Source organism: Rhipicephalus sanguineus, chromosome 1 (assembly GCF_013339695.2).
Source record: "Rhipicephalus sanguineus isolate Rsan-2018 chromosome 1, BIME_Rsan_1.4, whole genome shotgun sequence".
Classification (NCBI taxonomy): Eukaryota; Metazoa; Arthropoda; class Arachnida; order Ixodida; family Ixodidae; genus Rhipicephalus; species Rhipicephalus sanguineus.
The window spans coordinates 144,511,101-144,771,982 of record NC_051176.1 but is presented as its reverse complement, the minus strand read 5'-3'; the positions used below and the strand labels follow the sequence as shown (position 1 = coordinate 144,771,982).

Below are 260,882 nucleotides of genomic sequence, written 5' to 3'. Positions count from 1 at the left end.
AAAGCGTAGTAATATTAGGAAGGGGCTACTGGCGGTCACGGGACACAACGCATCAGGTTCATTAATTACACACGCGCGCATGCACCGTATATTTATGAGTACAAGTATGATCGTTGACGTCTATAAACTTTACTGGAAATCATTCAGAGCTGTTCATGACGTCGCTGCGGCCCTGAAAAACAACGAATAAAAACGTATGCCAACTTTCTTTTATCGTATACTAATTTTCCATGTTTTCTGGTGATACGAATGTTGGATGATACGAATATTTTTGGTTACCCCGCGAGATTCGTATCACCGAGGTTTTACTGTATGTAGAAGAGTATGTAGAGTATGTAAAACAGTACGCAGAGTATGTATGATCCTTGAATCAGTAGAAGAGTACCCTAGGCTAAGTATTAACGGGGAGCCAAGTCTTGTAAAGGAAATCCACCGAAGAATAAGGATGGGTTGGCGCGCATACAAAGACATTCTCAACTCATAACCAGCAACTTACCGGTGTCACTAAAGCGGAAACTGTACAACCATTGCATTTTACCAGTCTTAACATATAAGGCAGAAACCTGGAGAACAACAAAGATTCTTCTTAGTCGATGTACTGATCCTGCCCCGCCACCTTCCGAAAGCATTCTGCACCTAACGCGGTTTTACACTGCTTTTAGGATCGGAGGCAATTCATGTGATGACGTCATCATGTGACGCCACAGTGACATCATGATGGCGTCATAATGACGTCAGAAACTTTGGTGATCTGTGACGTCATAATGACGTCATACGGAGACGTCATAACGTGATGATGATGTTTTGCATCACTCGTCCCCGACGCCAATGGACGCTGACGCCGACGGTCAATTATCGCGTTTGATGAGGCATCCAAGGCTTTCGCCTTAATAATAGACAACGCTTCGGTTACGTTCTCGTTCCGCTCAAAAATATAGTTTTTTTCGTTTTTCGTGCTTTTTGGGGGGTTTCGTTCCGTTCCGAATTCACACGCCGATGCACGAAGTGTTCACGTGATCACATTGTAAATCACGGGTATTGGCTAAGTATTGATCAAGTTCGATTGGGAATCGCTTGGCACTCTCAGCACCAAGTATATTAGTTATCTTAATTAGCTTAATTAGGCTGTCTAGCTTCTATGGCCTAATTTGCACATTCGACGCTTGGTCTCCATTAGCTTACATTCCAAATCAACCTAGTCCTAATTATAGATTAAATACTTAATTAAGGTAACTAGCTTACTTGGCCTAATTTGCAATGTTCGAGGCTTGGTCTCGATTGGCTTGCATCCCCATTCAACCTAGATTTAATGAGCCAATCAGCCTAATTTGCATTAGCTAGGCTTACTGTTAATTAGTCTTAATTATGCTTAGCCCGGCTCATCTGGCCGAGCTCGGCATGGCTAGGCACACCTGAATCTCAACTCGGCCTAATTAGGACTAAGTAGGCTTTGAGTGAATTGCCTTAATTATGATTAGTTAATTAGGTATTAACCACGCTCAACAAGACTTGGCCATGACTAACTTGGCTTGCGTCCTCCATGTGTGTTCGTGCGTGTGTTTGTATGCGCGCGTGTTTACAAAACACATGCAAAATTAAAAAATTTCTGAAAAGGCTTGAATCCTCCCCAACACCCCAATCCTCCCCGGCTACGTCAGTGGTGCGCAGCTGCGTAGGTGCACGTATTGCCTTAGAGACGCTTAGTAGGTACTTCGCAACTGCTACTGCAGCATGAAGGGCAAGGAAAGATTCATAGAAGATTTAATAAAGCTAGGAGCAAGGAAGGGTTCAACGAAGGCCAAGGAAAACGTTCAAGGGTGGGTTGCGATGAAGAGGCATGGTTAGTGCAAAGGTTTTCGCCTTGATGTGTCTTAGGAAGGACCTAAGGAACCCGGTAATTATTGTTCTCAATTCTGCCAAGCATCTTCATGCTCCTCTCGCTAAATCTGAATGCGGGATAGTACCGAAAAGAGCCCCTTCCTCGCTTTCTTTTGTTGTTGTTGTTGTTGTTTTTTGTTTTGTTGTTGTTGTTGTTTTTTGTTTTGTTGTTGTTGTTGTTGTTGTTATTGTTGTTGTTGTTGTTGTTGTTGTTGTTGTTGTTGTGGTTGTTGTTGTTTTTGTTGTTGTTGTTGTTGTTGTTGTGGTTGTTGTTGTTTTTGTTGTTTTTGTTTTTGTTGTTACTGTTGTTGTTCTTTTTGTTGTTGTTGTTGTTGTTGTTGTTTTTGTTGTTGTTGTTTTTGTTGTTGTTGTTTTTGTTGTTGTTGTTGTTGTTGTTGTTGTTTTTGTTGTTTTTGTTGTTGTTGTTTTTGTTGTTGTTGTTGTTGTTGTTGTTGTTAGTCTTCTATGATGTCTTTAAGCGGCGAAGCATTGAGCCGTGATCATGTTTTACGGTAATTTGTTCGGATGAATATCATCACCAGTACAGGAACCCCTGAAGAAGTCGTCTTGATGAAAATAACAATTACACAATTAAAGAAAACCATAAACAAAAATTGTTGGTAGATGCAGAACGGTCTCCACCTCTGAAGTTGTTGCTAGCTGTCACTTCAGACTTGTGTCAGCTTTGACAGCCGATTTGAACATGACACGCTCTGCCTTGAACTTTAGTTCTGGATGCTCAACCCACCTGTGGTTGTTTAGCGAATAAGGTGTTGCATTGTCCTCGAAAGCGCGGGTTTGTGTCTCGGCCACAGCGGCCGCATTTGGATGGAGGCGAAATGCAGAAGCACCCCTCTACTTAGGTTTAGGTGCGCGTTAATGCACCATCGATGGCCATATTTCGGAGTCCCCCAATACACGTGCCTCCTAGTCATATCTTGGTTTCAGCACTCCAGAATTGCTCACCCTGCGTAGTTACACAGCAGTGGGAAAAAATACACCTATTACGACCAGTGGCGTAGCCAGGCCCCCCCCCCCCCCCAATTCTTTTTTTTTTTTGCCATGGCATAGAGAGCACAAAATGACACTCGACCACATATGCCTGCCCGGCCCCTACTTCAAATCAAGGAGGTGCCCCCCCCCCCCCCCCCCCCCGAAAAAAGTTTCTGCCTACGCTTCTGATTACGACACGCCACGGTGTTCCCTATCCGATTGAAAGCGACACAAACTATTTATTAAAAAAAAAACTCATGCGTTCTTAAATTTCATTTTTTTGTGTGTTTATATACTTATTTTTCTTTTTGAGGATACGACAATAGCTAGCTTTGCAGGAGGCAGACAACTACATCAAACTTGAAAAAAAATTGAGCGACCTTAATGCCTTCCCTGTAGAGCATGTCGAAGGAAAACTGAATGCATAGCTTAAAAAATTAAAGTGTTTTTAAGCACAGTCCGGTATATATGCGAGTCTAGTACCATAGCGCTCTATCGTGATTGCATTGCTGTTGCTGTGAGTGATTACAAAAAATTTTTGACATCCACATAGTCATTCAAAACAACTGAAAGCAAGTTGTTTAAGTGTAGTCGTTCGGTGACTCTGTCTTTATGGCTGCACGGCGCACGGCGACGATGTCAGTTCAATGACACCAGCACATTCACTGCTGACGAAGATAATGAAAAAGGGCGACTAGCCCACACCACGGTAATTCTGACAGCCCGATAACAATGCATGTAATTCCTGTCTCGGTTTTTGTATTTCGTGCAGTGCTTTCAGATAGTCTATATTATTTCTACTTGTACCACGTAACTATTTTATTCCTACCTAGAAACATTCGGTTAGAGTAAGCCATGAAGTAAGCAATTACAGGGAGGCGCTAGTACACTGTAGAGGCACACAAGCCAGCTCTGACGGCGGCACTGAAAAGCGCCTCGCGCGCTCGCTCGAGAAAACAGGGAAGCGAGGACACGTTCTTAGTTACGTGAGAAGCTACGAGGTGGCTCCACCATCGGGTGAACGATAAAACTGGCGCCGCTTGCGCGCGCGGTGCTGTACGCGAATTTGACAGACCTTCGGCAGCAAGCTAGATATGAGGTTGGTAAGCAGACATTTCGCAGTAAACATAAACACTTAGGCTGTAAAAAGATGGCGTTGTAACGTTCATGAATTTGTGTTCTTCAGCCTGCATATAGAAGGCTTGCACTGACGTCACTGAAACAGCCAGGTTAGAGCACCAACGTGGCGGGATGCTAACTCTGTGGCGTCACGTTCGTGTTATCAGTGCCTCGCATGCTGATTCCTTCGTTATTCAAGTACAGATGCCCATTAGAGTGCCAGCGACGTCGTTATCACACTGGAGCAGGTTAATCGCCGCCTGCTTATACTGCCTTGACGTCATCAACGCCGACATGTTGGAGCCATGTTGTGCGTCCATGACGTCACGTGCAAGCTATGTATTCAGGGCGTTGTCGATGCCGCTCCAGCATTTTCTGATACTTCAGCCATTTCACGAAAAAAAAACAGTGTATGAATTGTCACTTCCTTAAAAAAATTGCTAATGGGTGTGCAATAAAACGACTGATTTCTTCGCCTCAAACAAGATTTTAGTACGTGTAATCATGTGAATATTGAATGACAGAAAGTTGAGCGAGTTCGTAAAAATTCATCATGACAGAAGGTGGCGATTCATCATGCGCAGATCACTTTTTTGTCTCACTTCTTTTCCGCGTTTGCTTTGAGTGGTTCTCTTTTGTTGTGTCCTTGTTTGCATGGCGACGGGGGGGGGGGGCGCCCCCCCTAGTCACCTAAGACGGGGGGGGGGCGTAAAATCTGCCCCATACATTGACCCCCATAGTCTCCTGAGAGGGGCGGGCGAAATCTGCCTCGTACATTGACTTAGTAAGGAGGGGGGCGCTGCGATGAAGCTCCACCCCCCCCCCCCCTTGATGGGGTACCCTGCGCACGCCTATGCTTGTTTGTAAGCCTTATCTTCTTTCATGACGCTTATTACTCATACGTAGCACTGGCGTGGCCATGAGGGGGGGGGGGGAAGGTCGGGGTGGTTCATCCACCCCGAAAAAAAATCTATGGCTACGTAACGTAGTCAGGGTAAATTACTCTGAAGGCGTGCAGGCATAAAGCAATTTGTGTGTGTTTGTGTGTGATACCGAAAATCAAGAACAAATGCCACAATAAAGTTTCTAGTCCTCTCGCTCAAATTGCATGACCAGATCTGTACGCCCATAGACACATCCATCCCGTTTACTGCCTCTCAAAAGAAACGTCATTTCTGCTCCTTTCTCATCCCTGTACACTGCTTCTTTTCGTGCCCTCCTGCCAAGCTTCACCCCGGCTCTCTGAGCGCTGTTTCATGTTTCATGCCACCATGACTAGCGCGCATCACGAGGTATTATTTCTTTCCAGTTTCGCTCTCTGACGATATGATATAGTGCGGTCGGTTCGAGCATCAGCGTCCTCACCACTGTTAGACCATAATTAGATTTAAAACGTATAACGTAGCTTTCCTGTAGTTCCACGTCTCACTGTGCGTTTCCTTAATTAATCTCATTCTAACGAGCTTGTTAGCCAGACGTCGTCTACACAAACACTTCGACGCTCAGGTGACACCAAACCTTTCGTTGTCAGAATAACCGTGGAAGCTTCACGTGCGAGGCAACTTAAGATGTTATTTTACGCAATCTCGATACTTAAGCATGTCTCGTGTATCGTCGCTTGACCGCAGTACTTAAATAATCCGCTCTCTGGAATCGGTTCAATATCCTGCAGCGCCTCTCGTTGCCAGCAACTATAACATGTACGTGTGGGACAAAAAATTGTTACTGTTATCGCTATCCTTTCAATATCGCGTAGAAAGGTTTGTCATATTTTTTGTTTCATATCCCTTCCCCAAACAATGCGACACGTCTCAGTTTAAAGCACGCTTGTCGTCAAAAACATGCTGAAAACTGAGTTTCACGGCTGCACCGCTTCGCGCGGTTCGTGCCGTACATCGCATGCTTTGAAACGAGCTTCCTGAAAACTTCATGATGTCTTTGTAAGCGCAAATAAAACGAACACAAACGACCAAGTATGCCATGTGTTCTTTGTTTTCGTTTTATTTGCCCTTATAATGGCTTCACCTAGTATTAATTAACTAACCCAAGAGTAGGTGACACTTAGCTTCCTGGAATAATGGTAGCAATCGCAACGTCATGACCCTGGGGAAAAAATAGACAAGTTGTTGTTTAATAAGGGCTGAATGTTTAACAAGCCGTGTATTCTTCCATCTGATTATTTTTTCCTTATAGTTTGCATTTTATTTGTATGAAATGAAGCTTATGGTTAACTGTTGTTTTTGGTGTCCGCGTGACAGTGTTATCACTACTCGATCTCACCTTGAGCTAGCGGGCCGCAGTCACGAAACTTTATCACACAAGGGCCGGGAGAGTGAAGAAGGTTAGAGCAGGGGGGACTGAATTGAACAAAATGTCAGATAACGTGTTGAATCTCAAATATAGAGTTTTTTTTTTTTTCTCAACACATGGTGACCGCATGGTGTGCCTCACGAAGCAATATGACTGAGGCCAGTCACGCGTGTCTATCCTACCCGAACAAAGCGTTATAAATCGCGATAGGTGAGAAAAATAATGCGGGTACCATTCAGCAAAGTCGAACGCACATGAAGTACTTATTAAGAAAATAAAAAGAAATAATATGGGACAAAGACAGTCATGTGCGGGCCGGGCCGCTAGCGAAAGGGCCCCGGGCCACGTGTTTGAGACCCCTGCACTTTACTGCTTAAGGTATCGTCTTCTTTTTGCGCTGCTGTTTGTTCCATCTGTGCTGAAATAACTGTAGAGTGTATACGTATTGAATAGCACTTCATAGATAATCTTTGGCTAAAGGTACGCCCTTCGTATCCCTTCAACTTTTTTTAAAGGTACGGTAGACGGATCCGACAGTTCTCTATGAAAGTACGCCCGACGTTTATGAAAGTATTTCCGATGCCTAAAGGAAGGATTGATTTTATCATGCTTAACGTTAAGACACGTCGGACCAGAGTTACAGCTGGTGCCCACTTTGCGCCAAATTGGCTACTTTACGACCCCGCCTGGCAATGAAAATTTCAGGTTGGCTCCATGGCAACTTGGCCATTTAGAGCTTCTATTTCGGCACATTTACTAGCCATTGTTCTTATGCTTCCGAAATAAAATAGTAAGCGAGCCTAAAGGTTAACCATTCTTTCCTAGCTGTCGTATCGGCCAATGCGCGCGCATGTCTTCCAGCGATAGCTGGTACGCATCGAGACCACACCCAAGTTACCCGCCACGGTGGTCTAGTGCTTATGGTGCTCGACTGCTGACCCGAAGGTCGCGGGATCGAATCCCGGCTGCGGCGGTCGCATTTAGAGGGAGGTGAAAATGCTTGAGGCCTGTGCACTTAGATTTAGGTGCACGTTAAAGAGCCCCAGGTGGTCGAAATTTCCGGAGCCCTCCACTTCGTCGTCCCCCTGAGCTTGCGGAACGGAAGCACAAGCGGTCCAAAGCCGAACATCGTCGGAAGATTGCCACTCGAGCCGCTCGTTTCTGAGCCTCACGCGCTCTGAGTACATGAGATTAGCAGCCCGCGAGCGACTCATCCGAAAGGAGCAACACAGGGAGACCCTCTTGGAGCGCAGCCGGACCGCGGCTGCTCAGTGCCTGGCGACGGCCAAGGTGACTGGAGCGTCGCTCTCCCGTACACGTCACTGAGGCCAACTCCAAGAAGCGTTTCGTCAGGGACCCCTTTGGCAGCGCTTCCAGCATCTGCAATCGCCCGGCCTCGACTGCCTCGGACGTTCACCTAAGTGAGGTTGCTGCTCATAATAATATTCATTCCGCGGAAAAGCACACTTGATGCACTACATATAGGCACGTATGGTTCATGATCCAAGCACACCAAGAAATGAACGCCTATCGTCTTGAAAATTTTTCTCGAAGAAACAAATATGCAAATATTAAGCTTCAGTTTTATCCTGAAAACCCGTTGAGTGACATCTATGTTATGATGTGTTCAGAACTGTGCAATGCTGTGCTGTTCTGTTCTAGCTGGCTTGCTTGGAGAGGTTGAGGTTTATATCTACTCGGCTACTCCATTTCTATATGTTCTGCAGCGCAAAAAAAAAAAAAGAACGAAGAAGAAGAAATGGTTACCTGTGATGTTGCGTTTTACCATATGTGTGATCGTTTGTCTTTTGTGTTAACCTGTGTATGTCAAGCGATAAAAAAAACATTCATTAATAATATATCTTGGGTTTTACGTGCCAAAACCATATATGATTATGAAACACGCCATCGTGGAGGACTCCGGAAATCTCGACCATATTAATGTGCGCCTAATTCCAATCATGCGGTCCTCTAGCATTTCGCCTCCATTGAAATGGGACCGCCGTGGCCGGGATCGAACTCGCGACCTTTGGGTTAGCATGCGAGCACTGTAACCACTGCACCACCCAGGCGGATAAAAAAGACGTGGGACTTGATATGAGACATGTCAACTCACTCTATCAACCTGAACTCTCGCTTGAGTCTTGGTGACCCATGTACTGTTGGATTTTGTCGGTGTTTCCACATTTGGTGTTCTGCTGGGTGACATATTTTGTCGTTTCCATTTTTCTGATTTTTTGAATGCTTCGTTTGCTAAGCAAGACGGAGTAGCCGGTGCCACCACAAAGGCACCAACCTCTCCTATACATCATTTCAGTTTAAGAAGTGTCATAATCATAACGATTTTGCGATGTCGTCATAGACTCTTCCTCCTCCTCCTTTTTCACACCCCCTTTTCCTTTCCCAAGTACAAGGTAGCCAACTGGAGTTCTCCTTTGATTAACCTCCCAATGTTTCCTTTACCTTTCTATCTCATTCTCTGTTCGTTTTGCGTGTATGAGAATTGGAGGTGAGTCTGCCCGATTTTTTTTTTTAACCTGTGAAAGCATAAGCGTGTACGTGGCAGTTTCTGCACGTGATTTCGAACAAACGGAGTGCCAGAATAAATAAAGAACGCAGAACCCAACGGGGCGGTGAGTCTGGTGCAGGCAGTCAGCGCACTGGCATAAGACGAATAATTCAAGCTTTCGCGCATACGCGTCTGCCGAAGACACGGAAGAAGGCGCAGGTGAACGTCGGTCTGCGCATTTCAGCGCTGCGCCGCTGCCGTTTCATAATTTAGCACCACGCTCACCTTGCATGCATAGCGAGCAGCATATACGGCCGCGTGGACAATTGCTCCATCGAAACATCGTTATAGGCACCGAAGCGTTCAGAATGCGTCATTAAGAGCAAGATACGTTACCTGAAGCAGAAACTAAATCTGAAACGTCTTCATATGCATTTATAGACGCCCAGTGTTACACACTGTTGCATCATTGGCGATCTGTTAACTTCCTCCTACGGGACCTACGACACTACGCCGAAATGATACCACTCTGCTTTGCCGTTTATGCCTAAGAGTGGCTTTCACAAAGTCATATCTCCTTTCGAATCGAAATAGCTGACAACCCGTTTTGTGACAACTGTGGTAGCGAAGAGACACTACAGCACATCTTCTGCGGCTGTCCTCGCTACAATGCGCAGAGAAAATCACTCGCAGTCGCGCTTGCTCGTATAGATCCCAGACCGATGACGGCAGAAACCATTCTGGAATTTCGTCCTGAGAGGTCATCGCGGGTGAAGGCAACGAAGGCAGCGCTCAACTTTTTGAAGTCATCAGACTTGCACCGGCGGTTATAAACTAACGACGTTAGCATGACTGTGAGATGTGTGTGACTCCTTCTCTCTCCCTCTTTCTCTATCTTTATATCTCCGCCATCCCTTCCCCAGTGTAGGGTAGCATACCGGTCATTCTAGACTGGTTAACATCCCTGCCTTTCCTTTCTCTCCTGTTCCTTCCTTCCTTTTGTTGATGCCATCTTTGAGCGGGATTCACCATATGCGGTGTCCGTGCATATCTTGACAACTTCAGCTATACCGTAAGGGTTAAATCATGATCATGGGCGTTAGTCGTCGGTACGGAGATGTGCTACTAGGCGTCAACGTGGGTGCATCCACATTACGCAGTAACAACAACAGACATTGTACAAGCTCGCATATACGAATGCACTATAAACAATCAGCTACTTCTGCGACGACACGTTTCACTTTCGTGTTATACCGATTCCTATGACGGAGGGATCGGCCATCTTTTGCTCATTTTACTCGTACTCTTACTCATTTTTACTTATTTCTACTTAGATGAATTATTTTATGTCCCTAAGCAACTGTTATGTTGCGAAAAGGCTCACTGTGACACAACCAGGTGCTATAAGAGGCAATAGACACGGAAGGTTGAATTCCAACTCCTACGATGTTGCAGCCATGAGCGTGCAATGAAAATGGCTTGCACTTCACCCCACGATAGCTTGCTGAAGTCATTGTCTGCAAATATCTCGGCCGAAAAATAATTAAATACTGAGGTCATAAACAAAAGGAATAGCATTTGACATTGATGCATGAAAATTTCGAAACTAAACAAACGCTGCCGCAAGTGTGTGGATTGTGCTCTGTCGGTTCCTTAGACAGACCAAAAGCAGCATCATGAGCCAAACACCAATGATTCATGCGACTTCCTTGTACGTTTCAAGGTCTGCTGCACGCAGGCCAGTCGTAGTGGCGCATATGTTAGTTGTGCAATGTGGCACTTGGTACCTCCTGCGTCCGTCTATATATAGGATCGAAAACAAACCATAAGAAAAAAGTTACAAGCGATTGGGCTAGTCGGTCATATTCTTGTTTAACGACGCTTATCCTATGCACAAATTTGGGCGATTACGATGCAACACAAGAGATGAGCCATAATCACTTATTTTGATGCCATTAGTTTTATGCAGATCGACGCGTACACCTGCGCCACCGCAACGGTAAGCAAAAACATTCGAAACTATATATAAAGGCCCGAGTCATAGCAATATACCACAAGAAAGTAAGGTCTTATTTTAACAACGGAGGTGTTTAAGGTCGAGGTTAATCCCTGCGGAGTGCAACGCAGCTCCTAGCGGGTATGTGCCATAGAAGTTTGGCAAGCCCCACTATAGTCACCTCCGGTCCTCTAAAAATGAATAAGCTATCTATGACAACGGGTATGTGGCAAGCAGCTCCTAGCGAGTATGTGCCAGAGGAATTGGGCAAGCCCATCTACTCACTTCCGACCCGCTAAAAATGAAGCAGCTGCTACAACTAGCCCAGCGGGCATGTGCCGCAGAAATTGGGCAAGCCCCGCTACTCACCTCCGGTCCACTAAACGTTACGAATTTGAAATTTAAAGCAGTTTCACTGGCTTAACGTCGCGCACCTGGTGGCAAAACAGCGCACCTGGTGGCAAAACTACTATAGAGCAAAGTCAAGAAATGAAATAGCAATATGATGCCACCAGCTCCGCTGTTTAACCAGTCTTCGTGACGTCAAGTCAGTCAAGCTGCGTCAAATTTTTCTTACTGATGACAGCGGGGTCATTCACACGTATACATAGATAACATTATTTTTTAATAAAATGTGATTCAGGTAGTGATCGATCTGGCAGTCTAATTCTTGCTTTTGTATAGGAGCATATCACGAAGCTTACTGCAGATTAGTCTCACTTAGAGCGTTCACACCGATGAAGGCCAACGTTGAAGCCAGCGCCTTCCGTTCGGACACGTACAGAGGGCAGTCCAACTAGGGCGCAATGTCCGACCAGACAGCATCACCGACTGCTACAAGAGCATTCATAGATTTTCTCAAGAGTACAGGACTTGACGATAGACTTTAAGAAGACCACTGTGCTACGTTGTTATTGTACATACGCATTACCTCTTCCTGTCCCCATCATCATCGTCATTACTCTTTTTCCCCCTTCCCATTTTCCCCTGTGCAGAGTAGCAGGCTAGAGCGCTCAAGCTCAGGCCGACCTCTCTGCCTTCTAATAAATTCGCTCTATCTATCTTACTGCAGCGGCGATGGTGCACGACACGGATGCTCAGATTGCATATTTCTGCTGGTAAGTTTATGCTGTCGACACCAACAAGCACGCAGCATTCCATCTTCAGGCACACCATTCCGCACATTGCAAATGAAGAAAACAAAAAGAATGGGAGGGGGAGGGTACTAAGGCAAGATTCAATATAGGCAACAACGAAACGATTAGCCTGTCCGTCTGAATAGACGAGGCAAGTGAGTCGCAAGAATAACGACTTCATCTTATCTTTATATTTCCCCTTTTGCGCGAAGTCCATAAAATAGTCCGTGTAACGATCCCTTTGCTCCCTCGCACTCTACAAAACTCACTTAGCGTGAGCTTCACGTATTGTAGACGCACTTACATACAAGGAAGCGTACAGCAGCTCTGTGCGTGGGTCACTCACGCATGTGCGTACAGAGAGCCCTTGGCCGCAAAGACCCGGTGAGTCGTGGGCACCGCCGGACAACGCTAATGGCCGTATACGAAGAGACGAGAAGCGGAGTGAGCGTATACGTATAGTTCGATGTTATGTGGGACGACGGACCATGACCCCGTCGTGGCCAGTGCTACTCATCGGCCCTTGTGCAAGCAAGTGGCCGTTTTCGCGTCGCCACTGAGCGTGACCACACGCCGTCGCGAACTCGTGCCGCGGCGCGTTGGCCTGTGTTACACAGCGGCTGCGCGCACGCGCCTGTTGCGCGGTGTTAGGGGAGGTGGCGCAAAGTTGCATGAGGCTGGCGTATTTATTTCTCAAGTGCGTTGCTCCCCGGCTGAAAACAAGGACGCACGCTTGCGTATCCTGTTGTAAAGCTTTCCCTCAGCATGCAGTTTCGGAGAGAGGACACATTAAAGAGTCATAATCTGGGCTAGGTAGTTGAACTTTGACGTGGTCAAACTTCAGTTGAACTTCCATCGTGTTGTCGCCGTCTCGTGTCCCGTACGTTGAACGCGTAGTTTATTCAGCATTCCAGCATCTTAAGTGACGTGATAATAGTTCGTCTAGACGTTTATATCGCCACGTATGCGAGTCCCACTATTTAGCGCGAATGCCTGTACAGCTATAGCGCCAATTTCAAAGCCTATTAGGCTCCCGCAAGAAGTGTGTCTACGTGTAGCTATAGCATTGCGTAAAAGTTACCGCAGCATTTGGAACCGACATCACATTGATATCTCATTTTAACATCTGCTCAGCGCGGAGTGCTAAATAGAAAGTAGAAATTGTTGTTGTAGAAAGTAGAAATTGATTAGAGAGTCTGTAATTCTCCCGTTCGTTCCTCGGCACCTTTCTTTTCCGCGCGTCGGCTTTTTGTCTCCGCTCTTCTTTCGCTCTTTCTTTCCCTCTTTCTCTTCCCTCTAGTGTAGTGCAGCAAACCAAAAGTCTATTATCCGGTCTTTCCCTCATCTGTCCCTCCCCCTCTCTCATAGTGCCTCCCTTACTAAAGCTGGTATGCAGAAAGCATATTCACGCCAACAATACTGCGTGCACTGACACGGCAAAAAGACAAAACCCTAATTTGTAAAACCGATCCCATATAGTATATGGTGTCCCAGGTAACGTTTTCCAGCGTGTTTTTTTTTATGTTTTAGGTGTTTTTTTTTATTAACCGAGTTACTGGCATAGTATTGTCGGCGCAAGTGGATAGATTACTGAACGCCGTATACGTTTAATAATCCTGTATTGTACGGGCCTTTGCTTGTCTCCTCTTTAAGCTAAGCTAAGCACAGCTGGGACACCCCGTATACACTTTAGGCATGTTACGATGCTAAAGATGACGGCGGTGCGTAATTAAAAAAAAACGAAAAATTCTGCCGAGATAAGGTCGTTGTAAGAGCAGGGAATCGGATGGTTACGAAAGCATAAACGCGCGTCAAAGTCAGCGATACAAGCAGCAAGTATTTCTTTAGGAAAGGTTGGCTGCACGGAAAATGCGCGGCAGATCTTAACTGCCTCTGCATAGAGGACAGGCGTCAAACGTCTTCGACGTATTCTGTATTGTCGACGGGCGTGCACGACTGCGGTGCATTCGTAATCGTTGCGACACCAGTTTCGGCAACGCTTTCCTCTATAGAGGCAATGGAGGAAAGCGAGAGCGTCGGACGCAACTCGTTTGCTCTCGGAATATGCATGCATCTTCGGCGTAACTCGGCTCTATTGTGTCTCGCAACGTCGCAACGACACTCACAAATGAGTAAACTTCTCCTCGTCGGAATGGCCCCTGTGTCGTGTATTTGGTGTTGGTGTATACGCACCCCCTATATATATATATATATATATATATATATATATATATATATATATATATATATATATATCAACACGTACATTCAGTGTGTTTCCGTACGTCGCGCGGCAAATGTGTGCTTCTGCTTTTGTTGCGCTTGGTGGAGGATTCGGTGAGAGTAGACGAAGAATATGTTCTGCTCGATCGTGGATGTTATGCTTCATTTTTGACGTCGTGGCTAAGCATACTCTAAAGAAAAAAATTAAGGAGAGCGAAAACTTGTTCTGCTGTGGAGACTATAGCTGGGTGTTCACACCGACTTGAAATATGGACGACTTGTGGTGACGTGGGTCGGACGAAGGCTCCGTGAGTGATAAGCTAGTTCTGGCGTCACCGTTTTCTTAGAAGTAAGCGAAAAGTGTAGGCGTGTGGGGGGTGGGGTGTGTGTGGTGGTGGTGGTGGTGGTGGGGGAGGGGGGGGGGGCGTTACTTCTAAGGTACATATATTAGCGCTAACAGGAAAGCATACAACTGCGAAAGAAGGAGTAACAAGCTTCCTAATTCTTTCGCACGTCGTCGTCTTCTTGTACGTTAACATGTATTCGATTAAGCTGTCACATTGAAACAGGCTTGTACACGCTACAGAAAAAAAATAAAAGAAATCGATTGCAACTGCGTTACTTACTCCAAAGACGGCGTTACTTACTGCGTTACTCAACAAAATTTAAATCGATTACAGTTACCAATTACTGCAATGATAAAATGAAATTGGGTATTTACTAAGAAGTAACCGATTATACATTACATTTTCCACAACTTTTAATAACAAAACGTCGTACAAAATTGCAGCAAATAGACCAAGATGACTGATCTATTTCACTGCCTATACTTTCCAGCCCTACACACCTTGTTTATCGTCACTAGCAGCTGCTCGCCGACATTTTTATCGATAATCCTCGCTTCTTGTTTTCTGAAAACATCAGCGCGAACACTAATAACCCTCTCGATGCGTGCCCTTGGGGCGCGTTGTTCTAACTTGTACGAACACCTTGGGCACAAGATTATGGTTACGTAGCCATAATTCTTACGTCAGGGTTCCTTGTAACACTTTTGAGTTACTGGTGCTCTTAATTCATTTCATTTTCATTTTGTTGTACCCTCAAGATCGAAGTATTACAAAAAACACATACAAAAGTAAAAAACAAAAAAAAAACAAAGCAGCAATAGTGGCTAGTTAACAGAAAAACTGCTTGTGGTAATTGAGTCGGGGAGTGATGATGTTTGTAATGGCCAAACGAAACCTTGAGCTATCCTGGATAGCATCAGCTGCGCCGGGAAGGAGGTTCCATTCCTGAGAGGTCCTGGGAAGAAATGATTCGTGACAAGCTTCTGGTGTGGCATTGTATTATTCCAACCTTATGGCTATGGTCAATGCGAGATGAAATGTAAGTAGGGGATGATATGAGGTTATGATGCAGGTAGGAATTGCGGAAACATAAGTTATGGAATAAAGCAAGGCGAAGACACTGACGACGGGATGAGAGCGGAGAAAGTAGTAAGGAGTTTTTCATGGAAGTTACGCTTGATGTTCAGCTCTAATTGCTATAAATGAAACGCGCGGCATTATTTTGGATGAGTTCAAGCGATTGAACATGGGTTGAGGAGTGCGGGTCCCAGATGGATGAGGCGTACTCCATCTTACGTACTAATAAGTGTTTTATATAAGATTACTTTAATAATGTAGCAGCGGAAGAGAAATTTCGGGCGAATATAACCTATAGCATGCGGTTAGTATTGCTAATTATCTTATCGATGTGTAATGACCAGGAAAGTGTCGAAGTTATGTGGACACCAAGGTATACTTATAGGATGTTACGGCTTCTAGGGGAATATAATTAGGGTAATAGTTCGGTGGAGTAATATTCCTTCATTGGAGAAGATCGTGCCGAAGGTCAAGAGGTCATTGCTATCAAGCAGCGCCGGTTCAAGTGGTCGGCCAACATCTGGTGGAACGTTAAGAAAAACAGATACACAGCGCCTGGTATTGTCTTTTCGATCCTGTGTAACAACAAGGCTGCTGATTAATCCAACAGCCAGCTAAGTCAAGGAAAGCATAGCGGACATTATATGTTATTTCAAACTGTAGTGTAGTATTTGTGACATAAATAGAAATGAATTAAAGTGATCGAAAAAACACCTTTGCCCTCAGTGGGGTCCCGATCCAACAAACTTCGAATTACGCGTAATTTCATTTTAAAAACAATACCGAAATGTTTTAGGCGTATCGCAAGCGTATCCAAAGTCCTTACACGGCACGCCGCGAAAGCCGGGCATGCTTTCTAGAAAGCCGTGGCCAGTTTATATCTCCACTTAACTTTCCTTTTCTTGGGATGCAGTTAAATTGAATGAATGACTTTGCTTTTGAAAGGCACTCAGCCGATAAATAAGACGCGAGATATGCTTCGGTTCCTCCATTCATGCCGACTTTGTTTACGATGTATGATATCTGCGAACGGTATGGCGAAACATTAAACCGCTGTATGGGAACTTTTTTATCCGATGTCCGGCAGCGTAGATTGTGACCTGAAAGTTCACGGAGCCGGTCATTGAGCTCGTGCTATTTACAAGACATGCTTTTGGAGAACTATAGCAAAACAGAAACGTGAAACAGACCGGAACAGTGATATGTGTGGTAGAAAATAAGGCGCTATAGAGCCGTCGTGAAGCATATGAGGGATGGTGGTAGAGGGAGGGGGGGGGGTTCATAGTGTTATACCCTTCACCCAAGGGAACTGCAAATGCTTTCTGTATAGGGTACATTGACTGAAAAGGCGTTCACGTGGGATGGGATACGACAACGTGGCATGATATTATTGGTAAAGGTCTCTTGCAGAATGCAGTTATTCGAACATCTTTACCGGCGTTCGGCAACGCAAAACTTGACGAAATCTAAACTGCGCCTTTTTAATGAGTTTCGTGACTGAAAATTGCTTTTGTACTTAGACGTGGCGCAACTCGGCCAGATAAAATATTTTTAACGTTTTGTCAGTTAAGGACAGTGCAATGTACTTTGCTACATTACTAACTCAAATATACAGTGTTTTTTTTTTAGACAATACAGATATTTTTATAAAAATCGTATGATAGTAAGGCACCTGTCGTTTTCTCACACGAACTCCACGTCGAGGCGAAATATACTTTGCCGCAGTTGAAATGACACTGTTGCGACTAATTAACAAAAACTCGTTCATTAATCGTTTAGTTATTGACTTTAAGGCAGGTGTTTTTGCAGTGCGTGCCAATTTATGGCACACCTATTTTTTTATAAATCACAAAAGCTTTTATAAATCGCAAAATATATTCGTCATGTAATTTCATAGGCGACGTTGAAACTGATCGCGCAAAGCGCGCGCGAAGCGCGGCCGTTCCGCTACGTCAGACCGGAACTACCCGTCACAAGGAAGTTACGAAACTTGAATGAAGGCGCGCTGCGGCCGTATGTTTTCGTGAAAAGCTGCAAGTCATCTCACTTGTGCCCGCGCATCGCCTTACTTTAGCGCTTAGTGTTTGGTGCTTATCCGTTTCTTTCGGACTGTGCACAAGAAAACCGCAATATCAACATTTTCTTTTGTCTGGGAAGCATAAAAGTCAGGGGCAGCCACATGCGGCGCCTCTTCTTGCAGACAGGCGAAATATATTTTCGCGCCTCTTTATAGACTATTGTACGGACGGGTTTCGGTGCCGCCATGCTGGGCTGTTAACCTTGCCGTGTTTTATCTTGAACAACTAAGCGAACAGCACTACAGTGGGCGTATACACATGAAAACTGTTGGGTTGGTGCATTCGGCGTTTCATGACTTTATCAGTTCGTGTCAGGGGATACAAAAATAAGAAAACATTCGTTTAACAGTCCATGATGGCGGCGCCCATATGCCTTACGTAACATAGTCTACAGTTTAAGAAAGAAAGAGATAAGCACCACCCATCGCACGCAAACATTAAGTTGTCTAGTTGTGTATTTCAGAATGCTTGCTGATTTTTCTGACCAGATTCTGCTTCGCCGTGCCTTCACTCAAATTTCGTCACTTCCTTGTCACGTGTCGTTCCGTTGTTCCGCCGGGCACGATCACCGGGCACGATGGGTTTCGATTTCGCCCTTGAAATTCAGTGATGAATATCTCGAATTACGTGCAACTTTCATGATTTCTAAAAAATGGCTATGCCATAAATTATCATACACTACAAACTGTGTAATATAAACACGTGCCCTCAAGTTAATAAATAAGAAGTTGATTAACGAGTTGTTGATGATTAGTCGCGTCAACGTCATTTTCGCTGTGGGAAAGTATTTCCGCCTCGACAGAGTTTATGTGCGAAAATGACAGGAGCCTGACTGTCATAGAAATATTTCTTAAAAAATCGCTATTGTCTGAAAAAAGCACCCCTGTATATACACACATATATATATATATATATATATATATATATATATATATATATATATATATATATATATATATATATATATATCAGTGCTGGGCAGTATCGAAGATACATGTATCTTCGATACTATCTTAGATACTCTTTGGGTATCTTGTATCTGTATCGCGATACGTCTCGCAAAACAAGTATCTGTATTTCCGATACATTGAAGAATGTAGCGTGTATCTTAAGATACAAGACACTGCGATCGCACCACCACCGTGCGAAGCAATAAACGTTGGCTGAGCTCCGCTTCTCAAGCTGATACTGCTGTCACTAAGTCACCAGAATAAAACTAAAGGCAGTGACAGTATTTTATATTCCTGCAAGAGTTTTCCAGCGAGGTAGGCGATAAGCTCTGAGCGTCCCTACATATTGGTTGAGCAGAGTTACGAGGTGGCACTCGCGTCGTCTCGACAGACAAGCGCGCGAACGTCTGCGCGCAGCCGAATTTTTGTTTAATCGTTTTTGTTTAGTTTTGTCAGTGCCATGACACTTGGCAGTTAGCCACTCTCCTGCGCCGCGTACTACAATGCGTGCGGCGTCTTTCGCACACATGCTGATGCCGCTGTAAAGTCATTGTCGAAGTTCCTCTTGTGCGGTGCTTCCTTACGCAGTCTGAACAATGCAAGAATGGCGGGTTGCTTTGCCTGTTGCGGCTTTCACACATCAGCGATTTGAAGGACCTCGTGGATGTAAGTTTGCATTTTATACAAGGATTTAACAGAACAAGCATTCACCTAACAGACGCTATCTTGGCGTACGTCTGTTTTTCTTTTATTCAAAGAGTTTTTAAAATCATAACTTGATTGTCAGCAGTTCATTCTTTGATGTCCTTCGTTTCCATCATCATACAATGCCTATGCGTCTACATTCTTTTTGTCTGCTTACTTTAACGTGCTGCCATGGTAAGCTCTCTGCTTTATTTTTACTTCTAACTGTCTGCGTCATTTCTGCTACTGTTCTTCTTCAAGTGGAATGTAAGTTTACATACTTATATGCCACTTGAATTTACTGTTATGCAAAGGTGATGTTGAGAACAAATATATAATAATCCGGGCACGCCTGGAGTATACAGTATAGTGATAATTCTGATTACTGCTGAGTAAAATAGCAAAATTGGGTTTGCATTATAATAACGTAAATTATTAGGCGCCATCTTAAATATGTTCGCAAAGATATTCGAGAAACACTGTTACACCAAATGTTCCGTTTTTGTCATGAGCGTCCGAAACAGTCGTTTTGCGCCATTTTCCATAAGCACTGAATTTTATTGTCATAGCTATCAGGGATTACCCGCCGCGGTGGTCCAGTGCTTATGGCGCTTGACTGCTGGCCCGAAGGTCGCGGCAGCCGGATTTCGATGGAGGCCCAGGTGCTCAAAATTTCCGGAGCCCTCCATACAGCGTTTTTCATAATCATATCGTGGTTTTTCGACGTAAAACGCAACAATTATTATTAGCTCTTGGAGTGCCTCCTGTATCGTGCTTCTATACTTATTCGCTATGTTTGATACGGAACCGCTTTTCTATTTTACTTGCACATATTCGCTTTCGTTGTTTAGGCTTCCCTGAATTCTTTTACTGTTGGTACTCACCAGGTAATCGGATCTATAAGGAACAATAGTATAAATAGCGTCTGTGTCCTGCAGCGCTTTGCGCAACCGCACAATACGTCTGAAACGTTTCTGGGCTGCACATGTTCTTCGTGACGTACACCTGTCCGGTGATCCGTTATTGCGAAAACCATAATATGTCTACCGGCAAGGTACAACTCGACAGCGGTATTTGCACCATTCTGCGGAGGCTTCTTATTGAAGTTCATATGGTTAGTTGACAACCCGCTTGCTGGTCAGCAAGCAGAGCAGTGACGAGCTCCCATCAATTACAAAAGCTGCAAGCAAGAACCGCTATCAGCGAAATGTGTAAAGAGCTGTCATGTTAAGTAGCTAAAACAGCGCTAATATGTTGTTTCGGAATGACACAGATACACCTTGAACAAGAAGTACAAAACTTTTGAGATACTAAGAGAGTTTTCATTCAAATGAAACACAATTGGTCGCAGTTACTAAATGTTCAAGAGAAAATTTATGTGCTTAGGCGTTTAATGCTGCATTATATAGATATATATTAACACATTTGAGAATGTATCGAAGTATCTTAAGATACAATTGGAATGTATCGTATCGGATACAATCAGTGTTGCAGTATCTTGTATCTGTATCTCAAATACTTCTTGCCTGAGTATCTTGTATCGCATTGCGATACAATTTCAAAGCATCTTTGCCCAGCCATGATATATATATATATATATATATGTGTGTGACACCGTTCTGTGTCAGTGTCCAATGCCTTTTAATAGGAGGTCCTTACGGTTTAAAAAAAAGCAACAATTTCGCATCTTACACCGCTATTTTGATTTACACATTACCGTTCCCCTCCCCCTCTTACACGTCCATACTAGTACACTGGCTGTAACTTATTCAGGTGTTTCATTCACGGTGATATGGCCATCAGGCTCTTGCTTGTATATCTCTGCAGTTATCCTCACTGTCTCTTTATTTACATGACACTGCGTTTCTTATAATAAAATGATAATGGTCCTGTGTATGAAAGAAAAGGAAGAAAAGGAGGTCGTAGAATCCAGCCAGCTTCAAAAAGTCTGTCACATAAAATGCAATATGTGCAGGCTAGCACAAATACAGAGCGTGTGTGGATGTGTGTGTGTGTGTTCATTTCAACATATTTTTTTATAAATCGCTTGAAGAGTGCAGCCGAATGACCATTTTGTAAAAGGGTTTAAACACGTGCAGTCATAACTTGCACGATAAATCGCTATGATTACATAGCAGAGAATTAAGGAAATTCACTAAACAGCTTTTCGGCCACTTTGAGCGGCATGGCTTGTCTTTATTCTGTTTGTTTTGTTTTGTTTTTTCTACTAGCGCCGTTGCGCATCAAGGTATTCGCTGCTGCGTTTGTGACTGAAGTGTTCATTGGCATGATATGAAGGAGGAAAGCGCTCATCGATGCCATTGACTCTTTGACTCGACTGACGCGAGCTGATAATCCTCTGCAATCGCTGACATCAGATAGGTTATAATGCTGCGATATTTTCATATCAAACACCCAACAATTAAGGCGCAGCAGAAGCGCGATTTTTCGAAGTGAAGCTGACATTTGCCTGGATCAACTTCTGTAAGGTAGATGCTTATGAACGTTAGCACTAGAAGAAAAATAAGTTACCTGGGAAAATGATAGCTGTAATTCTGCAGTATAAATCCTCCCTAGAAACGCAGAATCCAAGATTTTGATGAGTGTCCTTACTTTTCAGTTAGCGGATGGATCACTGCTCCTTGTCGCGTAAACTATATTCGAAGATCGAATCGCGCTATCAAGCAACGATATTTTTTTTTCTGAAAAATGCTTCAAAAATAGGTGCATATTTTCTTCACAAACTCAATGTCGCCCGAAATATTGCACGCCGCTATACGTGTCCTAAATTAACGCACGTGACGAGCGACATTAGATTTGAATAACACTGTTGCACGAATAAATGGGGACGAAAGCAAGACACTTGATCACGCGCGCACGCACGCACACACACACACACACACACACACGCACACACACACACACACACACACACACACACACACACACACATATGCTTGACTGTGTCCCAGTTTACTTGCGCCGCAGTATTATTCAAATTTGTCATACCAACAAGCCCGCGTTGCAACACTTAGCGCTGAGTGACCGTTCAGGTTCAATAAAGTCACGAGGTCCTCCCGAATCAACCATCATCCAGTGCCGTGCAACCTGCTTGCTGTGGGTTGCGATTTCGCACAAGGCAGAGGTGGAGATGAGCAAGGGTCGGTTGAAGTCTTGGTGAAAGATACTGATATATTTGTGTGGGCGATAAGGAAATGTGCGGTGCTGGTGTACGTTTTCTTTGCTTGTAACGTGATATCTGTCGCAATCATCTTACGAGGTAGTCAGCACCCGTCCATCCTTATATCCATCTTCTCATGCTACCGGTTGTGCCCGTCCTGGAAGGTGCTTAACGGCCACGTATGTAAGTGGCTCTATGCTATAGCTTCCCGCTGTTTCATACGGTGTCCGGCTTTGGGTTTTACTTTTGCACTCCCCTCCCCCTTCCTACTTCACGCTACTATCTTTTGCCCTCGCTGGACTCGGGATACAGCACGTGCCACTGCATTTTTTTTTTATTGAAATAGAAAACAAATGAAGGAGTTGTTGTCACCATTGCCTGGTGACGGCTACCCCTTTCCACATAGTTGTTAAGATAACAGAATAAATAAAAAAAAAAATATATATATATATATATATATATATATATATATATATATATATATATATATATATATATATATATATATATATATATATATATATATATATATATATATATCTACAGTCGTACAAGTTCAAGAACTCTGTAGCTATCGCAAATATTAGTGTCTTCTGCACAATTGCAGAACGATCTGCGCGAATCCAAAAAGGAAGGCCCCTGCGCATACTTCCACCGCCTCCATTTCGTGTGACAACGGCATGATTTTGGCTGGTAAGATTAAATTTGGTATCATCAGACTCCCAGCGGCACGACATGACATTCTCGAGCAATTACAGAAATGTAGTGTTCCAATTGTTCGGATGATCGAAGCTTCTCTGTGGCACTTCACTCAGTGAGTATTTGCAGTACATTAATCTTATCGGCGAAGCGAATAGCCACTAGCGCCACGATTGTGTTTTCTAATTATTGGCTGCAACACCCTCTTTAAGGCACTGTTCTTCATTTATATATGCGTCCCCAAGGCTGAGTGTGCTCACCGGAGAAACAAGCCACTGATTTGTTATGTCCGCTTCTGCCAGCGGAATGCAAATTTGACATATTGGAACAGATGCTCGTACATGTATCTACACAGCCCGTCTTCGCTTCTCCGGAGGCAATATAGCGCGTTCGATATCGAATGTTGTCGAGCGAGGCACTCTTGCTGAGGCCGTCGAAACACCTTCTTACCCCGCCTTCGGGTGTCGATGGCGTCACAATTGCCGGTTTTCTTCCGATACAGTAACGGCCACCGCCGCCGCGGCACTTAAAAGCCTTGGGTCACGCCTCAGTGGGTCTAGGGTGCCACCCATGTGGCTGACAAGTGTGGCAACTCCGTCGCACTCTGGAATCGCGCGTCTCCCCTCGGCGCGCTGGGCTTAATTATGGGTGGCACGTACGAGCGCGCGCGGGCCTCCCAGTCGTAATGCTGGCGACGGCCGCCGTGGCTCGGCTGTGTCTGCGCGTCGTCGAAGTCGCCGACTAGTGTACACGCGACAAGCCCCTGTCGCAAGCGAAATGCCAGCCGCCCATGTACTCTGGTCTAGTTCACTTATCCTCTCAATGCAGAAGAAGAGAAAACGAGGAAGAAAAAGCGTATCTCGGATGCAACCACACGACGCATCCGGGAATTTCATTTTTTTTTCGCGCTTGATGCATCTTTATGTCGGCTTCTCGTTTGTTGCCAGACGCCTCGCTTTACTCACGTTTGAAGAAAGAGAACAAGGTCATCGCCTATGCCGCATTCGCAATTACAAAGGTGTAAGAATTTTGAATGTAAGCATGACATGCTTCTAATGATATGCACTACGTATATTCACGGTGTTCATCATCATTACCTTTCTTACTGCTGTAGAGGAGGTTTACACCGATGTTATTATGCTTTTTTTTTCTGTGACATCAAAAACTATACAATCCTGCTTTGGCCACCTATCGTCGCTGATTTTACTATTTAGAAGTCGCCTCAAACTTCTTTCGTATCCTCGTTGGCACATCGGGTCATAGCCGCACGCTTCTAAAAACACAGTAGCTGTTATGAAGGTACGCTGGCTCTGTCTAGATTGCAGTCTGTATGGACGATTAAGACTGAATTCAGCATTTCTGGGTTCGACTTCAAGAGTGACTGTTGTTTCACTGCTTTCACTATGCTTTTTTTTAGTATGTCCCTTCCCGCAAAACCCATCACCCGATACCATTTTCTGCCTTAATTCATCTATCGAACTCTCATATTGTAGGTGCTATAGCGATTCCCGTCCCTGGTTTCCTTCTGTACTCGCTTACTAAAAAACACGACGGGAAGAAAAGGCACCGATCACTTTGTTATTGCAGATGTTTCTCTAACCTCATGCACAACAAAGTCTTCGGTTAAACGGGTCTGTGAGTTGCGTTTCAAGAGGCTTATTCCATTGGTGTCTCGTAAATATTTAGCATTTGTCAGATGAGCCTTTTGAGGTGATTGTGCCATGGTGCATGGTTTGAATTATGGCTTCGATTTGCGACCCGCTACAAGACTTGTTTCGTTAGTGTTGGAACGACATGACCATGGGCGCCTATACGATATGCCATATGTGTACAAACTGTGTTGCACAGAGGGCTGGCAGGACTCGCATCCACGGACTATACACTTGGGACGTAAATGCTAGTTTGAGTTAAAAAAAAAAAGTGCCAGCAACCTGCGCATTCAGGCTCTGTTGAGCAGAATCGTAGAACCGGGACGCTGCTGCCGCTGGAAAGTATATAATACTTGTGCTCCTGTTTATTGATAACGTCCACAAATACATCTCAGTTGCAGGCACGTGAAGCTCACGACCAACCAAAAAATTATTCGCGATTCGTGACTTCCACAAGATGTCGAATGTCGAACATAAAGTTTCGCATGGTTACAGAGGGAAATCTGCCAAGGCTGCAATCGTTCAGTCATGGGGAATTCGAGCTACTTGAGAGTCATGTATTAGTCTGCAATTTAGCATGCATGTCTTCGTTAAGAACGCATGTCATAGCTTTTGTAGCGTTAGCTACACTGGCCTAGCCGAGCTAAGCCGGGCCAGTTTCGTGCGCCTCCTCAAAAGCCGTGCTGCGCATGCGCGAGGATCAGTGATGTCACGCAGCTGGCGCACCGGAGTCGGCACTTCCCGCGCACTCCGCCGCCGCCGGTCTGTGCTAATCTGCGCATTCCAGAGACAGTGACGTCGTAGCCGTGGCACACGCACTGAAGCCGGCGCGCTCGCAGCTATTCGCCTTCGCTGTGCAGTCGCCGTCTGACACTGCGCTGGAGCCGCTTGATAGCGCCTCTGACTGGCGTTTGCCAGTGTGGTATAGCCATGGAGAAGGAGAGCGCAAATGCTGCTCAACGGCGCAGAAGAGCGGAGAAGCTTATCTCATCGGATCCCGAAGTAGTTGCCTGGCAATTAGCGGTTGAGCGTAGGAAGAATGAACAGAAGAAGGCTAAACGTGCTTCGGAGACACGAAAAGCTAAGAATAATCCGCTGAACCTTTGCTAACGCTACGTATATCTTGGCATAGCTGAGTTAAGCCACTGCAACATTTTTTTTATTATTATTGCTGCTTGTAGTTGCGTTCTAGGCTCACGTTTCTTCAGAGCAGTGCAGTGTACTTTCGCAAATAATTTATTTGATTACATTATTACCGGACGGTAAACAAACTGCACACACTTTTGACTATAAGCGTCGGCAAATATACAGATGATGTTCAACAGGCTACGTTCAGTATGAACAGTTATTATTTTAAGGGGTATAGTTTTCCTTGGCTGCAGATATTGTAGGAATGCTCAGTGTTGTGAATTTCACCGCCGGCACAAAGGTGTCAATAGAAAGAGCGCGTGAAACGAAGTTGTGGGACACGCATTTCTCACTCAACGCCCGCTGATAGCGTAGCTCTTTGAGACGCACGTGCTGTCAAGCTATACTACCGCCACAGACGCGCTCGTTAACGATTCTTTTAATACGTAAGGGCGCAATGAAACAGGAAACGCTATATAATTATCCTCACGACAACAAATATATACAACAAAGCGCATATTTTTCTTCAGTGAAGCGAAGTACTTTCTACAACCATACGGCTATTCACTTACATTAACAATCATTTCAGGTGGTTTATGGGCAACTTTCTAAGTGTGTTTCCAGTAGTTAATTTTATTTAAAGCCTTCTGAGAAGTACCAAGTCGTAGAAATAAGAGGCTCAGTGGGACCAATTGTTTTCGTATGATAATGCTGCGGTGAAAAATAGGTCTTAAAGAAGCAAGGAAGGAAACAGAAAGAAAGAAGGCAGGGAGGTTAACAGGAAAATCTTCCGGTTGGCTACCCTACATTGAGGCATTAGGTGAGGGAACAGAAAGATGAGAGAGAGAGAGACAGGAGGGAAGGGATAAAAAGGCAGTGCATTCGCTGAAGCGTGCGGGACTGCACCCCAAGTCAGAGGCGTCCGCTCAAGCCCGTCATCACCAAAAAGCGCAAAAGTGGCTTCACTGCCTTGTGGGCCGACGAGAGATGGGAACGGTGTTCTAGTAGCACCTGCACGGAAAGTCGTCGCAGTGCGTTGTAACGTATTTACGAGGTGACCATAAAAGTCCTCAACCTCGTTCGAATTACAAAAGGACGTACTTCGTCGAGCAGGAACTCCATTTACTCGAATCTGATCGAACCATGATTGATCTGATTGATTGTTCATAGTCAATCAGACCTGATAGATCTGACTGAAATATATTGTTACGAATATATTTAACTTGTTTACAGTATGGAATAGTCCAGCAGTCAAGATGGCGGTTGTGTATCTTCAGAACACCGACACGTCGTCTGCCTCCTCTTCGCACACCTCCCCAGTCATAGCTGCAACCCCGCTACATCGACCTCCGGCGGCGAAAGCGCCGACTCGGCGCTTGTTAGCAGGTGGTGGGCGAAAGGTACGGCTTCAGGCGAGCGACGTGGACGACGTTGGAAGACGTAGAGGGCGCCGTATGGTATAGAGGGGCGATGTCATAGGTGACCTCAGTCACCTGGCGTAGCACACGGTAAGGGCCGGAGTACTTGGGCAGAAGTTTTTCGGCCAGGCCAACATGCCGAGACGGAGACCACAGGAGAACGAGGTCACCCGGATTGAAGCGAACGTTCCGGTGGCAACTGTCGTATGTATGTTTCTGGCGGAGTTGCGAGTCCGAAAGGCGTCGATGGGCGATCTGACGGGCCTTTTCGGCTGTGCTAATAGCGTGGCGAGCATATTCGGTGGACAGGTGGGCAGGGGTGGGTACGAGCGTGTCGAACGGCAAGGTCGGTTCTCTTCCATACAAAAGGTAAAAGGGAGAATATCCAGCAGTGTCGTGGCGCGAGCTGTTGTACGCAAAAGTGACAAAGGGTAGCGCAACGTCCCAGTCGCGATGATCAGTCGAGACATACATGGCGAGCATGTCAGTGAGCGTGCGATTCAAACGTTCTGTGAGTCCGTTCGTTTGGGGATGATAGGCCGTCGTAAGCTTGTGCTTGGTTGCACAAGACCGAAGTAGGTCCTCGATTACCTTGGATAAAAAGTAACGACCTCGGTCCGTGATAAGTTGACGAGGAGCGCCGTGATGTAAGATGACGTCTTGTATCAAAAACTCGGCGACGTCTGTAGCGCAGCTGCTCGGGAGAGGTCTCGTAATGGCAAAACGGGTCGAATAATCCGTAGCGACGGCGACCCATCTGTTACAGTTGTTAGAAAGTGGGAAGGGTCCCAAAAGGTCAAGGCCGACAAGAAAAAAAGGCTCAGCAGGTACGTCGATAGGTTGAAGGAGCCCGGCGGGGTGCACAGCTGGCCTTTTCCGGCGTTGGCACGACTCGCAAGAAGCGACATAACGATGTACGAAACGGTAGAGGCCGGGCCAGAAAAAGCGTCGGCGGACACGGTCGTACGTTCTGGCAACACCAAGATGGCCGGCCGTTGGTACATCATGTAGTTGCTGAAGTACGGTCGAGCGGAGATGAGTGGGTACTACAACTAGTAGTTCCTGTCCCACTGGGCGCATGTTCCGGCGGTATAAAATGCCGTCGATGATGACGAACATGCGAAGCGAACTGTCCGTCGAGTCAGTATTCAGGCGGGTGATTAGATCTCGTAGGGACGCGTCACGCTGTTGCTCGTCACCGATGTTGCCGAAAGCGGAGAGCGAGGAAATACAGATGGACGTGTCATCCGTTACGAGGTCTGGATCGTCGACGGGGTACCGAGAAAGGCAGTCGGCGTCTTGGTGTAGACGGCCGGACTTGTAGACCACTGTGTACGTGAATTCCTGGAGGCGTAGAGCCCAACGAGCTAGGCGCCCTGTTGGATCTTTGAGTGCTGAAAGCCAGCATAGAGCGTGGTGGTCTGTGGTAACGGTGAAAGGTCGACCATATAAATAGGGGCGGAATTTACCAACTGCCCATACAAGCGCCAGGCACTCGCGCTCAGTAATAGAGTAATTGCGTTCGGCAGGAGAAAGGAGCCGGCTGGCATACGCAAGAACTCTATCATGACCGGATTGACGCTGGGCTAACACAGCGCCAATGCCGTAACCACTAGCGTCGGTGCGCACCTCGGTTGGAGCGGACGCGTCGAAGTGGGCGAGGATCGGCGGTGTGGTGAGCAGCGTAATGAGGCGGGAAAAAGCACTGGCTTGGTCAGGACCCCACCAAAATGGCACATCCTTCTTGAGAAGGTCAGTGAGGGGGCGGGCAATATCTGCGAAGTTTCGGACGAATCGTCGGAAATATGAGCATAGGCCCACAAAACTTCGAACGTCTTTGGCACAAGTTGGTACGGGAAAATCGAGGACAGCGCGAACTTTGTCGGGATCGGGTCGGATGCCAGATGAGTCGACGAGATGCCCCAGAATAGCAACTTGGTGATGGCCAAAGTGGCACTTCGATGAATTAAGTTGTAGCCCAGCCGCACGAAACACGGAAAGAATAGACGAAAGTCGGTCGAGGTGAGACTCAAAGGAGGGAGCAAATACAATGACGTCGTCCAGGTAACAAAGGCAGATAGACCATTTAAAGCTGCGCAAAAGCGTGTCCATCATCCGCTCGAACGTGGCCGGCGCATTGCACAAACCGAACGGCATGACTCTGAATTGGTAGAGACCGTCAGGCGTTACAAAGGCGGTCTTCTCACGGTCGAGGTCGTCTACGGCGATTTGCCAGTAACCAGAGCGTAGGTCTATCGAAGAAAAATAGGTAGCACCATGAAGGCAGTCCAAGGCGTCATCGATACGAGGAAGCGGGTAGACATCCTTTTTGGTGATCTTGTTTAAATGCCGATAATCCACGCAGAAACGCCAGGTGTTGTCTTTCTTTTTAACTAAGACTACAGGGGAAGCCCACGGACTCGAAGAAGGCTCAATAATGCCTTTTGTGAGCATCTTATCGACCTCCTGTTGAATAACTTGGCGCTCTGATGGTGAAACTCGGTAAGGACGCCTGTGAATTGGAGCTGCATCACCAGTATCTATGCCGGTGCTTGACTTGCGAGGTTTGACCTAAGGGCCTACCGTCAAAGTCAAATATGTCAGAGTAGGTCGCAAGGAGATCACTGAGGTCTCTAACTTGAGAGGGCAAAAGGTCTAAGGCAATCATCTTGGTTATGTTGTTGTGCAGTGTAGAAGAGGGGACTGCGTCGACTCTGTGCGGGTTTGGAGAGACGACAGCGGGCAGTTCGGGTGACACCGATGAGATCTGGCACTCGTACGACGGTGACAGAGTAGCGAGAGCAATGCCTTGTGGTAGGACTTGAGGGCTCAATCCGAAGTTCAGAAGAGGAAGGCACGTCTTGTTCGCTGTAATAGTTACAACTGTGTACGGAGAGGAGACGTTGCGGGCCAGTAGAACACTGGGAGAGGGAGAGACCACGTAATCCCCATCCGGTACACTGGGATATGGTTCAACAGCAACGCAAGTCAGGGCTTGTGGTGGCAGACGAACAGCCTCAGCACACGAAAGTTTCATCTGAACCACCTCCGACACGTCGGCGGACGCAGGCAAATCAAGTTGTACAACACCGGCCGAGCAGTCAATGACAGCAGAGTGGTCAGACAAGAAATCGAGTCCGAGGATGACATCATGAGGACAATGAGCGAGAACATGAAACATCACGGACGTCTGGCGGTCGGAGAACCTCACACGTGCCGTGCACATTCCGAGTACAGCCGGAGTTCCTCCACTAGCGACACGTACAAATAGGGACTCGGGCGGCTTAAGGATCTTATTTAATCGTGCACGGAGATCAGAGCTCATAATAGAAATATGTGCGCCGGTATCAATGAGGGCAGTCACAGGCACGCCATCCACTTCCACAGCAAGCAGGTTCTGGTCCGTAGTGAGGGTCAGCAGAGGGTTTTCAGGTCGGGGGTCGAATGCAGCATCACCTCCGGGAGCTGCATTGCTCAGTTTTCTGAGTATGGGCGTCCAGTAGGGCGAGGCGACGAATGGCGACGGGGCTGAGGTGACCGGGAGCGACGATCGTGTGGGGACGGCGAACGGCTGGAGCGTCGGACCGATGTCGTCGGAGCCTCATCGTATGGTGCACCGTCGCGAGCGGGAAAATGCAGGGGTCGGTGGTTGTCGTCACGTCGATAGCCAGCAAACGAGCGAGATGGAAAGGTGCGAGAACGACAGTAGCGGGAAATATGTCCTACACCGTGGCAACGAAAGCAGATCGGCTTGTCGTCCTGCGTTCTCCACTGGGCAGGGTCACGATAGCGGCGAAACATTTCCGGTGCACGAGGAGGCGTTATGGAACTGACACGAGGTTCTGTCAACGAACATACCGGCTGCAGTCCGACATTTGCAAGCTCCTCCCTCACAACCTGCTGGATCAACGAGATCGTTGGTCGAGGATCATCAGATGGCCGCGTCAGGAAAGATGATGGCGACGCCGCCTCGATTTCTCGGCGCACGATGCGAACTACGCTCTCGTTGGTGGCTGAAGGACCTTCAACCGCGTGGCGGCTGAAGGTCCTCGCAGGATGATGTAGCGGCCGTGTTCGGAAGTCGCATGGAATGCTGGGCAATGCGGCGACTCTTCAGCTCTTCGAACCGGCGGCACTCTTTGATGATGTCGTCCACGGTTGAGCAGTCTTTAGACACAAGTAAATTAAAAGCGTCGTCCGCAATTCCCTTGAGCAAATGGCTTACTTTGTCGCCCTCTGACATGTTGGCGTCGACACGACGGCAAAGGGCCAGGACGTCAAGGATGTAGGAGACGTATGATTCGGTGGAAGTTTGTGCCCGACAGGAGAGTTCTTTAGAAGCGGCCCGCTGGCGTCCGACGGCTCTACCAAATAGGTCGCGAAGCTTCTGTTTACAGGCATCCCAACTTGTTAAGTCAGCTTCATGAGCCTGAAACCACGCGCCTGCTGTTCCGCAGAGATAGAAGTCAACGTTGGCGAGCATCATTGTAGGGTCCCACCTGTAGACCGCTGCAAACCGCTCGTACTTCGCAATCCAGTCATCGACGTCAACGTGGTCGGTGCCGCAGAAGTTACCGGGATCGCGCGGTTGAGTCAATACGACCGGCTGTACCGGCTGTACCGGTTGTACCGGAGTCACGGTCGAAGCGGCAGCAGCAGAGTTGCTTTCTGTTGACATATTGAGGCCGTCCAGGACACGTCCGCTGCGGAGTTCCGTCTTTCGTAGTACCCAGCACCACCACCAAAATGTTACGAATATATTTAACTTGTTTACAGTATGGAATAGTCCAGCAGTCAAGATGGCGGTTGTGTATCTTCAGAACACCGACACGTCGTCTGCCTCCTCTTCGCACACCTCCCCAGTCATAGCTGCAACCCCGCTACAATATGATAGATGGAGGTGTTCGGCTTAACGGAGCCATAGGTTTATATACGTGTAGATAGTCTTGATATTTCTCGCATAGCAGAGGTAAGGTGAGCTGTTTAAGAGCCGGTGGTGACAAACCTGCTCATTTTTGAGCGCCAGGTATTGTCAGGTTCATATTTGGTCTGTATGGAGATATCACGGAGGAGTCGAAGGTCTCGCGACAAGCCTGAAGCAGGGTGGTATTGGTTCACCATTGCGCCGTTACCGCTTTGGTGCGTGGTCCATCCACAGGTATAGAGAGGCTATGTGATGGCGGAGAGTCCGGACAAGATGCCTTATACGTAACCTCTGTGTTTCAACTTTAATGTAGGCCTCAATGAGTTGGTTTCTAGCGAGTGCTGTATAGTCGGAAAACTATACCACCAAAGATGCGGCAACGCAAAGCAATGAAATTGTTTCAACTCTTCCTTGAGGACGCTGGCATTTGCGAAAAATATTGACTTAACTGCGTTGTGTGTGCATGTCTCGTCGTAGAATCTGAATCTTTTGTACCCCAGACGTTCGCGGGCATTTTTACAAGAAATCTACGATAGAGGTATTTACTTTTAGTGCTGTTACATATTCTCTTATTTTACATAAATATGACTTAACATATTAATTTATACATTTTGTTAGGCATTATTAAGCAAGTGAAAAGGGGCGGCCATCGCCAGGAACCATGGACTTAATTTATCTAAATAAATAAAATGAGACGCATATAAATGTGCTACCCATAATTTCCATGCTCGCTCAGCAGCCACACTGGCCGCTCGCAAGGATTCTCGCTGTTTCCCCCCCCCTGGTAATTTAATTATGAATCCGTAATCCGGAGCCCGTCGCTCAGTCACTCTTGAAATCCCTATATGCATGCACGCTCCGCCGCCGCTTAAGCATGTGTGAAGGAAATACGAGTTATGTACGTCCGGTAAGGCTGTACAGCACAGACTCAAGGTTGCAACAAGCAATTCTGCACGTGGCACTCTTCGGTCTGTCGTTATGCTAGAGACGCTCAATGAGTGCTTAGCAGAGGCGCATGCTGTCGCTGATCTCGAAAGCCTAAGAACAAAGAGAGGGAAAAGCGTAGCCCATACGAGATAATGAATGATCTGCCTTTGTACCATGACTGGAAGCGCTCTTCGGTCAAGTTCAACAGTGTTCTTTTGTGTTTGTAATATTTTTTGTTGTTATTGTTCTTTTTTCGTGACTGCAGTTCGATTCAGACGCACGAATATCTCTCATGTGGTGTCCCGAAACTGCCGTACATGCAAGTATCCTAATGGTGTTAGCGCATGCGGGATATAGTTGGGCGACAAGCTAAACACACCGAATCCTTGCCACATTGAAGAAAAACACAATGCGCACTCGTTTAGAGAATTGACAAAAAGTTGCGTCAGTCTTTTAATGGCAGTCATTGGTCCCCTCCAACCACTGATATGAGGATGTCCTTATCTCTGATGCTCGCATTATTTCAAGCGGGTCCACGCCGTTTTATTACGCAAAGTCCGCATCGCGAATGTCCATGCCAGCGTGCCTTTACTGTTGTCTCTCATGACACACGCTTTCTGTTCAAGGCTCTGACAGTATACCTCATCGCCAAGTACAACTAGAACGTGCATAGAGCGGTGAACTTACTCTTTAACATATTGGGTTCACCGTACGAGTGAGAGCTGACCGAGGCTGTCGCAATGGATTTATTTATTTATTTATTTATTTATTTATTTATTTATTTATTCGTGTGCTTCATTTATGCCACCAAAGTGCCACACAATGGTTAGAATCAGAATCAGCCTCGCAAACCGCGAACGGTTAGCATGTTTTCTCTCTCTCTCTCTCTTAACATCGTTTCTTTTTGTCGGCGGAAATACATACTATTAGTTCGGAGTGTACAGTCGCGCTCAACATGACTTGCAACACGGGAGCGCGTGGCCTCACGAGTTCAAAGGCTGTTCATGGATTCCACTAGCCATTATTTCCATAACTAAACGCTGTTCTCCCACTTGCGGATGATTTCAGACAAGAAAATATCATTTATTTCGAAAAATGAGAAGAAGTTGAAGCCATGCGCAATCTCTGAACTCATGAGGACACGCGCTCCAGTGTTGCAAGTCATATTGAGCGCGACTGCACATATTCTTGTCGTTGATCTTTTACGTCAAATTTCTTCCGTATCAGCGACGTTCGATGGAAGCCCTTTTTTCTTCGGACGAGTGTACAAAGGAACTAGAGGTGACAGTCCAGTACAAGGGAACGGACGTCCCCAAGGGCCTTGGGCTACGTGACCAGACGCACGACTTCGGTAAACAGCGACGCGCCTCGACCCCGACTGAAATTGGAATTCCGGGTCGTCAGGTGCTTCTGGCCCCCTGCTGAGCCGTCCACAGACTCGCCCCCTCCACCGCTCTTTGACTTAAGACATTGTCCGCAGAGCAAGAGAAAAACGGTGAAAAACAGACCCCACGTGTCTAAGAGATTAAAGAAATAAAAGATCGGTAGGTATGAGACGAGCCGCAAAGTGCGCGTGTGCGTAGCGCAGACCCGTTTCCTTCCCCAATCGGGGAACGCCATCTCCTCCTCCCGAACGGAGCCACACTCCTGCTTCTCGATAGAGCGCACAGAAGGCTGGAGGGGCGAAGGGCAGCTTCCGCGTCGCCCAGTTTCCCCCCACATGGTTATATCTTTTTCTTCGCTTCTTTATTGTAACTGTGACCAGCCGTAATGACTGGGAAGTCTTCGCTCACTCTCAAGGGGCGGTGGCATCGTCCGGGTCTTTGTACGCGAGTTGCGTTATGTTGTGGTGCGCCACGTGAGGGCACGGGCATCGTGAAACGACCTTGACAAGCGGCCGCTGCCGGGGCCTACGTGCATGACCTCGTGGGGGGCTTTGAGAGTTCACTGATTTATTTTTTGCTCGGATTATTTCCTTTAATAACTGTTGTTGGGGTTTCAGCCAGGTGAGCAAGCATGACAAACAGAGGAACTGCTACACGGAACACGGCAGTGCGCACTAATAATGATAGTATTTCTCATTAGAATAGTAATAAGTTGGATGTTTAGAACATTCCATGATAGTGGAAAGGAAATAATTTTTGATTTACAGGTGCAAAAGAACGGTGAATGATACGAAACTTAAGAGTTATGCTGCAGACAAAGGGCACACGCTATACGTCCAACAATGCTGATCGACATGCCTCTTTAGCATGCTGTTTCGCAACTTACATTATCTTCTTTAATGTCATGGAAAATAAGCGAAATAACAGAAGCAACAAACGTGAGCTGCTTGCTAACGTTGGAAATTAGAAAGAAAATACAGCATAATGCATTAATTCACTTTACCGCTTCTAGACGGCGACACCACCCGCCGACCAAGAGCGCTGTGAGAGGAAAGTGTGAGATATAAAAGAAGCGTTTGTAAAGCATCCGGTATGTGAGACCGTGGCGCAGTGGATAGATTGCCTGGTCGTGGGTTCGACTACCGTTGGTGGAACTTTTTTCTTTGCCATCTGATCGTGTGCATTTTTTCGACGTCATTTCCGTGACGGAAATACGTCACTGAAGCTTTGGCGGACCCCGGCATAAAACACTTTCGTGTTCAAAAAAAAACAATCCTATCTAAAAATAACAATCCTATCTAAGAAAAACGAGCCCTAAAAGTAATCTTTTCTTCATTCATAGCGAGGGTCTCGTTCTGGCAGACATGATGCCTTCAGGTAGTATGCGAGGGATTATTGGTCAGCTGCCTGCTCGTAAATAGATCACGTGCTACGTGACGCCAAAAAGGCAGAAAAAAGAGTGTTCCACACTCGCCGCCATGGCTGCGACTGGCGCTGACTGACACTCCTAAGTTTCAATCCACATATATACCCTATAAAGTGGACGGGGAGATGACCCCCGCCGTAGCTCAGTGGTAGAGCATCGGACGCGTTATTCGAAGATCGCAGGTTCGGTCCCTGCCGGCGGCAAGTTATCTTTTCGTTCACTTTACTTTCTTCACATTTATATTCTAATTACTACAAATAACACCCCTATACTTTCCTTGGCATTGCTGTCTGTTAGTTCTCATTAATATTGTGTCTAACAAAGAAAAATGAGCCCTTAAAAGTAATATTTCCTTCATTCATAGCGAGGGTCTCGTTCTGGCAGACATGATGCCTTCAGGTAGTGTGCGAGGGATTATTGGTCAGCTGCCTGCTCGTAAATAGATCACGTGCTACGTGACGCCAAAAAGGCAGAAAAAAGTGTTCCACACTCGCCGCCATGGCTGCGACTGGCGCTGACTGACACTCCTAAGTTTCAATCCACATATATACCCTATAAAGTGGACGGGGAGATGACCCCCGCCGTAGCTCAGTGGTAGAGCATCGGACGCGTTATTCGAAAGTCGCAGGTTCGGTTCCTGCCGGCGGCAAGTTATCTTTTCGTGCACTTTACTTTCTTCACATTTATATTCTAATTACTACAAATAACACCACTATACTTTCCTTGGCATTGCTGTCTGTTAGTTCTCATTAATATTTCGCTTAGCCTTAGGTACGTTCGTTCTTCAGACGCAAAGTTCTCGCTTTTCTTTGATGTGCATTCTTGGGAAACCGTAAGTGAATCAACAACGTTTCTGGGAAGCCCTCGCAATGCGTAGACAACCGCAAAAACGTATAGAGCAGATGTGCCAGCTTTCATTGTCCCTTCTTATATCACTTTATGCACAGTTACTGCACCCACACTTACTGCGTTGCACGATGGCTATTCCTGGGGAGGTGGTACACTGCTGATTACACTGCTGATTACAGCACACGACGTCTTTTTGACAATATCTACTGAAAGAAGGCACGAACACGACGAACACTGAGGCCAACTGACATGCACAAAACAACCTCAATGTCAAATGATGTAAAACGCCGAGGGAAGTCGCACGATAAATATTATTTTTACAGGACTCCAAACATACACAAAAGCGTGAGCTAACAGGATGATGTCGGAACGCGCTGATTTTTATTATTCAGAGCCCTAGCAGCGAAGCTACCTCAGCGGAGTCCTGTCATAATTTCTGTTAGTACTACGAAGTATATCAGTACCACGAGGTATGCACCACTGCTGAACAGGCAGAAGCGGGTTGAGGAGTGTTTCCAAATAATATTGAGGTGCTCATAGGCGTATCTACCGAAGGGGGGGGGGCAAGGGGGGGGCAAGGGGGGGGGCGATTTACATATTACAGTTTACACATTCGACAACGCAAATACGGGCAGAAACGTTTTCTGGACCGACCAAACGCTCTTCTTGTTCCAGGAATTTTTTTTTAATCGGAAAGGAATACCATCACCGCTGCTCTGTATCCAATTTGCTATCAGTCGATGAGTGTGCAGAAGTGTTGAGTGTTTTACTTGGGCCGAATTGGGGGAGCTAAAGAAGGTTTCCGCTTTAGCTTCCGATTAATCTGCTTCGCCTTGCTTATCATATGGTAGCTTGCAGCGATCACGGCGGCTGGGAACAAGGCGAGGAATAAGGCAGTGGACTCGAGTACATCGGGAAGCCCAGCTTTCATGCTTGTCGCGCAACTTGATTTACCGGACCAGGGTAATGGTCGAGGTCCATGGTTTTCTGGACTAAGAAGACTGAATTTACAGCCGGGCAAGTTGGTCTTGAGTCATCTCGAATTGACTTGTACAGGTCAAAATACAACTCGGACAGCACACGCGCGCAGCACTGTTTATTTCTCTCCCTCCCTCCCTCTCTCTCAGCAAAGAGGAGTTCACAGAGTTGTGCACGCGCACAAACAGCTCAACATCATTATACTACAACTGAAAGTATTTATTATACTCATGTGAATACATCTCGCTAGCTGCTATAAATAGCCACTACCAATGTGATCGGCGGGCAGCCTTCTTGAATTACATTCAGAATGAGACACTGTCCGGCTATTCCGACAAAGTTTAGGTATTGTTCAGCATAGTTATGCGCTGTTTAGTGTGCACACGCCATTTTAACAATGCCAGATTTCAGATTTGTGACGTCGCGTAACAAGCACGCAATTTTATGGCACACCGGAAATTTTTGACGAATGGCGAAGAACCAATGGCCAAAAATATGCCGTCTTGAAAATAGTGTATTTTCTTATTTTTGATGTAGTCGTGCATGAGTGGTCATTACGCGATGGATCATTTTGGGGTTAATATTGTTTTATTATTGGTTATTATTTTGTTATCATTATTGGTTATTATTTGTTGCATCGCGTTACGAGCAGATGCTGTGTGCATGACCCCGCAAATTTCGACCAATCATAAACAGCTAACGAACAATGCGGAAGGAAACAATGCGGGGTACTTTAACGTTATAATCACCCCCATTTTTTTTCAAAGAAAATTTGGGCTTACACCGTTTGCATAGGTGTATTTACTTGGAGGGGCCCGAGGGTCCTCCAAGCAATGTTGCAAATACAAATACGATGAGTATAAAGAATGTGCTACGCCCCTAATACCACAAATTCTTACTTTAAAAAACTTGTGCCTGAGAAGCTAACAATAATAGTAATATAATAATAGTAATAATAACAATGCGCTAGAAACACTATTTCGAGGAGGCGCAAACAAGACAAAATATAAGATGCGGAAACCTGAATATCTGCAAGAAAATGTAGCACTAATTAGGGTTAAGAAGAGGTGCAGTCATTGCTACCTACATTAAAAAACGCATTTATTAGTGAGCACCTTCCAGGCGTTAAAGAAATTTCATTGAATGATACAAATCTACACTACTGGGGAGGCCGACATCGACATAATTGTATCCATGCATAAAGTTATGTGAGTAATCTATATAAAATATTGCTTTTAATGCTATTACATGCACAACGTGTACATGTATGGTTGTCCCAGTGTATGCTACGTAAAACTGACTGTAATTTTTGTATAAAGTTATTAAACACTGCTAACGAAATTCTATCTCTGTGAGTGAAGTTCCCTCTCTCTCTCTCTCTCTCTCTCTCTCTCTCTCTATATATATATATATATATATATATATATATATATATATATATATATATATATATATATATATATATATATATATATATATATATGGAAGTATAGGGGATGGTATTTGTAGTAATTAGGATATTCGCACACAATTTGCATTGTGCGGCGCCTGGTTGTTGTTTTGCTCTTCTACCACGCTACATTGCATATGCGGCTGCATTTTCGATGGAGGCGAAAATGTTTGAGGCCCGTGTACTTAGATTTAGGTGCACGTTAAAGAACCCCAGGTGGTCGAAATTTCCGGAGCCCTCCACTACGGCGTCTCTCATAATCATATCGTGGTTTTGGGACGTTAAACCCCAGATATCATCATACATTGCATATGTTAATGCGGTTCCTTCTCGACGTGAAGCATGTATAGGGTCTTTTTGCGAAGCAGTTCCAAGCACCGGCATAGCTCTGAGGTAGAATACTGGGCTCCCACACAGAGGGCCGAAGTTCGAACCCCGTTCATCCTGGAAATCTTTTCCTTATTTCGTTTTCTTTTTCTTATTTCGCGCGATATCGTTACGGACACCGGCGGCGGCTGCGGACAACTACGGCACCGAAAACGGCTGTTGTTGGCATCTCATAATAGCTTTCGCTGTAAAAAAAAGAAGCATTCGAGCTGTCATTTCGTCCTTTCAAGGTCGACCACTGGAACTCTCAAGTGAGACAGTTCGAGATTGTATTTGTGCATGCTGCCCTGTAATCATGAGGATAACCTGCACCATCCTGCTCATTTTGTAATAGGCAACTTGAGTATATGCATATTTATGGCGAAATAGATGCAGGTGAAAATGTGTCCGATCGCTGGGGGCCAAGTGTAAGAACGCCCGTGTGCTTAGATTTAGGTGCATGTTGAAAACCAGAGGGTCTCAACCTTAATCTATAGTTACAGACTACGGCGCGCCTTATGATCACATATTGCTTTTGGCGCGTAAATCTCTAGAATGTAATTGATGTGAGTGTCACAAGCATTGTAAGAAGTCCATTTAAGTATTTCGACGCTGTCAAAAAAAAAAGAAATAGAAAACAGGGTAGTGCGGGTGTGTGAATTTAGAAATTTTGTTGAACTACCAGTAAGCTTATACATTCGCTTGCAAATATCACAATGCACGCTGAGGGCAACATGTTTACGCATAGCATAAAACCTTTTTGTAGTACGGCAGAAGTTTGTCGCATTACTTCAGGGAAAGTGCTGTTGCCACAATTTGGTGCCTGTTGTGACAATGCATTTGTTAAGGTACTTCAGCTCTCTCTCGCAATAACACACACGCGACAGAATTAACTTCTGTTGCCATGGCAAAAAATGTCTGCCACTGCGTCAGGAATATGTAGTAAATACAGAGAAATCTCGTTGAAGCAAATATTTTCGTTATCCTGAAGGCAAGTTCTGCTGTTATTTTCAGTTGGAAAATATCACTCATCAAGCCTTAAAAATAAATACAAAATGGACAAGCCTGGTGTGGCAACACAATTGGCATTTCATTGGGATGTCTAACGCTGAGGGATACTGACACTGGAAGTTACTGCTGTAACTGCTGGAAATTATGTAGCGAGTTTATGTTTTCTGTGATTTTTAGACTACAGATAAGTTTTAGAAACTTGCTACGGCAGGTAACGCACTTCCAGTCCTCGACCAGAATTACTCGAAGACGTGGAAATTAGTTGCACGAAAAATGTAAATGCGTAACTGACTAATTAACAGAATTTTACGAAGTATAACCCTTAACTAACTACTACACGTTTCCGTACATACTATAATTTACGGATTATAGCCGATGAGCAAGGGACGAATTCTAGAGTCTTATATATATTTATTACCAAGGTGTGTGACTAAATATGTTTAAATTAGCTTTCATGCCTCTCTTTTTTATACACGTGTCAATGCACAAAACGTCGTTTTTCTTAAGTTTTTTGTTTTTGTGATAAAATGTAAGTGGGAAAACAGCGCATTTTAAGTGCAGATTTTATGAAGCACATAATGAAATTTTTCATCCTGGGAAATCGTTTCAAGCGGATATCCTTCGCAAACTCAGCAGCTACAATTCGTATGTTCCGTAATGTAATTCTAAATATTATATAATGAACCATTGCTCAATTATACATTTCGATTTCACGTGGAAGTAATGTCAACATCATCGAGCAATGCCGTTGAAAATTATATATATAGCCTAACAGAATACCTGGTAGAAAGCGACTATATGAAGGAAACTCATAATGAATCCAAGGAAAGCGTAAGAGAATGCCACTTGAAGTTCTTAATTGAAGTGTAGCAACTAATAAATTTCGATTAAAAACTACAAATAACGCTCCCTATGCTTTCCTTGGCTTGGTCATGTCTAACAAAATATAACGGATCCATCAATGCATTCCTTTTTTTTCGTTCTGGTAGAAAGCAGTGAAACAAGAGTAATTAAAAAGATACAATATGTACGTGTTTTTTCCAAGTGTTATGACATGCAGAGCTGAAATCTCGAAACACCGTGTCTATAAAAATAAAAAAAATTAAATATGTGGGCAGCTTACACTAGTGCACAAGGCTGGACTGACAGCGGAACTAGTGGCCGACCTAGCTTCTGTCGGCTTCTACAAGCTCGACTAAGTCGCTGCTAGGTTTGGCTAGGCATTGCAAGGCTTGGCATCTGAAACGTAGAAATATATTGCTTGGCAAAGTGTCATCGTGGCTGCGTGAAGTGAACGATTAATTAGATTGTTTAATTAGTTCGGTCGTGAGTAATGAATCTACTAATTACATTACATAGCCTTGCTAATCACTACCTAATTAACAATGGTATAATTAGCAATGTCTTAATTATATTATCCTCATTTAGGATATTCTAATACAATGCATTAATTAGCAAGTTTCTTAAATTATTGTCTGAATTAACAGGTTCCTAATTAGAAAGATCCTTATAAACAAGATCTTACTTTGCAATATCTTAATTACAATTAACCTTAATTAGCATCAATTAGCAAGGTCGCAAGAAGATGAAGAAGAGGACGAAGACAGAGTGCACCGGCCGAGCGACGCTCCAGCAGATAGAGGCCTTTCATGATGATGATAGCTTTTTCTTCACTCTGCACGGCCTAACCTCGAGCTTAAACAAGTCCGCTGTTAAAACTAATGGTGCCACAGCATATGTACACCATGTGCACACACAAATATACCTCATTCACTCGTGCGCTACAAAAGAATTCGTGGGTTGTACATAAATATCCCTTTCTATAAAGTTAACTTCCTACTATACAGAAACTGAAGGACTCTGGCATATCTCTGGAGTAACGCGTACGTTATCCCACTGTGTTGCACTATAAGGCTAACTGCGAAGAAAACTCTTGGTCCCTTTCCACCAAGCTGTCGAATTCGTACGCACCGAGGAAGGAGAGGAGTGTGTCATATACAGCGCTTGCATGAACAGGTGCCAACCGCGCATTCAGCATGTGCTGCGTGGTCAACAGACACTTGTTTTTTCAGTCGTCTTGCTCGTGTGTCTACTTAAAAAGGCACAAACGCATCGCACCGATCTGATCTTGTGTTCTGGCGAGGTTTTCAGCCGATTATGCGCCCTTACTTGATGCTTCTATGTATCTTCCATGCCAAGGGCATAGGTTTTTACGTTCAAAAGCCATCCTACTGGAGTAAGGACGCAATGATCGGACAGGTCAAACTCGGAGCAATTATTGCACCACGTCGAGCTGTTGTCGAACGCGTGGCGTTGTTGAAAGCGCTTTATCTTTCTTCTTCGCTGTTCTGTTGTCTTCGAGGTATGGAATGGAAGAACTTTAAGTCCTTCGAGACATGGACTAGCATGAAGCGGGCCGCTTCCATGTCGAGATAGATAGGCCTAGCCTCTCCGGCACGTCGCGGGCCCGTTGGACTGCCCATAGTTGTGCTTCTAAATCAGGGCAAGGGTGGGTCCCTAGTCCAGGACTTCAGTGGCCGTTGCTGTACGCTCAGCCTCATCCAAGAGACCCTCCCTTATCTCTCTCATTTATTGAATAAAGTTTTTCAATCAATCAAATCCGGGCAGCGTTGGGCAGCATCCCACTTGCAGACCTGGCAAAAACCTTAACCTGATCATGACGCGATAGCGCGTCGCGAGTGGCGACATCGCGCCATTTTTAGCCCAAACTCGCTAATGAAGACATTGTCTTCGTCGACTTCAATTAAAAGTTAAATCTCGTTCCAATTTTTTTCTATTTACCCTTTCCCTATAACACCGTGTATGGGGTGTTATAGGGAAAGGGTAAATAGAAAAAAGCCGGACGCCCATAAGCTTTATTGATACTTCATTCTTTCCTTGCTCGCTTTTTTGCTCTTTAAAGTCGAGATAAAAAATCATATTCTTGTTACAAAATACAAATTGGCTTGATCAAAATCAACTACAACTGGGCACATCGCGTTTCCATGGATGCGAAACGTTAGAGGCCCGTGTACTGTGCAATTTGGGTACACGTTAAGGAACCCCAGGGGGTAGAAAATATCCGGAGCCTTCCACTACGGCGTCTCTCATAGCCTGAGTCATTTTGGGACGTTAAAACTAATAAATAGAAACAACTGGGCGTATCACTAGATTATTAAAGTAAGCGCAGTGTTCCCGGACACCCTGCAAATTGGAGCTCTTCGCTATAAGGAAACTATTTCACAAAACTAAGAGCTGCGTCGACTGTGTTTTGAGAAGAAAAGAAGAAGCTAGGGGGCCAATAAAATTTGACCAGACTTGCATAGAGGTGGTTACAGTAGGGATTTGATAATAGGCTTAGACCAGACGCACAGACCAACCATGGTGATGCAGATACACGTACTGCAACTTCGCACCTATAGAGAGTATTCTGCCTCCTAAAGTCATATAACGAAGTCTGGTGCCAGAAGTCCAGCCGAAATATTTCGTAACTGCTTATTGACAAGCGTGTCAACTAAAGAAGGGCTAAAGACAGAAACGCGTTAGGGAAACAATTCGACTCTTGCGAGAAGTGGATTGAAGACAAATGTTCATCTTTGCTAAATTGTACACCACATAAAATGGACGCTTTCGGGGGTTTTGTGCACCTGCTTCAAAGCTTGGTCGCAAGCATGACAAAAAGGCTCTCTCACTCTACATATAGCAGATCTATATTACCCTATATCAGGCACGTAGGCAAGGGGGGGCCCGGGGGGCCCGGGGGGCCCGGGGGGCCCGGGGGGCCCGGGGGGCCCGGGCCACCCCCCGAAATTTTTCCAGCCCTCTATATTTCCAGGCAACTTTTTTTTGTTTTTGCCATGGAAAGACTGTCTTTCGAACAATTAGGCCTTGGGCCCCCCCCCGAAAAAAATCCTGGCTACGTGCCTGCCCTATATGCTCCAAAAATACCTAGACATCAATGATAAAAAATTTTAGCACTGTTGTTTAATCAAACTTATACAACTTAAGCATCGAGATAAATCGGCATCCCCGGTGTGCCCGCAACACTGATGAATCTGGCCTCCCTAAGAGAGGTTTAGAAAGGTCAATACGGGTCAATACGAAGAGGTTTTCACGTTAAAAAACAGGCCACAATACTAACCTTTCCCGCTTGAGCAAACTGCTCCGGATCGGGCGCTAGATTCACATGCTGAGAAAATGAAAGTTTAATTAGAGGCAAAAGCGGAGAAGAGATTCCCATAGAAATTAACAGCACTCACATAAGCCGTAGGAGCTTTTGTAAATGTCACCACGGCCGTATGTAAATATCATTCCACAAACGCACTTAGAGTGACCGTCGGTAGCAGCATTCAAGTAAACATCGCGAGTGCTTTGTGCCAAAGATAGGATCAGTTTTGAACGCAAGGTTTGCGCATAGTGACTCATTGTATTTGTTCTCTCGTTATCTTCATCATTATCTTAAGTCAACTAAAATAATGAGAGTATAGTTGCTTTGCTCCTCAGTAGTAGGAATGATATAGGCCACGAGTACCCTTTACTATCATAGCAACCAGAAATAACATATTGGTTCGAGAAAGTTGCTCTTCTCAAAACTCATTGTAAGTATAGTGACGTATGGCGCTATGCCAGAAGTACATGTGGCGAATCACCAGCGATAACTCTCCTTGTATTCTCACCGACAGTGACTTACCTGTCCTTTCAGAACACCATTTTCAGAGACTGGCAATTATTTTTGATGCACCTGTCATTATTCAAACGGTCCTTGCGGCTTTCGCGTCCCCTCATAGAGTTCAAGATCACTGGTTCGATCCCACCCCCAGCGGCCACATTTCGATGCGGGTGAAGTACAAAAACACTCATGTACTTTACATTTAGGCGCACGTTAAAGCGCCAGGTGGCAAAAATTCCTCACCACGGTGTGCCTGATAACCATAGCGTGGTTTAGGCACGTAGTGTCCCAGATTTTTTTTTTTTTTTCGCCTTTGCATGTCTCATTAGCCATGACCTGCGACCCTGAAACGAACGTCCCTTAAGCCGTGTAAGCAACGGCCGTACTGCGACTTACTGACTCTCAAATACTGTCATATAGAAGGCACAGCACAAGGGTGTGCTGCGTGCGTTCACGTGGGAAAGCTCTCAAGGTGCTGTTGTAACTCTGCGGGGCGTCAAACACGACGTCGGTGGCTATATCGTTAAGCGTTTTTCTTCGCCATGACCGAGAGTGAGCTCAACAGCGTTCCAGGACGCGTCCTTACCCGGACGCGAGTGCTGAAAGCACTCCAACCGTTCAGATCGGAAGGTGATAGGACAGAAGGCCACTTAGCTCAGGCACATGGCGTCTAAAAGTTCTTCCATCAATGCCACAAGCCGAAAAACAAAGAAATAAAATATAGAAAATATCTGCATCCTTTACGACATGCGCTGAAACCCGCTGTGGACACCGCGTAGTACTATAAGGACAGGCTTTCGAAAAGAAAAAAAAAACTTTCGCTGGCCCGCAGTAAAGCAGCGTGTGCACCCATTTCCTTTTTAAACATAGCCTTTCTTCTTTTTACTTTTTTCGCAGAAAGTTGTTGACGCCTTTGTAAGCGTGCAAAAATAATGTAGCTCCTGAAGAAAACAACACATCCTCGTCCGCATTGGTTTAGGCTGGGGAAATATGACGCAAACATCACACTTAAAACTGCCAAATAAAAAGGAAGGATGAAGAAGAGAGAGAACCCTTTATTGAAAGGCAGGTAATTTAGCTGGCGTTTAGAAATCGCTGACATGCTCCTCTGCTTGGGGAAGGGGAGAAGGGAGGAAAAGACGGGAGCAAGGAGGCGCGAAAAAAAAAAACAAAGTAAAAAGTGTTAAAAAAGGGGGGAAAAACAAAAGTCAGACGCTGAGTCTTCTGGCTATTGGGCGGGGGCGTGCGCTGGTAGAGTTCTTCATTGTGTGCATTATCCTACAATGATGTGACAAATTTCGCTGCACGAAAGGCGAATGACGGTGACAGGCAAGGTACAACGGAAGTTTGGCGCGCTGACCAATATTATACAAATATTATGTAAACAGAAATTTCATCGCAAGCCTCTGTTGCGTAAGACAGGCTAAAGGGCCTAAAACACAGTGTAATGCTAAACGTCTCTGTGTGATCGAAAGCATGCAATGTTCATGAGCGCACACTCATCGGCATACGCTCGACACACAAAGGAAATATGTTCCACGGCTTCGATTGAGTCACACTCGTTACAGCTGGACTTGCCACTTGACCGAAATGGTGCCATAAGCCGTTCTCATAGGCAGTGTTCAGACGAAGCCGATGGTACAGAGTTTCGAGATCTCGAGGATTTGGGTCGATTGAGTAAAGGAAAGTTCCAAATCCTCTTATTTTCTCCAGAAGCAAGTCTTTTAGCCAGTGGACACCGGCTCGTTGCGGTATTCTGACCAAGGAAAAAGCATATGAAGCAGCATGCGAAGGAATTCAATACCAAAATTATAGGCGAATTTATTTCACCAAACCCGATGCTTCCCAACTGACTACACGAGTGTGAGTGTGAGTGAACAACTTTATTGAACGATCCGGCAAAACAAGGAGAGGGGAATGGGGTGGTGGAGACACGAAAAATGGAAAACTGAGCATTAAACTTGACTTAATTATCTGCCTTTTAATTTCGCATTTGGCGTAATGCTCTCTCTCTCTCCCTCTTGCCTTTCCTCAAGGTATATAATTTCTCTCGTGTTTAGCCGGTCATGCCGACGCTATACAATCTAGAATAAGCAGATGCCACCCGTGTCTCAGACCCGAATGTGCGGACTCATAGGCAAGCCGAACTCACGAGCAATATTCACAGAAGTCGCCATGACCACTAACGTGACTCTCCTGCTTACACCCACCATATGCAACTGTTCGGAATTATGTAAATTTACTGCGAGCAGCAGTTACGAAATATATGAAATAAACCGATCGTTCGTAATCATTCATCTCGCTTCGGTTGTCGCGCGCCGCGGCGGCTGCATTTTCGATGGAGGCGAAAATGTGTAAGGCCCGTGTACTTAGCTTTAGGTGCGCGTTAGAGAACCCCAGGTGGTAGAAATTTCCGGAGCCCTCCACTACGGCGTCCCTCATAATCATATCGTGGTTTTGGGACGTTAAACCCCAGATATTATTATTATTGGTTGTCACGCGGCACTATGCACTTCAAGAATGACATAAAGGACAGCCGAGCAGGTGTGCACCTGAGGTCAAAGCAGCGATCATATAGATATCGAGCGTATGGTTTTAACAGATAGGCTACGGCTGGTGTGGAGACGTACGCGGGTGTTAACAACCACTGACAGTTTCCTGTCGTTTCATCTGGTGTATACACACCACGTGCCAAACGCAACATTATTTTAAGTACTGTTGATGTGGTTTATAGGAGATGTTGGTTCTTCTACTGGGACTCACAGACACAACTAAAATCACAAGAAAGATTGACCATATAGAAAAGCACAGGGGTCAGTCCCAAACATTTGCTAAGTTCCGCAAATGTACCACAAAAGTTACGGGAGGGCTTCTTTTTTAGGTCATGTGGGAGGAGTCTCTGAACGTGTCGAAGAGCCAGAGGGTCACGAATGGTGATATCTACAATTGAAGAGAACGAAAGATTCGGATGACTTCTGCGCCGGGGAAGTCAGCGTAAGTGACGTTCGGGTGCTCATCGGGAGGCCGAGAAAACAGTTTACATTTTGCCGACCCTGGAAACGCCATCCGTCTGTGGCCGAAGTAATGTTGTGCAGTCAGGTAATAAATATGTGTTGGCCAAAGACTCGGAGAAGCATGTCGGGAATCTCTATACAGAGAATAAGTTGTGCTGCCCGCCAAGCATAGATAGTACATCGCTATCGTTCAAGCCACTCTGCTTTACATTAAGGAAATAGCTCACTTTGTGCGGCATTGCTCGTTCACGCCGTGCCAATAATGGACACCGGGGTATTCTCGCGTTCTCTCCCTTCACATGTCCCAGAAACTTTCTAAAAAGTTGCCCGCGTGCGGCTGCCTACGATGACCTAAAAAGCGCGCCATCCACGAGGCAAGGACTGCCGACCCCCCGCAGCGTCTATGTGTCGAGCCGTCTGGTTACCACGTCGCTTAAAAATAAGAAAGGCACATTGTGTCGGCAAAGCCCTTTTGCTGTGAGACTGAAGGGATTAAATTGCCTGAGGGGCGCAAACAGCGCCCTAGCCGAACAAGTACCGCTATACGCTTAGTCGGTCGTACGAGCGTGGCGCAGTCGTTTCCAGATGAAATCGACACAGATGGATATTGTAGAGCTTTCTTTTTTATCGGGCACTTTCACCATTCCCTATGCGTAGCCGCTGAAGCCGCTGGCAATTTGTCAGTGTTAACCTTTCACAGAACAATGGCACGAGGCCAGATGCATGGTTTATCCTGCTGCATTCAAAGCCACATCTTAACAGACTGTCCTTGAGAAAGGGTTGTGGAGTAGCAAACGTGGTGAACACTTTTATCTAGTCGCCTAAAAACTTTAATTTCTGCATATAGTTACGTACAACAGTTATAATAGCTCTGCGAACGCTCAGTATATTAGAATATTCCAAGACAATTACCGTTTTGTGACTCGTTAATGTAAACCAAATTCATACTGCCCCATTCCACGACAAATTCTGCCCTTCCTGGTCGAAATGTGGTCACCCCACTAGTTAGACACGGATGCTGAATGAACGCGCACATTTGAGTTCGATAGGAAACTCGCTTAGCCGCTCGATCATATCCTTAGAAATTTTTTCGTGGCTGCCGCCATATTGCCTAGCCGGCGCCATCGCCGGTCTGGCAACCCACTGGCTTGTGCGAACCTCGGCGTTTGCATGGCAGGTGTACGTGCGGTTGCACTTGTAGTCGGTTTTTTTTTTTTTCGTTCTGTCGCGCTGAATTTCGTATGAAGTGATGCAGTCTAGAGTATGTGAGACGTCCTGAGGAGGTTTAATCAGTTGAGTGTCATGATGTTAATATACGGCGGCGCGAACGTGACACAAGTGGTTGATGCCGTATATATATATACGGCATCGGCCACATTTTTTAAGCGCTCAAATATCTCGACACGTTCTTGCAGGGCAAGTAAGTGCTGGCACCCTTCGGGGACACAATGCATTTTTTTCTTGGGCTGTAATCTTCGAGTTTTATTATTATTATTATTATTATTATTATTATTATTATTATTATTATTATTATTATTATTATTATTATTATTATTATTATTATTATTATTATTCACACTTTGTTTAGGCAGTCGCATCGGCCACTGCTCGTACATGCGGTCGTGCGTGAGCGCACAGTTTTCATTCTCGATTTAATGGCGCGGACGGCATCTGTTTGCTGCTTTCAAACTGTTGTCCATCATGTTTCTCGAGTGTCAATAAGTGACCGCTTATTACTCGCCCGTTTATTGCCCACACGTATGGACGCAATTACAGCTGCTCACAGGTGGGTGCTGGTACATAAAAAACGATGCTGATGTTGACATTCTTGTGCTCGTCTTCTTTTTTTTTTTTTTTAGAATCGCGAGATTTTGATTGGTTCTCGGCGACGCTGAGATGAGGATGGCTAGAAAGTTTCTTCTGCCGGTGAGACATGCAGTGCGCCCGTGCTGGAGCCTGTGATCGGCATCGGACGGCATCGCGCGCGCGCGCGCGTGTGTGTGTATGCGTGTGTGTATGTGTGTATGCGTGTGTGTATGTGTGTATGTGTATGTGTGTATGTGTGTGTGTATGTGTGTATGCGTGTGTGTGTGTATGTGTGTGTGCGCGTGCGTGCGTGCGTGCGTGCGTGCGTGTGTGTGTGTGTGTGTGTGTGTGTGTGTGTGTGTGTGTGTGTGTGTGTGTGTGTGTGTGTGTGTGTGTGTGTGTGTGTGTGTGTGTGTGTGTGTGTGTGTGTGTGTGTGTGTGTGTGTTAATAACTTGGTCTACCAAGTTATTAATTCTCGCTGTCATTCGCAAAGCTGACAAGCAAAATTAGGAGTTAAAGAAAGACTAGACAAGCTTAGCAACGTGGTTTCTGTTCCGTTACTTTCGACGAGAAGTAGCTATGCTGTATGTCATTGCGGGACTGGTCGGACACAGTTCTTGACCACTGACCGCGCAAAAGATTATCTTACTTAGGTAGTCAGAAAAAGTTGACGTATACACACCAAGCTATGAAAACTTTTTTTCGTTTTGTTTTTTTATGTTCGGCCTTCACATCTCATATCGTCTACGATGCACCCCGCTCTTTTACTGAAGTCAACCTCACCACAAGGATGCCGCCACGTCCTTTTCATGCCGTGATCATTGGATGTTCGGGATTTACAGGGTCGGTGCGGAGCACAAATTATATGCCGGTTAACCCGGTGCGAAGTGAGAGATTTCTCATCCACGTGAACACCGCTACATCAACTGCAGCGATCACTGTGTTGAGCCGAGCTACGAGGCTCATCATTCGACCAAACGCATCGTAATAATAACAATAAAGGAAATTGAAAACAACATCGGCGACTTAGGCAGGTAAGTTAGTTCACGAGTGGCGCTTAGATGTTTCCCACTTTACCGGGCATGGCCGTACCTGACCGCTTACATATGTTTGTTCGCCAATGTGGCCATATCCGATTGCCATTTGACTGCGTGGAGTACTGGGCATTCGCGATATATTGCGGCAGTTGCCGATTTATAACCTGTAACGTAACACAAACGATGTAACTTAGAGTCCGCAGCCGCAAACACTGTGCGTTTGGTGATGCACGTCATATACTTCTTCGGACAGCAGTTTCATTTTTCTGCCGTTGTTAGTACAACCAAAAACGGCACAGTGGTTTCCCGTCGACCTATTTCTGGCTGACATCGCAATAAAAGAGAAATAATTCTCAGGTCGATGTCAAACATGCAAAAATTATCCGACAACGCCACACACCCAAGCACCAGCACGCACACTCCAACCCGCCGCGCACATTTCAGAAAGGAGGAAAGCGCTGGTTGCCGGACCTGTCCTCCTCGCCCAATGAAAAGGTCTATAGGCGTAAGCTTCATTGAAAGAACAAAGCTCCCTCCACATATGTGCCAGTCACACTATCATAGACGCTGTCCTGATGCGTATGTCTGCAACCAGAAGTACGACTGAGAAGAAAAATAAATTGCCCTCAAGCAGGACTCGATCCCACGACCTGGAGGACCTAGAGAGGGGCAGGGGGGCAGGAAGTGGGGAATGCACATAAAAATATAAAAGAGATGTATACAAATAACTGACATCACGGAATATAAAAGTCCACGGTATACCAAGCAGCGTCGGGTTAAAATCATGGAATATTTCATGCTGAAACTAAAACCCGAGCGATGTTAGCCGAGTTCCCTTTTCTTTTCCTTTTTATTTATATATTTGTATTAATTACGGCGTCAGCATAATGCACCGGCTTACTACTCATATAACCTCACTTTGACAGGTTTATTCCTACAAGGCAAGCCACTATGAATCCACGATCGTTGAAGCAAATTACTGGCGCATCATCTATAGGTGAATGATGCGGAAATTAGGCGTGTGTCCGCGCTCTGCGTTCAGCGCGCCTCGCGTTCGTGCGGAGCATATTTCAGAGCTTCCGCCGCCGCGGGATATCCCAAACAGAGTTCACTGCGCTGACAAGTAGGAAGGCTCGCTGGAGCGGCCGGTCGCCCTTTAGTGGCTCACACTCAGCGTAGCCCCCAGTGACGCCCCGCGGGGTCGCCGATCGCCGCGGAAAGCGAGAGCAGCGAGCTCGGATAAAGGTGAACGCGTCGACCTTCGCCTGGCGGGCGTCTCCGGAGGCGGCAGCAGCCACTTCCCTTTCCTGCGCGACCTGAACGGCCGACCAGAGAGCGGCTGCCACACCGCTGCTGCCACAGAAGCTCCCACGGCATGGCTCGCCTGCGCAGCGCCGAGCCGCTCCTCCGGCCACTGCTACTGCTAATCATGCTTCTGCGGCCGATGGCCCAGGCCGAGGCAGCGGCGAGGAAGGACTCCGGAGCCGACCCCGCTCCAAGAGGCTTCGGAGCTCCCTCCCTGAAGGCCGCTCCAGGATTGCAGCCTGCCCAGGACCCGGAAGGAAAGTCTCTGCATTCCGAACTCATCACATCGCTCTACCGTAGGGATCGTGGCGATGCCAATTCATCGGCGTTAACGGCGTTCCGCGCTCCAGAGGATGCCACCGACGACCCTCCACCAAACCGAGATCCCACCGCATCGTCGCCTGAGTCCCGGAGCACGAGCCAGATTCTCGATGCGGAGTCTAAAGGTCCGACTCTCCGAAGCTCAGCTGAGGCCCTGGTCCAAACTTCTGTCGAGACAATGGCTTCGAGCAGCGCCAGTCCGCAAGACGCGAACCAGGAAGAGACGGACGGGGAACAGCCGGAAGGAGAGCTTGGTGAGTCGGCGACTACAACCACGGAAGCTCCTCCCGCGGGCGGCTTTGACCTGGAGTCGAACCTGCGCGCTGTCATCGAGCGTATCTTCAAGGAGGCGCTGCCGCTCGTGTACCGCTTCTCTACTGGCGCCGGCTCCTCTCCCGATTGCATGGGCGCACTATTCAAGTGGGTTCTGGCCATTCGCAGGCTCGAACCATGGGCTCTCAGAAGTGAGTTATCGCTTTTTGCGTCTACCCAATGCAGATATTAGAAGTGTGCCGGTCGGTAGTATTTCCAGCTATAGTCATGATTGTTTCTCCTGTTCCTAGGCAAAGCACGTCTGGTGAAGAAGCCACGCGTCAAAAGAGCTCATACCTTCTTTAGACTAAAAACTAAGAGCTTAAAACTCTGTTGCCTGAGCCATTTCCAGAGAACACACTGGAAGAAAACTGAAAAAAAAAATAATTCTGTTTCCGCTTCCTGGTTGTCGAGGCTTTTAGCGTTTATAGACGGCCGCTGTTCGTTTAAATAGCTTGCTTTCGCTTTCTGTTTTCTGTGTGATTACAGTTCAGTCCTCTTGCCGGTGTACACAGTACGATGCTGCAACTTTACAGCGTTAAAGAACTTATTGAACACAGCCTCTTATTCCTGTCGTACTGCGACGCATGCGACAGCGACGAAAAACCGCTTCGGTAAATCCAAATGCGCACGCGGCAACGTTAATGCCAGTATGGCCCTGCAAATGCTACAGCTCTTTGCGCTAGTTTGCTTAAATTGCCATAATATGCTATATAGTATAACATGACACGAAAGCGTTAACGTAATATAAGTAGCGTAACATAAAGTTTCTCACGCAGGCTTTCTTGGTCTTTTTTACGTTGGCATGAACTGCAAGAAACAAGAGCTACCGGTTATAAGTTAACTTTGTGGGGCATACTGCTACATGCGAAACCCTTGAAAGAAGATGTCTATAATCAACCAATACTAAATTTCTGAAGTCGTTATTCTATAACTTGCCACTCTCATGCAACATTTTCGTTTATTTGCATTTTTTACTTTAGCAGCAAAGGACTGCAGGAAGATTTAAAAAAAATTAGTAAAAATGTGGTAACTGTTTTTGTTGCTACCTTTTTGCTAGTTTATACTTGCGAGCTTTGTTTAAACGCCTTTCAACACTGACTTCGGCGAGTTCACTTGAAGGATGGTTGCGATAGTGAGAAAGCAAACTTTGTTAAATAACGTGGTAACCACAGGGCGTGTAGCGCAATAATATTATGGGCATATGAATTCCCGTGTCCATTTATGACCGCACATAGTATACATGCTTGTCACGAAGTGGATTTACTGTGTTCGCAGCAACAGATATCAGGCGACTATGTAACTTAAACTGCCGACTCTCCAATAAAAAATCCTATGCACGACGCACATATTTCCGACCTCTTTATTTGTACCTGAAAAACGCCGAGAGACATCAGGAGGTAAATAATACAGAAATCAGGTCCAACAACAAAAAGAAAGAAAAGTTTTCCCCCGGGGAAGTATGCTCATCGTATATTTGGTTTCTAACTTTTCGCTAAAACTAGAATGACTATAATACTGCGTTTACATTAGTAACATATATCTTCAGTACGACTGCGCAACGAAGAAACACGGACAACAGATAAAAAGACACACTTCCCTCTGTTGTCCGCGTTTTTTCGCTGCGCAGTCGTACTGAAGTTATGAATTACCAACTTGCCCAAAATGCTGCTCTCATTTAGTAACATACGCCTGCGTCAACGCATTAAAATCAAAACGGCTGATCGTGTCCATTTATTCGAAGTTTTGTATTTGCATCGTTCCTGGATGATTACCAAGTGAAAAAGAAAATTAGTTACATCTAAATTTCGTCACGTCTCAGTTGGATTCAGCGGCAGTCAATCTCCTGAGTACCGCGTCCTGTCCGCTTTCTGTCGTACGAAACATATCGTAAAAAGTACCTATCACATGTGCCCAGAATATCGTGCTATATACGAAAACATAACCAATCGTTTACGGAAATTCGTTAATAGAGATTTATAAGCGACGTAATTGTCATTTTATTAGATATCTTATTGCAATCAATTCCTTTGTCGTAGTTATGCGCTATACAATAACAGGATTTTTTTTTCCTTACTGAAGGGGCATTATCGTATGCTCTTTCATGCGCTAATGCCCCTTAACAACTGCCGAATGCTGTTCCTTGATTACAGCTGCTCCTGACATCGCAAATAGCGCCCATCGTCTGCAAAATTATTTTGTATTTCCTTCTCGCGTTAGTAGTAACTGTTTCTTTAGATTTTGCTAAGAATACCGTACGGAAGTACACCAACAGCCGCATATGTATGTCCACTGATTTGCGCGAAAATGTAAGCACCGCTAAGGCGCTGGGAGCCCATATACTTAACCTAAACTCCATGGACAATCGTTCCCGATGAGTGCGCATTACGTTTCGAGCTCAAAATTGCTCTCGTTAACAGTTCATTTTTCCCCGCAATGTGCCACCTTATAGCGGCAGTATTCTGCTGTTGATTCATTATAGCATACGTAATCTACATAGGCTTCGGTATGACAGTGTCCAGTACTATGGCCATTGCTAAATTTGTCGAAGTAAAATGCAGCCAGCAATCCCCAGCAAATATATACCTGGTCATTGATAAAGAAAAGGAAGAACAGCTCGAGTTAAACCTATTGTGCCTCAGCGGTCCTGAGTTATGAAGTAAATGATGCGGCAACGTTTAATGGTGCCCCTGACACAATGTGGTACGTCTATGTCCAACGTTCTGCATTCCAATCATTTTATTTATTTATTTATTTATTTATTTATTTGCCCCCATCGTCGTTTCACTTGTTTAGACTTACACTGCGAGATATATGATACATGAAATGTTCCAACCTTTTCTTTCCTGAATACGCGCCACACTCATGCTCCCTTGACTGCTTTTGCCATCTTTTCGTCTGTACCTCGCCGCTTGGCTCCACCTCACTGCATCTAACTCGTGCTCTGCATGTTATTTCCTTGTTCTCGTCATGGAAGCGTGAATGGCGAATGCGTGGTTTTGCCCGTAGAGACCACAACAGGCTATATGTATATTAGTGACGCCGCCACGAGGATTCGTGGCGGCGTCACTATCCAGTTTCCTCTTAAACTTATGTACGCCTAAAACGAAACGCTATCTTGGTGTAGAAAATAAAGGGAAGCAAAAACTTTTACAGCGCGGTTTCACCTATAAGAACATACGTTGCCCCAGTGCTGCAGGACTATAGTTGCGAAATGTGCTGTCATCTCGAAGATGCAGGCGTATAGGTAAGAACGTGCAAGCGGGGCTTCGTGTACATTCATGGCCAACAGCGTAACGCTCCCCAAATGTACGGTACAGGACAAAAGGCGTGAAACACCTGCCAAAGTCAAGAGGAGCCGTCGGCACACGGAAGACGCAGATGACAGACGACGGTATTTCTCGTTCCGTGTTTGTGTCTGCCGTATCTCCATGTATTTTTGTCGCGCTTATACGCGCGAACCTCTATCGCGTCATTTATGCACACGCACAGTCATAAATGTCCAGTCGTATATACGTCAAGTTTGTGTTGTTGCCTGGCCCGTGTTTCATACTGCGTTGACACTTTACGACGCTCTCATTCAAGTGTACCCGGAAAAAGCTGAGTGTACAAATGCCCATTTGTCTCTGCCCTCTTGCGCAAGCCCAGCTTCACCCCGACTCTTGGGATGTTATTTTTCTTGTCGCCTCTCTCAAAATGTTCGCGTTGAGCCGTCATATGCCCCTTGTAGACAACAACGACTACTTACCAGGTGAGCCAACTCTCGCCAAGGCGTCTCCCTGCACAAGGTCAGTCGGCGCTGCCGACGCGTGCCGCGCTCGTGTCCCGAAGGGGTCACGCGAGGTTGGACACTAGTTTTTCACTCTTGCACGGAGATTGACGGGGCTGCGATCACACCCGTCGCGTCAACCGTCTCTATATACTGAGCCCCTGCCCAGTGACAAATGCAGATTTGTGACTTGCTCATCGACAAATCAAGCGCTGGTGCTAAAGCATATAATAACGAACAATCTTGTCTAACGGGCGATCTCCGCGATTACGGCGAAATTTTCCGTTTTTAAATGCGAAGCATTTCTTGGCGAACTTCTGCGACTTTGAGCGTATCTATCTATCTAGCCGCCCACGACTTTGTACTCTCCTGGCCGTTTCGTTAATCGAATGTATACGAAAATTGGTGTGTCATAACATGGCCTTATTACGAACATAAATGACAGGTCATACCATGAAAATCATGAGACACATGTCATGAACAGCATGATTTACATTCCACGGCCTTTGGGCTCTTGCGGCCGTTCCGTTAATTTCATATATACCAAAATTGGTACGGTGTGACAAGAGTTCATGACAAACATAATAACATGTCCTAACATGCAAACCATGACGCGCATGTTATGTGCAACATGATTTACATGACATGGTCTCGGGGCGCTCGCGGCCGTGTAAATGGATATATACGAAAACTGGTACGACGAGACATTTCTCTATGGCGAACATAACTGACACGTGGTAACATGAAAATCATGACATGCATGTCATGTACGACATGATTTACATGCCACGCTCATGGCGCACTCGCGGTCGTTTCGCTAGATTGATATACACCAAAACTGGTATTGTGCCACGTGACTGTATAAAGAACATGAATAACAGGTGATAGCATGAAAGCCATGCCATCCATGACATGTATGTCATGCTTTACATGCCACGCTCATGGTGCATTCGCGGCCGTTTCGCTTGCATAATATACACCAAAACTGGCACTGCGCGACACGACCGTATGACGAACGTAAGTGAGAGGTGGTAACATGAAAATCATGACATGCAAGTCATGTACGACCTGATTTACATGCCACGCTCATGGTGCGCTAGCGGCCGTTTCAGTAGATTGATGTACACCAAATTTGGTATTGCGCGATGTGACTGTATGAAGAACATGAATAACAGTTGGTAAGATGAACACCATGACATGCATGTCATGCATGTCATGATTTACATGCCATGCTCATGACGCACTCGTGGCCGTTTCGCTTGCTTGATATACACCAAAACTGGTATTGCGCGACGCGACTGCATGACGAACGTAAATCAATGGTGGTAACATGGAAATCATGACATGCAGGTCATGTACGACATGATTTACAAGCCACACTCATGATACATTCGCGGCCGTTTTCCTAGCTTGATATATATCAAAATTGGTATTGCGCGACGCGACTGTATGTCGAACATGAATAACAGGTGGTAACATGAAAACCGTGACATGATGTCATGTATGTCATGATTTACATGCCGCGCTCATGGTGCATTCGCGGCCGTTTCGCTAGCTTGATATATACCAAAATTGGCATTGCGCGACGCGACTGTGTGACGAACGTATATGAAAGGTGGTAACATGAAAATCATGACATGCATGACATGTACGACATGATTTACATGCCATGCTCATGGCGCATTCATGGCCGTTTCGCTAGATTGATATGCACTAAAATCGGTATTGCGCGATGTGACTGCATGAAGAACATTAGTGACAGGTGGTAACATAAAATCCATGATATGCATGTCATGCATGGCATGATTTATATGGTATATTCTTGGTGCACTCGCGGCCATTTCGCTCGTTTGATATACACCAAAATTGCTATTGCGCGGTATGACTGTATGACAAACATAAGTGAGAGGTCTCAACATGCGAATCATGTTATGCATGTCATGTACGGTATGATTTACATGCCACTGCCATGGTGCGCTTCCGGCCGTTTTGTTAACTGGATATATACTAAGATTGGTATGGCATGACACGAGTGCGTCATGAACATAAACGAGAGGTCATGCATTGTATATACCAGAATATGTGCTTCGTTGGCAGGGTGTATACTAGATTGTGCATGCATGCGTGCATGGCAAACATGCGATATATGGTGAACTAGATGCCATGGCATGAATGATTTCATTTGGCTCAAAGACAAACAAGGCGATGTATGCAGCTCTTTGCTGGCTGCTTCGCATTACATCGATTCCCACAATGCGTGGGATCTGCCGCATTTTTTTTCTTCAATTATCATTAATCTTACATAATTGAGCTGTCGTCTTTCGCTGGATGTGTAGAAGGTACATCACGGGCCATGTCTACTGGTCTTTATTGTTTTTGCATACGAAGGATTCATTTTAATTGCCTATGGTGCTATGGAAGAATAACAGGTACTTTATAACCTCAAGCGAAGCTCCGTTTTTCATACAACTTCATTACATCTCCTTCACATCACACGATTGGGCATTATGCCGCAGTTATTAAGCTTGGTGAAAACCGAGCATTATGGTCGCAACAGCCAGTATTAAGCCTAATGAAGCAAGCATAAATAACCAAGGGTCTAATCTTTGAAGAAAAGCTTTTCATTCGTAAGTGACCGTTGCCATTGGCTGGAAGCCTTCGTTAATATAATGTCAAGCATCGGGATAGCCAGGAACTTTCTCTTAAAAACAATTCTGACGTAAGAGGTATTTTGTGATTACGAGCCCTTAAGCAGCCTTAACTATCTCTCTTATTTTTTGTGCTCTCAGATGTACATCATTTCGACACCTAGGCCCGTATTTTCAGAAGGAGTTCTTGCGCCTGAACCGTTCGTGAAAGCAAATGTCAGCCAATCCTGACGCAGGATTTGTCACTAGAGAAAGCGACAGGCGAATGGAAGTGAACACTAAGTACGAACTAAAAGCTTTGTGAATTTGGCCAGTGATGACAAAACCTTTCTTTCATAAGGACGTTTTCTCATTGGCCAGTGTTTGGAAAACCGCCACACCTATTAGCGACGGTCGTGATAACGAGACGACCGCCAAAGATCATTTCTGTGAACATGAGCCCGTAGAGAGAGAGGGGGGGGGGGGCAAAGGAAAGGCAGGGAGGTTAACCTAGTTGCACCCGGTTTGCCACCCTATTGGGGGGGGGGCGGTAAAGGGAGGAAAGCAGGAGGAGGGAAAGAGAGGACAGCTAATACGCTCGCACGCATAGTAGCGTTCACCGTACATATCCACAAGGTTTCAAACTGCGAACTGTTACTGAGTGCGGCTCTACTGCGATTGTCTTACCTAAAGTAGATTGAAATCCATGCTGTTAACGAAGGCTTGCACTCTAAGAAAAAAAAGAGTATGCGTGACTCTTTTCGGAGAGTTCTGACTTGCCACGTATAGGACTCTCTTTAAATAGTCATGGTGACTCTCTTGGTGGGCCAGGGTCGGCTCGCTCTAGGAGAGTCCCCTGACCCTCTAGGAAGAGTGCAAAGACTCTCATCGGGAGGATCACGTTACCACTCATAGGGAATCAGACGACTCTTGCCGGTAACGCTCCTAGGGGAGTCAAGGGACCCACACCGAAGCATCAAGCGACTCCACAAGTATTTTAAGCTACTCATTTGATCCTTGCTCTACCTTTGCGCGACTACTGTTGAAAATAGTGGAGTATTCATTTTAAGCAAGTCGAATAATACTTGCCGTTCTGCCCAGCGACTGTAAAAAAAGAGTAGTTCAGTTTTAGCATTATTTTAATAAAACTCGTCAAAACAACACATATTTTCCAACGAAGTTATATGGAAAGCGCGAAAAGGTGGTCTGTGATTTCCAATTAAGAAGTTTGGGTATTCCTCATTTACATGCTTCTATGAGTATAGCCAACTAAACAGTGTGACTGTAATGTGCACAGTGTCATATGGTGCTAAATGAACAGCAGAAATCGCCATCATGTTTCCATATTTATTCCTTGTGATTAAGAATAAATAAATAAGTGGTGACGGCTTGAGGCATCAGACTTGTGGCTTGCTAGGTTGTCGCTCCTGTCCAGCGTCAGCACCACGAAAAACGGTATCTGAAAAGCAGAACGTGATATTATGATGAGAAAATGAAATTGCAGTGAAAGTTTGCAAAACCTACACAATAAGTGGTTCACACAGACATAATAAAGGCTAACAACAAAACAACAAAGCACATCCTCCGGCAGCCAGGGGCATGCCGTGAGCGGTTATTGACCGCACGTTTTACAAACGTAACCCATCCTTAAATACTCAGGTAAACAGATGCGAGTACTAGGGCTCGAACGACACCCAGCGCGTGCGTACGCCGTCTACGTCGAGATCAGACATGTCATATGCTAGAATTAGCGCACACAACTCCCACAATCACGTACACTCACTCGATTTTGTTATAGCGCCCAACGTCATCGCAGTGTATGCAAACCACGAAAACAGCAAACAGAAACGAGGGAAAAGAGTGCACACCGGCGGCCGCAACAACGCGCGCCGTCGAAAGTCTAGAGCTTTTCTCACTTTACCGGCGAGGCGTGTCCAACTTCAATGACTACCGCGTACATTCTGGAAGCCACCGTACTATATCTGCACCTCAAACTACCGTCTTTAAGCCAACAAAAACCATTACATATAGTGCGTCTGAGCGTTCTGTACACAGGCTTTTTTTTTTTTTTTTCGCGCTCCCACGCGTGGAAGCACGCCGCACACTCAAGGTCGATGGAAATGTTATTATGAAGTAGACTAAAGTGCACCTCAAAACGACATCTTGCACCTTCAGTAGTGCAGACACGACGTGCGATCAGCAAGAAATGACCCTCGATTATTGTTTGCATCGCTCACTTTATATGGGATCTGGTACAGCAACGCGCGTAACGGTGGCAACTCGTTAACTGACAGCTTTAGTTGGGCATCCGCAACAGCCCCGCGGATACAGGCTACTGTTGGAAATGGCGGGCAGATTCCGCAGAGCTGCTGCAGACGCCCAGCTAAAGCTGTATAATTAGTACCTACGAAAGCAGTACACTCACCGTTTACTGGCGCCTGTTGTCGGTGTCTGCAGCTCCATGAATATTCCGCCGTCCAAGCGTCACTTCGTGCACGGAGCCGGCTTCAATACCACCGAAGACGCGCAACCAACTCATCCACGCAACGCATTCCAATAGACCGGGAGACTGAGACGACTGAGACATGGGTGTTCTCTGACTGAGAGAGGAGAGCGGCGCGCCACCTCGGCGCCAACCCCGTCTGCGTCTGCGTCGCCGAGCAAGGCGCCACAACGGCGCCAAAGGGCGAGCGTGCGATATGTATGGCGTATACGGCGGCTCTTCCGTATACCGAAGCCAATCGAAACGCGCTTCAGGAGGGTCCAGTGACTCCTTCCCAAATGCGAACTCTTTTTTTCTGCCTGTACCTTCCAAAAGGGGTCAGATGGACACCCGAAGGGAGTCACGGTTCCATGACCCTCTTTTGACTCTCTTTTTTCTTAGAGTGTGCAAGGACTGGCTCCAAGGAATCCAGAACTTGCAGTTCGCTTCGCGCTGATGGAGTTGTCATTCTATTGAGGAGTGTGCGCATCGTGCTTATCAGTGACCTCAACACAGCAATCACACGTTGGTCTTCGTCGCGAAGATCATCAGTGGAATCTTGCGCCAATGGTTGTAATGACGGTCACGCGACGTCCACCGCCGCTTTCATCGCCTTTGTGTCTTTTCAGCTCTCCGAATGTAACGCGTTGGTTGGTGGTGGTGGCGACAGTGGCGGTAGCAGTCGGCAAAGGGAATTTCGGTGGCCCACTGGAGCAGCAGATCGCGGAGACGGTCCAGATTGGGCAGCCCTATTCTTAGACCTCCATCCGCGACGGGAAAATCGTTGTCGCTTTCTGACAATATCAGCGGCCTCTCTGTGGGTTGAGCCGCCCCATACACCGACCGTTTCAATACGCTCCATTATTAACGGGCAGTCTCTCGATGAAGCTTCATGAGATCCTTGGCAGTTGGGACATTTCAGGAGAGTTCCTCGGCAGAATTCTGCATTGTGAAGTTCTGCACACCCCACTCATGTGACCCATTTTCTCGCACTAACGGTACTGGAGTGGTTTTGGTGGTAACGGACGAACTACGTGACGAAAATTCCCTACCTTACGTGGTGGGCCTGTACGTATTTCTTCATGAATGCGGACTCAGATCCCGCATTCACGGAGCTCACTTTCTTTTTCGTCACCTGTGACCGCGACCACCGCGACGGTCGTTTTTTATAGCGTCAATTGCTAAAATGAGTGGAGGTTGCCCAAGTGCTGGCCAATAAGCATACATTCCTACGTAAGAAAAGCTTTGTGAATATGGACGTGTTTCTCTATAACTCTTCATAGTGTTTCCTGAATGCGACGCATTACACAGACACCCGAATAAAGGCATTAGAAAAGTATTAGACACGCACGCACGCACGCACGCACACACGCACGCACACACACACGCACGCACACACACACACACACACACACAAACGCGCGCGTTTGTGTGTTTGTTTTAATTTGTATCAGCGCACGCGCGCTGAAACAGAAGAAGCGCAAAGGTCTGCAAAATCATTTTAGAATTTGCAAGAATATTTATCCGCTTGTTGTATTACTAAGAGGATATATGTGTACAGTAACGATGCAAAATACAATACAATGTCTAGTCATTTAGAACTTCATATTTCACGTAGCTATCATACAATTAAACACCCTTAATTCACAAAAAATTTACATCACTGCTATTTGTGAGAGCATATATGCCAGCCAATCGCGATGTTGAACGCATTACCGAAGATATTAGATCAATAGCAAACAACACTTAAGAGCGGAGAGTTTCTGAGTTTCACCTCCTGGCTTTTAGCTATACGTTGGATGCATGATTTAATCCGTTTGTTCGAATGAAGTCCATAACTAGAATATATTCTGAGCTGAAGCAGCCGCTTTCCGCCTCTTATTATTTCACGTCCAATTTTATTTTCCGTATTGAATTTACGTCGCCTTTTGTTATACTTGTTGAATTTCTTTCGCTAACTCGTCGTTCCGCTGCGCTGAATATCCGTGCAGTCCGATTTTATTTTTTATTTATTTAGTACATACTGCAGACCCTTAGCTCCAAGCAGGTGGGCGGTTTCAATAGGACGTGGTTGATACAGAAAGTGACATAACAATTTGTTCAGTGTTGGTGTGAGATGCAGTCATATCAAATACAAAGGCGAAATGAAAAACTATTTCATAATTAATGCGAATAACGGCGGAATGAAGAAAAGAAAGGATACTACATGTCAATACTACATGATATTTACGATTGCAAAAGGAATAAACACAATAATAAATACATAAACACAATAATAAAAACAAAACAACAACAAAAACATTTTCGCTATTGATGGCAAAAAACGCAAAAATGCTCTGCAATCAAAATATGTGGTAACTGAAATGGTGAGACAATGCAATTTTCGTGTGGGAGGAACGGTGAATGTGAAGGAGGAATAAATAATAAGAGGATGTCTGAGTTATTTCGTTCCAATTTGTGACCGTGCGTGGAAAATAAGAGCATTTATAAGCTTCTGTTCTGCAGAAATAATGTCTTCATAAGGTACTTCACATTTAGCGTTATTTTAGATAATGCTCGTTTGTTTAACTAACAGTGTAGTTATTGTACCCTAACTGTACCCAAATTGCTAAATTCTCATTTTTGTTTCGCTCTGTGTATTTCTGTTTTAATGTTGCAACAAGTGTATTTATTGCGGATTCTTGTCGTGTTGCTGCTGGTATTGTGCGGGGAGGTGGGACCAGTCAAGCTGCCTTTAAGCAGCTTCTATCCCGCCACCCTTGCTATTTATCCATGCTGCGTACATACGTGGTAATTAACTTCAAACTTGAAGCTTCATTTCTTCCTGTGTGTGTCGTCTTGATTTTCGCGCTGCTTACTTTCATGGATCCATACCAACTGGCCCAACTATCTATACACTTCTTCAAACTTCAAAGTTAAGCTTTGTGTCGCAAAACCTCTGTACATGACGCGTTGCCCTTCGATGCTATATACTTTTACGGTACTATAAGAGCTATAACTGCGCAGCTCAGGATGCCCGTGGTTTCGCTTACGGCTTCACCGTTTCCTCCTCGTATGCAGTATGACTCGGAGCACACGCAAATACACTACTCTGTCTTCATTGCGAATCGCGCCGTCGCAGACATAAATCAAACCGCAAACAGCTACACCGTAGGAAAAAGTTGGCGGAATTACTGTATATAAGATTAGCCTCTGCGGAGCACCGTCTCGTTCCTGTAACCGCCATTCTTTGTGCTAGCGCGAAACGTAAAGAACGCACGACGCTTTCCGCTACACCGCGCCACGACGTAACCGACAGCAGAGGAAGCTCCGGGCGAGCGGATATCTCGCGCCGTTGCGTGTCGGTGCATTCCGAGGGTAGCCACAGCAAGCCACACCGTAGACACCGTCTAATCATTCAAAGGCCGGTGCTCCGGCCTTTGAATGATTAGACGGTGTCTACGACGGTGATAGAAAGCACCGGTGTTCCGGTGCTTTCTATCAGACATACAACCGGGCGATTAGTTCCCCTCCTGTTTGTTTGTTTTTTTTCTGCCTCCGCATCATAAGTCAGGGCAAGGAACATCGCGATGACAACTCACAACCGAAAACTGTGTGAAACCGTGTAATCACAACTGCCGGAACACGCCTGAAGTGCAGACATTATACGCAGCGCTGAAAGAAAAAAATCACCGTATCTCCGCTAATGTGAATCATGACGAGTGGCGAAGCACTGGGTATCGTACCGGTATGTCACTGCACGTCCCCGGCACGCTGCCACTGCGAATGTAAATTGACTTACATAATGTGTATATATATATACAAACGTATTTATTTGGTCCCTCTTTAATTCTCTTCTATTTTATTCCTCTTGTTATAATTCGTATATCGTCTTGAGTTATGGATTCCGTTTTCCCTTCATTACTGCGTTTAGAAAAAGTTTATTTCATCGTAGGACGCTACGAACACTGGGAAACAGTGTCCGTACAACAAGAACATTAACATATACAAATGACTGAGCGCAATATACATAAAACGTTTTAACAGCTGCTTTGTGGTCTGTGAAATGGAGAGCCAATGGTCAAACTGACGGCACGACACCTTCCACATCCCACTGTCCACATCCTTCGGAATTGTGATAGCCAGATTTGTTGATTTCGGGAACATAGTGCCTTCTATTATTATTCGAGTTCATTTTTATTAAGATATTTCAAGCATGTTTTAAGTGCTGCATATGACTCCTCTTATCTGAGACTTCATAATCGTGATCGTAATCGCAACTTATAATTTGTATGTCGTCGTCAGTTCTGGATTCCGTTTTCCTTTCATTTCGTTTTCGTTTTTCGTTGTGCAGTTGTTCAGTTTCGATTTCGGTTTTGTGTAGCGTGACGGACGTCGACAAGGTTAGGCCCCAAGGAGCTTCGCCCCTAAAAAATGATAGGCTCGTACTTCCACAGTCCCCATACTCCCAACCAAACATTGCTATCCTTCTACACTGTTCTTTTTACAGCGAAAACTGTTATCAGATCACAGCGGTAGTGGGGTAGTTGCCCACCGCCCCCACCGGTGTCCGTAACCGCTATCGCGCGAAATAAGAAAAAATGAAATGAGAAAAAAATTCTAGAAACGTCGGCCACTCTTACTGACTATCATCATCAACCAAGCATTAGCACATTTAACAGCGGGTAAGGTTCCGTGCACTAAACCTCGCTTTTCAAGATGAAGCGATGACGTCAACCTGGGCGACAGGTACCACCGGTGGTGGCTGTCTTTCTTCGCTTACACATACCACCTACCTAGCCATTGGTAAATAGTCACTCTGTGCTCTCGGCTATGGCTCTGGTGACAGTGATGGTGTCTGAAGCCCTTATATATTACAGCTAAAGTTGTTATGAGATCACAATAAGAGCCGATTTTGTCGCCGTAGTTACACGCCGCCGCCGCAGCTGGTGTCCGTAACCGCTGTCGCGAGAAATAACAAAAAAAAAATGAAATGAGAAAGAACTTCTAGGAACAGATGGGATTTGAACCCGGGCCCTCTTCGTGGCAGTTGAGTATTCGACCACAAAGCCATGCTGGTGCTTGAAACGCCTTTGCAAAAACACCCTATACAGGTGCCATGCCGGGCAAGGAATCTCGTTAACATATGTAATATGGCGTTGTAGAAGAGTAAAATAACAACCAGGCGTCACGCAATGCGAATTGCGCTACGAGTAGGTCGTTAGATGCGTCCAATCAATCATAAAAGGATCAGCTATAATTCTTCAGCGTCATCAGCCACAGCACAAACAAAGTACACATATAATGCCTTACAGATGTGTAGCGGGTACCTCGCTTATCTGCAGAATGACGAATAATGGCATAGTGGGTGCTTCCCTACTTCATGAAAGTTACAGTTGTTTATGGCGTAGTGGGTACCTTGCATGTGTACTTGCATTAGTTGCCCCAAGAGGGTCTACAACGGGCTCTGGAAAGGCCGCTCTTCCAGCTTTCGCTGTGACTGTGCTGCGTGTTCTGCGCAGGCCTGGCGATATAGATATTTTTTCTCGCTGTATAAATTATTCAGAATGTAGACAATTTTTTTCTGCATGTCTCCTGCTCTAACACTGGTGCGAAGATTGCGCTTGTGTACACAGCTTTGCTATGAGTTGCTTTTCCAGCTATCTACGTACTTGGGCATATAATTTTTTTTTCTGTGTGTGTGTGTGGGGGGGGGGGGGAGGCGGGGAGAGGACGAGGTTGCTTGTCTCTTTAGAGGCGGATTACTGCTAGACAGAGAGAGAGAGAGATAGAGGCATGGAAAGGCAGGAAGGTTAACTGGAATGGTTTGCTACCCTGCACTGGGGGGCGGGGATAAGGGGGTGAAAAGAGAGATAGGATAGAGATAAGAGATAGAGATAGACAGAATAACGCGCGCACTTTGGCGAGCACATCAACTCTACAGGTGGTCGCAGAGCCCTGTCGACTTTAAGTACTTCAACAACGCCTTCGTTGCCGTCTGCGTCACCGTGGCACATGTCCATGGTCCGAGAACCTTCGCTGCGAAAAATGGCCTTGAGTCCAGTTAGTTTAGTAACATCCGGAGCGGATATCGCTGGGTCGCATAACGAGCGGAACTGCACAGGACGTGTTCAATTGTCTCTTCGGTTCCGCAGAAGTGGCATGTAGACGTGTGAGCCATCCAGATGCGAAACGAGCACGCCTTTGTGAACGCAACGGTCATTCAAAGGCGGCATAATAACGTCGCATCGGAGCGGGAAATTCGTGATGGTAGTTGCAGCTTCAAAGAAGGATCGAGATCGTGTAGGTGACACTTTTGGAAGCTAGGAGATGACCAAAAATATTCTGTAAAATGTGTTGTGTGCCACCGTGAGGCATGACTCTCGCAAACTCATCCCTTTTGCAGCGAACCAAGGTGCAAAAACTCCGCGCCCGCGTGCCGAGAGGAACAGAACATTGTTCAGCTCTTTCAATGCGATAGCGTTAAAGAGTCCGTGTAACAGAAAATGCGGTGTAGGCGTTGGCGTCAGGGTCGGCGTCGGCGGCGTTGGTTGTGAGCAAAAAAGCGGCGTTGTCCGTGAGCGAAAAATCCCTATTATGCAAATAATTAAAATCAGGTGCCGGGCCGGTAGCGAATCCATGCATTCTGCGTGGCAGTCAAGTGTTCTACCATAGAGCCACAAGTGCTTGAAACTGCTTTCGAAAAATTCCCTATACAGGCGTCATGTCGGGCGAGAAGACGTGTTAACGGACGTAATACTGCGTGTCAGAAATGTAGAACCACGCCAGGCGTCACACCATGTGAATTGCGGAATGAGTGAGCACCCTCCAATTACAGAGGTGCTCAGCCAACATTCACAATCATCAGCAGCCACACCATAAACAAAGTATGCAGCCACGTAGGTGTACCTTCTATAGTAGAAGTACCTACGTACACGTAGGTGTACTTACTATAGCGATGTGCCTACTATAGTATAGGTACATCGCTGCTTCGCAAAATGGGTGAATTATGGCGTAGTGGGCACTTCGCAACGGCACTCGCAGTACGCGCCCTCGGAGAGTTTACAACGGCAAATGTTACGCGCACAGACGTTCCTTTCCTCGCTGCACAATTGATGTGTCCTCCACCGAGAAGCGAAGCACGGCAAGCGAAAGAGAAAGCGATGCGAGCGGCGCCCGAAGTGCTGTTGCGTTCCACTCAGCTTAACCATCCTCCAATTTCAAACGCCGTTTAAATTTTCAAAATTTTTATCGCATCTGACGTTCACGGGAATTTTGTAGTGATGCCTCCAGCCGAACAATAAATTTGGCGAGTTTTTTGTCATAAATAAACACGCTGGAAAGTGTGGTAGCTTCGGTTGCCCTGTATATATGCACATACATATACAGTAAATAAACTTATTTGATAATTGTGCCGCATATCATTCCACAAGGTTTACACATAGACGACCCTGTTTTACATGCATGAACAAGCCAGCGTAATTTCTGACGGTGAGCCATGAAACACTTGGCCCTATATTTACACCGTTAATGGTTACGCTATGCGGTTACGACAGCTATATCTGTATAACGTTTAGCAACAATTTTAATGTCCTGCTCGGATTTGCAGAGCGTTCAAAGACATTTCCCAGTATACTTCTCGGCTGCGGTCAACCTTCGTCGATCTCTTTCTTCCGTTTGCCCTGTTCATTGATTTTACTAGCTTTAATATTACTGTCGTTTATTGCTTCTTGTCAACGGCGTCGACATGCTCACGAGGACTAAAAATTGTGAGGGCGAGAGGAAACTTTTAGATGAGTAAGTTGATAGTTTATCATGATAAGTTGTTGTCAGAGCGCGAAAAGAGAAGCTCATACACTCACACACTTTTTCACAGTACACACGTTACATGTAAAAATCTACAAATTTCACCACAAATACAACGTGTCATCGAAGTGACGTACAATAATCAGAATTTCTGTACGCCTCGGTGTTACAGTGTTTGTGGTGCTCGGCTGCTGACCCGAAAGTCGCGGGTTCGACCGCGGCCGTGGCGGTCGCATTTCGATGGAAGCGAAATTTTAGATGCCCGTGTACTGTGCGATGTCAGTGCACGTTAAAGAACATCAGATGGTCGAAATTTCCGGAGCCTTCCACTACGGCGTGACTCATAATCATATCGTGGTTTTGGCGCGTAAAACCCCAGATATGGTTATTAATGATCAGATTTCGTTGCAAATTATAATATCTAGAAAAACGAGGCAAGTGTTAGTAGTTAGGGCAAGACAGGGGAACATCGGCCAATAAGAGCAAAAATGAAAAACAAAAACATATATTAGCCTCTGTCCATCCCTTATCGGACTTATTTCAGCGTACTCGATGGAATAAGTCCTGATGAATAAGGCCCTGATGGGGGTCATCGCAAGATAGAAAAAAATCGCAGTATTGTAACACGTGAGCATGACAAATAAAATAATGGCTCGACTGCATCGCGTGCGAGTCTCTTGCATGTGAAGCTTGCGTACCCCAGATGTACGGGGACTGTTATACGATAGGGTCTTTCACTCGTATTGCTCTTATATATCTTTTGTTGTATCACCTAACCCAAAAATGTCTCACTTTTTCGTATAATATTAACCAAATGAAAAGTGGCAGTCGTCGCCAGAAAAAGGGCGACAACCTTATAAAGTGTTATGTAAAATAAAAGAAAAGCGAAAGTTCAAGCCCTTATAAGCACCACCGATGATAAACTGCGATTAATCGAAATCAGCGATGTGCTTGCCCTTTCCACGATAGTGGCTCCCTTCTTGCTTGTCAGACCAGCTATCGTGCACTATGTCGTTTCCGCAGCAGACATAACGAACGCATTGGTAAGCTCCATTCTGTTTATTCTCCCGCATAGACAAATAAGTTTGTCGACATGAGCCAGAAATGAATCTGCATACCATCTGTATGTATAGAGCTTTCTTGAGCTGCTCTACGGTCACTTTTGATAGTTAAGCGACGCCGCAGGTTGAACACCAGCACACGCCCAGCGACCCAAGTCGTCTACTAGTTTGGACCATTATAATGTGTGCTGGCTGCTGTCTGCCCGAGTAGACAACCTCAGTTACTGGGTGCGCGCCCGAATATACTTTGGTCATGGTTGTTACATTGGTAAGTGCCCATGCATGACCAAATCCCCAGAACGGATGTGTCAAAGTGGCACATGGGGTGTGTAACATTAAATATGTGAAAGCGATGGCACCCCATTCGGAACACACATTTCCACGTCGAGCGTGCATGGATAGCCATTGCAACGAAATTGTAGCCAGGGCATTAATGGGATAGAATGGGTCGCTGCGGAGTTTAAAATGGACTGCTGGTCACATTGTGGTTGACGTCTAGACTGTTATTTCGTGTGTCTGCTGATGGACCCATAATGTTTCGTGATTCACGAATGGCGTGCAAACATGCAATATGTTACAAAAGAGAGCAATTTCTGACTTCGAGAATCATTTTCGATGCTTTCTGCCGCAGTTATTTTGCCATAACTATATTATTTTCCAACGTTCTCAGTACTTCTGCCAGAAGTCCCATCTCTGCATTGACAAAAAGCTCCACGGCCGGGGAACCAAAAATAAGACCATTATCGTCCCAGATAGCATCGAAGTACTGAGAAGGAGACGAGTTCCTGTGCCTTTTTTGAGGCACACTCTCCTTCCCTCCCAACCCGCACACTGCCCTGCATCGTCTTCCGCTTTCGCTCGGTTTCATCCAGCGGTGCGCTTCAACGGCGCCAGCGAGCGATGCCGTCACAGTGTCTTCGCAAGGCGACGCCCCCGCCCATCGGTTCAGCTCGCGCACGCTGGCGCGCGCATACGACGCCGCGGCAACATCCACGGCCGTCTCGTAATACGCAACAACGGCGGCTCGCGTAACGGTGCGTGTATCGGTGCGTATACACAGAGACGGCCGAGAAGAGAGCGAGAGGGGTCCTCGCTTTACCGGGTTACGGTTCCGCGGCCGCCGCTCGTCATGCCGTTATGCAAGGGCCGCGAAGGAAGCGGGTCCGTTCCGAGGCGGCCGCTATAGGTCAAGGCTAGACGCGTGCGCCGGCTGCAGCGGTCGGCGGCTGATCCACTTTCTCCCTTGCATCACCGCGCAACCCCGATTCCCGGAGCCCGCTGGCGGCTACTTGGCTGCCGTGCGGAGCGCGCACTGGGCTCATACTCAAATGCTGGCTCTCCTTTCCGCCACGATTGCTTGTTCCGTCTTCGGCCGTCACGGAACCTCCGCGCGTTATTCGGCCGGCGCCGATTCGGCGCTGACACCGCGTCGTTTTGAGGACGTCTCCGCGACCTGCGGACGATATATCGCACAGCGACTTACCTACTCGTCACTGTGCGCACGCTCGTCTTAAATGATGCCGATTGTCCAGATGTGACGTAGGAGCAGCGTGGCCTAAAGAAAAAAATGACGAGGCGCGGTGACTTCTCACGAAAGGTAGTGGCTTTGTGATTTCCTAAAACGTGGTGATGAGTAAAATGATCGTAAGCATCGACGGCATTTCTAAACTATGCATAAAAATGCAAGTAGGCGAACATTTGACTGCACCCATTTCTCGGTGCCGAACTGCAAAGACGGCCGGAAAGTTTGCGGAACAAAGGCCTCCTACACGCGAGTACGAAACATCAGGTGTGTCTTACAGCAGCGCAGAAGGAAGTGTCACGCGTGCACCTTGCGTGACACAGACATGCTGCAGGCTTGGCGACTCGCACCTCTGCCTCTTTTATACCGGTTTCCCGGCCTGCTGTTTGCTTTCACCAGTATTTGTGCAAAGGCGATCGGGCGGAAAAATGGTTATTTTAGACTCTCTGGTTGAAACGCCACCGTTGCCACTAACCTTGTCCTGATATAACGTGGAAAGTTACGGGACTATAGTTGGCTGAAAATTTCATAGCAAGGTTTACATTCGTTCATGCTGCATTCATCCTTAAAGGGGTCAAAATGGGCGAGATAGAGACAAATGCAAGAACGTTGGCAAATACTTCGGCATTAGTAGCCTGTGCCTCGACTGTCATCAGACCCGCCGCGGTGTTCTTTTTTTTTTTTACTATTAATAAAATAATAAGTGAAGGAGTTGTTGTCGCCATTTCTTGGCGACGGCTACCCCGTTCCACTTGGTTGTCAGGATAAAAAAGTACATAAAAAATTAAGAAACAGAAAGAATATATCTACATATATACAGTCCTGCGTTTTGAATGTTCAAAAGTTCTCGTTTAGCATGCCATCGCAGTGTACACTTTCAATGTAATCCGCTCAATACTCATCACAAATATTTGTCTATTAAAAAAAAAACGTTGATGCACTTTCATTGCTTTGCGATTTATCCGTGATGGCCATGTGCCTAGTATTTTCGCCAATAAAGACGTTGGCTCCGAGTCCAGCAGGTGGAGTTCCTGTTCGAGTTTTTGTCTATGTGAGACTTGCTTGGGACAGTCGAGCAACAGATGATACACATCCTCGTCGTCATGGCCGCACGAACATGTGGACGATGGCGGACGCTGAATCGGGTATAAAAAGTGCTTTGTGTAAGCAGTCCCGAGCCTTAGGCGATGCATGAATGTGTCGATACGTCGTGGGAGCTGAGGGTCTAATTGGCACTCAAGATTAGGGTCAACGGCGTGTAAGATTTATTCCTTTGTGCTGTCGGAGAACAAGGTGGACAAACAGAAGTCACGTTTCACTCTTCGTAATATGCGGTGTGTGTCGCATTGTGATATAGGAATGGAGGGTTTGGGTATAATGATGAGCGGCTTTTGCCCATTCATCTGCCATTTCATTTCCCTTGATTCCGCAGTGACTTGGAACCCACTAAAATACCATGTGATGTTCTGACTTTGCAGCTTCTGAAAGCTCTTTCAAGATAGCGTATACTATACGTATATCTATTTTTCCTGAAGTGGCCTTTTCCATACCCGTAAGAGCCCCCAGGGAATCCGTGATTACGACCCACTATTTTGGCATCGTTGGCAGTTTAATAAAGCTGATTGCTAGCAAAATGGCTACAAGCTTCGCGGTGTTCTATTGGTTAGGGTTCTTGACTGCGGACCCGAAAGTCGCGGGATCGAATCCCGGCCGAGGTGGCCGCATTTCGATGGAGGCAAAATGCTAGATGTCCATGTGCTTAGTTTTAGGTGCACGTTAAAGAACACCAAGTGGCAGAAATTTCTCGAGCACTCCACTACGGCGTCTCTCATCATATCGTGGTTTTGGGTCGTAAAACCCGAATCATTATTATTATTATTATTATTATTATTATTATTATTATTATTATTATTATTATTATTATTATTATTATTATTATTATTATTATTATTATTATTATTATTATCTGACATCCGACGGTCATTCCGAGATAACTGAGACATGATACCAGTCGTTTATGTCGCTAACAATTACGCGCTTTAACACAGCGCTTTTCTTCTGGAATTGTGGGTCAGCAATTAGGGTTGCTTGTGTCAACGCACACTGATCGTCTTCGTTATGGATTTCCAAGGAGTTACGGAGGCGAGTAGTATACGACCTTCGTGCTGAGTGCATGGTGTTAAGAGATTTGTACTGAATTTCATAATGACGCTAACAGGCGTGTTCTTTTCTTTTTCTTTTTTTTTTCTCGCACTCTGGAAGATACGACCCCTTTTTGAGACAAAGTGGGTCAAGGAGCGAAATTTTTATGGCAAGAGAAATTAAGTATGCGACATATGGAGTTACATACGCGGCACCATAAAGTTTCTACATACTGTAAACATGCAGGTCCTCGGTCTTTTCTGGCACGCTGCCGCGAGGCGAAAGCGTCATGCCGAGAGCGCAAGCGTGTCTGCTGCGCACTCTTAACCAAATGTAAACGGGACAAGGCAGCCTCCTGACTACTTGACAGCACAGCCTTTCGGCGTGCTCTCTGAGAAGCACGGTAGGAGCGCACATGTTCCTTCCGTTCCTCTTTATCGATAGCATTATTTTGTATGTCGGCCAGTTACCAGTTTCTGGACATCCGCTGCGGGATGTCTATTGCGCTGTGTATCTGAATAGCGACGATGTGCGCTTGTCAAACTGCTTCCGACAGCGTTGGTGGCCGATCAGGGAGCGTATTCTTTTCGCTACCATACTGTACTACACGATCAGCGCCGCTTGACGCTGTGGGCATTCGTAGAAGGACCATCCCGTGACACTGCGTCTGATTCCCGAGTTGTGAAAGGGTAATGCTGTGTGAAAGGGTAATGTAATATCGAAAGGGTAATGCCGTGCAACACAAATGCTGAAGCGGTCGGCCTATCATAACGATCAGCCTCTATACATAGCATGTTGTTCGTAAAAATCCATTTTTAACTAATTAATATACTGGCAAGCATTTTAACTTTTGATGACAAGCAAGAGATCCTGCTAAATATCGTCATTTCCTCGTACGGATGTGACGTGCAGTCCTGCTGATTTACATATATGATTTGTCAATGCAACCACATTTCCTTAAAGGGGTGGTGCCATCAAATTTCGAGGCTACAACAAGCCTGTTGTGGGTTTCCTCTGTATGCAAGGACACTCCACACGAAGGGTCGGACACCGCAAACGTTTAGAATATATTTTAATTCACTTCCAAAGTGTACCTAAATGCCCATTCTCCCGATCGAAACCCATCGCTAGCGCGCCAACACTGACGTAGATCTGTAGGATGGGCAACGAAAGTTGTAGTGACGTCACACCAGATTTGCTGTAGTAACGTGAGTGACCTCCGGACCTCCGCCACTTCCGCAACGTACGTACCGGCTGTAGTGAACTAGAATATATTCTAGTTCACTATAGTACCGGCAAAGCATCAGTTGCTACATCACTCGCCGAGTTTCGATCGCTTCCTGGCTATGTGCGTCACAGCCTTGTGTGGTCACGTGACCAAGCCTCCTATATGGGCAGTGACGTAGAAGTGTATACACTTCTACGTCACTGCCCAACCTCGGCGCCCAGAAACCGAAACCGAAAGTTGTCCACATCAAAAGGCGATATTAAATTATTTAGCGAGAATACATGAATCTTGGTGCGTGCATCATGCTTCCTGGAGCTATAGAAAACGCTTACAGCAAAGAACGCGCAAGCCACAAATTTGATGGCACCACCCCTTTAAAAAAAAGATCACAGACAACAGGGTTCTCATGTACTGTTCGGCATTCTTGCGGGGGGTTAGCGCCTCGCTCTCCGACCCTGAGCGGTTAGCGACGCTTCACTGAGCACCTTATTCTCCAACCGCATTCCGTTGCGCCAGCCTGAGTGGGTGCCACGCACGTCATACCAGCGCGCGTCTCAATACGGCCAGTGCTCGCTCTCTCTCTGCGGCCGAGACAAGCAACTGCGCCGCTCAAGGACGGTAGAAAAAAGAATCGTTTCTCAGCAAGGAATACTGCGAAACTAAGCGTGCCACGGAGGATATATAGGACAGGCGCACTGGCCGGGCTGATGTGAGCAATCGATCTCGAAGCAAGAAAGGAAAAAAAAGAAACTCTTCGCTTTCACTGACGCAAGTGCCCATGCGGAGCGTGCGGAAAGAAGTGGCACACGGCGCCGCTCCTTTATGCCAGCTGATTTGTAAAGCCCCCTGGTGATGGTGAGTGCCGCTATCCCACGAGCTTCTACTCGGCGTATACATTTGCTTGCGCTTCTCGAAGGCTTGCGTTTTCTTTGTTGGTGTCCTTGCCGCTGCCACTGTTGTCATCCTCGCAAAAAAAAAAAAAAGTTTAAAAATTAGAAAAAAGAAAGAAAAGAATTCGGCAGCTTAGAAATCGTTGCTTGTCTTACCGGGCTGGAGAGCAGTTTCTTTTCTGTGTAATAAACAGGAAGAAGGCAGGATACGCGTAGTCTCATCGAGAACACACCGCGGTGACTGGGTATTCACGACGCGCTGCTAATAAGCGTGAACTCGCGGGTTATGCATTCCCAACAGCGGCAGGCACATTCTGAGAGGGTCAGTAACGCGAGAAGGCACGTGTATTCAGATGTTACGTGCACGCTAAAGAACTCAAGGTGTTGAAAATTTACCCGGAGCCCAGCGCTATGACGTATATCACGGCATTTGCGTTGATTTGGAAAACCAAGCTCAACCGATCAATAAAACCACCACATCAAAAAAAAACGTTGCATTGTAATGAGCTTGACTGTTCACAAATGTTTCAAGCGGACACAAATGAGAAGGATGGACATAATTGTTGGAGTTTTACGCCCCCAAAACCACGATATGATTATGCGAGACGCCGTAGTGAAGGTCTCCGTAAATTTCGACCACCTGGGGTTCTTCAACGTGCGCCTAAATCTAAGCACACGGGCCTCTAGCTCCACCGAAATGTGACCACCGCGGCCGGGATTCGATCCCGCGACCTGCAGTGATGGACATGCGTATTTAGCTTTCGTCTATGCCACTCGTATCGATGGGTGTGAAAATGACTTAGTACGCTGGGAAATTGCTGGTGGTGTATTTTTCACAACGGTCTCTCGAAGGCCACTTCCATCGTTGCCACGCCTATCTCACCTTCTCTGAACATTCCTGAACCAACATCTTCCCGCGACAATTGGGTAGCGTTCGCAAGGCAATTCTCTTTATTATTCAAGGATCCCCGCTGTTTCTGTGGCTTACCATGTCGTTTTCTCCGTATCTACATGCGTCTTATTGTAAACAAAACGAGTCGTTGCGGGGGCGATGTGCAGTTCACCGCTCTTTCGGCATTGAGGTTTATCGGCGGTTGCATTTTTCTCGTGACAAACAACACTCAGCGTGACATCTCTCGTTCCCCCGTTTCGCCTTAAACCACCTGCAGAGACTCGTTGCACGTATAAACCGAGGAGAAGGAAAACAAGCGCCGCGACGGCGTGCCAAAAGGTAAATTAATCGCGGCGGCCTCCATCCAATCTGTCACAACTATATAAGCCGGCCCTGAATGTTTCGGCGCGGCTGACGAATCGGAGGGCAACCCAACGCCGCGATGCTTCAACGCCCTTATCAAAAAGGCGGGAACGACCATCTGTTTGTTTTTCCTTTTTTTCTCTCAAGTCGTACACGCGTGGCCTTGATTCAAGGTGAAAGAAACGCCGCTCGTCCGGAGCTGTCGATCAATATGTACACAGAGACACTAGCGAAAACCAAACACCAGTGCGAAAAAAAATCTATCAAATAAAAAAAGGGGAGCAGATATATCTCAGATGGCTGCATGCCCTTGCCCTGAATGTACACGCCAGGTGTGCTGGCAACGCTCGTGCCTTCCGAGTAGTTCACTTTCTATCTCCCGGGAGAAGTCAAGCGTGAGAAAAACATGCGGAATCACAGTATACCAACTTACATCCTTTCGTTTACATTCTTTCGATGCCGCTGAGTATGGGCACGCAAATCCCTGCCTTCATTCTCGGTCTGGTCTACCACCAGCCGGTATTTTGGCATTCGACAGCTACCACGCTATATCACGTGTTCGGAGTCAAAGTTCTCTACCCTGTCCCATGCATCTGACTGCTATGTCTCAAATCGAGCAAACATTTGAAGGGTGTGCGAGGGAGGCGAATTATACAGCAAGCAAAACATCTATGCGTGCAGAACGGAATGCGCGGCACACGCGCGAGGTTATATAACACCAGGCTTGCTATCCAAGGAAGGCAAGAAAAGAAAGAAAACAAAAAGAAAAGCCTTGAAGGAATTATCCAATATACTGCGCAAGCGCCGTGGCCGCATCCGCCGCAGCACTTACTCAGCGTTCTTCTCTCTTCAAAGTTCAATGACGCTTAAAACAAGCGTCAAACGCGCTTACAGTCGTAATGGCACTGACGTGCGCAGTGTGAGTCATATTATTGACCTCTGTTATTTATCTTGTCGTTCTCGATATGTATCTTTGCATATTTAAGGGACATGTCACTTCCCGCAAGAAGCGCAGATTTCGTTCAACAATTTATTATTGTTTTGTTTTCAAATAGTGACGCACAGCAGCGAGCCCTGACCAGTTTCGAAGATTCGTTAAAGACAATTTTACGACCAGAGCGTTGATACATAATGTAATACTTTCTTTCTTTAGAATTTTCGCAAACGGTGTGTCACAGTTAACAGCTTATTGCATGCAGCTAACTGAACGACTTAAAAAAAAAAGATGCAGTACATTTCGTGCTATAATCTCTTACGGAGTGTTCCAGACTGATTCGGGAATACGATTAAATGTGCCAAAGCTGTGGCACTGCTTCTTGTAGGCGTAAAGAATCTTTGCTTTCTCTTCCGGGTCACAGTTAAATTGCGGAAACAGCATTCTCCCAGCGACACTAACAGTACAATTCAAAATGGCAAGTTCGTTTCATTTAAGAACTCACATTCAGAAGCGCTTACGCGCAAGGGCCCGCTTACATTCGCTTCTACTGTACTCAGCCTGAGTATCTGTTGCTGGGTCTGTTGGTACATACTTGAAGAAACGAAAAACCAGCTTGCGGACGCGTACACAAGAGGAGAAGACGACAGATACTCGCTGGATAGCGAGTGTCTGTCGTCTTCTCCTCTCTCGTACGCGTCCGTAAGCTGGTTTTTCGTTTCTTCAGCCTGAGTGTTTGGTTATCGTTTTTTTTTTTGTTTTTTTTTTTCGCAGCAAGTTCATTTTCAGAACTCATTTCAGAACCCTCTGAGATCTCATTTCAGTCGTTTTTGATTCCATCTGAAATCTCATTTAAGTCATTTTCTGCTGCGTAAGTGCTTCGTGTCGGACTATATTACCCGCTTGCATTCGCTTCTACTGTACTCGGCGATTACTGTAAGTACTGTACTACTGTACTGTACTCAGGAATTCCATCCATCCTTTGACTTGCAAGATGAGCGATAGCGCACAACTCTTTATCAGTTTGCGATAAACTGTCAGATAAAAACTGGCAGGTCATTGCGATGGTGCACTCACTGACTGGTGCTCTCCGCAAGACGCGGGTTCGATCCCGGCCGCGGCGGTCATCATTTCGATGGAGGCGACATGCTAGAGGCCCGTGTACTAGACGCGGTGCATCTAGCGCTTGCATGGCCTTCGATAGGCGCTATGGTTTTGCGCAAACGATCTTTGAGCTGTGACCGTCGCAGGCGCAGAAGCAATAAGCAATGACGACATCCTGAAAAATCTCAAGCAGACAGTTAATTCCCTGCGACTATTGATAAACTTCATTCGCATGTTCATGTGTGCGCACAAATGCTTATATTTCTTTAAAAAAAAAAAAAAGAAAACGCAAGGCCTGCAAAGACGGACACGAGGTAAGAGAATAGTTTTTCTTCTTCTCTCCGTTATTTTGTCCCTGTTCGCAATGTCAGGACAACGCAACAAACCGGAGCCAGCGGCCCCAGCGTCTAGCTAATCTTCGTGTAATTGTTGGGGTTTAACGTCCCAAAACCACTTTATGATTATGAGAGACGCCGTAGTGGAGGGCTCCGGAAATTTCGATCTATTCGGGCGTTTTAACGTGCACCTAAATCTAATAACACGGGCCTCAAGCGTTTTCGCCTCCATCGAAAGGGCGGCCGCCGCGGCCGGGATTAATCTGCGTATTTTAAATGCGAAACATTTCTTAGCGAACTTCTGCGACCTTGAGCGTTACTATCTATCTTTCTATCTATCTATCTAGCCGCCTACGACTTCGAGCTCTCCTGGCCGTTTCGTTAATGGGATGCATACCAAAATTGGTATGACATAACATGACCGTATTACGAACATAAATGCCAGGTCATGATATGAAAAACATGATATGCATGTCATGAACAGCATGATTTACATGCCACGGTCTCGGGGCTTTTGCGGCCGTTTCGTTAATTTTATATATACCAAAATCGGTATGGCGTGACAATAGTGTATGACGAACATAAGTGACAGGTCATAATTTGCAAATCATGACAAGCATGTCATGTACAGCATGATTTACATTATATGGTCTCGGGGTGCTCGTGGCCGTTTAAATGAATGGATACATACCAAAACTGGTATGATGAGATATTTCTGTATGACGAGCATAACTGACACATGGTAACATGAAAATCATGACATGCAAGTCACGTACGACATGATTTACATGCCACGCTCATGGTGCTCTCGCGGCCATTTCGCTCGCTTGGTATACACCAAAATTGGTATTGCGCGACGAAACTGTATGATAAACGTAAATCAGAGGTGGTAACGCGAAAAATCATGACATGCAAGTCATGTACGACATGATTTACATGTCACGCTCATGGTGCCCTCGCGGCCATTTCGCTCGCTTGATATAGACCAAAATTGGTATTGCGCGACAAGACTGTATGATGAACGTAAATGAGAGGTGTAAACTTGAAAAGCATGACATGGAAGTCATGTACGAAATGATTTACGTGCCACGCTCATTGTCCGATCGTCGCCGTTTCGCTCGCGTGATATGCATCAAAATTGGTATTTGCGCGAAGCAACTGTATGATGAACGTAAATGAGAGGTGGAAACTTGAAAATCATGGCAGGCAAGTCATGTACGACATGATTTACATGCCACGCTCATGGTGCCCTCGCGGCCATTTCACTCGCTTGATATACACCAAGTTTGTATTGCGCGACGAGACTCTATGGCGAACATAAATGAGAGGAGGTAACATGAATATCATGACATGCATGTCATGTAAGACATGATTTACATGACACTGTCATGGTGCGCTTCCGGCCGTTTTCTTAACTGGATATATACTAAAATTGGTGTGGCATGGCACTAGTGCGTCATGAACATAAATGACAGGTCATTCATTGTATATTCCAGAATATACGTTTCATTAGCATGGCACATACCGGATTGTACATGCATGCATGCATGTCAAACATGCGATATATAGTGAACTAGATCCCTTGGCATGATTAACTTCACTTGTCTCCAAGACAAACAAGGCGATGTAGCAGCTCTCTGCCGGCTGCTTCGCATTACATCGATTCCCACAGTGCGTGGGATCTGCCACATTTTTCTCACATCTATCTATCTATCTATCTATCTATCTATCTATCTATCTATCTATCTATCTATCTATCTATCTATCTATCTATCTATCTATCTATCTATCTATCTATCTATCTATCTATCTATCTGCATGTATCTGAAGCAACTTATATAATAATAGATAGTTCGGTCATACGACTAGCATGTTGCCTCGGACAACATAAGCGATACCTGCTCATACACAGTAGTATACACTTGCAAAACATGCAAGAATATAAAGAGCACAAGCTTACATGGTGACAAGTATCTAGATCGTCTGGTTTAAACCAGTACCCTCCGTAGAAGGCCAACAGAACCTGCGTTGTGCGCAACGCAGCGCTGCCGCTGCCCGGAGGTCCAAGAAAATGTTGCAGCTCGAATAAGCTGTCACGTATATTTTATATTTAAGGCAGACTTGAGTACTGATCCTGTGTCCGAAAGGCGTCCACAGAACCACACTTGTGTAAGCCAAGGGTCGGCAACCTGCGGCCCGCGGGGCAGTATTACACGGCCCCCGGCATGACCACCCCCCCCCCCCCCCACATAAGTAGCCGATGAACACCTCCACGACTTTCTGCGTCTGTCAGTGAGCAACCTCGATCTAGATCTTAGCTAGTTGGCTAAGAATGTTCAACACCAAAAGTCGCATTGAAAGAGTTTCCTTCTTCTTCTTTTCTTCTTTTGCTTGTCACCTATGCTTATCATTTGAACCTTGTAACATGCGTACGTGCTGAAAGTAAACGCGATTTCTATTCCAGTTTTGTACATCATTAATGTCAATTCGCTGAATTTTTTATCTTCGCCTGCAACCCCCTTTCCTCCCCCTCCCCCCAAATGGCCGTGCGGCCCCCCGCCGTGAAGGCTACGCGCAACTTCGGCCCTCCGGCTGAAAAGTTTGCCGACCCCTGGTGTAAGCCATCGCGTGCATTACACAGTGGTGATCACATCAGATGAAGTTCGTGCAAAATGTAATTTGTGTTGAAGTGGAAACGAGTGTGGTGCTGCCTTGTGCGATAATGCCTTGAAAGGCCGCTAGGCATGCAAAAATCACATTTTTGGTTAGTGTTAAACGACATTTTAGTGAGACAGATTTAGTAGAACAACAATTCCGCCCCTTATCGACCTGCCATTGTGACTCGATGGCAGTTGAAAATGAAGGAATAAAGTGGTTCGAGGAAGATCCCACATTGGCTAGAAATAGAGGTGAGACCCGGATTGATTTCAGTTCCATGAATCTGTACTATCATATTAAATGCGAAGCAGCTTTTGCTCAGGGCTGTGTCCGGCGGCGGTGGTGGCGTCCGCGCTCCACTGCGCATGCGCCTACTCTCTCTCCCACTTTTCGCCTTTACGCAGGCGTTCGGTCGCCTTCTCTCATCTCCTTCCCCACGCTGCAGCCGCGGCGCAGCCTCTCCTCCCACGTGATGTAGCCGCGCCGCAGCCAAACACAGCCTATAACCCACTCTCTCCTCTCCCTCCCCCATTTCATGTGTATATAAGCGCGTGCGCTCGGTCGGCTTCCGTCATTCTCGCTTCGCTCCCGTTCAGATGAGTTGTAACGTCAACGTCGGCGCCACTCGTTCACTCGGCGCTAACGGAAAGCAACGCACAAACACAACGTAATGATAACATAAACACTAAATACAAACCTCACACACTAACGGAAACGCCAAGTGAACGTAACGGAAACTTGGTGTGCGCGCCCAGTGCTGCTTCGCATCCCCTCATGGTTCCCTTGAGTGGGAGATGCTGTAATTATTATTATTATTATTATTATTATTATTATTATTATTATTATTATTATTATTATTATTATTATTATTATTATTATTATTATTTGGAGTAAAGAGGGCCAGAGTTCAATCGTGAGTACCTTCTCGCGTAATTATTATTACTTTTACGAGGAAAGGAGTAACTATCATCATTATATTTATCCTAATTAAATCTATTTTATTTTCATTGCAATGATCCAGCAAAATATCATTGTATTTATTTATTTATTTATTTATTTATTTATTTATTTATTTATTTATTTATTTATTTATTTATTAGAAAGTATGAAATACAGGGACCCCAACATGACTGAGCTTTAAGGCATTGCGGTCAAGTTGCCGGACACTGACCTGTTCGGGTATTGTAGAAGGTCTAGGGGGTCTTCGATACTCAAGCAGCAGTCACGCGCCGGCAACTAAGGCATAGCCGCAAGGCCTCACGTCAACAATAGTCACGGCCACGCGGTTTAGTTAACTTTTGCGGGGCGCCCAGCGTACAGGGAACCTCAATAAAACTTCGGTTGGGCCTATGGTTGGTACATAGCATAGATGAGACGAGGCGGTGCCAGTGCTTGACTCATCCCTTCTTTGTAGTCCGACCTGATTTACGCCGGTTTTCAACAGCGTACAAAATTATACACAAAATAAGCGAGTTCGTTCTAACAAGCTTCTGACCGCCGACATGTTCGATTCCGCAAACGGATGCCTCCTACTAAACAGCTCACGACAGCCGGCCGGGGTAAGAAAGGCGCTCGTTGCTATAACACCGTCGGAGATTCGGTGAGGAGACGCAGTGCGCTGTTTCCCCCGCAGGTCGTCGGAGTCCCTCGCACGTACTACCGGTATCGGCGGCGCCCATCGATATTAGCAGTGCGTGCCGACCCACATATACGTGATGCAAGGCGCCAGCCTCGTTTGATAAGGCGATTGGAATGCTATTTGTTTACGGATGTGAAAACGTGGCACTGAGTACACAACCGCGAAGAGTCAAGGAAAAAAAAAGAAAGAAAGAGAGGGCGAGATTTCTGTAGTACTGTTTCGTCAATGAACAGAATCACGGAATGAGGTGCAAGGACAGGCCGCAGCTTCTTTTCTGTAATTGTGCAGAGCACGCGGGGCTCTCTGTACGCGCGATTTCATCAACACAGCGGTCGGTGCGATTGCGTTCGGTTGTACACGACAGAGAGACGTGACGCGTATTCCTTGTAATTACGTTCACGCGTATCTTCGGAGTGTGTCGGGCCACGTGGAAAGACGCGTGCTGCGAAATCTCTCTTTCACACCCTCGTTTCACATCGTGGTCCTTCTTTTTTTTTCTTTTTTTGTGAAGACACATCGTGAGCATGAATTTGCTGAGCTTGTCTTGACGCGCCGGTCGTGTCCGGTCACGCTTGTTTTCACAATTCGTGTTGAAAGCAGCTGAACATATTTTTTCTCAAATATTTTTTTCTTTCCAGGAAGCACACACCACATTCTTAACTCATACGTACATGTAGAGTCTGACAGCAATGCAGGCCAATGCTCCTTTCCATGGCTTACAACAGGCATGAATAAAATGCCCAGCTCTTGCCATTTCGCCTCTAGGCTGCTATTCTCGAACCGCATACCGCGGGAGACCAAGAACTAGAGCACTGCACGGGCCGTAATTCTCGGCCCGGGCCCGGCCCGGGCCCGGAACTCGTTCAAATTTACCCGCCCGAACCCGGTCCGGTGACTCAAAATGATACCCGGGCCCGGCCCGAACCCGAGAAAAAATTTCGCCTACCCGGCCCGGCCCGGCCCGACCACAGATCAGGCCCGACTGAGGCCCGACCCAGTAATCTAGGTGGTGTTGCCCGAACATGGAATCGACAGCAAGGTGTTTTAAGTGGCAAATATCTACGCTTTGTTGGCGTATGTTTCGCTAACAATTATACTTTACCATACGGTAATTTCTGGTAAAAAGGGGCTCACGGTACAAACAGTTGAGGGGACATATTGGATACAATGATTGTTTGTTCGGCAGTTGTATACCGTACCCATTTGTTCTGCAAATACACTGGGGATCATGAAGGGCGTTTTGTAGCAGACATTCTAGCAACGAAAGTGATTTGCAGCACGAGTTCACTTTCGATAGGGAGCGCAATAACAACAAAGGATGGATTGATGGATGGATAAACTTTATTATGGTCCATCGGAACGCGCTCTAGCACGTTGCGGGCCGCTCCGACATCGGAACAGAAAGACCGAGTCTCTCTGCTGCATCGCAGGCCCGTTGGACAGCCCATAGCTGTTCTAGCGCGGAGCTGGTAATAGAAGCCTCCCATTTAGACCACGTGATGACTTCGCCGCCACGTAACACGGAGCACCGCCTGAGCATGTGTTCTAGATTAGTCTGGCAGAGAACAAAACGCTCACTTCACTTTGTTTTTATTGCACTATAGCCTATTGAAATTTATAGCATGCTGTAACCACAAAGCCAATCGTGCACCCTTCTCGATATGTACCACCTGTTTTCACCATTGTAGCGCCTTGCCACAGCAAGAGAAACAGAAGGAAAAAACCAAATTTGTGACCATTGTTGGAAATACACTAATCTAGGTAAAGGTATAGAACCGCGTGCACCACGTGTATGCGTATAAGCAGCCGAAAGAAAGAAAAAAAAGCTTTCTCATAGCATTAGTTTCATACACCACACCACTGCTAGCATATACAGTCTATAAGTTTCTTATGGCATACTTTATAGTTTACTTCTTCACATATTATTGTGCGAAAAATCAAAGTATCAAGATATTCCTGCTTTAAGCACGTCATGCCATGTTGCATCACATATCCTGCCGCGCTAAAGCTTCTTGCACTGCTGGCGCTGGCCGCACGGGCGCACCACATCTGCCTTGCCAATTGGGAAGGCGTCGGCAGTCCTTGTTCTTAACTTCCACAACTGTAGCAAATCCAGGATGTCTTTGTGGAGCGCTGTAGAATGAATATGGCTTGTAGCTCATCCCTTCACTTCTCTCGTTCCCGAACGTCGTGCCACTCTTCAATGTCGTCCGTAAACCTCCTCTTTGAGGGCTTCACCTTGCAATTTTCAGCAGTGCATGTTATGCACGGTTTGCACCGTGCTCGGTTTTTTTTTTTTTTCATATTATAATGGCTTATGCCTTCCCAGCGATGTTGTACCGGTAGGTGGCCATTGGACTACGCGGTTAGGACCGGCAGGAAGTGGACGAAGCGATTTCGGTGTATTTTCGGGGTTTGTTCGAGTTTGGTAATAAAGGCGCGACTAAGCTTCTCGAAGCTAACTCATTAGATGCATATGGTTCGAGGTAAAGGGACATCATCCGGCACGAAATCTGTCATTGTCCTTTTTCAAGCCAGATATTTTGTCAAGCGAATATACTTGACCCCACGCCTTGTTTAATGGACCTATTCTGTTGCTGCACATTCCAACGCTGTTGCGGCAGTATCTCGTAGCTCTCGCACTATATAGCGCACTATATAGGGCCTCAAGCACGCGGCTCGCGGACCTCTCGCTAGCGGCTCGCCGCCCGCCGCCCGCACATGACTGCCTTGTTCCCATTTTTTTTCTTTATAAGTATGTTCTTGAGATACACAGGCTTCACAGATCGAAAGGATATTTTTCGTGAGGCGCCACCTGCGGTCATCGTGTGTTGATACATAACCGTGAAACAAGAGCTATATTTCAGAATCGGCGTCCAGATTTTAGTCATTATGGGTGATACGAAATGACTGGTTCCCCAGACGTGAAAGAGAGACGTCCGTTCAATGGCAATACTAAAGGCGAACTGCTGCGTCGACCACGTGCACGTGCCCTCGATGTCCCTCGGTTTCCTCTTCCCCGATAGAGTCTGGCACGCTCCAAGATGCCCCGTTCCGCACTATTTTGCAACGATGGGTATCGATATGTTGTGGGACTCCTGCCGCCAAATCCCCTTCAGAAATGATCCCGTATATGAGATATGGGAAAGGTCTGCTGCGAAATGACGGTAGTTTTAAAACCTGTTCCCCCTCCCACGCTCCTACCTTCGTCATTGCCCTAGCCCTTGCGGGAGTAAATTTTTGTGAATGCGGCCCGTTAGCTGAGGTGAGTTGGAGACCCCTGATATGGCGGAACAAGATGAAAGCTCAGACATGAACAATGTGGCCACAAAAAGCAGGTTGTGCATGTCCATCTCTCGCCACATGACCACTGGGAGCCGTCACAGAGTCACAGAAAAAGAACGTGTCTTTAGAGGGATTCTATGTGCAGAGGGATTCTATGTGCACGGAGAGAGACTCCGTGCAGTCCTTTCATTTTAGAGGAGGGTTCTAACTTTCAACAACGTTTCCCCGCTTTGTAGCTCTGTGATCGCTCTTGCGATGACATCTCATAAGTATAGTTTTATTATATTACATTTATTACTGCGATTACAGAATAACATTTGGGAAATAAAATAATAACGAAAGCAAATAAAGCACGGAATAGCGAGATGTTACATATAAGTGGCTGGTCTATTTACTTTTAGCTCGCCCGTTTCAGATAAATCAAGTAGCTCATATGCAAGAAGAACAATCAGTTCAGTACTTATCGCTCATAAAACTTCTCCAAAGAGCTTACCCCACATAGAAAAAGCGTTTTTTCGAGATAAAATGTGGGGCTTATATGTATGAACAAAATGATTTTTCTATTGTCAGTAAATTACTCTTTTACCAATCCAAAAGCACCACGCTCGCCGCGACAAGACTCTTGGTAAGAGAGAAAACTTGCAGGAAAATGCAAGTAACGACACCAACTTCAAATTTACGCACCAAACGCCGCGACGTCATAGATTCTGACGGCATCTACTGGGCCCTACGTAGCTTATAGTGGGTAAAAATGAAGTACATTGACCTCTGATGGGCCTTAACAGAATTGATATACCAAGTTTCTGTAAATTTCGTTGAGCCAAGGTCCCCAAAATACGACGAATACACTTTAAAATCCATGACGTCACGTGCGGAGATTTAAGCGCGAAATTTCAAAATGGAACTTTGTCCTTGATTGTCTCCTTTATTGATGGTGAAATTAATGACGTTCGGATTCTCTATCGGTCTAAACCGATTCAATGTTTCACTTTAGGGACCGTTTAAGAACGGAGCAAAGTCCAAGCTCGGCCCGTCCCGAGCCCGCCACCTCAAACCCGGGCCCGGCCCTAAGCCCGGAGCTTCAGGCCCGAGCCCGGCCCGGGCCCGCCGTGAAAGCTACATTACCCGGCCCGGCCCGGCCCACGGGCCGGGCCGGGCTCGGGTTTTCGGGTAGGCCCGAGCCCATGCAGTGCTCTACCAAGAACTATCCGACGTGTGTGTGTGTGTGTGTGTGTGTGTGTGTGTGTGTGTGTGTGTGTGTGTGTGTGTGTGTGTGTGTGTGTGTGTGTGTGTGTGTGTGTGTGTGTGTGTGTGTGTGACATTTCTGTATAAGTAAACGTGCACAATAAAAAAAGCACGCACATGAAGTTGAGATTCTTGCAGATAAGACAGCTGACTTAGTACACATATCTGCACAACAACAACAAAAATGTGACTTGGGCATTTAGAGAAGTCATAGAGACGTACACAATGTATGTGGTAATAAGAAAAGTGTAACAGTGGTCTTAGCCCCTAATGGGCACGTGCGTAATATTTTTGTATTTTCCACGAAGGTTAAAATGTTGCAAAAGCCCAGCTCTTGTCATCTCGCCTCTATGCCGCTGTTGTCGAACGGCATAAGTGCTGTTTTGTAGCGTTAGCTACACTTGCCTAGTCGGAGCCGATTTCGCGTGGAGAATCATGAGCCGTGCTGCGCATGCGCGAGGATCAGTGATGTCACACAGCTGGGTCACCGGAGCTGGCATCTCACGCGCTCTCCGACACCGCCGCGCGCGGCTCGCCGCTGCTGGTCTAGGCGTTCGGGAGCAGTGGCGTCGTAGGTGCGGCAAACAGGCTGGCGCCGACGCGCGCGCAGACCCCGCCACCGCCGCGCGCGGCTCGCCGCTGCTGGTCTGCGCCGCATTAGAGAGGAGTGACGTCGTAGCCATACACATAGTGGCGCCGGCGCGCGCGCAGCTATTCGCCTTCGCTGTGCAGTCGCCGTCTGACACTGCGCTGGGGCCGCTTGATAGCGCCTCTGACTGGCGTTTGCAGGTGGGTAACGCCATGGAGAAGGAGAGCGCAAATGCTGCTCGACGGCGCAGAAGAGCCGAGAAGCTTATCTCATCGGATCCCGAAGTAGTTGCCTGGCAATTAGCGGTTCAGCGTACGAAGAATGAACAGAAGAAGGCTAATAATCATAGACGATCTGGAAAGCTAAGAATAATCAGCTGAACCTTTGCTAACGCTACGTATATCCTGGCATAGCCGAGCTAAGCCACTGCAAATTTTTTTGCAGCTGAATTGCTGGCCATGGGCGAAGCATTTTTTTCCGAGTGACTGGTCAATGGTCTAATAACATTAAAGGCGCCCTGCAACACTTCTACAGCATAGTCAGAAAACGCTGCCGATCGGTAGTCAAGGCTCCTGAGAACACGTGAGCCAAACATTATAACGCACCACCTGGCCTGGAATTTACAATTAATTTTCAAAGTCAACTTGAAATCGCTCCTTCTTCTTTCGACAAATAATGCAATAAACCCAAATGACCGTGCCATAAACCCAAAGTCTACGGCCATTGGCTGATTTGAGCATCGTGAGCTGTACAGTTATGGCAGTCACCGCGGTATGCCGTCACGTGCTCACGCGCTCGCTCGCGATCACATTGATAGTAATAAGCCACACTTTCGAAGAAAAAAAAACCGGCAGATCCTACGCATTGTGGGAATCGATGTAATGCGAAGCAGCCAGTAAAGAGCTGCATACATCGTCTTGTATGTCATTGAGGAAAATGCGTGTCATGGTTTTCATGTTAACTCCTATTATTTGTGTTCGTCACACAGTAACGTCGTGCAATAGCAACTTCGGTGTATATCAAGCTAGCGAAGTGGCTGCCAGCGCACCATGAGCGTGGAACGTAAGTCATGCTCTACATGACATGCGTGTCATGATTTTCATGTTAACTCGTGTTATTTATGTTCGTCACGCAGTCACGTCGCAAGATACCAATTTTGGTGTATATAAAGCTAGCGAAACGGCCGCCAGCGCTCCATGAGCGTGGCACGTAAGTCATGCTGCACATGACATGCGTGTCATGATTTTCATGTTAACTCGTGTCATTTATGTTCGTCACACAGTGACGTCGCAAGATACCAATTTTGGTGTATATCAAGCTAGCGAAACGGCCGCCAGCGCACCATGAGCGTGGCATGTAAATCATGCTGTACATGACATGCGTGTCATGATTTTCATGTTATGACTTGTCATTTATGTTCGTCATGCAGTCATGTTACGCCATACCAATTTTGGTGTACATTCGATTAACCAAGTGACCAGGAGAGCACAAAGTCGTAGGCGGCTAGATAGATAGATACGCTCAAAGTCGCAGAAGTTCGCTAAGAAATGCTTCGCATTTAAAAAGAGAAAGTGCTCAAGGTCATGACGTACGCTGACGAACGGGCTCATATTCTTGCCCCCTTGTTAACCTCCTCTGCGTAGTTATCAGCGCGCTCGCTGGTAGTAATGGAGAGAGAACGCGCTTAAATGATGATGATGATGATGATGATGATGATGAAAGAACTTCATTTATAAAGTCCAGCGAAGTTGATTCGGGGTGGGCCTCAGCCCCGGCCTAGGCATCGCGGCCGCGAGCCCTTGGACGTGGGCGGCTTCCTCGGCTCGCTGGATGGCCCACAGTTGTTCTTCTAATGCGGAGCTGAGCAGAGCCTCCTCCCAGCGCGCCCTGCGGTTCGATACTGCCTCCTCGTGGTTTCTGTGTGCTTTGTCGTCTAAGCTCAAGCATCGTGCGACAACTCCCTGAAATTACGCTCATATTTCATGGATTCTAAAAAAACTTTGACAGTCGATTCGTGAAGCAATAAACTCCTTTAATGAAGCCGTTCGATGGTTACTTGCGAAGGTGTTCCAGGGGCCCATTTAAAGCAGCTTTTAGTTTTCGCCTCGCAGTGTCCTGTCGCGGCCACTGAGGAACGAGGTGTTTCACATCTTTGTCAGTTCTTTCGAAGCGCTTCTTTGACATGCTGTCAGACATCGACTGCAGCGTTTTTCAACAAGCACGAAAGTATCATTGTTTACTTTATTCTTTGAGGAAAATACTTACTGCTTTGGTCGAACTTGTCATTCTCGAGTATTTTGATTATACTCTCACAGAACAAAATTCGACAGATCCCACGTACCGTGGGAATCGATGTTATGCGAAGCATGAGTAGGAAGGTGACCGTGTCGCAATTTTTCACATTGCGCGAAACGTTACGGAATGACGCTAGAGAAATGTGCAAATGGTATACGCACACACATGAAGAGTCGCACATGTGCACATGTGCACATTGAAGAGTCGCACATGTGTTATATAACCAGTTGTTTGCAGTTGCTTAACGATTCCAACAGCAACATAGGTGTTACCAACACCAGACGCAGTAAGCTGATATGTAGTGCTTATATTCTTCAATATTGAATTGCGCGAATTCGAATAGGACAATGAAGGAACACAGATGCACAGGACAGGCGCTACTCGCAACTAAGCTTTATTCAGAAAATTTTACACAGTCGAGTGGCACGCGCAGGCGCACTGCACGTACGTTACAGTCACAGTTGCAGTTGTTAGAGCTGCGTATTGTTATGCTTATACTTATCCGTCATGACGGAGAACACATGCACGTTTCACGAACCCGTGTGCATGTGTGGAAGTGGTTCTTAGCAGTTCTTGAATAAGGTCATCATCACCGTGATCAGTGAACACCAGCAGCTGGACAGGACTTGTTCGCGGATCCGTTCGTGATCGCAGCTACGAACGGTATAGTATAGTAGAGCTGGTGGAAACCGCGGATGTGCTTTTACGAAGAAATGATATATGATGCCTCCTGTCCTGGACGTGGCACCGAGGTCTTGTGATGCCCTGCCCACATCCAAGCCGTCTTTCATGTCGTCTAAGAACTAGGCTTTGTTGGATTTTGATAAATCAATGCTGAAGTCACCGGTAATCATGAAGGACATGGTCCTCTCGGCAGAGTTATTGTAGGAAGCATTGACACCGGTTTTTGCTTGATCCACGTGGTCGACGTTGCGGACCACGTAGACGAGTGGATGGTAGCCCAGCGTCTTCCAGGGATGCTCTGTCGTCAGCTCGCTAACTTTCCTTGCGTCGGCCGCTGGGTTGTAGTGGTTACGGTGCTCGGCTGCTGACCCGAAGGTCGCGGGTTCGATCCCTGCCGCGGCGCTCGCATTTCGATGGAGGCGAAATTCTAGAGGCCCGTGTACTGTGCGATGTCAGTGCACGTGAAAGAATACCATATGGTAAAAATTTCCGGAGCCCTTCACTACGGCGTCTCTCATAATCATATCGTGGTTTTGGGACGTAAAACCCAAACAATTACTATTATTATCACGTTCCATCCGTGTCAATGTGTATGTTTGCGGTTACTGCGTTGATTGAGACTCTGTTATCACCTGTGGCACATACCCGCATAACATGAACTCTGGTATGCGGGTATGTGCATAGATAGATAGATAGATAGATAGATAGATAGATAGATAGATAGATAGATAGATAGATAGATAGATAGATAGATAGATAGATAGATAGATAGATAGATAGATAGATAGATAGATAGATAGATAGATAGATAGATAGATAGATAGATAGATAGATAGATAGATAGAAACTGCAAAAGTGCCTGAGGTTCGCTAAGAAATGCTTCGCATTTAACAAGTCGGCCGTCGATCACAGCCACACCTGTATGCTCGCAAAGAGAATGACAACTGCAGTGGTGGTTTACCGACTATGGCATTAAGCTCCTGAACAGGTGGGCGGAATTGTGCACGTGTGTGTGCGCGGAAAGTGCGCTCGTGTGTGTTTGTCACGTCTCTAACCAAGAAAGTTACCATAGCGAGATAGTATATAAGTCTGGTTGTAGTCTAGAAAACGAAGAAAGAAGGAATTCAGCTAGATGTTTTACAGAAAAGCATTTCAACCGCAATTCAAGAACCACTCTTTCGATTACCCTCTCAACCGATTGCCTCATCAGGGTATGACGTGCTACCTGTGTGTGACAAGGGCATATAACAACTCGTCACTCAGCGCACAGTGTCAGCAATGCATGCTAAATGTTGACAGGGTGCGTTCCTTGGCGAATTATCCGCGTGAAAAGCGGGGTGCGCACGGCAGTGGTACAGTAGAAAATAAACAAAAGTTCACTTGTAGGCTACGGCAATGATTTCCTCTTTTTTTTTCTTTCGCATGTGTCCAGTGGTGGACGCAATGGGTCGACCGCCGGCGGGTATCTTCGAGGGCACCATCACGGACTTCGGTTCGTTCGACCAGTGTCTCGAGGTGCGCGCCCAGGATTCGTGGGGTGACGAGTCGTTCCGCGGCCAGTACTGCTCGCTGTTCCTCAAGCCCAACATCGACACCAGCCGGCCCATCAGCTTCCTCAGGAACAGCCGGAGGGTAAGAACCGCTCTACGTGCGTGTCCGCGCCGCCGCTTACGGTGACGTCGGCCGCCTCGATCCCTCACAGCTCGCTCGCACGCAGAACCTGAGCCGTATCATGAAGTCCATCTGGTTTCCGGGATTTCGGCTAGGAATCTGCGTGCCGTCAGCGTGCTCCAGGAACGACATCGACGTGCTCATCAAATCTGGTGAGTTCACCATAGAACGATGGCCCGATACACGGTGTCCGCGTATCGCTGCTCTATGCTTTAGTAACCAAACGCGCACTTTATTAACCTATCTTTGCATCTGTCGGAAGATGAAAGTGATAAAAGAAGGGCGTTGACTTCTCAGAAGACGTCCTCTCAATTAGAGAGAAAAAGACAGGATAGGGGGAGGAGAAACTATACATCAGGAAGCTTAGACATAATAGGGCGCGAAGGATTGCGGTACGTGACTCTCAGCATTTCTGAAACAGGTATGCCTGTATCTTTTATTACTAGAAGCGCAGTGTACCACAAAGAGGAACATGTAGGTACAAGTGTTTACCCCGTCCCTGCTTTTCTGCCTTTAAGCATGCACAAAGGTGTGGGCCAATATTCACATTATTCCTATTATTCTTTAAGTCTAGCAGAACTGTTTGTAAGAATAGTAGCGTTAACACAACGGGCACAAGACAGGTGACGGCATGAACGCTGTGTGTATATACAGATCTAACACGCCTCTCGCGCACCTCTTGTAAACACCACTTACTTCAATTCGTGTGAAGCCTTTGTATAGTATGCGTGAACTTAAAGACCGCATATAAGAGCGCAATAGTAAACTAATGGATATTTTGGCGCCTTGCCATGTAAACCACTTTTAGGAATCGAAAGGAATATAAGCTATGTGCGACAACAATGACGAAAACACCAAGTGAAGTCACCTTCGAAATGCTGTGATATAAAAAAATGCAATATGAGGAAGTGCTAGCGGGAACGAATGACAAAGAAGCATGTCGGCAATCTATCGGGGTACGGCGGCGAGACCGCTTCTTTGTTGACAGAAAAGTGCACCGCTTCAAAAGCGCATGAGGTATGAGAGGAAAGAAGGGGGACTCAGCAAAGTTGCCTCCCCCAGGTGCACGTTTGAAGACAGACACACGAATGAGGCGAGCGGGCGCAAAATGTAAAAATCTTACAAGATCTCCATTAATGGACCCGAGTTGCAAACAACGTAGAGTGTACAATAAATACACAGTTGTAAACGCGAGCGAAGAGCGCTAAAATGTGTTTTAGGAGCACTTAGATTATGTGCTCGCTGTTTTGATGCCACCTTTTATCGGCGCACCGTGGACGAAATTGGCAGGGGCCTTATAAACACGTACGGCGTGACCTGCGACCGTTGGTGTTAGGCTTTTGCTGACGCATGTTCGGCCTCACCATGTTTGACATATATATGCAATATGTTGTCGCCCAAAAAGAAAAGATCGGCGAGCTTACAAATAAAAAAACAAAGAAAAGCGAGAGCAAGAGGCTGCTATGTGTAGTAACGTCTTCAGTGGTTTTCGCCGAGACCGCCTTCCGCGAAGTCGTCGCGGCGCACGTGCTTCGTTTCGCGCGGGCCGCTGCGCGGTCGCCGGAAGCGCCGATGTTTCCGCATGCGCGAAATGCGTGGCCTTGGATCTGCGCGGTCGCCTTATGAATCCAATTTTGCCGCGCACCGGCTGTGCGGAGGTCGCGCCTGGCGGCGGAAATGTTGTGGTGATTGAAGGGGGCTTCCCTCCCACAAAATCCCAGTCCTTGCCGGTTCTCTTAGTAATGACAGCGCTGCGTTGTTGATTTCGCCGGCTTCGGTCGATCGCTTATGATGCATCTACCTTGTCCTAGAATCACGTGCGCATCCTTCAGGTTGCACGCGCTGCGTAATTGGTGAGGTGGCGATGTACGAGGCTGGGAAGTCTAACGAACGTTAATTTAATTCCAACTTTTGTCGGTGATTTTCCAACAGCTTCGTCTTATCCAGCAGGCAGCAATAACTCCCTTAGACGGTTTGAATTGCCTGTTTCATGGAAATACGACGTAGATTATTAATGTTTTGCGAAGTCTATTTTGTGATCAATAAAGCTGGCTGAGACACAGTCTTATTCGGCAGTCGAATCACAGTAGGACCGTAAATAATAAAGCAGCCTTAGCGTATCTCAGCGAATTTTTTTCCATATCTTCTTTTAATTTCTTTTTGTACCAATTTGACAGCACACTTGTGTAGAATTGCTAGGCCTCCCAGAAAGACCGAAGAAGTAACAGCTTCAATTGTCAGTAGACCTCATATTACCCCTGCCCTATTTTACAGCGCCAAAGCAGCACAGCACTTTTAGGAATTAAGAATAGAAATTCAATCTTACTTTCCAACTCCATGATTTTACACAAGTAACCAAAATATCCGTGCGGCGAAATCTGCGAATTTAGTCAGCACGAATAGGCCAAACTGCTGCGAATCTCCCGCACAAAGGTTGGAGGACAATTGAGCTTCGCCTCAAGAGCACAACGCGATATAGCGTAATCGGGCCCCGTTCGCATCGCCTTCTCGCAAGCCTCGCTTCGCTTCTCGGTGGAGGCCTCAACCGTGTCGCAAGAAAAGAAACGTCTGCGCGCGTAACGTTGGCCGTTTCAAACTATCCTACAATGCCTACTGCAAGTACACTTGCGAAGTGCCCGCTACGACATAATTCTTCCTTTTGCGAATCAGCGAAGTACCCGCTACGCGTCCGTGAGGCAACACGCGAACCTACGCAGCTGCTCACTTTGCTGATGCTTTTGCTGCTGATGATGATTTAATATGTATGAGCGACTGTAGTGGGTGGGCCTATAAACACCTCGCTCGTTGTGCAATTCATATGTCTTAACGCCTGGCGCTATTCTGTTTCTTCCACGCAACATTACACGCGTAAAGGAGACTCCTCCATGGTTTGACATTCGTATAGGGGTTTTTCGGGAGTAGTTCCAAGCAATGGCGTGGCTCTGTGTTAGAACACCTGCTTGCCACGCGTAAGACCTGGCTTCGATTCCCATAGGAACTTGAGTTTTCTTATTATTTGATTATTTGCATCTATCTCAAATTTTCGCTCACGGACGACGTTAATTTTTTTCGCTCAGAACTGACGACGCCTACACCAGAATTTCTGCGAAACGAACTCGCGTTATATCGTACACGCGGAGCTAGCAGATAATTTACCCATACAAGTGTCTGAAATACAAACAAAGCGTAAGTTCACAGGGATATGGAGGCTCAAGTTAAATCTAAAGTGATGAAACAGGTGATGTCGATGGAGCCAATGTTTCGACAATGTCTTTCTCAGGGCTCTGATTAAGACAGACGGGTCCTCTTGTCCAAACCTTCGCTACAGTGACATTGTTTGTTCGACCATCGCTGATCACTTGAAGTGTCCGAAATAGTTTCTACATATCTGTTACACGATACAAAGGTCTGTTTAGCTTACCTAGCACATTAATCCCGTGTGAATGAGTGAGTGATCCGTGTGAACGATTTGTTTATGTAAAATGCATGTATAATGTGTGCTCTCTGTTAATTATGTGCATATGTAATGTATCTGATATCGTTACCACATGTAATAGATATCATTTTTTTTTCGGCTGTATATCGAGCGAAACCCGAATTCTGATACAAGTGCACTTTTTTGTGTATGTATTGTCAACGCTGTATGAACTGAACGGGGGCAGGGGCCTCGTCAGGCTGTTTCAGCCTTTAGTCACTGTCTCCGCAGGAAATGACCTGAAATAAATTACTTTGGTTTGATTTGAACTCATCGTATGAAAATGACACGATCCAGATATCGAACAACTTGAACTTCTTGATAATAGTCAGAAATACAGCATGTGTCTTTTTTTGTTTTTTTTTTCGTCTTTCAGTTTTCACAGAGGGCCTGGGCATTATCGTGCCTTTGCATAGTTTCCTCAACGGGCTAGTAAGCTTGTTTCGTTAGCGGTTCATCGCGCCTCCACTGCACGCACTATCTAGCGTTCGCAAATGCCATTTATACTGTGCGTATATGTAAGCTTGCCCTGAAGGTGAGCTTTTACAGCCTATCAGTATTAGAGCTGTGCACGGGCCGTATTTCCGAGCCCGAGCCCGGCCCGGGCCCGCTGACTTTGTCGAAGGCCCGCCCGAGCCCGACGGCAAAGGGCTGCGAGCCCGCCCGGCCCGGCCCGACGTACGAAAACACAATCCCGGGCCCAGCCCGGCCCGGCCCGGCTTTTTGCACGACATTTGAACGAGCAGGTAATGCATTTCTATATCGAGCGATTTTTTCACAGAATGAAGGCAATTTTTTTATTGTCCTTTTTACCGGACTTGGCTGGCAGAGGAAAAACGGAACGCGAGACAGCCGGCGAGTCACATCCACTCTTCTTGCGTGCTGCTAGAGTTCGCGTAGAGTAGTTACGAGTAAAGGCCAAACCCCATATGCGCCAAAATGCACGCGACAGTGACGAGCGACGAAACGGGCCGTTCGCGCGATGTATCGCGTGGTCGAAATCGCGCGATCGCTCGGTTTTTTCACATTTGGAAACCATCGCTCATCACCCGGAAGTCACAAAACACCCGAACCGGATGCACATCAGCGACGTACTAAGCACATCAGCTGTACACCAACAAATGACGTAATAATTATCCACGTGCATATAAAAAGTGCTGCGAGACAACGGTAAACGTTTTACGTACCAACATGCAACAAATATTTTATTTGCATTGCATACCTGCGACAGCGCGGCACTTTTGCTATACAAGTAGACGGCCTCATGCCAGCAACAATGGAGTTCGCTCGCCAAAGCCGTCACGAGTATGGGGTATGCCCATGCAAGCGTCAGCTTGCACGATGGCGATCTACATCGGGTCGCTCGTCGCTGTCGCGTGCATTTTCACTCATATCGGATTTGGCCTTAAATCTAACGCGAACAGTCGGGTGGCGCCGTCACTAGCTCAGGTGGTGTTACTTCTCTGTTCGTCGGAGTGCAACAGAGGCAGTGCTTTACCTGCTCCCCTTTTGTTTAAAGTAGCGAATGGAAAGGAAAAGCGGCAAACGGCAGTCGCGGAAAAGGCGCTGTATGCGTGCTGGAAAACAATTCCCGCTCATTCTCTATATTTCTGGCTTGAGTCGGGCTTTGCGCCGGGCCCGAGCCCGGCCCGATAAAACTCCAAGTAGCCCGAGCCCGGCCCGGGCCCGAGGTGAAAATACGTCAGCCCGCCCGAGCCCGGCCCGCGGGCCGGGTCGGGCTCGGGCTTTCGGGTTACCCGGAGCCCGTGCACACCTCTAATCAGTATGTCTCTTTAATCTCTTCCTTTTCTTCTACGATGCAGCTTTCAAGAACTACGGCGTGAACGCGTCAGTGCCTCTTTGCGACGTGCAGAGGGACATCCAACTGGATAATGTGCAGCAAGCGTCACTGTAAGTATACGCACGGCAAACCTGTTGCTGTATATTCACCACATTGGCGAAGGTTGTTCCTGAAGTTGGCTTTTCAGCATACTACAGGTGCATTGGATCGTCCTGGCGTGACGCCTGTCAGTACAATGCGTATTTGTAATCTACATCCAAAAATCAATCGGTTCTTCTTTTTTAGTCCCTTTATTTTTATGACCAAAAAAGCGTAAAACATAAAAAAAAGAACATGCCTACCCTGTCAGCATGCATATGTAGACAACGCCTGTCCTGTCTTTTATGCTTTGTCCCGTTTTTTTCTTTCTCTCTCTCTCACTGGCGTAGCCAAAGGGGAGGAGGGAGTATCCGACCCACCTCCCCAAACTTTTTGACACGTACTGCATATAGCACATATATTATACATGAGATGACAAATCCTTGAACAGGGGGTGGAGCCAACGCTCCGACAAGGAGTCTGTGTTCTTCCAAGCATCAACTGACCCTTTGTCGAGACGTTGGCTCCAGCGACACCACCTGCTCAAGGATTTGTAATTTCTTCAAGCCTCCGTCTTCTCTTGACCTTCTGCCTCGTATGCATATATTGCATATGCACAAACACACGCGGGGCTGTGGACCCCCGGCCTCCACCCACCCCACCCTATCTTTTTTTTTTCTCAAATAAATTCCTGGCTGACGGCCGCAGTGGAGTGGATGCGGCATTCCGCTGCTAAGCACGAGGACGCGTGTTCGGTTCCCGGCCACGGCGGCCGCACACCGACTGGGGCGAAATTCACCCTGATCGACATAAAGGCCGGAGACGAGCAAGAGTAAAAGCTCTAATGCGAATCGTAGGTGACGGCACATCTAACGCACCAGTCCTTTACACTGATGTGGCCCGATATCCACAAAAACGGGCCATGTGTCTGGTCGTAGTGGACAACACCGATTCTGTAACGGTGTCGGCTACACTTAAAACCCTGGACAGCGGCACGGCAGAGGAGGCTGCTATCGCCCTGGCTATTCTACACGCTTCACAATTACCAGCACCGGACGAACCAATTACCGTGGTTACCGATTCACAAACTGCCTGTCGGAACATAGCGAAAGGAATGGTCACACCCTACACACACCGTATCCTGACATCAATACACCCCACTTTGTTACACAGGGTGCGTATCGTCTGGACACCTGGACACGCCTCTCTCCATGGCAATGAACGCGCTAATGCGGTAGCTCGAGAGCTCACAAACCGGGCGCCATCGGAAGAGCTGTCCAACCCAGACGATGCACCAACAGCACCACTCAACTACACTGAAACGCTACAACACTACCGACAAAGCCGCATGTACTTCCCACCACCACACAAATCACTCAACCGAGAAGACGCTGTTGCCTGGCGGCAGCTTCAGACTAATTCATTCCCCTGCCTTTACATCCTTCATCTCTTCCACCCCACACAATATCCCTCATACTGTCCCTATTGTGGAGCGAAGCCCACGGTGTATCACTGCACCTGGGAATGTCCACAACCACCGGGCTGCCGCCCTATTCCTTCACCCTCACAATCCTCTTGGGAGACTGCGCTGACCAGCTCAGAGCCGCAGGAGCAGCGTCGGCTGATCCAGCGGGCACGTTGTGTGGCGCGAGCCAATGGGGCCCTGAACTAAGGGCTCCACCCAACGAGGATAATCCTTGAGGCCTTCACAAATAAAAGTTTTCTCTCTCTCTCTCTCAAAAACACCCGTGCAGTCAGATACAGGCGCACGTCAAAAAATCCCCGAGTGATCCGGATTAATCCAGAGTCCCCCATGCGCGACGACGTGCCTCCTAATCATATTATGGTTTGTGACACGTAAAACCTCAGAATTTTTAAAACACTGGCTACGCCCCTGTTTTTGCTGCTTTCCGTCATGAAGTCACACCAACAAGCTCAAGCACTTTTTTTACCGTTATTTGTCTTTTACGAGTAATCGATGGCAACATGGCAACAAAGAAATTAGCACGCAAGTGTGGCTTATTGAATGTGATTATCAATTCCGCTCAATTTCACTTTAAAAGCAAAAGAAGAGGAAACGTATTATAAAATGCAGGCAATGAAAAATACTTTCGTGAAGCAAACGCTTACCTTTGAAATGAAATGGAGATGAGACCTAAGAACGGAGTCGTCCACTGGGTATAGAAAGGCTGTACATCTAAGTGCGTTTGGCCGCTGCTTCGAGACGGTCTTTATCTGAGCTGGCGCCATTAGGAAATCATACCGCCATGACTGGTTCATTTCACTTCGCTGCAGCTCTCGCCTGGGCGCCTCGCATGTTGCACTGTCTGCACTACGCCATAAGAATCGCAGCACCCTCCAAGCTGCGAGACATATGTGACCGCAGATCATCACACGTGCTCTGTCAGCCGCAACAGCCCGACAACGAAATGCGCGACCGGCGTTGATGTGCTTAAGCGGCAACGAATGTTCGGGTACAAGCTCTCTCATACGTGCGGCCCTACTGACGGCTTAAGTATGTCGATAATGAACTTTTTCGCGGGGCGCTTCTACACTATACGGAACGTTGTCCCGGCGGCCCAGGTAATCGGACAGCTATGAGATGACACCGAACAAAAATTAGATATTCACATCCTTATTTAAAAATAATCAGCTCCAAAAGCTTCTCGAGAACGAAGGGTGAAAGCGATCGCCGTGTAATAAACCCTCCAGGGAAAATTATTTTCCAAGAGAGAGAATTATCGGCCGATGCATGCATGATCGTCATGTCTCGGCTTGCAGACCTATAGCCTCCGTGCTGGCGCCTGGCTACGTCGAACGTCGCCTGGCCTCCCATGCTCAACGCGCGTTGTGAAGAAGAAGAAAAGGGGGGGGGGGGTCTTTACACTGGGGCACAAACGCGCGCACAGAGGCCTATGCGCGAGAGTGCGCTCGTTTATGTTCCCCGCTGAAAACACAGCACTCATGTCATTTTGAACTACTGCTCAGGTTCATGCGCATCACTCAAAAGCCTGCAGCTCATCTTGGCACTCCGTGAAAACGAAAATATTCTTAATCGTTTACCCCGACACCAGCCTAAATTTCGTGGGTATATTGCGCGAAATTAAAACTTAAACGTACGCTTTGGCCACGGAATCACGCATTCTTGACTCGTACAGGATCTGCTTGTGCGTGGTGCTGAGCATGGTGGGCCTGGGGACACTGGTGGACGTTTTCCTCAGGAGCCGTCAAGAGAAGGACCGCAAGCCCCGTGCGTATACGCTTGTTACATTATGTGTTTTACTAGACACTTGCCGCTTTATGCCTGGCTTTCCTTCGTTTTCTGGGCATGATGACCACGAGTGCTAAACTGGCGCCACTCAAGACTCTTTTCAAGTGTTTTTGTTTTGTTTTGTTTTTACGTGAAACAGTGGTGCTCCAGTGCAACGCCAGTGTAAGATATGCGCAGAGGCACATCACTTATCTCAATCGCGGGAACATTTACTACGCGGAAACACATACTCGTTAGAGATAAGCTCTTCTCAATTACAGCGTTTCATCCTCGCATCATTCATTAATAAAAAGTGCAGAAAATTTACGGGGCTTTTGCTTCGTGTCCGGACGCAAATATTCGTTAAGACACGTGTTTTCTGTATAACTATACATCTATATTATGCTATACGTTTACTCCTTCAACTTCAAATAATTTTCTTCTGCCAGCCTAGTCCTATGTTTCAAGGGCATTCTCTTGATGACCATCGTCTGATACACTGTATCGACTTCACCTCGTCCTTCTTCACCTCCTTAAGTCTGTTCTTCCGCCTTATTCTGGCTATCAGAATCAATCCTCATCGCCATTTTTTTATTGATATTGTTTATAAAAGATGATGGTGCCTTCACTGGCGCCGGATACACCTCTTGTCATGACATACACAACTAAAAGCACAAGAAAAGTTTGAAACGATGGAAGAGCACAGGGCACAGCAAAATAATATTTCCCGAGTTGCTCTCGTCAATGTTGTCCTCGCTTCTTCTCAGTGCATGGCTAAACCAACTTGAGACATCCTTCTTCGCACACTGCTTTTCAATGGCAAATTTTTCAAATTCTGTGCTTCTGTCGTGATCTTGATTGTTACTTCTTCGTACACGCTGTCCTCATTCAACGCTGAAAGATTCAACGCTAAAAGTCCCCCACTATGAGGCCTTCGCTAAAATTTGAGCGTTGCGGACCAATGACGACTATATACTTCTTCGGAATCTCGTACATCTTCCCCTCCCCCCGACGGCACCCCGAACTTCGCTTCTGTCTTTTTTTTTTTTTTTTTTTTGCTGCGTCGTAAGTGTTCAAACGAAGTCCGAAGTTGTAGCAGTTAGGAGCGCGCCGAACGCCACATGGGGGCAACGATCACAGCTTGTGTTTCACCGTGCGTTTCAGATGCGGTACTGGGCGCTCTTACATCCTGGTCCGCGTACAGCAACACGCTGCGGTTGTTCGACGTCTCCGACGACGGGTCGCGGCTGCGAGCGCTGCACGGCGTGCGCTTTCTCACTATGCTGTGGATCATCCTGGGCTACTGCTACGCGCTGACGCCCATTCCGAACCGCAGTGAGTGTATAGCGAATTATACGACCTCTATCGCACCTATCTTGAGCTTGGACTTTTGGGAAAGCAGCGCTGAAGAACGTACGCACAGAGACACATACAAACACGACAGACTGTCTCTGTCCGTTCGTTCTTTGGCGCTGCTTTCCCAAAAGTTTGACCATGAGCCAACTCGCTTTACCGATGTTCCACTTGAGCTTGGAACCACACTTTCAATTTCCGACTTCTGTCGGCGCCGGTAAATTTCGGGCCCGTGCAGTAAACCCGTGGGTCTTGGCGACCTCTTGCAGGAAGAATCTTCAACATGTTTGATTTTGTCAAGCACACGCCGTTCATGTTCATCGCCAACGCCTACCCAGCTGCCGACACTTTCTTCTGCCTAAGGTATGTGCCACTGAAACACCGACTGTATAAGCCAAGCGTTTTTCCCTTTTAGCACATATACGACAATAAATGCAGAAACTGTAACGCTTGCCCCTAAAGCGAATCAAAGCAGCGTTAAAATTTTCTATGATTGTTATGAATGGAGATATGAAATTATCTGGCCTCTGTGTGGGTCTGAAACTGGCTCAGAAAAAAAAGTTCCGCATTCTTGCGTATAGTTTCACCATCAAGTAGGCACACGTGTTATCGGCATAGATACAAATGTGAAAGGAAGAAGGATTATCAGAACGCATTTTACGTGTAATCAATTGAATCGCAGCCAATCTTTTTAATTGAACGCTCCCAAATCTGCGTGCGTGTATTGTTACAACTGCAGGTCAGTATTGAAACGTACAAATTTTCCATTCAATTCTGTGCGGTTCGCACTTGAATGGATGCTGATAGCAACTGTGTCGCCTCCATTATATTGCGCTGTCCTGCACAGTCAAGCTCATAAATTGGACGAAAACCTTCGGTCTCAATAACTAACTGCTACTCAAACTACTCAAGCAGGCATTTTTCGATGTTAATGCTTTAGCAGCTGTTCCAAAAAATGACCTCTATTTCAGCGGATTCCTGTTTGGCTACAGCGTTTTCAAGCAGCGCCGAAACCTTAGCAAGTGGCTTCCAATCCTGTTGATCAGGAGATACGTGCGGTGAGTCGGCAAAGCAGCCACCTTGTTACGCGTCTTCCAAGGCGGGGCTCCGTGGAACAAACGCGCACAGTGCAGCCACCGTGACTTGTGTACGACGTTTTCGCTTCAATGAACGTCAATAGCTCGAGCTTCGCTCAGCTGAAGGGCGGGACGACAGATATGTACTTTTTCAAGGAAACTTGTGTCAGCCAGCTTGCCCATTCTAGAATGTAGAGCTGGATGTTAAGCCATCGTTAAGATTATTTACTGAATGGTGAAAATTGTATCACAGAACCTGGTTTTCTTTTACGGTAATTAAAAGTAGAGATCATTATCAAGGAAACTGAACCGCAAATTTTCTCACCTGGATATGATGGTGTTTCGCCATTGTATCGACTTATTCGCGACGTCCATTATACAGAACGGTTTGAGAGACGAGTTAATACTAATGTCATGAACCCAAATGTACTTGCGATTGGCTATTATACCTCTTATCACATGGTGGTTGCACTTGCACGGTGCTGCGCTAATGATAACGATGGCCGAAGATGTGACTATGAAACCACGTTGAGTGAGTGAGTGAGTGAGTGAGTGAGTGAGTGAGTGAGTGAGTGAGTGAGTGAGTGAGTGAGTGAGTGAGTGAGTGAGTGAGTGAGTGAGTGAGTGAGTGAGTGAGTGAGTGAGTGAGTGAGTGAGTGAGTGAGTGAGTGAGTGAGTGAGTGAGTGAGTGAGTGAGTGAGTGAGTGAGTGAGTGAGTGAGTGAGCGTGAGCGAGTGAGTAAGTGAGTGAGTGAGTGAATGTGAGTGAGTGAGTGTGCGTGAGCGAGTGAGTGAGTGTGAGTGAGTGAGTGAGTGAGTGAGTGAGTGAGTGAGTGAGTGAGTGAGTGAGTGAGTGAGTGAGTGAGTGAGTGAGTGAATGTGAGTGAGTAAGTGAGTGAGTGAGTGAGTGAATGAATGAGTGAGTGAATGTGAGTGAGTAAGTGAGTGAGTGAGTGAATGAGTGAGTGAGTGAATAAGTGAATAAGTGAGTGAGTGAGTGAATGAGTGAGTGAGTGAGTGAGTGAGTGAGTGAGTGAGTGAGTGAGTGAGTGAGTGAGTGAGTGAGTGAGTGAGTGAGTGAGTGAGTGAGTGAGTGAGTGAGTGAGTGAGTGAGTGAGTGAGTGAGTGAGTTTGCACGATTCATGCGTGAATCACCCTGGTCCCGCTGCCACCGCACAAAGGCACGGCGACATGCGTAGCGGTTGCGCTTAAAATGACGCCGTTCGCTCTCTGGTTGGGCTCTGTCCGCCCTCGTCCTTCATGCATCCGGGGGCGAGACAGGGTCATCATACCGTGCTTCTGCCTGCTGCTGGTGTTCTCGCTTCTGGGCCTGGTGTCGTCGGGACCCATCTGGCGTGACAACTACGCCCTGCTACGCGGAAACTGCGAAGCCCGCTGGTGGAAGATACCGGCCCTCGTCAACAACTGGGAGTACAGCCTCGACTCTGTGAGTAGCGCCCATTTCTGTGCAAAACAGCCGTATACGATCGGCATCTAAGCCGCAAATTCCAACACGGCGCTTCAGGTTATAGCGAACATGTTTTATAGAAACATTGATTTCAGCGCGCACTTTGTTCAGCCTGAACATCACCCTACGGGCAAACTGTTTCCGTGAGTATTCCATAAGTATGCATCATGCATCCGTAAGCAATACAGTCTGCCATTTTCATGCGTTTATCTAGGCGGCCTCGGATAGGCCCCTTTGACCAATGGGCCTACTAACGTAGCGTACTACGCTCGCCGTACGCTACGATCTAATCGAGACTCGTCCATCAGAGCGGCACCTCCAGACGCGCAAGCGCGCTTGACGCGTCTGACAATGCGATTGTCCGTGTCACTTGTTCGATGTGCCGCGCAACAACTACACGACAACGCACTATTTCATCATGATGCTATCTAGAACGCGAGACGGTTAGGCTGCACATAGACGCGGCTTGGAATGAAGAGGGAACTTAGCTCTGTAGCAGAAGGTGGCCTTACATATCCTCGTCACAAATGTTGCGTGACAAACACGAAGAACGAACTCAAGGCAATGTCGTTCACGAAACGAACGAAACTGTAGCACGTTCGTTTTAGCGATCGCGTCCGCCAGGAGGCACTTACAGTTGCAAGTCTATACATGTTCCGGTAATTGGCTGCTGTTTGCGGTGTATGGGAAAGGGACAAGTGTGTATCGACTGACATTATGCGTGAAAGGAGCGTGATTCCAACCAATTACGCCTCTCATACAGAACGACCGTGACATTATTTTAGACTACCTCCGTCTTCGTCACATACCACATCCAAAAGGCAAAATGTAACGCTAAAGCCAAGTCGTGGGCCATGCAAATGACTTCACATAAAATGGGGGAGGGGAGCAGTAGTCTTTGAATGGTCATCTAAGTCCAACGCAAGGCAATCTGAAACCCGTGCAAACGCATTTGACTGACTTCTTTTTCTTCGGATATCTGCTTCTTGCCAGTCTTCTTGTGCGGTTCTATCTCGACACAAGCGTGCTTAAGGCAGCCTATATTAATAGCGATCATTGGTCGGCAAACTCGCCCATAATTCGGTTCACTTCTGATTCAGTTCTGAAAGGAACGTCTGTGCGCGTGTAATTCGGCCGTATAAACTATCCGAGAATGCCTACCGCAAGTACAGCTGCCAAGCGCCCCCTGCCACATAATTCTACCTTTTGCGAATTGGCGAGGTACCCACTACGCGTCCGTAAGGCAACACGCGCACCTACGCAGCTGCACACGTAGTTGCGGCTGCTGATAATGATTATTAATTATGCCTGTGCGCTTTGTAATTTTCGGGCCCTTAAACCAAAATATTCGTTGCGCAATTAACATGTTTCAACGCCTGCATGGTGCGATTCTACGCTTCTGCCACGCAATATTACATGCGTTATAAGGACACCATACTCGCACTACATGAAATTCATATAGCTTTCTTTTTTTGGGGGGAACATTTTGAAGTACGGGCGTGGCTCTATGGTAGAACACCTGATTTCCACGCAGGAGTCCTGGGCTCGATTCCCACCCGAACCGAATATCTTTATTATTTCTTTATTTGCATCTATCTCGAACTTTCGCTCACGGACAACGACGCCGACACCGACTCCGGAATTTCTGCCACAGCACACATGTATAGGCGAGCTAAACGCGATTTTTACAATGCCCCATTCGACGTTGATGCCATCGCATGCGAACACGTTCGCTCGATATCTGCCCACCAGCTTATAGTTTCGTCACATCGATGCAAAAAAGGTACTTGGTGTCATCTACGACCTCGGCATCACCACCTGCAAACTCCCTCTAGTGTAAAGAACTCAGCCAGCCGCTGTAAAGGCTGCCTTGGTTCCCCATTTTCTGAATGATATACGCAGTAAAATGTTTAGATGTGCTGTCGGAGGTGGCAGACGATTCTTTGTTTAGCAAGAAAACTTATCTTGCCACGATTTGTCGCCAGAGGCCGTTCGCGTTCTCTCACGACCCGGCTCTGAGTAACTACCGAAAAGGAAAAAACGAAATAAGGAGGGAAAGGTTTTATGATAATTCAAGGGGAAGCGCTTTACTGTTTGAAGCAAAATCGGGCTGCCTTAGAACGCGTAGTTATAAAGCGAGATTCAGTAACGAAGAAGAACATTGTACATGCTGCGGGGGAACTAAGGAAACGATGGAACATGTACTGATTGAATGTGGCGATATTCACCCAGGTATACGTGTGGGCACGAGTCTACATGAAGCCTTGGGTTTTAGGGACAACAATGGAAAGCTGAACACGTCCGCGATAGAAATAAGTAAGAGACGGTTAGAGTATTGGTGGCAGAAAAGTAGAGATAAAGTACAAAAATAAATAATGGGGGAAAATAAGGTCATTCTGCCTTAAGAGGCAGAGAGATGGACCGTGAATTTATATTTTTTGGTATAATAGCATAGGTTTAATCAATGTAGATAAGGCATTAGGACAACATGAAACAAGGAAGCTTTTTTTCTTCTTTCTCTTTTTTTTTTCGCCTTCGAGCCTGGTGGCAGACATGTCACCGCCCCGTTATAAAGGGGACGCTCATAGCATCTATCCATCCACGCACATTCTGGTCGGAAGAATTTCGCGGTGAAGATGTAATGTGAACGATTTCAACGAGTATCGAGCAAAACGCGGAGAAAATCAAGGGAACCTGCAGGACGCGTTTAGCCCGCATGTTCATACCTCTGTTGTAATCCTACTTTTCGCATAACAGCTAAGTCCTATTTCTTGAACACAATCTGTGGCACATCGAGTTTCTTCTTGTAATTGCTTGTTATACGGACCGCACGCAGCACGAAAGAAACAGTGTGCATGGAAAAGCAACATGTGCTTGACAAAGATTCATTCGGTGCAATAAAAATGCCTATGGAATCGGATCAAGGTTGCAACGCCGGTCGAGAGCAAGCGAACTGCATTTCATGCGGGGCAAAGTGTTCTGCGCTTGTCACTCAGTTTCTAAGTGATCAGCCGCTCAGCCGCACCCAGATCGGTCGCTGGCGTGCTGTCTCCGCACGCTGTCTCCGCATGCTTAACAACCGTTGTCAAGGTTCTCATCCCATTTCTGTGGTGCGATCGGTGGGCTCCTTGAAAGGCTGAAAGGGCGACGTTAAGATAGTTCAATGCCACGCATCTTAGTAATATGTATGTATATGAATTTCTCATTTGCAGTCTCGGCGCCTGACTGAACTTTATACACAAAGCGCTTGCCTATCAACAATTCCTCGGGCACCAGATAATGTATACGTGCTGTCAGTGGCACTTACCTGATAAGACATGCTTATAAAGCTTCACACACGCGAGCCTGTGCTGATCGTATTTCAGTGTTCTCTGCTTTAGTATATTTTATTTCCCATCGTTCTACCTCCCCTATCTCCCAGCTTAGAGTATAAAAGCGGATTTTTTTGGATAACCTCCATGTCTTTCTCCTTTGTCTGTCGCTATAATTCGATCCAAGCGCAGACGATTATCTACTGGTGAAGTAATAATAAATATCTATCTATCTATCTATCTATCTATCTATCTATCTAGCGAAGCATTTCTTAACCTCAGGCACTTTGAGCGTTTCTATCTACGTATCTATCTATCTAGCCGCCTACGTTTGGGTGCTGTCGTGATCGCATCCCTAGATTGGTGTAGACCAAAATTGGCATGGGAGGGTAAGAGGGTTTGATGAATATGGCTGTGTGGTCAGGACATCAATAACGTGAAAATCCTGTCGCGTACGCCGTCAAATCCTTTCCTCCAGACACGTGCGGCACATACTCGTATACCACAGGCCACGGTAAGCGGGTATGCGCCACAGGTGATTGACAATTTATATCTTTCCAGGAACATCGGAAATTTAAATGCGAGAGAGTTAAGAAAAACCGGCATCGGCAGTGTTGAACCGACGAATACAAACAATAAAAATTCAGGATTCCAGCAGGAATCGAACCCAAGCATTCTGCGTGGCAGTTAGGTATTCAACCACAGAGCCACGCCGTGACTTGAAACTGCTTTGGAAAAAGACCCAGTGCAGGTGTAATGTCGGTGCAACGTGAATTGTGGTTGCAGTGCTGCTATGTAATTTTATAACAAAGCAATAAACATTACATATTTATCCTACATATATGATACAGGCGTCATGCCGGGTTAACATCAATGGTGGTTCAGCGTGGGCTCCACTTTTATAGAACTCGAATAAACATTACATTTTATTGCAATGATTCAGCAAGCTATGCTCAAGCGTTGCTCGACCCAGGAGGAATGCGCTAACGAAAGTTACGTATGATATTCATATCACCGCAACGTAAAGTGCTTTTCGTTTCGATATTACTGACGTCTGTGCTCTAAACTGAGAGCGGACGTTACGTCATACCATAAGTTACCCTTTAAACGCCGGTGTAGTCAACGTGCCTGATAAAGCCACAATGGGCACACAACTACTACGCTTAGAAAAACACTTCGATCCACCTCGTAACGTTTGGCTCAAACACAAAAAAAAAATGTAGCATAAACAACTACTCGCTCATTGTTTCGCATGAAACCGATTCCTACAAGGCGTGGTATCTGCCCAATTTCTATCTATCTATCTATCTATCTATCTATCTATCTATCTATCTATCTATCTATCTATCTATCTATCTATCTATCTATCTATCTATCTATCTATCTATCTATCTATCTATCTATCTACGTCAGACCGGAACTGGTAGTTCCAATCTGACGTCACAAAGCGGCCGCGTTTCCTGCGCGCCGGGCGCGCTCGGTTTCGATATCGCCATTGTAATTCCATGATGAAAATCTCAAATTATGCGCAACTTTTGAGGGTTATGAAATGCGGGTATGCCATAAATTGTGACAGCCTACAACTTCATTTTAAAAACAACTGCCTTCAAGTCAATAATTACAAAGTTAATTAACCAGTTTTTGTTAATTAGTCACTTCAATGTCACAGTCGGCAACCTGTTTCCACCTTTTCCAACGTATTTCCACGCAGTTCGTGTGCGAAATCGACAGGAGCCTGACTGTCGTAGAATTGTTATTTTAAAAATCTGTGTTGTCTAATGAATGAATGAATAAACTTTTATTTAAGGTCAGTCGGGCAGTTTCCTTCGGGCTAAAAAAAAAACACCCTGTATATCGATCATTGCATTTTGTGATTCATCTTTCACAAATTGTGCGTCACATTTTCTGCGTTTTTTACTTTTCATGCGACGAGGAGTAGTCGGTGCCACCTAAACGTGCCAACCTCTCCTTTTACATAATGTGATTTTCAAAAAAAGAATAATGTGTGTACAACGCAACGATGACAATAACGGATATGGGGCAGCAGTGCGATATTGAGTAAGATATTCAGAATGTGCGATATTGTTAAATCGTCGCTTTCGGGAGCCACTCTGATGTTTCACAAGGCCCGAGCTGACCGCATGCGTCGCGTGCCGGTTGTATGCTTTGATAGACCGCCTCAAGCTCTGCCGCATGATCAGCTATTGACCCGAAACCGGGCAGGGTCGATCTCAGATGAGTGCGATCGCGTATGTCTCATTGATTTCATGTTTCGGAAAGTGCTAGAAACTAATCGGTATCATCGAGAACAACCGAAGGTCGATCAGCCAGTTTCGGTGCAACGAACGCAAGCGCTATGGGGCCAGCAGAGAGGAAAGAATCAAGAAGTCCAAGTGAACAGGCCAAGCGTTACGCTAGACGCTGCAGCCCGGCGAGGCTCCTCTACCCTTGACCGCGAATGCGGAGCGCGGTAGCGGGCGGCGCGTTTCGAAGAAAACAACGAAAAACACGACGAAGAGAGGCCAGCAACCAGGCTTGGCGATAATTGCGTGCAGCGTGCTGGAATTGCCGGCCGGGCATCTTTTGAGAATATTTGCGCCGCGCACACGTTTCTCGAGTCAAAAGTGCTCGACAGGTTTTTATAGTGCCAGTTTCTCGTGTATCAGCGTTTCCTTACTCAATTTTTTTTTATTGCGCGATCTACCATTCAAACTGAGCTAGTCATTCATAGAGCGTTTGGTTTGCTTCAAGGCTCAGTAGTGTTGACACTGCAAAACGTTTCGCTGTTGCCCTTTTTGAATGAATCGAAAAGACAACTCGTTGCATGCAGCCATCGCATTAAAGATACGACGCTTATTGAACCTGACTGACAGAAGGCTAGTTGGACATTTGCTATAGTTTTCATGAAACGTATGATACATAATGTTGAACAAAAACTATTTGTTGTTTGCATCGTGCGCACACTCTCTCCTGACTGACAACTCGTGCAACGCGTTCTTTCATTTGCTTAGGCCTCCCCTCCATTTGCTATTATGCGAGAATATAATAAACTGTGTAATAGGAGTGTTACTCTTCCCAGTGCTGGGCAGTATCGAAGATACATGTATCTTAGATACTATCTTAGATACTCTATGTGTATCTTGTATCTGTATCGCGATACTTCTCGAAAAACGAGTATCTGTATCTGTATTTCCGATACATTCGATAATGTATCGTGTATCTTAAGATACAAGATACTTCTATCGCTACACAACCGTGCGAAACAATAATCGCTGGCCAAGCTCCGCTTCTCAAGCTGGTACAGGTACCACTAAGCCATCTGAATGAGTCTTGGGGCAGTGACGCAATTTTATTTTTCCGCCAGAGTATCCCAGTGAGGGCAGAACATGAGGAAGACAAGCGCGGATGTCTACGCCCAGCCCACGTACTTTTTGTTTGCTCGATTTCTTTTCTTTTTAGTTACGCCAATGCCGCGACACTTGCTCTTAGCCACTGTCCTGCGCCGCGTGTATCGCGCAAATTCTGATGTTGCTACAGTGTCGTTATTGAAGATTCTCTCGCGTCTTGCGTCTTACTCCGTAACTAAATGTGATGCGTGCAAAAATGGGGTTCCTCTGCGTCGCGTGTGTTTTACATATCAACGATTTGAAGGATCTCGTGGATGTAAGTTTGACTTGCATGCCATGAAGCAACTTATATGCAAATAAAAGTGTAACAACGTTAGCACCACTGGTACTGATGTTAGATCTAAAAGAGCAAACGTTTACCTTACAGAAAATATCTTGGCGTACCGTATTTTTCACATCCTGCTACATTTATTCAAAGAATTTATGAAATCATAATTTGATTATTAACACAAGCGCTTTGTTAGCTGTCATTTTGCGTCCCTTACATTACCTTAGTCTCTGCGCTGTTTTTCTGGTCTGGACACTGCAGTATGTCTTTTGTAACGCGCTCTCAAAATAAGATCTCTGCTTTATTCTTCTGTCTACTTTATATTCACTACTGTTTACACATTTACACGTTGACAGGGCGATTTTGAAAACAAATATATAATTATCTGGGCGTACCTTGAGTAAACAGTACAAAACATTCTGCTTACCGCTTAGGAAAAAAGCGAACTTGAGTTTGCATTATAATAATGGAAATCATTAGGAGTCATCTTAAGATGTTAGGAAGGGGATTCGAGAAACTTTATTTCACTGATTGCTCTGTTTTCCTCATGAGCGTCCCAACGAGCCGTTTCAGGCAATTTTCAATAGGCACTGAACTTTCTATTGTCCCAACAGGTAAGTTGACAATACATCATGCTCATAGCTATTAAGGGCGCCGTCTGTGTCGTGTTTCTGTACTCATTCAATGTGAATGTTTGATATACCCAACCACCTCTCTATTTAACTTATATTTGTTTTCCTGTTCTAGGCTTTCTTAAATATTTTTCGCATTACTAATCGCCACGTAATGGGAGCTACAAGTGGCAATAGCGCGAATAGCGGCGGTGTCCTGAGACGCTTTGTACGTCTGAGACGTTTCTGTGTTGCACATGTTCTCTCGTTGAAGAAAAATTACTAAAAGATTGCACGTTAGTGAGTATATCAACAAAGAATCCTTTACGCCGGCAGATAAGTAAAATATGAAAATTCATTGCAGTTTTATGTCATCTACATATACACCAGGGGTCTCAATCTGAGCTTATAGCCAGCGGGCCGCAGTCGCGAAATTTAGTTGCAAGGGCCGAGACAGTGAAGATGGTGGGAGAGAGTTTGAACAAAATGACGTTTGAAAGGAAGCCTTCCCCATATCTTATATATAGGTCATTTCTGAAGGGGATTTGGAGTCAGGACTCGAGAAACATCGATACCGATGTACAGAATGACTGATATCTGGACGCTGATTCTCAAATATAGAGTTTTTGTTCCACGGTTATGTTTTAGTACATGGTGATCACATGTTCCTGACGAAAGGAATGCTTGAGACCAGTCATGCCTGTGCAGCTCACGAACATACTTATTTAGAAAATAAAAACAAATGAGACGAAGACAGTCATGTGTGCGGGCCGGGCCGCTAGCGAAAGGTCTCAAACCCCTAGTATACACCATGCGTCAACCCCCCCCCCCCCCCCCACAAAAAAAAAAGAAAGAAAAATGTCGCTACCAGCGTCGTTGCTGCTGTACACCTGTCCGGATATACGGTATTGTGCAAGCTGTCTTTTACAGATATGGAAAAAGTCCTCACCGGTATTTGCCCCGTCGTGCGAAGGCTTCTTTTGAAGTTATTATTTTTATATGGCAACCTGCTAGATGGTCGGCAAGCTGTGCAAAGCAAGTACCGCTGTCAGCGAAGTGTACAAAGTGTTGTCCTGTGAGGAAGCTAAAACAAACCCCGATAAGTTGTTTTGGAAGGAAACTAATGTTTCCTTCCAAAAATTAATGCTTTGAGCAAGAAGGGCAAAACGTTTGAGATACTAACAGACATTTCATTCAAGTGAAACAAAATAGGTCACAGTAAAGACATTTTCGTGCATAGGCGTTTGCTGCTACATTATATGGATCTATAATAACAAATTTGAGAATGTATCGAAGTATCTTAAGATACAATTGCCAAGTATCGTATCGGATACAATTTTTGCGGCAGTATCTTGTATCTGTATCTCCAATACTTCTTGCCTGAGTATCTTGTATCGTATCGCGATACAATTTCAAAGTATCTTTGCCCAGCCCTGACTCTTCCCGACATCGAACATTTTTCTTTCGGCGCTTACTAAACTTTTCTAATGCTTCACTGGGTTGTTTTAGTGATTGTTGCGAATTATATCTGCGACCACATATGTATGTGACCTTATTATACTGCCTCACGATCATATTAACTATATATCAAAATTAAAATTCGGGTTTGACTAATGCTCAGCTCTTACCTTTATTTCACTTGTATCAGGTGGACATCGAGCAAGCCACACAGCTTAAAGCAACTATGAAAAGTCAAGCATTTTTTATGTTTGCCAACTCGAAGAACAAAAAGGTAGAATCTTGCACTTGCATGGTATGTTCTCAAGAGGCCGACATACGATTTTGAATGGAGTGAAAATAGGACTTGGCTCCAAAAGCGCAGGATGTTAGGACTGTATGTACACGAGCACCGGCGTGACCGACGTTTGTTTCCACATTGTGCAGGAAAACATTTACCGCTTCGCCTAAGTGGAATCTTATTCGAGAAAATTTTTCTACAACGTATATTCTTCATTGTCAATCCCGCTATTAATGCAGTAATATTTTCTGTCAAAAACATCGTTGACTTTTCACGTCGATGTGAACGTTCTTTTTTTTTTTTAAGAAATGCATGAGAGGCGGTAGATCAACAAAACTTCTCGAATGCGGGATGGAAATGTTCTAGAAAAAAAAATTTCATCACCATTCAGGCGTGTCGATGCGCAGTTTCTTCAAAGTAGTACTGCTATGCCTCTCAGTTTTGGCATTAGCGACGATTCGGAAAGCGTTCCAAGTTGCATATGTGGCATATGGCAGTCTGTTTAGCCTTAAGAAAACCATCCATCGTATAGCTACATAAGAGATGTGAGCTCTTGTTAATTTTATAGACCATTCCATGAAGACCATGCCGTGGATGGTTGTGGCGTCGAGAAAAGCTTATTTATTCTTTGTTGGATAAGGGGCAAACCTTCGTGCGGCATTTCGCGAACGTGAGAAGTCTTTCGCAGATCTTATCTGCATCTGTCCCCTTTACGAAGACCAGAGAGCCACACCACGTAGTACCTCTTGGATAAGAGCCTCATTCCCGTTAACAACGGCAGATAGAGTGTGGTCACCTGCGTCGCTAACTCGGGAAGCGACACGTGACACATGCATCGGTGCAGTACCTGAAGTCCGCCCTCATCAGGAACGGCGGGGCTTGTAGTCTCGACGAGCACCTCCCGAATGAGCGCATGCTCGGTGTTCTCTCTCTTTCCTCCTTCTTCGCTCCTCAGCACTCTCCTCCCTTCGTGGGATAACAAAGCGTACGTACGTCATGACTGACCTTTTCTTCGCCCCCTCTTGTATTGTACCAGTCAATGAGGAACGGTGACGAGTAGCGAAAATAGAGCGGCAAAGGACACATAAAAGCACGTTAGGGGTATCTAAAGCACATTACGTCTTAGTCTTTTCTTTCCGTGTTTGTTTTGTTTCGTGCTGTTTGTTAGCGCTGCCCGTTGCCATTCACCATATTTAAAAATCAGCGGTAAGTTCGAGGATCAGCTGCTCGCGCGCATTTTCCCTCGTAAATCGCGAGCGCCAATTTGCGTGCTATAGTGCCAGCCCCCTATATACCTCGATGTTTTCTTGACCAACATACGACTCTCTCGTTCTGTTTTGTGTAACGTCGCTCAACTGACCTCTCCTGGCACTTTCTCGTGCCCATATACTGAGTCCCCCTTGAGTGCGAGCTGTCGTGGCATTTCATGGCCTTTCACGTGTATGCGGCACACGTTCGAAGAAAGAAAACAATCATTAAACAACAGCAATACAGACAGCGTATTCCTTTCTCCTTTTTCTCTTACTTTTTTTCTGTACAGTGACGGCTCATTCTTACTCACGCACATTCCGGTTAACCGTTACTGCACTAAACCAGTCGGACTAAAATGATCCGCGCGCATTCAGCCGTGCCTCTAAATGTCCTTGTTCCAGTATTTCCGACATTCGCAGCGCAATGACAGAGTCATCGTTGCTGAAGGAGGGCATGGTCGACGATGGTATTCCGGACTCTCCAATCGAGCTGCTGCGGCAGCCTCTCGTTTCGGCGATTGGCCTTGCAAAAAATCGTGAGCCCTCGCGCGGCGAGCAGGCAGCAGCGCGGAACACATCCATCGGCGATTTGTGCCAACAACACCCTTCCCTCCACTCCCTTCCTGATGCCATCACGTGTAACGTTCTGCACACCATACGTACGCCTGCACTCTAAAAAAAAAAGAGTAGCGTGACTCTTTTCGGAGAGTTCTGACTCACGTATAGGACTCTCTCTTAAATAGTCACGGTGACTCTCTTGGTGGGTTGTCGTCTCGCTCTAGGAGAGTCCCCTGACCCTCTAGGAAGATGCAAAGACTCTCATCGGAGATACGTTACCACTCATAGGGAGTCAGACGACCCTTGCCGGTAACGCTCCTAGGGGAGTCAGGGACCCACACCGAAGCATCAAGCGACTCCACACTTTTTAAGCTACATCATTTGATCCTTGCTCTACTTTTGCGCGACCACTGTTAAAATAGTGGATATTCATTTAAGCAAGCCATCAATAATACTTGGCGTTCTGCCCAGCGACTGTAAAAAAAAGAGTAGTTCAGTTTTAGCATTATTTAATAAAACTCGTCAAAACAACACATATTTTCCAACAAAGTTATATAGAAAGCGCGAAAAGATGGTCTGTGATTTCCAATTAAGAAGTTTGGGTATTCGTCATTTACATGCTTCTATGAGTATAGCCAACTAAAATGTGTGACTGTGATGTGCACAGTGTCATATGGTGCTAAATGAACAGCAGAAATCGACATCATGTTTCCATATTTATTCCTTGTGATTAAGAATAAATAAAAAAGTGGTGACGGCTTGAGGCATCAGACTTGTGGCTTGCTAGGTTGTCGCTCCTGTCCGCGTGAGCTAGAGTCACTTTTTCTAGTGACTCTAGAATTTTTCTAGTGACTCTAGCGTGAGCACCATGAAAAACGGTATCTGAAAAGCAGAACGTGATATTATGATGAGAAAATGAAATTGCAGTAAAAGTTTGCAAAACCTACACAATAAGTGGTTCACACAGACATAATAAAGGCTAACAAAAAACAACAAAGCACTTCCTCCGGCAGCCAGGGGCATGCCGTGAGCGGTTATTGACCGCACGTTTTACAAACGTAACCCATCCTTAAATACTCAGATAAACAGATGCGAGTACTAGGGCCCGAACGACACCCAGCGCGTGCGTACGCCGTCTACGTCGAGATCAGACATGTCATATGCCAGAATTAGCGCACATAACTCCCACAATCACGTACACTCACTCGATTCTGTTATAGCGCCCAACGTCATCGCAGTGTATGCAAACCACGAAAACAGCAAACAGAAACGAGGGAAAAGAGTGCACGCCGGCGGCCGCAACATCGCGCGCCGTCGAAAGTCCGGAGCTTTTTTCACTTTACCGGCGAGGCGTGTCCAACTTGAATGACTACCGCGTACATTCTGGAAGCCACCGTACTATATCGGCACCTCAAACTACCGTCTTTAAGCCAACAAAAACCATTACATATAGTGCGTCTGAGCGTTCTGTACACAGGCATTTTTTTTTTTCGCGTTCCCACGCGTGGAAGCACGCCGCACACTCAAGGTCGATGGAAATGTTATTATGAAGTAGATTAAAGTGCACCCCAAAACGACATCTTGCACCTTCAGTAGTGCCGACACGACGTGCGATCAGCAAGAAATGACCCTCGATTATTGTTTGCATCGCTCACTTTATGGGAGCTTGTACAGCAACGCGCATAACGGTGGCAACTCGTTAACTGACAGCTTTAGTTGGGCACCCGCAACAGCCCCTCGGATACAGGCTACTGTTGGAAATGGCGGGCAGATTCCGCAGAGCTGCTGCAGACGCCCAGCTAAAGCTGTATAATTAGTACCTACGAAAGCAGTACACTCACCGTTTACTGGCGCCCGTTATCGGTGTCTGCAGTCTCCATGAATATTCCGCCCTCCAAGCGTCACTTCGTGCACGGAGCCGGCTTCAATACCACCGAAGACGCGCAAACCAACTCATCCACGCAACGCATTCCAATAGACCAGGAGACCGAGACGACTGGACTGGTGTTCTCGGTTCTCTGACTGAGAGAGAGCGCGCGCCACCTCGGCGCCACCCCGTCTGCGTCTGCTCGCCGAGCAAGGCGCCCACGCGCCAAAGGGCGAGCTGCGATATGTAGGCTTACGCCTCTTCCGTATAGCGCCAATCGAAACTCGCTTCATGGGGTCCGTGCTCCTTCCCAATGCGAACTTTTTTTCGCCTGTACCTTCCAAAGGGGTCAGATGACCCCGAGTAGCACTTCCAGACCCTCTTTTGACCCTTTTTCTTAGAGGTGTGCGTGTGGAGTACGCTGGCTATGTAATGCGTGCCTAATTCGCTCCGCTCATGCTTTGCGGCGTGTCAGGAGAAGCAGGAATATATACACGGCGCGGATCTGACCCCATTCACGCTTTCCACCTACTGGTTATACTCCTTCTTGCGGCCGGTACGGTTGATGCGTTTTTAATGAACTTAAGGCGATATCACTCGTCATGCACGTGAGGAATGCCTGCAGGAAGGAACAATAATTATCCTAGTGCAGCAAGTAAATGCAACAGCAAGGAACGTTTGAATGTGACGATGACTGAAACACAAGGCTATGTGAATAGCATACGGATGGCCCACACCATGCAATATGTCGCCCTACTAAATTACAAATTTGGTTCAGAATGCGATCTGCAGTACACCGTACTTGATAAAGATGTGAGACCCCAGCGAGTGGAGGTTTCTGTATGTAGGCAGTCTTCTTTCGAGTATCGACGGGCAGGCAGATGCTCTTCGCTACTCTCGCCGTGACGTCTCGCTTATGAAGTACGTCACCCTAGTGAGATTATTCTGTGGACGTAGCCGACACGAATAACGAGTGCGCAAAAGTTTAAAGTGCGTCACATCTTCGAGGAAGGACCCTTAAAAGTGAATTCAGCTGTGTCATGCATGTCAGTTTCGCAGAACGATGACGACTCGGTATTCAGGAGTTGGTCGCCTGTCGCCGTAGGCAAGCGCTTACAAGAACCACACAACGTAACAGCTATTGCAGTACCCGTGTTACGCACATCAAAAGATCGCGTATCTATTGCACCTAAACAAAAAAATAAGAAACTTTAAATTCCGATGTTGTTGAGAAAAGACTTTGCGCAAAGAAGTGGGCAAATATAAGAAGCGATAAACAGAAGTAATTAAGGTGCTTACGAGTTATGAAATATAGCGTACTAAAAGCTTGACGAAAACGTTCCCAGACTCTAGTGACTCTTTTCCGTCAACTGAATGACTACGAACAGTAGTTATTCGGTTGAAATGAGCTTCTGAACCCTTGATACGTTTGCAGTCCTATGTGGTCACTGTCTGCGTCGTTGTAATAATAATAATAATAATAATAATAATAATAATAATAATAATAATAATAATAATAATAATATAATAATAATAATAATAATAATAACGGACCCGTTCCCTTCGGGGAAGTATACTACGGGGTGCCTTATTTTTAGCACATTTTTTAAAATGACTCGGGTCATGTACACAATTCTTTTATACTTCATTTTCAGTGGCGGACATTATTTGTACTTGAAATTAAAATTAATGCTTAAATAATTACCGAAGGTTCGCTAATTACGCATTGAACTCATTACTTTATGGCACATGTTGCACGTTGGCACATGTTGGCACATGGCAATTGTCGCCGATGAGTTTGTAACTCATATCCACTTTGTAGCAAATTCTGAGGACGACTCCTGTTTCGAGATGTGCGTTGCCAAAGTTTGCCAACTTATCCATTTGTGTTCCAATGATTCTTGAGTTTAGATGCGTAAAAAGGCTCTTTGTTAAAGGGTAAGTACAACAGAAGTACATTTTTACTGCAAGTTTGACAACCATTGTTTGACACCTGGCGTTCCAAGTGGACGTAGCTTGTGAAATCCCTAGCTTCATTTTGTATATCGCGAGACATGTCCTAGAACAATTCGTTAAAAAGTCGATTATTGAAATTTCACTATTTTATCAAAAGTGCATTTTGTTATCCAGTGTGGGCAAAATCCGTCGCCAAATCTTACAGCTCAGTGAGTAGGCTTGTGCTAGATTCGACAGCCGATTTTATTTAAAATTTGTTTACGATAGCGTAAAACACCTCATATGAATAAGGCTAGCGTTTGACTCCTAAAATTGCGCGGAACTCTTGCCTTTGCTGGACGCTCTGGCATTAAGTTTCTAAAAGATGAAACTAATGATGGCCGTAAACGAAAGCAGCTTACACACAGCATGACAAGCCTCCGCTAAATTGGTTTGCACGTCCGCGGCGAATATGTATTTACATTCACGAAGCCACGTTAATCGCACAGTTTGTAGATGGCCATATGGGTGCTTGAGCTCACACAGGCGTCAAGTGAGTAGAGTGGTGTCACATTAATGTGTTAATATTTTTCACAAAACCATTTCCCATAACTATTTCTCACCTAGCTACATGTGCATATACATTGCTCACAATTTGGACGAATTCTTGTCCAAAATAAACGTATCATCTGGGAGTATTCACATAAACAATTGCCATATTGGCACTGCACCATTTGCGCAACTTGAGCTAAAAACAAGCTGTTTGCTCGGAAAGGTATTTGCTGCCACCGCTACAAGTTGCTTTTTATGGTGTTTTCCTTCGGAAAGCTGTTTGGTGGGTCATGCAAAACACCGAAGTCAAAGGCCAAAAAAAAAAAAAGACAATAAACGCTTTAGAGTCCTTGAAGTAGGTCAATTGAAGGAAGGAACTTACGTAACGCCTTTGTCGTCTTGTGTCGTGAGGACGGTATAAACGGCGTGTAATTTTGCGCTATATACTGTGGAGACTGATCGGTCGTATCATATGGACGGTTCGCTAAGGAAGTATCGAAGCAGGTTTCGACGTGGAGATGAGTAAATAATACCCGCAGTGAGAGCTAAAAATGTTCCATGATTAAGGTCAAATCCAAGACAGCATATGCGTAATATTTTGCTAAAAGACTCGCTGACGGTGATGTGGCGGTGATGTCGGGCTCCACATGTGTCATGTTGGTTTTTCGCTTTATATAGTGAATGAGGGATTATAACGTCGAGTCCAGTTTTCTTCATTATTTTAACGAGTGCCCACTTTACTTCTGCAACGACAAGTCAGGCAAGCGTGGAGGCATAGTTAAAATTCACGAGGACCGTATAGCTGACACGTTTTGTCTTCTGGACTCAGTGCCGTGGCTTTGGAGCCGTCGGCCAGCTGAAGTTCTCAAAGGCGACACAAGGCGAGCAAGCATAAGGCAACTTTTACTCTTTCGCGTCCAAGTCCCGACAGCGGTGCAAGTTATTCTTACACCGCGGTCGTGTGTCAGCGCAGGCTCCGCGCCTGCCATAATGGTGTTGATAGCAGCGGTGCATCGTCCCCGTAGTCATTACAGAGCGTTCAGCTGCCAGGGCGTATATCTTCACAGGGCTTCAGTTCTTCGTTCGCTTCGGCTCTCTGTAGAGTTATAGTGTCATGGTGCTAGCTGAGACCGTGTGCGAGTACCACTAAATGCAAGACAGCTCGTAGCATTCGGTTACGAGTCCTTGAACCACTGCGACGTACCAGGTGTGCTTAGGTAGACCGCTATCAGCATGGTGCGAGATGAACAGGCCTGACAGATGCGGTATTGGTGGCTTTATTTAAACGCAGTGCCTCCCACACTTGTGGTTCTACGCTGCTGACCTGCAGCTACTAGTGGGCTTCACTCCAGCGGTCATCCTGCTCGTCAGGTGAGTACACTTGTGACACAGTCCTCGCTCAGCACAGGATAGAGATATTTTTGAAAGTTTGCGTTTAAAAGCAAAAAACAAGTTGCGTTTTCAAGATTCCCCAGATCGATTCTGGTACAGGTCTGGTCTTGTTCACTTGCATGTATTCAATTGCCATAAGATAAGGGGAGGGTATCTACATGTCAACTAGAAAAAAAAATAAGAAAAAAAAGGGTCTTACAGGCTGGGGGGAGGTGAGGGAGAGCATAGAAAGATGAAAGAGATATGTAACCAAATGGGCCCGTTCACAGCAGGTGCGTAGCCAGGGGAGGTGTTTCGATGTTAGAACGCCCCCCGAAATTTTCTGTGCGCTGCGTACCCCCCTCCCCCCACCTCGTCTAACGCCGCAACAGCGGTTGTTGGGGTGTGCACTTCCTTGATTTCCACCGCGGTATGGGCCTGTCGCATCTTTCCGTCGACCGCCGACGGCTTCGGCTGAATACGTAGTCTGAACGCGAGCGTAAAGACTCCTTTTCTACTTTTTTGTATCTTCTTCGGCCAAAAGTTGAGTAGGCTTCAGCTGTGTAGGACCCAGACCAAGAATGTATCATTCATATAACCTCAAGGCCCCGCACAATCGTGTTGCTAAATTTATATTTTCAGTATATTCCACCAGCGCCGAACTACTAAAGCAAAAATGAACTCAACTTCAGTCACTACATCGCACAATAGCACGATTCACGCTCTTCCATAAACTTGATCACCACCCATCCTTTCACGATGGTTTCTTTCATATCAACTCTGCTGCACTCCCTCGTCGTGGTCATCCGTTAAAAATAGAGGTTCTAATTTGCCGCACATCCAGATACGCTCAATATTTCATACCGTGCACTATAACAGAGTGGAGTAAACTGCCATATCTCAATGCAACTCAAAGTGACCCCGTAATGAATTTCAAAAACTTGTTCGTAGGTAGCTCATGTCCTGACTGCTAAAAGTCAGTGCACGTACGTGCGTGCGTGTTTGTGTTTGCGCACGCGATATAATGAAATAAATAAAATACATAAATAAAAGTAGTAAGCTTACAAGAACCAATTACCTTTGTTTCGACAGACAGCCAACGCCTGCCTTTGTCGCGCTATTCTAATTTTTCGCCGTTTCTCATGTCAAATTAACGAGCCCAAACTACCGTTCTTGTCACAAAGTAAAAGGTAATAAAGTGTGCACATCGTTATTATAGAGAAACATAGTGTCATAATGGCGGCTTTTATGGCTTCAGAAAAATCGTCCTGATGCCAGTAATAACATGGAAATGCGAGAAAACTAGCAAACAGCTGTCGAATTCCACTGCCATACCAGTTTACGTGGGAATAAATGTCCGCACATGGCTTCGAATATGTCGCTGAGCCTAACGTGTGGAAATTCGTGTCTTTACAGGTGGCCCAAGGCAGGATTGGCGCTAACACTGACCATGGTCCTGGCGTGCACCGTGTACATAGCCTTGCAGACGCTATACAGCGACCTCTACCCCGTTACAATATACTTCGCGGAAGACGTCATGTACGTTTCTGCGTTCCAACCCTGCTGAAACGTGTTCGCATGCAGTCGAAGAATTCCATACGTGTTTTGTACTGTTAATTAATGTTAAGTCAGTTAATGTTTTTGCGGAGTTGGCAAGCAAAAGAATCATTTTTAGAGCAATGTTCGCAGTGCGTTCTTTGTGTCTACTCGACTCATCGGTTACGCACTTATGCAGAGGTAGCTGTACGAAGAAAGGCAGAATACTAGCCACGAGCCAGGCTAGAAAATGCGTTTTCGGTAGCCACTTCATAGCGCACTCCAGGGCCGTAACTAAGGGGGGGTTGAGGGGGTTCTGACACCCTCCGAATTTTTTTCATGCTTTAACTTTTCGGATGATATTCAAATACTTGCATGCCTTCACAGCGACCACCAGTTGACAAAGTTAACCGTTCTACAGACAAACACCCTCCGAAAAATATTCCTGGGCACGGCCCTGGCGCACTCAACAGGTTTGTTGAAGATTAGCAGTTGTGTAATCAGTGCAGGTGCATGCTGCAGACTTGAGGGTCGAGGGTCCTCCCAATGAACGGTTAGCGGCAGTTATTCGCGCTATACAGCAGTAATATTCCTCTTCTTCTAGGAGAGGGGTATCAAACACGCGACCAGCGCATGATTGTCTTCGTCCCACATTTTTTCCTTAGTACGTATGTCCGTGAGCTACCAGACGTGTGTGGTCTCAAGCATTTTTTTTTTCGTGAGGCACCTCATCTGGTCACCATATGTTAAAGCATAACCGTGGAACAAAAACTCTATATTTCAGAATCGGCACCCAGATTTCCAGATTTCAGTCATTCTGTAGATCAGTAGCGATACGTTTCTCGAAACCTGACGACAAATCAAATCCCCTTCAGAAATGACCCATATATTAGATATGGGAAAAGCCTTCTTTCAAATGACAACGTTAGCTGACATTTTGTTCAAACTCCCCCTCCCCGCTTCAATTGTTTTCACCATCTCGGTCCATCGGGAGACTAAATTTCGTGACTTTCGTGACTGCGGCCCGCTAGCTGAGGTGAGCTTGCGACTCCTCTTACAGGGCTTTCGACCAGGATGAGCCCAGCTACATACATCGGAGAAAGAAAACGCACCAATTAGCCCAAAGTATTATTCACTCTATTTATGGCAATCAAACTGCAATAATCAAACGATAACGATAACAATTAAATGAGCTATAAGTCATGATAAATAGAAGGCATGACCAATAAAGACTTATAAAGCGTACCAATTAAAAGATCAACCAAAATATTAGATCACGCCGTCTTTGATGGTGGGCACCGGATTAATTATGTCCACCGCAGTTTTCTATTATGCAACCAAATTTGTGTGCTGTATAATTTTTGCATTCTGCCTCCATCGGAATGCGGCCATCGCAAATGGGACTCCAATCTTTTGATCAACTGAAGAACATCGTAGAAGCCGTAGTGGGCCAGTTTTAACAGTTAATGCGCAAAAAAAAAATACTTCGGCCACGCGCTTTTAGATCATTAGGATTCATCACGGTATAGTTTAAATGAGTAAAGTACATAAGATCAAAATAAACAATATCGCAGATGTATGTTTTATTAGGTTCTCGCGCTATTCTTCCTACACCACTGCCTCCTATTTACCACGTCTTAGCTGTTTCGCTCCTCTTGGCTTTGTCTTGGTAGTGTACGAAAGTTATCCGCGCCGCGGTATGTCTAGCCCTACACTTTTCCAATCGGATGTCAAGGAACAGAAAATTTCCTTTTTCACCTTAAGTGCGCGGTACCTGTATCTTACACTTTATTGTTGCTGAAACCGGTGCGCGTATACCTATTGGCGCAGCACAGTATTACCCTACAGGTCGTGCGCAGTAACAATGTCGAAACCACCTTTCTCGTCCGGCCATGCAGGAAGTCTCGTCGCACGCACACGGAAGTGTTCAAGCGGCCCTTCTCGCACGCGGGCGCCTTCTCACTGGGCCTGCTGCTGGCCTACCTGCTGCGCTCCTCCGGGCGTCTCGACGCCAAGGGATCCCCGTGGTGGGCCGGTGGGGCGTGGCGCGCCGCCGGCTGGGCCGCGGCCTCGGGCTGCGGCTTCGCCGTCCTCCTGGGGGTCGAGCAGTGGCACAAGGGCCTGCTGCCTGGACCGGCCGTTGCGGCCCTGTACGCGTCTCTGCACAAGACAGCCTGGGGACTGCTCGTTGCCTGGGTCGCCTACGTCGTGTGCACCGACCGAAAGGGTACGCCGCGACACGTACACGGTCACCTCTGCTGCCCATCTTCAGCTGCTTAACACGGGAGCCTCATGTCTGTAGTACGGCTAAACTTGTAATTATTTGAAAATGCTGATAAAAATATTTCACGCAACCACATGAATCGCACTGCTGTAAATTCGGGAAGGCGCAATTCGTTTCTCTGTAGGCGCCCGCTGACATTGCAGTCATGTGGCGCGATCGTTTTGAGGTCAAGAAATCCTAATCTTCAACCTGTTTTTTTTATTTTTTTATATACTTTAACAAGTGACCAACGTTGCCTTCTGTGAAGTCTTCAATTTATCATCCATCACCCAATACGCAATGCGCACTCGATCACGAGCCGCAACACTCCAGCGCTGTACTTGCTGTGCTTCCCGGCCAGCAAAAAGAAAAAAATCATTTACGTCATACGTTTGAGCTTATATGATAGGTAAGTTGCGGTACCGAGCAGCGTTGCGTAAAAATATGCCACTCGCAAACTACAATTATGAACCAATACTGCCAAATGAATTACGGCAAGCTGCGTTCACCTTTCACTCATAAGCAATGCAGTGAAGCAAACTACTGTAGATGGGTGCCTGCTCTTTTAGAGTCTAAAGCGAGGACGGCTCATTCCATTCAGCTACATTTAGAATTAACAATGACATTTACGAGCGCAATGAGCTCCTGGCGAAAATTCGAGCGGTTGATTAAAACAGTGCACAATGTTGACTAGCTTCACCGTTCAGCTCAGAATTTAACGGCCACAAAGAGCTATCAAAGAACATAAACGAACTGGTTGCCAATTACCAAGCACTTGCACCCCCTCCCCACTCTCGTACCATACGCACTTTTATCTGTCCTCATCAAAAATGCCCTCAGTAATCAGAAATTAACAATAATGTCACACTTTCGCCGCAAGAGAGAATCAATGAATGCGATAGCGACAAATTGTAATGTTATACGAAAAAAGGCTAGCAGCTAACGCCTTTGGGATCCGATCTGCCGTCACTCTACAAAACGCTGACGTAAGGGAATACGGCCGCTCCAGCGAGCAAAGCGGTTTTCATGCTGTCAGTGCTTCAACGCGAAGGAAGCGACGACAGCACAGCACGTCCGAAAGTATGAGCCGTTTGCTTATCCACACTAGAGATATACGGTGCGCACGGCCGCGGGTGACCACGCCCTGTAAGTCAAAGTACGCACTTCCTCCTGTAGGCACGCCGCCAGCCCTCCGGCTCCTATATCCATGTGCGTTTCGCGCGACGAAAGATGGGCGGGGCGTTTCCTCTCTGCCTGGGGAGCGATAGTCGGCAGCTCTCACACGCGGGGCGATGTAATCGCATGCGCTCTTCGCGCGACGGAGATGGCCGGCTCGTTTCATTTCTGCTTCAGCCGCGTTCGTCGGCAGCTCTCGCGCGCTTTCACTAGCACGTAGAACGTACGACGCGCGAGGCGATGTTATCGATCTGGACTTCATACGGAACATGACGGCGACGGCAAAAACTCGTCGAGTGTCCGTGTAATTGCTATCACAATAGAAATACTGTGGACCAAGCCACTGCCGAGGTTTTGAAGGTATTTCCAACAATGGACTTTCCAAAACAAATTGGATAGATCACCTCTCTGCATGTGTACGTATCTGAACGGGACTGAGTAGAGTTATTTCAAGCATCTATGGCGTGCAATTTCATCGCATTAAAGATGTCAAATCTACCCGTAATTACATTTGTACACGTGATGACGAAAGCGCTGTCTCATACCACAATAACCGCCGACAAAGGCAGGACGAGGCGCTGGCAGGACGAAGGCGTGCGCGTGCGTGCTCCGCGTGCTTAAACGTTTCTCCTACTTTCCGCTGTTCTATCCGCGTACCACATACATATTTAACCGTCCTGTAAAACAAATTTCTTGCCTTTGTAAAGGTCTGTCTTCGCTGACTGCCATATGCCATGTGCACAACGTGCTAAAAGGCATAAGAACAATTGTTTAGAGCAGAACGCACGTGCACCCTGTGTGCTCTTTTCCGAGACGAGGTGTACCAGTTACCACAATATTGTGTACAGCCTTTTAATTGAAAAAAAAGAAGAAAGATAGGAACAACCACAAATTCCTTTAAAAAGCTGTTCGCTTTATTAAATGAATAATGTGCTAATTGAAGGCGTATATTTAGTGCAGTGAGGATACTTCGATCGTGTTCCTTCCTTGCCCGATTGCGTAGCGCATCAGTAGCCGCATCATAGGTCGCTATATATATAAGCAGATTCGTCATGTGCGTGTTGACTAAAGTGGTGAAAGCGTGCAAGAAGGAGCTGCCCTTCTCCTCTCCCACTTGCGGTGCTGCAACCGACAGAGGATTAGGGAAGCGGCTTCGAGAGCGGGACCCAAAATCTGCGCGACACCGTGCTTCTCAAAATACTGTCATATACGCCCCACAACTGGGCGACGCGTGAGCATGCACCTGACACCGGCGCCTTTGTATGAGCGGAAAATGACCAACAATCACCGAACACACGAAAACGTGCGAAAGATGCGAAGAAAGCTGCGCGTTATAAAACCATACCTACGACGACGTTAATTGGAACGTGACGGCTACCGTTTAGCCGGATTTCTTCCCGTCCTTCGGCCGTCGACAACGGCACCGCACGAAACTGCAACTCGTCGGTTGGTTGGCCCACAGTAAATCGCCAACTGTACTCCACAAGAAAGTGTACGTATACACTGAGCTGCAACCATCATGAGAGCTGCATCGGTACACGCAGGCATCCCCGCCCGGTTTCTGTCGTGGGGTCCGTTCGTGGCACTGAGCCGGCTGTCGTTCAGCGCCTACCTGCTGCACATCCTGGTGCTGTTCGTGCGTTTCGGAAGCATCCGGGAGCGCCTTTACAGCAGCCACTTCATACAGGTTAGTATGGCGCTGCTTCTCAGTTGTGACCGCTTGCGTTTTGGACGGCTGCACCACGCCTCTTTTCGCACCGAGTATCCCCCTACATGTGTCCAACTCCAACAAACATTTTCAAACTCAAAACTTCCATGAAGTACAGACGTACCTCAGAAATGTAAGCAATAACGCGCGCATCCGGTTTAGCCAATAGGTGAAAACGTGCTGCACTTGCCGCTTACCTGGACTTTATTTGATTTGACAGGAAGACAACAAAAATCAAATAATACCTCGGGCACTCGCTCGCGCGTTGCTGCTAGAATACCCAAGGTCGGCACTGCCAGCGATATACCATAATTCAGGCACATGTATTTCAGATGCGGTGAACTTGATTTGCCTCTTTCCGACACTAAGTGGTGCCTCTTCGCATAACTTACAAGACAGGTTTCAACCTATCAGAATATAATGTGTCGACATATATGCATGGTCAAACGTGGCAGCGCCTTATGCCGATTTTCATAATCTTCTGAAGTACAATAATTTAGATGGCTAAACCACTCGCTCAAAACAAAATGGTGAGAACTCAGCTCCTGGAAAAACGCGTTTGCAATGCCCAGGCGTGCTGATAATACTACTTAACCAACGTAATGCTCAGTTACACTCGTGGATTCTGTTGAAATGGATGGAAAGCCACGGAGACAAGGTGTGGTGGCTAGACATGGTGCGCACAATTACATTCTCTTGTTTATTGAAGCTGGAGAAGGGATAACTTACACGTGTTATTTGCAGCAGTAAACTAAAAACTAAGACAAAATACAGCACACAATGTTAAAGTTCACTTATCAATGCGATAAGCTTTCTCAGCCATCCCGCGGTATGCGCTTTGTATTGTGTTTTTGGCCCCATTATCCTGGCGGCAGTTCAAATAAAAAAATACTCGAAAAAGATGGCGAAGCTTGCACTAAGTCGCGCAAGCCTTGATACAGCGCCGTTGGGCAATTCTGAAGTCTAATCTTGCTACTTCTAGGTTGTTTCTAGGTTGCTGCTAGGCTTCTAGGTTGTTTCTAGGTTGCTTCTAGGTTGTTGCCAGGCTTTAGCTAGCTGATGCTAGGTTGTTTCAAGGTTGTTGCTAGGCTTTAGCTAGGTGATGCTAGGTTGTTTCTAGGTTGTTGCTAGGCTTTAGCTAGGTGATGCTAGGTTGCGTTTCAGCGCAGGGAAGTTCGAGGTAAAACGACAGACAGTCACAGACACTACACGGGTATCCAAACTCCAGAGACAAACTCGCGCTGAAAGTGAGCGTTTGCACCTCCTGTAGACCTACGGGCACGTCGTCATTCGCGTAGGGCTTCCATCGCTTCGGGGGTCTTCTCGCAGCCGCCGTTGCCGTTGCCTTTGCCGTTCCCTAGTATTCGCGAATAATTTGAGCCAATACGCCACCTAGCGGAGCGAGCGCGAAACAGGCTATTGAGGTCCATTTAGCAGACGACATTCACTTTCGCACGTGCGGTAGCGGCTCTGGCGGATGCATTCGTCGTCAGGAAAGGAAGGAAAAAAAAAAAACCCCGTATTCCAAAGCAGTTTTTTCTGCGTTTCGCTGTGCACGTGGCGAGGGTAATGGGATAGTATCTCTTCACAAGTTTCCGTTTTTTTAGTGAACGGCGAAGAACGGCGTAAAAATGTCACAGTTTCGCAGCAACGGCGAAGCAGTGAATGCGATAGCAACAAACTGGAATGTAACGCCAAGAACGGCAAGCAGCTCGAAAGTTCCAGCGCGATGCTCAAGCATAAGGACGCATGAAAAGAACACACACAAGACGAGCGCGAACTAACAACTGTCACAGCTCGACACTTACACTCTAAGAAAAAAAAAGAGTATGCGTGACTCTTTTCGGAGAGTTCTGACTTGCCACGTATACGACTCTCTTTAAATAGTCACGGTGACTCTCTTGGTGGGTCAGGGTCGGCTCGCTCTAGGAGAGTCCCCTGACCCTCTAGGAAGAGTGGAAAGACTTTCATCGGGAGGATCACGTTACCACTTATAGGGAGTCAGACGACTCTTGCCGGTAACGCTCCTAGGGGGGTCAAGGGACCCACACCGAAGCGTCAAGCGACTCCACAAGTATTTTAAGCTACTCATTTGATCCTTGCTCTACTTTTGCGCGACTACTGTTGAAAATAGTGGAGTATTCATTTTAAGCAAGTCCAATAATACTTGCCGTTCTGCCCAGCGACTGTAAAAAAAGAATAGTTCAGCTTTAGCATTATTTTAATAAAACTCGTCAAAACAACACATATTTTCCAGCAAAGTTATATAGAAAGCGCGAAAAGATGGTCTGTGATTTCCAATTAAGAAGTTTGGGTATTCCTCATTTACATGCTTCTATGAGTATAGCCAACTAAAATGTGTGACTGTGATGTGCACAGTGTCATATGGTGCTAAATGAACAGCAGAAATCGCCATCATGTTTCCATATTTATTCCTTGTGATTAAGAATTAATCAAAAAGTGGTGACAGCTTGAGGCATCAGACTTGTGGCTTGCTAGGTTGTCGCTCCTGTCCAGCGTGAGCACCATGAAAAACGGTATCTGAAAAGCAGAACGTGATATTATGATGAGAAAATGAAATTGCAGTAAAGGTTTGCAAAACCTACACAATAAGTGGTTCACACAGACATAATAAAGGCTAACAACAAAACAACAAAGCACATCCTCCGGCAGCCAGGGGTATGCCGTGAGCGGTTATTGACCGCATGTTTTACAAACGTAACCCATCCTTAAATACTCAGATAAACAGATGCGAGTACTAGGGCCCGAACGACACCCATCGCGTGCGTACGCCGTCTACGTCGAGATCAGACATGTCATATGCTAGAATTAGCGCATATAACTCCCACAATCACGTACACTCACTCGATTGTTATAGCGCCCAACGTCATCGCAGTGTATGCAAACCACGAAAACAGCAAACAGAAACGAGAGAAAAGAGTGCACGCCGGCGGCCGCAACAACGCGCGCCGTCGAAAGTCTAGAGCTTTTTCACTTTACCGGCGAGGCGTGTCCAACTTGAATGACTACCGCGTACATTCTGGAAGCCATCGTACTATATCTGCACCTCAAACTACCGTCTTTAGGCCAACAAAAACCATTACATATAGTGCGTCTGAGCGTTCTGTACACAGGCTTTTTTTTTTTTTTTCACGTTCCCAGGCGTGGAAGCACGCTGCACATTCAAGGTCGATGGAAATGTTATTATGAAGTAGACTAAAGTGCATCTCAAAACGACATCTTGCACCTTCAGTAGTGCAGACACGACGTGCGATCAGCAAGAAATGACCCTCGATTATTGTTTGCATCGCTCACTTTATGGGAGCTTGTACAGCAACGCGCATAACGGTGGCAACTCCTTAACTGACAGCTTTAGTTGGGCATCCGCAACAGCCCCGCGGATACAGGCTACTGTTGGAAATGGCTGGCAGATTCCGCAGAGCTGCTGCAGACGCCCAGCTAAAGCTGTATAATTAGTACCTACGAAAGCAGTACACTCACCGTTAACTGGCGCCCGTTGTCGGTGTCCGCAGCTCCATGAATATTCCGCCCTCCAAGCGTCACTTCGTGCACGGAGCCGGCGTCAACACCACCGAAGACGCGCAATCAACGCAACTGACGCAACCACGCAACGCATTCCAATAGGTGGTGGTAGTGGTTTGAAGAGGAAAAGGCGCCTAATTTCTGCAGCCCGGTCGGGAGCACGGCGCAGCGCCTGTCCAATAGACCAGGAGACTGAGATGACTGAGACGACAGAGAGAGGAGAGCGGCGCGCCACCCCGGCGCCAACCCCGTCTGCGTCGCCGAGCAAGGCGCCACAACGGCGCCAAAGGGCGAGCGTGCGATATGTATGGCGTATACGGCGGCTCTTCCGTATACCGAAGCCAATCGAAACGCGCTTCAGGAGGGTCCAGTGACTCCTTCCCAAATGCGAACTCTTTTTCTCTGCCTGTACCTTCCAAAAGGGGTCAGATGGACACCCGAAGAGAGTCACGGTGCCATGACCCTCTTTTGACTCTCTTTTTTCTTAGAGTGTAAAGCGCGCTGCTCGAACAGGACGCACGAAACGAATTGAAACAGTTGTTACTTTGTGTTCGAAGAGCGCGCTCATTTCGCAAACGTGCCTGCTGCCGCGAGCGAAGTGACCTTCGTGCGCTCTGGAACTTCAACTTTGCGGTGCAAGCACAAGACGTACAAACCAACGTTTAGTCTAGTAATTAACGTTGGTACAAACCGCCCCCATCACGCGCACGGGCGACCACGCCCTGTAGGCCAAAGTACAGCTGGTAGAGGTAGCAGGCGCGCGCGCATCGCAATCAACGAGCGGGGCGATGACCTTTAACGCTAAATTTAAAGCGCGCCCTTCACGCCATCTCGCTGGTGATCAAGAGAATACGCTGAAGCGCTTCCGAGCTCTGTGTACCGCCAGCGGTAAATGGTGTATATAAATAGCTCACCGTTGCTCTGCTGAAAGACGTACTTTCCGTGGTCGAGTCGTAACGCCGCGCGTTGCGGAGGGAAGGATCGCGCGTTCGAATCCGCGCATCGGAAAAAAAAAATTCTGAATTATTTTTCTTCGTGGCTTTTATATATATACATACGTACATATATATATAAAAGCAGCAGAGCAACGGTGAGCTATATATATATATATATATATATATATATATATATATATATATATATATATATATATATATATACATACTCTAAGAATAAATTTGAGTATTTCGGGAGTACTTCTAGCCCCGAGAAGTTGGGGTGGCGCCGCCTGGCGGTAGGCGCAGATGACGTCACGGCACGGACTCTTCGATGCCTGCTGTGGCGCGCCCACACAACGTGCGCTCGCGTCGTACGCTGTTTCACTGTTTTGTTCGGTTTTTGCTTGTCTCAAGCTTCAGACAAATGACGAAAACAGCATCGATAATGTTCCGAGTAAAATGACAAAAAGCTATACATTATTTTTCCGTACAATCGCCTATGGTGCACGCCCGCGCTCCGTTGTGTATGCACATTTCGAAAGGTCGGATCAGATTTGTGTTGTGTCGCGCTGCTAACCTCGAGGATGGGTTTGATTGCCGACCACAGCAGCCGCATTCCGACGGTGGTTATACGCAAGAATATCCCTGTGCTTAGATACAGGGGCACGTCAAAGAATTGGAGGTGGTCAAAATTAATCCGCAGCGTGCCTCACAATCAATCATGTCGTGGTTTTGACTTTATTATGTTGCGTTGTTCACGGGCGATTCCTTTAGGAGACGTGATGGTTTCGCCTCCGCAAGCGTTATTTGAATTGTACGCATCCGCGATATGCGGACAGCATTTTTGCCGGTCTGCCAAGCCCCGCACACAGTTACAAAAACGCATGCAGTATCGAGTCTCGCAATATATCTCTAAAGCGCTCGCCCCAAAATACCGCCGCAGCTGTCGTTTTAGTTATCTAGTGTACTCGTTCACTCATCATGTTGTATAGTTTGAAGTTTTTCTTGCAATAATCTCGGTGCTTCATTCCACTACAAAAAGTTGAGGTTAATCGCGGAAACTTCTTACTGCTGTCAGAGCGTGTCTTCGTGCAGCATTGTTGCAACGGTGCGGTCACGCTCGTCACGCAGTTTAGATATTCAGCTCGTAAATTAATTTTCCTTGCAGTTCATTACCCCTGAGCAGCATCAACCTGTATGTGGACATGACGTGCGAGACCAGTCGTTGCTACATTGAGGCGAAGGAGCTTTAATTATTACGTGGGTCCAATCTTTGAGTGCGCCATCGAAACACTGCAGAACGCCCATCTTGAATTTCTGGCGTTTGGCAAGCGATTGCTATCAGCAGTGCTGCCACGTGAAATGAACATCAACGTTTTTGACGCGATGGTTGATCGGATTAGTAGTTCACGCAAATCAGGGTATACGTCTACTAACCCATGACGACTGCTGAGGAGAAATCTGTACGTATGATCCAAGTATGCCAACATCTCAGCATTCCCGAAACCGTTGTCTGTGTGGCAACGCAATTCTGTCAAATCACCTAGATTACCTAGTGGCGGACATAACTTGCAAGACATGCCACAATGCATTTAGTGAATTGAAAACGCCTTAATTTCATTTGTAATACTTCAGGACACAAGTTTTAACCTTGGAGTCTCTATATTCCTTGTCATAGTGATGTTAGAAGCACCTAAATCTAAGTACACGGGCCTCAGACATTTTAGCCTCCATCGAAAATGTAGCCGCCGCGGCCGGGATTCGATCCCGCGACCTTCGGGTCAGCACTCGAGTGCCATAACCACTAGACCACCGTGGCTGGGCCCGCTAGTGTCGCTAGCGCTCCTCGCGGATGACGTCAAGTGCATACCCCCAGTTTACACCGACCTATAACGATACACTGCTGTAGCAACAAGCAAGCAGAATTGCGGGCCTGACGTCGTGCCGGGGGCCGCAGGTTGCCGACCGCTACTTTAGATCGACAAAGAGCTGCGGTAACAAAGATGCATGTTTCATCTGCTTTTTCTAGCACTGGGTCTATGCACCTTGTCAACAAAGGCTCCCTGGGCGCCACCATAGTCCTCTCTGGGCTGATGTTAATATACGTGACCATCCTAAAAATGCACTGCCGAGGCTGTGACGTAAGCTTTTGTACTCCCTGCAATAGTCTAGAAAAAAGGTGATCCTTTTCTCCGTTGAAAAGGTCTATATAGCACATGTATCTGCAGTGCGCGCTTTAAAGCGGCTCACTCAAAACATTCGCGTATAGTTAAGTTCATTAGCGCACAAATGTTCACATTGCAGCCAATGTCGTCATAAGGTTATGTACAAGCAACATGACGCGCATGCATCCATTTCGGAAAGAAGGAACACAATCATTTTATTGTCATTACACTCTCAACATGCAGATGTGCGAGTTCATCGTGGTGACGGTGCTGTCGTACAGCGGTGCCTACGTGTTCCACCTGCTCTTTGAGGCGCCCACCACGCAGTTCCTGACCATGGCAACATCAGCAGTTGCAGGAAAATTGCTGCTGGCTGAAGATCCGTCGACTCAGCGACATGCCACTGGCAATCAAGTTGCCCACATCGGGATCACAGAGAAGCCGGCTAAAGAGTCCAACGGAGCTGAAGGGTTACACAGCCAAGGACCGAAGTCCACCCACCTTTAGACCCTATATTCACATTTGTTCATTGTTGAGCGTTCGCTCCATGCGCGAGTCTGACAGCCCTCCTAAACATCTGTGCGGGCAGATTCCACCATCTCTGCCGTGGAAGCTCAGCACGAGGGCGCGGCATCAATTCTCGGCCATGGTGACCACATTTCGACAGGGGCGGAATGTAAAAACAAGCGCGTAATGACACTTCACTGTGCATTTTAAAGAACTACAGATGGCCGAAATCAGATCAGGGTCCTTCGCTATGGTGTCTCACAGTTCCACTGTATGATTTTGGGATTTAAACTGCCTTCATTCGTAAGGCAGCACAGAAGGCTAAGTGCGCATCACCGAACTCGCATTTAACACCATACGATCATTTGAAGCGTCTGATCTACAAGAGTAACGAAAATATCTTCGAAGAGGGAATGACACTGCAATGATTTTTTCCTCACTTCAAGCCTCCATCTTCCCATGAACTTCCGACACTTTAAAGGGACACTAAAGGCAAATATTAAGTCGAAGTTGATTGTTGAAATAGCGGTCCAGAAACCTCGTAGTGCTACTTTTGTGCCAAGGAAGTGCTTATTTTGAAATAATAAATCGCGTTTTAGTAGTCCGCATCGCGTTGACGCACTACAAATCACCCGCCTGAAAGCGGTCTTTCTCACGTCACTGTTGCCGTGCCCAACGTTGCCCGCCTTTACTGCACGGCGGCGTGCACCATTCGGGCAACCGGCAACATCACGAGCATGCGGCATTTTGTCGAACTTTCTGTCAGAGCGACTCTCACGAGCGCGCAAAGCAAAACACACGCGGCAGTACGCGATACCGAAACTACCACAGAGACGCGACCGCGTGAGCGAAGCCGGGCGCCGGGCGAAGCACAGTTCGGCGAAAACGGAACTAGAGTGTACTAGAACAGGGGAGTGCTCGGAACGGCCGCAGCACCAATGTACAGAAAGTGAAGGCCAAACAGGGTCAATCCACCTGCAGCGCTGCGATCGGTAGTCTGCAATGTGTCGTCGTTCAAGAGTGGCGCGCGGCTCCGGCAAAGTGGTGCAGGGGTAGAATGCCCGCTTCCCACTCAAAACGCCCGGGTTCGAATCGCAACTGTAGATGGCGGGTTTTTATTCTTAGTGTCACCGTTTATAGCTATGTTGGTTTTTTTACTTTCTTCTTAAAACTAGTTTCTGTTGCTACGTATTGCTACAAAAAGTAACGTAAAATGTAAAATTTTCTTTCGAGTCTCGTCTTCGCGAAAATCTCGGAGGCCATACTTTACGTTTTTGTTAAATCCCGGGCGGTGGCGCTGCAAATAACTGCGCTCGCTCTCAAATTTCGTCTATTTTACTTCACATTTTGCGTTACTTTTTCAACCAACACGTAGCAACTTAAGCCAGTTTTAAGAAACGAAGGAAAACCAATACAGCTACAAAAGGTGACGCTAAGAATAAAAACCCGCCATCTGCAGCCGCGATTCGAACCCGGGCCTTTTGAGTGGGAAGCGGGCATTCTACCCCTGCACCATTTCGGCGGAGCCGCGCGCATCTCTTAAACGACGACACATTGCAGACTACCGATCGCAGCGCTGCAAGCGGATTGACCCTGTTTGGGCTTCACTTTTCGAAGCTCGTTCCGGGCACTCCCCTGTTCTAGTACACTCTAACGGAACCTTTGAACCACGCGCGCCGTTCCCCATGACAACGCCAAAGACGTTCTTTTTTCCATGAATCAAACAGAAACGAACAAGTAGCATTTTATTACGTCTCTTGATGCACGGAAGGTTCTTTTTTTATTGCAGCTAGTTTGATTACTAGTGATTATTGTAGTCGGACACTCTTACATCATCGGGATCGTTTCCAAAATGTCCCACTCGTGGCGCACGTCGCGTGATACATTTAGCTTAATTTCTCGGTAAGTAGGGCACTGCTGTTGATAATATTGCCGTTTTAGCCGTTGTCATACATTTAGCTTTTACTATGACTTAAATTATTTGCCTTTAGCGTCCCTTCAAGCAGACGTGAGTAGACACATTCAAATGGCAGATGGAAGATGTCTGTGAGAACTGCAACTCCCACTCAAACATGACAGGAGGTCTACATGCAGGATTTGACGCTGCAATTCTCAGCGAGCGCACGATAAATGCCAAACACAGATTAGTAGGTGCTGTGTGAAATGGTTGACAGAGAACTCTACAAGTTACCGACCATCCGTGGAATGCGACGAACTGTAAGGACACATTAACCATGGGGTTGGCACCAGCTCTTTAAGCCATGTCAAATTAATGCACTCATGAAATGAACACAGAAATGAAGCACTTTTTGTAAACCTTCAATGACAGCATAGCGATGAGTCAGGTTTTGAAAGGCGAAATGTAGCTGTCGTCTTTCTCGCTTTAAAGAAAAAACAAAGGCAAAGGCGTTTACCCTATATTTAAAGCCGTTCATATTAGCAAAATCTGAACTGCACTACTGTTAGCATGAGAAAAAAAAAGGGATTGCGTGCTAGCATCATTCTGCACCAAAATCAGCCAGCGCTAAGCTTAGACTTACTTACTGTTTTGTTTTTTCATTGCAGCTCAATCAATGTCAGACATTTAGAACTGTATCCACAAATATTCACACACGTGCCACTTCTATGTGAACAAGGCTTCCGTAAGAAAGCCGAAATGTTTTGAACTTTTTGAACCATTTCATTACTGGTCAGCATTTCTTGTTTTCTTTGTTTTCTCATGTATATATAATATGCCTGCAGAATATGTATGTGAGCAAAGACTAAGTTCTCAAAAACCGAACAAAGACCGAATGTAAAAAGCCCATTGTTGCAAGGTCTGCTGTTGGCCATTTTTGCCGTGGTGCTTCAGTAAACTGTCATGGTGCTCATTCACTGAAGAGTGGCCGCTGTTTTCAGTCAGAGGTGAGGGAATACATTTTGTTCTGAACCTAAACTGTGCTTAATATTGCAATTTTTCCATACATTTCTCACTCACGCTCTCTGGACAGTAAAGGAATGCTGAAATATTACAAGTTAGCGAGTTTTCTAGCCATGCTATTAAAAAGAAAAAAATAAGAGGCACCAAATTTCCAGTCTGTCATTTGTAAGTGCATGCTCTCTGCTCTTTTCCAATTGCCTTTTCTAACATCATGTTCAGTATCAGGATTGCCTCACATTCTTTCTTACAAACAGTTCTGGCGTAAGAACCTTTTGTGAATGCGGGGTCGACCTAGTTTTTTGAGGCATTTTGTTTTTCCAACTAAAAGTTTTTCTTTCCATAGTCTAGTTTTCTTTTCAGCTTATGCTGTTTTTATTAGCTGCACTTTACGCAGCTGAAGATAAAAGGAGAAAAAGAATGTGGTGTCAAGTATTGTGGCACACTCTTTTCAAAGCAAGTAATAAGCTGCATATTCTTTTTGTTAGTGGGCCAGTAAACAATCCCAAGGTCCAAAATTTGTGATGACGGGATAACTGCGTATTTGTACGATGTGAACATGCTGCCGCAAGAATTTTGTGAATAAGTGCTGTAATAAGGAAGTTACAGAGGACAGAACAACCTTTTCGTTTTCTCTCTAGGCCTCCTGAATTTTCTCTACCGCGGGACTTCGTCCACTTCGCCAACGTAACACGACGCCACCACTTTATGTCATCAGAGCACAGCCAATGACCAAACAAGGCTTTATCCGCATGTCAGTTACTCGCAGGCAGAGCTGTGAGGAAGTGCAGTAGTGCGAGGCACTGACGAAACAAATACACGACACACCCAATAACTGCATGACCAAAACCGCATCACCGCAGTGCCAAGGCACCGTTTCGCAGTGCCACCAATCGACGAGCTCAGTGCTACGTAATGCTGCCCATGGGCAACGTTGCATCACTTAGTGGGCAAAGAGGAGAGAGGCGCTTGAAAGGGGCGTGGGAATTGTTTTTCGAAATGAAGCGTCTGTGCGGTGTGGAGCACTGTGATATTAACAAAATGTCGCCACTACCTTCTGTAAAAATGAGCAAGCTTGTTTGAGAGGTGTAAAACAAAAGTCGGAGCCTGTTTACTGGCCCTTTAGAACTATTGAAGTTGGCCAATATTATTGCTTGGTATATTTGTGAGTTAGGTATGGTGTCACCCGGTAAAACAAAAAACAAACACTGACAAAAAGAGGCCTACACAACACAAAGAGTGCACACACATCTTCCCCACTGAAAACAAGTAATTTTCTCCCAAGTTTATTCAGTGAACTTTGAGACGCTGTTGCTGCTTCAAATACATGTCACAGTATGACAACACGTGACACTCAACGTACGCTGGACGTACTTCTTGAGGTGATAACATAACCTGCCGCACAGTGGCCTCTCATTGCGGATAGCTATTCCACAAGTGTTAATTGCACGGCTGCAGTCAAAATGCTCTATATACATTGTGGTGCGCACATAAGCAGTCATAGGGGTACTCACAGGGGTCACTATTATGGATGTATCGTGTGTATTTTCCTGTTGCCTCAAAACTCCAGTGAACAGTAATTAAACAGCATCTCACTTGAGGTTCCGTTGAAGTTTCTTTTCCTCAGCATTAAGCGAGCTGCATTTAATATGTGGGACTACGTTTGTATTGTAAGTTTAAAGGTTACAGCGGCATTTGACTTTAACAGGAGAATACCACACTTGAAGATGAAAACAATAATATTGAAAAAGCTGCTTAATAAAGTATCAGAATAAAGTATACACTTGATAACTGGCATAACAATGCGTGTATACTTGAATCACCTTTTATGTGATGTCTTATTTACTGTGCCGTACCTTGGATTATTGGCGCATTTGACCTGCGTTAAAAAACAGTTGCCGAATATGTGCAGCACTTTAGCATAAAGAAATATTTTTCATATTTGCAGTGAGTATATTTAAATGCTTGTTCAGTATCAGCTTCAACTATATACACGGTAAATCAATGCACGTTTGTGCCTTCGTTGATTTTTTTTAAGTATCGGGGGTATGCATTGACATCATCCAAGGCTTCCGTTTTGTGGTATAGCCAACACAGTAAGAAGCTGCATTTTTGCTCTGTCTGTTTATCTCCAGAGCAGAGTGGAAGTTGAAAATCGCGCAACAAAATGGCATGCATTGGTGTCAAGTGACTTCTCCCTATTGTGTATCAGGACCAAATATGAGCTTTAGTTTTGCATCCAGTGTCAAGGTGAATTAATATTCAATGAAAGTATTCATTCAAGCCACTTTGCCTTTAGCTATCTGTAACAGCCAGCCATTTCTGTACATAGTTCGAGTGACCAGTGCATGAATGGGTGTACATGTTTTCATTTTCCACTCGCCTCATCGAGTCATTGCTCTTCACCTGTCATGCTTATGTTCTATCATACTTCACTAGTCACATGATGTAATTCTTTCTCTTTTTTTGTTTTTGTTTTTCAAATAAACATTGATTCATACCTTCTGTCTAATGACTTGGTTAATTAGGGTTTCTGCTCGACTTTGTAAAACTTATGACACACTGACGATAATTCTTATTACTGACAGACAACCGTGCAAACCTGGCAGACATGCTTAGATTCCATGAATGTGTCCTGCCCATGTGTCGTGCCTATTCAGAAAAGAATCTTGGAACCGATTTGATTGACAAACTCATAGGATACTATACTGGCTGGCTGCTGCTTCGAACTCGGGGCTCCGACATTGCGTGCACACAGTGTCACCATTTCACAAAGATGGGAGGGCACTTAACTCATCATGAATGTTTGCATTGTTTTGTGCAATCCTTGATCGAGAATTGCTGAAAAAGGAATGCCACCAGAGCCAACGTTTCAAAAGGAGGACTTGTCTTTGTCAGTGCAGCAAGTGCATTCCTTAGCATGTTTAAAACCTTTTAAAAGAGTTGCAGTGCAGGCTTACATGCAAATTATGTGCATTTCACCCTGACAGTGCTATAAAATAACATTAAGCAACCAACGAGTAAACAGTGTGTAGTGTACAGATAACAGGGGGCCCATAGAGATCATGCAGGAAGAGTTCGTTTATTTATTCTTCCTTACAGATCTAACACTTCACACACTGGCATCACATTCATGCACCACCAACCAGGTCTACTGAGTTGATTTATAGGAAGCACCACTAAAGAACAGTAATCAAGAGTTCCAAACAAAATATTTTGACACACACCAAACCAAATTATTCAAGTTTACTGAAGGTCATACAAATGACATCAGCATAGGGTGGTTTGCCATTTTAGCTTAAATAAGAGGCAGGTAGAAATCATCTGGTTAAAAGCGGCACTTCTTGATATGTTACCTCAATTAGGAGCACAAGTACAACAGCAAAAATATCATCGTGCCCCTGCTCAAAGCTTCGCTCAGAATGCATGGTTAAAATCATTTGTTAGTTAACGAATGGATAACACTGATAACAAATACTAGGCGCACATCAGAGACATGCGCTGCTAGGTATGCATTGCTTGAGCAGTTAGCTTTATAGCACTAACAGATAAAAAAGATAACGAAATCCCTTGAGCATTGCTACAATATAGAAATAGCCAGAGCATTAGGTGAAATGCTGCATGCACCGTACAGTTTACACAAAAAGAACATTTTCACCTGCAGTATTTAGAAATCACATAAGGCCACTATATGATATGATGGTAACCTGCTGAATTATACAATTACTTCTCATAATGAGTTCATTACAAAAGCATTACACCATTACAGAACAGGTTAACACGTACACCAAAGAATTCTTGTGCGCACTTCTAAACATGAAACAACAAAAAATTTCAAGGACAGCACAACCTGCTTTTGGCACATGTCAAATCTATTTGCCCAATTTTCCACAGAGCACCTTTTCCACTTCCCAATCGCAGGGTCTAGCTCAGAGCCACCTAAGTGATTAGTGGCAAGATTTTTGGCATAAATACTATAGATGCTTTTTTTTAAAACACTAACCATAAATCTGAATAGCTGGCTTGACTAAGCAAATCAACTGCAGGCACTACTTTTTTGCAGCATCACAGTTTAGCGTATAAAGACAATAGGCTGTAGGGGTGTATAAAATTAAGGGCAGTGGAGAAAAACAGCCAGTGCCCTGTGGATCTTAGCAAGAAGCTTCATTCCTACGAGCATTAGAATCTAAAGTAAACGACTGACTCTCAGTATCTCCAAGTATACTCCAAATAAAACTACTTGAAGAAAAGAAATAAAATCAACTAGCCTAAGCAGCAATACTATGCGGCCTAGCAGAACTAAAGTCTCATGCAGGTCGGAGCAGAAAACGTGCAACATGCATGCCTAAATACATGAAGCTATAGAGGAAAAGGAAAAATAAAAAAGCCACTGCAGTGAACAGTCCAGTTATGCAGGAGTCAAATAATTGGCTCACAAAGCCGATTATCAGCTAGACTGAGGAACACCATGCAGCTTGGAAAATTAAATTATGATCCAAGTTGGTACAAAAAATGTGCCATGTGCAAACCCAAAATAGCCAAAGCTGCAGAAAAAAAGCATAAAATCTTTAAAAAAGCCACTGCAGCGCCAAGTCCACTTATACCGAAATCCAATAATTAGCAAAAGGCCTATATATCACACCACTGCAAATCAGTCCGGTTCATCCTGCGACGTACTGAATGCAGACACACAAGAGCAAATTGGTAGGTCCCATTATAGATGCCTCATGATGATCGGCCACATGTTTCCACTACTGCATAGAGTGCCATAACAGATGGGCCACTTTGCTGTCATGTGCACGAAGGAAAACCTAGAGAGAAAGAAGGACACCAATTACCGTGCTGCATTACTCCTGCATGGTATAAAGGCAAAGCTTCATGTTGACCACTAAGCAGCATTGTGAACTTAAATTATTGTAAGAAAGAAAGTCAGTCAGCACTATATGTCATAGATATAAATACAGCACAGTTTATCAAAATGGCATCACAGTTAAAAGCAGATAGAAGCAAAACTAAAGGAAAAGCAAAGGTTCTACATGGACACTAAAATCAACACAGACAGACACTTCACGGGATAGCAGTACGGGCACTGTCATCTTCAAGCTTATGACAGCCCCACAATCCCCTGTCTTTTGGATAACTCATCAATAGTTGTGTTCACTCTTCTGAATGAATTATGAGTTTGTTAGAGATGCAATGGTTTCAAAAGAAAATGCAAATTAAACGTAAGGGCTGTTTTTAACTAAACTAGGACCTTACTTCAGCATAATATATTGGGTGTATAATGCAGCTTAACATAATGGATATTGACGCAAGCCATGAAACATTAAACTATGCGCACCCTCCCGGCGAACAACGGTGTGCTTCAGTAACGACAATAGGCCATGACGACATGCGACTTCGCCGAACGCGATCGCATCGCATATGATTGTTGTCGGAAAATAGAGGAAGAAGAAGCGGAGTGCCGCTCGAGCAAGAAGGAGAACGCTTCTTGATCTCCGGAAGGAACGTCGTGCCTATCCTTTCTTCATACTTGGCGGGCACAAGTTAGCCCACAATAAATAGTTATCTTCAGACTACCTGAATTGTCAGTTACAATATATAATGCTGCATAAGCAGCCAGAACCACCTAAAGAGCAGCATGACAACAGAGCAGAGGAGGAGAGGAACGAAGGCCCTCATCGTGTGCCCTGCAATTTTGTCTGTCTGAAACGTCGACAATACTTGTGGAAACAGATGAAAATGAAAACATCACAGAAAGGTCAAGCAGCCATTAAATGCATCATAATGATGCTGATGTCACTAGGTGCTGCGAACTCAGATGAGCCCTCACGCTTACTTTGAAACCATAGTAAAATATGTTCAAGGCAATGTTCACCACTCATACTTGGTCAGAGGTACCTAGACACATATCCAGTAGAATTGAGCAACACAAAATATCTTGAGTTCAAAATTTTGGTGTCAGTGGTCCTTTAAGTGTTGCAGGTTTTATATGAATGAAAAATTCAGTGCATTTTCTGAAGTGCATCTTTAAGGGTCTCATGGCCAACTATGACAATGAACAAGATGATTTAAAAGGCACTCACAATGATCAAATAGATTTTAAAATAAATCTGACTTCAGTTCCTTCATTTAAAATTTGAGACAGTGATGGTGTGAACCGAAATGTAGGAGTCAGAAATTAGCTCCAACAAGATACAACCTTAGCATAAGAAAGAGGCAAATATCAGCACTATGTATAGGTAATTATAACATTGGTAGTGGCCCCTACCTTACTGCAAGTAGAGGCTGGCTGCAAAAACAATGTCTCGTCGAATCAGGCGTGACGCTTCTTCCATCTTGGTGCGAAGTTCAGGATTTCCAACAATTCCTGCAGCTGTCTTGACATCTTTGAGAAGCTCATCCAAGCGTTGAATGCACCTGACTATTATACCTTCCTGAACTTCTGTGAGCTCCATGATGTGTGCAAAGTGCTACATTAAAGGATAGAATAAAAATAATGTTTAAAGCATGATTAGCTCATACTTCGTAAATGAAAGAAGCTTTAATTCAGTGTAAAATTTAATCTGCAAGAAAAAGTGTCCAAACCTAAAAAAAATGTTGACAAAGTGAGTAACAAAGATAGAAATGGAGGGAGGAAAGAGGGGGGGGGGGGGGGGGAGAGGGAAGATGCAAACTGCAAAACACCATCACCACCAAGCCCCCTGTAGGACTCCCAGCTATCGCTCGTCAACCCTGCTTAAGCTGAACACATCGCCTGCCTGCAAATTTCATCAGCCAGTTGGCGCGCGTGACGGTGCAAGTTGTACGTAACGAGCGCGGGCCAAGAAATAGTGATGCAGTACTATCGGTAAATTGACTATCGATAGTATCGATAGTTTCTTTTAAACTATCGATAGTGTAAACAAACTATCGATAGTACTACTCTATCGACAAATTATCGATAGTCCAGTCGGTAGTACTATCAGTAATATTACTAGCGATGTTACTGGCACGCGTGTTTATTGCTTTGTCTTGATGTATTCGAGTTTCACCAACAAAGACTGCTCGGAGCGTTTGACGCAGACCACGCTGCAATGTTTGAGAAGCTTCGCGATTGTTTGAGATCATTTTGTTAAGATTGCTTGCTAGAAGCGAATAGTCAAGTTTATTCGAGAGCTTACGCGAGAACCAGCGATAATGCTGGAAGGTTCGATGACTGATGTATAAAAGACGAAGCGTTCCACCGATCATCAGATTACTTGATGGCCGGCAACTGTTCTCGCCGCTACCAATGTGCAGTGTCTATCGCTTGTATGTTGAGTTTTGATTTTCTGGGCACAAGATCCCCCCAAATAAGAAGCTTCGTATTTCCCAGTCTTTATGCAGCATTCTTCACCCTCACAACCACGTGACCAACTATCCATAGTGGTGCGAATAATGATGCTGTTGCTGGCTGGTCATATTGCCAAAATATTTGCGATAGCCAACTATAAGCTTCGCTTAACTGATGAGCAATTTTCGGCGAGGGAAATAAATTATATCCACAGTGAAAATGGTGGAATATGTCCATTGATAAATTCGTATTCAAAAGCAACCAGTTACACCTTACGATTAACAAACTTAGTTCTTGATAACTTTTTGTATTTTGGAATCATAAAATGCAATATAAATTTGAAGCCGCGCAGTACCACCACACGTAACGGCTTCCTTTCCGCTACAGCCGAACAGTTTGATTTTATGATCATACGTCAGCGAAGCACTCTGGTGAAGAACACAAGCATGTCAACGTTCTTGCCCTTCAGCCTGCTCCTCCGGCTCCACTGTGTACCTTGCGCGCGAGGAACCAAGTTTATGCTGCAATGAGTTCGCGCTGTTGATTTTATACTATCGATAGTACTTACTATCGATACCGCTATCGATAGTATTTTTTACCATCGATAGTTCGATAGTGACTCCGCTATCGATAGTATCGATAGTACCATCGATAGTTCTGCATCACTACCAAGAAACCACCATTAACTTATCGGCCTACCGCTGCAGCGGAGCCGGCGCGTCGCGACCACAGCTGATTTCGTTCGCTCAAACCACGGCTGAGAGCAGCATGTTTGCTGCACGCGAATGCGCTAGTCACGTGGTTCCTTTTGTATTTCATGGGCTTTCTTTGCAGCTTGGAAAAAATGGTATACGTGAGACTTTCTTTATCACAAATAATGCAATTGGGGTTTCTGAAGATGCTCTCAAACTTTGCAAGTCGCATTTCTTTCCTAAAGTCAATATTTAGCAATTTAGTTTAAAAATCCTAATTAACAAATTAATTAATTACCAAACAAAAAATTGTCTGTAGTGCGCAAGATGACTGTCAGCAATTTGCAACTGATTTCCCTCACCTGCCTCTAATACTGTATTTTTTAACCCTTGGCTAACGATAGCGGGGACACCCGGTATGTGTGTATTTTTGTACTGCCCAAACAACAGCAAGGCACTCCTGCTCGGTGATGGTGTAGTTCTTCTCTGTAACGGTGAGAGCACGACTAGCGTAAGCAACAATGCGTTTGCACGAGATGTTGTCACGCTGCAGAAGAACTGCACCTAAACCATGACAGCTAGTGTCAGTGTGAAGGATGGAGGGTGCGTCTGGATCGAAGTGGCACAGTACCGGATCGGATGTAACGGCTTGCTTTAACGCCAGGAAAGAACCCCCGCAATATATATATATATATATATATATATATATATATATATATATATATATATATATATATATATATAAAGAGCCTGCTCTTTATTGGTCGCCGCCTCATGAGGGCCCTCCCTTCAAAAAGGGAGACTTTAAGCCCTGGGTGCAGTGAAGCACGCCTTCTTTTCCGCAGGCGCGCATTTCAGCTTTTGCGCTAGCAGCAGCGAGGCCCACCATTTTTCTGGACTTGTGGCAAAATTGGGACCAGGTATTGCTGGATAACATAACCCTTGGAGCCGCAAATTAACAGGCACCGCAAACGATCCCCACTGATTACTTTCAGTAATTCAAAGTTCCTTGGATTCCGCGTTTTGTATGTTTTGTTGACCCTTTGAGATGCTATGTACACAATTGTGTACACCACTTGTTTTTGCTAATTGTGTCAACTAGGGGCACAAGATACATAAAGCTTCAGAAGAATTGAATCTCCTGCATAATAAATTTGTCTTCATTTAACTTCGTTTTGCAGTGTAGTGTTGCATATGGTCACTTTGCTGAAGGCACTACCATGTTAGGCGAGTCGTTCGACGTTCCGCTTCCCGCAAGCCATGTCAAAAGTATAATTTTCCTTTGCTCAAAATGGACATAACCGAAAATGAGTTTGCACTATATTTTTAGTCTTAGATTTGATTCTATTTATGCAAAAACAGAGCCTGAATGACTTCAGGATAAGTCGATATTTAATTACCGTTTCATTAGAATTAATTACTATAACAGGCATAAATTAGTATATTATGCCATTATTTTTGTTGCACTAGAATATTGAATATTAATGAGAACTGACCGACAGTAATGCCAAGGAAAGTATAGGGGATGTTTTTAGTAGTAAATGTAAGGTAAATGTGAAGAAAGAAAAGTGGACGAAAAGATAGCTTATTGGTCAGCTGCCAGTTCGTAATAAGTTCACGTGCTACGTGACGCCAACAGGCAGAAAAAGAGTGTTCCACACTCGCCGTCATGGCTACTGGTGGCGCTGACTGACGCTCCCACGTTTAAATGTACATATATACCCTATAAAGTGGACGGGGGGATGGCCGCCGCGGTAGCTCAGTTGGTAGAGCATCGGACGCGTTATTCGAAGGTCGCAGGTTCGGTCCCTGCCCGCGGCAAGCTATCTTTTCGTCCACTTTTCTTTCTTCACATTTACCTTACATTTACTACTAAAAACATCCCCTATACTTTCCTTGGCATTACTGTCGGTCAGTTCTCATTAATATTGTGTATAACAAAGAAAACGAGCCCTTGAAATTAACACTTCTTTCCTTCATTCATAGTGAGGGCCTCGTTCTGGCAGACTTGATGCTTTCAGGTAGTATGCGAGGGATTATTGGTCAGCTGCCAGCTCGTAATAAGTTCACGTGCTACGTGACGCCAACAGGCAGAAAAAGAGTGTTCCACACTCGCCGTCATGGCTACTGGTGGCGCTGACTGACGCTCCCACGTTTAAATGTACATATATACCCTATAAAGTGGACGGGGGGATGGCCGCCGCGGTAGCTCAGTTGGTAGAGCATCGGACGCGTTATTCGAAGGTCGCAGGTTCGGTCCCTGCCCGCGGCAAGTTATCTTTTCGTCCACTTTTCTTTCTTCACATTTACCTTACATTTACTACTAAAAACATCCCCTATACTTTCCTTGGCATTACTGTCGGTCAGTTCTCATTAATATTGTGTATAACAAAGAAAACGAGCCCTTGAAATTAACACTTCTTTCCTTCATTCATAGCGAGGGCCTCGTTCTGGCAGACTTGATGCTTTCAGGTAGTATGCGAGGGATTATTGGTCAGCTGCCAGCTCGTAATAAGTTCACGTGCTACGTGACGCCAACAGGCAGAAAAAGAGTGTTCCACACTCGCCGTCATGGCTACTGGTGGCGCTGACTGACGCTCCCACGTTTAAATGTACATATATACCCTATAAAGTGGACGGGGGGATGGCCGCCGCGGTAGCTCAGTTGGTAGAGCATCGGACGCGTTATTCGAAGGTCGCAGGTTCGGTCCCTGCCCGCGGCAAGCTATCTTTTCGTCCACTTTTCTTTCTTCACATTTACCTTACATTTACTACTAAAAACATCCCCTATACTTTCCTTGGCATTACTGTCGGTCAGTTCTCATTAATATTGTGTATAACAAAGAAAACGAGCCCTTGAAATTAACACTTCTTTCCTTCATTCATAGCGAGGGCCTCGTTCTGGCAGACTTGATGCTTTCAGGTAGTATGCGAGGGATTATTGGTCAGCTGCCAGCTCGTAATAAGTTCACGTGCTACGTGACGCCAACAGGCAGAAAAAGAGTGTTCCACACTCGCCGTCATGGCTACTGGTGGCGCTGACTGACGCTCCCACGTTTAAATGTACATATATACCCTATAAAGTGGATGGGGGGATGGCCGCCGCGGTAGCTCAGTTGGTAGAGCATCGGACGCGTTATTCGAAGGTCGCAGGTTCGGTCCCTGCCCGCGGCAAGCTATCTTTTCGTCCACTTTTCTTTCTTCACATTTACCTTACATTTACTACTAAAAACATCCCCTATACTTTCCTTGGCATTACTGTCGGTCAGTTCTCATTAATATTGTGTATAACAAAGAAAACGAGCCCTTGAATTAACACTAGAATATTGAGTGGCTTGAAATAACATTGTATCGATTTGACGTATTTACGGATAGTTCTTCATAGGTGGTGTCTGAAAGGGCTCATTTGAAAACCTGTTTAATTAGAAGATTTTTCACAGTCCCAGTGACTCTGAATTAACGAGGTTTTACTGTACTAGACTTCTGCTAAATACATCAAAAATATGCTTAGGGTAAGTTAGGGAGTACAGAATGAAAAAAGTATTTGAGTGGAGTACAAAATACAATGTTCAGGGTAGTATCTGAGTAGAGTGAAAATTCTCTGAAAAGGTATTTTGTTGCTTCGAAAGTACTACCAAGATTTTTTTTTTGTGACATCTGAAAAGGCAGGCACATTTGGTGGAGGTGACATGAGAGAGACTGGCAAAACCAGGCAAAAGGTTACTGTGGCCCCATCCCCTTCCACCCTATCTGGAAAGTTCGAGGGGGCACTGAAGTTCTATAGTTTGTTGATGTATAACAGAGGGGTACTGTTCACATCAACCTGAGTCGACAGCGCGAATTTTATCTCGAAGAATCTGGGCAGTGGGAAAAAGGGTGCACCACAACGGTTATCCTGAGTTTTCCTAAAACAATCATAGGGTATACTGTAAAACCTCGAGCAAGCACCACAGTAAAAGATAGTCTGACAAGATTTGGAGGGGGGGCCCTTGCTCGGTCACGGATCAAAATTTAAGATGGCGGCAGAAGAGTCACGTGTGCTTCCAATGAAATGCATTATTGAGTAGGCATGCATTCACTGTCGTATTAGCCCTCGTCAAGCGGATAAAGACAGTGAATGAAGCAGTGAAAATGGTGGGAGGGCAGGGGGGGAGGGGGTCTTGCTCAGTCGTTAGTGGATATTTCAAATCTCCAGAAAAAAGGAGGGGGGTGCCTGCTCGGGATTTTACGGTACGTATTTTGTCTCGTAGCAGAAAACTTGTCTGCATGTGTCAAAGGCCCAGTTTCTTTTGTAGGCCAGTGCATGAGCCGCCATATGTGGCGTACCGCTGAGCCCATTGTTAAACCTGAGCAACTTTGAGTGTACACAGCCATACAGCTTGTTTATGTTGAGTAAAAGAACTGTGCCTGTACCAGTCACAATTGTGTGCAGGTCCTGTGCTCTCTTGCTAAGCAATAAGCTCTTTCTTCCCAGTATTTGAAATACTGAGTACAACTGAAATGTATTTAACGTACAACAAAAATGGTCCTCGCTCACAGTATTACCAAGATGCCAAAATACTGTACTCTAAAAGAAATTTAAAGAAACACTAAATGGCAAAATAAGTCTATGTGAATTGTTAAAATACTGGTAATTCTGGAAACCCCGCAGCATTTGATTCATGCCAAGGAAAAGCTTAACTTAAGGAAAAATCACTCTTCAAGGTTCCACATGCCCCCAGCGCAATCCAAATCACCCACCATAGAGAAGGAAGAATGGCGTTGCATGAACCATCACCGCTGTTCACAGCCCGAAAAGTGGTGCTACAGTTTCTTGTCTAAAATATGCCTGAAGAGCAAAAGTATAGCCAGAAAGTGAGCTGATGACATCACATGGATGCGGCCTTTTCTCTGACTTGAGTTACACAATCGAGCAATCGATTGTGTACTCGATTATACAATCGAGTATATCTAGCAAAGCACCACACATATGAAACAAGCGAAATGTGATTGCATGCACAGCAAACCCTTTCGACTAATCATGTCCCCCACACCACTGTCAAGCGACGGTGTCTTCAACATGGCAGCCATGATGTATCTCTGGCAGCTGCTGTTGAACATGTCCCTCTCAGTCCTGCCTTTGATATTGGTGGTGTTACTCAAAGGAATTTGTAACTGGGATGTCACAACATTTAGGCTTATGTTAAAGTGATATTTTCACCAAGAATTGAATAGAAATGCATAGCTAGCATTTTATTCCGTCTTACAATATGCTGCAATGACCTCTTGATTATGAGTGGTGAAACACTAGCGAAAGGATTATAGTGAGTACATGCTAGGTCATCGGGCTAGTACTATTAAAATTAAGGGTGTGCGAATATTCGAAATTTCGAATATTTTTCGAATAGTGTTTGCTATTCGATTCGATTCGCACTGAAATTTTACTATTCGAACTATTCGAACTTCCCAAAGACAAATGCAGTCAACGTCCGGTTGAAAGTGACCCCTTCAGATTTTCAATATGCTTCACCTCATTACACTCTCGTATTGCGGCAAAGCTGCCTTTCAAGCTCCGTTACGGTCGAACTTAGCCAAGAGATGGAAGTGGTCCCTAGATTTTCAATATGCTTCACCTCATCACCCCCCGTATTGCGGCAAAGCTGCCTTTCAAGCTCCGTTACGGTCGAACTGAGGCAAGAGACAGTCAACGTCCGATTAAAAGTGGTCCCTAGATTTTCAATATGCTTCACCTCTTCACACCTCCGTATTGCGGCAAAGCTGCCTTTCAAGGTCCGTTACGGTTGAACTTAGCCAAGAGACAGTCAACGTCCGTTTGAAAGTGGTCCCTAGATTTTCAATATGCTTCACCTCATCACACCCCGGTATTGCGGCAAAGCTGCCTTTCAAGCTCCGCTATGGTCGCAAATGTATTAACTCAAGAAAACGCTGGTTCCAATATGGAGATGAAAGATGTGGCAGAGTTGGGGGCTCAATTAATGCTGTTTTGGACCTGAAATTTTGGCAGGAAGTCCGAAAAGTCGGACGCCGAAGCTTTTTAGCATCCAAAATTTCAGATGTTCTTATATATCGACGTCTACGAGGCAGATTTGGAACTCCGGACTTGAAGGGAGCACACCCTTGTCTGCCACATCACTTGGCCTTCCACAGAAGTTGAAGGAGAAGGAGTGGCTGAGGAAATGGCATCCCTGCCTATCACGTGTAAAGTGTTGTCACCAACACTTTGGTTGCACCAAATCATGTACATAACTACAATTCGGCCTCTACATTGCCTCACTCTTGATAAGAAAGACAACTATGAAATATGACCCCACCAGCGCTTCATCAACCTAGCGAAAAGAAACACTTTCATGTTGCTATCTCACAAGAACATACTTGGGGATTCTCTGCAACTTTTTCTGTAATTTCACTTCGAATTATTCGAAAAATGTTTGAGAAATATTCGAAAATTATTCGAAATTATTCGATTCGATTCGCACTCAATCTTTATTATTCGAATTCGCTTCGCACCCAAAATTTTGCTATTCGCACAGCTCTAATTAAAATGCCCTGCTAGTGTAGTATATATTTTTGTCCTACATTTATTTTAATATCTTGAAAATTAAAGAGCTGTTGATAATAATATTGATGTTTTAGATGGCCTCAAGTATTAATCTGTCAGCACAGCCCAATTTGTTATTTGCCCACAGTGTGTCTTTAAGACTGAGTAACTTGAGTAGAGTGTTTAAGACGCCTACGAGTCTGATATACTATACTGCTTAGCATCTTAAGGGGCATCAAAGAGCAGAATTAACAAAAAGCCTATAACAGGATCCTTAGGGACGTCACAGTTGTGGCTAGGTCAGCAAACCGATTACTAAATATGTAATTATATGTTATAAATTATGTATTTCTTAGTTGTTTTTTTATTTCTAGTACTTACAAATTACTATAGCTCTAAATGACTCAAATAACTCTTAAGTACTGTATAGATGAAAACAAATGTGATGAAGTTTTTAAAATTTTCTTTGTGGAATGGCATCCAGGCTATGTGGGTACACGTCAGTCTTAGCAAAATGAGCATGTTTTTTGTGAGACTACAAGTATACAATATTAACTGGACACTACATCAGAATAAAATTCTTGCATCAGCTGCCCATAACTTCAAAAATTTCGCATATGACCTGGAACCCATTCACTATTATTATCCAATAAAGGAACAGTATTCAGCACTGAAAATCAAGCACAGACTCAGCCTAAGAGCTTTTAAAGACTTTTCGACACAATAAGAACAATACATGTGAAAACACTAAGAAAGTCGGGACATATTAATGGCGTCACGAGCACGACAGTTTGGGAATAAATGTTATGAAGGCGAACTGGGTCTTTCATTACGCTCATGAATAAATAGTCCTTTTACGGCAAATACAGATACAAAAAAGTAATACCGTTAGCCCAAGACTAACTGAAATCTGCCTAAAACCCTCCCTCCCCATAGGCTTTTTTCTTTCTGTCATGACCTTAATCTCCAGCTCAAAGAAAAAGACAGAACTCCCCTTTCAAGGATGTGTTACTGAGAAACACAAAAATGTTTGCTTGGTTAAGCCGATGTATTGAAGTGAGCTGTTAAACATTGATGACTATGTGTAACTTAAATTATGGAACATGTTAATGCAGTTGCAAAATAATGTCGATGCAGTTGCAAGGTCAACTGCTAATCTGTTTACTTTCCTTCCTATGCATGTGGCACTACCATACTATGATGCCATGTAGTACTGCATTTACACGAAAATAGGTTGACCCCTGTATATAGTACTGAACTTATCGAGAAATAAAAAGTATCAAAGGTAACCATTTAAACATCAGTTGATCTATATCTTTTTAGAAGAATGAAAAACTTAAAAAATGAGCACACCTATATTTACTGTCATCAGTTGGGGGCATCCACAATGATATCCAAACTTTTCATTACTTTTCTTAATGTAATTTCTTCCTTTCTTTTCTTGGCGTGCATTTACCATAAATATAACATGCATAACGTACCAATGCAGCCGCCATTAGTGCTGCTTGATGAATGGCAGGTGACAGGAACTCCTTTCATGATCGGTGCTTATGCTAGCTTTGTTTTTGAGTATAGGTCAAGATTCCTAGGCCACAAGTGTAGGCTGACAGCTCATTTTGGGCAACATTAAAAAAAATGGCTGACCTACATTCAAATAAATATGGTAGCTTGTTCTGAAAAGCTCATGTAGTGTAGCATTTTTAGAGGCCACATTCTGTGTTCTGTACAGTACGAGATCAAACTGAAACATTTCTAAGGAGAAAAATTTCTACTTCTTTAGCAATTTCTGAACTAAATTGAGGTGGTGCTATCTATACTTTTACAGTCAATGGTCACACTTTTATCTGAAGATAAATACTGACTTGCATTTTCATAAGCTTAATAGAATAACATTAGCAAAGATGCCACGATGTAGTTCATGAACCTATGTAGCAAGCTCAAAGGTTATTGATGAGCACTAACAGACAATAATGCCAAGGAAAGTATAGGGGATGTTATTAGTAGTAAATGTAATGTAAATGTGAAGAAAGAAAATTGGACAAAAAGATAACTTGCCGCGGGCAGGGACCGAACCTGCGACCTTCGAATAACGCGTCTGATGCTCTACCAACTGAGCTACCGCAGCAGCCATCCCCCCGTCCACTTTATAGGGCGTATATGTGCATTTAAACATGGGAGCGTCAATCAGCGCCGCCAGTATGCTGACGGCGCTGACGGAAGCTCCCATCTTTAAATGCACATATACGCCCTATAAAGTGGATGGGGGGATGGCTGCTGCGGTAGCTCAGTTGGTAGAGCATCAGACGCGTTATTCGAAGGTCGCAGGTTCGGTCCCTGCCCGCGGCAAGTTATCTTTTCGTCCACTTTTCTTTCTTCACATTTACATTACATTTACTACTAATAACATCCCCTATACTTTCCTTGGCATTATTGTCTGTTAGTGCGCATTAATATTGTGTATAACAAAGAAAAAACGAGCCCTTAAAATTTCCACTTCTTTCCTTCAAGCTCTAAAGGAGGAACATCTATCAAGGCCAACACTGAAATATGCCACACAATGCACTCAATACTAAATAGTGTAGGGGGTACAATTGTAAGAGAAAAATGACTCATTCATCACACTTTGTAGGGAAGCTCACAAGTACCCACCATGCCTCTAGCCCAGTGGTAAACCACATTGCAGAGACCAAAGCTGAACTGCTCTACAAACTGCTCAGCAGGTTCATCAAAGCCACTCTCTCGCTGCACACGACCAATCTTGTGAGCCACCTCCACGAATTTTTCCACTGCCTGAAACAAGGCAACAGCATATTGTATGTTCAAAAAGCAAATAAAACAGTGCCAAGATTCAAATATCAGTAGGCAACATGAACAATGAGAATTCCATTAGCAGTGTAATGACATCAATGTTATAGCAGGCACAAACTCCATGCAGTACTCTTGCACAAGGTATGGAGGTAAAACTTATTTGTAGGGGTGTGCGAACATTCGAAATTTCGAATATTTTTCGAATAGTGTTTGCTATTCGATTCGATTCGCACTGAAATTTTACCATTCGAACTAATCGAACTTCCCAAAGACAAATGCAGTCAACGTCCGGTTGAAAGTGACCCCTTCAGATTTTCAACATGCTTCACCTCATTACACCCCCGTATTGCGGCAAAGCTGCCTTTCAAGCTCCGTTACGGTCGAACTTAGGCAAGACACAGTCAACGTCTGATTGGAAGTGGTCCCTAGATTTTCAATATGCTTCACCTCCTCACACCCCTGTATTGCGGCAAAGCTGCCTTTCAAGGTCCGTTACGGTTGAACTTGGCCAAGAGACAGTCAACGTCCATTTGGAAGTGGTCCCTAGATTTTCAATATGCTTCACCTCGTCACACCCCCGTATTGCGGCAAAGCTACCTTTCAAGCTCCGCTACGGTCGCAAATGTATAAACTCAAGAAAACGGTGGTTCCAATATGGAGATGAAAGAGGTGGCAGGGTTGGGGGCTCAATTAATGCTGTTTTGGACCTTAAATTTAGGCAGGAAGTCCGAAAAATCGGACGCCGAAGCTATTTAGCATCCAAAATATCAGATGCTCTTATATATCGACGTCTGCGAGGCAGATTTGGAACTCCGGACTTGAAGGGAGCACACCCTTGTCCGCCACATCAGTTGGGCTTCCACAGAAGTTGAAAGAGGAGGAGAGGCTGAGGAAATGTCATCTCTGCTTATCACGTGTAAAGTGTTGTCGGCAACACTTTGGTTGCACCAAATCATGTACATAAATGCAATTCGGCCTCTACACTGCCTCACTCTTGATAAGAAAGACAACTATGAAATATGACCCCACCAGCGCTTCAACCTAGCGAAAAGAAACACTTTCATGTTGCTATCTCACAAGAACATACTTAGGGATTCTCTGCAACTTTTTCTGCAATTTCACTTCGAATTATTCAAAAAATGTTTGAGAAATATTAGAAAATTATTCGAAATTATTCGATTCGATTCGCACTCAATCTTCATTATTCGAATTCGCTTCGCACCCAAAATTTTGCTATTCGCACAGCTCTACTTATTTGTTTTTGTTTCTTTGTTTAGACGTGAAAGCATGGGAAGGTAGGCTGCATTAGAGCTACCCCAACATCCCAACAGCTATCCCAACATGATGAAATTGATATTGAAGTAACAGATAAGAAAAGGAAGGAAAAGACAAACAATCAAAGGCACTATGTACAGTACTCACAGATTGAAACGCGAAATTTAGGGCTCAGTAATGCACATACTTCCATTTCCAGCATCTACATTTCGTGTCATATCAGCATAATTTCGACTTGAACACTTACATCAAAGCCAAAACACCGGCGTCTATGATGTCTTGACTTCTCTCTTGTGTACGTGTTTGCATGCCCTGTCTCTTTAAAATGAATCAAAGCCAACATTAGCTTTAGTGGCCAGATTTGCAGTGACATGACGTGGTTATTACGAGCAATTGCTCATAGCGGTCATTATACCAAGGAAAAAAAAAACGATGTCACGTTTCAATCCGTGAGTACAGTACATGTACAGTTACCAGCGTACAAAGGATGTCGTCTGCGAACAGAGTCAAAAACACATTGGGCAGTCACCATGATTCCCGTGGATAGAGTCTATATAAATATTTTTCATGCAAATAAAGATAAAATAACCTTGAGATATGTCCAGTAACATCCCAATATGATGGAGAGAAACAATGTCAGCTGCAGAGAGTTCATTAGGTTTATGTCCTCTAAAAGATCACAAAGTGCTCACTGCATGTGTCTGGTTGCCAGGGTGTGGTCACGATCCAACTGTTTTGCTCAGTGTAAGAAGTCACTTATCGAGTAAGCTCAAATGATCATGCAGTTGAATATGCTGTTCTTTGTACTGAGGGCACTCTATGACGGTATGCTCCACTGATGCAATGGAATTATCAGTGACTGCATTGTGGGAACGTTCTTCACTTGATGGGGCAGAGAAAGTGAGGACTTTATGCTACATTTAAGTGTAGACAACGTCCCTGACACTTGTTGCTTAGGTTGAACCTGTCACGAGAGTATAACATCTTTTTTATAAATTTCCTTCAGGCACCACCTTCTCAATCCTTCGCTATGAACTGCCGAGTACTGCCTGACTGCAGCAGGTGCTCCACAAGCCTGTTGCATTCTGATACCTTCCTTACCTCAGTGAGGAGCATTATTGTAAGCTTGGCCCAGTGGTCATGTATAGCCAGTCAGCCTTATTAGACACTTGGCATGCGACTCACACCATCTACTATTTCAATTAGGCTTATCAGTAAATTACACACAAAAAAAGGCCACCATCTACTATTTCAATTAGGCTTATCAGTAAATTACACACAAAAAAAGGCCACTTGAATTGCGAGAGGACGTTTGGTAAGCCAGAAAAGATGCAAAGAATAAAAATAGCTTTGCGACACAGCCCTAAAGTTCCTATACCAGCTTGCTGTGACATCAAGAAATGTTTATCAGTAGAGAAGGATCACACTGCGTTTAAAGATAACAAAAATACTAACCAAGCAAACTAAGCGACTTCCAGGCAAAAATGGCTAAAGATAAGCTAAAACAAGATGTTTTTTTGAAAAGTTCATTGTGTCATATATAATGACATACCACTGCCAAGATTTCGGTATGAAATGAAAAAGAGGGGTGCCTCATTTTCCCCAGTATTAACAAACTTTCTCCTACAAATCAGTGAAAATAGGGTTCTTAAATGTTTTTCCAGTCACTATGATTTATAGTTTCGTTCTTTGTGTACCTTCAATAAAGCTGCTTTCAATAAATGTCCATCTTTAAAGGGCCCTGCAACACTTTTTCCAAGTAACCATTGAATGGCTTTGTTAAAGGAGTTTATTGCCTCACAAATCAACCTCCGCAAAAATTTGTTGAATCTGTCAAGTACGAGCGGAGTTATAGAGATTTGTCGCACGCTGTGATTGCTTTCTCTCTTTCTCATCCCGATGAGCGCGCTGGAAGCTAAGCAGGGAGGGATGGCACGGTGAAAAGAAGTTACGTCACGTGCGCGTCATGACCTTGAGCACTTTTTCTTTCTTTTTTTTTTCTTTGAACGCGCGGCTTACTTTCAGTGTGATTGCGAAATGCGCACAGGCGCGTGACGGCCCCCGCGGCAGCCGCTGTAACTGTGCAGCTCACGATGCTCAAATCAGCCAATGGCCGTGAAATTGGGTATATGGCACGGTCATTTGTGTATATGGCATCATTTGTCGAGAGAAGAGGGAACGATTTCTAGCTAACTTCGAGAATTCATTGTAAATTCGAGGCCGCATGCTGCGCTATAACGTTTGGCTCACGCGTGCTCAAGAGCCTCGACTACCGATCGGCAGCGTTTTCTGACCATGTTGGAAAAGTGTTGCAGGGCCCCTTTAAAGCCATCTCACTGGTGTGTCAAAGGGTAAAGGAAAACACAGTGTCTCATTTGCACAGCTGTGCTTGAATGAGTAATGTGTTCCTTACTGACCAAGGAGAAAGCTTTTAGTTCCTGGGTGAGCCTCCTTAAACAAGCACACTTCCCTGACAGTGGCCCAGTACTACTAGTATATTAGGTACTTATAATGATTCAGCAAATTTCCAATAACAATCGGTGCTATGCAAAAATAAATTGCACACTAAACTGAAATTCCAGCTGCATATTGAATAGGTAAAATGGCAAATTCTGTACTTATGACTTCTACTTTTGGGAAAAATTGAATAGCATATAATTAAATTAGACGATGGCATTTCACTAAGCAAATGATGCCAATGTGTGCTTATGACTTTCCAAATCATCACATAAGCACACCCTGCATATTTTAACACTTGACTGTTACAACTTAGGGGACATGATTGGATTTGGTTCTCATTCAGACATGTCGTCATCCACGACAGTGTCTTTATCATGCTCCACCTGCTACACAACCAAGCATAAATTTAGACTTTTACAGCTTGCATCATTCACCATGCTCTTTCATTTACTGTTGCTTACACCGTGAAATAAGGGTTTAATTGGCAAATGCTTGAATTACATGTTTTTCATGCAGTGGAGTATAGCTTTTGCAGAGTGAATAGTAGCTGTGTGACTGAGCTGTCTTTAAAAAACAAGTCCAGCAATATTTTACTTATGGAAGTGGTTATACTACAGTCCTTTTATAACTGTACCACTTTACATTCCGAATATGTACAATTTGTGTGATAATGGCGAAATAAGTTTGAATATACCAAAAAAGACTATAGTGAAACCGAAAGTTGGCTGAGTACACAGAACTTTTTTTTTTATGCAAGTGCTTGCGTATGAACAGGCCTGGAACAATTCCTAGTATCATGATGCACAAACTTGAACTAAAACAATCTAAATATTCTATTGCAACAAGCTCTTTCGTGTTGTAAGAGAAAAAGAAAAGGTTGTGCTGCTGCTGAAAAGCCAGCAGATTGGTTTGCTTATGAAAATGAATCCTGCATGCCTCAAAGAGAGATTTACAAGGCATCAGTACTAGCACTGCAGCTGCTGTGCTGATAAAATGAACAGTAAGCACAGGATAGCTACTAGTACAAATTACATATTTGAGAGCTTAAACAATCAAACAAATTTTTCCCAGTCTAGCCCAGGCTTAATGAAGCATTTGCATGTTTTAAAGAAACTGGGGCACCTGACTACCATGCATGTCTAGCCTAGTCACCACATACTCACTGCCTTCATGGAGAGTGGGATGACCACCTCGTCATTGGAGCGTTGCTCATAGACAAAACAGGAGAATAGGCCGGCCACTTCAGCTGCACCCAGGGTGAGCAGCGACTCCTGTAGTAGCAGCTCGGTGAGCATTACTTCGTGGCTGGACAGAGAGCGTGCCACACGGCCCTTAAGTGTCAGTGTACCACTTGGCTCTACATAGCCCAGCTTCTCCAGAGCCAAAACATGGCTTCGGTAGTCAGGCATGGAGGCAAGGCTTTCCTCGGACAGCTGGTGCTGCAGCTTCCGCACCTCCTCTGACAGCCGCCGCCGCCGTCGTTCCTGCTCAAACTGTCCACACAGGCATCACCTGTACAGTGCTGCTCACAACAGGCAACACTCACACACACTTGCTATTAAATGTTTTTGACGTGCAAGGCTGTGGGTGAAAAGTGCTATACAAGGTGCTATCCAAGAAAAGCAACTATGAGCACACAGTTCAGGGTTAACAATCAAGAGATAATACGATGCCGTCCATCGTCATGTGCATCCTTTAAAGGAGTCTAGCAACACTTTTTGAACATTGCATAGTAATAAACTATATTGGCCATGAGACAATGCTGTCGTGAGTGAGAAGAATAATGGGAACTGAGAGGCTTGAGCCTTCGCCTTTGGGTGAGGACTGCTACATTTCCTTGCATATGTCTATGATCTTTGGCATTTAGAAGAAAAAAATGCCTTCCCAGGAGTGTTTAATTGAACCTTTCATGATGCGTTGTGTGCTCTGTTGAAAAAAGTTTTTTTTGTAATGTACCGTTGTCCCCATGCTATTATACTCTTATGTCCTTGGATGCATCACCTAAGAAATTACATTCCTAAGGCATGTACAGTGCTCACGGATTTAAACACGACATTTTAGGGATAAGTCATGCGCATACTTTCGTTTCCACCATCGTCAGTTCATATTGTGTCGGCGCAATTTAGACTTGAACACTTACATCATAGCCAGTGTTCATAGCGACCAGATTTGTAGCAACATAACGTGGTTATTTTGAGCAATTGCGCATACCAGTCGTTGTACAAAAAGTTTTGATGTCGCATTTCAACCTGTGAGCACTGAACACTGCGTTCTTTTGGCTGGCTGGGTTGAAAACTGCAGCCCATGTAGCGCTCTAGTGAACGCTCCCTATGCATGTTAAGTTAAGGAGCTCAAGCGCGCTCGAGCCAGCATAGTGCCCTCTAAGTGAACTTAGCTACTAAAAGCAACTTCCAGTTCGTGATTACGGAGTGTATCTATGCACTCCAACTCTGGAGATGGTGTGTGGGAGTTTGCACCTACTATGGCTTCCAGTAAGATGACATGTTTTTCAACCTTTCCACTCCTGCAAGTGCACCACCTTGTACTTTCACCCCTTTTTTTCTTTTCAACTTTGCACACTGGCACAGTAAGGATGGGTGCAAACCACGTGAAAAGCCGTGCTGCCAGTATGCATGAATTGAGTGGTACATTACAAAATTGTCACTCGTCGACCCCATTTGGTAGCTAAATTTATATGTAAATACGCATTTGTGCGGGGCCTCATGTTATTCCGGAAACGGCTGACAAAGTGGAAGTGCAAGTCGAAATGTCTCTAATCAACTAGCGGGGATGTTTTGTATAGTAGAGAACCTGCAGTAAAGAATAGCAGCAATTCCACACAAACAGTTCCTGCGATACATTACCTCTGACAGCAGTGAGACCTGCTTGCATCACAAACGTGAAAAGCTGTTCCTGCTGTGCATCAAGTTCCTGGAGTTCATCATTGCCAATCAAGGTCTGCAAAAGCTCATCTGCCAGCGGTGCTGCACTTATGAAGTGGGCAAAATGCGAAGGTGGACGCAACGTAATACTCGTTGGATAGCAGCACAGTGCTTTCATATACTCAAAAGCAGTTTCCGTAAATCGCTGTTAAGTTACGTCCGGAAAGTGTCACGCCCAAGCAAACTCAAGCACGCGGGTTTAGAGTTCTGAGCACAGTAACTCAACACAACCACTTTGACATGCATTCCCTCTCTCAAGGAATCTATAGGGAATTTACTCAGATGGTTATAGTTCCCTGTACTCCTGACAGCTTTGCTGGGATCCTTGTAAATATGATCAACTCTGAAGCATAGTCCTGTTTATCTACAATATGCAATGACTGGGCCATCTAAAACTGGAAATTGTAAAAAAAGAAATTCAGCACTGATAAAGGTCAACTACTGCTACTACTTCACTACTTCATGTTTCCTTGAGTGTGCTTACTTGAGGCTAGCCACAGCATGGTTCGCAGATGTGCAACCATCTCTACATGACCGTGCATGAAGTCAGCTTTAAAGGGACACAAAAGAAAAATATTAAGTCAATGTGCATTCCTAAAAAAGAAGACCAGAAACCTTGAAGAACTCGCTTTACGCTAAGAAAATGCTGAATTTAAGAGAAAATCCCATTTCAATGGTCCACACAGGCCTAGCACAATCCAAATCGCTTGTCCTGGAGTTACGAAACGTGAAGTTTCATTCCCTATCACTGCAATTTAGTGCCTGACAGGCGGCGCTATGGCTTCTTGCCTTTTAAAATGCAAAAACATGGCCAGAAAGCTAGCCAATGACATAACACCGACACAGCATTTTCTCTTACTCATAGTTAGACTGTTTGGCGATTGAGCAGAGTCAGCAAAGCACCACACATTAACAAAACCACCGATATGCAAGTGCGTGAGCGCCAAAATTTTTTTTACCACCTGATCACTGACGGCAACGTCAAGAGACAGTGCCTTAAATATGGCAGTCGCAATGTGTTCACGCTCCTGCTAATGAATCAGATGATTGTAGTACCTAAAAGCATAGCTTTTGAGATCTGTGACTGCTGCTCAGAGGAAATCATCACTAGAATATGAGCTTGTGCCCTAGATTAGACTAATGTTAAAAAGGTATTTTCTCCAAGAAATGCAGAGAAATAATTTTATTTTGTTTTACAATGCACTGCAATCTCCTTTTTATTATAAGTGGTTTGGTACTAGTGACAGAATTATACTGAGCAAGTACTACATCACTGGGCTAGTACTGGAACGTCCCACTGGAGTCGCAAGTCATGCACAACATCTATCATATCTTGATTACTAAAGTGCTGTTGTCAATAATATTGATGTTTCAAATGCTCTCAAGTATTCCTCTGTCAGCACAGCCTAAACTGTTATTTCCCTTTTGTGTCCCTTTAAGCACCAAAGAGAAAAAAATGAAGGAGGAAGGCAGGGAGGTTAACAAAGCATGTAGGGAGGGGAAAGGGGGATTAATAAATAAGATAGAGAAGAACAAAAGCAAAGATGACTGAGATTCATGAGTTTACTGATACAACTATCCTCACTGTGATGCTTTGCACAGACACCAAAATCACAGATCTCTTGGAGAGATGAACAGGTTACTGATAAGGAGCCTTTGGAGATACCAACAAAGGTGCAGACCTAGAAGTTCCCTCATACTCTGCAAACAAAGTTAAATTTGGTGGCATGGCTACAGCCTCACACACTGTCTGTAGAAGTCTGAGTCACTGCTAGAGCTTGTGGTGACCTGCACCAAAATCTACTGACCTCCTTTCTAGTGCCACAACAGAGAGACTGAAAGCTTGTCAATACCAAGTTGAGACTGCTTCGAAAAAGGTAATGCTGCAGTTTCTCATTGCATATCATTTTTTTTTAGCAAATTATGCTTACATGCCATTCTTTGTGTTTACGTTGACTTTATTATAACAAAGGTTTACTGTAAGTAGCCCAAGGAGCAGACGCCTAACATTAACACTTACATGGCTCTCAAACAGTGGGCAACTAAGGCACTGGCTCTGAAGCAGCTTTTCCTCCAGCTGCTGGCCTTGCTTCACCAATTCCACACTTTCCATGGCTGAAAGGCGAAGCTCTTTAACCACGTTGATGACTGGCAAACCTCCTGGGTGTGCCTCCACCAGTTCAAGCAGCTCCTGTCCCAAAACATTTCTGCACTGAGGCTGCCTGTAAAGAAATGCCACACTGTAAGTCAATAGACAAAAGGTACTGCAGTATTGAATGACATGATGATGCATGCCCACAGAGTATGTGTGCTGTCAAACAGCTCAACAAATTGATCAGTGGTTATTTGATGTAAGCGCTTCCTTTTCTTTTTCGAGCAGATAAAAAAAGGCTTTCTATATGTGCTCACAACATGGGCACCTGTACATATAGATACTGACTGCTAAAATAGTGTGTCTCATCTTTGTGCCCACTATATACAACTATTTAAGAAGCCCATTACATGCCCTCTTTGTACTACTAGCATACTGTTTACATTCACTGGCAGCACAATGAGTCCAATCTTCTGCTGTTATTGTGAAAGCATAACATAGCCACCTATCTGTACCATGATGTTCACACGCAGAGAAGACATCTGAGCCAGACATCTATGCTAAGTTATGTAACTTCAGCTGTTAGTATACTACTACAATCTTTTTGGGTGACAGAATACTGCAAGAAAGTGCCATCTCACTCTGAGATAGTATAGCAAATTCACTATGCACATTAAACTACAACTCTAAATTACATACAAATCATGCTGTCACATTTGCAGCAACCACCTTCAGCATATGCTAGGGATGAGACACCTATGTCCCCCTCCCCCACCTCTGTCCTCTGTTCACTCGTGCATGTGCATGGATAAAGCCGTGCACAAGAGGAAAAAAGAGAGAGCAACACAGGACAACAGGCATGCCACAGACATATTCCTCGATGCTGGATGATACCATTGCACTAACCATGCTGAACACAATATGCATGCTTGATTAGGCAACAAAACCAAGACCACAATAGTAATAGCCTTGTCATCAACGATAAACAGAATTTGCAGTTTGTTTTCTTTCTCTTCATGTTGCAAGAAATTATTTAATTTGAGTCATGTTGAAAACAGGGTGCCGAACCAGTATCTGAACCGAAAACCATACTCGAACCAGAATTCTGGCTAGTACTGAGTACAAACTGGGAACATGCCTGAATGCAAGTTAAACATGAACTTAAAAAGAAAAAAAGAACAAGAAAAACAATAACAGTTACGTGTTCGGCACAAAACTGTTGAAAAATATTGAAAAATCTGAAAAATGACAAGCTCGGAGGACATTCTCATCAATTATGCAACAATATTACAGTACGCCCTAGTGAAACGATGGGACTATCCACTTATACATCCAAAATTGAGCAAGGAAGAAGCCACCACCCTCTCCAGTCTGCAAACAAATACGTATGTCCATGGAATTGTCATGCGTTAGATGCACCCCACAGAGTTCTCATACCTATGCTGATTCTGTGACGTACCGGACACCCTCCAACACATGCCTTACAGTTGAAGCTTGGCATATAAATATTAACAGAAGTGCGTGCATAAATCAGCCTTTAATCACCTTGCATAAAAATAAAATGTCATGCATAAACAGTCATTTTCCAAGCAGACCCACACCCTTTTCAGATTGATGCATGGTGCTGCCATTCCTGAGCCTGCACAGGAAGGCCTTGTGCCAACCTTCTTTTCTGCCACAGTGTGACCGTTCAGTTTAGAGTTTCTTCTTGTGTTATCTCTTTCCCTTCTCTTGTATTCATGTCTGCAGGCCCAACATTTACTATGAATAAGTGCCATGAAGCGAAGCATACCAACTACAACCGTTTATTACCGGAAGGAGGAACGCCATGTTATTTCAAGAAGACAAAAGGGCCTTGTGGCCTGATACATGCATTTTTCAGATAAGTGTCGATGCAGAATAAATAAAAAATAATCATTTATGAGCTGAACATAGCTTTGGATAAGCAAACAGGTAAATTCGCTCCTTTCACAACCTCAAGAGAGTGTCGCAATTTTCGATATATCAGACTACTACTTCATGATCACCACTATTACATTACCCCATCTCACACATGTGCATGCACACACACACAAACTGCACAACTTGGCAAGAACAGAGAGTCAAGTATGCCCATAAGCAGAAGGAAGGAAGGAAGGAAGGAAGGAATGTGTATTGAGTGAAACAGTAAGAAATGGTTCTTTCTTTGCCCCAGGTAGGCAGCTCTCAGTCCAGAAAGCAATTGACTAATGCTGCAGCTTGTGCCCACTCCACAAGACTTTCCTGATCCTCTAAACTCAGTGCTATTAATATTGCCTCCTAGTTTTTTTCAATGCCTTGCAGAGATTCTGAAGTTTCACCTTGAATGTTTTTCTCACAGTATTGCCCCACCAACACCATGTGTTGGAGGGTGTCTGGTACATCACAGAATAAGCATAAGTATGAGAATTGTGGGGGTGCATCTAACGCATGACAATTCCATGTACATATGTATTCATTTGCAGACTGCAGAGGGTGGTAGCTTCTTCCTTGCTCAATTTAGGATGTATAAATGGATAGCCCCATCTTTCCGGTAGGATGTACTGCAATACTGTTGCATAGTTGATGAGAATGTCCTCCGAGCTCGTCATTTTTCAGAGCCTGCATCACAGGAAACTCTGGCTAGTATATGGTCTCGGGCAACAGCATGTCCTGTTTCACTTCCTGCCAGGCGTTTATGGCCTGCAGTCCAGGAAATGTGGGCCTTGGAAAGTTGTTGCCACCTTGTTATTTATTCTAGGATTTTCACTGCTGCAGCAAAGATATGGCCTTCTTTTAGATTTCTACATACAGTTCGTGAGTCACTGAAGATGACGGCTGTGTCCTTGCATGTGGCAACACCAAGGATTATGGCCACTTCCTCCACTGGGCCTCTTCGATTTTTTGACCCACAGGCTACCAGAGCCAGTCGGAACACATTTGTTTTTGTCAGGCTGCTCCATTTCTACCCCCCTACCCCTTACAACGCACCTTCGGTGCACATTCATTTTTCAATCGCTGGCTGATTCTGAAGACCCGGAGGTCACCAGAACTTTCCAGGATGATTTTGATCTGGCAGCTCTCTGGCTGTTTTCTGGCTATCAGACACCCCAAAATAAAAAAAAAAAAAAGACGCCAGGCCTGCGTGGAACACACAGCACAGTCACAGCGAAAGCTCGAAGAGCGGCCTTTCTAGAGCCCGTCGTAAACTCTCTTGGGGCAACTAATACAAGCACACTTGCAAGGTACCCATTACACCATAAATCATCATAATTTTTGCGAATCAGGGAAGCACCCACTATGCCATTATTCGTCATTCTGCAGAGAAGCAAGGTATCCACTACACATCTGTAAGGCATTATGTGTACTTTGTTGATGCTGTGGCTGATGACAGTGAAGAATTATGGCCGAGCCCTTTGTAATGGGTTGGAAGCTTTAAACGACTCACTCGTTACGCAATTCACATTGTGCCGACGCCTGGTTGTTATTTTACTCTTCCACCCCGCTATATTACATCTGTTAACGAGATTCCTTGCCCAACATGACACCTGTATATGGTCTTTTTGCGAAGGAGTTTCAAGCATCAACGTGGTTCTGTGGCAGAATACTCGAGTGCCACACAGAGAGCCTGGGTTCAAATCCCATCCGATCCTGGACATTTTTTTTTTTCTCATTTCACGTGATAGCGGTGACGGACACTGGCGGCGGCAGGCAACTACACCAGCAAAATCGGCTGTTGTTGCGATCTTTCATAACAGCTTTCGCTGTAAAAGACGATGAGTGCTTGCTGCAATCTTTTTGTGGACTCCATGGATTGCAACATGGTCGCTTGAAGGCATCACCTTCAGTTTTTACTATGACCAGTCGTTATCTTCTAAAGCCCACTCCACCATGAGAGATGATGCGATTACATGATGCGGCACACATTTGTAGCTTGCTTTTATTACAATTTTTTCTGTCTTGAGAAGCTTCCTTCCGTGAACAGTGCAGCAAGCAACATAATGTCTCAATAGTTGTAGACATGTCATTTGCATGTATTATTTGAGAAAGCTTCACAAGTCAATTTTTCTGTGGTGGCGTCCGTTCTTCATTTCTCAAGTTTTTTTAGACCATGCTATTGCAGATATCGCATCGCTATATTTCATTCTGTCGATAAGATGTCTGGGTACATGAACTCCATCGCAGCCAATCTGCCAAATGAAGGCCATCAATGTTGAGAGAATGCCCTGACTGAATAATGACCACCCAGTTTTAAAACTGCATGTATGTTCTATAATCATTCTCCCCGTGATAGCGCACATAACTTACGTACCACTGCTTTTTGTGACATTCACTTGTCTCGACCAGAGCATGTTTTCTCCTTCTGCCTCCAAATTATACATTGCAGTATGTTTGATATATTACCAAATCTGCGAGCTCAAGCAAAAGCTCTGCTTCATCATATGTGGAGGTGCCTCAGACCTTTAGTTCAACACATCTAGAAAAAGGAGAGGGGCAGCATCAGTGGAATGAGTTGAAGTTGCACAAGTTTCTTTCATGTATACATACAGGCGTACCCAAAGTGCCAAGTTTTTCTCAGTTTCGGTAGTCAACTGAAGACAAAATGCAAACTAATCAGCGCCGGTGGGCTACATGATCTCCGTAAGCAGATATCCTCAATTTTGGAAAATTTCCAGTGCGCACACAACAAACAAGCATGTGAGGAAAGAAGACAAACAAGCACGAACTCACAACTCAGTTTGCGCTTGTTTGTCTTCTTTCCTCACATCCTTGTTTGTCGTGTGCGCACTGGAAATTTCCTAAAATGTATCCTTAACAACTCACCCAGCTTTCTATACTTTTAGATATTCCAGCTTTCTGTACTTTTAGATTATTCTCAAGCTGTCACTTTCGAGGAATCGATAAGTTCCACAAGATTTCGTGTCATGGCACTGTATGTATGTCTCGGGCAGCAACTGCTGCGCTGTGCAATGGGTGACATTATTTACCCTTTGAGGGTCAAAGACGTACATGTACGTCATGTGCAACATCCACAAGACGGTCAAAGACGTACAGGTACGTCAAGCCTGTATGTTTAAAATGGCCACCTTTTTCTATCATTTCTCTTGCTTTGCATGTGCTGCCGCACTGCGGGAATACATGGAATTTTTTCCTTGCACCAATGTATCTGTTTTATTTTATGCTTCACTACAGCGGTGCACTGGCTAGTTTCGGTTTCGTTCTTCGGCAGATTCCCACTTGTTGTGCCCGCAAAACTGATGGCATTCCAGATTAGAATCTCTCAAAGGATGACCGGACAAACGATGCCACTGTGGTTGTGTTTCCTGTTTCAGGGACTCACAAAAACCGCTTGCGCCTCACAGGCGACAAGATGAAGGATTATTAAAGGTTCGGGCTTCTTTTTGTTTTCCGGATGTGCTCACAACTGCAGCTTTCTTCAGTGTGCTCACCCATGCAGTTTGCTTTCGCCAGAGTCATTCAATTCTCTTTATGGTCACAAAACTGCACCGTCAAGCTACGGGCGAGCTTCATACGCTGCTCGAAAATGCCGCAACGCGCCACCGCTGCGCCACAGAGGCGATCGTCTTCGCCGTCCGCGTAATGAAATACTCGTGCAGTGCGAGACAAGCTGCTGGACATGATATGTTTAGGTCAGCGGAAACGTTGTCACAGGACGAGGATGCCTAATAGATGTCGCGTGCCGGGGTGCCGTTTCGGCTATAAGAGAACCAGAAAGGTGTCATTGTTTTCTTTACCATTAGACAAGCATGCAGCAGCGCGAGAAAGGGAAGCGGGCCATACCGCGGCAGGAAAGTGGCGATTTTAACTTTGTCTAAGTATACACGTGTATGTGCGAACCATTTCGACGCCTCGGACATTGTCACTGTGTATGACTTTAACATCAACGGCGACTCCGTGTCCCTGAAACGCGACAAACCAATGCTAAAGGCTGACGCAGTTCCAAGGATTTCTGAAGGACTTCCTTCGTATCTCACGAAGCGCAAACCTCGATCTCGTTCATCGACAATGCAACCACCATGCAAACGACCACGTGAGTCGTCCTCTGAAGAGCACAGAACATCGCTGACGCCCTGTTAATACTGCATCGTAGCCACACGAATGGGCGTGTAACAGCTCGTATTTTTTCCTATGTTTACAACTGGCACCGCTGGCACTTTGCTGCGAATGCACGGTGTTTAATCTGATGGAAATGTTAAAAAGTTGTACCTATCGTAGTGTCATAGTGTTGAGACAAAAGGAGCTTGCGAAGCCGCAGCGGCCGCATTTCGATGGGGTCAACATGCAACAACACCAGTGCACTGAGAATTAGGTACATCTAAAAGGACCCTAGGGGGCAAAAATCATTCAGAAGTCCCCTGCTTTTGCGTTCGTAATTATATCTTGGTATTCTTTCGTTAATCCCCGAATGTTCGTATTTTTTCGGCTGATATATCACCGCGAGCTGCATGTCTTGAGCTGAAGGAAAGAAGATTACTTTTTAGGGCTCGTTTTTCTTTGTTAGACACAATACTAATGAGAACTAAGAAACAGTAATGCCAAGGACAGTATAGGGGATGTTATTTGTAATAATTGGGATATAATTGTGAAGAAAGTAAAGTGGACGAAAAGATAACTTGCCGCCGGCCGGGACCGAACCTGCGACCTTCGAATAACGCGTCCGATGCTGTTTTTTTTCCTCCCGGGTGCTCATTTTAAAACAGAAAACACGTTCAGGAATGCATTTATACATGCTGAGTGCCAAAAGTAAAAGCTTGAAAGCAAAGCGACTGTTGCGGAAGTTTAGAAAGCTAAAACACTGAGGCTGTCCAACACACAACCCCAGCGATAGCAGCGTTCGCATCGCCTCTCAAGAACAGCTGCGCCTCTGGCGGCGGCCACTGGCTCGATATGAAACTGACGTGGCAGTTTCATATCGAGCCAGTGGAAACTGACGTGGCAGTTTCGTGATCGTAGGAAGCATTGAATGACTCTTCTTTCGCTATGGAAGTGCGTGCGGGTTTCTATGCCACAACTGAGTCTAGAGGCGATTCCTCCGAATCGCCGTTCGACTGCCGAATCAGAATCTGATTCAGTAAATGTCAGCCCTTCATACAAGGAGTTACTTACGAGTTAAGACTCAGATGTTGATGAGTGTGCGACATCTCAAAAGCGTGTACGGCGAGACGATGCTAACTGGATCAAAAGTGGCTTTTCTCCCACCATGTTTCCACTTAACACCACTTCGTGCACTTATTTTTGTATGTCTGTGAACTACACAGACGTTTATTTCAATGCATAATTTTTTAACAGTCGCATAGTTCTTTTTTTAGAATTTATCTTGCTGTTACTCATGAATAAACCATATGTATGTAACAACCCAAATGAATTTTTTGTCACTTTACAGTCACCCAAAGAAATTGTCAGACAATTTTTTTTTTATATATTCGTCTGAAGAATGTAATTCAGCAATAAAAAAATACACATTTTTTGTACGCATTTCGCAAAAAAATCGACCCTCAAAGGGTTAATTAAATCCATCCATGTTAGCAGTGATGCAGCTAGCCGTGTGCCATTCCAAAGGCACTGGCAATTTTGTTCGTGGACAAGAATTTACAGTGCAGTTCCTACACCAAGTCATGCGAAATCGTGTGGACATACACGATCATGTCAGCAAATGCAATCACTTCAACACTGCTTCATCTTTTCAGAAAACCTATGGCTACATACTTACAAACAGCTCATCCAAAAAAAAAAAGACAGCTATATGCTTTGGCACAGTGTGAAGCTTTGGCTGTTGTCGTCATCACGCAGGCAGATTTTGTTTACATCTATGCTGGCTGACCCAGCATTCAAATTTGCAACCTTCGGGCAGCTTCGGGTTATACAGGGCTGCCAGAACACATGATCACAACATTGTTTCCTGTCAGAATCAGAGAGTTGCTCTCTGGCTGCCTGCAGGCTGCCAGAACTTCAAAAATCAATGGGGCCTACTCTGGTTTTCTGGCCGGTATGATGGCAGCAACTAGCCCATTCCCTTAGCTGTTGGTCAAGCTAATTGCATGCACTCTTCTACCTGTGTACTTTGCCACATCTGTATATCTCATGTTGGGGTTCTTTGAGTATTTCTCGCAATCCTTCAGTCTTTGTGGTATCATACGTTGCATGCGTGTCGCAAGGTATTAGAGCGACTGAGATGAGGTCTAGAAGAAATAGCGTAATCGGGTCTCCACGTCTGAGCCTGCTATGAAGTTTTCACTGTCTGCTAGTTTGCGAATTACTGCTCTGCCTGTTTGAGTCAGCTTAAGGTCTTCCTGCCAGCTGGCCCTGTGCATTTCACTCATTTCTTCCCAGGCATTATGAAAGACAAGTTTGATGAGTGTCATGGTTGAGGCCATACTGGGAATTTCTAGAGCACTCTTGATTGCTTTTCTGATAATGATATTGAGTTTTTCAATTTCAGCCTTCATAAAGTTACAGGGCACCATATGCGGCTTATGAAAAGGGCTTGGATCATTTGGATTGCCTGTTGTTTTTTGAGTCCACTTCTTTGAGTGTTTATGCACCTAATGGTATGAGTGACTTGTATTAGGGTGTTTTGAAGCTTTAGAAGTGTAGCTGCACAGCATTCGTCCTTATGTATTGTGAGGCCAAGGACGTGGATGGAGCCAACTTGTGGGATATTGATTCCACTGAGTGTGACTATAGTGTCAAAGGAGAACAAAACATACGCACAAACATGCACATCACACACAAACCAAAAGAACTATTTTGAGGAGCAATAAAAACTAGTGAAAATGCTCTCTTTATAAAACTGCAATACCTTCCCACTAAGAGCACTGGTGGATTATTGATGCAGCTGTCTCCTTTGTTTTCATTATATAAGGCCTTGATCATTTCCTTAGTGTTCTGACCTTTGCTATGAGGTAGCTCTTACACCATCCTAAATGTGCAGGAAAGCGTAAACGTGTAAAATTTTTACTTTATATGTATTCAGACAACATCCAGAGTCATCAGTTATGGGGGGTGGCAAGGGTGCACTTGACTAGTTACGCTCAATGTCCAATTGGCTCAATGTCCTGCTGCTCGTGGGAACACAATCTGCGACCTTGCCACTTGTTATTTTGCATATAAATGTATTGTGTATCAGAGCATAGTTGTTGGCATGATGTATGATGTCAAATGTGATGCTCATGTTAAGTGATGTTCAATGTTTTCAGTGTTTCAACTGCATATTACTGATTCAAAGTGTATGATTATGTTTATGTAATGCCTCACAGCTCCTCAGCTCCTACATTTCTTATATTTTTGTATATTTTTGTTTTTTGCTAGCACCTACCCCACCTATTTCTTGCATTTCAGGAGTGCATTGTAAAATCTCCTCTCATATCCTTCACCACTTGCTGTATGCAAGAGGAGGAAGAAGGCTAGTCAATTTGTTTTCTGCAACTTATCTTCCCCTCTTCTATCAACAATGTGAATCAGTGACAGAAATAAAATCAGTTATTTTTTATTATTATTTCTTTCTTTTAAACTCCTTCACAGTAACCTCCCCTGCTTGATCGGCTCAAGTGTATCATTTTTCATTTTATGTGCAAGGTCCCCAGAGAGCATAAACCTCTCATGTTTCTGGCTGCCATAGCCATCACTCAAACATCCACAGAATACAGAGTGTTTATAATGCTCATTTTCTTGACCTCAATACATTTCATAACTCATAGTCGTAACTTTCTCTGAGCTTTGTGCTGTTACAACATGGTTTAACACACTGCTGGCATCCTTTTCTCCTTCCTTGTCTTTTGAGATTACATTGAGTTCTGTTGCATGTGTACTGTCCTTATTATCAATGTGCTTTGATGTTTCTTGTGGTTGCTTTCTTGTATCTTGCACTGTTGTTTTCACTTTTTTTTTACATTATCTTTACTTATTTTTACCACACGCATGTTCTAGCACACAAGACCTCAGAACTGTTACTGAGGTAATGAGTGCTTGCTCGATCGATCGATCGATCGATTGATTGATTGATTGAGTGATTGATTGATTGATTGATTGATTGATTGATTGACTGATTGATTGATTGATTGATCACATCAGTTTTCATTGTACTGTGGTTCAAATGCAGTTTATGTTTTTTGTTAAACAAGTGCACAGAGAACGCCAAAAGAAAGTAACAGGGAAAGCATGGAGGTCAGCCATACAGAAATCCAGACAGCTACCATATACTGAGGGCAAGGAAAATGGGGATAGAAAGAGAAAAAGTGCATGCAAGTGAGCTTGCATGCAGGATGATGCAGATCATTGCAGTAGAATCTCGGTGATACAAATCTCAAGGGGGAGCAAAAATATACGTATCACCCGAAATTTCATATCATTAAAAAACTAGCAAAATCCATTTTCAAACAACGATATATGCACAAAGCATTTATTTCTGTTGAAATAACTCGTGTTTGTCTTTCTGGGACACACGTGAACGGATCGATAAGGGACGGCGCAACTGGTTGCGGTGAATGTGCGCATGAAAGCTTCACGCGAGGCCAACTGAAAACTAAGTGCCAAAGTCCGCTCCACCATAGTCACAAGCGAAGAATGGCAGGAATGCCGAAATGCTTTGTGCCTTTTTATGACTTTATTGCCTTTAATCTACTGCTGCGTTCACGCGTACCTTCGGAGCTGCATAGTTGCTATCGATGATCGCGTGGATAGCAACCACGATTTCGTGCGCAGCAGTTGTGGCAAACAGTAGTTCCGTTTTCAATCCATGTTCGCTGGCCGTACACATGCCTTCAAAACTACCGTATTTATTCGAATCTAAGCCGATGTTTTTTTTCGAAAAAACGATGTGCGAAAGTGGGAGGGTCGGCTTAGATTCGAGTACAATGATTACGTCTTTTTTGTTTTCTGGCCTTGCGAATTTCGGGGGTAGGCTTAGAGTCGAGGCCGGCCTAGATTCGAGTAAATACGGTAGTACATCGTTCATAGCTATCTATGGTCGCATCTGCCGCGGTTTTGTTTGCAGCATTTGAGGAAAGCAGCATTGCATTGACTCGGTGGGCGTTAGATGAGCGTGCACTTTTGTAGTCCCGTCAATTTCATCGTCACCATACACTATTGCGTCAATAGCGACCATAGTTTCGTCCACAGCGGTTGTGGCAAACGATACCTGCAGTAAAACAGCACCTGCGAAAACTACAGACCAGACAAGGAAAAGGACACGTAACACCTCCTCGTCTGGTCTGTTGTTTTCGCTGGCGCTGTTTTACTGTGAACATGAACCAACTGGCCCAAAAGTACATCTTGGCAAATGATAACCACAGTTTTGACTGTGTGTGTGCTGGCTGCGCGCGTACTTCCGAAGCTTCCGGAGCACGCTGCTCTCGGCCGTCGCTCGACGGTTTTGGTGCCAAAGTTCGTATCACCCGTCGTGACGCGGAAAAGTGTTCGGAACATCCAAATTTTGGCCCGTTGGACACAATAGAATTCAGCCGGGGAATTTTACGAATTCATATCAGACCGAAATTTGTTTCAGCCGGGTTCGTATCCCCGAGATTCTACTGTATAAACAATCACTAAGGCAAGTGTACTTCCAGAAGCTGCAGTAGCTCATAAGTGCCCTTCGACTATATATACAAGCACATGACTGAATTTTCTTTAGCGATTGTGAAACGTTCCTCAAGGTACCGGGATTCCATTACTACATAACTGACAGCATTACACGACAGCAATGTAATAAGTATGTTCTTTACGACAGAACACATGCTGAATGTGAATGTGCCATAAGTGAGTTTTACTAAACCTTTTAGGATGTGCACCCTCTGCCACAATAACTGAGCTAATAGTAAAGATTACACAACTCACGACATGCGCTTGGGGTCAACCTTGACGCTTTTGGCATAAATGCAGAGGACGCTACTGAACATGACTGTCATCTCCTGTACACTCAGAGCTGCATCCGGGACAGCAACCTTCTTGGAGAGTGGCCAGGGAAGTGAGGCCTTGCCACTTGACTGGGGCTGCGGGTTATATGCAATACTGAAAACACTGTTCTTTGTAAGTTTTATGTACATGCAGAGGGACTACAGGAACGGCATATTATGTGCCTCTCATGTGAAGCAAAACGATATAGAGAAGAATCTTTTTTTTTCTATAAAGGGAACAATTACGATATAATAAACAATCAGCGTTCGACATTCTGAAAATGCACCGTGGGTTAAGGAGAATGGCACTGTACAGATGAAATTGATTACTTGGCTGTTTTTTAAGCTGCATCTAAATCCAAGTACAAGAGCATTATTACAATCACCCCCCTTTGTAATGGCTGCTGCAGTAGAACTCCATTAGCCACCACTACTATGAAGGAAATAACTATGCCTGGGGCAACTACCACTTAACTTTGTATCTTATGCTTGTCTGCACCAGCAGATAAAAGTAAGCAGATGAATGCACTTGCTACAACATGCTATAAATTATGCAGGTTACTGTAGAAGGCAGCTCAAATTTTTGTGCAGGATTAACAGAGTCAGCCACATTTAAAAGTCCAACACATCTTCAAATTCAAGCTATTTGATGTGACAGGGGAAAAAAATCCAGATGCCCCACAGCTTGTGCTCTACGTTGCACAAGGTGCAATCAAAGCTTCCAATATGCTGACAAATATAACTGCGGCTGATGTCTGCAGTGGCTTGCTCAATGCTTTGAAGTGCCTCAAGGAAGTATGAGTTCGCAAAACTATAAACAGTCTTTATGGCCCTATCGTCAATGTTCACTAGGTGCAAGATCCTTCTGAGAACCAATTCAACATCCCAGTGGATGGAAATGTATACCCTATTTCCACTAAAGAAATCATGAACTGATTCCCTCTCTTTATACCTATGCCTCTATCCTTCAGCAAAACTTGTAGGTGGGCTAGTTGGTACACAATCCATAAAACAGAAAAAGACGGTGTCCTAGGTGCTGTATGTCTTTTTCTGTTTTCTGAAGCCTCTATCCTTTCAGCCCAAAAATAATTTCTCTGTTAGAACACATTTGACTTACACTCTCTAGGTGTCTGTTCCCTTTCCCGAACTTATTCTCAGAAGAAGTCTCTCTCTAGAGGACACAGGCTCAGGTACCCTTATATATTCTACCACTTTGGATCCAGCACTAAAAAGAACTTATGGCTGTTCACAGTTTACTGTTCAAGCAAATAGGGCAGTCATTTAGTCCCTGTTGAATCTCTGCTCAGAAATAAGGGCTACTCAACAGAGCATTATAAGTGCTGCCAAGCTACAAAGGGATCAAACAGACAGCTATAGGCTCAGGCTCATGTACAATAGGTTTGCAAGTCACTACAGTAATATTTAAATGAAGAAGGCCTGCACGCTTTTATTTAAATGCTGCAAGGCAAGCAGCTAGAGATAAAACGGAAAGAATTCTTGCGAACAATGCCCACTAAAAGACTGTTCTTTTCCACAGAAGCAATGACAAAGAAAACACAAAGAAAAGGCTGTTGCCATAAACAACAGCAAAAACCTCAAATCATATAACTAGCTATATAATAACTATATAAAAGCTATATAATAGCTTTTATTCAGAACACGGCTCCCGTTCTGAATGCCGAAATGTCAATACATTGTTTTTTCTCTTGTGGTCAGAGTCTTCGTCTTTTATTCACAGAATGACCTTACTAATGGACCCTGTTGCTGATAAATCCCATTGCAAAATTTTTTCGAAGCAAGAAATGCGCCACCCAAAAATTACGTTGCCACACGTAATGGCCTGGAGCATTTCCTCTGGTTTTATTGGCTGCTGCTTCTGGCTCAGACATGCGGTTCCGACCTGTGGGCTGCCACTATAACTACACAATGTAACTCGCCACCTATGAGGTTATCTGCCGCCACAACGTTCATGAAATCAGCCAATACATGTAGTGCCCACTTGCTGCACAGTTAGGCCCACTTGATCCATAATGGTAATGACATTGCAAAGGAGGGAGCAACTGATCTTTGGCTGTGTTTAACACGAAATTGTAAAATCTGTGCTGCAATCAGTGTAATACATAATATTTGGCTCACAGGTTCACAGAAGTCCTGGCTACAGATGAGCAACATTTTCTGACTATGCTCAAAAAGTACTGCAGGGCCTCTTTAAGAAGGAAAAAAAAGGAAAAGGGGGAAGATAAGGAAGAACAGTAGGCACTGTAAGAGTCTGACATCCCAGAAAAAACTTTAGAAACTTGAATTATCCTATATATCTACCACTACACCATTACCACAACTGCTCGTACTGTCGATGACAGTATGTTTTACCTATAGCTAAGGTTACGCGCCAGTTTTAGTCTCTCACGGCCAACGCTTTCACATATCCGAAGTACAACCAAAAATGCTCTTGAAGAAAGAAATTATATATACATGGCATCTGAACAGTTCACTCTAATGCTAGAAAAGCCTCTAATCTCATCAATATTAAAAGACATGTGAGCTTAAATTAATGATAGTTTGTCGCAATAACAATTGTGAATACAGACTGTTGGTATCAATTAATAAAAAGAACTTCTGAAATAATTTTTTTTCGACAAACTCAGGCTCTTACTCCCAGAGCAATCTGCCTTGGGATGCCATAGCTAAGCACATGTCAGTTCATGGTTGAATAGAGTCTTCACTAAACATTTAACCACTTTCTTCTAGAGAAAAGCAAGTAAAGAAAGTGAGTAAAACTCACTAATCCATACAATTTTATATTATTACGCACAGTAGTCAAATTACGAGTCCTTCACCAGTGCAGCAGTCAAAATAAAGCCAGAGACAGTCAGGGCAGACCTATCTGGAAGAGTTAGGTACCATTCAGTAGTTAAAATGATTCTGTATTTACACTCTGAAAGGAAGGAAGGAGGCCTGGAATTGAATTGGAGTGGAATGGTCACCAATGTTACAGGAATGAAACGGTGATTGGAAATGGAAGAGAGCTACCACACTAACTCAAGAATGTGAAAAACCTCCCAGTGCAATATGCATATTCTACAACTAGGAACTCGTGAAAGAAAAAATAATAAATAGGCTTATTATTTTGAAGCCCCAAAACCGATGCTTCAAATTCTTTATGCATCAAAGACAGATAAGCCACAGGTTATACTAAGAGCAATAGTTTCAGAAAGGAATACGTGGCTCTGTGTGGTGTCTGGATTCCTCGAATCCCTAAAGCTTGAGGATCTATTCAGAAACCTGGCTTTGTGTATGCTGGTCCACTTTCTGAGGGATAATTAATAACCTTGGACATTGTGCAGCCACTGGCATTGATATGGAAGTTTTAATTTTATTCCCTGCCACATCAGAATTCTTTGAAGTGTCGACATATGTATGATGAATTTTAACGATAAGGCAGAATATCTTGAAGGAAGCTCATTGTCAGAGGAAACATTCCTGTAACTCATGTTGCTTTATTTGGATTCCACCGCAGCAGGAGTTGATGACAAGCCCCATGTGTAGAAACCGGTGTGTGCATTGGCTTCAGTGTTGTGCCAATGCTCAGTGACATTTACCTCAGCAGTGTGAACAGAGTGATTCGTGCCCATGTGAAAGACAGTGTTAAAGTATACAACTATGTTGATGCTTACTTGGCGTTTTTGAGTAGGCCTCCATATCAAAATATAAGGAAGTGGCCAGTAGTGTTTTTGAACTGTTCGGTACAGATGGTTTAAGCCTTAAACTCACATTAGAATTAAGCCATAATTTCAGACTTCAGTTTCTGGATCTGTAATTAGAATTCAGGCGTGGACATGTTTATTGCATGTAAGTATACCATCCTAGGACTAAGAAACCACTGCTAAATGATCCATCCAGTCACTCGACAAAATAGCAAAGAACAGGATGCTTTCCACTTTATTTTTTGACAGTGCCATCCGAGTTTCAGTCCAATAGGGGTTTGAGGCTATTTGGCACACACACGTGTTCCCACTCATATTGCTCACAATAGTACATGGTCTTTCCCATGAAAAATATAAGCAAGAAGTGAGGCATGTAGATAGCCTTTTCCTGTGGCAGCTAAGCTGTCAAAGATTTGTGCTCTCATGAGTCGAAAGAATAAAGAAGCCACACATCTGACACAGAATATTGAGTCCTGAACAGAACGTAAAAATTAGTATATGCCTTAGTAAGTGGGCGTGGTATGCAGGTTGCCCTTAACATGCGGAAAATCGCATACCTTAGGCTCTCAATAATTCAAACTCTGATAATTCAAACCTTTGGTTCATACAAACAAATTTTAAATTTTTGGTTGGCCTGCTATGGTTTCAATGTATTTTAAAGACGTTTAATTCAAACTGCTTCAGTGCACAAATTTGGTTAATTTATACCTTCTGCTTGTCCATGCCTGAAGATACCTGCTGCCTTTGTTGCTTCTAGCTGAGGGTTTGTGTTTTTGTCATTAACAGTCACAAAATAAAGCTGATTGTATGCCTCCAATCCGGCCAAACAAGCCAAACTGCGTGCACCAACAATCATATGTTGACTGTGGATTAAAGAAAAAAAAAATGAGGTGGTCTGGCCCTGGTTTATCGCATGCCAAATGTGCAAGTCACTTTCGCCGCAGTACACTGGTGTCATGCAAAAAAAAACGTACTAAGAATGGGACCTGCTTCACCCAATTCCGTATGCCAGCTTATCACAATATCCAGCCTTGTCATTCCTTCTCCCCACACCTTCCCCTTTCCATTTTTTACCTTGCTCTCTCCTCTGCCTTTGTGGTTGGGGGAGAATGTACAAAGTATACACATACACATGCTAAGGTACGCAGCTGCTGCCTTGAAAAACACAAGACCACTTGTCGAAACGTTGGCTCCAGTGACACCTCCTGTACGAGGATTTCTTATCACATCAATGCTGTTTGACAGGCAGAAATGAAGCAAAGCAGATCACACGGTGAAGTGCGGCAATGCCTGGCATGCATTCACGATCGTGGAGGCAGATCCACACTGCGATCCAGTTTGCGACCCCTACACACACCGCCCTGATGACGCAGCTGAAGCATAAAAAAATGCAATCTCGTTTAATTCATGGTATGGTTCCAAACGTAACGCCAGGTATGTTCGTAAAATTTTTATCTAGAGCAAAAACTTGGCTTATAACCATGTAAATATTGTACCTGTGATGTGAGACTAAATATTTTTCTGGGCTGGCCAGTGCTAGATTGAGAAAGGTGAACAGGAATCTTAACGCTGAAACTTGCCATACCATAATCAACCCCTCATGTCATCTGCTACAAAGTCACTATTATGCCATCAGTGAAGGCCTTCGTATAGTTGCCATTTGTCTGCAGGTCTGCGCACAGAATGTGGCCTCTTTTAAAACTTACAGTTTTGCAAGGTTAGGATTGTTTTTGCCACAAATAAACTTCAGAATCATCAGCTGCCTCAAAGGAAGCAGAAGCATAACTGAGGACAGAAACGATCCTGCTACCATCATTACTTATAGTACACATCAGTAACGTTCCAGAGAGTAGCAGGGGACACAAGGGCAACTAGAAACTTGATAGTACATAGTGCCCAAATATAACAGTGAATGTCAAACTTGAACGTGTGAAGATTAGTGTCGGACATGCCTGTGAATCAGCCAATGCCCATAGGACGAGTCTCTTCTCTCGGGGAGCCAAGGAGGACAGAGCACCGAGAAGGTTACATCCCTCTGGGGAGCGCACGAGCAGCAAGCGCCCCGGTGACAGGCACCGTGCAGCCTGAGGTTGTGCAAGTACATGTTCCCAGGCAGCGACTCGTGCAGCAGCTTCTTCTTCCAAAAGCTCAAATGGCAGTTCCTGACATGTTGTGCACTCAATAGGTGCCAGTGCGCTCAACTCGTTCTCCAGGGATGCACAACGCTCGGCTAAGCTGGGGCTCTGACTCTGCACAAAAACCATGCATAGTACATTCACTACTACAGACAACAGAAAGCAATAATTCAGGCTTGACTACACAAATGCAACTCCCCATATCAGCAACTGTCGGGTTGTTTGGTACATCGCTGATGCAATTTGCACCCTAATTATATACACGAGCAGCTTTAACTGCAGTTGAACTTACCTGTGGTTACTCACACAACCACAGTTATTGCCAACAGCAGTCTTTCTGTGTTATACGTGCATTCTTGTCCACAGTATCTTGCTGCTTTCGTGACTTTTTTTGTGGTGCATCTAGAGTGATGTCAGTGCTAGGTTATATTTAGACTTGTCTAACAGAATTCATGGTGACAAAATAATATGGTACGCTACTGGTTCAAATTTCAGCATCCATTTCGACACAGCACAAAACTATTACATCCATGTAAAAAATAAAATATGTCTGTGGCACAATATGAATGCATTGTAAACAAAGGGAAGACAGCATAATTTGTAGGGACAGACAGTGCATCTCCCAACTTGCGAAGTGTTTTGCCCTGTATGCTATTAAAGCAGCTGTTGGCTTTGAGTTGTTGCACATTCAGCGCCAGTAATTGGTAGCATTGTTGAGGTTCACCTGCATTTGTTTAATTTTGTACGGTCCCTTCCTCGTAGGAAGGCTGTCATCTTGGTACAGAGGAGTGCATTTAGAGTAGAGTATTCAAGTGTAGAGCAGTCACATTATCTTCCCAAATCTTTATCATGGCCTCTCTTGTTGAGTAAGGTCAATTCACATGCTTTCCAGAGACTGCTATGCCTTCCACTGTATTCATACAATGTGGTTTGTATCATGGAACATCAGTTTTAAAAAATCTACGGGCAAGGAATGTAACAGTGTAATTTTATGAGCACTGCCACGATTAAGGACACACTGACATCCACATAAACATAAGAAAGGTGAGCAAGTAATAAACATGAGCAGTCAAAAATACTATTTTACCACACACAATCATCAATGCATGATGTCTATAGTCAAGAAACCACTGAAAGTGTAATGCTACAAAGGGGCCTATCCATTTAAAGTTTTAAATGCAGAATGCTAGGTACAGCATTGACAACATACAGAATTGAGGTGCATGAATATAAAAAATAGTAAACAGCATCTATAAATGAAATGGCAAAAAGGCTGGGCAGAAAACATGAGCCTGTTTTGAATTTATACGATGAAATGCTTAGGTGCCCCTATACAGATAACAAAATGAGGATTGTAGACATCATGCCATTCCATAACGACTAGGCAGCATCTTCAACACTAGTTCAGCTAGAGTGCAAAACTGGTGAAACAAGAAGTTTCAGTGCAACTCTTATGTTTCATAACATACCTGGCTGGAGTTCTCACGAAAGGAGTCCCTCATCATGTCCTCAACACGCTTGTTGGCCTGGGCTTTGAGGTTAAGGATCATGGAGTATGTAACACGGAACCGTGACTGCAACTCTGTTGGTCGACCAAGCATCATTGCTTGTAACTGCGATGACTCTGGAACATCTCCTTTACACAGTAACAATACTGTGCCTGTCTCGTCCTTGCCACGACGACCAGCCCTGAAAAGTTGCGTTTGTGTCAACTTAAAACTCCCGCATAAAGTTTAGATAGAATCATATTCTATTCTACTCCTCCAATCGAAATGAAATAAATTGATTGCTTGATTGATTGCTTGACTGATTGATTGATTGATTGATTTTTGGTGCAGAAATATTGATGAAAAGAGAAGTACTTTCACAGGAATCAGTCAAAGAGGGTGGGGTGGCGTATACCTTAGCAGCCCTAATTAGAGGCTGTATTTCATTCTAGACATGTAGTATACTACTCAAGTGAACCTTGCACAAACAAACTTTAAAATTTTGATATGACAACAATTGCAGATTTATTAAAGGGACACTAAAGGCAAATAACAATTTATGTCAGAGTGAAAGCCCAATGTATGACAACTTCTAAAACGGCAATATTATCAACAGCAGTGCCCTACTTACCGAGAAATTAAGCTAAATGTATCACATGATCAGCGCCACGAGTGGGACATTTTCGAAGTGATCCCGATGACGTATGGAAGTCGGCCTACAATAAATCACTAGTAATCAAACTAGCAGCAGTAAAAAAAGAACATTCCGAGCATCAAAAGACGTAATAAAATGCTGTTTGTTCATTTCCGCTTGATTCATGGAAAACAAAACCTCCGTGGCGTTGCCATGGGGAACGGCGTGCGTGGTTCAAAGGTTCCGTTTTCGCCGAACTGCGCCTCGCCCGTCTCAGTGGTAGTTTTGGGATCGCGTACTGCCGAGCGTGTTTTGCGCGCTCGTGAAAGTCGCTCTGATAGAAAGTTCGACAAAATGCCGCATGCGTGTGATATTGCCGGATGCCCGAATGGTGCACAACGCCAGTGCTGCAGCAAGGAAACCGGTGTGTCTTTTCACTGCGTGCCGCGGAATGGACCCTTACGCTCGAAGTGGCTTAGTGTCATGCCATTGCACCAGTGTGCTAAACAGTCAAAACCTCTGCGTGTGTGCTCGCTGCACTTTCGTACTGAGGATTACGAGACCAACCGCAACTTGGTGAAGGCTTTGAATGTGCCCATCCGAGCAAGTCTTTGCCGCAGCTCCGTTGCTGCTACTGTGGGTCCCGCTACTTCCGCTCGGCTGCTACTAGTGTCGGCGGCCGCGCAGTAAAAGCGGGCAACGTTGAGCACGTATGAAAGTCGTATTTTCAGGCGGGAGATTTGAAGCGCACTAACGCGATGCGGACCACTAAAAACGTGATTTTATTTCAAAATAAGCACTTCCTTGGCACAAAAGCAGCACTACGAGGTTTCTGGACCGCTATTTCAACAATCAACGTCGACTTAATATTTGCCTTTAGTGTCCCTTTAAGTGTACATCACTCAATGCACAGTTAGTATGGCTTGACTCCCCCCTACCCCCCGCTGTTGCCGCCCTTGGGCAAGTGGGAAACCTATGCCTCTGCGCAATCATACAATGGAATGTGAGAACATTAAAAAATAGGTAAATGGCATTTGGAACATTCCACATAAACATAGTGAGCAGAGCATAAAATAATGAGCAAAGAAGTATTCAGTCTCACTTTTCCCCTCAATCCCAATGAATGGGTATTCAGTTCCATTTTTTTCTATAAAAGAAGTTCTGCTGTCTTGCATGTAAATTTGACATACTATCAGCATAGCTTAAAGTGTAAGGGGAAAATTTTATGGAGAACCAACTCAGGTTGCTATCCAAGAACGTGTTTAGCATGCTTTGGGAGTATGTTATTTGTGGCACCATGTGTTATGGATGGTACTATCACTACCACCTTGCTAGAGATCCTGAGTGCAAGTGTTATTTAGCATGTAGTCTCCCAACACTATACCTTACCCGTATGCAAGAGCCAACTGGTACACTGAGCACCACTTCCTGAAGGACCAGTTCAGAACCACATGCAATGTCTGCAACCAGAGATGCAGAGACTGGAACAACAGTACGTATTTGTGTCTTCAGCCAGAAGCAGAGCATCTCAATGGCACCATCTGGTTATGGTAGCAGCCCCTATAGGAAGAATTTGAGAATGCTCCTCTTGCCACTGTGCAGTACCATATGGTATCACTGGCATCACTGCACAGCAATACAACCTGTACTGCTGGCACCACCGGTACCACTAGTAGTGCATAAAATTACCACCACCTTCACAAGGTGGCACAGTACCAACATGCAGGCGATATCACCATGTGGTTTGTACAGCCGTGTTAGACTGCGTTATCTTCAAAATTGCCCCCCTCCCCCCCCCCACATAAAAAGCGGTTAAACAGGAACATGAAATTTACATTAGCCTTCAAATAACGCTAAATGCATTAAGACAAATAAGTTTCAGAGTCACGTTAATGAGATAAGATAGAGTAAAACCAGATATTGATTTAATATCCTATTGTTTGACATTCTGACTTGTTCTTTGCTTTTTTTTTTTTTCGTGATCCCAAAATTCTTAATACAGTAGGCTCTCGATAACGCAAACTTGAGGGGGACTCCAGGATTTTGTTTGAATTATCGGAAGTTGTCAAAAATATGACTCAGGGCAACATACCACCTCGTGTTGTAATGTTTACTGCTCCTCAGGGTCGCAGCAACGTAACAGACAGCTCTGCATGACTGCCAGTAAAGTGTTTACACAATCATACTGCTTCTTGTTGTTATACAGTGTGTGCACACATGTGCAGTTAAGGGACAAAATGTGCTGTGTCCCATGACAGCTGGAAGCCCCTTCCCCACCTTACTATGCCCTTCCGCATGACCACAGTGTATTGGTACGTATACGTGAGACTTTCTTTATTGCAAATAATGCAGTTGGGGTTTCTGAAGACACTCTCGAACTTTGCAAGTCACATTTCTTGCCTAAAGTCAATATTTAGCAATCTGGTTAAATAATCCTAATTAACAAATTAATTAATTACCAAACAATAAATTGTCTGTAGTGTGCAAGATGACTGTCAGCAATTTGCAACTGATTTCACTCGCCTGCCTCTAATACTGTATTTTTCAACCCTTGGCTAAAGATAGCTGGGACACCCGGTATATGTATGTGTGTGTGTGTGTGTATATATATATATATATATATATATATATATATATATATATATATATATATATATATATTATATATATATATATATATATATCGTGGGTGGTTCATTTGGCCATCTGTCCCAAAGATGTGATGCTGTTGAGGAGTCAACTCGAATAAGAACCATTTATTAATAAAATCCGAAAGTACCATGAAGGGGTTAAAATAACAGATCAACTCTGACGGGCAAGAACATGGCCTACTACCCTTCACTTCAGCAGGTGTACACCACGCGTGCATACACTTCCCACTGGTCCATTGCCAACAGTCGTGGCAGCTCCACAGCTGCCGCTTTTGAAGAGCACAAGTGGGCTGCATGCACCAGTGCCATGCAGCATGTGGCGCTATCATGCCTGCCAGGCATGATAACGGTGCGTGCGATATCTATATATATATATATATATATATATATATATATATAGGACTGTCAGCAATATATATATATATATGACTGCCAACAGTAACAGTAAATACTGTTTCTGTATTGTCGTACATGCTAGTGAAATATTTTTTTTCATTAATGTTGTAATAAGAAGAAACAGAAAAGGTTGTTGGTGAACATATAAAAAAAATATTCGTTTCAAACGTGATTCATTTGGCAATGACTGATTAATCACCATATAGTTCTCAGAACGAGTCGGTATACAGCAAAATAAAATATATAAAACAATTAAAAAAAAACAAATAAATGGCTCGTCTGAAGTCATGCTGCCAGCATAAATCTGCGATTAAAGTCTGTTTTAAGCGACAGTAACTATTCAGTGTTACTGAAGACCTCTCTGGTGTCTGGCACTAAGATGGAAAGCTCTTTTTAAAAAATCAGAGATGTAAAAATGCTGTTTGAATGCTTGTAAGGCTCGCCGAGTATGTACATTCAAGTACGGTGGAGCGGATAAATGGACCCGAGCACCCTTGCTGCCGCCTTGCACAAAATGGTGGCAACTCGGGAGTTTTTGCGCAATGCACAGAGCATCAGTGAAGTGGCACCGTTTCACCACCTCTTCTATTCTACCGCTATGGTCCACGTTTATCTCATTACCACTTTTGTAGAAGTTCTTTGTCGTTTCATTCATTTCTTTATAACAATGATTAACTGTACTCCAATATCAGAGCTCAGTGCTTCACGAACAGAAAATGTGCTACCCTAGCGTTTGTGTTGAAATTTCATGCGAATAAAATTAACACCAAGTGTGCTTAGACATTACATTGTTTTAAGGGCAATGCAAATAGGCATCTATGCTAGGGCCAAGCATCTTTGATTAGCAATAACAGTAAAGGCTGATGAATGGTCTAAGTTGGGTCCTGCTACCAATTTGAATTATGGAGCGATATTTGTGTCACAGTAGACTCTCTTATAACTCAAACTGTGATAATTCAAACTTTCCTTTAATTCAAACAGGTCTTTAAAGGGGCCCTGCAACAATTTTTTCAGCATGGTCAGAAAATGCTGCCGATCGGTAGTCGAGGCTCCCGGGAACACGCAAGCCAATCATTATAGCACAGCATGCGGCCTGGGATTTACAATAAATTCACAAAGTCAGCTAAAAAGCGCTTCCTTTTCTCTCGACAAAAAATGATGCTTACAGCATCGCAGGCAGGTTCCACGCCATTGGCTGATTTGAACATGGCGCGCTCGGTAGTTACCGCGGCCGCCGCGTGAGGCCGCCGCCACTCGCCCGCGTGCGTGCGATTGCACTGAAAGTACGCCATGCGTTCGAAGAAGAAAAAAAAAAGTGCTCAAGGTCAGGAGGCGCGCGTGACGTACCTTCTTCTCCCGTGCTATCCCCCCCTGCTTAGCTTCCAACGCTTTCGTTGGGGCAAGATAAGAGAGAAAGCAATTACAGCGTGCGACAAATCTTCAACTCTGCTCGTACTGGACGGATTCTAAAAATTTTTGCGGCGTTCGATTCGTGAGGCAATAAGTTCCTTTAGCGAAGCCATTCCATGGCTACTTGGAAAAGTGTTGCAGGGCCCCTTTAAATTTTGGTTAGCCCACTATGTTTTCATTATATTTTAAATCTGCTTATTTCAAACTGCCACTGTGTTATACTTTTTGTTTGTCCTTGCCAGAATATATCTGCTGCCTTTGTCTCTTCTAGCTTAACATTTGTGTTTTTATATCATTAACTGTCACAAATAGAGCTGATTGTCTGCCTACAAAGTGGTAAAATTGCACACACCAACACGTGCATGTTGACTGAGGAAGAAATAATAAAACCAAGATAGTCTGGCCATGGTCTGTCACCTGCCGAATGCTTGTCACTTTCTTGACCATGAATTGATGCTCAGAAGTGATCAGAGTGTGCATCTTCCTGCACACTGCGTGGTGTGTGGCTGTGTACCCTTGTCAGCTGAATTGAAGGTGTTGGGACACAGCAGGAAATCTGTGGCACGCAAGGTTTTGGAGGCGTTTCACATAAAAAGGGCACAGATTGTGTCAGCCAAATGTCATTGTGTTTGCATGGGAACGAGCTTGAGCTGTTATACCCTAATCTGTAGCTATTTTGACTGGCTTTGCCTGTTGATATGTGCGCAGGCGTGCCTGTGATGTACTTGGCTTTATATTTACGACAATTTTTCAAAATAAACAAGTTTATAGTGAGCACTTGGCACATCTTTTCTTTGCGCTCTGCTTTTATTTTATGAGACACACACAGGGTGAGAGAGAGAAATGTTTTACCAGAGCACATCAGCGACAGCTATGGCAGTGAAATAGAAGACACTGACGTTTATGCGTTGCGCGTTCGGTCAGTTTTATGCTGAGGCTGTCATGAATTAGTTGCCCGTTAGCAGGCATAGTGCCAATGCTATATATATATATGCCAGGTGTCCCAGCTATCTTTAGCCAAGGGTTAAAAAAATACAATATTAGAGGCAGGTGAGTGAAATCAGTTGCAAATTGCTGACAGTCATCTTGCACACTACTGAAAATTTTTTGTTTGGTAATTATTCATTTGTTAATTAGGATTATTTAACCAGATTGCTAAACATTGACTTTAGGCAAGAAATGTGACTTGCAAAGTTCGAGAGCGTCTTCAGAAACCCCAACTGCATTATTTGCGATAAAGAAAGTCTCACGTATACCATTTTTTCCAAGCTGCAAAGAAAGCCCGCGAAATAGAAAAAAAAACCATGTTACTAGCGCATTCGCGCGGCAGCGAATGTGCTGCTCTCAGCCGTGGTTTGAGTGAACAAAATCAGCTGCGGCTGTGACTTGCCTGCTACGCTGTAGCTGTAGGTCGATAAGTTGGCGGTGGTTTCTTCGCCCGCGTCAGCCTGTTGGCACGCGTGACGGTGCAAGTTGTAGCGAGCGCGGACCGAGAAACCACCATTAACTTATCGGCCTGCCGCTGCAGCGTAGCCAGCGAGTCACAGCCGCAGCTGATTTCGTTCGCTCAAACCACGGCTGAGAGCAGCATATTCGCTGCCGCACAGTGGCCATTTAGAGTTCTCAGTACAAGTTCAACAATAACTGGTCAGCAATGAATTTAGTACGTTTGAAGCATGCTGTGTAATGAACAGGCAACAGAACGTGATGAAGGGAGAAGAAAAAATTAAGGGGCAGAAGCGCACGAAAGGAGCAAATTACATCCAGCAACATCACATCTATTATGTATAGTTAGTGAGTGATAGTTGATTACAATGTTATTGTGCCAAGCCATCAACTCAATAAGGTGTCTAGAACAAAGGTAGACTAAACCCTTCTTTCTTTTTTTTTAGATAATGACCTTTTAACCTGGTATTCATGTTTGATTCAAGTTCAACAATATCATACACTTTAAGGCATGGGAGGAGCAAGATATTCTTGCTTTTTTCGAGAGCATAACATCAGATTCTGCAGTGCACAAAGCATGAACTCACAGCAGCACCAATACTAGGTTGGGCCAATCTTGACAAGTCATTACAAAAATATGAATTTATTGTCATACCACACAGGCAAATTAAGCAAGAAACTTTTTACAGGATAGGCAGAAAAAGAGGCAAGTGTAAAATATGGAGATATGGATTTGGATGGATAAAAAAAGAAAGTCTGATAGGCATAACGTAAAATTGTTGCAATTGATAACTGCTCTTCAAGTGACTTTCCTGTAACTTCTGACGTTCCCCAAGGAAGTGTTCTTGGACATTTATTATTTAACACATATATTAATGACATAGTTGACTCTATTACTGAACCTGTACAGATAAAATTATTCGCTGATGACTGCTTACTCTTTAATGAAATCACCTGCCAGCAATACCAAATCACCCTAAACTCCAGCCTTTAAAAAATTTTAACATGGTGCGAACGCTGGGACATGCAGCTTAATATTGATAAAACAGTATTTATGAAAATCACTAAAAAAATTAATAAACTTTCATTTACTTATAATCTTGCATCCATGCCACTTACAGAGGTTGATGAATATAAGTACCTAGGTGTTGTCATAACTAATAATCTCAGTTGGAACTCCCACATCTCTCACCTTTGCGACTCATCCTTCAAAAAACTCTTTCTACCTCAGACACAAATTAAAACATGCTCCTGCTGAGACCCATCTAACCGCTTACACCTCTCTTGTCCGTCCTAAGCTTCAACATGCAGCTATCGTATGGGATCCTTACACTAAAACTAACATCGATGTGCTAGAAAGGATCCAACGTAAAGTAGTAAGATTCATCTTCTCTAAATATCGCTCCAGTGACTCTCCAAGTGACCTAATGGCCCAACACAACATTCAGTCCTTGCAACTAAGAAGCAAAATTCACAGGCTTAAATTTCTATTCCTACTGTATAATAATAAATTGTCTTTTTCTCCTGAACCTTATATAATGCCTCTCACTGCTCGCCGATCAAGACATCGCCACTCCGCCACGTTAACGCCTTACAATACCAGAACCAACATCTTTAAGTATTCCTCTTTCCCTCGAACAGTAGCCGACTGAAACAGCCTACCTCTTAGTACAATCAGCAACACCGACTCTATCACATCCATTACATCTTAAATCTAGCCCTTCCTCTTTCAATACAGTGCTCCAGTATTTTTTTCCTTTATTTTTTTTTTTGCTAGCTCCTTTGTACATTGATTAGATAGTTATGTGTTGTTTATCGTCTCATATTGTATATTACATTTCCTTGTATCACATTTCTTTTAGTGCTCGTTTACTTGTTTGGTAGATTCACTTTGTTGTTGCTTTGTATAGTTCCTCCTTGTATATTATTCTCGATACTTGCACACTTTGTACTTTTGTTTGTACTTTTCCCCTCCTGCCTGGGCCTTTTAAGGCCTGCAGTATTCCTAAATAAATAAAAATAAATGTGCTGCACTTTTTATGGCGGCAAACATGTTGTTCAACGGCAACAGTTCAAGTATCATGCCTAAGTAAGGTTATTAAATAACTGGCCACAAGAGTTGCCTGATGTATGAGTGTGCCATCGCAATGCATACCAAACGCCCTCACCTTCCAGCCATTTGGATGTACTCAGCAGGCAGCAGGTCCCGGTTGCTAATGCCATCATGTTTGCGGATGCTGTCAAAAACAACTGTACGAGCTGGCATGTTGACACCCATAGCAAATGTCTCCGTGGCAAACAGCACCTTAAAAGAAAAGTATAAAATACTTCTCAGGCATTCATTAAGACTTTCTTGCAACAAGCAGGCTTCATTATTAGAGTATAAGTTATTAGTAAACAGGAAATTTCACATGGCCCCGCAACAACTTGTCATCCTTGCAGAAGCACTGGGATTCAATCCAGATGGAAGCACTAACTAATGAGCTATCAAAATAAGCAAGAAGCTTTTTACAGAATAGGCAGAAAAAGAGGCAAGTGTAAAATATGGAGATATAGATTTGGATGGATAAAAAAAGAAAGTCTGATAGGCATAATGCTACACTGCAATAGACCCTTTTCATAATCCGCAAGTGCGCTTCTCTGCGCTGCATATTTGAACTAATGGCGGCACCTCTCTTGCTTAGAGTGGAGATGAGGTCCTAGTTGCACGTGCTGAGGCTTGTCTATTATGCGTATTTATGTCAAGAGAGCCGAGTCTACATTTTCCACGTCATAGCGTAAGCAAAATGCGCTAGAACACGCTGTTTGCAGTAAGTGACTAGCCGCCATTTCTTGGGCAAACTGCATGGCAGGAAAGCTAGCTTTACAATTATGAAAAGGGTCTATAGATGAAGGAAAACCCCCTTTTCCAGTGGAGGCTAGCAAACCAGGTGCAACTTCATTAACCTCCCTGTATTTCCTTTGGACAATGTGTTGGCAATGTGTTTGGACTCGTCAGGCGACGCTCTATAGCAACCATGTCCAGACTGCACATTTTTAGGGATGGGCGAATATTCGGGCGCTTCGAATATTCGAACGAATATTACGGTATTCGAATTCACTTCAACAAGAATTTAGATTATTCGAAATTTCAAAGTATTCGAAATGAACGAATATATGTATATTTCAGTGCATACCCCCCCCCCTTTGTAAAGGTGGTTTCACTGTAGCGTAGAGGTGCTATGCCGTGAAACCACCCATCCAGCGGAAATCTGCAGTGCCGCGAAGCCACACTTCAAGGTTAACTGTACAAATTACCTTCATCTCAATTAATAATTTTTTTTAAGTTTAAAGGCATGTTATACAGGCTTATATGCACTAAGTAAGGTAATCTTGAAAACTTAATGTATTGTACCAGTTATAACTTGCAACCTACTGCTATACAAATTTTGCTACTATTCAAAGTTGCTTCCACTTCACTTCAAACCAAAAAAGTGACATTTACACATGCCTAGTTACAATTCTTAAAAATATTGTGCAAGTTGGTTGGGCCATGACAAAAATGTTCATTTTTCTTAATAATATGTGATATATACCATTTGAACTATTCAATTCAAAATTATTCTACCAAACCACTATTCGCTTCAAACCTAAAACTTCCTATTCGCCATTTCCTACACATTTTGAAGAGCTTTCAATTAGCTAAATATGAATTAATTCTGCCAAGGTGTCTAGCAAGTGAGGCATGTAAAAGAAAGCTCACATGGTTTGGTAAGCTAAAGCAAGGGATGAAGGTTGCACCTGAGTCTCCAACTGATTCTGCTTTCCACCAGTTGCTGTGCTGTGGCTTGCAACGATTGTGAAAGCTTGTAGCAAGGCGGTAAGAAAACACATCTTCAGGAAAGAAGAGTGCACAAAGGTGGCTCGACATCGTTATAACACCGCTCATAATATTAGCTATAAGCAAATAAATTCATTTTTGCCAGTAGCTAAGAGCAACCACTACTAATATGATCAGCAGGCAGCCATCTTTTATTCCGCTTATATGGGGGCACTGCCCAGCTATTCCGTCAAAGTGTACTTTTGGTCGGCACATAATTGAGCTGTGGGTGTCTTGCTTGGTGAGTTGGTATGATAACATCATTAAAGGCAGCGCAAAAAACACGGACACAGAAAAGGAGCACTAAAATAGTGCCGTGTATGTGTGCTCCTTTTCTGTGTCAATGTTTTTTGCGCTGCCTTTAATGGTGTTAAATGAGTTCTTTAGTGCATGCACGTCATTTTGACGTCGTGAGTTTTCGTGGTTTTGTGACCCTGAGTGTCACAAAACCATGCAGGCAATGTCAGCGCATACCAAAAATATCTGGCCAGTGGCAAAGCATTATAGGCAAGGAAGATGCAGTATCATAACAATTTATTCTCTTATGTTCCACTTAAAGTCATTATGTGATGCCACGTTTTCGTGACGTTTGATGCATCACATGACACACAAGCGCCGTGGGCATGACTCAGATGATTTTGCCCTATCATGGAGAGCCAGTGAGGACAGAATACACAATAGTTTTACGTTATTACGTGGCAGAATTACTACTGCTGAACCCCTTTATAAGAGACATGCACTGAAGCAGTTGTCTCTTATATGCGGTGCCTCTTATAAGCAGGGTGCCATGTTCTCAATTTCTGATCAACCCCTATTTCGATGTAGGCACACTTGTGTCTCTTATACCCAACTGTCTGTTACATCAGTCCCTGTTATAAAAGGGTTCAACCGTATATGCACTGATATTTTCCAAGTAACTAAGAGCAAACTTACTGGGATGCACACATGCTGAGCTGAAAGAAAAGAATATTTAGACAAGAGATAAAATTAATGCGATATGTCACTGGCATGCCCGAGGGGGGAGGGGGGCTTGAAAAAGAAAAAAATTTCTGGCTACTCCCCTGCAATATTTAAGGCTGTAACAAAGTATCAGTCACCCTTGAAAATTAAAGAGCACATGACCTGAAATTACACAGTAGACCTTTGTGCCATACTGCCCAATACTTACTATGTCCCATGTTTTCATATTTAAATAAAAAGAAAAGTGCAACTGACTATGTATTACCATAAATTAATTTCCTTTTTTTCTGTTTTCGTTTTAGTGGATACTTGTCCTTTTACTCAAAATTTTTAAGAATGGAGCATGTTTATTTGTACTATGTCCCCAGTAATCATGTATTTCACTCCACATGATGCAAGAGCCCAACGTTCATGCTTGTCACACTGACCTTCACGAGGCCACGCTGAAAGAGCATTTCGACAGCCTCCTTGAGAATGGGCAGCACACCACTATGGTGAACGCCAAAACCAGCTTCCAGGAGACCTCGCAGTGAGCGTAGCTGTGGTAACCGCTGGTCGGCACGGCTCAACCGGGATACTACATTATTCTGCAGGAAACGCCGCACTGCCCCCTTCTCCTCAGCTGTGGTCAAGTCAAGTGATTGCAATAACTGGGCATTTTCATCACAGCGTCGGCGTGACAGGGTGAAGCAAATTGCTGGCAGCCGGTCTGCCTTGCGTAGGTGCTGTATTAGACCTTGGTACCGGGTCTTGTCCTAAGAAATACAGATGAACATGAGAGCAAAATTATTAATCAGCACATCACCAGAACAATTTGTAATCACTTGTTTCTTCATTTGCACCAATGACATTGACATAATTACATGGTGTGTTCTTTCTTTAGAAAAAACAGAATTTCACATGAAATTCTCCTGCACATTCATTGCTTGGTGCTAACACAAACATGAGCATATGCCATGCCTGTTTTTAATGCTTCTTATCATTTCCTTTCCTAACCGGTGAGATTGCCAGTATTTCGCATCAACAGGTTGATAAACCAAAGCTTCATGACTTGACGAGTGCTGTTGGCAGGAGAAGCAGTCTACAAGGCAAGACATGTGACAGCTTGCAACGTCAAGGAGAAGAAAAATGACACAGTAACGTTCACTGGACTTATTCTCCAAATGTCAGCAGTAAGCAAGAACCTGCATGAGCTAGAAATTGCAGAGAAAGAGAAGTTATTGCAGCAACTTGCACCTGTAATTTCAGTATTGGTGCTTGTCTTAGGATTTCTGCTTGTCTTAGGTTTTCTGGTGCTTGTCTTAGGATATAAGGAAGGGAATTAAAATGTTCACTTGTGAATCTCTTCAATTATATCTACCTGGAACATTGCAAATTTCCATGCAAGGTATATCAGCCTCCTCAAATGACCCATCTGAACAAGCATAACTGCACTTCGAAGGTGATCATTAAAGATACTCACTAGAACCAATAAATAAGTAAGTTAATAAATTATATATTTCAAACGTGTCTATATTTAAGCTTGGTATACAGCATAAAAATACCCAAGGAATGAGGAAAGTGATATACTAATGAACAGCTGAAAGAACAAGGCCGTGTTCCCTCGTTCACTTTACTGTGGTGCATAGTCTTTTTTTTTTTTCATTTTGAATGCAGTACGGTATACCTGTACCGAATGCACCTATTTCCACTGCGTTATGGACTTTGTGTCACAGGATATGAGCATTAGATGCGACAAAGGAAAATACTGTTGTGCAAGTGCTTTTGGAACTGTTTAAAAATACTTTCACCATTCAGCTAAAGATTGCCCACAGTGACATGCAATTACTCTTTACAACGATTTAGTCTTTCTTTTTTTTCTGAACTCTTCGATGTCTAGTTTTATGTCACAGGTGAGCTTCAAACCACAGCACCAGTAAGGCCAATATTGCTAAAAATTTCATCCTTGGCCACCACAGTTTTGAAGCAGATGACGCAGGTGCTGCACCCATGTGATCCCACATGCTCCGTCACAAGCTACTGCAGTGCCAGTCTTTTCAGTGGTGGAGCTCACTGCCTGCTGCAGTTTCACTGTCATCTCAAGAAAGTTCTTTTCTGCAAAGCAGCTTTGACTTGTCTTAATTTTATGGTATGCCTGAACCTTAAGGCACATACTAGTGGTATACATCGACATGCATACAAATTATTGATGGAAGAGGACCATGTGTAATGCAATCACAGTAAAGGTAACTTCATCGGGAAGAAGCTTGTAGCGCGATTAAAACATGAGAGGACCACACCAGATATTACAAAGGCAGCATTCAGTTTTTGTCACTGACATGCAAGGAGGCAATGTGATCTAATAAGTGTCCCTTGAAGAAATGTGCCCAGAGCTGACCAGCGGAATACCAGAAATTACAACAAAACGTTAGTGTAGTTTTATGGAATGTTTTGGGTTGCGTACCTCACAATAAGCAAAAGAGAAAAAGTGGTGCAGCTTCACAAGTGCCCAACTGTGTGCATAAAAGAAATTTTTTTAATGTGGTTGCACTTGCTGCTGTCACTCAATGTTGTTGCCAACAATTTACATCAACCAACATTGTTGTTGTTGACAAAGTAGCTGTTGGCCAGCACGTTTAGAAAACATGTTGGTCAGTTGTTGGCAATCATCTTACAAAAAGGACAAAACCTTAGCTTCATGATAAAATATTTCTATCCCACACAGCAAATCCCAGTTGAAATCTTAGCTAGAGTACAATTGTTTCTTTTTAGTGAAGCCAGGTTTTGCTGACTGTCCTGCTGTTGTCTAACCAAATAACTAACACTTCAAAATAAAAATTGAAAAATGCCGCAGATCAAACACAGCCACACCAGACTTTTGTTATGCCACTTCCGAGTTCGCCAAGTGACTTCCAGGCATGCACTTTTGGTCTTACGTTAAATTCTGGTTTCCACTCAAGTCTCTTAAATTTACTTCTCAGTTCCACTTCCAGTCTACACTTCCCTTCTGGTTATAGCCCAGCTAAGGAAGGCCTCAGAGAAAAGTTCGTCACAAATGACAGTCAACATTATGGACATCATACCCTGTTAAAGCAGGTGGAAGAGGCCTAGGAATACACGTCACATCATACGCACTGAAGTGTTGGGTAAAATATCAAGATGCGAAGGAGCTTTGCTGAATGTAAGTTCCAACAAAGTACGTTGCAACGGCTACAGTCTTTTTAGCATGTGGCAGACATTGCACATATAGCCATGTTTTCGCATTTATAAAAACAGGTAGTGCTATGGCATAAACAGCATATTCTTTCTTAAAAAAAAACTCACATCATATGTTCGAGTTGCCTTCATAGTTTCTTTCCGTCTTGCACAGGCCTTCATGTAGCTAAAATAGAAACAGCAAGGGTAAGGTGGCATATAAGACTCGCATGCAAGCCAACTGGTGCAAAATTTTCACAAAAGAGCTCATCTAGAATATAGCTTATTAAATGAAAGACCAACCTGGCAGTCTGGAACTTATTGGTGGCATCCAGGATCAGAAATGTTTCCTGATTGAAATAGAGATGATGCTCCAGAGGTACAGGGCGCTTGGTAGTACAAATGACGTACAGCTTGCGCTCTTTAATGCGCCTAAGTCAGGAAACAATAAAGAGATCTGAGCAGAAGTCTTCAAAAAGGAAATTTATTTAGTTGCACAGTTGTAAGCAAGCATCAACTTACTTATGGTTTCCATAATGAGCCATAATTGTTAGAGCTTAATGCATAGCAAGGCACAATGCACAATCAGGTGCATACCATTAAAGGGGCCCTGCAACACTTTTTCAGCATGGTCAGAAAATGCTGCCTATCAGTAGTCGAGGCTCCCGAGAACACGCGAGCCAAACATTATAGCGCAGCACATGGTCTGGGATTTACCATAAATTCTCAGTCAGCTAAAAATCGCTTCCTCTTCTCTCAACAAATGATGCTATTTACTCAAAATCACTGCATCACTGACTCAAGTTCCACGCCATTGTCTGATTTGAACATGGCGTGCTCTGTAATTACTGCGGCCGCTGCGGGAAGCCGCCACTTGCCCGCGTGCGCGCACGATTGCACTGACAGTACGCCAAGCGTTCTAAGAAAAAAAAAAAAGCTGAAGGTCACGAGGTGCACGTGACGTACCTTATTCCCACATGCCATCCCGCCCTGCTTAGCTTCCAGCGTTTTCGTTGGGACGAGAGAAGAGAGAAAGCAATTACAGCATGTGACAAATCTTTGTAACTCCACTCGTACTGGACGGATCCTAAAAATTCTTGCGGCGGTCGATTTGTGAGGCAATAAGCTCCTTTAGCGAAGCCATTCCATGCTACTTGGAAAAGTGTTGCAGGGCTCCTTTAAGATACAAAGCACAACAATGGACAACATGCTGTAAGCATCTTATAACATTTCGTAATAAAGTAAGGCATACTGAAAGAGAAACAAGCTGATTGTAAAAGCTTTATTCTGTTTAATCACACCTTTTTTGTGGCAAGGAATGAGAGGTGCTTAAAATAAATTGAACTAATGCAAATACACACCCAATCCAATTGGCGAGGCTCAGTGCATTTGGTACCGTGGCACTGAGCAGGACAAGTCCCACGTGACTTGGCAACATGATGAGGACTTCTTCCCAAACAACACCCCGCTGTAGTAAAGGAGAAATAAAACTATGCAATGTGCATGCCTATATGAGCATGGCTGAGAATTTTCAGGTTTTAATTTGAGGTGTGATACAACGAAGACTGGAAGGATCACACAGCACCTAAAACACTGAACACAATGTACAAAGGCTAGAGGCAATGAATAACAGCAGCTCTTGAGAAAACATAGACCAGTTTTTGCCAAATCTCTCTATTACTGCCAATAAGCAATTACAGTGGTATGAGTGGTATAGTTCTTAAAATAGGAAGACCGTCAAATGGTGAACAGCTCCGGAGTGCAAACCTTTTAATGCCAGCACGTGATGCTATCCAATCAGTTTAAAAATTGGCTCTGTAACATTGTATTTTACTATCAAAATTATTTGTGAAGTAGGTATTAGCTTCATATCATGCCAAGCAATTCAAACAGATTGACTCAATATGCATTACATCCCCACAAAATTTGAGCCCCATGTGCAGACTGAGTACCAGGAAGCAAACCATGTTAACATTCGTGAAGAACTGCTTGATTGTGCTAGAGCAGACTACAGCAGTTTTAGTCGAAGTCACAGTAGGTGGGGCAAGCATCAGCCCGACTGAAAGATAACGTGAGCCAATACAACATGATGACATTGGTGGTTTTCCTTGATTGGCAAGGTGTAATCTACTGTTAATATGTTCGCTACGTTTGATGCAGGCGGACAGTATGGAAGTAGTTCTACATGAAAATTCTGAAGCGTTTCAGAGAATCTATACACCAAAAGAGGACTCTGCTGTAGGTAAACCAGAGCTGGATGTTGTCACCACATAACAATGAACCAGCTCGCTCACCACTCCTTCTGCAACATTTCCTGCCAAAAGGAAAGCAACTGCTATACTCCAGCCATCCTCCCTCTCAACATATAGCATCAGTGGACTTTTTGTATTTTTGTAGTTAAGGTCTACATCGAAAATTTATTTTAAAATATTTGAATAAGAAATAAGAAGTTATTTACTGTTCCTACAGAAATATTTCTGGTGTTGCAATGATAAGAACTTAAAAGTTGTGCAAAAAAAAAAGTTAATCTTGAAAAGTTAAGAGTGGTACAAGTAATGAGACCACTACTTCAAAGCTGACAAACTTGACCGCGTTGCATGTAGGTCAGATCAGGCCTCGGCAGCATCAAAGATACATGTATCTTAGAGACTAGCTTAGATACTCTCTGGGTATCTTCTATCTGTATCATGATAAATTCAGTACGACTCATATCAGCACCTATGCTTTCAATACATCACATTAAGTATTTTGTATCTTAAACGATACAAGATACACCTATGGCCCGAGTCACCGAGGCTGGCAACTAGCGGTGGTTAAAGTTCAATCTGAAAGACATCTAAAAGAGACATTTATACTAATTTTTCTAGTAATCAAACATGATGAGAAAGGCAGATGCTGTGTAGCAATAATAATAATAATAATAATAATAATAATAATAATAATAATAATAATAATAATAATAATAATAATAATAAGCTTCCAATGATCAGTTTCTTACAGTTATTACATGGAATGTCAAAAGTGCAGAAAAATCAATCCAGTACTTATAGCATACCCCTATGCTATAAAACTTGATGCTTAGCACAACTTTTCAGAAATATCTTCTCAACAGACGTCATGAAATGTATCCTCTTATGTATGTATGTATGTATGTATGTATGTATGTATGTACATATATATATATATATATATATATATATATATATATATATATATATATATATATATATATTGAATGAACTTGCAGGTAGCACGTTTTGAAAAGGAAAAAATGCCTTTACTAACGTTTCGGCCGTGGCACGGCCTTCGTCAGAGTAAAGGCATTTTTTCCTTTTCAAAACGTGCTACCTGCAAGTTCATTCAATATAGAAAATACCCGGACCTGTCGTGCCCTCCCTTCATTTAGTATATATATATATATATATATATATATATATATATATATATATATATATATATATATATATATATATATATATATATATATATTCTTATATTTATTCTCTATACAGCTAACAGGTTCATGGGCAATATATTGCACAGTACAGAAACATACTGTCTGAAAACTCAACATACTGTATATTGCTGCTGATAAGAGCTCTCAGACTACCCTGCATGTGTGCCCGTCTAGTTAGTGCTGAATACTCGCTGAGACACCCTTCCATAAAATTCAAAAAGCAAAAACAGGCACTAAGAAGAAATTAATGTTCTGTTGACTTATTCTGCTGGCAAAGGCCAGTTCATTACCACTGTTCCATATCTCTCTGCATAAGCATGCTGCTCGCGGTCCCATTGTTAAATAAACACCATTTGCCAGATCATATCATGACAGCTGTATGAAATTTAGACTGCAGTCCACCACCATGAATGATGTGGATAACATGACTCACAACAACATGACAGCCATTGCAAAGCAAGCTGATCGAGAAGGTGTATGAAGCCTACTTTCTTTCGCAGGGAACCCTTGGCACTGAGGCACGTGGTACGCGGATGTGATAAATCTTCACAAACTCCCCCAACCTCCGCATCTCTTAGCAGAGCAATGAATTGGACTACACTCAAACCTCAATATAACGAACACGAATATAACGAATTATCGGTTATAGTGAAGTAAATGAAGAATAGTCTTGTCATAGATAGAGTGTTACAAATAAACATTTATAACGAATTTTCGGATATAACGAAGTTATTTTCATGGCACATGTGATTTTGTTATAGTGAGGTTTGAGTGTAGTTGGTGGTTGTTCATGATTTCTTCTTACGCTACAGCTTTGATGGCCAGCTTCAACTGATCGAAAGGGCCTTTGCTCAAGGCCCCTTTGGCTAAGGACGCCTCCCTAAGCATCAAGACCAAGCCCATCTTTTGGCCATCCAATAAAGAATACAGTAAACGCTTGTTAAACAGAGCCAAGAGACCAGGAAAATATGTTCTGCTTAAAAGGGTCATAAACCACCCCTTGTGCTTGGTTAAAAAACACACACAGCGGAAAGTAAACACTGCTGTGAACAGCTCAGCCAAATCTTAGTCGTGCACAGCAAGGAGAGTTCGCAAGTGGAGCGCGAAGTTGCCACTTTCTATAGGTGCCCTCTCTTCATACAGAGGCCCGTACTCATGCTCTTCGGAGGGCCATCATACAGCAGATTTTGCGTCACACAGAAATTTGCTGCTATTGGCCGATAGTTGATATAAAACAAGAGTGATGTTCAGATCAGATGCACTTCTTGCCACGGGGCGCCACTACGTGCCAGGTGACATGCTCTATAGTGGGCTAAAGTTACATAGTAGTGACACTTGCGCCCGCCGGTGTAGCGCAGGGAGAGAGCGATCGCGTTTCATGATGCTCGCTCAAAGCCATGACGTGCCCGTGACGCAGCTTCGTCCCCCCTTGTGATTTCTCCGTGTGTAGCTTCCAGCACGCTCATCGGGACAAGAGAAGAGAAAAAACACTTACAGTGTGTGGCTAATCCTTGCAACTACACTCGTACTTGACGAATTCGAAAAATTTTTGCGATGATCAATTCGTGAGGCGATAAGCTCCGATACTAAGGACATTCAATGATTACTTGGAAAAGTAGTTTATGACCCTTTAAGGTCATTGCTTGAAAAAAAGCCTACAATCAAATACTGCACTTCAAAGCAATGCAACGCACCACGATTAAAATGAACATAAACTCACATCAGGGTCATTAATGTAGTGGCATTCATCAAATATAACCCATTCTAGGTCAGCCACCACATTTGACTGGTTGTAAAGCATGGATCTGTAAGCAGAAGTGGAGGGAAGAAGTGGCACACACTCTTTCACATGCACTAAGAAAGTCCGAAAAAAAAATGAATTGCAGCAGGAGCTCCCTACTGAGGAACTGTCAGATAATGTGCCAGCATTATTTGTAATTGCATCACTCAATTAACACATGGAAATACTAGCAAACATTACCCATCACTTAGCCAACACCAACATGTATGTTATTGTCATTTGTCATAGCACCTGTATTGGCAGTTACTTGTTACGCCAAATGTTGAAATGTATGGTAGGGCTACTTGCTGCAGCAACTGTACAATAGTTACCTGTTGCACTGATTATATGATATGTTTACTTGCTGCGACAACTATAGTGTTGTTTTTTTTTTGCACCAACTGCATGATATAGGTAGGTAAATTAGAAGGAAAACCTGAACAAATAACATCACAAGAGCATCTGTAGACAAAAGCACTAAGATTAAATAATGCTGAGTAAGCTTAACCATTATTCCCACAATAGCCGAATAACAGCAGTGGCAAAGTTTCCTCTAGTAATTTTTCTTGGAAACTCGGACTGCAGCTAAAGGTTCATCTGTACCCACAAGTTAAAGCATAGCTTGGCAACAAGCCAGGCACACTGAAGTCAGGAAGCCACACAGTGCCACTGAGACCACACTCAAAAATATGGGATATGCTGTCTTTAAATTTGGTCACACTGAGTTACAGCAGATCAGAAATTCAGTCATGGCTTTTCTGCATGGAATGGAGATGGCAGCAAAGCACAATGAAGGCAAGTCAGACTTGGCTGCATGAGAGCACAGTGATAACACGTCTATATCTATAACCCATACTATACTGGAACCAAATTCTTAGGCTGCTGTAACGTACCAATAAAAATACTGCAGAACCAGAATAAATCAAGCTACAACTGGTTAATAATACAAATCAAACTGATGTATACCTGAGAATCTCTGTTGTCATGATAAGACAGGATGCCTCCTTGTTGATCTGGACGTCACCTGTGATAAGCCCAATGTCTGTAAAGGTTTCCTTGAAGTCACGGTACTTTTCATTGGACAAAGCCTTGATAGGGGATGTGTAAATTGTCCTGGGTAAAAAAAAATCTTAGATAAGAACACAAATCCAAACTGACGTTTTTACAAAATACCAAGCTTATTCATTAGCAATTGATCCAGCCCATACACAGACCTTGTCATGTGGCGTCGAGAGAGCGCTATGGCATATTCTGCAACTACAGTCTTGCCTGCAGAAGTGTGAGCTGCCACAAAGACAGAATCCCTGTTTTCTAAGTGAGCAATGGCCTTCTTCTGAAAGGTGTCCAGTTCAAAGGGCCACTGTAAAGACCACAAAAGTTTTGCTTAGTACAACATAGGAGCAACATTTTCTTTTAATTATACGTACATCAGTTCTTGCTATACTACTGTCTACTAATAAGGATACCATTTTTAACTCAATGTTGCTTACAGTGACCACCACTTTAGTGTTCGCAGCTTCTGTATGGGTTCCATGAAAGAGTAAATGAAGCCACTGAGGCCACATTTAGTGGTATATTAGGCTATATCCAGGCTTCCAAAAGGCCTTTTCTGATAATATAAGTTAGTAAATGGAATAAAATAATAAAAGATGAAGTAGGCAATGTTAAAGACCAATAAAGTCATTGTGTACACACCACAGAGGGTACTACATAAAATTGGCACATGCATATCATGCATCTCAAAGGGCTGCTGGCAGCCATGATACAGTAATTCAATGCAATGCTCATATTGTCAATATCAACACAGCTGCAAGATTAAGCAGGCACTTCGAACTAATTTTGCATACTTAACCATTTGCAGTCCGAAACTTTTACCATCTTTCCGGCTGCTTTGGTCCAAAACTATTTTGCCAGTTACTGGCACCTCAATGAAAAACTCAAACTATGCAAGGAAGACTCAAAGAATATTTATTTTTCTTGTTGTATTATATACCTAACTCAATTAACAACATTTGAGTTGTGTGTGGAACTGCTCGGACCATTCTCCAAGGTGCAGGTCTGTGTTATGGCTGCAGGTTTTTTAGAAAAACACAGTTTCTCTCCTGCTTCCTTTTGTTTGTTGACTAAAAACAGCAGAACCTTTGCAAATCAGTTCTGCGGAATCCCGCAAGGTGGCGGAAGGGTTAAGAAAGGGAAAATAGACAACCACCCGTTTGTAGCACGAAGCCACAAGGAAATCCATACGGATTTCTCAGAAATAAAGCCTCTTAGTTGCCGAAAAATTCGTCCTGGTCCGGGGTTCGAACCCGGGACCAACGCCTTTCCGAGGCGGTCACTCTACCAATTGAGCTAACCAGGAAGCTAGCAATTGGCAGCGCGAGGGCGAATTCATCGACAACTCAAAGCAACTGGACACATATTGCAAATCAGTTCTGCGGAATCCCGCAAGGTGGCGGAAGGGTTAAGAAAGAGAAAATAGACAACCACCCGTTTGTAGCACGAAGCCACAAGGAAATCCATACGGATTTCTCAGAAATAAAGCCTCTTAGTTGCCGAAAAATTCGTCCTGGTCCGGGACGAATAAAAGATGAAGTAGGCAATGTTAAAGACCAAAAAAGTCATTGTGTACACACCACAGAGGGTACTACATAAAATTGGCACATGCATATCATGCATCTCAAAGGGCTATTTTATTTTTCGGCAACTAAGAGGCTTTATTTCTGAGAAATCCGTATGGATTTCCTTGTGGCTTCGTGCTACAAACGGGTGGTTGTCTATTTTCTCTTTCTTAGCAGAACCCTTGCTGGTTCAGCCTGGCATGTTGCAGATGAAATGTCTCTTGCCATCTAGCCTTTTCTCACACTCGATATGTCCAGATGGGCTCCATTTTTTTGGCGCGAGCCCTCAATCCAACCACCAGCTGTTCGATGAGGTTACAGCGGTACTGCACGTGTCGCTGCTCTTATACACCGTGATTCAGGTGCTGCATTTGCAACAAAATGAAACTATCGGCAATCAAAACTTCGAGAAGTTAGCAAAAACGCTTTCGCCCTTATTTCAATCATTTGCGAGAAAATGTGTGGCTTGCACAGCAGATTTGCACAGTCAACTGCACGGCCACTGCGGTCTTCATAACTTGCTTCTGTTGAATCACTGCCAACAGTCTGATGGAGGCACTTAATTCTCATCCTCACTAACGTCATCATTGCTTTCGCTAAATGCCTTGTTACCGCCGTAAGAGGCACGCGGTGATAAAGCTGCTACACTTCACAGCGAACAGCACGCCATTGAGAACCCTCGGATATCCAGAAGGTCCGAGCAGATTATTGAGCTGCACCCTTGTGTGAAATAAAGTAAGCATTGACAAAATGAAGTTCACTTAGGTATTTCCCAAGACAGGGGTTCTCAAGCATGTTGGTTCAAGGAACCCTGCTATGCTCCATTAAGTGCCAAGGAACCTCCCCCCCCCCCCCCCCCCCCACTTTCATGCAAGCATTTTTCATTCGGTTCATGCTACGTTCATGTGCAATAAATTCAAAAGCAAGGGTATATAAAAATTTATTCAGTGACATGCAACTGTACTCCCTTTCCTTGCCCCAACAAATTGATGCGAGGCACAGGCACACTCCGGGCCAGCTGCATGTCGGCTGCTGCATTCAGCTGATTCCTGTGCTTATTTTTTAGATAGGCTAGTGTCGAGAATACCTGCTCACACGCATATGTTGTTGCAAATGGCAGCAGTATGTCCACTGCCATATCAAAGAGATGTGGGAATAAAGGAGCAGCCTCCACCCAGAAGGTAACAACACTTTGGCAACCACATTTCTCTTTAAGGGTAGTGTTAGCCCGGAGTTCTAGAAATAGCTTAACCACGTGGCTCGCTTTCGGAGTCTGGCTGGCTACAAGCTGCTGGCAGGATTTATTGCGCAGCTCGCGCGTTTATGTTATGCACTGAGATGTGCTTATTGATACTTGGGCGTGGGTAATGGAGGTTCCTTAGATCGATCACACCTGGGTTTCGCCATCTAAGTGACTTGGTGAGTACAGAACCAGGGAAAATTTATCAGTGACTCGTGGAACCCCAAGGAGGGGCCTGCGGAACCCACTTTAAAGGGGTACTGACAGCATTTTTCAAAGGCGCGTTTACTCTGCCATACAAATCTCCTGTATGCAGAGACGGCTCTGAGCAAGTGTGAAGCTCAGCAAATGCTGATAAGATATTTTATTTAAATATTAGAGTCGATTTTTCCATCGCGCACCTACCGACATCGACACTAGCTTGACGTCAGGCTACAGTACCAATTCTGGTGACTTCAGGCAGAAGTCTGGCTAGTTGTGATGACGTTAGGTACCAAAACTTCAAGATGGCCGCTTGTGCATCACCAATGGAGCCACGGTGCGGAGCGGCCATGGAAACGTCACTATATATTGTGGGAGCACGTGACGAGGAGCTCATGCCGTGTTGTGACGTCAGGGTACAGTAGGAACCGAAACTAGTTTTTAAAAACACGCGTAATTACTTTTTCAGGGTACACTCACGCTTAGTACTACCTTTTCTAGGCTCTTGAGGGCTTGACCTTTCATTCGACGCAAAAAGACGACAACTGAAAATTTTCATGTCAGTACCCCTTTAAGAAACCATGCCCTAAAAGATGGCGCATCACGTAAGGGGAGAATGCATGTACGGCACAGTGAGAAAACCCACCGATTTCAACCCCATACAGCCTCATCGGGCGGTGCCTGACAGCGGATCGCTACGGCCGTGTTGCATGGTCGGACAGGGGCCGACAACGAACCGCAAAGGGTTAACACAAAAATGCGCCTCAAGGGTCCATATGATTGCTATTGCAATAAAAATTTTGTCACCACTCTCCTTCAGGTGAGCTAAGAAAGCAAGACAGCAGCCAGTGAAACAGGACTCTTCGTGTTTATCAACACCATTCTAAGTGGTCTGCACTGTGCAGCCTAATCAATGAACAAGCAGTGAGGCATCATGGACCCCACAATATTTTTATAGAAAGTGGAATCAACAATAACAAGAATTATATTGTAAAGCCCCATTTATGAGAGGAAAGTAATTAAACGTATTCATAAAGAAAGTTACGCTTAAACATAGCATCATTATAGGACAGGGGCTGCTAGTTATGGCTTTTGTCTTAATTTTTATCTTGTTAAACGTACACTAAAGAGAAAAACGATTTTTCTTGTATTAATAAATGACTCTTTCACAGTAACAAGTGTACCACACTTGCCATTAGAAGTCAGTTGGTAAGTGAGAAAACCGCAAAAATAAAATGCAGGTGGCAACACCATCTTGAAGTTCCCACACCAACTCGCCGTTACATCACAGATTTTGAATGCGTCTGCTAGAGCCTACACAGTTGTTCATCGAAAAAATGAAGTACATTGGCCTCTAAGGGGGCCAGAGAGTTAGCATACAAAATTTCAGAAAATTTCATTAAGGAAATGCGGCTAAAGTGTGGAAAAACACCTTGACATTTGTGACGTCCCATTGGCATTCATATGCAAAGAGTTCAGTACAAAATTTTAATATGAAACTTTGACCTCCATTTTCTCTCTTAATAATGAGCCTATGATAGCCAGATTAATGACAACAAAGTTTGCAATGAATAATTCATCAGCCTAAACTGATTCACTGTTTCACTTTAGCGTACTTTTAAAAGAAACACAGGTTTACATGGCAGCCTGGCAAAACAAAATTACTCTTTGAAACAAAGAGTGATGCACCTACAAAAGAAGCTTAACCCTGAAGAGATTCAAACGAGATCAACACATGAAGGTATCAACAGCTTAGCATAGAATAAAACCAGTTCTAACACTGATTATGCTGCCATCAGAATTATGCAGGTATAAAGTCGAAGCATGAAAGTGGGCGGATAATATGGCTCTTATAGCCATACTACTGTCATAGCTACTTGCCGATTAATTATTACAGCTGGCGTTAATTTATACAAAACTAATGGTCTAAGTTAAGTGACATATTACCGAACAGCTATTGCTTTACAGTGAACATACATTACAAGTTCCTCACATTGCCTCTTAATTACTATTCTGCACTGATACAGCAAAAATCCATTTGATGACTGGGTCAGCTCAATGTGTACTGAAAATGACAAGGATATGCCTGGTATTTCTTGGAAGTTTGAAATGAGGGAAAAACTAGCGACACTTTTATAGGCACTGTAAGGGTCAAGCCCACATTTAGAAGCACAGCAGTGGTACTGCTCTGCTGCGCTTCAAATGGTACACACTTAGGGCCTAAAAAATTGGGGCAAGCACATAGACCATGGCAATTCATAATAAGTGCAAGAGACATTCACTAATAAAATTAAGTAGTTTAAAAAACATTAGACATCAATTTATTACTTTGAAAGTAGTACTGGTTAGAAACTAGCAGATTATTTTGAGGCTGTGGTTCAATTTACCAAGATGTTAAGCCAGTGCCGACGCGTAGATTGATTGACACATTTAGAAAAAAATGTTACACTGAACAAAAATAATGCACAAGTTACTGTCCACAAAATTCAAACATTTCATCAGAAAATAGCAGTAGCATACACTGAAGGCAGGGTCAGGAACTTTTTCATGGAAGTCCAACATGGGCTTGGAAATATCCACTTGTTCAGCCCACTCAAGACACACATTACGGTCATTCATAACATTGCTGATCTTCAGAACATTGGCTGCAGGCTCCTAAGACATTAAAAAGAATGCATCAAAGCATAAGACAATCGCAGCAAAATAAAAGTATGCAAGTTGAAACAGCACTAACTCAACACAGTCAAACTTTAATAAGCAATATTTTCAAAGACTCCAAGTGGTCACAGGCCAGCTAGGAGAAGTGCTCTAGCAGGAGTGCAGCATGGCAGTGCATTTAGTAGAACGCAGAATCTAACAGCTGTTTGAGGTATTTATAGTAGCGTGCTTTACCTTTGCATGGAACTTTCAAGGCAATATTATAAATTACCTCTAGCTAGTGCGATTGTGCCGTACCTTGCAGATTATAAGCAGCGGGTGCAAAAGTTGGGCAAGCCAAGATAGCAGTAGGCTCCAGCTTTTGAAAAGACCACTGCTACTGGTTGTTGAACATGATAGGAGCACATAGGTTGGCCAGGTTGGTTGCTATAGTCAATAAGTATAGTAGGCAAAGCTGGTGTCTGGTGCCATGCAAGAAGTGAAGGCCATACTTCAAGCAAAACAAACTAGTACAATCCGAAGTCAGGAGGAGGAGGGGAAGAGCACCAGCTGCACTGCCGTAGTAACAGTGGCTCTGCCCCCACCCCCACCCTTCCTTTTCCCTTTTTTCCGTGCAGCACGAAATTATAAATCCTATGCTGCATGCAGCACAATAATAGTCAAGCTCACATGTTCACAGAAGCCTTGACTACAGATCAGCAACATTTTCTAGCTGTGTTAAAGAAAGAGTTGCTCTTTAAATACTTTCTCTTTAATGATGACAGTTTATTAAAATAAACAGAGATTCCTTGTCGCAAGGCACTTTACTTTGTCAAACATAGAAGCAAGTGTTGTTGTCTCTATATCTGTCATTTCTGTCCACCTTCCTCCTCTGCTAGACTAACACAGTAATTGCAAAGAGCAGCGCTACAGTTCCTTCACATTAAAAGAACACATTTTTCTAGTGATAATAGTCTACAAGTGCCCACGAAATGTGAAAAGAAGGCCCTGAATCACTTGTAAGCTCCCTCGAGCTTTCTTTGTATTGAAACAAAGAATTTGACACCTGCAGCTGCAGTCCAAATTCTCTCACACACTGCTCATAATAATAATAATAATAATTGTTGGGGTTTTACATCCAAAAACAATGATATGACTATGAGAGATGCCGTGGTGGAGGGCTCCAGAAATTTCGAGCACCTGGGGTTCTTTAACATGCATCTAAATCTAAGTACACAGGCCTCGAGAATTTTCGCCTCCATTGAAAATGTGGCCCCTGCGGCCGGGATTCCATCCTGCGACCTTTGGTCAGCGGTCAAGCACCACAACTGCTAGACCCCCTTGGCAGGTGACACACTGCCCATGCAGCTCCCAAAAAGTGCACCAGACAGTGTGATGTGGTATGTCTTACCAATGAGTACTCTGCATAAACGCTCCTGCAGTGATCCTAGCTCAGTGAAAGGAGCTACAATGTTGACATAAGAATTGTGATGGGCTTATAGAGTAACAAAAGAAAGTGCCTTATGTGTACTACGATAGTTTCACAGGCTACAGGATTGATAGCACATCCATTGCTATGGCACTCAAAAGCACATCACAGACACACCCGGCCATATTCTTGGACAAGCAAGCTGCAACGTACCGATTGAAGGTGCTCCAACAGTCCAGCGTCATCCAGAGTCTGATTTAGCAGGCTATCACTTATTTGCTGTATAAAAAAAGAACATTAATCCATCATTTCTGACAGTTCCCAATCAAATTACAGTCATTAGAATATCACATAGAAGAAATGCACAACAATTTCCAAAAAAAAAAAAAAAGAACGAAATGAAGAGATCACTGTTGGTATACCTCTTTCCCAATGTCTTAAGTCACTTTAACAATCTAAAGCTAGCTCCCAGCTTGCGACAGTGCTGCCAAACATTTAAAATAGTGGATTTAAAAAAGATTTTGTATAAAATGAAGGAATAGCAAACTCGTGCTTATTGCTGAGTGCCCTTAAATGGACCTTAAAGGACCCCTGACAGGGAAAGTTTAGTTATTTTTTGTACTGTAATTTGTAGCTTTGCATCTGGTAATCATGAAATTCAATTGTAAATGGTTTAATGAATCACATAATTATTGCTAGCATTATTAACTGTGACCAGTTTTAGCGTCACTTCGAAACAGTCGCCTAAAATCGTAAGAAACTAGCGCCCCACAGCGGCACAGCGCCTAAGATCTTGTGCGCTCAAGCTTTGGTGATGTTGACAGTGCAGTTTTCAAATTGGGGCCCCGTGCGTGGTATAGAATGAATGGATGAGGGTGCTCCAATATGAGTTAAGCCTGCTAAGAGCGTGTCCCCTCAGGAAAAAGAAAAGCATTCCTGGCGTAAGCAGAAAGAACCATCTTGAGAGCAGCCCAACAGCAGAGCGAGAGGCGAGCAATTATAGCCCTCGTTGGGCGCAAGTTGTGGTTTTCAGTGTGCCCCGCAAATCTTCTATGACGCTGATAATACTCGCTTTACTCCTGGAACGTCACACAGGGTCCCGACCTACGTCATACCTGTGGCGATGTCGCAAGGTGCTGCCAACTCAGATGAGCACTCAGGCTTACTTTAAAACATAATTAAAATACCTTAAAGGCAACGTTCGCCACTAATAATCAGTTGGAAGTGTCCACGTATACAAGACAATCAAACAACACAAACATCTCGAGGTTTCAATTTTGGTGTCAGAGGTTCTTTAAGAAGGTTTTGAAGATTTTGTATAAATGCATTGAGCCACTAGAGCAAGCCCTTGGAATCATTAACAGAACGATTTAAGCTCTCTGCGTAAAGATCATAGCAACAGTAAACTTGAGTGACAACAGTGTTTTTTTCTCATCGTTGTGAAATTGTGACGTGCGTATTTCACCTTTTGTACCTGTTCGCCATGTGCCATATTGTACTAAAATATTTTTGTTTGCGGGCTGTAATTGTTATATGTTGTTATAATTAAATTTTCCACTATGTTTTGGGGTACTATCGCAGAACTGTCATCAACCATACTGACTTTATATGTGTATCCCCCTGCAGTAATGCCACAACGGCGTTGCAGGAACTATGTAAGTAAATAAATAAAACACCGCCAATTGAGTTTTCAGCCGCACAAGGCCATGGCACATTACATGGGTGAGCAACATCCCACAACGGCCACTAGCTGGATGTCCCACTGATGTCATCGATAACTTTTCCAACACAATTATGAACAAGTATTGGCCCAACTGGGTTTAGTCAAGCTTAATGAAAAAACAGAAGAGAACAACTGACAAAGTACACAGTTAAGAGACCTATGGAGTATTCAGTCACCTGTCCTGTTCTGCCAGAAACCCAATTTTGCCTGTACAAATCACTTGGCTGATTAAGCAAGAATAATGAAAAATAAAACAAAGAACAACTTCACCACTGTTAGCTGGGACACCCGACATATACCCATAGAACGCTTACCAAAGCAAAGTTAGATATAGCTAGCCTTTGATCTACTAGTATTGCCGACGTGTTTACGATAAAATTCTTTCCAAAAACAAGTTTTGCTTCCTATTAAAGAGCCTCAACACTCTACCTATCATATGTGAAAAAAAAACACATACAAGCATTGTCACATGCAAGTGCACGAGATGAAACGTCTGTGAGAGTAATAACCTTGACTTCTAAGCTGGATTCCTCTAAGACTTGCGGCTCTCCAGAAGACAGCACATCAGCCGAATTGAGCACATGGCGCACTGAGAGCCTGTCTTCACTTGAGGGTTGCTCACTGCCAAAAGTCATGCCTTCTTCAAATCCAGGTGGGACTGTCAGCAACTCTACCACAATGAAAAGAATGAAGTCAACAAAGTGTAGCTAGCAAGGACTCTTTTGTTCTCCGCTGTCTTCTGTACTTAACACTCCACAATACAACCCTGGCAAAACACAGAAACACACCAACAAATCTTACGCTCAATTTTTACTGCACACAAACATTCATTCATCATAAACACAAAGGCACCAATTTTGTCCATTAAAAAACACTTTCACTGCACATTTTCTATCTTCGGAATTAATGGCATCTTCAGAAAATCATACAAATGTGCATATACTAAAAAGATTCCAATTCCAAAGACATTTTTGTCAAGTCTACAGAATGTGGGTTCCATGGAAGAACCCTCGACAAGAACATTGGATATGTAACAAATATATCACGTCTAGCAAAGAGTGCTCCAACCAAAAGAATAAAAAAAAAATGCCTTACATAAAACAATATTCAAAACAAAAAAATAACCTACTACATGACAACGTACAGACAGAAAGCAAGCACCCAGCTGTCCGCCTTCCAACTTCTTTCATTAAACACTTTACACATATTACTGAAGCTGCAGCACAGGTTCAATCAGAACTGTTTCAAGATGTGTGCGACATGTTCCCCTTTTCATCATTTTTGACCGTGCTCTTGCTTTTGATTCACTGCCTTGGTGTGCACAATTCTGTACACAATGCCTAATGGGAATGAGCAGCTTTGCTTTTTTCCCTAAATATATTTCATCATGTGTCAAAAAATTACGTCTTCTTAACTATTCAAGAAGGAGCACATCAGCTACTTCAGTAGCATTTTAGTGCAAAGTTGCCTTCATATTATGAGCACCTTGTAAGCGGTGCAAACCCCTGCAACCTCACAATGAAGAAGCAAACACTGGAAATAGTCGCGGGGTAGAATCCGCTCCGGCGACCACATTTCGATGGAGGTGAAAAGCTAGAGGCCCGTGTGCTTAGATTTAGGTGCACGTTAAAGAACCCCTGGTGGTCAAAATTTCCAGAGTCCTCCACTACGGCGTCTCTCATAATTATATCGTGGTTTTCAGACAGAAAGCCCCTACAATTACTATTAACACTGAAAATAAAAGTGCAATGGAAAAAAACATAAGAAAAAAAAATATTGCATGATGCTGGTTTCCAATGTTGTCTCTGAAGTACAAACTAAGCCATAAAAAGGTAACCAGTTAACACAGCTTGTAAAGGTCCTCTTCTTTTCTTCTTATTATTATTACAGTTGAACCCCTTTGTAAGAGGCACTGATGTAAGAGAGAATTTGGTATAAGAGACACCAGTGTGCCTACATCCAGATAGGGGTTGATCAGAAAATGAGAACATGGTACCCAGTTTATCAGAGACCCCTCACATAAGGGACTAGAAATGCTCCCCTGTGCATGTCTTTCATAAAGGGGTTCAACTGTATTATTATTATTATTATTATTATTATTATTATTATTATTATTATTATTATTATTATTATTCAGACAAATGCAGCCCATAAAGCGCTATTGTAGTTAAAGGGACACTAAAGAGCAAAACGATTTTTCTCGCATTAGTAAAGTAGTTTTCCACGATACCAAAAACACCACGCTTCCTGCGAGAAGACGCTTAATAAGCGAGAAAACGTGCAAAAAGAAAATAAAGGTGGCGACGCCACCTTGGAATTCCCGCACCATTTGCCGTGACGTCACATATTTTTGACGGCGCCTGCTTGGGCCTACGTAGTTCCTAATCGGTTAAATCAAAGTACACTGTCCTCTGAGGGGGCCAGAGACTTGACATAACGAGTTTGTGGAAATTTCGCCGAGCCAGTGGCGCTAAAATACGTTAAATGCGCTTTGAAATCTTTTACGTCACGAATTACAAAGTGTGGCGCGAAATTTAAAAATGAAACTTTGAAATTGGTTTTCTCCTCTAACAATAAACCTATGGTGGTGGAATAAACTACACAAGCGTTCTCCGAGCACACTTTATCAATCTAAACCAATTCATTGTTTCTCTTTAGTGTCCCTTTAAGGCACGACCATTGTGAAAGCTTCTGAAGCCACTTCAGCTCCATTTACATGGACAAGACAATGGTTCGCACTTGAGGAACTTTTGACATTTTTCTTGTGGCCGACATTATGTTCCAGGATTCGCAGATGACACAGCCATTGTTTATAGTGGAAGGTGGCCAAAACATACTTTGTTAACTCATGACTCATAGGCACAAATTTGTTTCACTTCTAGGATATAAATAAAATTCTCCAGCTATGTAGTGTGTTCATGATCTCTTGTCCCTATCTTTTGACAGAGAATTTAATATTTACATCTCCAAACATGTAGCTTGTAACACCGGCATAAAAGTCAGTTTCCTCCTCTGACTTTGCAGTAATAATACGCAACGTTTTTTTTTTTTTTTCAACAAACACGTCCTGTAGTTTTTCTATGGATGTAAAGTCATATGCCACACAAAACGTGACGACTCATTAAACAAAGCAAACAAGAAGTTTAGAAGGTGTCATACTCTTGTAACACAAGAAGGCGAAAGTCTGTCAGCACTTCAGTAACGCGTTAAGTGTAGACCTCTGCAAGACATAGGGGAGCCTCCGGTTGTGTTTCTGTGTAGTCGCAGCTAATGCTTTAAGAAGAGCATTGGCTGCGACTGCACAGAAGGAGCCAACGCTGTTGCAACAACGTTGCAGCCAACGCTCTAAGAAGAGCGTTGGCTGCAACATCGGAATGAGGGTGTGCTTGGGATGAGGCCCCTCTACTAACATCACTGCTGCCACCGTCGACGCCGCCAACGCACCGCTCCTACATCTGTGTGATGTAACTACGCAAAATGCACGCAACCGCCTTACTGCAAGAAAGAACCTGTTGCTACTATGATGCAACGCGGCGAAAGGAGGAACCGACTGCATATGTACGTGTTTTGCTCTCCTCCATGGCTGCTTGTCTCGCATAAGCGGTGAGAAGTTTTCTGGATGGGTCTCCAGAAAGTTTTCCAGTCTGGTGCACAAGCCTCACGGTGGGAAGCATCAACATAGCCGCTTAAGGCTATCACCATAAAAATCCTAACACTAGCCATGCCTTAACATTCAACTCTCCCAACAAGAAATATATGACAAACCCATAAGCCCAGAGTCTCATTTTCTGTCATCATGTAAAGTCACAATATATATAAGCTGCAACACATTTGCCAATGTCCAAAGTGGTGCCAACACTACACACAAGGGTGAATACAGAGAGGAGTTCAGATGTCCCAACCCTCCCCGGCCCCTTTTAATTTTTTGATGTGTAAGCCGAGTATGGGTGTTGATGCCCCCATGCTCAGCTTTAGCTACGACATCCCATAAGCTAACCTCCCACCTCGGAAAAATTCTGTATCCACCCCTGACTACAAGGTAGCATTGACATAAGAAAAATTGGTGACGTGCACTCTGTTCCTGTTACTCATATTTGGTAGGCCAATTTAAATTTTGACAGTGTCACTGTGCAGGCTTGTGTCCCTTCGATCATGGGTGCTGTGTTGCAGCTCATACTGGGTATGACTGTACCTCGCAATGTTCTTTCCCAATGACTGAACCTTGTCAGAATGAAGCTACATACTATATTAAAATATTTTCACTAACTCCAATATTCATTATAAGCATGTATTTGTGACCTGCTGTACGTAATAATTTAGATTTGCACTGTTATATCCAATAATTTACTGCATCTCTGATTGTTACATCACAGTTCCGACTGTTACGCTATGTCCCCATCCCAAGTTTTAGTTATCAAGGCAATGGACTGGGCTAGCTGGTACATGTCGAATTGGATAAAAACCAGCGGGAAACACGAACCATGGAGCTAACCTTTAGCCAGTTTTAGTTACCCTGGCTATGCGTATGCCAATTACTATGAAAGATGAGTTCTACTTATCCAGCATACAGTTCCTTTGCTTTCCAAAAAAAGGCTATGCAGTCAACAAAAAAGGTAAACAATAATCTTACTTAGCATTTTGGCAAATATCTAAGCCTGGCAACAAATGCAAAACTGGTAGCAATTATGACCAGTGGCACATTTTATATCCCAATGTAGAGCTAACCTTTTGCAGGAGCAATTACACATCACACACAGTACACAAAGAGCTGCGAGCCAAGCCTGAGGACTAATAGCACCACTCTAGTACCAAGATATGCTTCTGCTGCACAAAAAACAAGAGGAGCAGGCTAACCTCAAGGTACCATGACAATGTACACTATAAGGTAATGGTAGCTAATAATAATTGCTGGGGTTTGACGTCCCAAAACCATGATATGAGTATACGGGATGCCGCAGTGGAGAGCTCTGGAAATTTCAACCACCCGGGGTTCTTTAACGTGCCCCTAAACCTAAATACACGGGCATCTAGCATTTTGCCTCTATCGAAATGCGGCCAACGTGGCCAAGATTCGATCCCGCGACCTTCAGGTCAGCGGTCAAGCAATATAACTACTAGACCACCATGGCGGGCAAGTTAATGGTAGCTATCAGACTTGATTAACTGCTCAAGAGTGCTTTGAAGTAACTTGAGAAGGAAAATAAATTCTGGGCTTTTACATGCCAAAACCATTATAGGTTTTCGATGTACACCCTTGGGGAGAGACTGGATTAATTTTGACCGCCTGGGCTCTTTACATGCATTTAAATCTGAGCATGTAAGCATTTTCGCATTTCAACCCCACCAAATGTGGTTGCCACAGCTACAACCAAACTCCCAACCTTGAGCTCAGCAGTGCATTGGCACTGGGCTACCACACTGGTTGTTCGAGGAGAAAGGTGACACACACGCCCTTACAGATTGTGTCATTGGTAGTTCCTACTCAGCATAGAAGGGAACTTGGAATTAGGACTTTTTTGCCTCGACCAGTGAATGTATCTGCACATTCCAACAATTACCAATTCTAGATGGATGAACTTATGAGGGCAACTAAAAGGAATGCTTCTTTGGTTGCAAATTAAATTGAGCCCCATTCAGACTGCAAGATTCAGTACATTTGAGAGCCCTGGATTGAGCACTGAAGATGTAAAAACCTACTAAGCAGATGCACGTAAGTTACTGAGTCACCACTGACCCTCTATACAAAAAATTACCTGGTTTTAAAAATATTAGCACTCGTAGCACCACTCATCTATGCCTCCAACTGCTCAAAATTTTTATTCCTCTAAGTTGTTTTAGCATACACAACAAAAGAAGCAATGACTAATTCAAAATATACTGTATGTTTTCAAGTAAGGACTTTTTGTTCAAGTCTGAATTTTTTTTGTGTCCCACGCATAAATGAAAAGTAAATAGGTATGTCTGTGCATTGAAAAACAGTCAGAGTTGCAGCCGCAAGCAGCAAACACAAGTCTTTATTTTAGCATCAGTAGCTATGTCAATCGTCGCTGGTGGCAGTGGCCTCACAGCTGAAGCCCCTGGAGTCTGGTACAAAGGAAGTGAGCTCTTCAAAGATAAGTCTGACTGATGACTCAGGTCTAAGCTTCATATGTACCAAGTCCCATGACTGCGTAGGCAGGGGAAGAAGGAAAGACCGCCTGACCAAGAGCACAAAATTCAGGCAATTAAGAAACTACGGTACGGTACAATTAAGAAACTACGGAAACTACGGCAATAGCAACAAGGCAAGTTTTATATGGCTTGAGAGTGAAAAAAGGCAGCTCACTAAGCAAATGCACACAGAAAGTAGTAGCCACCCATGCAGGGAACACTGCAGTCAATAAACCAATAAACACACACACATGCATGGAAAAAAAACATTGTGACAAACATGCAAGGTCATGCAGGTGTTTGCAAGTCAGCCAAAGAACAAAAAAATGCACATGCATTGCCTTCACATAGAAGGAAGTACAATGTTAGGAAAAATGGCACACATCATGCTGACAACACACAGATTTAGCACAGCACCATGACACATACCAAACTGTCTCACAATTGCAGCAGAACAGGTACAGTGCATCCCAGCAGCTGTCAAGCTTTCAAAAAAAGAAAGAGGGGACGGGGCAACACAAGCATAATTTCTGAAATAATACTTTTCGCATTTTTCATCCCGAAAATTGGGTGCGTATTTTGAAAGCATACTAAAAGCGACCTGATACTAAATTTTTTCGAGGTTCTACTACCACGTATATGCACGTTCCTTAAAAGACATGATTAAAAAATATAATTCCTAGTGCTGTTCCTCCAACTTATCAGTGATATATGAACATAAGCTATTCATGAGTAGAGACCAGATTATAGGCAAAGGACTATTTGTTCCTTCTCATAAGGGCCCCACCTTTCTGGTGAACGAGCATGAATTATGGGTCAAGTAGTAGCTTACCACTGACTATCGTGTCGATAAATGCCCATTTCTGTCATTTGTTCCTACGTATACCCAATTTTTGTTTTTAGCGTCAGAAAATTATTTTTTATTCACTCATTTTGTTCCGAAAGCACATTTGGTTAGTACTTATTTCTACAAGATTGGCAGCATTAGAAGCCACTTTTGCTTTTGGCAACGCACATAAGAGCTTGTGGAGGAAGGCAGGTATGTATTTTATGCCAGGTGTATACGGATTGACATAGAAGTGCTTTCTTGTGTGACCAGTAAGGCCCTGTGAGGCGATGCTAACACAATATGCATTTGCTGCCTCATACCCCTCTCGCAAGTAAACCGTTAAAGGGACAGGGCGTGCAAACACGGACACAAGACAGAAGTCAAGACACCACAAACGCTGACTAACAGTCGGTTGTTAGTCGGCGTTTGTGGTGTCTTGACTTCTCTCTTGTGTCCGTGTCTGTATGCCCTGTCTCTTTAACATGAATACTTACCAACTAGCTCAGATCTCTGTTATTCCAAGTAAACTGTGCCTAGTTTCTTACCATGAAAGTTGGCTGCACAAATTCAATACATTATATGTGTCATGATATGCACACAGTTTAATGTGCCTATTTCAGGCCTTACCAATCATAAAGAAAAGTTCTATGTGCCTGTTTTAGGTGCACAAAACTCACAATTTTTATGCCTAAACATCCAGCCTCTATTCATGAGCAAGCTGCTAATGAATCTTATTTCAAGAGGCTCTAAAACAGCCATGCGAGGACCTCAGTGTGGTGTTGCTTCCTTATAATGCCTTAATTATCTTGCATTGCCCAATATGGAGGTAGGAGGGGAGGCACCTGTACCATGGCGGACTAGGAGAGGTACCTAAATGACGTCATTCAATAGTACTCCAACATCTTTTGAGTTTCTGCCACATTGCACAAGGTGGCAGCAAGACTATTTCGGGTCTACTTTGGCACTTTACCCTGAGTGAAAAGACATAATAGGGTTAGTTAAGCTCAAGTTTTAGTTTTATGTCTCATCTGCTTGAGAAAATCTTTATATGATACTGTCACTTTGGAAAGCGATCTTAAATAGTTTTCATCATTTAATACAGACTACTAGCACTGATTATCATGTGCAGCGTAGATGTGTTGTTCACTCAGTGTTTCTGTTGTGATAAAAACAGATTTTGCACTCTTTTGTGGTGCCCACATGAGAATGCTGTGTAAAGTGAACAGTCGCTCGATTGGAACCATGGAGGAAGGAAAAGTAAGGAGAGGCCCGTTCATGAAGAGCTGCAAGCAAGCTAAGCGTCATGTTCATAAAGCCTCCACATCTTTAGCATCCACAGCACCTCCTAGCGAAGGAGCAGCTAAACAGGCAGCTCCTCCTTTCTACCTGCCATTTCTCGTTTAAAGGTAGTCAGCTATCTCCAGTGCATTGTTTGCAAGCGTGGACATGTATAAAGCAAAAGCTGCAATACTTTTCACCATGAAAGCGTGCAACGCAATGCCCGGCTGTTGCGTGCCTGGGTGCAAGTTGTACATGCTGTGGAAAGAAACGAGTGTCACATTTTGCACATACATATATTCGCTTCCTTCCTGATGCATCACTGATGCACAGGATTCGCATGCAAAGCTCTTTGATGTGCACAATATTTGTTCTTGCTTTGTGTGTCAGCTAAGAGCACCTGTCTATTTTCGTTTATAGTGTTTCACGTGCAGGTGCATAACGTGCGCCAAAAGTATGACTGTGGCTTTCGAGAATGAACTGCAATAAACTTTTGTTGTTACCTGACTAAATTGTCTAAATGTACTACGCAGTGCATGCGTGCTGTGTGCTAGTTATTATGTGCACAACAGAATTGTGAAAGTATAGCGTCATTCCAAGTGAAACGTCCCAGCCCAAAATTCGACCACCAGCGATGCTATTGAAAAAAATTGAGCTAGAAGGTATTCATGTGAGAGTGATTTTGGTTGAGTATTTTCGTTCAGAAAAATTATCTGGTCACGTGACGGCCTTTTGAAAATTCCGGCGAGGTGGAAAAGTTTGGTGAGAATATATTACGCGTGCTCACCCTTGAAACTAGGTACAATGGCACATTGTGTTTTAAACCATTCTATTGTCATTTTTCTTTCACGTGACGTCACAAGAAAAACCATATATTAATTTTCCGGCTTAAATAGGCTTAGCAAAGAAGCAAGAAAACGTGCAAATTCAGACAATTTTCGTAAAACCGGCGGCAATGTTTCAGCCGCAAAAATTTTATAGCTGTTTTACCAGTCAACGTAGTATCTGCTAAAAATATTTTTAACCTTTGTAAGCTAGCGTTTATTGAGATAAATGCTTGCAAAGTTGACAAAAAATGACTTTTTGGGGAGATTCACTCGTAAATTAAGCATTGAGGCCCTCGCGATAAAAATATGTGAAAGGGTTCTTTGTATGCTCCAACGTCTTCTCTTGTGATGTGGAAATTTTTATTCCTGTAAATTTTGTTTAAAGCGAAAAAATAATTTTTGATGTCCACAACAAATGTCACTGGTAGGCGCTGGCAAACAGAATCGTTTTCCGTGATTTTAGGTAAATAATTGCGATTGATACTTGGTTAGTTCTGTAGCTCATATTATTTAAAGGGGTACTGACACAAAATTTCGCGGCCGAGATAGCCTGCTGGATCGATTCCCGTGTACGTGCGTGTACCATCTGCAAAATATCGACAGCGAATAAAGCTTGGAAGGTATTTTATATGAATTTTGAAGTTTGCGAGCGCGATCCAGCATTATAGGCCGCACCTATTGCATTGACACCCTCGGAGGTGACCCGAGGTGACCCCCCTACTTCCCCTACGTAACCGTTGCAGCCGGTACAAGTTATGATGACGTCGTAGCCGCCATTTCTGTTTTGACGCGCTTCCCGACGAATCGCTCCTCGCCAGCGGGTCAAACCTGAAGTGATTCGCCACGTCGAAAATCCCTTCCATCCCCGCTGCAAGAAAATCGTCGCCATCAGACGACGATGAGCCCGGCGACGACAGACCGCGCGGAAATGAGTCACTGTTCTGTGTGCTCACGTGATCGAGCGTTTCACTCGCTAGGTGGTGATAGTTGCACCCGGCGGCTTGTCGTTTTTGGAGCTCTGTCAAACCGAAACTGACGCTGTGTCGGTAATGAGGAGCTTGTAATTAATTATCTGTCGCGCGTTGCAGCAAACGATGTGCCATGTTATGACTAACAGGCCCCCAGCAACACATTGCAGCAAAAAAACGCGGGGCGAAAACTTTTGTGTCAGGACTCCTTTAAGACCTTGTTAGCTTATTTGCACTGGTTTTTGAGCATTGTCAGCCTTGTTTTAGGTATGTATATATTGACCATGAGGCATCAGACAGTAGATGGACGACAAGCCGAGCCCCTAAAGGGCTACATGCTTAAAATAGAAATAACGTTTTGAACTTTTGCTACCACGAGGAGGACCACAACCTATAAGCAGAGTGGAACTTCCTTGTCACTTCCCATGTCAAAAGCGCATGCGACGATGTTGGCGGCCCACTGAAACATCTGGCAGCAAGAGCAAGTCTACGAAGGCCATATGGTGGTCAGATTCCGCCACCACATGCTTTGTTTGGCTGGACCAAAAGTAATGTAAAGAGTGTTACAGCGATTTGGTTGCCACATTGCAAAATTCAAGAAACGAGAACCCAGCTCGCTCAGAGATTCGCCATGGTGATCTCTGTCAAAGGGACCCGACAACTGTACCATTTCGAACCGCCTACTCCTTCAACACTGTCCGCCGCGGTGGTGTAACAGTTACGGTATTCGGCTGATGACCCGAAGGTCGCGGGTTTGATCCCGGCCTCGGCGTTCGTGTTTCGATAGAGGCAAAATGCTAGAGGCCGTGTACTGTGGGATTTCAGTGCATGTTAAAGAACACCAGATGGTAGAAATTTCCGGAGCCCTCCACTATGGCGTGCCTCATAATCATGTCTTGGTTTTGGCACACAAAACCCCAGATACTGTTATTACTTTTTCAGAACAATGTGTTGGGATTACATCATTCTCCAACACTCATGAACTTCAAGTGAGAAAGCCCGTATGTATGACAAGGTGGCCTACTTTGACATTAACGATTAAGGTGTGGAAAATGCGACCAGAGGACGGCACATCGGAAAGCAATAGGCCTGAACAACAAGAAATGTACGTTTTCAAGCCATAATTTCCTTTTGCAAGTGTTGGCAAACCATGAAACGCTGTTCTCATGCTAGTGTGAAACACCCGAAAGCAAGAAATCATGTGATTCACACATCCGTGTGGCATAAGATGAAGCAGAGTCAGCCAATAAATACCACTGCCAAACGCTAATGCCCATGCTGTGCTCGTCTGCCTGACTTCCCCCTAGTGCCAGTTATGAAGGCACGAAAGTAAGCTAATTGCGATATGCGTATACACTGATGCGAAATAACGCTGCCATAGTTTGCTTGAAACACTAACGGAGCCCTCATGCAAGCCCAAAAAAATCGCTGAGAAAAAGCACGCGTTCTGCAGAAAAGACAGACATCGGTAGTGCATTCCAGTGACATTGGTTGTGGACGTCAAAAATTATTTTTTCGCTTTAAACAAAATTTACAGGAATAAAAATTTCCACATCACAAAAAAGACGTTGGAGCATATAAAGAACCCTTTCACATATTTTTATCACGAGGGCCTCAATGCTTAATTTACGAGTGAATCTCCCCAAAAAGTCATTTTTTGTCAACTTTGCAAGCATTTATCTCAATAAACGCTAGCTTACAAAGGTTAAAAATATTTTTAGCAGATACTACGTTGACTGGTAAAACAGCTATAAAATTTTTGCGGCTGAAACATTGCCGCCGGTTTTACGAAAATTGTCTGAATTTGCACGTTTTCTTGCTTCTTTGCTAAGCCTATTTAAGCCGGAAAATTAATATATGGTTTTTCTTGTGACGTCACGTGAAAGAAAAATGACAATAGAATGGTTTAAAACACAATGTGCCATTGTACCTAGTTTCAAGGGTGAGCACACGTAATATATTCCCACCCAACTTTTCCATCTCGCCGGAATTTTCAAAAGGCCGTCACGTGACCAGATAATTTTTCTGAACGAAAATACTCTACTAAAATCACTCTCACATAAATACCTTCTAGCTCAATTTTTTTCAATAGCATCGCTGGTGGTCGAATTTTGGGCTGGGACGTTTCACTTGGAATGACCCTATATATACATACATTGCCATTAAATACACTGCAGCAGTATCCTCCCTTTCACCAGTTGGTTGGTTGTTGGTTGGTTTATGGGGTTTAATATCCCAAAGCAACTAAGGCTATAAGAGACGCCATAGTGGAGGGCTCCAGATAATTTCAACCAGCTGGACTTCTTTAATATGCACTGACATCGCACAGCACAAGGGCCTCTAGCATTTTGCCTCCATCGAAATGTGACCACCGTTGCGGGGATCAAACCAGAGTCTTTCTGGTCAGCAGCTGAGCAGTGTAGCCACTGAGCTATGTGGCAGCTCTCATTTTCAGTGTAAAAGTAGGTCAACTATGCACAGGTTAGTATTGTAATGAATAGTAGCTAGTAAATCAGCTCTTAAAATCGCTCAGTGCTACACACACTCCATGTATACAGAAAGGGTATAGATAATTGGCCCACTCCATCAGGAAATTTAGCAACAAGAAAGAAAAAAAGCCCCAACACCCAGCATCCTTTCCAACAGCTGATACTTCACCACCTAACTTTATAAAATACAGAATGCACAAATTGCTGCCAAGTCAGTTTAAACATGAAGCTTCAGAAACTGAATGTTTTTTATTATAGAGCACATTGCACATACCTATACTTTCTGGACTGTTGCACAAGTAACATTCCTTGAAGAATTTCAGTACGCAACTAACTGCCTGGTAAAGGTATGTTTACAACATTTCACTACGTACAGACTGCACAGTGTGCATCAAGTTTATACTGGGGTGTAAAATTTATGGAAGAGTAAACACTTGCAACATAGAAAGTGCTTCCATCCCCCTTCCCCCACCCTACCCTCCCCTGCTGCTTTTGTTTGCCCCACAGAGTTATCTGCCCTCACACCACTTCTTTCACACTTCTTGTAATGCATTGGGATACGTTAGGGACTCTCCACGAACATTTCCTTCCTCCATGATGGCAACTAAGTATACCAGCATTCGGCAATGGTTAGTTATCGTGCAAGCAGAGAGGCTCCGACTTGCGACAGAATACTATTAGCAGGATTCTATGCAAAATTTGAGGCATTCAATTTAAAGACTTCAATATTCAATGCAGTTGTTTACAAAGGTGAACTGCAATAAAAATTCTACCTTACCGATGCTGTAGCTGTTAACCACATGTATGAATTATCATTTAAAGATTATTGTCTAGTCAAAGGAATGGTCGTTTCCTAAGCCTATATGACTGCAGAGATTAATTGCTGGAAGTAGAAAGCCGATACATGCAGCAAGGCTAGCTAGAACTTTATTCAACCTTATATTCCTTGTAGAAATTCTAGCAATGTTGAGGAGCTGTCTCTAGTGCACAGCTGAAACCATCACTGAGTGACAGTGTTCCACATCCATCATACACAGCATTGCTTTCAGCCCATTTCGCATAACTTCTTTACTTCATAAGTATCTATATTGGAAGAGTTTAACGAGAACAGTCAAGAGAAGCTCTTTGTTGTACTCACCTCGAGCTATCAACCGCAAGTCTGAAGGTACTACCATTCTGCCCAGAGAGTGCCATCTACTCCCACTGCCCGCTAAAATCAGCATTATTATTACTTTTATTTTTTTCTTGGGAGGGAGGGGCGGTTACTTTGATGAATGTAATATAGAGACTCCAAAGGGCATGTTCTTATAGATTGTGTGAAAAGGAATAGTCTAAAAGCATCTGGTCCTGGCCCAACTATAATAAAACAAAGTGCAGCTCTTGCATAAGGTAACATTCCCCACTACCTATGACCAAGTTGCCTCAGTGCATGCCAATCAATAACACCCATTTATATAGCCTAATCTGCATACAGCCTGGTACACTTACTTTAGTGGTTAAGGCTGTCTAAAAGACTTTATATATTATTAGGAACATTATTGACCTTGTACTGAAAAAACATTATTGAACTTTTTCTACAGCATAGCCTTTGAAGGGCTAGTATATAGTCCCAAAAAAGTGCACTGCCACCTGGTGCCTTCCACAGAAACTCAAGAACTCCAGTGATGCATGTGTCATGCCATTTTGGACACCTCTCCTATTCTACCACCGTGGCCTGTCCACATGAGGATCTTTCTTTGAGCAAGGTCTAATGAATGCACACAGGAGCGCAAACTAAGATGGAGTGTTATTTCTGCACACAAAGAAAAACAATAGTCTGCAAACTATTCGGTTCCATACCAAATAAATACAGGCACCGGTGCACACACTAGCTTTCCACAACAGGGCATCTTACACAGTTTTTGAATTCACTTTGTGGTCCGAAGTTGAGACATCATCTAGGGTCCAAAACGTACACCACAGGAAACCATACTGAAAGGAGCCCAGGTGAAGTTTTGCATGATGTCCTTGATCAGAATGCTGTTTGAGAGATTTGATGCCGTCAGTTGTTCATTCTTGAATGTTTAATGAAGTTTTAGAGACACAAATATCACATGAGTGCACTTCCTTTGAAAATGAAATATAAGCACATTGAATTGAGATGCAGTCAACAAGACATGCAGATACTGAACCACCACATACTACATGTTATTTATTCGTGGCTGACAGCAACGTACAAAATCCATCCCTAATGATATAGCCAGCTCTCTCTTCTTTTTAATGAATCTTAGGAATCAGTGCTCAGGAATCTGGTTGAACAATACTTTAGCAACCTGTATTACGTGATCTACAAGTCACGTAGATAAGTGAAATTCCCTTTAATGTCAATTCAGAAAAGAATATATGGTACATCTCATTTGGCCAAGCTTGGTTATCAATTTTACAAACACACATTTTACCAGCAGTACTTTAATGTTTATAAGTATGCACAATTAGTCAAGAAACCATCTTTAGCCACCAATGTAACCAACCTCAAGCAACCCAAGACATACTTTGAACTTGGAACATGCAGCGCTGAGATTGGAAAGGCTGCAATGCATCACACACTGCTTCAATAGTAATGGCAGTTTTATGCATACAGGGCACTCTGATAGAAGTAATGATGAAGGGCTAGTGAGTTATGTCATTGAAGCTCAGCTTAGACGAAGCACTTGCAAGCGATGGCCAATACAAAGCAGCAGCAACAGCAGCAGCATAATTAATACGACCTCATGCCAGACACACTAAGCACTGCCGGAAGCAGGCAAGATCTGAACTTCTTTTGGAGTAATGGTTACCAGGGGTGCAACAGCCGAAATAGGATTTGGAGTAATTTTTCGAGCAGCAAAATGTTGCTTTTGGAGCACAAAAATCCAAATTTGGAGCAAGTTAACAAAAAAAAAACCTGAGCTTTTTAGCACGAAATCCCAAGTTTGAAGCAGTATAACAAAGAAGGCTTACTTTCAGGGCCTGTCAAATAATTCGACAGGCAGTGCAAATGCTAATGTGGACCTGCAAACCTGGCAACCTCGAAATTCGGGAGATTTGTAAAGCAGGAGCAAGTGGGGGTGGCGAAAAAAGAAAACTGGCGTATGTTTTTGTCTACTGTTTCTCAAGGCCACAGAAAAGCCATACACAGCAGCTCCAAATGATTGCCAATCATTTTTTAGATGTCAGCGATCATACTAGTCGTAATTACACGGCGCGTGCACGAATGAGTAATTAAGGAACAAAATGTGCTGTGTCCGTGACAACTAGTACTAATAGCCCCTTCTAAACACAGTACGCTTTTCCGCAGGAGACCAGTGCACTGTGGCAAAAGTGGCTTAAAAAGCGTTCTGCATGCAATAAAACAAGCATCAGGAAATTTGAGAACCAACTGTCCTTTTTTATTGTGATAGCAATTATATGAACACTCTCGACGGGTTTGTGCCGTCATGTCCCGTATACTAAAGTCCAAATTGATAACATCCGATCCCCCCGCACATCGTATGTTCTACCGCGGGTAAAAGCGCGCGAGTGCGACCGACAAATGCGGCTGAAGCAGAGATCGAACGAGCCAGCCCATCTCCGCCGCTCGGAGAGAACATGCGATAACACCACTCCGCTTGGAAGGCCTGCCCTCGAAGCAGAGAGGAAACACACCGCTCGTCTTGAACGAGCATGAGAAGACATGAAGGGGGGGGTGTGTGCTCAAGCACTAACTTTGAACTTTGATTCTGAGTGCGCAGTCGCGGTCGCTGGCGCGCACACTATCTCGGCAGCCATCAGTGGGCGGCTCGTATACCCTTCTACGTGCTCGCTCTCCACGCAAAGAGACTATGCGGAAAGAGCATCTTTCCGTGGAGCGGCTGTATTCTTTTACACCAATGCTTTGCAGAGTTACGAGAGATGGGATACAAAAGAGTTAGCTGACGGCCTCACTTCGTATAACATTACAATTTGTTGCGATCGCATTTGTTGCTATCGCATTCATCGCTTCGTCTTTGCAGTGAAACTGCGACTTTTCTTTCGCGGGGGGGTTAGGGTTAGGGTCTGCGCATCTGTATTAGATGGTGATGCCGACACTGCAGATGACCAACGCTGCCTCCATTTCTCACTAAAATGTGCGCAACTGGGAAAATTTTGAAGCTGGTCGGGCATTTTGGAGCAGCGTGGCGCAATTTCAACAAATTTCACGGTTTTGGCTCAGCTTGGAGCAAAAATAAGGAATTGTATCAAATTGGTTCAATTGGCACAACTGTTGCACCCCTGGGTGACAGCAATGTTCTGCTATAATATCAGACAGAGACTTGTTTTTACTTCTTTATGCAATATGAATATAAAGAATTAACATTTTCATTCTGACACAATTGAAGTCATTTTGTACAAAATACAAGTTCTGCAAACTTTTGTGCCTTTTTTTAGCTTTGAGGCATGAGCAAGGTATGGTCTATGCTTGCCATTTTACATGTCACAAATTTTCAAGTTGCAAAAAAAAAAAACTATGACTTGGGGAATGCGCACGTCGTTAAGCATAACAGGTTGGTTTGTTGGGTTTAACGTTCTAAAGCAACTCAAGCAATGAGAGATGCCGTAGTGGAGGGCTCCGAATTATTTCGACCACCTGGGGTTCCTTAACGTGCAGTCGAATCGCACAATACACGAGCCTCCAGCATTTCACCTCCATCGAAATGTGACCGCCACAGCCGGGATCGAACTCGCAACTTTTGGATATGCAGCCGAGCACCATAACCACTGGGCCACCACGGCAGCCCTGTTAAGCGTAACAGATCCAAATAAAACACCATTTTCCTTAAAACCTATGGATTGGTAGAAGCAACTTTGTAATCTTCATTACAGCATAATTCACAATATGAAATTTTGGTCCAATAAGACCGTAATGTAGCATTAATAAAGTACTTTCTCTTGTAGTACTACGGGCAGGCACTGCCGATGCTGTGGCCTGATCCTGGTCCCTACGGTAAAGCAGTTTCTCCCTTTTGTACCACAAGCGCAAGGAGGCATACAAGGGGCCCGGAACAGAAATAAAGACAACAGATTTTATTTTAGAGTGGAGCACTGAATTTCACGTCGCCCTTTGTAACCAAACTAACAAGTGGCACAAGTGTTTGGACCAAACAATCGGCAGAGCGAACGCAAAGCGCAGCGGAGATTGAGTTACAGTGTTAACGAATAGAGTGAGAGGATGAGAGTGTCGAGGAAGGTACTTGAAAGCATGAGGAGGAATGTGGAGGTGGAGAGTAGAAACCAAGGAAACACAGCGCAGTAGACTATGCAAGACGACGATATCAAAGAAAGAAAGTGCGATGAGGAAAGTGGAGTGGTGCATAACATGTGGTCCTTGGCAGCGACCCTAAGCAAGATGGCGTGATATAGTATGCAATGCCACCCGCTCCACAACCCCCAGATAACCCCGTTCAGGCGCAATGTAGCAGTCTAACACTTTAGGCACATTGAGCTTCAGCACCTTGGATTCCCAACACACTAAGATGAGGAATACAGCTAAATCTTGATATAACAAACTTCAATATAATGAAATTCTTGACATAATGAATTACTTCACTTTTCACAACTTCATGTCCCTAGAACACAATGTATTTTGAACCTCACTAAAACGAAGCATGTTTATCTATGATTTCAATCTAAAGAAGTTTCACTGCTGCTGCAAAGGAAGACCTAGGCGATAAATTGAAGCTGGGGATTCCACGTAAGATCGAACAAACAATGGCTGGTCGACCTCTTAAATTTTTTTTCAAAATTTTATATATTATTGCCTGATGAGTGAAAACAAGAGATCCGCAATTTGTTTTGCCGTCAAAAATTTTTTCGAAGCACAGGAAATCAATAATGACGGAGAGGTGGAGTGGAGCACTCATCCTTTCTGCTGTTTTGGCCAACTTTCGTCATGAATTGCACAAAATATATTAAAGCTCAGTAGCTTAAATTTCTTTAACCAAATATATGCATGCTTTTGCTTCTGCTCAGGTATCTAGTTTTTGTGTGTAGTGTAGGTGTTTTTATAAAAAACTTCAGAATTGGCCCAGGAAACGTTATTTTCTTTACTTTGAAGGTCTTTATCTCGAAAAATCCTTGTAGCAGAGCGACAAAGATTGCGCATTACCTTCTTCGAATGCTTGTCTACCAAACTGCGGAATCTTATATTTATATAGCTTTTCAGTAAAGAGATATGATCGGGCTAAGTTAAAGAAAACGCCGGACAATGAAAACTTCTGACGACAATTAAAAAAAAAAAACATTTTTTATATTTCTTAAACTTTGTCCACTTATTCTCCTCCACATCAGCTTTCATAATCATTGAAAACATGTTGCATAATGTTGTTGCACTAACAGTTACGACCCCTCCAATGAGACCCTTAGGCAAGGATTGGGAATTCCGACTTCTTGCCCAGCAAGTGTATAAAATGCAGGCAGGATTGGATTTCTTTTTATTAAAAGGCCAGCAGTAGCGAAAAAGGTGTCGACGGCACTGAAGACGTTAATTTTGAAATATTGATCACTGCAGATGCCACGAGCGCGGGGCTATCAAGCAGGCGCGTGCACACCCGAGATGCTCGTTGTAAGAGACGGCGCAGTGAGAGCTCGTTTTCGCGTCCTCAGACAGACTGAGTTTGAAACAGCAACACCTCTCGGGTGACTTGAACTCACGTGCACTGGAGCTTCGCTATTCTATCCGCCCTCTGTTCGCATCGCAGCTAGGCGCTGATAACACGCACGCTCTGCCAGAGAAACTGCGCTGTGCCAGTTGCGATCAGCGGAAAGCTTGAACGTGCCGCTCCAGTGGCAAACCAAAATATGGAATGTCAAAGGAAACAAAAGCAAAACTATCAGTAACCGGTTGCGCTTGGCTGTCTTAGATGTCGGCAGCAGATGGCCTGAACTGGCCGCGCGTTCGGTCCACTGTTCACACTTCATTCGACGCCGATAGTGCTTGCGCTTTGCTCTTACTCTACTCCTCCTGTGCGTCTCATGGCAAGAAAGTATGGCTCTGAATAAGTGTATTGCGGAGACTACCTTTCGAAGCACAAGAAGCTTAATTATTGCAAAGAAGCCAAAATTTCACACAGTTACCGACCTGGACATCAATGCTTTGAAGGAACGTTTCACACCCAAAAGATCAGTGACTTTCAGTGAGACAGACTACTTGTGCTACGCATGCTTTTGCTACGACTGCAATGAAAGATCTTCACGGAACGCACAGTTGAACGATGACATTCTTATGCCCCCTGAAAAAGAAATCGACGTCATTAACGACATCACTGCGACTACCGGCGCGTCCTCTTTGAAACCTCCTGGCACAGTTAGAAGTCGGTTCAGGCCAGCCTACATCAAGAGAAAACAAACTGAGGTGCAGGGTGGCAGAAGGTGATAGCCGAAAATATTCGCTGCAAGATATAGCTGGCATAAAGTTAAAGGGACACTAAAGAGCAAAACGATTTTTCTCATATTAGTAAAGTACTCTTTCATGATGCAAAAAACACCTCGCATGCGCAAAAAGAAAATGTGGGTGGCGACGTGACCTGGAGGTTTCCGCACCATTCGCCGTGACGTCACATATTTTGACGGCGCCTACTAGAGACTACGTAGTTCCTTATCGATAAAAATGAAGTGCATTGTCCTCTGAGGGGTCCATAGACTTAACATACCAAGTTTGGGGTAATCTTGTTGAGCCAATGGCGCCAAAATTCGATAAATACACTTTGAAATCCGTGACGACACGAAGGGAGATTTTGGCGCGAAATTTAAAAAATTAAAATGAAACTTTGAACTTGATTTTCTCCTCTATTATTAAACCTATGATGGCGAAATTAATGACATTAGACTTCTCAGAGCACAATTTATCGATCTAAACCAATTTATTGTTCCTCTTTTGTGTCCCTTTAGGGTGATGCATCGGGAAATTCAGCTGAAGGAAAGTGCTGGTTCTTAGCGCATTGGACCGAAAGCATTCGGCAAGTTCATGCAGCAACGACGGGACCGTGGGAACGCTGTTAGTTTCACTCTCCTGCCATCCACACTAGTGAAAAATTATATTAAGAAGCTTATTTCTTAAGCATGGAAGCATCGGATGGTGCGCTGAGCCTTGCCTAGGGGTCTCATTGGAGGGGCCATAACTATTAGTGCAACAAAATTATGCAATATGTTTTCAATGATTGTGAAAGCTTATGTGGAGGAGAATAAGTGGACAAAGTTTAAGAAATATAAAAAATGTTTTTTTTTTTTTAACTGTCGTCAGAAGTTTCTACTGTTCGGTGTTTTCTTGAACTTAGCCCGATCGTACCTCTTTACTGAAAAGTTATATAAATATAAGATTCAGCAGTTTGGTAGATAAGTATGCGAAGAATGTAATCCGGAATTTTTGTCGCTCTTCTACAAGGCTTTTTTGAGATAAAGACCTTCAAAGTAAAGAAAATAACGTTTCCTGGGCCAATTTTGAGGTTTTTATAAAAATATCTACACTACACATAAAAACTAAAAATACCTGAGCAGAAGCAAAAACATGCATATATTTAGTTAAAGAAATTTCAGCTACCTAACTTTAATATATTTTGTGCAATTCATAACGAAAGTTGGCCAAAACAGCAGAGCGGATGAGCGCTCCACTCTACCTCTCCGTCATTATTGATTTCCTGTGCTTCGAAAAAATTTTTGACAGCAAAACAAATTGCGGATCTCTTGTTTCCACTCATCAGGCAATAATATATAAAATTATGAAAAAAAATTTAAGAGGTCGACCAGCCATCGTTTGTTCGATCTTACGTGGAATCACCCAGCTTCTGCTGGGGCCAATGGTCATATGGTTGAGTTGCACACGGTTTTTGCGAACATTGATCAAATCGTGCACCATATGATGGAGAGCAGCTGTCGAAGTGGAGCAGCGCGCTTTCTGACAGCAGCTTCAGCGGAGAGGGTGCAACTTAATGTTGTCCTAGCTTTCAGGGCAAAGGAGAGGGAAAGCATGCGGCTGTGCAGCTAATTCGTGGCATGCAGGAACCCTGGCGCGCGCTATTTTCTAGTCTCTACACAGCGCAGTTCTGTATTCTGTGCCGTTCGTGATGTGCAACAGCACCAGAGATGGTGTTTTTGTTACCGTTGCGTATTAAGTAACAAGCATAATTAGCCATAGAGGCAACAGCACTAAATGCGTGGAGCTTTAATCTTCTAAGCGATCGTTCGGGAAACGTGGGATGTCTCCAACAAGGCTGGTATTCACAAGTCCGATCTGAATCGGCGAGAAAAAGGAAGTTGCCGCTAGTTTCGGGATATTGCAGAGCACTCTCTCCATGGTCCCGAACTTGGAAAGAAGCTATTTTTGATGCCATGAAGAATATACGATAAATTCCCAAAGAAAATAATCAGAACAGGCACCTTTACCAGAAATGAAAGTTATTTTCACTAAGGGCACTGCTGCAACAAGTTATAAGCAGTCGGCCGACTTTTTTTTTTAGTTGCTTACATTTTCCAGGCGCATCACTGCAAGCGCTGTAAAATTATGCAGATCTCCGGTGATAAAGCCGACTTAAAAGACCGTTTGTGAAATGACTGCATTGCGGCGACCCAAACTGAAGCCGTACCGAGTGCATCTCCATTCTTCGAACATATGCACGCGCAATGTTGCTGAATAGAAAATGACGCCACCCTAAAGAGCGGTGCCGTAATTCAGGTTGTCATCTTCCTCTTATGCAATTTCAGACTGCAGCTATTTTCATTTTGAGGCTTGTGACAGTTTTTGATGTTGCATGTTCATCAAAACGAATGGAAAGGAAGTGGTTCACTTTGGTGAACATGATAGCATCAGCGTCACACTACTCAGGGCAACACTTGAGGTTTGGATGACATGCTGCTATGGCTAAGCAGGCACAATAGCTTCACTTATCCCATATTACCACAGTGCATTAGACCTGCATGCTTTTTCGGGTTCAAGTGAGACGTTTGGCCACTATGAAGAAGATTTTGCCGGCACAGCGTCATATCACAGTTCGCTGGATCTCAGGTTCGAAAAAATTTATTTTTTTCACGTAATTGGAATTAGTTTTTTCTACTGCCACATTATTAAAACATTCTTCTGGCACTTCCCATGCAAAAAAAAAGAAGCCTTTGGTGACTATACTTTGCGTACAAAGGTTGTATATTTCAATTTAACAAAGTTTCGATATAACAAAGTGAACTGAACTGTTTACCGATTTTGTTATATCGAAATTTAACTGCATCACCTTTTTGCAAAGATTGCCCTCTCCAGAGCAATGTTAGTTAAGGGGGGCTCAATGTTGATTTAAAGACAAACAGGAACTTCCTGCCATTATGTGTGACAACATCCCGTTCCTCTCCCTCACAAATCCTCTCATTGTTGTGAACACCTCACGAAACACTTGCAAAGACTTCGTATTTGAGTTATCAGGCATTTGTGCAGCAAGTCAAACAGACATTCATCCACTTCTCCAACCACAAGCCTTCCTACATGACCATCAAGAACTGGGAGAGGAGTGTGTCTTGAAGAATATGTATGGGGAATAAACAGTGCTCTGCAACTATATATGTGCACATGTCTCTCTCAAATTCCTAGCCTCAATATATTGTGAATTCGTACACCCTAACAGCTGCACTCAAATTTCATATTTTGAGTATTGTAATTTCTAGGTGCATTTTTGTCTTTGCTTCCCTCCAAGGCCCTTTACCATTCCTCTTTGCTCTCCTGGTGACAGCAGGCAGAAACTGGTTTTAGGCTACACTAGCGACATCCTCACCCACTTCACTTTCGCCTCTATAGTGTGGCCAGATCGTTGCCACAATGCTTTGTACTACATTGAAATAAAAAAACAAATCCCAACAAAGGCAGTGTGATAATCATTACAAAAATATTTGTCAACACCAACTAAGACACAAGGTATAGCAAGCGATGAAAAATTCGTAAACAGGATTTGTGCGCTGGAGTCGACGGAGCCCGAGCTGCAGCCTTGAAGACAAGTCCGCTTGTCAAAACATTGGCTCCAGCACACAAACCCTGTTCACGAATTTTTCATCGCAAGCTTCCATCTTTCCCTGACTCCTGCCCTTTTTTAGGTATAGCAAGGTACCTTTGGTAAGGTCTATCACTTGATCATTATCTTCTAGTGCTTCTTCTTCTGTAAACACCTAGAAAAACAACATAACAAAAACATGAATACATCTATTCTGCCCCAAAAGCAACACGCATATGACACGATTACAAATGAAAAGTTTACGTCATGCAGTTCAACTACACATGAAATCCTAAAGGCAATATAAGTCCATAGCCACAGATTTCATCCATGAGAATAAATGGGCAGATTAAAACACTTGCATAAATGGAAAAAAAATGACCGACTATATCTTACTTATTTACTATAAATATATAACTGTTTTGCATGTGTGTTTCTACAATGCTTTGAATTTAAAGAAGAATGTCAAGGCAGTGTCACACCAGTCATTTAATATTTCATGCAATGTCAGGTAAAAAACATAACTTTTCCTAAAGCATGGGGCCAAAGAATGTTTGTAAAGACTAAAGAATCTAACTCAAGACACTGTGTTTACCTCTTCATATCCTTCAAGTGTTCCTGAAGTAAGGTTTCTTAGGACCTTGAGCTCTGATGGAGCCATTGAAACATCGCATGAAAGTAAGGAGTTTATGTTTGGAGGAGACAAAAAGCACCTGGAAAAAAAAAACAAGTGATGTTAGGTAGGAAGACTATAGGAAAAAAATATAAAAAAGAGATTATGATCATGGCCTAGCAATGTTTTATGGCACAAGGACCAAGTGTGAACAAAGAGCACAATGTCGATATGTTCGAATGAGTTGCTCATGACAAATATATTGCAATGAATAGGTGTACTGTGGCTCGAAAGAGGCCTAATATCATTCGCTGTGCTGTATGCAAGTGCTAAACGTATTGTGAAGACTATGTACTATTGTCTATTAAAATATGGCAATAATATGCTGCAGTGACATGTGCTGCGAGCTTAAAAGTTGTACAGAGGAATGACATTAAAAAGCAGGCTATTCTAGGTATCCTCAGCTAATAACATGCAATGTAAAAATATCATTTAAAAACCTTACTACAGATCCAAGGTTCTGGATCAGGATTCTGGATTCTTTTTTCCTGGGAAATAAAAATTATTTGACCTGACTCAATAACAGTTCTGGGTCAAGAAACAATGCTAAGTTGTAGCATATGCTGAAGAAAATGCTTTTTTTCTTTCTTTTTTTTTTGCTTTTTTTTAAACATTGCAGCAAAACATGAAAAACAGCACATATACAAGGGTCATCACTGGTTAACAGACAAGGATGTGTGTCATATGTGTGAGCTGTTCTCATAAGTGAGCTGAGCTTATACTTTTGTCAAGGGTGGCCAATTTCCTATGTGTGGTACAATTAGGTGGAGCTTGTTAGATGTTCTGGCATTCCACAAAGGTAACCAATATTTCCCCAGCTGTTCGTGTAGGAGTGGTCTCAGATCTGTGGCAGAGACAACTTTAGAGGAGTTCCTAGCTTTCGTTATGGATGAGGCAAGTTTTTCAGCACGCACATTACTTTCAATTCCTCTATGTCCAGGAACTTATCATATTATGACATGTTATTGCGCGTAAAAAGATTGCATTAATACAGACGTGTACGACAAGTCAGCCTGCCTATGTATGGGACTTTTTGTCATACAAAATGGTCAAAGTCTACAACGACAGGCTTAAATTCATTAAGGCCCACTGACGCTATTGGTGCCTCACATACTGTGAAAAATCCAAGAAAGTGTGTCCTTTTCTGCTGACGGTCAATATTTCTCACTAAAGAAACGTAAATACACTTTTGTAAGAATATTTCACTAACCTGAAAGTATTCATGGCTTCTCTTTTGCACCCATTAACAATTTTAGCTGCAGCTCTTCTCCATTTTTACAAGAGTCATTACCATGAAGAAAAATGTTGCTTAACCTATTGGTGCCTCTGCACAACCGAACAGAGCAGCCCCTCTTCAGAAAATACAAGTAGAACACACTTATGTCGTGGCCACCTACATACAATATTTGCTTCATTAAAAGTGATAAGCATCATTACATTTCATTTTGGCAGCTGCACGGATCTCGTAAAAGCCCCCAAAAAATGCAAAGCAGCCTTAACTCAACCATTTCTGGTTGTTTATAAGAAAGGGCAAAAACAAAAAATTCAGGAGCACATCCCCTATCAGGAAAACGGGGGCATGTCTGACCTACCACTCTTCTTTGTTTATTTCTTTCTATCATGAGCCCTTTCCTTCCCTGGCGGACGTGGAACGGCTATTATGACCGGTTGAGGGCATGACATCAGGGTGCGCCTAAACAGTTGGCATCGTGCCTAATGATGAGGTGTTCTAGAATAGGGTAGTGGGCTGGCTGAAGTCCGCGCGCCGAGGCATTTTGTGTCTCACCCATGAAATGGCGCCACTACCATCTGCAATGTAAGCAACCACGTTGCTGCCCTCAGCAGGAATGTTAGTATGCCCCCACTTCAAGCACAAACCAGCCTTGTGCAATGCCTGTTCATAGCCATTTTCGATCGCCTCTTTCGGTCGGTTTCTTTCTTCTCTTTTCTTTTTTGCATGAGCATATTCTTGCTTTAGCCATCATTCTGCCGCATTACATATCCCTAACCATCAGCGCGTCATCAGCAGGAGTGGAGTGCTAGACATGTTATAACCGGCAGTTTTGCATTGCCGTGGTGAGCTCTTGCTTAAAAAAAAAAACAGACTTCGCAGTTGTACTGCCCTTAGAGCAAACAGATTGGTACCTCAACAAGCAACAGGGTGGCATAATAACAACTCCCAATTCTCCGTGAATATGCTAGCATTTGTATCACATAGCAGCTCCAGTGAGGTCATACTTTTAGTGATTAAAACAGTATTATGGCAAACTTGAGCACCTTATGCTCTCCCAGCCATTATGTTGTCCTAAAGCCGCAAGTATCAGAGTCGGACAGCACACCACACGAAAAGATATGTGTGTGAGTACATTGCAGAAAAGACCTACCTAACCATGCCCTGTTATTATTCTTTATACTGAATTTGTAAGTTGAATAACTTTCATTTCACATCAATTTCCCAAGCTCTCTTTGCACTCATCTCAGGATAATGTAAGGAATGCACGGCAATGCAAAACTCAGCGGGTAAAATTTAGGTTGGGGGCCCCTTTAAAAATGACAGAAAAGGTCCAACTTGCCATATACTGGATGTTCTCCAAGGGCGCTTTTATGTGAACTTGTGAAATACAATCGCCAGCAATTTCGATTCCTGCATTCATGATTTTCTCCTTCGCATCATGCACATAACCTGCTACATACAGAAGTTTCCCTTTCCTAGTATTTTCTCCTCGCTAATGTAACAAATGTTAAGCACTATAAAATAGGCGCTCATGCAAATGCTGTGTCATTCTTTGTTCTCGTGCTTTTTTTAGCACTTAGCATTTGTTACTACACTTCATAAGCAAAGGCTGAACGTCTACCCTCGGGGGAAAAGAGTTGAATTTCATGTAGACATTGAAAACTTGATGTTATAACCAGTGGCACTGTGCTCAACGGTGGCACGAAGTTCACTTTGCCTTGACGTAGCGAGGGCGGAATGCAAAAGCTCTCCTGAGCCAGACAAATAAGCCATAACACTGGGGCTGGGTTCAGCGCAATGGTGGAGCCTCCTAGCAGATGCAACCTGCCATGGTGGTCTAGTGGTTATGGTGCTCAACTACTGACCTGAAGGTCCAGGATCGAATACCGGCAGCGCGGCCACATTTTCTATGGAGGTGAAAATGATTGAGGCCTGTGTACTTAGATTTAGGTTCACGTTAAAGAACCCCAGGGGGTCAAAATTTCCGCGGCCATCCACTATGGCGTCCCTCATAATCATATAGTCTTTTTGGGAAGTTAAACCCCAACAATTTATTAAGTTAATCCTAGCAGATGCAGAAGCATGAACTGGCTGTCTGAGGACAAAAATATACTAGAGAACATATTCACAAGATGAGGCATGTGTCAGCTACAACAAAAGCCCAGAGCAGTGCTGGGCAGTATCGAAGATACATGTATATTAGATACTATATTAGATACTCTTTGGGTATCTTGTATCTGTATCGCGATACGTCTCGCAAGACGAGTATCTGTATCTGTATTTCTGATACATTCGATAATGTATCGTGTATCTTAAGATACAAGATACTGCTATCGCAACACAACCATGTGCAACAATAATCGCTGGCCAAAGTCCGCTCCTCAAGCTGGCGCCACTAAGCCATCTGAATAAAACTAAGGGCTGTGACGTAATTTTAATCTTTCCGCCAGAGTCCACCAGTGAGCGCAGATGAGCCGAGTCACGTGCCAGCGCTCACGCAGCGTCGACAGAATCAAGCACGCAGACGCCTACGCCCAGCCCACGTACCTTTTGTTTTCTCGATTTCTATTTTCTTTTTAGTTGCGCCAATGCCATGACACTTGCTCTTAGCCACTGTCCTGCGACGCGTACTCCAATGCATGCGGCGTCTATCACGCAAGTTCTGATTTTGCTATGGTGTCGTTGTTGAAGATTCTCTTGCGTTTGCTTCGTAACGAAATCTGGTGCTCGCAAGAATGAGGCTGCTTTGCGTCTCGTGGCTTTTACATATCAGCCATTTTAAGGATCTCGTTGATGTCTCTTTGACTTACACGAATTAACTTATATGCAAATAACATTCTAACAACTTTATCACCATAGGTATTGAGGCTAAATCTAATAGAGCAAGCATTTACCTAACAGAATATATCTTGACATACCCTACTTTTTTCTTGCTACTATCTTTATTCAAATAATTTATGAAATCCTAATTTGATTCTTAGCATAACTGTTTTCTTAGCTGTCCTTTTGCATTGTATAGATTACATAGGTCTCTGTACTGTGTTTTCCCTGTATGGTCACTGTAGTATGTATTTTGCAACGGGCTACCCATATAAGACCTCTGCTTTATTCTTTTAACTGTCTGCATTATTTCTACTACTGTTTACACATTTACATGTTGCCAAGGCGATCTTGAAAACCAATATATATTTATGTGGGCGTGCCTTGAGAACAGTACAAAACATTCTGCTTACCGCTTAGTAAAACATCGAAATTGAGTTTGCGTTACAATAATAGAAATTATAAGGAGCCATCATAAAGATGTTAGGAAGGAGATTCGATAAACGTTGTTAGAACGAATGCTCCGTTTTTCTCATCAGCGTCCCAACAAGCCGTTTCAGGCAATTTCCCATAGGCACTGAATTTTCTATTGTGTCACCTTAGCAAGTGAGTTGACGATACTTCATGCTTGATTGCCATAGCTAATAATTGCGCTGTCTGTATCGCGATTCTATACTCATTCAATGTGAACGTTTGATACGCAACCGCCTCTCTATTTTACTTATATTTGTTTTCCTGTTATAGGCCTTCCAAAATTTCTTACGATTACTAATCGCCACGTAATCGGAGCTATACGTGGCAAGAGCGCGAATAGCGGCAGTGTCCCGCGACGCTTTGTGCAACTATACCATACGTCTGAGACGTTTCTGAGTTGGACATGTTCTCTCGTTGAAGAAAAATCGCTAAAAAATTGCACCTTAGTGAGCACATCAACAAAGAATCCTTTACGCCAGCAGATAAGTAGAATATGAAAAGTCACTGCAGGTTTACGTCCTCTACGTATACCGTAAAAACCCGCGTATAGCCCGGGTTTTTTTTCTAGATTTTAGGGTGCGAAATTTCGGCCCCGTACTATATGCGGGTCCCAAGAATTTTCGGCCCAAATTCAGTTTCGGTTTCGGCATAGCGCGGTGCTATCATCATCATCAGGTGTCTGCGCGCTTCTGCGCTAGGTAGTGTTAGCGGCGTTAGTCTTACGGACCCCCGCGTGCAACAGTGGTTGGTCAGTCGGTCAGTGGCCTTTGCTTCAACTTGGTGCCGAAAACGACGGCCTCGATTTTGCTCCTGTGATTTTACACCATGTCAGGACCGCGCAGGCAGTACTCTGCTGCTTTTAAAAGAAAAGTTATCGCTGCTGCCGAAACCATCGGCAACTGTGCCGCGGAGCGGCAGTTCGGAGTCAACGAGCGGAGTATTCGCGGTTGGCGGAAGCAGAAGGAAGCCCTCTTTGCATGCAGCGGCCAGCGAAAAAGTTTCCGCGGACCAAAAAATGGAGCATTTCCTGACGTGGAACGAGAACTCACAGACTTTGTGCGGGAGCAGCGAGCTGCACATCTCGCTGTCAACATCGAGCTGCTACAAGCGAAGGCAAGGGAGATCGCTCGAGACAAAGGCATTCAGCCGGAGGATTTCAAAGCGAGCAAGCATTGGGTGTCTCGCTTCATGCACCGCGCTGGGTTCTCCCTACGTCGGCGTACGTCGATCTCCCAGAAGCTACCAGAGAGCTACGAAGAGCACCTTGTGGCTTTTCAAAGGTACATAATTGCGTTGCGAAAGGCAGTCCCCTTTCAGCTGGGCCAGATCGGCAACGCGGATCAGACGCCGGTCTACCTGGATATGCCCTCGGCGCTGACGGCGCATCAAAAAGGCTCCAGGCAAGTTATCGTGCGGTCGACTGGAAACGAAAAGACGCGGGTGACTGTAATGTTATCCTGCACGGCTGACGGTCGCAAGCTGCCACCCTACGTGGTGTTCAAACGAAAGACGCTGCCGAAGGGGGAGAAGTTCCCGAAAAATGTCGTCGTCCGCTGCCAGGACAAGGGGTGGATGGACGAATCGTTAGTCCTTGACTGGATAAAGTCCGTGTGGTGTCGACGGCCCGGAGCACTGCTGGGGCTGCCTTCGATGCTTGTGCTCGACGCGTTTCGGTGTCACCTGGCCGACTCCGTAAAGTGACTGCTGCGCGACTCCCGCACCGAGCTCGTCGTCATCCCGGGAGGGATGACATCACAGCTGCAGCCGCTTGATGTGTGCCTTAATAAGCCATTTAAGGACCATGTCAAGCGCCTGTACGTGGAGTGGATGAGGTCCGGAGAACCAGAAGTGACCCCTGCCGGACGGCTGAAACGGGCCTCGCCAGCGATGCTCTGCTCGTGGATAGTCGAGGCTTGGGCCTGCATTCCAGAGGCGCTCGTTTGCCGCGCCTTCAAAAAGTGCTCCATCTCGAACGCGCTTGATGGCACTGAGGATGATGTGCTGTGGGAGAACATTTCCGACAAGGGAGCTTCGGAAGAGAGTGCGTCCGACGACGACGATTAATGAAATGTCAATAAATGCATTTTTTCCATTTTGCTCGGACTATATTCGGGTGAAAACTTTTTTTCTCACGTTTGCTATCCCTGAATTACACCCCGGACTATATGCGGGTCCGAGCTATATGCGGGTTTTTACGGTACACAGGGGGTATCAAACTCACCTTATAGCCAGCGGGCCGCGGTAGCTAAATGTAGTCCTGCAAGGGCCAGGCAGTGAAGTGAAGAATATTGAAAGGGGGGGGGGGGGGGGGGGGGAGGCTTGAACAAGATGACAGCAGCTAACGTTGCCATTTGAAAATAAGGCTTTCCCATATCTCATATATAGGTCATTTCTGAATGGGATTTGGAGTCAGGATTCGAGAAACATAGATACCGATCTACAGAATGACTGACGCGAATGTGGACGCGAATTCTGAAATATAGAGTTTTGTTCCACGGTTATGCTTCAACACATGGTGACCCCATGTCCTCACGAAAAGAATGCTTGAGACAAGTCATGTCTGTGTAGCTCATGCATGTACTGTTTAAGAAAATAGAAACAAACGGGACGAAGACGGTCATATGCGCAGGTTGGGCTGCTAATGAAAGGTTCGCGGGCCGCGTGTTTGAGACCCCTGGTATACACAATGCGTCACAAAAAAATAAAAAAAAAATGTCACTACCAGCCTTATTCCTGGTGTACACCTGTCGGGTGATCCGGTATTGCGCAAACGGTCTTTTATGGAGAAGGTAAGAGTCCATACCGGTATTTGCGCCGTTGTGCGAAGGCATCTTATTAAAGTCCATGTGATTAGATGGCAACCCGCTAGCTGGTCGGCAAGCTGGGCAGTGACTCCCATGAATTGCGAAAATGACAAAGAAGAACCGCTGTCAGCGAAGTGTATACAGAGCTGTCCTGTGAAGAAGCTAAAACAAACCCCAATAACTCGTTTCGGAATGAAACTAATATACTTTGAGAATGAAGGGGAAAACTTGAAATACGTACTAACGGACATTTCACTCAAATGAAACAAAGTTGATCACAGTTCAGAAATTTTCAAGCCGGCATTTTCATGCATAGGCGTTTGCTGCTACATTATATGTATCTCCAATTACAAATTTGCGAATGTATCGAAATATCTTAAGATACAATTGCTGAGTATCGTATCGGACACAATTATTGCGAGAGTATCTTGTATCTGTATCTCAAATACTTCTTGCCTAAGTATCTTGTATCGTATCGCGATACAATTTCCAAGTATCTTTGCCCAGCCCTGGCCCAGAGACTACTCATCACACCATAACACATGTCAGGTTATTGATCCAGCAAGACCTATGGAAAGTGTGCATCTTTCAAAGGCTCTGAGTTTCAAAGTGGAGGAAACTACTAACTGGTTAGCCATTAACATGAGCAAAAGATGTTTATAATATTGGTGGAAAAAAAGCAAGCAAGAGCTTGGTAGAGCCAGAGTAGTTATAGGCACAGATAACAGCAGATAAACAAAAATAGATGCTTTTTGAGGAAATAAAGAAATAAAAGTAAAGGTAAAATGACAGACGATGCTGGAATTCAAGAGGTGAAACACCACCTCATTGTACATAAATAAAAAAAGACAGGCTACGCGGCCACCCTGACTGCCACCTCATTTAAGGGGGTGTGGTAGGGTAAACGGGTCATCTTGGTCTCAGCTTTATATCTCGGGAACGTTTCCATATTTTGTTGTGAAATTTCGCATACTCAATAAGAAAGCATATGGCCTTCACTTCATGCGATTTTGACTCTGCAGCTTTTGTTACTACTTTGTATTTAAAGGGGCCCTGCAACACTTTTCCAAGTAGCCATGGAATGGCTTCATTAAAGGAGCTTATTTCCTCACGAATTGACCACCGCAAAAATTTTGAAAATCCGTCCAGTACGAGCGGAGTTACAAAGATTTGTCACATGCTGTAATTTCTTTCTGTCTTCTCTCGTACCCACGAAAGTGCTGGAATCTGAGCTGGGAGGGTTGGCGCGGGGGTAAGAAAGTACGTCACGCGCACTTCGTGACCTTGAGCGCTTTTTTCTGTTTTTTTTTTCTTCGAACGCGCGGCATACTTTTAGTGCGACAGCACGCGCGGGCAAGTGACGGCCTTTTGCGGTGCCCGCCATAACTACCGAGCGCGCCACGTTCAAATCACCCAATGGCGTGGCCAATGGCAGTGACGCCGTAAGCATCAATTCTGTCGAGAGAAGAGGAAGCACTTTTTAGCTAACTTTGAGAATTTATTGTAAATCCCAGGCCGCGTGCTGTGCTATAACCTTTGGCTCGCATGTTTTCGGGAGCCTCGACTACCGATCGGCAGTGTTTTCTGACCATGCTGAAAAAGTGTTGCAGGGCCCCTTTAAGTACCAAATTTTATACTGGGGTGTAAAATATAGCTTTTCTCAAAAATGAAAAACACGATGAGTGTTAAAGCTGGCACGCTAATTCCACATGGTAGTAGCATTAACCCCTAGCTCTAAGAATGGGCTCCTACATTTATCTCACAAGAAAAAAAAAATATTGTCCTCACATGTCACGTGCCGTAAGAGAGACTTTCCAATTAATAATTTTTTTTCTTAATTACAACTCGCACAGTTTTTCAACATTTGATGCTCAGACTGTTTAGAAGGGATTTAACTGACACAAAATTTCGAAGCCGAGATAATCTGTGGGATGGATTTGTGTGGACACACACGCATCATCTACGAAACATCAACAGATAATATAGCCTAGAACATATTTAAAATCACGTTTAAAGTGCGCATTGCGCCACTCCACCACGTGAAACGCGCCTTTGGTGTTCTTGTAAACAACCATCCGCCACCTGCGTCACGAGTTTGCATTGGCTGCCCCAATTGTTGCGGGCGCTCTCTCCTAGCAGACCTTTTCAACGGAAAGAAGGGGAGACTTGCACGGGAGCACAAAGGCTGGTGTCCTCGCCTCAGCAGTGCATCTTGGGGGGGTCACGCATATTTACAACGTCTCAGAGGGCATTGTAGCAGCACCCAGGAAGCCTTTGTTGAAAAGAGTTGTCGATGCGGTGCTCATGTGCACGTGGTTTTGTCTGCTCACGTAGCCAGCTATGTTTACATAGCCACCACTCTGGGTCCCGCCTCCCTCGGCGCTCTCCGTAACCAAAACTGCGACTGGGCGCTATAAAACCGTCTCCAAATAATTAACGGTTGTGCGCTCGAGGAAACGAGCTTTCCAGCCGTGACAAGTGGGTCGTTAACTACTTATCGCAACAGTAAAAACAAGATGCAAAATTTTGGTGTCCAGTGCTCCTTTAAGTATAATCTGAGAAAATTTCAGCACAATCAGTCAGATAGTTTTCCAGAAAAGGCACATCAAGTTTCGAAAATTTTTAAAAACCTGATCGTAAGAAAAACGCACCTTTATGTTTAAAACACGTGCGAAAACTGCTCCCAACATAAACCAATGACAACGCAACAAAAGCATTACTGCTAGAAAAATTTGCAATCAAAACTTACAAAGATGGTAGGAAATGAATATATTTAACCGATCTAGCCATATACGTATACAGTAAAAGCTCGTTAATTCGACTCTCGTTAATTCAGAAAATCGGTTAATTCGGACACGTCATCTGGTCCCTGTAAATATATGCATCACTCTATGAGACTGGGCGCTCGTTATTTCGGACAGATTTGACCGCAAATCAGATAATTCGGTGACTTTCGGGTCGCTGGCGAGGCTCGAAAACGAAAAAAGAACAATTCGGAACAGAAGTGAAGCTCAAACGCAGCATCGCCATGTTGTTGGCGGTGCCATTTTATTGCTTTGTTCCCGTTGGTGTGCTGCATCGTTGAACGTCGTTTTATCGAGGAACGATTCAGTACGGCTCCTTTAGCTTGATTGTTGCTGGTGCTTTTCTGCTGACTTTTTGTGTGAACGCACTATCCGCCAATGGAAACGCCGGCGAAGCGGCCCAAGTACGAGGTGAACCACTTCACCGCCAAAGTAGAAATTTCGCATGCCCTGAAAAATGGGCTCTGCCAACCAGAAGTTGCTCCTGTGCCATGACGTGGGCAAACAATACGACACGATTCTCCCGAGCGCAGTTAGCATTCTTGCGTATGTGTGGCAGAACACGCCTGCGCACGCCATTGCCAACTGTTTCAGGCACAGTGGCTTTGTTGTACCCGACTCCAGCGATGCCGAAGTGTCGCCGGACGACGGTGCCGACGATGGGCAGGATTTCGGAAGTGTTATGCCTCATGCAGTGACACTAAAGGATTATATCGGCATTGATGATGGCGTTGCCACTGCCGGCTGTCTGACTGATAAGCAAATCACCAAGGAAGTGATGCATGGCAACGAATCCGAGAACGAAAAGCCTGAAGAGGAGCAGCCACACCATGAGCCACACGGGCCCCCTCGCACTGTGAAGGAAGTCGCGGAGGCCCTCTAAGTCCTTGAAGAATTTTGTTTTGGCACTGCAGACAGCATGCGAGCTGCTGAGCACCTTGAAGGGCTCAGAAAAATTGTGTCCGTGTGAATTTCTGCTCGAAAACAGACACGCATCCGCGATTACTTTGTAAAGTAAAGGCATGTTGATAAAACTTGCATTTATTGTGTTTATTTCGACCATTCGATAATTCGGACATTCGGTTAATTCGGACATTTTTTCCGGTCCCTAGAAATCCGAATTAACGAGCTTTTACTGTATTATTACATACATCCAAAAACGATGATGGAAAACAAGATGTAAACAAGCCCTTGCATCCGTTAGCAGACGCGGTTTTTGGCAGCGCCATTTCTAAATGGCTTCAAGCGCTCCTAAGCGCCCGCCAATTAGCGGTTTTGCTCCTCAGACTGTGCATTATATTTTAGTAATGAAACAAAATCGCTTTTTTGGTCGATCTACCCTACCATACCTCCTTAGTATACAAATACATATCATCATCACTGCTGCAGCCACGGCCTTTCAGGCTTAGACTCCATTCATTTGTGACATTACAGTGACGCAGTGCATTCAATATGATGCCTGCTTAAACAGGCAAGGAGCTGGGAAACTCTGCCGCTGCTCAGCGGTTCAATGCCAACTAGCGTCCCTTTATACGCACTGGGACACTCATGTCAACGACTCGATTTATAGATGGCAGGGCTTGTGGGAGGCCTAGCACGGCCTTCCAATGAAATGGCTGTGAGGTTTCTGAAGGTGCTAAGTCATTCTATGGCAGAGAAGATGGCTTCATTTAAGCAAGCACACAGGGCAGGTCGCCATATAGCCAAAGCCGCTAATTTGAAGGTGCTGTTTGGCCTGCTTATGGCAAAACAGACTAAATGTAGCATTTGATTTATTTTGTTTATTTGTTTAGTAACAACGCAAGTGATGTCATGTCCAGAGTATGAGAGAAAGTAGAAGAAACAGCATCTTCAAGTCAACTTCTTTACCGAGGCAGCAACTCCATGTGAGCAGTTGCTTTCCATAGCTGCTGACATTTCTTAATGAGAAAGTGGGCAACTACACTGAGTGTTACACTGAATATAGTGACAATATGGGCATTCAGCACAATTTTAGCCAGAATGAAGCAGCAGTAAACACAGAATTTTTTTTTTTCCGGAGTTTTTTAGAGAAGTGTGCATATCTCGTGTGGTCTACTTTATGAAGCGTTTAAAGTGCTCACCTTTCTGAACCATGTGGGTAATGTGTGTTAGAGCCATCCCATATATCTTCCAAGATTTCGTTAGCATGATCCTCAGCATCAGGTATCACTGGTGGAATGCCAAATGGAAACTGCAATTACCAAGCAACAGTTTCCTTAAACACAGTATTGTAGATCTTCAGCAATTCCAATTCTTTCATGCATGATTGATGCAGCGCTAAAGACGGCGAGACAGCGCCCGTCCTGTGCACTCTGTGTTCCTTTACGTCTCCGTCTTTAGCGCTGCATCAATCATGCATGCATTCCAACTAGCCCAACTTTACATTCTATTCCAATTCTTTCTTTTTTATGGAAGCTTAATTTTATTATGATAACAAACAGTTGAAAAAAATATGAACACACGCTTTTCAGGCAAAGTGTACCACACCCTGGAGTGCTGCAGTACTGCCACACCTCAGCCAATGTACAACTAAATGGGATGCTTTAAAGGGGCCCTGCAACACTTTTTCAGCATGGTTAGAAAACGCTGCCGATCGGTAGTCGAGGCTCCCGAAAACACGCAAGCCAAACATTATAGCGCAGCATGCAGCAGCCTGGGATTTACAATAAATTCGCAGTCAGCTAAAAAGCACTTCCTCTTCTCTCGACAAAAAATGATGCCTATGGCGTCACAGGCAGGTTCCACGCCATTGGGTGATTTGAACGTGGCGCGCTCGGTAGTTATGGCGGCCACCGCAAAAGGCCGTCACTCGCCCACACATGCGATCGCACTGAAAGTACACCATGCGTTCTAAGGGAAAAAAAGAAATGTGCTCAAGGTCAGGAGGTACGCGTGACATACCTTCTTCCCCCGTGCCATCCCCCCCTGCTTAGCTTCCAGCGCTTTCGTCGGGGCGAGAGAAGAGAGAAAGCAATTACAGCGTGTGACAAATCTTTGTAACTCCGCTCGTACTGGACAGATTCTAAAAATTTTTGCGGCATTCAATTCGTGAGGCAATAAGTTCCTTTAGTGAAGCCATTCCATGGCTACTTGAAAAAGTGTTGCAGGGTCCCTTTAAGATTGCAGTCATTTTAAAGGAGCCTGGCTATGACCGATAATGGAGCAATTTCCCTTACAATTATCACATCTCATTTCACCTAGCTACTGGACCAGAATGCTACTTGAACATTTCATAAATTGTGGTGCTTTATGCAGCAAAACAACTATATGATTATGGGCAGCTTGACTTGGTTATTTTTTTTATAGTATCACCTGTCCCAAAAGATTCTTGCAACAGATTTTGTTGAAAAATCTTGCACAATTTGCCAGTGGTTTAGTAGTCTGAAAACTTCTAAGAAAGACTGTTATTTTTGCCATAAAGGTGGTGTAAGAAAGTATTTAGCGACTTACTGGTGAATCAAAGAGATTAGAACACTGTCCTGGTTCGATATCAACATCCTTTCCACCCCACAGCTCCTTGAAACGCAAATGTTGCGGAAGACTTTCCATGGCGTTGCAAACTTTTCCCCTGAAACAGAAGCAATAGTAAATGAGCATTTTAATCACAATGCCAGAAATGTAAACAGTGGCGATCTACCTTGCTCATTGATTCAGCCAGAAAGCCAAAGCTACATCTCTTAAAGCTTAAAGGACCCCTAAACCACCTCTGATAATTTTTTAACATTGCAAGTAAACATGCGCATCGAGTCAGAATGTTGTCACAATCGACAATGCCAAACATGGCAGCGCTGTGAGCCACGGGCGCCCCATAAATTCCAAGAAACAGTCCCTTCTCCTCTCCGGGCCCTTTTGGCAATCCTCAGCCCCTCAGCGTTTGCCGTGACGTCAACGTTGTCGTCTGCTCATCTCATCCACAAAAAGAACCTCTTTGTCTGCACGCAAGTATGCGTACTCGCCGCTCTTCCTCCTCGCACGGTGAGGAGGAGCACTCGGCCAGGGGAGAGACGAGCCGACAAACGGAACATAGCGAAGGAAAGAGCGAAACGAGCGGGGGCCTCCGTTGTCTTGATATATACTGAGTATGTGCAGCACAATGGTACGAAGACAAGAGAAGACACACAAACAACATAGACTGGTGCTTGTGTGTCTTCTCATTTGTGTGTCTTCTCTTGTCTTCGTACCATTGCGCTGCACATACTCAGTATACTTTAAGACATGTACCAACTCGCCCATCAACGGAGCCTCCTTTGTATCATCAAATGCATGTAACTCCGCTATTACGGCACCGTTTTGAAAAATTCTCATGGCTATATGTTCGTTGTGGACTCGTGCACAACTGCAACAACACAACTAAATTTTGACCTCTGGGTGGATTCGGGGCCCTTTAAAGCCTAGGTTGGCATAAGGTTGACATTCTCTGTTTTTCTCAAAAACTAATTCATGGCAACTTTTTTTGCTGAGGAATTTGTTTTTTGCTTATCAATAACCACACTGGAATTCAAAGTTTACTACCTCTACGCTAATGTTAACATCTAACCAATTATTACTATTTGTTTTATCCCACAATTCGCAAAGGACTACAACCTTAACCTTTTGGAAGAATATTCCAGAAGTAAATGGTAACCAAAAATGTGAAACATTACTTAAGTGCTTTTTTTCTTTCATTACGTCATCAGGTCAAAACCCTCTAAGCCCAAGTGAAAATGTGCCAAGTGTAAGAGTGCCCTAAATAATTCACAACACTTGTTTAGTAATGCACAAAGGAGGCAAAAGTACCAGTATCAGTTTAAGCTCTGATACTTATGCCAGCTTAATTACAGAGAGAGGCTGACTGAGTATAATAATCGAATGTGAGGGGCTTTATGGATGTTCCACAGCCTGACAACCCTTGCTTCAGAGCATGAAGAATGGAGAAAAAAAGAAATCAAGTGCTCGCTGCAACTCAAAACAAAGGCACTCTGCACAATAGGTACACGACTGTTCTTTATATTCGTTAAAGGGGCTGCGACATCAGATTTGTGGCTTGCATGTTATTTGTTTCAAACGTTTCTCATTGCTTCAGGAAGCATGATACGTGCTCAAAGATTCATATATTCTAGGTAAATAATTTAATATCCCATTATTTATGTCAACAATTTTCGGTTTCGGTTTCTGGGCACAGAGATGGACAGTGACGTCACTGTCTGGGAAGCTTGGTCACATGGGTGCACAAAGCTATGATGCACACAGTGCTGCATCATTTGCTCCCACACACATGCACGAGCAACTGTCCAGATGCCTTCAACCACTGAGCACGCTGAATGTTGTCTTCACAGCGTGATGATGCGAAGCACTTTGCAAAATGCCAGCAGGCTTGGCTAGTTCAACAACACACTGAGAAAAGCGAGTGCAGGCTGGCAGCCAATGCTCTCTAGGCTTGCCCAGTGCAGCAGTGCTGTGGGGTCACTACTCACTGCACATCACTCTTAATGCAGCATGACGTCACTAAAACTTCTTTCATTACGCTTCCAACACAGTGATGCCAGTGTCAGTCCCAATATCGATGGGTCTCAATCGCAAGAACGAGCGTTTATGCATTCTTTGAAAGAGATTTAAAATATATTTTAAGCATATGCTGTGTCACTTCATACTGTGTGTCCTTGCATACAGAGGAAGCCTACCGCAAGCTTTTTATAGCTTCAAAACTTGGTCTAAACCCCTTTGAGCAATGGATGGCTTTTCTGCATGCCATGGACATCACCATGACCGATATTCATGCCATCAACATACATCTTAATTTTTTTGTGTTGTCTTAATCAGAGAAGTTGTGTACCTGGAGCAAGGAGCATGTTCCATCTTGAAGTTGAGTGCAAAGAAACAATACAGGACAACAGAAAACACGAGGACACAGCACATGCCTTCTGCCATCTGGTGTCATTTCTTTGTGCTAAACAACAGGATATGCAGTGCCAACTAGGTCATCAGTCTGTTTTCTTGAACATAATTTATGCTAGATGTTTTTTTTTTTAGTTTCAACATTCTTTAATAAAAATTGTCAATTATTCTTCTAAATCATAATTAAAGAGATACTTTGTTATTTTTTTACATAAAAGTTTTTCAAGAACTGTTGGATCAATTCTTCCCATCTAAAGAATGCATGATAGCACAACAGGAAAACAAGAAATCTAGAAAGAAGGAGCATGAATGAAGTAATAGATCTGGCCCTAACAGTAAAATATGTTGTTGGACAAGTTGGCTGAAAACTACGGAATGCATGGCAGCACAACAGTAAAAGAGACTTTAAAAAATTAGGCTGAAACATTATGTACCAAAGTTTACTTTGCAAATAAAAGGCCTTAAAATGAAGCATTAACACAAACACAGAAAATAAATGCATTTTGGGAGGGGGGGGAGGTTAAAGAATGAGGTAATGTTTAGGCCACATTCTATAGCTTTTGATAGGCTGACGGTTCCACCCAATCTACTTTGTAGACTATCTTATGGATTTGTTTAAGTGCCAACATTTTGGGCCATTAATGTTGCCATTTCGTTTCTGTAGCACCTAAATGAACAGCACCAAAGTTGACTCAACAAATGAAAACAGCTGTACAAATGCATTCAGTGTTGCCTGACCTTCTTAACTTGATGTCGCAACATATAAAACTAAGACATAGTTCATCGGTGCTGCCAAAGATGGCAGCACCCATGAATAAAACATAGAATAATCTATAAAAGCTAAAATGGCACGGCATGCTGTTTGTCGACTGTATCTCCCACGAAACCTTTATAAAACGTTTTATAGAGCTTTTAAACATTTTAAAGACGTTTTCTAGAGGTTATGTGTTTCATGGGCTGTTATTCACAGTGCAGATAATATATTTTCTTTCATGAGCACAAGCCAGAAATTTTTGTTAATTTACTTGCAGATAAGGTCTAGTTAGAAAATACTCCTGCATAACGAAGTAACAAAACAAAACACGGTGAATCCTGTGCCGCAGTCAGAAAGGAACTTCCGAGGCTTTCCAGCAGCGAAGATACTCTTCAGGCAAGAGATGTAGGTGTCACAGGCCTCATTCTTGTGTGCAAAAGCCCATACATAACCGGTGGCATGATCAACGGCTGAGTGGATAAATCTTTTGGAAAAACTGTAGTTGGCAAAACCTCCGATAGTGTCCATGGCCAGATGATCAAATGGTTGTTCCGCTGGTGGTAAAGACTCCAAGGAACCAAAGCGTTTGGTCTTCGGCTTCTTGCAGCGCTGGCAAGTATAGCAGTGTCGAATCTATTGGGAAATGTCGATGACGATGTCAGTCCAATAGTATTGTGGAAAGAGAAGCCACAATGCCTTCTTTACACCAACATGAACGAAAACGTCATGAACTTTCTGGAGAAGAGAAGATCGGAGGGCAAAGGGGACGTAGACTTTTCGTGTCCCTCTGCGCGCCACTATGGTCATTCCGTTCTCAATGGTATGCTTGCCGGGCGGTTTGTCGTGGTGATGCTCTGGAGTTGTTAAGCAGACAGGAGTTGAATAATCGGGTTTCGAGACAGTGCATCAGCTTCGATGTTGTCATATATTTCTGGTCTAATTAGGGGTCATACGCAGACAAACTAGCAAAATGAATGTAAAAAAGAATTAAGACAAAGCAGGGGCAGACAATTTTCGTTACCTACAATCACCTGCCTTTTTTACACACAACAAAAGAAGCCTCTGAAGCTCATTTACAGAGGCCACAGTAAATTAAGACTATAAATGAACATAGAACAAAGGTTTATGGACATCTATGCACACCAAATCATTCACTTGAAAGCCGATACATGTAGTTTTATTCATGCAAGTGAAGCGGTAAACATGGCATGGCATGGCGTTACTAAACCTACAGGTTTAGTAACGTCGCAGATTGGGCCGGATGGTTTTGCATGGTGAACTCACAGGAGTTTGAAGTTTAGTTCCTACGTCCTACACTGCAGTGCCTACTTTGCTTACAGGCAGCACCAAAAACTGCCATTCTGGTATGGCGGACACGGAGAGAGCAGAAAGTTCGTTGGAGCACATTATCGTACCTGGAAATTAAGATTATTTTGGAAGACAGTGTAATAAAATCAACAGCGACATGACCGCAATTACAACGTTAGTTTCAGTCTCAGGGTTGTTGCTGTCAATGCCGCACTTGTTTCCAGTGCACCTAACTGAAAGGTGAAGTGTTCGACTAGGCCACGAAAGTGTGTCGTATAATAAACTTAAGTCTACGGCATATACACTAAGACCGCTACCATGACCACCTGAATCAGCTGTTTTTCCCTGGAGGACTGCACGTGGCTGCGACACGCGTTATCCACGACTTGGACAGTAATGATGTAAAGCAACAGAGCGGTGAAAAACAGATGTCATTAAAAAATTATTCATACGTAGCAGAAGCTACCATTATGCACAGCTACATGGTCAGTTTCATACTGTCGCCGGCGGTCCTCGTTCGTGCCGCCAGCCACACCTCGCTGAACAAATGACTAAACCACACAAGATACCGCCGTTTAACGTTTACCAAAGCACACCATCATTGATTTGAAAACGTACGTGTTGCCGCGCATTAGCCGTAACGCTTCATAGCGAGCAAAATACGATATAGACGGCTGAATAAACATCCAAAAAGGAGCATATGCGACTACTACGCTAAGTGTGAGATTAGGAAAAATGCATGCGAGCACCATACCACAGCCGATCACTGATGTCAGGCGCACATGCTACACGACAGCCGGTAACAACGCCGTCTGACAAGATAGGCAGCCAGCGAGACGCTCACACACTGAGCCAGCCAAGAGCTACACCTGCAGTATCAATTTGCCCGCTACTCATGGTTGTCACACATCGGGAATAATCACATGGACCGGCCGGATACATGACCGGATAAGAGCATGGAGGAATGGACGAATGGATAAGAGCATAAGAGTAATAAGATCGACTTTCGTTGCTTTTGTGTGTATATATATTGTGTTTGATTATGCAAGGCTAGAGTAAGGGGTGTAAGCAGCGCCTCCCTGCTCCTTTTTCTTTTTTTTTTTTTTGCCAACTTTTGACTGCGAATGCGGAGAGCTGGGCTTGTTCTGGGCTTGTTGGTTTTTTTCCTTGTAATTGTAAGCAGGAGTTCATGTGGAGTTTTACACAGTGTGAAATTTCAACTGCGTTATCAACTTTTGCTTTTTTTGCTTGACTGCGAGACTTGACCACGGATCAAGGCACTGATCAAGAACAACGAGTTATTGAAAAACTCTAATTGTACAGCGTACTAACGTTATGGTCGCACCAAATGCTCTCACATTAGAATATATATAGGCACGGAGGAATAACGGCTTCGATTGTGAATAGAGTGCCAACGTGGAATCCGTGGTATCCGTGGATCAACGTTCCTGCCACCTACCACAGCGCTTCGAGACTTTGCCGCCTGGGGAAGGGCGCATGCGCCGTGGCACCATGAGAAAGGCGGATGGCCTATATCAATTTTAAAGGTTCACCAATAAGCACAGAAAGCTTTTGTTTTTAGGTGGAGTTTTACAGTGTGAAATTTCAACTGCGTTATCAACTTTTTGCTTTTTTTGTACGACCTCTAAAATCTCCACTACATGTCATGCTCCAATTTGTCTCCAAAACGTGACTGATGCGACTATTACACTACGTGCGCGGTAAGGAAAAACGCATGCAACCAACATTCCCAGCTGAGCACTGATAGGATAGGATAGGAGAGAGCGTAGCCAGGGGGGGGGGGGGGTTCAAACCCCCCGAAAATTTTCAGTTTTGCTTGCGTATATATGCACACACACATACAAATGCATGCACAAACACACATAGAGTATGGTTGAACGGGTTGAACCACCCAGGGCCGTACCCAGGAATTTTTTTCGGGGGGGGTTTGAGTGTAGAACGGCTGCCATTTTTTAAGATTTATACTGGCTTATTTTGGTGAATAAATCAAGTACATCGCTTACTTGTAATAATTCGATGGTACTTTTCAATTATTTGTACCCAAATAAAGAAATTGGTATGTCAACCTCAAATTCTGGTTAAAGCAAGAAATAAGTTTGGACAATAGCACCACCAAAGCCGGGGACACCGCGACCAACGGCTCCTGATGAAGTAACACAATGTAACCACGGTACAAAAACGGTATGTATGTGTTACAAGCTGCCACTCTAGCGTCGCCAGCGCGAAGTCGGCGACGGGAATGGCAGCAGGTTAGGTCGTTCCGTACGTAAGCAGAGACAGTGAAGAGATCAGAGACGTGTGTGGGGAAAAACAAAACTCTAGTGATATTGCAGCACGAGGAATCTAGTACAACACTTAATACCAACTAACAAAATACATATAAAATCAATAAATCAGCTTACAAGAGAGAAGTATTACAAACTACACAAAACTAACCAACAATAAAACTACAGATGAGAAAGTCCGAAGGTATAAGCAGGTGAAGGGATACCTGTGATGACCGGCAGCTTCGAGTCCACGACGATCGGATGCAAGAAGTCAGAGAGAGTTCTGGCACAACTGCGATGTCGGCGGTGTTGCAGCGCTGGTGTTTCCGGTAGGCTAGTGCTTGAAGCCGATCTCGGGCAGGTTGAACTTACTCGAGATTCAAGTACCGATGCCTACGTTACAGACGTTAATTTCGCGTCACAACTAGACGAATGGCTAAGTTTAGGTGGCCAGCCGATACGGAGCCACAACCACTTAAGGAATACTTCTTGATCTCCTTCTACACCATGTTGGTCAGCAACTAGACTGCTTAGCAAGGCGAAATCCTGCGCTTAAATCGACCTCCGTGTCCCCTCATTCTCGTCCTGGGGGGAAAGAGACCTCTACATGGGTCCAATCATGCACGTTCCATTGTTAGAAACTCCACCCTAAAAATATATTGACCGCGTCCCTTTTTAATTAGGAGAGGGTCCTCAACTGAGCGAGAGTGACAACCTGTTGGGGTTCTCTCATACGGCTTGTCCACAAGCCCGTGGGAATGGTCAGTTTCCTTGGTTTCAGCCGGTGCGTCTTGCAGTCTACAGCTGGTTCGGGGTGCATCGCGGCCTTTGACGACCCTGC

The 260,882-nt window shown here is 44.4% G+C and overlaps 2 protein-coding genes and 1 non-coding gene across 5 annotated transcripts; 1 reads left to right on the top strand and 2 right to left on the bottom strand.

Moving 5' to 3' along the window:
• The first annotated feature begins 52,555 nt into the window (after window positions 1-52,555).
• LOC119399533 (nose resistant to fluoxetine protein 6-like) lies at window positions 52,556-142,931 on the top strand. 2 transcript variants are annotated; one of them, XM_037666352.2, is made up of 14 exons: window positions 52,556-53,308; window positions 94,118-94,317; window positions 94,403-94,508; window positions 99,655-99,742; window positions 102,869-102,960; window positions 104,125-104,295; window positions 104,583-104,676; window positions 105,285-105,371; window positions 106,670-106,835; window positions 123,645-123,724; window positions 125,141-125,263; window positions 127,159-127,487; window positions 130,244-130,386; window positions 137,297-142,931. In XM_037666352.2, the coding sequence occupies exons 1-14, from the start codon at window positions 52,594-52,596 to the stop codon at window positions 137,558-137,560; spliced, it is 2,658 nt and encodes an 885-aa protein (XP_037522280.1). In that variant the 5' UTR covers window positions 52,556-52,593; the 3' UTR covers window positions 137,561-142,931. The 2 variants fall into 2 exon arrangements, with proteins under 2 accessions (XP_037522280.1, XP_037522273.1); XM_037666345.2 differs by having other exon boundaries at window positions 94,388-94,508.
• Window positions 142,932-144,471: 1,540 nt separating this feature from the next.
• LOC119399514 (helicase SKI2W) lies at window positions 144,472-258,700 on the bottom strand. 2 transcript variants are annotated; one of them, XM_037666321.2, is made up of 24 exons: window positions 258,508-258,700; window positions 253,268-253,385; window positions 251,899-252,008; window positions 239,583-239,700; window positions 239,105-239,162; window positions 215,959-216,119; window positions 213,940-214,005; window positions 212,181-212,315; window positions 206,816-206,961; window positions 206,568-206,714; window positions 205,542-205,626; window positions 201,726-201,832; window positions 200,668-200,796; window positions 200,494-200,551; window positions 197,619-197,945; window positions 194,540-194,676; window positions 185,817-186,036; window positions 184,165-184,461; window positions 178,450-178,604; window positions 166,528-166,729; window positions 162,729-163,058; window positions 157,672-157,812; window positions 146,749-146,950; window positions 144,472-145,288 (listed from the first exon to the last, which is right to left on the bottom strand). In XM_037666321.2, exons 2-23 carry the CDS (start codon window positions 253,364-253,366, stop codon window positions 146,750-146,752), a joined length of 3,429 nt encoding a protein of 1,142 aa, XP_037522249.1. In that variant the 5' UTR covers window positions 253,367-253,385; window positions 258,508-258,700; the 3' UTR covers window positions 144,472-145,288; window position 146,749. The 2 variants fall into 2 exon arrangements, with proteins under 2 accessions (XP_037522249.1, XP_037522257.1); XM_037666329.2 differs by lacking the exons at window positions 251,899-252,008; window positions 253,268-253,385; window positions 258,508-258,700 and adding an exon at window positions 222,029-222,084 and having other exon boundaries at window positions 239,583-239,644.
• On the bottom strand, window positions 207,887-207,960 carry Trnas-gga (transfer RNA serine (anticodon GGA)). Its single transcript has one exon. It is a non-coding gene; the product is annotated as a tRNA-Ser (tRNA).
• Window positions 258,701-260,882: the final 2,182 nt, after the last annotated feature.

Excerpts from the sequence above, each read along its gene's own strand:
- LOC119399533 (XM_037666345.2), top strand. The coding sequence starts at position 52,594 with ATGGCTCGCCTGCGCAGCGCCGAGCCGCTCCTCCGGCCACTGCTACTG. Across the intron at positions 99,743-102,868 it reads AATGTGCAGCAAGCGTCACT|GATCTGCTTGTGCGTGGTGC; the intron begins GTAAGTATACGC and ends TGACTCGTACAG. Across the intron at positions 130,387-137,296 it reads ACAGCAGCCACTTCATACAG|ATGTGCGAGTTCATCGTGGT; the intron begins GTTAGTATGGCG and ends CTCAACATGCAG.
- LOC119399514 (XM_037666321.2), bottom strand. The coding sequence starts at position 253,366 with ATGGAAAGTCTTCCGCAACATTTGCGTTTCAAGGAGCTGTGGGGTGGA. Across the intron at positions 216,120-239,104 it reads AGTGATAGACCTTACCAAAG|AGTTGCTGACAGTCCCACCT; the intron begins GTACCTTGCTAT and ends TCATTGTGGTAG. Across the intron at positions 200,552-200,667 it reads AATAAGTTCCAGACTGCCAG|CTACATGAAGGCCTGTGCAA; the intron begins GTTGGTCTTTCA and ends TTTCTATTTTAG.